Below are 273,620 nucleotides of genomic sequence, written 5' to 3' on the forward strand. Positions count from 1 at the left end.
TTCTAAACAACAGACACATGCCGTGTGTGTGTGTGTGTGTGTGTGTGTGAGAGAGAGAGAGAGAGAGAGAGAGAGAGAGAGAGAGAGAGAGAGAGAGAGAGAGAGAGAGAGAGATTGAGAGAGAGAGAGAGAGAGAGAGAGAGAGAGAGAGAGAGAGAGAGAGAGAGAGAGAGAGAGAGAGAGAGAGAGAGAGAGAGAGAGAGAGAGTCCGTCCTAAGGCTTGAACTCAGGCCTGGGCTCTCTCCCTCAGCTTTATTTTTGCTCAAGGCTTCTTTCTCTAAGAGAAAGTGTGAGAAGACCCCATGGAAATCCAACTGGGGGGATGGAACTTTTCTTTTATAGAAAGAAGCCTTGGGCAAGTAACTGATAGGTCTCTTGTCTGTATTTTAAAGGGGTCTCTGGCTGATGAGCCTTTACCTTTGACTACTTTGCACATTTTGTTGTTGTTGTTCTTTTTTTTTTTATGGATGGAGGAGAGGGGATCAGGTGAGAAATATCTAAGAGAAACAACGTAAAGAAGGAATGATGAATTTCAGCTCCTAGTTTCAGAGAGTTCCATCCATGGATTTTGGAGCTGTTTTTTGTTGTTATTGTTGTTGTTGTTTCTGGGCCTGTGGTAAAGCAGAGCATTTGTGGTGGAGAGGGTGTGATGGAAGAGAGCTGCTCACCTCCTGGAGGACAGGAAGCAAAGAGACCCAGGAAGGTTCTTTCCAGGGCATGCTCCAGGGGCCTACTTCATCTCCTAGTCTTCTACCATTTCCCAATAATGTCATCAGCTTATGAACGCATGAAGGGACTAATCCATTAACAAGGTATAAGTCATTAAAATCTAATCATTTCTTCAAAGCCTGTCGGCTGGCTTTGACCCAGGAGCTCTTGGGGGTGAGAATTCAGATTCGAACCTTAATATCTAGCTGAGATTTTTTAAAAAATTAAGCATTTCATTTCCTTTCCATCTACCACTGCAGTTTTCAAAACCAATTCTTCTTCACTGTCCTGTGCATCTGTAGCAAGTAATTTAAGTATAAATGTCATATTAGTCCATAAAGTACGAACACACCAAATTGCCCACCAGCTGCCTTATTCTATAGCAAAATAATTCATCAAAATCATCACCTTTGGTAAAACATATCGTCTTAATCTTCGGAGAATAGCACAGGAGTGTGTGTGTCAGGACCAAGTTGGGGCAGGTGAGACATATACCCCAAAGCCATTAGAATCACCATAGCATGTGAAAATGATAGGCACAAAGTGGGAAGGGGCTTCGGAAGTCATTTCCCAATTTCCTCTAACTGAAAAGGCCAAGTGAAATGTATAATTGATTCACTTATGCATTATGGTTCTCTTCTGAAAGCTCTCAACTCGGAGTGACTCTCCCTCTTTTGAAAAGAAGATTTGGCAATCACTTGACACACACAGGTTGTCAAAACTGACTGGAAGGGCCAGGTAGAGTGCTTGTCTACCATGCACTAAGTCCTAGGTTCCATTCCTCCATACCTCATACACAGAAAAAGCTGGACGTGGTGCTGTGGCTCAACTGGTAGAGTGTTAGCTTTGAGAAAGCCCAAGGACAGTGCTCAGACCCTGATCTCAAGCCCCAGGACTGGAAAAAGAAAAGAAAAAAAAACAGTGGGAGATGGTACCAGTCTTCAGTGGCTAGTGGCCAGTCAGGATATTGGTAATACTCCTGCCATGGGCAAAGCCATCTCTCCTTCCTTGTCTAACTCCCCCACCAAACAGAGAATGTTCTGGCTCAAAATGTCAGCCATGCCAAACTTCAGAAGGCCTGATCTCTGCATGAAACAATGTTTTCTGAAAACTAAAAACACAGCATTCTTCTTCCAAGAAGAAATCAAATCCACAAATCATATTTTATTAGCTGTGCAAGTGCCACCTTCCATTCATGTCTTGTGTTTTAATTAAATTTTATGAACTACCAGAACAAATCAATACAATGCTTTTTTTTGTTCACACCAACAGCTTGAATATTCTTGAAGCTCTTAAACAATGAGTTTACTGTCGGCAAACAGAAGGCAAGGAATCAGAGAGATAATTAGCTCATGCATCTGGTACTGGTAATAAATAAATAATTCTCATGTGGATGTAGAAACCATTCAGTGTTAACCATATTTATTTTTTTAAAAAAACAGGTTGAAATGGTAATAAAATGCAATTTTCAGAAGCATCTTGGTGACTGAATTAAAAAAAAATCATCTCACTTGACTCTGGGCAGATAGATGGATCTTTCTCAAAATATATTTTCCTGTATTTCTTCTCATGGAGGCCAGAAGCCCAAGGAGCACCCAGCTTTGAAAAGAGATTGCTTGCTTCATAACTTTGGTTTAAACAGATTAAGTGGTCCTCATTTCTTCTGAGATGAGAATGGGTTCATTGTCTGGCTTTTAAATATCTCGAGAGCCCCATCCTCCAGTGTCAAGTTGTTCCTCTAAAGACATACTTTCCAGATAAAGCATCTGTATCTCCTTCTCACAATCATCCCTCGGCAATGTCTCCATGCTTCAAGAACAGACATTCAGTGCCTGATGGGTCAGAATTTGGCAGGTCCTTGGACCTGATATCATTTGGATGCTCCAAATGGAAAGTTCTCATAATGCACCCAAAGGATCTTCTTTAAAACACACACACGCACGCACGCACATAAAAACATTTATGCCATCTTGTGCTTTTTTAGTAAAGTTAACAAATGGGTAATTAAGCAGAATATAACTCACAAGCCACCCAAAGTACATTAGAAAAATAAAATAAGCAAATGAAGATAGTTAAAAAGACAATCAAAAGGTCAGGATCATTTTGGGTTACTCTTGGGAGAAAAATGGCACAACAGTAAACACAATCAAAATGTCTTCCTCCTTGGGTGTCTTGCTGCCTCCCAATCTTCCTGATGCTGGGAGACTTCTTGGGGTTCACTGGGACAGTGTGTACGAACTAAGTGGAGATTTTTTAAAATTCTTATTGCAGAGAAATTGGAGGCTCTTTCCTGTTTGCTCCCCTTAAAACATAAACCAGATTCCTTTTTTCCCCCCACCATTTATGGAAGTTTATTCCTTTGTTGTAGATATATGTTTTTTTCAGTAACAACAAAAGCCAATCCAACAAAACGCCAAGGCCACCCCTAGAATTGGGGGGTTCAGGTCTTCTTGCTGCTTGTCTTCTGTTTTTGTTTGCGAAGGTGAGCCTCTATCTCGTGCCGGAAGACCAGCATCCCCAGCTGCCCGTGGGACGCCTCATTCATGGCCTTGGACTGCATGCACATCTTGTACTGCTCAGGGGTCAGCTCGTCCACGCAGCGCTTCTCATGCCACAGGTGGAAGAGTCCCCGCACGGGCGTCCGCACCACGATCAGGTTGCTGTGCAGGTACTTGCGGTACAGATGCACGTCCTCTCCACCCCAGCCCTTAATGTCCAGGTCAAACCCACCTGTTGGGAGACAACAGAGGGGCCATGTCACATGCACAGGTATTGAGGTGCAGAAGCACAGATAAGGGATGATGGGGGATGGAAGTGTGTGAACTCTCCATCCGGTTCAAAGGTCCCAAAGGCTACAGACAACATGGGTGAGCTTCTAGGCAGAAAGCATCTCTTTCTTGAGGTAACAAGACCTAGAGCGGGATTCTAAGTGTTTGCCTGCTTGGAAGAACCCTCAACAGTGTGAGGAATCACTGTTTTCTGGACCCAAACTTCTGTGAAGTCCTTACTTTTGAACTTGACACTTTTTTTTCTTTTTAGAGTTTCTTTTATTGTTATTATAAAGGTACAGAGCAGTTACAGTTGCCTGAGTCAGGTAATGAGTACATTTCTTTTTGGATACTGTCTCCCTCTTCCCTTGCTTTCTCCCATGAACTAGACACCATCTGAATGCAAACTCAGTGTTTTTGCCTGAATATGGGATCCTGCTGAGATAAACCAGGGACTTTCAGTGGGAGAAGAAAAGAGATTTCAGCCTGGGAAAATCACAGCCCTCAAAGGCTACAGCAGTGCTGAAAATCTCACAGGATTTCACCACAGGCTGGTTCAATCATGTTTGAGTGATCGTCTCACAGGCTGTTCTAAATCATCAGCATTCAAAGAAAAATCTTGTCCCTCTGCATAATAAATTCCTTCCCCAAGAGGGCTTGTGTTCTGCTAAAGTCTCACCTTGGCAAACAGAGACATCTTTTTCTTAACTTTTTGGTTCACTCCCAAACTGAACCAAAGAAACAGAATCCTTTTTGTCATGGTTCTTTTCTTGCCCCCAAGACTGACTCATCTCTTCTAAGAGCAGAGAAACAACATCCTTTCCTGCCATCCTTGCATGGCTTCTGTGCCTCCTGAAAACTCACAGCTGTGCTGCTCTCCTCAAAGCCATGCTGAAACCAGAAAGGGAGACTGAGGCACTAGAAATCAACCCAGCCAATCTCTGCCTTCCTGTGCTTGGGGTAGGCAAGAGAGGGGACTGATTAAGAATTGTGAGCTGCCATTTAACCACTCCTTTTTAGTTGGTCGGTAGTGAGGCTTGAACTCTGGGCCTGGGTGCTATCCCTGAACTCTTCAGCTCAAGGTTAACTTCAGCTACAGTGACACTTCCATAATCATTCTTAGTTTTAGTTTTAGTTTTAGTATGTGTTTTAGATCTTCTTTTCTGAGGTGGAATCTTGCTAGGTAGGCCAGGCTGGCCTTGAACTTGAGATACTCCTGTTTCAGCCTCCTGCGTGTTGGGATTGTAACAAGTATAATCAAGTGTCACTAGGCCAAGGTGAGGGTGAATGTGTGTGTGTGTGTGTATGTGTGTGCATGTGTGGGTATGTGTTGTGTTCTCTTAAATGAAGTAGGTGCTATAACCAAATAAGTTAGTGATTAAAGGAATGTGCTTGGTTAACTATAATTGATTTATTCCCATTATCATTATTACTTATTAACTACAAGGTACACAAGTGAGATAATCGCAATAAGTACACAATTGCCAAGAATAGGGCCTAAGGGGGACTAGAGGTTCTGAGCTCATGACAGTGGTCTCCTGGGAACAGTGTGTTCCCAGCCCACTGGGTCCTGTTTGGTTAAGTACAGTGACATTTGTATTTAAGGGAATCCAATGGACCATGAATTCAGATGCAATAAAAATATGTGCCATCACTTTCCCTGTACAAGGATTTCTTGGATGGAAATCTTTAGAAAAAATTTAAATGCTATTTTGGGGGACCTGCTCTGCCCATAATCATTCAGGAAGATTCCCTGTAGATGTCGAAGAACCCCAGCCATCAGTTGGGAAGCAACCTCAAGATGCCACTCAGAGACCAGACTGGCACCCTATGGTGTACTGCTGTCTCTCACAGAACTTGAGCCCAAGCCGTCTAATTTTTCTTTTAAGCCTGGTGGTTTCTATGGGGTTCTATGATCTCAGTAGTCCAGGGCATCTTGAAAGAAACAAACCTGAGGTTACACCTGTCAGATTCCAAAACAAGGAGTTTCAGGTTAAACCTGAAAGGGAGAAGATGGGCGAGAACAAGGCCTTGTGGGAGCCCTAGAGAAGGGTGACCCCCCAATGGCCTGAGGGCAGGGTCTCTCTGGCCATTCATGAGCCCATATCAAGGCCTCTCCCCTGGTCTTCCTTATCCTGGTCCTAACTGTAATACACAAGGACCTCAGGGGAAGTGAGGAGGCCTTCCCACAGGGATGAGACCCCCTGTCTCATCTTAACAGTAGCCTTCACTGGCTGCACGGCCCCTGAGAGCCCTTCTCCTCTGGAAGAAAGTCTCTAGAAATGCATAGGTATGTGTGTACACTAAAATGTGGAGGTAGATATGTGACTGGTTGCTGTTTATGTATGTCTGTGTCTGTATATGTCTATGTATGTGTGTAGATCTGTGCGTCTGTGTGTTGCTGTTTTTACATGCCTGTGCATACGTGCATGTTTCTGTGTATATGTATATACATGAAGTATGTGAGTGTACGTATACACAGGCATCTCTGTTGTATGGGTGCAAACATATTGTTGGGACACAATTTGTGAAGAGATTTGTACCTTCAAATGTTCGGCAAGGAGGAACCTGATCTTTGTTTTCCCAGATTCCCCACTCATGCTCTGACTGGAGGCTCTGGATGTTCCCGCAAGAGTGGAGCCTGCCTGGGAGGTGGAGGAGGCCCTGCAGAAGCTGCCTCACAGCCACCTTTGTGCCTATGGCATGGTCTCTGGGCCTCGGAGCTTCTGGTGAGGATTATAGGGCAGAAGGGTTGCCCACTCACACTCCTCTCTTACCCTAGTGACGGGAGGAGGGGCATTTTGCGCAAATGGCAGCTGCAGCCTTACTACCCACCCCCTAGAAACCCACATCATTTGTGCAAGGCTTGCATGGAAGTGGCCTCTGGGTGGCAGTAGAGACACAGCTTTGCCTCACCTATGTTGATGAAGTCTGACCGGTATTGACAGGTCATTCCAAATCCGAAGTCCCTCCAAAATCCAGTTTCCTTCTTTATGACCTGCAAGTAAAGTTGTGTCACACAGAGACAGCAAACACAGCATTCACGTATGCCGGCGACACACACACACACACACACACACACACACACACACACACACACACACACAGCTCTCATGAGCCCTGTGTGGGAGACATGGCTGCCTGGATGGATCTGAAGCTTTTACAGACAGGCATCTGGTACACTTACCAGTCCAAAACAAGGCCTTGTGATTTTTGGCACCTCAAGTTGGAATGTTTCTAGGGAGTAGGCATGGAAACACACACACACACACACACACACACACACACACACACATGCAACCAAAAACAAACCAGGAGAGCAAGCTTTTTGAGCGATGCCATGGAAAAGCCACCTACGTGTCTGGCCACATCCCAGTGCCAGTGAGAAGTTGAGTCCTGGGCCTTTCCCTTACACTGGCCCTGGGCGGGCAGCCAGCAAAGGGCTCAGGAAGTTGAGCAAAGGGAGAGAGAACAACTCAGGATTCAGCAGCTCTGGCACAGCCCACCAGCCAGGCTCCTCAGGCATAAAAAGAAAGACTCAAGAGACTCAGAGACCTCAGTGGTTCCCAGCTCTGGGGCTCTACTACCCCACACTAGCTAAGGAAAAAAGGTACCCAGGGGCCAGGATCTGAAGAAAGGTTGCCATTTCCTCTTGGCACTATTATTTTAGAACTGTGCAGCTCTAGAAAGCACACACAGAGAGATGCCAGCCTGCAGGGCGGCTGAGAGGCCATCCAAGTAGTGAATGCCCATAAAACAAGGATAACTGGCTCTGTACCCTCTTCTTTTGCACGTAAATTTCCGATATATTTGTGGAGGCAGCAAAAGTTTGTGAAAATATTATATATACCACATGCACATATATATTGGCAGAGGTCAATGCTGGAAATAGGTTTGAGATCTTCATAGCTTTTTTTTGGTGATTCATTCTTGCAGTTCACACAGGCGCTTGGAGGAAAGGGAGAGGTGGCTTCAGGTCTTATCTGAAGCAGTCCACAAAGGGGAAAAGTATTATCTGCCCCAACTTCAGGTGGGCTTCAACCCTCAGGGAGACCTCTTCATTTCTTCTCCCCTCTCCTTTTCTTTCTTTCCTGTAAGATGAGAATTCTGAGCTAAATTGCCCCCTGAAGATTCTTCCATCTGTAACAGCATACAGTTATATCCCTGTTACTCTACCGTCTGGAAGTTTCCCACAGACCTAAATTACAGTGGACAAATGGCTTGCAGGAGAGATGAATCTTAAAGATTCTTTAACTGTGAAACTCATTCCACTATCATATTTTCACTGCAACCCACCACAGGTGGCATACATATCACAGTCAACAGATTGTAAAGAGGACCCGAGGGAAATCAGGGCCCCAAGAGACACAGTGGGCAAAGACTGCCTCCAACAAATACATGTTTTCCAATACAACCCCAGGACAAAGGGCTACGCTGAAACACTTCCCAGCTGGAGAGGTGGTGGAAGGCAGAACATCCTGGAAAAAATACCTTATTCTCTTTAAACTAGGATTGTTTGGTCTCTGGTGTCCAAGATAGAATGTTTACGTGGCATTTCATGGTTTCATGCCCCACTTACTTGCTAGAATGTACATAGGCATCTAAATATCTCGATAGAAATGGAGGCAAAAGGAAGGGCCAATACCTAAACCTCAAATATTCCACTATACGTGGAATTTAAAGAGAAATCTCCATACAGGAAGAGCAACTGAGCAGAGCTTGGAAGGAGTCATGAGATTGCTTCTAGGCAGAGGCCATCCAAGACTCCAGACTGAGTTAATGGAGTAGCCTACATGGTTGAAGACGGTGTAACAGCAACATAACACTGACTTAAGACCCAGGTATGGAGCCATAGAAACAGTTCAGTGGATGTGAAATCCACAAGTCACAGAAAGCCATGCTGGGAAGAACTCATTCATTGGTAGACTTTTGTGGAGATTCACTTGGTCAGGCCACAGCATATAATTTCAGGGTAACTTGGGGTTGGCTTATTAGCATTTTCATCAACACACTGGGACACATAGCTGTTGGTGAACAGTCTGGCCAGGAGTTAGTGCTTCCAAGCTCTCCTCCAATGGTGTCCCCATTGAGTCAGGAAGAGGGGAAGATAAGAATGGACCACTAACCCTTCTTTCCTGAGCCAGCCAGCCTTGTCTACCTCACCTTCTTCTTAGCCTCTCATTCTCCCCACTGCACAGCCCTTTTTACTGACCCTCAAGCCCCCCAGACTCTTAGCATCGAGGAAGGACCCCTTTAATTACTGCCTGACCAATCCCCTTTCTGCTCACCACTGGGCTCTGCTCAGAGCAGCCAGCCCTACCTTCCGGCCAGTGTCAGCATTCCTGCCACCCTCACAGCCCCTAGCTTATCTTCAGCATGACACTCATGGCACTCAGAAACACTCCCACAGGTATAGGTGTTTCTCTGTCTGCTGACTCTCTTCATCCTCCAACCTTGACCAGCTCAGGGCCCTGCCTGGCCACTCCCTGTAGACCTTGTCTGCCCCACGGGAGAGCTCACAGAGCATTATAGAGGCCAGTGAACCATGAAAGCACAGTTATCAGGCTGGCTCTCCTACAGGAAGTTTCCAGAGCCCCAACTCTGCGGGCAGTACGTGTGATAGGGGTGATTATTTTCTATTAGGACTAAAACACAAAGCGTAAATCAGCCTCTCTTTCCCCAGAGCTACAGGGAGGCGGCTGTGCTGCAGCTGTGCAGGGCCTGGGGAGGCAGGCAGAGCCTGTTGGCTCTGTTTTAATGGTGCTGACTTGGAGAGTTGCCCGTGAAGCAATCTGGACCCTGCAATAAAATAAATAACAAATACTCAGGCAGAGTCGCTCCTCTAAACCAACAGTCTCCCAGGAACCAAAGATGGGTCTGTCTAAGCTTCTACTCACCAGGAGTGCTGGTAATCAGTAAGGGTTTACAGGCATGGGACTCACACTTCCAAGGCTCTGTGCTTACTAGCATAGCCTTGAAATGCTTAGTACTTCTGAAACAAGAGCTTGCATTTTTCATTTTGTTCTAGAACATTCTATTCAGGTAGCAGGTCCAGGGCACCAGATTGAGCTGTGGTGAATTCTGGGTGTGGGTTAGGGATCCCAGACCCTCCACTTATCATTCTTTATTACTTGAGTACCAAAGGCTCATCAATCACGCCACATGGGACAACACAGAGACTGTGATATTGTCTTGTTCGGATGGAGCTAGAATGTCTTGTTCAAGTACCAGGCCAGAGCATACCCAGGTTAATGGGGACAATCCTAACCATATTTCTTGACAAATCAGATATGTTGAAGTCACAGCCCTCTCCTCTCTAATCTATACTGAGTCACATTTTCTCCACAAGTCTTTTTGAATTAAAAAATGAAGGGGTCTTCATACTATTAGATTTTTTTAAGTAGTTGTACAAAGGAGTTACCATTCAATGAATCATCTTGATTGATGATGAAACCCCTTTATGGAGGTGTCTTTTATAGTCTCTTGCTGGAAAAGAAACTACCACCTTCTCTTGTGTCCAGGATGTCAACTTTTTGCATGAGCTCAAAGGCCACAAGATGTGTCTCTCATTGTATGACCCTTCAGTTTGGGTCTCTTGTCATTCAGAAGCTATGGGAATCTGAGGAAGTAAAGTATGGATGTCCTTGGAGTTGCAGATGCCTGTCTGTGCTTGTGAGTATAGAAACACTGTCATCTGTGCACACTGATAAGAGAACATAGCCCAGCACAGGCGTATGAAACCAATTTGTGCTGCCGTTATGTTTACGACTTGATGTTGTATACTTCCCAAATGGGTAAATGCAGACAGCAGCACACAATGTAGGTACTATGCACAGGAGGCGAGGTCCCCATCTGAAGTGGAGGTGAGCACAGAGAGATGGAGTCATGGAAGGCTAGGATCCGTGTTAGCACACTCCTCTCCATAAAACCACATAGCATAGAGGCAGAGGGTTTAAGCAACAGCCACGCCACGCAGCAGAAAGAGACGGGCATCAGGACTGGCCACAAGGTGGCCCTTGATAGCCAAGAAGACTGCAAGGGAGGCAGAGAAGCAGGGCTGGCTTGCATGCCCACAGAGCTGGCATCGTGTGCCAGGTGGTGGGATTTATGGAGGGCAATGAATTCTCCAAAGAGAACCAAGGCTTGCTGTGCTGCTGTGATGGAACAGGCTAGCCCCAGCACATACGGTTGGATCTAAATCCCTTTGTAGCTCTGTGCTCAGCGAGATCACATAGGTAGCCTGGCCTAGCCATGGAGAGTGGGGTGGGCACTGACACGTTGAAAATGGGCAGATCCCATCTATCAGGGCTCCCCTCCCCACACCCCCTTTTAAGGCAGTAAGTTGCAAAACATCGCAGCACTGGTTTTATGCTGTAAAGGAGGTTTGAAAAATGGAATGAATCTGTGTTTTGGAAATATATTTCTGGAAGAAGGTGAAGGAAAGCCTGGAATGTAGAGGAGGCTCAGAATCTAAAGATGGAGGAGGTAGGAGATTCCTCTGGGAACCTGAACAAGAACTGACAAAGCCCGAGCCAGCAAAATGGAATGCCTATACATGACCATCTATTCAAGTTACAGCCATTCCTTTTTCAATAGCCCCACTGCTTACATATGTGAGAGCATGGGAAAGTTTCATCTTAGGACTGGAAACTCAAAAAGTAAAGTATTAGTGAAAAGAAAATCCCCTGATTTCAGTTGGTATGAATTGGTCTATATATGTGGAAAGGTTGAGAAATGAGAAGTCTGAGTGTACAGTTATAAATTTGGTCCCTTCCTTTTCTCTGCAGGCTATATATAAAATGGCAGCGGCAACTGCCATAGCAAAAAGGATAACTGGCACCTTGACAAAGCAGGTTGTATTTGTAGGGCTGCCTGGAAAGGTTGTCTCTTGTATGCCTAAGTAAGTAGCTGTTATTCCAGACAAGGTCCGGGTGTGTGGCCCTGCCTCCCGTGACAATAACACATCTCAGGGAAAGCCTGTGAATATAGGCGCAGCATTTCTTTCAAGGTTCAGCCAAAAATACACCCCAGGAGGAAGTCTCTCCTAATTTCTCCACCCCAATGATTACTTTTTATATTACACCATTCCACCACCACACACTTGATCTCCACTATCTTCATTTTTGTCTGCCGTCTGCCTTTGGGATGCATCAGACCATTCTATTTACCTGTCAACTCTCATCTCTAGCTCCTCAGCAAGTACTATCCCAGTTCCCTACAGAAAGAGCATCATGGTTTAGGTTTGGGCTCTAGCACCAGCAGGCTGGGCAATCTTAGATCAGTCATTTCACTTCTATAAAAAGAAGGGGAAGATATGGAACCAACCCAGATGCCCCTCAGTTGATGAGTGGATCAGCAAGATGTGATGTTTATACACAGTGGAGTTCTATGGTGCTGTCAGAAAGAACGACATTGCCCCATTTGTAAGGAAATGGAAAGACTTAGAAAAAATGATATTAAGTGAAGTAAGCCAGACTAAAAGGAACATAGGCTCAATGGTTTCCCTCATTTGTCATAATCAGTAGAAACCTTGGGCTCTCCTAGCAGAGATTTACTATAGAGCAAAACCTAGATACATAAGGCCATATAGTATGACACTAAATGAAAGGACCTCCAGGATACAGAAACAAAGCCATATAATGAGTGATTGTTGTCCTTAATGTACTATGTTATCTCCCATCTCTTTTGCTGTCCCTTGGTTATCTCATATTGTTACAGTATTTCACCTTGTTAGCTGATATATTGTATGTATGCTTATTTGGTTATTTGAAATAGGATAGGGAAGGGGGGAAAACAAGATGAAGGGCAGGGGTGGGGGAGGGAAATGGGGACCAAGACATGAGAAAGGGTATCAATGTTTGTGAAGTAATGCACCTTCTATCCGGTGAATATAATGCATCCCTTCTATTAATTACAATAAAAATAGATGAAAAAATTGGATAAACACATGAAAAAAAGGAGGGGATGAACATAATCTCTCCTAAGTCATCTTAGAGAGTACTGGAAATTATTTCAATTCCTTCAAATCCTTTCATGGGCATCTATACCAACTCGTATCAGTCAGCAAGTGATAAGGAAATGGCCTGTCCAAGCTGGGTATTGTATCTGTAATTCTACCTAGCTATTGAGAGGCTGAGATCTGGAGGATCATAGTTCAATGCCAGCCCAAGCAGAACAGTTCACCAGACCTCTTCTCAACTGCCAGTGTGAATTGCTCTATGTCTGTTATCCTAGCTACACGGGAGGCAGACATAGTTAGGTTACAGGGAAGCTTATGCAGAAATTCCTGTGTGACTTTATATCTCAAATGAGAAATGGGGTGGAGTGGACTATACCTATCATCCCAGCTACGGTGAGAAATGTCAAATAGGAGGGTGTGTGCCCGAACAGAAAGTAAGACACTAGCTCTTTGTATGTAGCCAACACAAGGCTCTGAGTTCAAACCCTATTACTACCAACAAACAAACAAACAATCAAAAAAAAAAAAAGAGAAAAGAAAGGAAGAAAGGGGGCGGATAAATGGTTTATCCAGATAAGCACAGTGGGTTATGCCCATAAACCTAGATACTTAGAACAGAGATCAGAAGTTCAAGGCCAGCTGACACAACAATTTATTGAGACCCTCATCGTAACAAGGCAGGCACAGTGGCTCACGCACTTTGTCCCATCCATTTAGGAGGCAGAAAATTGCAACCCAGGTGAAAATCAAGAATGGGTTTGATGAGAACGATACGATGGGAGAGCCGAGGGCCAGAGGACTCATTGGAGTCCTTGCTCCCCAATGCCCCCTGACTCCTCAGCTGCTCAGGGTGAACTCACCTCTCTTGCCATCTGCTTTACCCCCTGGCTGATGGGAATGCCTTTCTACCTTTCTGGATGTTTATAAATATAAAGAGAAAGCGTGCTCCAGCCCCCAGGGAAGAATCTGCACATTCCAAAAACTATGCAAAGTGTGAAATGATCATCCTGTAAGTGCAGGACCTATGCTTTCCGTTCTGTTTTCCTGCAAGGACTTTTAACCAGCAAGGAAGGTAATGGGAGCCAAGGCCAGAACATCTGCTAAAACTTAAAAGCCACCGAGAGAGTCAACCCATGGATTACCACCCAGCTTTCCTCACGGTCAGATGTGGCTGGTGACCTGGTGATTGGGCTGTGGAACAGCCCTCAGAGGCACCTGCAAGGCGGTCACTCACCAGCTGCTGTTCCAGCGGGGGCACAGCGTCGTGATGGCCGTAGATTATGCCAGGGTTGTACTGACTGAAAAGCACTGGATAAAACACCTTCTTCCCTGCGAACCAAGGAAAGGCAAACCTTCACTTAAAGCCAGAGAGTCATTCACCAAGTGGGCGTGGTGACATCCCAGATGCAAGACACGGACTGGATCCACCAGATTGCAAGATTCTAAAATCCTTCTGTCCTCCTGGCAGAGGAAAAATGTAAGAGACTGGGCATGGGCCGGTGGCACTGGGAATGAAAAAGTACTCTAAATTTGGGTGCCAGTGGCTCACCCTGCGTTCCTAGCTCCACAGGGAAGCTATCTTTCCCAGCTCGCCTGGGCAGGAATTTCTGTAGTCTCTTATCTCCCATGAATCACCCGAAAAGCCAGAAGTGGAGCTGCGGCTCCAGAGGTCAAGCAGGCTGATTTTGAAACAGGACACTTGGGTGTCCACTGTGCGAGAGGAACACGTGAACCCCAGGGGGACGTGTGACTCCCGGAGGGACGTGTGAACACCAGGGCGCTGGGTGACACCCTGATGGCGAGGAAGGGGAGCCCATACCTGGCTGTGTGTTCAGCCTGCACGTGTTGAGGAACTCGGAGGTGAAGTAGATGTCCACATCACAGAAGAACAGAAGGACGTTGCTCCCCTTCCAGGAGCGGGCTCCCACATCCAGGCCCTTTCCCCGGGAGAACTCTCCATTGAGCTGGATAAAGGTGAAGTTCCGGAAGTTGGCGGCTCTAGGGCAGAAGAGGACAGTCAGGAGGGCCTCGTCTGGGCACAGTTGCACGCTACCCAAAAAACGTATCACCGGTGTGTCTATTCATTGCTTTGCTTCTTCAATAACTCAGGGGTTCTGACACCACCCAAACAGAAAGAGAGCAGCCTAGACTCAATAGAAATCATTAGATCTTACAATTTTTTTCATATATATGAAAAAAATATATATAGAGAGAGGGTCTTCCTATGTAGCCCAGACTGGCCTCAAAAATCACAATCCTTTATCCTCAGCCTCAATCCCAGCGATGAGATTGCAGGGATCTATGTCCAGTTTTAGCAAGATTTTAAATTGTTTCTTGTTTCTGTGAACATTCTCCCACATTGAAAACTGTACTGCCATTACTAAGTGATTCTTTTTCATGATGGAGGAAACTTGAAACAGACAAACCCAGGAATGTAACTCAGGAGATATCCATGCTTCTCAGAACCACCCAAACACACCCACTGAACTAAGGAAATGCAGTCATCCTAGTGTCTTCTCATCTGCATTCAAATCCAGGAAGCAGGCAAGGCTCTGTCACCTGAACTAGCATTTCATCCCTCAGGAAGAATGGCACAGCATGCATGGCAGGAAACGTGATCCAGTTAGAGCTTTTGGGACAGAATGGCTTTGAACTTGGTTAGTCCTGTGCGGTGAGGTATTCGTGCTCATTAATTTCCCAGTGCCTCAGTTATCTCATCCAAAGGATGGGAACAATGATTAGCTAAGGGGTAGCTAGAGGGCAAGTGACACCCAATCTCACTCCTGCCATTGCTAGTGTGAGTCGTGTGGTGAAGACAAGAGGTTCCTATAGTCCGTGTTCTCCTATAGACCTTTCAGAAGGGGACATAGTTCTAGTAAAACAGAATTGATTCCCTGCCAATGGGAAAGAAACAGCCTTCCACCAGACAGAAGGAATGGCCCAAGTGTAGTTCTGTCTGAGCTCCTTGGGTATTGCCTGGACTTTACCAAGTCTTCTCTTCTGGTCAATGCCACTGTTATTTCCTAATGTCCTTCTCTCCCCTAATTTCTGCCCTTCCTGGCCCAGTCCTACCACTCCCAAATTTTCTCTAGGCATGATCTATGTAAATGGTAGGGTCATTTCTTTCCACCTTTGAAAGTTTATAGTCCAGGGGCCAGGAGTTTGGCCTAGTGGTACGAGTGCTTGCCTAGCATGCATGAAGAGCTGGATTCAATTCCTTGGTACCACATACATAGAAAAAACTGGAAGTGGTGTTGTGGTTTAAGTGGTAGAGCTCTAGCCTTGAGAAAGTCCAAGGACAGTGTTTAGGCGCTGAGTTCAGGCCCTAGAACTGGTAAAAAAAAAAAAAAAAGGTTATATTCCAGTAGCTAGCTTTGTGAAAGGTCAACACAGATAAAGAGCCATAGCTTTGAAGATTCTGAGCTGTGTTTATATGTTTTCAGTCAAACCTGTTCGCTAACCACCCTCCCCTCCAGCACTTTTTGACTTATTGCCTTCTTTCAGATCTGAGAGAGAGCTGGGTTTTGTTATCTTGAGAATCTATGGGCCCCACCTTGTCTGAGTCTAATGCCAGACAGGCTTTTCAGATTGAGATCAACTCTGGAGGCCTTAGGACTTGTATTGGTCTACAAGCATGCAAACTTAGAACCCTTACCTGGACTGGAGGCTTAATAAATGGAGTGTGTGTGTGTGTGTGTGTGTGTGTGTGTGTGTGTGTGTGTGTGTAGATGAACAATTCTAACCCTCATTCTGCCTATGTTTTCTTTGGGGGGCAAGCCCTTAACCACTCCATTTTCTTATTCCAAAGATCCAATGTCCCTTTATGCTGTACCATTCTAATGTTTTTATGATTTTGATTTTCCATGGCTGTTTGATCCTTTCAGACCTTCCTCTTGGAGCCTTGTCTCTGGACAGGTGACCTGTTCTGCATTTCCTCTGAGTAGCACTGACGCTGTGCTCCACAGCTTCTGGAGTCTTATGTGTGGCACTACTGAAGGACAGGACTACCTTCCTGTCCTCAAAGACATACAGCTGGTGGGACTCCTTTCAGACACTGTCCTGCTCTTCCTGGTTTCTGCAGCCCTAGCTGTTGCTCATGGGTGCAAGCTATCTCTCTCGCCCAGGTAGGCCAGCCACCAGGGAAGCCGTCTTGAGAGACGCCTGGATTTCCACCTGCGCACGTACGTATCTCCTGCCAGATGTGGTGTAGGTGCTCATTTACCATGAGAGGCCCATCGTGCTTTCAAAGCCAGCAGCAGGACGGTCTTTCTCTTCATTTCATTCCAAGTTTAGACTCGTTGGGATCCCTTCCATTGAAGGTTTGTCAGCTAAGTGGCAGAGTGAGGAAGACTGCCCTCCTCAAACACAATGAATGAGTCATTCATATACAAAACAGCATATATCTCACCATTCAAGTACCACCTCCCTGAGAGACACCTTCCAAATATCAAAGCACATTTTTTAGGCTAGGGATGTGGCTCAGTGATAACAATGCTTATGTTCTCTGCAAAGGTCCAGAGTTCAATCTTCAGAAATGTGGGTGTGTGTATGAGTATGAGTGTGTGTGTGTGTATGAGTGTGTGTATGAGTGTGGTTTAATAGGGTCTCAATATCTAGCCGAGGCTGGCCTCAAATTCATGCCTCCTGCTTCGCTCACAAGGCCTGGGAGGAAAGGCATGTTCATCACATCTGGCTTAAAATGCCTTTTGTTTGTGCACCAGCTAAGGCGGGAGGCATACAGTGCCTTAATACGCCACCTTCAGTGGCACTTGGATTTTCTCTTTGAAATAGCCTACAGACCATTTGCATATTCCTTTGAATATTTGCAAAAGCCAAATCACCTGGAATAGTTGCACATACAAAGCAGCACAAGAAGAGCATGGGAAACTGCTAAGAAAGTTCAAGCCATCACCAGGCTGCTGGAGATGAATTGGAGAACAGACGATAGATGGATGCTCCAGGGCCTCTAAGGAGGAGAGGCTGGTGGTCCAGCTCATGTGTCAACCCAGTACAACGAATCTCCTTGTTCTGCATGAGAATCCCCCAGCCCTGGTTGAGCTACTGCTAAGTACTAAACGCTGCCCAGTGCTCCATCATGGCTGAGAGTTGAGAAGGAGCCAGGACTACTCCCATGTTTTAGCCGACTTTAATTCAGAAGAACGTTTTGTTTTTAGTTTAAAGAAGTCTTTCAACCTTAACATCTATGTATCAACGTCTTGCTTTCTAGAAAAAGAAAACTCAGGGAAATTGGTGCTGAGGAGCCCTTCTCTAACCTCTCACAAAAGGTCATTTCTTCCTTTATCCCTGGATGAGACAATCCACCCTGTTTCCACAGCCCTGCCCCATTCTGTCAGTGCATTTCTACCCCTCTGCAGCCAGGCCACAGCAAACCTCCATCAGAGCAGATCTGAACTATGAAGGCCACAGGCGGTTCCCCCATCCACACACTGTCTCCCTGGGGGTCCTGAGGGGCTTCTGTCTATCCTGTGTCCACCACACTCTGCCCATGTAGCCCTACCTGGCCTCTTTACCTGCCCTGAGCTTCTTCTGGCCAGGAAGCAAAGGTACCTTGTGATTGCTTGCCTGGTAGTAATCTAATCCTGCTGACTCTTCTCTGAAGCCTTAATGGCTCACTTTCTTTCTTTCTTTCTTCCTTCCTTCCTTCCTTCCTTCCTTCCTTCCTTCCTTCCTTCCTTCCTTTCTTTCTCTCTTTCTTTCTTGTCGTGGGACTTGAATTCTGGGCCTGAGCATTGTCCCTGAGCTCTTTAGCTCAAGGCTTCTGCCCTGCCCTTTGAGCCACAGTGCCACTTCTGGTTTTCCTGGTGATTAATTGGAGATAAGAGTCTCACGGACTTTTTAGTTCCTGGCCTGGCTTTGAACTGAGATCCTTAGAACTCAGCCTCCTGAGTAGCTAAAGATTCTAGGCATGAGCTACCATGCCCAGCTAAGCCTTGACAACTTTCTAGGCCCTGATTAGGGGGCAGGGGGTGAGTGCATAGAGAATCAGAGTGAGGACAGAATCCTCACTGGCCTGCACAGCAGCATCAGCCAGGCACAGGTGGCAGAGAGAGCAGGAAAACTAATGTTGCCATCCGTCTGCAGTCCCTGCATGGTGCCAGGACATCAGGTTCTCTGAGAGTGGCTCCGGAGGAATAATGGTATCAATTTTTTCCCCTGCTGATTCCTCAACCCAAGGGCTTCTTTGATCCATCCATAAATCTGAAAGAATGCTTCCTTGTCCTTCCTGGCCATGAGGAAGGACCTCTGATACTCATCAAGCACTCTCTGCTAAGAAAGAGGGCTGAATTGGAAACAAGAAGGGGAAAAACATCAAGACAACTTCAATTTCTCTCTTTTTCAAAGCTTAGAGATGAATACAGCCACATCTGTGGAAGAGGGATGCCCTCCCTTCACGAGGCTCCAAAAAGCAGGATGCCCTAGGAGGAGAGGGATTGGCTTCTGCAAGCTGGTTGGGATCCTAATCTTCATATCTTCATTTAGAGACATTGCTCTCAGGGCAGGGAAAATTCAATCACAAAGCCAGGACACCAAGATCAGCAGTGCATTAAAAGATAGCAAGGCTGTACCAGAGCAATACAACATGTCAGCTCTAAACATCGATGAGGTGGACTTGGCTGGATTTGGAGTTATACACAGTATCTTCATGAGGCTACAATCCCAACTACAACCAAACAAGGGACACAGGAAGGCAGGAAGGCTCCCTGCTGGATCGTTTATGGCCCCAAGCACAGTGACCAAAATGCTCACCTTGGCATGGCCCCAGCTTGTGTTCTACCCGGAAAGTTTTTCCTTCATCCACTCCTTTGAAAAAATCTCATTCTGTGTTCAGTGACTGCCTGTCACGAGCCCCAGAAAAAACAGCGGGACCCTCTTAGAGCTCTCAAGCATTTCATCCAGCTTTGGTCCCTATTGTGAGTCTTCCTGTGTCCTTGCTGATACAGGCTCTAAAGCCTTCAAAGGTGGCAAATACCTTTCATGGTTCTGCCTCCTGAGATTACCCAGCAACCCCATAGGAAATGACCAATAAACACTGGATGAATCAAGAGTAAGAGGAACACACCTCAGCTGTGTCCTGAAGGGGGCGCTGTCTCCTCTTGGGAGGAAATTCCCTCAGCGCCCCCCTTGCTCCAGGACAACACAGACTACCCAGGTAAGCACCAGGAACCCATATTCTTTGTATAAGCCCATTTTCCGCATGAGAAAGAGACTCTGACCAATAGATTCGGAAGGAAAGCCAGGAAGATAGATCACAGAGAGCTGAGGAAAAAAAAATAAGATGCAGTACATTTCAAAATATTTAATTTACCCATAGGGTAAAGTGTAATCTTTGGTAACATGTCACTGACGTGGCATTGTATGAAACAGGCTCTTGGTACCGTAGAATAAAGTCACTCAGTCATGTTATGTAATTTCCTATGATGAATTGGAATGCGCAACTCCATAAGACCAAGTGATTTATTCCTAATTCCTCCTCATCTGCCTGAGGTGTATTATTAACTAGGGGAACTCTGAAATTTCTCACTCTAGCTCCTTCTTCAATGCCATAAATCTGTTGCATGGGGTTCTTTGATTTCTAATAGTCATTTTTATAGAAGTTATAATGACCTGAGAAAGTAACTTCTGCTAGAGATGTTAATTCCCCTAATTGACTTGCATTTCCCAGAATTGCAGGATTAAAAGTGATAAAAGATCTTGTTGTCTAATATGATTTATTTTAATAAAGGCTTTTCCTCAAAGTTGCAATAAAACTCTCTTAATGTGACACATCCCACAATAGCCCTTTATTTTTTTCTTAAAAAATCTGTAACATTTGCACAGAAACTAGTATTATAACCAATGCATAATTTAGAATTTTAAAGTTTAGAGCCCTTTAGACAATAATGCCAGATAAACTGTATTTACTGAAGAAAATGGAATACAGTGAATATTTCAAAACTAATTACTTCATCATATCATTCAGTTTTTCCTAGTAAGCATTTGCAACAATTCATTTAGAGTTCTCGAGATTCTGGGCTCACAGAAGCCCATTTAAGCAATTTTTTTCAGAGAACTCACAGTTCACGTGGATATAGGACACTATCCATTAAGAGGACTAATTCTCTGTTTTTTCCCCTTAAAAAAATGAGAATTTGTGCTGTTACTGTGGCTTGAACTCAGGGCCTGAGTTCTCTTGCACTCTACCACTAGCACCTAGATTCACCAAGTGGATTGACACTTTGACATCTTTTGTTCTTTCTCTCTGGAGTTAGTTGAAAACATCATGACAACTTCATTCTTTAAGACAAGCACCATCTTCAAACTCATGGCACTGTCCTTAATAACATGAGAATGATCACACTCAGGAGACTGAACACAACCATAGTCCTGTCATTTTATACCCCAATCATGACCCCTAAAGAAAAAGTAAAGATGCAGGGACATTTGTATGAAGAACTGGTCTACCAAGAGGATCATTCTCATCCTTATCTCTAGCTATATATGGCAAGCTGACCACAGGCCCCAAACCCTGCCTCAGTCTGTGACATGCTCCCACCTCAGTTCCCCAGGTTCTAGGACTCTTTTTGTGCTTGGGAGAGATTTGCTCTACAGTTATTTAGTTTTACTTTGATTATTAACATCTTCAAATAGTTGTACAAAGGAACTTCAATTTAACATGTCTATTTCTGTTCACAGCTATTTAATTTTAGCAAATGAAATAATGTGTGTGTGTGTGTGTGTGTGTGTGTGTGTGTGTGTGTGTCGGTCCTGGGATTGAATTTGGAACCTGAGCATGGCCCTTGAGCTTGTTTTGCTCAAGTTTAGTGCTCTATCATTTGAGTCACAACTCCACTTCTCTCTAGCTGCTAATCTCACACCTTCCTGCCAAGGCTGACTTCAAACTACAATCCTCAGATCTTAGCTTCCTGGGTAGCTAGGATTATGGGTGTGAGCCACTGGCACCTGACTTGGGTGTAGATGAAATTCTTACCTAAATGTTTATTGTTTAATAGAAAGTAAGGGAAAAGCACAAACAAAACAACAAAGCCACTCAATTTCCCAAAGGAGGAAGAGGAGGAGGAGAAAACCTTTCTTTACATTTTCCTCTATCATGATGAAATAAATCACCAGAAAGGAGCTTGACATGATGGTACACACGGTAGGTCCTTGACAACACAGATTTCTCTTCTCCCTGCCACACTCCACCACAGAGCACTGAAAATCTCATTTCTAGAACCTTAGTCTCAGACATGATTCCCCTGAAAGACGCCTCTGTGTCCTCCTGACTGGACAAAGGTGAGCTTGTCATGTAGAAAATGTCAACCCATGCCAATTCAAATACAAGTTAGAGCTAAAAAAAGGTTTCCTCTGCCACGGCTCCAACCAAATATCCACCTAGGTCCATGCACCTTCAAGCATGGGCCATGGGGCATTTGCAATGGTGTTATGTTTGCACACAGCTGGGATGCTTGGTCTCCTGCTTCATGCAGGAAATGTAACTCAGAACTGTCACAGTCAGGAACCAGAAATCTGTATTTTACAAAGTATCCCAGGTTCTTCCAAAGGTAGAGGGCTACTAAGCTAGCAAAGTTCTTCTCTGAGATAAGGTGAAGCTTGGAAAAATCTATAGATTAAGAATTAGGGGTGGAAAACTGATTTTTTTTGTGCTGTTGTTGTCTGTGGTAGTGGATTATAAACATTGTAAATACCATCCTTATAAGGATATATTATACAACAATACAGCACACAAACACAGTCACAGAGGCATTCTACTGAAATTAAAGTTTCATGATATGATATTTATCTTTACTCTCTGCAATTCACTTTGATATTTCCTACTTTATTTCATCTCATTTTTCAAAAAACACTGGGCACAGCCCACTAAATCAATTTCACAATCTCCTAATGAATCACCAAGTGGAGTTTGCAAAACATTAGTCTATAGCAATCAACTGAAAGGCAGAACTCAATTGAGTAAGCATAAACTTAGAGAGGACAGAGAGAGAGGAGAGAGAGAGAGAGAATAAAACATAGCAAACTAGTCATTAAACAAGATTTTATTTTGTTATTCTTAAAACGTTTGCGTTTTACCAGATTTAGAATGATTTAATTACAATGTGACTCTCCAAATGAAACTGTTTTATTTAATTTGATTACAAATTTTATTAGCTTTGAGTAACAATTATGGATTTCAGGAGAGGCATTCAGGGTTGGAAGTCTGCTTTGGCTAACGGTGTAAGGCCTAGACTCTAAGTGGGGTTTGCTGATGGGGATGGATATTTGCTCATATGCCTGGGATGACAGCCTAAGAAACAACCTCATTTCTTCATCTATGACACAGGATGAATATGGACATCTGTCTTAAAAAGTTACTGTGAATGTTGAAACATGTAAATAATGGCTATTATCATTCAAAAATAAATGTGCATTGGGAGCACAGCCTAGTGGCAGAGTGCTTGCCTAGAATGCACGAAGCCCTCTGTTTGATTCCTCAGTACCACATACTCAGTAAAAGCTGGAAGTAGTGCTATGGCTCAAGTCACAGAGCATTAGCCTTGAGCAAAAAGTATCCAAGGACAATGCCCAGGCCCTGAGTTCAAGCCCCAGGACTGGCAAAGAATTCATTGAACAAAAGTTTCATCAGCATAAACTAGCCAGAAAGACATTTAAAGTTAGATACCTGTATCCCATGCTATCTGTCATAGCTATTACAAAAGCTGAAATGAGGCTCACAGTTCCAAGACAGCCTGTGCAAAAAGTTCTTGAGGTCCTGTCTCAACAGAAAAAGACTGGGTGTCGTGACAAGTGCTTGTCAGCTCAGCTACTGAAGATGAAGAACACATATATAGGAAGATCATGGGCCAAACCAGTTTGAGCAAAAATCAAGAGGTTATTTCAAATTTAACCAGAGCAAAAAGGGCTGAAGGTGCGATTAAAGCAGTTAGAATACCTGTCTAGTAAGTGTGAAGCTCTAGGTTCAAAACCCAGTATAGAAAAAAAGAAAAGATATTGAACTGAAACGTCATGGACAGGTTTACATACAGATCATTAGGTGTCCAAGATTACAAGATAGAGATATTAACTTATTGATGAACAACACTGAGCACTTTCTGTGTGAGATGCTGCTCTATGTGCTGGAGTGGCAGAGGCATGGCACAGGGCCTCAGCTGTGGGGCAATGTCTCATCTATCACCAACATAGGATGCTAGATTTATAAATCACAGCCAGATGCCAGTGGCTCATGCCTGGAATCCTTGCTACTCAGGAGGCTGAGATCTGAGGATTGTAGTTCAATGCCGGCTTGGGCCAGAAAGTCTGTGAGACTCTTATCTCCAATAAGACACTCAGAAAAAGCCAGAGGTAATGCTGTGGTTCAAGTTGTAAAGCACTTGACTTGAGCAAAAGAGCTCAGGAACAGCACCCAGGCCCTGAGTTCAAGCCTCATGACCCACAAAAAAGAAAGAAAAGAAAAGAAATGTAAATCACCAAATCATATGGCACATGCTGAACATAAGGGGTGAGAGGATGGAGAGTAAGGAGAAGCTGTGTCCTCAGTGGTAAAAGAAGGGATGGAAGGATGACAAGTAAATGCAATGGGAGCGGGGACGATCTGATGGGTGTAAGGAGAAAGCAGAAAGCTCTGTGACAAGGTTACTTGGGAGCTCTGAGTCCTCAGGACAAGGTGAGGCATAAGAGTCAATTTGGGCAACCAAGCCAAGGCCATGTGTGATATAGGAAGATCCATCTGAGATTTGTACAGAAGTGTGACATCAACTAAGGCTGGTTGATCAGATGTAGGTAGCCTGATTGATTGATGGATGCCAGACAGTGGACAGATCAGGATGTGTCTCCAGGTGTTGGTGACATCAGTCCAACAGCCACACAGAACGTATCCACACAGAAAATCAAGGCTTCTGTTAGTTTTCCCACAGTTCATGTAGCATTCATTAATATCCATGTATTTGGTCTCTCCTATCTCATTCTCTGTAGGATGGAGATTGAAGTGTTGGATATTTACCAAAGTTTCATATACATCATCCCCTACCACTCAAACCGGTTCACTTCTCTTGCTCAAATTTTGTATATTGTTTTCTCACTAACTAATCTGAGAATTCTGCTTACCAGGCAATGTGATGTGGAGGAGAATCCATGGATATAGCTGCTGAAGTACTTGGGCACAGTGGTTTATGCCTGTAAACATAGCTACTTGGGAAACCATAGATCAGGACACAATGAACCGTGGACAGCCCAGGCTGTTTGTGAGACTCCATCTCAACCAATGGCTGGCACAGCAGCACACGCCTGTTACCCTAATCACTGCCAAAGTACAATGACTGGATGCAATGGTGTGTTTCTGTCATCCCCAGCCACTCAAGGAAGCACAAACAGGAGGAGGCAAAAACTGAGGCTCTTCCTTGGAAGGAAACAATGCAAAAAAAGTGCTGGAATTATTTACCACAGCTAAGATATGGAACCAACCCAGATGCCCTTCAGTAGATGATTGGATCAAGATGTGATAGTTTCTGCCATCAGAAAAAATGATACAGCCCCATTCGTAAGGAAATGGAAAGACTTGGAAAAACATCATGTTAAGTGAAGTAAGCCAGATCAAAGGAACATAGGCTCAATGGTTTCCCTCATTTGTCATAATTGGTACATATCTAGGACTCTCCTAGCAGAGAATTACAATAGTGCAAAACCTAGGTACATAAGGTCATATAGGATGAGACTAAATGAAAGGGACTCTAGGATATGGAAACAAGAGCTTTATCTTGAATGATTGTGGTTCTTAATGCACTATGTTATTTCTCTTCTTCTTTGTTTCCCTTTGGTTAATCTCATATTGTTACTGTATCTGACTTTGTTACCTGGTATATTATATATACATTTATTTGTTTATTTGAAATAGGAAAGGGAAGGGGGGAAAACAGGATGATTGGGAGGGATGGGAGGAGGGAAATGGAGACAAAAACACGAGAAGGGGTATCAATGTATGAGAAGTAGTACACCTACTGCCTGGTGAATGTAACTGTAACCCCTCTATACATTATCCCCAAAATAAAAAATTTAAAAAAATTTTTAAAAAGTGCCGGAGGCATGACTTAAGGGGTAGAGCATCTGTTTAACATATATGATCTTTCCTACTATCAAAAAAGCAAAAAGGGGGCTGGGAGTTTGGCCGAGTGGTAGTGTGCCTGCCTAGCATGTAAAAGACCCGGGTTTGATTCCTCAGTACCACATACATAGAAAAAAAAGCTGGAAGTGGTGTTGTGGCTCAAGTGGTAGAGCTCTAGCCGTGAGAAAAGTCCAAGGACAGTGCTCAGGCCCTGACTTCAAGCCCCACAACTGGCAAAAAAAAAAAAAAGGTACTGAAGTCACTAGGAAGGGTATTTTCCTTAAAAATCTAAATAAGCTTTCTGGTTTTCCATCAGACTCTTAAATATGTGTAGCCATTAGGAAGTTCCAAGGCCAATCAGATGGAGATTTCTGTCTGCACGTTGGAGTCATCTTGCTAGATACTTACACTGCCTTCAGTGTAGCACTTGGCTGTGGCTCTGGGTACAAAGCCGGGGTAAGTCATCCTTCTCTTAAACTGGTTCTCAATCCTAGCTGCATGGTTGGATAAGCGTGGATAAAACTCATCGTATACTATGTCCAGCAATGGACACTGGCAGGGACACTGAAAGCCACCACACAAAACCCGAATTCAAATCATTCACCCTTCTATTCCCAAGCAGAGAAGAGCTGGCTATGGCTTGAGAGATTTCTGCTTCACTTACTTTCAGAACATGCGACTATTTCATTCTCCTTGATCTCCCTTGGCCATGAACCCTAGCTTTCAGTTGTTAATGACTTCTTAACTCCCTACTGCTTTAAAACAGGAGTGGAGACATACTTTTCTAGAAAGCGTCTTATAGTAAATTGCTCACACTTTGTAAATCTTATAGCCTTTTTTTTTTTTTTTTTTTTTTTTTTTTTTTAGAAAAAGACCTACCTAGACAAGCAGCTATAGATAATGTGCAAACAAATGCGACCACTACATTCCAATAAAGCGTGCTTTATAGGCAGGCTTTTTACCAGTGAGCTAGGACTTTTGCTTTAGAATGTTTGAAATGTGATCATTAGCATTCTGATCCTGTGTTCATCAGCATGACACCAGTAACACCACATGGGAATAAAACCAAACTATGCTCTCAATTTGGGGATCTCATCCTTCCACTCTCATCCAATTGCTAGCTGCCAGAAATGCAAATCAGAGGCTCCCACTTAGGTTGACAGCATATGGCCTGGCCATTTCTTCTGGTTCACTACCAGTCACCCTCCCAGCATCACTGATATAAAAATCCCCCCACCTGATTCCACAGCTGAGCATCCAGACATACCGAAGCGGAGTTTGACAGTATGGTTGTGGCTCCCTCATTTTTACAAGGTACCATGTGGGGTTACTGATTTATTTTGATAGAGAAAAATATCTGTCTACTCTGTCTTTGGATATATTTACCCCCCCCATACACCAGGGATCAAAGAGGTATGAATATACAATCTTGGGTCTGAAGGTTTTGGTTAAATATAGATTTTGCTCAACTGAGCAGGTTTAATCAATGATCCTGCCTCAGCCATCTCCCCTGGCTTCTCCTTAACATCTCTAAGAGCATAATGAATGAAAGGAAAAGGGAGAGACCATTTGCTACAGTAGATGAGATCTGAGCATAAGTATCAATCACTCAGCCTTTCAAGCTGTGGCTAACATAGAGCTCACTGCGTACAGCTTTGCTCTTTGCTCTCCTAAAAGCTGGCGCTGTGTTGTGAAAGTCTAGCATCTGCAGTATTGAGAGTGATCACCCCTGGCCACACAAGAGCTCAGAGTGGCCCCAGAAGCCCATGCTCCCCACGTTTTCTGCTTAGGCAGTTTATCTCCACTGTCACAGCCATGAGCCCAGCACAATAAGACCAGTGTCAGACAGGGTGGTCTCCCCCCCAGAAAGGGCTCTCCAGTCCCCTGCACACGGCCAGCAATCCATCTCCTGGTTAGCTCACAGTGTGGAGGGAAACAAAAGAAAACGTAAGGTTCAGCCTGTGGATTACACTGAGTGCAGTGATCACGACGCAGCCTTACTGCTCCAGACTCTACTCACTTGGATGTGTTCTCCAGGATTCCCTTTACTTCATTCATTTCTTCTTTCCCAAAGTAAACAACAGTGAGATGAATTCTCCCATCTTGTTGGATGCACATCTCCCTGGAAAACAAAATACACACATGTCTGGTGTCTGGTTCCTGTTTTCATATTAACAGACAAAGCATAAACTATTATCTTTCCTTTTCTCTTCTACCTTTTTCCTTTCCTTTCCCTTCCCCATTTTCCTGCCCTCTCCCCTTCTCTTCTTTTCTTTTTTGGAAGGTGTAAGAGTTTGAAATGAACTAAGTGAATTGCCAAGAGATCAGAGTCAGTTTGAGCAAATAGACCAAGGTATTTCTGGCTGGTCATCCCAATTTACAGAATGTGTTTGATCTTGACAAGAAAGCAATGGATTCTAAATATGCGGCTCTAACCAACCGAATCGCAGATGCAGCCAAGGACTGGTAGCTCACACCTGTAATCCTAGCTATTCAGGAGACAGTGATTGGAGGATGGGAGCTTGGAAGCCTGCCCTGGCTGGAATGTCCATCGAGACTCTATCTTCTAATTACCTAAAAGCCGAAAGTAGAGTCATGGTTCAAGCAGTAGAATGCTAGCCTAGAGCGTAAAACTGAGGGGCAGCCCCCAGGCCCTGAGTTCAAGTTCTAGAACCCGTTCCAGAGCACAAAAAAAACCTCTCAGATCCAACCGGTCACAGGATTGGCTCTCAGGGCCACCGGGAGCTGTGGAATGGGGAGTCTGTGAAGCAGAAGACATGGATTCCACGTCGCAGATGAGAAAACCAACATCCGAAGAGTTAAGACTGGAATGCTTGTCTGAGGCTCTCTTCTTTATGTAGGACAAATGCACATACCCAGAAACAGTGATTGATCAGAGGCAAGCACTCATGTATTTGTGTAGGACTCTAGAAACCCTTGTAACCATCCAGGGGATGGTGAAAGAGTAAATATGACCACCTTCACCACTGCCTCACTCTTCTGCTCTGATCATTCCAGGCCCCCACAGGCATTCATTTGACTTGGCCCACCCAGGGTCAGCTCTGGCTCTAGATAGATCTAGACTTGCTTCATCAATAAAGCTTATTTGCTGATGTTCTCTCAGCAGTAACCCTAGCCCATCTGGTCAGCTTCTCTGCCTAGGGCTAGCTGTGTGTGTGTGTGTGTGTGTGTGTGTGTGTGTGTGTGTGTGTGTGTGTGTGTGTGCGTGTGTGTGCGCGCGCGCATGTATGCACACACATGCATGCATGCATATAATGGCACAGACATGCATACAAGCTACTGTATTTAGGTTCAGCATTTCTCATGCTCATTGAAGCAGACCCCTTCCTTGTTTCTGCCACTGTCTGGTCCTGGTGCACGTGTGACCCTTCCATGTGTCATCTCCTACGTCATGGGTGACCCAGTGTCATCCCTTTGGGATCACAAGGACCCCTGTATCTGTGGCTAAGCATAGAGAGGCCTCACCAAAACATGAGCCTCACCAGTTCAAACCCAGGTCTTGTTTTATTTGTGTCCATTGTCAGGAAGTGTGCTGGTTTAGCCTTCCTGCTCTTCTTGCTCTTCTACAAAACCACCTCCATTGCCTTTGAAAGCATCTTCACATTTGTTGTTGGCTGCAAAGATTTCCCTTGGCTTCTCTGTCACTGATTTTAAGCTCATCTGTTATTTCATTGTGTGCTTTGTTTCATAACAGGAAAACTCTCATAACAACAATGCTATAGATTTTCTTTGGGTCTTGAGCTCTGAATTTTCCCATTACAAAAAAAGAAGAGAGAGATTTTTATGGAAAAGATCATTATGCTTCAAAACTTTGTGAGAAAATTTACTGAGGCCTGATAAAATATCTTTTATGTATCCCCTTGCCCCAAAGAACCATTAAATGCAAGTAAAGGGTTTCATTTTCCACCCCGTTTTAACTTTTTTTTTTTTTTGGCCAGTTCTGGGGTTTGAACTCAGGGCCAGGGCCTCTGAACCGTCCTTGAGTGTTTTTTGTTTTTGTTTTTTTTCTTAAGGCTAGACCTCTACCGTTTGAGCTATAGCCCCACTTCTGGCTTTGTCTGTGTCTGTGATACTGAGGAATCGAACCTAGGGCTTTGGGTATGCTAGGCAAGCGCTCTACCAGTAAGACACACTCCTGGCCCCCCTTTAAACTTTTTTTTCTTTAAATATCTTCTAGCTAGGATCTCACATTTTTCTCCATGGCTGGCCTCAGACCACTATCCTCCTACCACTGCCTCCTACACAGCTCTTAATGCTTCATATTGAAGATCTATGTGCCTATCGGGCCTTTTCTAATGACTTTGGAAAAACACAAATAATCCAAATGATAAACTTCCCAGGAGCAGAGCAGAATACAGCAAGACGATAGGGTGCCTTTGTATGTGGCCAGGGAGGTGAGGGAAATCAACAAGGGAAGGCAGACACACGCAAACCAACCAACCTGAAGTTCTGCATGAATTGCCGAAACTTGTCCACCCGCTTTGCCAGCGGCACAATTATGTTGATAAGCGTGTTGGCCATGTTGAGTTTTTCTTTCTTCACTTTCATGATGGGGCCAAAGGGCCGAAACAAGACAAGTCGTTTGAATTCATGTTTGTGGTCCCCTTTGAAGGTGAGCTCGTACAAAGTACCTTTGTCTCTTTCAGTTCGGTAGATGCCTGTCAACAAAAAGACAAGGGGACACAATTCAAGAAAGTACCCTTGGGGCTGGGAGTTTGGCCTAGTGGTAGAGTGCTTGCCTAGCATGCACAAAGACCTAGGCTCAATTCCTCGGTACCACATACATAGGGGAAAAAAGCCAGAAGTGGTGCTGTGGCTCAAGTGGTAGAGCTCTAGCCTTGAGAAGGTCCAATGATACTGCTAAGGCCCTGAGTTCAAGCCCAGGACTGGCAAAAAAAAAAAAGAAAAAAAAGAAAGTACCCTTGGCTGCTGGGCTGGCTTTGATAACCAAATTGGAGCACAAATGGCCTTTACAAACCAATATGCAATCTCCACATCCAACAATATTAGATAATTGCAAATGTTCCATTGATATGCCAAATACATATACATACTATCACTTTCACTTTGTAAGTTCCATCACTTCGTAAGTGATGGAGATTGCGTAAAAACTCAAGAAAAAGCTTGAAATGTTTGCCACAGATTGAATTTGTAGTTTTCAGGTGCACTCATGAAAAATCTATCAGGAAATATAAGTTTTGCATAATGTAGAGTTGGATGTATTCGTGCTTTTTTATTTCTTTTCTATTACTCACAGTTTCTATGGTATGATTAGAAGAATACTTGTTATAATATTGGGAATATAACACTTATTGTGATGAAAATGTTTTATGGTATATGTAGGTACTTGCTTATAATCCTAGCACTGGGGAAGCTGAAACAAGAGGACTACGAATTCCAGGTAAATCTGGGCTACATAGTGAGGCCTTGGTTAAGGGAAAAAAATGGGAACTGGACACTAATAGCTCATACTTGTAATCCTAGCTACAAGGAGACTAAGATCTGAGGATCAAGATTCTGAGCCAGCACAGGCAGGAAAGACCATGAGATTCTCATCTCCATTAACTACCAAGAAAAGCTGCAAGTGGAGTTGTGTTCAAGTAGTAGAGCGCTAGTCTTGGGCAAAAGAGCTCAGGGACAGTACTGGTTCAAGCCTCAGAACCAGTCCCCCACAAAAATGTTAAAATCATCTCTTAGATGAGGGAAGGGATGAGAAATGTACTCATTATCTGACTATATAACTGTAACCCCTCTATACATCACTCTTACAATAATAATTTCACAATAATAATTTCATTTGTCTTTGAGACAAACTGTCGTGCTCTATTAAGGGTATCTTCACAGTGGTTGATGCCGGACACAAGGAAACTGCTGGAAGCATGAGAGCAGGCCTCACTAGAAATCTCCAATGCAGTGAGAGACTCACACGAACTTACTTGACCCTTCATTCTTACCTCTCAGTAGAGGCTCAGCACTTGAGTGGTAGCTCAAAGCCATACTGTCTGGGTTGAGAGTCCAGTCCCACAGATTTACTGGGAAAAAAATTCTATCTTTCTGGGCTTCATTTCCCCCACAAAGTCCCGGGAGGGGTTAATTCTTCCATGTAAAGAAGAGCCCGATAGTAAATCTCCATCATGCTCCCATCTCCTTTTCCTGCCCTTCCTCAGTCAGTCTAGCTGCCACAGGTGCAGTCACAAGACACAGAAGGCAGGCAGAAGTTTCCTAAGGTTCCCGGGAAGTCTTGCCAGCATCGTTCCTGAAATTCCATTTGTGTCACAGTCTGAAGACATGGCCTCAGCACCTCAGCTCCACAATGGAGATGAGCCTACTTGTATGCATTACTCCCGCTCCCCCCCCCCAAAAAAAGAGGAACTTGTTCTTAATATCTCTGGTGTGGTGGAGACGTTTCTTACCATCAGGAAAAAGAAGTAGCTGGTAGCACTGAACAAACCACCAAAGAAGCTTTGACCTTTGATTTGCATCATGCTTCCACAGCTCCTTTCTTCTGTGAGCCCCCATATCAGCGCAGAATGAATTGCCCAGTCTTGGAATAGCTACAAAAATCCACCTTCAGAGAAAGAAGCTACTCAAAGCATCTCACCAGCCATTTCTTTCTCCCTCCCTTCCTTCCTTCCTTCCTTCCTTCCTTCCTTCCTTCCTTCCTTCCTTCCTTCCTTCCTTCCTTCCTTCCTTTCCTTCCCCCCTTCGATGGAACTTCCTATCTTCTCCATACACATTGCCAAGTTATCCTCTCTGACCCTCACCTTTCAAAAGCTTTGGAAGTCGTAATCTTAAGCGCCTCAGACCTCTTTGAGGTACACAGAGCAAAGTCTAGTACTGTAGATTTCCATGGTGGCCCCTTTTCTCACCACCATCATGCAGGACTTGCCTGAGATCCACAATGCGCAAGGCACTCACAGTTAACCTGGGGGACTGGAAGACCCTGACAGGGTGACAAGTCCTCTTTCCGAGCCTCCACTGCTTCCTTGGGGAACAGGCATACTATTCCACCGTTCTCATTGGCAGGGAAGCTGGAGTTTTGCTGTGACTGATTGTGGAAGAGGGAAAGGTTATTGCTTTGGATGCACAAAGGACTGCTTTGAAAACCTTAAGTGGTTAGCTTCAAAGCCTGTCTATTCTTTTAGACGATCAGTCCTTGAAAAGGAAACGGAGGAACACGATAGCAGAACTGTGGGAGCAGAATTCACATGTTAGAGAAGCCATGCTTGATAAATAAAACAAGTGTAAATAATGCAATAAGCACATAAGAGAGTTTGCCTTAGGTGCTGGAGGGCAGAAAGGAAGCCATCTCCACCTGGTAGAGGTATGGATAGTTTGTGTGGGTGTCTGGCAAGACTCCAAAATCAGAGAGGGCATGCAAAGGAACACCCCAAGCCCAAGTACAGCGAATGAGAGGAAAAACACCAAAACAAACACAGAACAGCTTGTTATGTTTACAGGATTTGCTACTGTTCAGCAAGACTGGAGTGCAAACGGTAGCTATATGTGGGAGGGCAGTGGGAGATGACATTGGAAAGTCAAGGAAGGCCACAATGCTTGTGTCTCCCAAGTTACCCCCACACAGATGACTGTCCAGGAGCACCAATTTGGTGTTTCAGCAGGGTGAATGAGTCCTTTTAGTACAAGCACCTCAGGATGGCAAGGAATGATTTTTGATCTGGAGCCAAGGGGAGGGAATTGCCTGGTACAGCAGGGTATGACAACACCTTGAAACAACTCCTGGCAGAGGAACTGGAAGAAAGACAGAAGAGGCTGAGTGAAGAGGACCTGGTAAGAGAATGGTATGGCAGGGGAAGGGAATGAGGTCCTGCTGACATTCACGACTTAACTCCAGCACAGGAAAGGAGGCCTAGAAGTTGGGCACAAGAAAGCACATGGCTGAAGGAATGCAAGCTGGAAAGGGAACAGTGAAGAACAAGGGAGAAAGAAACCTCCATGCAACAAGAATAAACAGCAAAGAGAGAGGATAAAGCAAAATGTATTAATGAAAAACACAGGGCAAAGAGATTCTGACAATCTTTAAGTATAATGTATTTTGGGTGATAGGCAGACTCAGGATGTAGGCCCTGGAAATCAGGGCTCTTTGCATTTCTCCCTTGGTGCTGGCTTAAGTTGGTCAGACCCAGACAATACACTGCTCAAGACCCCAGAAACACAGCTCTGCGGGCTTTCTCCTTCGGTTCTCATTTTATTTGAAAAAAAAAAAATGGCGGATCCATCTCTTCCCATCACCTTATTTTAAGAAAGCAGTGATTAGAAATTGCCCATGCTAGATGCTTACCTAGATTCACTATGATTTCAAATGGCAAGTGGGTGAGAGTAGAGATGAAGAGAAGGTGGGATTCTGCAGGGAATTCAGAACAGACCTGGGAGGAAGGGAAGTCAGAGTGGCTGTTATCAGGGCACATTTCCCATCAGCTGCCAGGACTCTCTGCGCAACACACAGCAGAACCACCTACCCAGGATGCTGCCAGAAGGCAGAAAACTGAAGAGAGAAGCAGCAGAAAGGACTAAGGAGTTAAAACGTCAAAGGCCACGGAATATATGGCCAAGCTATTGTCCTTGGCTCACTACTGACCTTGTCCACACATAGCTATGTGACAGACCTACCACTAAATAGTATTATCCTGATTTTAAAGCATTTCCCTAAGAAGTACGATTTTCCTCACCCACTGATGAGAGAGAGAGAGAGAGAGAGAGAGAGAGAGAGAGAGAGAGAGAGAGAGAGAGAGAGAGAGAGAGAGAGAGGGAGGGAGGGAGGGAGGGAGGGAGGGAGGGAGGGAGGGGGAGGGGGAGAGGTAGAGAGAGAGAGAGAGAGAAAAGGGCTTTAGATAATTCAAGTAACCTTTCCCAAGGTCACACATGATATGCATGCAGGCAGATAGGTATATGATGTGAATTTAAGATAAATGTTGTAGTTAAAGTATTCCAAGGTAAGTCAGCATTCCATAAAACAGGATGTTTAAAATTCTCATTGGTTCCTCCTGCCTCTTCAACCTAACTTTCAGCAGTAGAAAACCATTAAAAAAAAGCCACTTCATTCATAGACAGGAACACGTGTAACATACATGGAAATATATGTGCATTTATACACACAGACACAGAACACAATTCTAACTATGGGACTATGTAGGGACATGAGGGGAAGAAGAGAAGCAAAAAGATAGAGGGTGAATAATTTCAGAATCCATTGTGACTACATATGAAGATGACATGAGGTTTCTGAAGGAAGCTGTGGTTAGTGGTGGGTTGTGGGGGAAGGGAAGAGAAAGCAAGCAATAGATAGGGCTGTTCTGACTGGAATACAATACATGCACAACTAAAAATACCAGTGAAAACTCTTGGCGCAGTTAATAAACACTAAGATGGAAAGTAAAAGAGAGACTGTTAAGGGGTCTCAATGGGAAGGGAGGGGGCTAACAGCGGAAAAAGAGGATGAATACCGTTGAAATGGTTCCTTTCCATGTATGAAAGTAGAACAATGAAATTCCTATTTTAGTTATTTTAAGAAGTGAGGAGGGAGAGAAGAGAGGGCACTAGAGAGGACAAAATTGATCCAGATTCATTATATACAAGTGTAGAAATGCCACAGGAAAGCCCACCAATAAAATCCACCTTGTACAACTAATGTATACTAATCATTTAAAAAAGAAGATGCTTCAAGAAGTGAGCCAAATGTTCAAAAATGCGCCAGAAAAAGTTAGCCTTAAAACTCCAAAGACTAAGATAATGTATTATTAGTCACGTAGTTGGAATTAATTTGTCTTTCAAGTATAGGATTAATATTTACTTATTCATAGGGAAGAAATTTATATAGAGCCAGTGGCTGGTGGCTCATGCTTGTAATCCTAGCTACTCAGGAGGCTGAGATCTGAGGATCAAGGTTCAAAGCCAGCCCAGGCATGGAAGTCTGAGACTCTTATCTTCAATTAACCACCAGAAAACCGGAAATAGCTCTGTGGCTCAAGTGGTAGAGTGCTAGCCTTGATCTGAAGAGCTCAGGCCCAGAGTTCACACCCCACAACCGACAAAAAATTATATATATAAAATACATAATAAAGAACATATTTGGCACACAAGAAATGCTCAGTGATGGTGATAATAATAATTATCATACATGCCTATTACATTATCCTTCAGCTTTGTTCTATTGATCATTTAATACATTACTGCTCTTGATGTACACACACACATACAAACACACTCACACACATATTTTGATATTATTTTGATCCTCTTAATCTTTTTTATTTATATAGCCACAAATGTTGCAATTATTTTGGTAATTAAACTTATAAATTAATTTATAGTGTGACATGACCCCACATTCACTTAATATTTATTGAGTAAATGACTTTGAGGTGCAGTAAGTCATTACATAGTTACCATATAAGCTTAGGAAAAGCAAATTCTTGGGTTTCACATCACACTTTACTAAACTGAGGTCTGAAAACCAGCTTTCAGGAAGTACTAATTTACTGAATATTAGGAATCTTCAGCATTAGGGGAAAACCCCCATCCCCACACCCAAAACATGATGAACTAGCCAGGTGCTGGTGGCTCATGCCTGTAATCCTAGCTACTGAGGAGGCTGAGATCTGCGATGATGGTTCACAGCTGGCCCATGCAGGAAAGTCTGTGAGACTCTTATCTACAATTAACCACCATAGAAGCTGGAAATATAGCTGGGACACAAGCGGTAGAGTGCTACACTTGAGCACAAAAGCTCAGAGTCAGCCCCTAGACTCAGGACCAGCACCAAAAAAATAAAAGAACTAAGCATTATAGTAAATTATATTAATGGTCCAAATCAATGAAGTTACTGACGAGAGTCAAGCCGTGACCAATTCCCACAAGACAGGTGTTAGATGTCTGTGTTTTCTTTACAGTGTCACAAAAACCAATGTGAAAGACACTCCTGTAGTTCTAACCTTGCCTTCCCCATAATACCTACTTCCTAGTACACAGGAAGCCTGAAGCTAGGTCCCAGACACTGGCAGCATTTTAATGAAATCTGAATAATGTATGATTTCTTGCAAATGTTCTAAGGCCACAAGGGTGGCACAGGCAAGACAATAATGAATAGACGAGATTGACTTTGTTAACCCAGTAATCTGGTGACTCCTTCTCCACTCAATCCACCCACGAGCACCTCCCATTTTGGTAATAGACTAGAATATACAATGATGAATAAAACATGGACTCTGCCCAGGAGGGGTTGCAAACTGGAACAGAGGCAGAAATGAACAGCTCTTGTACTGTGTTATAGCAAAGGCTAGGGCTCTGGAAGAAACCACAGCTACACAGAGATTTTGGGAAGACTGCCCAGGCATGAAAGTATTTTAATTAAGGCAGAAGAGCTGTAAGACTAAGAGAGGGGTCAGGTAAAGAATGTAAAAAGACAGAAAGTCGGTGGGCTGAGCAGATTTGAAACCACGGAAGACTGTGAGCATTTCTGAAGAGGTCTCAACATTTGCAACATATGGGCTGTTAGATTTGTTTGGATCTTGGTGTGTAGGAGTCTCTTTTTTATTTTTGAACAACTACTATAGCTAAAACATAACCCACAATAATCAGTCTTATGCTGGAAAAAGTATGTTCCAATAATCACCATGACAACTTGAAGAAAAAAAAGAAACCACATGGAGACCAGTCTAAAACTGGGCCCTGTGACACTTGCTTTTGCATCCTGAGAACCACACATGAACACAGACCCATACTCTAACTGATCCCCCAAGGAAAACATGACATACAAGGAAGCATTTTTCCTTTGGTGAGAAGTACTCCTAGAAAACAACTTAAATACTGAATATTGGCAACCAGAGTCTTGTCAACTCAGCAGGAATGTCCTTTTAAATAGAGCAACCCACTCTGACTGCCAAGCTATGTTTTAGTCATGCTATTCTCCTACATAGTGGCAAATCCTTTGGACAACAAAGCCAGGGAAAATTTGTACAGACTGTCTGGCCTGAGAGAAAGTGAGAGCTGAATGTTAATGCCATTCCACCATTAATTTCTTTAAGACTTTGGGCAAAGTCAATTCCAAAGCCTGTTTCCTCAGCTGTGGAACAAAGCTACTAAACAATAACAATCCGCCATGACCACAGCATAGCAAGAAACCAGAAGAAAGACCACTGTAACATTAGAATTATGACAGCTACTGCCTCTGTAGATGTGTGGTTTTCAGATGTTACTTCAAAAAATGACTAATATAAGGATTTTCATTTAGAGAACCCCAGGATTATATAATACTCGGGCCATTTAGGTAGTACTTCGTAAGTACTTTTTTTTTCTCATCTGAGTTGTGACTTCTGGTTTTGTCAACACATTCCTATCAGAAGAGCTCTATATCCTTTTACATTCCGGAACTGGAGTGGACCTTTGACTATTCTGGTAAGGAAAGACAGCCAAGATCATGTTGTGTCTACCTTTTCTCTTGGAACCATACTACTAAGAAGCCACAGACAAGGAGAGATCACATCCAGGCATTTCAGTGAGCATACCTGATGTTCATGTTGTCACAACCCTAGTGCCAGATCTAAGAGTAACTGAGCCTTCAGGTGATTCTAGCACTAGCTATCCAGTTACTTATCCTCCCAATCATCAAGCCTTTCTAGACATGCTAGGGCAGGGACAAGCCATCTCAACTGTGTCCTTTCTGAATTTCTGAGCCACAGTCTACCAGCATAAGAAAATGGTATTGCACTTGATATATAAGGCCATATAGTATGAAGCTAATTGAAAGGACCTCCAGGATATTGAAACAAAAGCCATATAACGAATGATTGTTGTCCTTAATGTACTATGTTATCTCTCATCTCCTTTGCTGTCCCTTGGTTATCTCATATTGTTATAGTATCTCACTTTGTTATCTGATATATTGAATTTATTTGTATTTGGTTATTTGAAATTTGATAGGGAAGGGGGAAAACCAAGACAGGTGGGGGGTGTGGGGGGGGAGGGAAATGGGTACCAAGACATGTGAAAGGGTATCAATGTATGTGAATTAATGCACCTTCTATCTGGCAAATATCATGTAACCCTTTTACTAATTACAATAAAAAATGCAAAAAAAAGAAAATGGTATTGCAGCAATCATAATGCAATATGGGCAGTTGCTTCAATATGACTCTCTTTGCTAAACTCATAACAGGTAGATATGCTATGCTGCTAATTAAGAGTAAACACAGCCATCCACCAGTCACTATGCTTCTGTTATTACTGACAGCCTCTGCAGACCCTACGAGGCATGTGTCAGAACATGAGGCCACTCAGCTTCTATGTGGAGCTGGCAGTGAGAGCTCCCTGTGTAGGACACAGATTTTCCTCTGAAATAGGTTCTAGGTCCACTAAACATGGAGACAAATTAGTGACTAAGACAAAATCCCTTCCCCAAATCCTGCCCGATAAAATATTCATGGCAATAAAATATTCATGGCAATAAAAGTTTCAAGCCAATGCACTGGTCAGGTTCTCATTGAGAGGTATTTTAAATTTAATCTTTTGATAAACTTTCTCATGGGAAATGTACCTTGTTTCTGAGGTCCGTTAACTTGGGAGACAAGAACACTAATATATCGATAAACATCTTAAGTATAAATGGTCTAAATATACAAATTAAAAGGAAGAGATTGACACTATGAGTAAAAAAACCCACAATCCAACTACACACTTTTGACAAGAAACTCACTTCAAATGCAGTCATACATTAAAAGAAAAAAGACAGAGAATGATAGACCACGTAAACAATATAACTTATAAAGGAACTATTAAATTGCTATCACATAAGGTACACTTTAGAACAAAGAGAATTACTACAGACAAAGACAAATGTGTATCCTATAAAAATAAAAGATCATCTATGAGGAAGACAGATTGCAAATAGCTCCACAGTGAGTACCAAAGTACATAAATACACAAAATACATAAAACAAAACTTGACAGAGCTAAAAGAAATAAACAGATCCACAACTGGAAAGTTTCAACTTCTGACAGAACTGCTAGACATAAAATCAGGAACAACACAGAAGATAAAAATAATATGACCAGCCAACTGGAGGTAATCAACAATATTCTATTACAAGACAGCTTATGATACACATTTTTTCAAGCACTTTTGGAACATATACTAAGATCAACTACATCAAGGGCTATAAAATGATGCAACAAACCTTAAATTCAAATACAGTGTTTTCTGATCATATGGGAATCAACTCACAGAAAGAAAAAGAAAAAAAAAACCCTACATACTCAGAAGTTAAACAACATATCACTTAACAACCCTTATAGAAAAGAAGCAATCTTAAAGGAAAATTTAAAATTACATATAACTAAATAGGATGATAGAGAGGAGTTGGTACTATCTGGCATCGACCAAGAATCTACTTTAGACAAATCATTTGTCTGACAGGGAATACACAGGCCTTCTGCCCCCTAGTGGACTCCTAATATCGATAACAGTGTGTCACAAATGAGTCTCCTAGCACTCTGCCTGCCACGCTACACATACACACAAATCAGTTACATGAATCAGTTCTTGATTGTCTGTGTGCATGGGAAAAGACTGAAGGAAGAAATAAATGGAAAGTTTATTTCTGGGTTCAAAATCCCAGCTGGGTAATCTTAATAAAGGTGTCCAGTCTTTCTTGTCTTCTGTATCCATACTTCGAATATAAAAGTAATCCTAATGAAATAATAATGTAACAGAGCTCTCATAAGGAATGAGGTACATGCATAGCACTTAGAACAATACATGAAATATCACAAGCACTTAATACATACTAGTTGGAACATTATTTTAAGATACAGGAAAAAATAAACAGATATGTTAACTATATTTCATGATGTCTGACCAAAAGTTTAAAAAAAATCTCCATTTCAGAGATCCCATTTCTCCATCACAGGTATGAGCTTGTGCCCTCTTTGCCCTAAAGACAGTCTTCCTCTGGATGTGATGATTTATTTTAAGCAGAAATTCACAACTGTAGCTGCCCATTGGAATCACCTAGGAGCTTTAAAACCATTGGTGGTCTCATTCCATTCACACCAATTTTGATTTAAGTATTTCATACTATGCCCTCGGTTCCCCTAAGATGTTGTAATGTGCAGCCAAGGTTGGAAGACGTTGCACAGGGGACTATTTCAATGGTCCCATACTTTAACATTTTCCATATGAAAAGTGAGTTATCCCCCCACCCCCACTGCCTCTCAGTCTCAAGACATTGCTACTTACCCAGGAACATATTGCTTCTCTTCAAAGCAAATCTAAAAGTGAAGTAATGATACAAATAATGCCTCCCCCTCTCTGAAGCTGAATTGCTCTATTCCTATAGAGTCATCGCTAAAGAAAAGTTAATGTTGCAGAGCTCTGATGTGACTGAGATTATTTATCCTGTGAAGGCTCATATTCATATCAAACAAGAGTGAACAACACTGGCATCAAGATGTGTTTTCAGACTTATGTGCTTGTTATTCTCCTTAAATGAATCTCTAAGTGCATTCCACATCTTTCCCTTGCATGGAACAATAATGGTCTCAGGAGGCCCTGTGTAGAAAAAAATCCTTGTCATTTTATGCTATTAACGTTCAGACAGTGGAAATTTCTATGAGAAGAACCTGGAGAGGAAACCCTGGGAAGTCTCGAGTGTCTAGTGAAGGGCTTATTTGATGGTGCTAGAGATGTGGAATGGAAAATCCATGCCTCCAAGGGTAGAGTATTAATGACTGCTGTGAGGAGATGTCTGTCATGATGTGAAGAAATGGAAACAGAAAAAAAAACCACAAGGAAATATGACACTTGGGGGCAGAGATCTACTCGTATAAAATTGTCTTCTGAGTTTCAGGACCCTGTCTGACAGTTACAGCTGTCCCACAACAAAGACAATGACACTTAGCCACAACTCAAAAGAAAAAGAACCCCTCAGATTCTGTCCCTCCTTTAATGAGAGCTTGATCTCTGGGACAAACCTGGGGGAGGTTTGTCCACAATTGGAAAAGTTAGCCCATGCTGAGAAAGCAGCTTATCAAAGTACCACCTAGGCATCCGTAGTCCTGCAGACCTGCAAGTGGGCCTCGAGTTCCATCACAAATAATCACCAGATACAGCTCAACTTTAGCCTTCTCCTTCTATTATTGTATTGTAAAACATGAATGCCACTTCATTATTTTTCTGATTAAGTCTGTCTCATGTTCACTCATGCTTCCTATGTTCTGAGTATAGTATCGGAGGCTTATAAAAGTCCTAATGTCACAAAAAAGGTGTTAAAATTAGTATTCTAACCAAGACAAAGTGATGCTCATGTACCTGCAGATATGCAAGTCCTAGACTACTGGTATCCCTCACCAAGTTTATTTTTCAAGCTGTGAGGTTTAACATGGACCTAAAAATGAGAGCCACATTTCTATCTTGGGTACAGAAAAGATCTCACTCAATGGATACTATGAAAGATGGTCTTCAGGAGAAAATTGTACCCCTTCTCCCCCACATTGAGAGAAGAACTAAAGAGCCAGTTAACAGCTCTTTGTAGAGTACAGACCTAAGAAGAGCTTTGCTCAATACAGTGAGCTTACTTTCTTAGATCTGAATTCAAATAACTCAAACTATGCATATTTCAATTGCTCATATACCTAACTCTCAGTAGGAGTCCAGTAATGAACCTTCTACAAATGTAACCCAGAGCACTGAACTTCAAGCATGAGGGAAATCTAATTCTCTGAGGTTCAGGGGTCTGCAGCATGGCACATTGAGGCTGTAAAACATATATTTAGAAATGGGGGCTTGCTCTCTTCATTGCACATTCCCACAAGGTTTACTTCAGAAATGCATTCTTTGAGACGAGAATCCACAGCAAAAACAACAGGGGAGCAAAAGAAGGATTTCTATGTTCCCAGTAAGTGGTCACTCTAACTTTGTCTTGCTCTGTGGCTTCAAGCAAGATCAGCACAGCAACCTCCCTTATGCTCTGCAGGGCTAGGACTCCTGCTTGGGGAAGGAATTCTGGGTCAAGCACTTACTGAGCACTTGATTTGCATCGTGTCATTTGCCTGTCCAAGTACCTGTTTTCCATCGCTGCAAATATCTCATTGAATTTCTTTTCCCAAATCCTAAAGGCTGTGATTAATCGGACAATACCCTCATGATGAGACCAGCTCTCTCGTATAGCTAATAAAATGACATTCTTTTCAATTGTGTCTTATTTTTATCCAACCTCATTGGCCAGTGCAGGAGCCCACTAGGTGCCTTTCTGTTTCTTGAATGTCTCATGCCTATCCACCCTCCTGCTCTGGTGTCAGCCTTATGGTCCACACCTCACTCATCTCTGGCGTATTTTTACCTTCATGAGTCGACTGATGTTTTGTTTTCCCAGCTGTAATGGGAATCCCATCTTATTTAAAAATCTATTTTGTACTGGGAACTGGTGGCTCATTTCTGTAATATTAGATACTCTGGAAGCTGAGATCTAAGGATAACGGTTTGAAGCCAATTGTGGCAGAAAAAACAAAAATCTGAGAAACTTTTATCTCCAATTACCTAGCAAAGAGCCAGAAGTACAGAGGGTTCAGCTCCCAGTGCATAAACCCCTCCCCCTACACCATACAAAATAAACTATATCATCTAAGACCTGACAAATGGATAGGGAGAGCCGGAACTCAATAGACATCTATAGACAGGTGGACCTTAATGGAATATTCAAGTCATTGGGCTCTAGATAACCAATCCTATCCAAAGTCTTCATCAAAGGTGACAACACTCCTCTGAATCCCAAATCATAGCATAGTACACGTCCTGAGAGCCTTACAACAACTCCAAGGAAAGAGGCCCACACAAGGGGCAAGCATATACCGCACAGCTCAAAGTTTATAGTCAAAGATGTCCTCAACCCTAGATTCCCAGTGCTCAGCCCTGGAGCTGGAACACAGACAGCACAGACAACTGGCCATGTGAACTCACACCGCACCATGTCCCCTGCACAGTGATTCAGGGTCCAAGTTCACAGTGGGTCCACTCCCGTTTTAGACGCACAGCGAGAAACTACAGAGCTGCCTGAGTAAAGCAGTATTTTCTCTTCCTCGGGAACTTCTCAACATCCTTGTAAGTACTTAGCATAAATTTTCCAAGATTTCGAAATGCTGGCAGGAGTGAAGGGATCTTTTCATGTATACTACAACAGCTGGAGATATAGGCTAACAAATGCATGTATCCGCATGTGAGCTCTTCTCAACAACTGAATATCTTATGTCTCTTTCATGAATCACACACACACACACACACACACACACACACACACACACACACACACACACACACAGAATAGCAATTTTGTGGCTCTACTTCTTTCCTTCATTGGTAAGCAGCTGCCTCATTAGTATTAAATGGAACTTTCTGTGGTGATGGAGAGAGATGTTCTCAGTCTGTTCTTTCCCGATGACGGCTGGAAACAGGAAATGGGGCTTAGTTTATACTGAAGACCTAAATTTTTCATTGTATGTGATTTTAATTAGCTTTTATTATAAACACACGTGATGAGAGGTACCCTCTTAGGTTATACAGTTTACACATGAGGACCATATCCTCTCCCTCCTTCCTTTCCTTATCCCACGGCAATCCACACCACTAAAGATAGCCTTACTATTCCAGGTCATTGAATGGATGGCCTTTCCTCAGAATCCAGGGCAAAGGCCCAGTCGGAATTTCCATCTAAAATTGCCTTGTTCCTTAAGGTGTTCAAGTCTCCTTCTTTTCTGCCTCCCTCTCAGTCCCTTTCACAGGCACCTTTGTCTCTGCCTGTTACTTAGTTGTATGTCTCCTCGGAGTTCTCTTTTCAGCCAGAGTCTCATGGTGAGCATACCCAGAGAATCTCACTCATCCCTGTAATTTAAAACTACATCCAATGCCCCGCTAATGCCAATGCTCTAGAAATCGAGCACTTGAGTAGCAAACTCATTTTTCAACTATCTTGGACACCTCCCTTGTGTGTGTTCCCCACAAAATCAACATCGCCTCCCAGGGCGTATCATCTCCCACTGTATAGCTAGCTCACTCTCTCCTGAGAAACCATAAATTGCATATTGGCTGCCCAAGCCTTTCCCTCTCCATTGCATGTTCAGCACACAAAGGGATCTTTATGTAAGTGCCTAGTATTGTTTCTATGTGATCACCATCAGGTTCTATGGATTCTGTTCCCTCAGAATCTCTGAATCATCTTATCTTCTCCCTAATTCTGCCATGGCAGCTTAGACGGGTAGTCTCTCAGCTTGGGGGCACCACAGTAGTGTTCAATAGAACCTTCAATTCCCTGTCCACAGGGAATCACTAAATACCAATATTGCTAAATACTATTTTGCTAATACCATGTTTCTCTTAATCCTCTTCAGGGCTTTCCTGGTATCTTATGAGAACGCCCAGAGTACACAAACAGTATACAAATTGTTCTATCCAGTGCCAATTTTACCTCTGGCTTCATCATAGCACATTCAGACCTCAACTCCAAAGCTTCTGTCAAAATAGATTCCAGCTCCATGAATTCCCCAAGCTCTGCCTCCCTCTGTTGTGCATAACCACAATTCCACTCCATTCCTAGTTCACCTTTATCCTTATGCTCAGCTCCCATCTGTCCCTCAGGATTCAGCTCAGAATATCTTCCTCTTGAAATCAAACATTTCCATGCCATGGGAGAATATGTTTTATGGTTCAGAGTAAAAAAAGCTGCTAGGATGGACCCCAATCAAATATGCATGTGTTCTTGGAAGAGGAGGAACTGTGGACACGTAGGAGAGGTACTAAGGATGTCCACCCCTAGAGAAAGGACATAGCAGGAAGATGGCTATCTGCAGGCAAAGAGAAAAGTTTCAAGACATGTGAAAGGATATCAATGTATGGGAATTAATGCACCATTTATCTGGCAAATATCATGTAACCCTTCTATTAATTACAATAAAAAATATATAAAAAAAAGAAAAAGAAAATCAGGCCTGCAGACACCTTGACCTTAGATTTTTTTTTATCTGTTAAAGTCATATATTTATTCTCTTCCATTGACAATATTGAAACATCATTCTTTAATACCTGGATTTTTATAGAAATTTATAGGAGGAGAAAAAGGCAAGCAGTAAATAATAAACATCTAATGTAGGGAAATAATAAAAATGTTATGAATATGATTAATGCATAAAAACAATTATGATATGATAAAGGCCTATTATCAAAACATGCATACATTTAGCTAAAATTGAGAACTTTGGACTAATTTCTGTACAATATTGATAACCCTATTATACAGGTTCCAAAGTTATGTCTACTAAGTGAACATCATTCTGGCAGGTGAAGTTAGGGAGAAATTCTGATGTATTATACATACATATATAAATATATGTATGTATGTGTGTATGTGCATATATATATAATAGATGATCACTTTTTCTAGGAAAACAATCTTTATAAATTTAAGATATTGAAAAAGATATATAATCGATATTTTTTTGGCCAGTACTCAGGGCCTGAGTACTGTCCTTGGGCTTTCTTCAAGGCTAGCACTCTACACTTGAGCCACAGTACCACTTCCCGTTTTTTCTATGTATGTGGTACCAAGGAATCGAACCCATTGACCTTAGATTTTTTAGGAGCTAAAAAAATGAGAAAATAATTCTTTGTTGTTTCTGCCATTGCTATGACAAGTCTAGAATATGAATAAAATAACTGCCATCAGTTATTGAAGGTCTCCAGAACACATTGTGTATGGCTACATAAATGTTCATATAACACCACACACACACACACACACACACACACACACACACACACACGCTTCCCATCTCAGTGAATTAGTGTGCTCATTTAATTGATCAGGTTGAAATTCCTCAAGTCTGAGCTAATTCAATGGCCATTATTTTTCCTCTTCTACCCAGAACCTTCTTGAAGACACACAGATGGCTTACTACTTTAATTTTCACTGCTCAGCTATCATCTCAGTGAAATCCAGTTTGAACATCTCATTTAAGACTGTAACATTCTCCCAGAAGTCTCCTCCCTGAAACCTCTCTATTTGTTCTTTTCAAAAGGAATTGTCTCTCCTTGAGCTATAACTTACTTTCTCAGGTCTGCATTAAATGCTTCTCCCAACTAGGGCATCAGCCTTACAAGAAGGATTTTTCTCTGGATTTTACACTGGCTCTCTGGTGACTGGAGCAGTATCTAGCACACAGTAGGTTTTCAGTAACTGTAGAAAAAGAATGGTGCTTGAAACACAAGGCACTGGTGGCTCACACCTGTAATCGTAACTAGTCAAGAGGCTGATATCTGAGGATCGAGGTTCAAAGCCAGTCTGGGCATGAAACTCCATGAGTCTCTTATCTCCAATTAACCACTGGAATACCAGAAGTGGGCACTGTGGCTCAAGTGGTAGAGTGCTAGCCTTGGGCTGAAGAGCTCAGAGACAGCAGCCAGGCCCAGAATTCAGGCTCTATGAGAGACAAAAAAAAATGGTGCTTGTAAATGCTATGTAGGACTTCATGCCTGTTTGGAAGGATGTCAGAGGATATACCCTCTAAGGGAGCCAATGCAAAGGGAAGTCTTGTACCCATTAGTTTTGGAGAAAGAAAGTTAACCTACATTCAGGTGCCAACTTAAGCTTTTATCCAACACTTTCCTTTTGAAGAATCACCTCAATTTTCCCTCCAATTGACAGTTCTAAAGAGCTTCAATTTTATTCCTGAAAGCTTTAACTTTCACATTTACTCAGACTTTGCTCCAGAGACTCATCTATCATGTTAATATCCTAAAGGACAGCATTGCTTTTTAAAGGTAAACAATTTTACAACAACCAGTATCCAGCAGTAGTTCTGGCAACTGGAAAGGGAAGGACATGTTTCTGATACTATTACTCTTCTTGATCAAATCTACTCCAGATTAAAAATGGCTCTGGACGGCCCATGACCATGAGAAGGAGATCTCTGGACACAGCTCATAAAGGAGGAACGGCAATGATATGTCAAGGCCATGGCTGAGCCTCTCCATGGAGTATAATGACTAAGACATCTGAGTTCTGGGCCAGAGCTACTGAAACCTAATAGCAATTAACATGATGAGTGGAAAGTCAGTAAGAATCATGGGTAAAATTCCAGAAGAGAAAAGCAGTCAGAATTTGAAAGGCCAACTGTTGATCAATTCCAATAAGTTAAGAAGCCAGAGCCCTAAGTGGTCTGCCTGCAGTGGCAGCTAAGGCACCTGGCACTTGCAGTAGTTCTCAGCAGAGAATATGCCAACAGGGCATCTTTCCTGTGCCACCATGACCCAATGGGGATCCTAATTAAAAACAGCACTGGGATCATGAAATCATTGAGCTCTCTAGTTAATGAAAGCTTAGAGTTGGAGAATAGTCAGCAGTCCAAGAGATGAGATGACAAAACACAATCACACATTGCAATAAATGCTGAAATAAACATGAACAAATAATGGCACTTGTCCTAAATCCCAAACAAAATCTATTGCCTTGTGGCATTAGAAACTTTATGTACCAAAATAAGATTAATATATTGCAGACTTTCCAATAAAACCATGAATAAATGTAATATTAATGGTAACATGAGCCATCAGTTAGATTGGACCTAACTTGTTCACTGAACAATATTTTTATTTGTATTAAATGGTATTTTGGAGATAAATTCAGAAAGGGAAATGAGCGGACCATTAGTTAATGGAGTCTATTGAAAATAAACTATAAATCAGGAGAATGTGAAGAGCCAGGAAAGAAATTTAAAGAGTTTCTGGGCTATGAAAATGCTTTTCCCCAGACTTGCAAAGAGCCTATACACCCTGAATATATGCATAAAAAGGGTCAGTGGAGGCTCGAACGCAGGCATTCTGACTCTAAACCTAACTGAAGAGTTTAAGCAGTAGCAAGATGAGATGGCCCATTACATTTTTCCTGCCCCCAGTGACAGCAGAATTAGTTTTCATTTCACACTGAGCCAGGATTCTTGAAAATCCCTTCAATGCAGCTATGATTCTGCAAGGAAATCCAAGAAGGAAAAGCAGAAGATGTGTTTTCAACAGGCAGAAGATGGTGCTGAGAATTGGAAAGGCTGTGCCACCTAAGAAGTGTTCATAGCAGTATGAGCCTGCATGGCTCCATCTTTGGAAAGGAGAGAGGACTGGAGAGCAAACAAAGTGAGAGAAGCATGATGATTACAAAATAGAAGCATCAAGCCTACAGTTAAATTTGCTTTCTGCTTGAAAGTGGATGTCAAGACCTGGAAGAACACACTTGTCCTTTAAAATCAGCACCAGAAAACATTTCTTGAACATCACCACAGTTAAATTTATTTGTCTAGATTCTGTCTGGTCTTGATCTTAATGGGAAATTCAAATAAACAAAACTTACATTTTATTATAATTAATAGAGGGATTACAGTTATATTTACCAGATAGAAGGAGCATTACTTCACACCCCTTCTCATGTTTTTGTCCCTATTTCCCTCCCTCCACCCCTCCCCTCATCTTGTTTCTCCCCTTCCCTTTCCAATTTCAAATAAATGTATATACAATATACTGTAACAATATGAGAATAACCAAGGGACAAGAAAAGAGATGAGGGATAACATAGTACATTAAGAACAACATTCACTAATTACATAGCTCTTGTTTCCATATCCTATATTTTTTAAGGCGAATCCTTCCTTTGTGGTTGGATAACTGGATTTCGACCTGCTATAATGCTTTTGTACATGTTTTCCAGCTCTGTGTATTCTTACCAAAATCTCCTTCCCCTTCCTGGATGGCAAGACAGAAGTAAATTTCTGTTTCCAAGCTCAGAAAATGGCCAATTGGCTGTGTGTACCACATAGGCTAGGTGCCTTCACTAGACATCTGTTCTCTTGATGTCTCTCCCACCCAAACACCTCTAACTTCTGGGGATGGGAGGAGAAGAACGAGCAGCATTCTGAAGCCAGTCCTGATCAGTGAACCTATTCTTCCCTCTGACTTCCCAGTCCCTTTGGAGCTGAGAAGTAGCACAGAGCATGATACTAATTGAGGCGTTCTAAATATATGAAGTGACGAGACAGCCTGGGCCACAGATGGATGGTAGCATAGGACAGGCTGCAAGTTTTCACAAACCAACATATTTGGGAGAAAAAGAGAAAAGAAAGACAGGCTACAAAAATAAAACAGAAATGCGTTGTTGACAGTAGGGTCTTTTTTGGAAAGGTAAGAAGAGGAGTTCTGTTCTCTTTTCTCCTTCCAATTGAAGTTTTCATTTCAGTACATGAGTACTGAAAAAGGCTCCAAGAAAGCATCACCGGACACCACAAGAAAAGAGACTCCCACAGAGAACACGAGATGCTGATTCTGCCAAACTGATGTTTATGAGACGCAGGGATACAGAGCCAATGTTGTGGGCAGGGACAACTGGTAAACCGCCTTGCTTTGGCCTGCATGTTGAAGGTTCTGTCCAATAGAGTTTGGGATAAAGTGACGCTCTGTTCAAATTTACAGGCTGAGTGTCTCACTTTCTTATAACGCAGTATCGGTATTTAGGCTAAAGACTGGCTAAGACTGAGTAGTGACTTGTAATTTTGCTTTTCTGTACAGTAAGAATGCTGCAGGATATATACTCTGTTTGTCCCAACTGCCTCAATCTGTCATGTTCAGAGTCAATTTTTTTTTCTATTTAGTCATGGAAATAAAATTAGAGAATTTTTATCTTATTATACAATCTAAAGATGACATATTTTCACAGAAAACACAGGCATCTTTGTAATCTTGCCACATAGAAAAAAAACTAGACAAGAGACATGGCTTAAGTAGTAGAGTACTAACAGTGAGTAGAAAAGGCCAACTGAGAGCATGAGGTTCTGAGCTCAAGTCCAGGTACCAGCACACATGCACATGTATGCCACACACATAGGCACACTCACCCATGTAACTTATACATTTTGATATTATTTTGATCTTCTCAATGTTTTTTTTTTTTGACAGTCCTGGGCTTGAGCTCAGGGCCTGAGCACTGTCCTTGGACTTTTTCAAGGCTAGAGCTCTACCACTTGAGCCTCAGCACCACTTCCAGCTTTTTTCTATGTATGTGGTACCGAGGAATCGAACCCGGGTCTTCATGCATGCTAGGCAAGCACTTTAACCACTAGGCCAAACTCCCGGCCCCAATGTTTTTTTTTTTTTATATAGCTACCAACTTTGTAATTATTTTGGTAATTAAAATTACAATGTCACTCACAATGAGACACGGCCCCACATTTACTTAATATTTATTGAATAAGTGATTTTTGAGATGCAATATCTCATTGCATAAAAACTGTATAATTTTACCAGTCTCCTATTATTAAACATTTGGGTAGTTTCTAATTATGATGAACATTTTTTCATATAAATATTCATGGACATTTCTGAGAATAAGCTTTCAGCAATGAAAATGCTGGGAAAAGTTATGAATATTTTGAAAGCTCCTGGTATAAATTACAGATGAATCCATTTATACTTCCTTTTTGTTTTGTTTTGTTTGCCAGTCTGGCCTTGGGCTCAGGGCCTGCGCACTGTCTGTGGGTTTTCTCAAAACTGCAGCTCTACCACTTGAGCCAGAGTAACACTTCTGGCTTTTTCTATGAAAGTGGTACCAGGAAATCAAACCCTGGTTTTTGTGCCTGCTAGGCAAGCAGTCTACCACTTGGCCAAACTCCTGGCCCCTTCATTCTATCATGAAATGCAAACTCATTCTCACTAATACCTCATTCTGTTATTGTTTTAAATGGTGGAAATTTAATACTTAACCTTTGTTTTAATTTTTACTTAAAACTCCAATATGAAAAGTTGAACACAGTATTTATTTTGACTTCATGTTTATATCAGATACCTGAATCTTATCTTTTTAGCCTGTTCATTTCTTTCCCCTATTTGCTTTTCATGATATTTATCTTGGTTTTAATTTAACCAAAAGATGTATCCTGTGTATGATACAAGTATATCAAACAAAATGAGGTCTTGTTACATTTCACCCTTGGCCCTTCTGTGTTGATCAATAAGTCACAAAGCATAAAACTGACTCAATAATTTTGGTAGATAATTGAAGGATACCAAGGCATACTTTTACATTCCATATACTTCATATGAGGCCACCGAATCTGACATTTTTCATGAATTCCATGGAAAGGTAGTTTGTGGATAGAGGTTACAGAGATTAATGATTCCATTAAACATGGAAGAAAGGCCAGAGTATATTCTATACTATTCATAAACTCTACTCACTGACCATAATCATATCCACAATTTAAAGAGCTCTAGCCTCAGACTTGAAAAACATGAATACTGTATTTACTCTGTAGTCTTACGTTGGCAACTGATGGCAATCTTTTAGAAAATATCTAAAAATTTATAGGCCGTAGGAACAAAACACTAAATCTATGAGAACTCTGAAAGCTCCTTTTACAGAGGAGCACTGATCCATTGAGACAGCACAGAGCTTGAATTCTAGGGCTAACTGATGTACCCTCAGACTCTGCCTGGAATATTGTAGAATACAGCAGATGTTTGTTGAGTAATTATTCCACAGTAGAAAATGCTGAATCTTCAAGTTCCAGCACGTTATCCCTCCTGTCCTGATTCAGACTGTCTTTGCTACTTATCTCCTAGTTTCTATTCTAAACCCAAGGCTGTCTCCATGCCTGACCACTGAAGTCTATATAATCTATACTGTTGAGCTAGCCTGCCTACTGATGCCAATTCTTACCCATATTGGACCTAATGCTCCCATCTGACTTGGCTTTTGCCCTGAAGGCTTTCATAGCAATGGCGCAGTCCACTTCAATGCCATCTGGAGGCCCAGCTGTGTTTTGGTTTTAAAGCTGTTCCCTCTCATCAGCCCAACTCCTCGTCCTCCGTGCCCACAGCCACCAACCCAACAACAGCATGCATGCTTTCACTTACAATTCTGAAATATTTGGCCTCCAACAAGTGATAACATATTGGGAAAGTTATTGCCAAGTTGGAAATTCATCTTTGTGAGAGTCAGCTGTGTATGATAAACAGGTTTGTCATACTTGGTTAATCCTGCTGTAAAATTAAGATTTGGGTCTTTCTTCCTGTAGCCACTGCCCAACCTTCCCAATGTCTAGCCACAAACATATCTTCCAGGTAATTTAGTGCTTATGCAAGTAGGCAAGAGATTTGGTATCAGTAAATACCATAGCTGCCTTAAACTCTTTCTAGAAAAAGCCATCATACCAATACATTCATTAGCTTGAGAAATATTTATGCAATTCCTAGGATACATTGGTTAAATATAAAGAATAATAATCTCCTGAGCCTCACACCCACTCTGTTACCCATCTAGGAGTCCTTTGGACCCCTCAAAGTTTTTTTTTAACTTTTAAATGAATCTCCAAGCCTCTACTCTTTTACTTTTCTCTTTTCTTGAGGATAGAGATTGAATCTTTTTTTAATTTTAATCAATTAATTTTCTGAGATAGAACTGATACACATTTTACTATTTAAAGTATGTGAGCTGACTTCTTTAGAATCATGTGCCCATCACCATCCTCTAATTTTAGAGCACTTCTTATCCTCTCAAAGAAACTCTATGTCCATTACCAAGTAGTCCTGTCCATACTCTGGAGTTCTATTAGTCACCAATTGACTCTGTCCCTCTCAAATTACAGTATGTGGCCTTTTATGCCTAGTTTCTTCCAATTAACAGAATACTTTTCAAGGAGCATTCATGTTACACCAAACATCAATCAATTATTTCTAGGGTTGCATGATTTTCTGTTGGCCTGTATGCATTTGCCATATTTGATCAGTTACTCACTAATGGGTACCTGTTTGATTTATCCTATGAATTGTGCTACTATGGACATTTGGGCACAGGTAAAAACTTGAGTACGTGTTTTCATTTGTCATGGTGTATACCTACTGGAAGTGTTGAGCTGCATAATTGTCCTACCTTTAGCACTTTAAAGAACAGACATACAGTTTTCTAAACCTCTCTCTACTTTAACCCACTCAAATACACCTTCTATCTTCTTATCACAGTGATAGCAAATCTGATAGAACATTTACATAGGCTCATATTTCTACATGGCCTGTAAAATAAAGCCAAAATACTCAAACAGCATATAAACCCTTAAAACAAGATTCCAACTCTTGTCCCCAAAGATTCCATATCCAGGTTCTGTGAGCCCCAGCCAGCAGAGCTGGACGTTGGCAAACAGATGGGAACTGCATAGTTGCTCTTTCAGCTCCATTGTCCCTTATTCTTTTTCCCTTCTCAGCTTTGGCAGCAGGGAGTTACCAGGACCCAGAGCAAAATAAAAATGTGTGTCCTCTAGTCAAACATGATCAGGAGTGGCAGAGCATTGATTCTTGCATGGGCTGGGATGGTAGCTCAAATCTGCAGTACCAGTTACTTGAAAGTCAGAGACTAGAAGCAAGATCTCATCTCAAACAATAACCTGGCACAAGTGAATGACTGTACTCTCAGCTATGTGAGGATGGGCATACCTAGGATTCTGGCCTGAGGCTGATGTTGGTCAAAAATGGTCAAGACCTTCCTTTAATGATAAATAAAGGAAAATAGAGCTTAGCAAGATAAGTCTCTAAGTTCAAACCCCAGTAATTCCGGACAAAAAAATCCTCACAAAATAAGCAAAAATTAATAATAATAAGAGATGAACCCTTATATAATACTGAACTTTGGAGGGGCTCAGTCAAACCATAGTTTCTTCAAAGCTTTCACTGTCTAGCAGATTGTGGCTTGGCTGTGTCTCACCCTGAAATTGAGTGTTTGTCCTAGGACCCTGCTGGCCATACTATTGACTCTCAGGACCTGTGAAGGGGGGAGGGAGAGGGATGAGGAGGAGAAGGAGGAGGAAGAGGAGCATAGGATGGTGACAGAGCAGAGTGTGACACCATGGAGACAGCAGACACTAACAGCTCTCAGAGGAATCCTGCCATCAGATGCTTGGCATGCAGAAGGGGAAGAGTTCAGAAAGCTAAATCTGTGTATGGAATGATGTCAAACGCGTGCCCAAATGCTCTCCTGAAAAACACAAAATCCAGGCCAAATGGTGTGTCATCGAGTTTCCAGAGCTAGTGTGTATATCCTCTACTGAAGGAAGAACTCAAGTGCATGCATCAAGAAGAGAGTTCTGTGTACTTGTGAAGGGGTAAACAGCGGGATGTCCCAAGGCCAGGACCTGATCATACTCCATTTTCTCTGCTCTTCCAGATGGCTGTCAAAGATGAATGCAATTATGAAAGAATCCAATACCAACAGCAGAGCCACACTGGCAGATTCGCTCCCTGGCTTTTAGAGACAAGTACTTAAATCATGTAGATGGTAAATTAGAGGTGGATTTCTCCCTCTATCAACTTTGCAGAAGTGTTGGCACCCACCACAGTCAGATCAGACTTCACAAGTCATCTCTGTGAATCTCTCCTGTTACAGAAGAGGTGCCAACCTACCTACCAAAAGGCAGATGGCTCCTACTGGGTCACACTGAAGAGTGGACAGTGAGGCATTGCTTAGAGATGGTGGCTTAGCAAAAGAGAGGCTGGAATCAGAGGCTGGGAGGAGCCATAAACGGTGTATATATCAAGTGCCTTACCAATTGTGGAGTGAGTGGCATCTAAAGGAACTTAAGTGTCCCATATTAACGTCACCAACTTCACAGTTAGCGTTAAGCTGTATATTGTCATCTTGCCACATCTTAAGGCCTTTTGTTATTATTGTTTCTTTCCTTTCTTTTGAGGTAGAGTACTGTTATAGATCCCAAATCGGCCTTATATCTTCTGTAGAGCCTAGGATGTTCTCAAATTCATGATCCTCCTACCTCAGCTTTCTGAGTTCTGGGATTATAGGCATACACCAACAAGACTGGCTTCATTATTTCTTTAAGCACAAAGAATCACCATCTTTACCACATTAGTTTAAGGTACAGCAAATCTATTGTCTTCATTCAGAATGTGTAGAACACCCCTGCTTATTATTCTAAATTATTTTAATGAGATAGTTTATCTATATAAGGTACTTAACACTTGCCCTAACTCCTCCTGGAGGAATGGTGTCAAATTGGGCCTTTTTCATTCACTACTTTCACCTTACCAAGGTGGGGACTGCCAACCAACAAGCCAACAGTGTAATTCATCCAGCCATATGCCTCTCTGACAAAAGAATCACACTTTAATAATCTCAGGGTTTTGTGTTTGTGAGGCAGGTGCTCTACCACTTTAGCGATGCCTCCTGCAAGTTTAGATTTAGCTATTTTTTCAACTTAGGTCTTATACTTTTGTGCAAGGTTTTCTCTGACCAATATCCTCCAATAGGCTCCTATGATTTGGGGATTATAGGCAGATACAGGATCTCACTATTGCCCTACCTGTCCCTGAATCCTAATTTTCCTCGTACCTGAGCTTACAGTCATAAGCCACTACCCTCAGCCAATGACAGAATTCTTATAGTAACAAGAATGTCATTTGTTTTCTGACACATCACTGTTTTCCAAGCTCCTCATTTTATTGAATTTAGTTCTATTTCCCTGCCTCCAAAAATCCCTTCCTATCCATGGATAAGAAGTTAAAAATTCAATCATGATCAATGGTGTATAAACATGTTCGAAATGCCTTGTCTTTATTTACCTGTCCTGTGAGAGCACAGGATTCAGTGTATGTAGGTCTGGAAGATGCAGCCATGTGCAACCCGTGAAAGCAACATGGGGTAAAATCACAAACGTAAAGCCAGTGCCATAGCAGAGCAAATCAACTAGGGACAAAGCACAGTATCACTGCTGATTGAGAGCAATGAGCCTTATGTAACAAGGCATTGTACACAGGGAAGTGCAAAGCCCAAGGCAGCTTGACAATAACAAGGGCAAACATGTGAAAAGGCAAGCAAGGATTGATTTGTAATCAAGTGCTCTTTCCAATTCTTTTCTATCAGAGCAGCTCTCTTAACCTACTCCAGGGAGAGAGGCAGACAATTGGGAAGTTTTTTTTTTTTTAAATATGTTTAGTGATCATCCCTGAGGGTCAACTAGGAAGATAAAACATGTGGAAATTCGTCATGCAAAGTAAATCACCATAAAGTCTGATACCACCTCATCATTACAATTTGACATCTTAATGCTTACCATGCAAGAATACTACACAAGTTATGGCTGAAGGTTGCGCATATATTTTTTTTAAATCTCGTGCAAAATGAGTATAAAAAATTCGCACACTGAAATGATTTCTTTACCTGGCTCCTGGTGATGAAAAAGTAGTGCTACATTAAAATTGCATAAATTTGTAGATTCCCATGTAAAGTGGAAAAATCCCAAGCCAAGACAGTGCCCAAGAAAACAGGCTTCAAGAGCAGCCAGAGGGGTTATGTTGAGGGAAAAAAAAATCTTTCTGAAAGACCGTGGGTCAGTTTCATAACAAAGGGGGAAGTGGGCTGGGTGAAGTTCATTCTGCCCTTAAATCAGGAATGGAGAGAGTGTCTTTGAAGGTATCAAATTATTAGCTGAAGTTGGGCGTGGTGGCATAAGCCTGTGATCCCAGCTGACACTCAGATAGGCCAGCCCAGAGAAGAGCAGCAGGGAGATCCCATCCCTAAAACAAAATTAAAACCCAGTGTTAAGGGAGAGGTTGGGTTAGGAGGGAGGCAGGAGAATGAAGAAAGGGGAGAAATTGATGTAGATGTATTATACTTACAAACTGACATATCGAATGATAACCCCTTTGTACAACTACTCACAGAAAATAAAACTACAACTGATAAAAAGCACAATGTCTGTGAGCATACCTTGAGTGGTGGAGAGCTTGCCTAACATATACAAGGCTATAGGTTCAGTTCTCATCACTGAAAAAAAAATACTAGTTGATTTTTCTGAATCAGTAATGATATGTAGTTTAATGAAAAAATAATGAGTTTTCTACAAGAAAAAAATCAGAAAGCCACCATGTCAGGCTGTCTAGTGCCCAATCTTTCTATTTCCATGTGATCTGACAATCTGTACAATACAACGCTGTGACGCCCTGGAGAAAGACTTGCTGGTTAAAATCCTGGATTTGGGTTGAATGCTGTGGTGATTGTAATCCAAGCTATTTAGAAGGAAGGGCTCATGATTAGAGGCCAGCCTCAGAAAACAGTTAGCAAGATTCATGCCAACCAATAAGCTGAGAGCATGGTATAACACACCTGCCATCCCTACAGTGCAGGAGACATAAATACAAGGATTTTGGTCCAGTCTTGTAAAAATCCAAGACCTGACTGGAAAATTAAGAACAAACATATACGTGGAGACATGGTTCAAGTGGTGCAAGATATGCCCAGCAAGCAGCAGGTCCTGAGTTCAAACCTCAGTATCACAATCAATCAATCAATCAATCAATCCTGCTTCTGCCACTAGCTAGCCAGGCAACTTCAGGTTTTTAATAAATTTATAGCACCAAATCATCATCCCTTGGGGAATCATACTGAGGGAGAACTGAGTTGAAGTTTTTCGAGCAGGCCTTTCTGCCTGGTCATTGGTAAACACTCTATGAGCTCCTTTCCAGTTCTGACAGCCAGTTCCGTTCCTAAGAATCCCTGGGAGAAGAGACAGAATGAAAATTGCCTTTCCTATTCTACTGAGATTTCAAAGTGTTATGTATTTTGTTTTATGTCTGTCTGTCTGTCTGCATTCATTTATTGTGCCAGTCTTGGGGCTCAACCTCAGGGCCTGGGCTTTTTGTGTTTAACAGTCTACCACTTGTGTGACAGCTTTACTTTGGTAGTTACTTAGAGATGAGTTGCGATGCCCAGATCTCAGCTTCCCCGAGTGGCTGGAATTACAGGCATGAACCACAAAGGGTCAGCCTCCTTCTTTTAATATGGGTTTCACTGGATGGCCTGACATTCAACCTCTGCCAAGGCACAACAGAACTGGCCTCAGTACCCGTTTCCATGAGAAAGTGAAAACAGATGTTTGTGAAAAGCACACCCCAGCACTCTCCTGGCCTCAGATGGAACCTGCCTGGGTGTGTGTGTGGAGGGGATACCCCAACCCCAGATTAGATGCCTCTTTTCTGACTCCCTGCCCCCACCTCCCCATCACCAATTGACCAACACCACCACGCTGACCTTCTATGAAGTCGGAGGCCGTGTAAAGTCTCTGGTTGGGGCCGCTCTCCCCAGGGCTGTTGAGGCTCTCCAGGGCTGACTCGATGGCTTCCACCAGCTCGTCTCGCTTGTCCTTCCTCACCGGCTTCTCCTCGGGGTGGCGCGTCAGGCCCGTCTCCAGCTGGTACACCTTCTGCAGGGTGAAGCTCTCGAAGGGCACGGCGGCGTACTCGGTGGCCAGCTTCACTCCGCTCTGCACCTCCGCCTTGCTCACCTGTGCGCGCAGGAAGGCCAGCAGGTCGGCCTGGGTTTGGGGCGCCGGGCCGGGGTGCAGGCCGGCTGCCTCGCTGGCCGGCTCCTGCCCGGCCCGGAGCTGCTGGCTGCGGGCCTGGAGCTCGTCCTTGAGCTGGGCGATCTGTCTCTTGAGGCTGCCCACGTAATTGCGGTGCTGCTCCTCGCGCTCCTGCAGCACGGCCTGGAAGCCTTCCTTCCCCGTGGGGCCACTGGCCCGGGGCAGCCCCAGGGCCTGCTCCTCGTCACCTTTAGGGGTGCAGGCCAGCATGTACAGGACGGACACGGCGCAGCAGACCAGCACCAGGAGAACCGCCACGCGGGAAATGCAGCCCAGCAGCCCGCGGCGGATCATCATCACTCAGGCGAAGGCCATGCGTCCAGGCCACGGGGCATCTCAGAGATCCGGGCCTCCCCCAGGAAGGGCTTCCCAGTCTAGACCACAGAGAACCGGGGTCTGGAGCCCCCGGGGCTCCTTTTGTTCATTCCCGTCTAGAAAGGGAACTGGACCTTGGAGCTGACCACCGCAGGAAGCTGACAGTCCTCTCCTGCTTCCAATGGACGGTCTTCCAGGGAGAAGCAACAAGGTAAGTGGAGGCTCCAATGTCTCCGGGTCATCCGCATCATAGTCCTCCCGAGGGCTGCAGGACCTGGGGAGACAGAGAGGACAAGGATGCCGGATGAAGAGGAGGGATGGTCAGCAGGCCTCTCCAGAGGTTTCTGCAAAGAGCTGGGAGGATGAGGAAGTGTTAGTACCCTGTCCGTGCATCAGAACACAGATGGGAGGAAATGTGGCCAAATGCAAGTAATAATTCTTTCTGGGTAGAAGGATCATGCGTGCTTTATCTATTCCTCTCATGTGTGTGTGTGTTTAAATTTTCCACCACAATACACACTTTGAAAAGAAAAGCAAGATGTTAATGATTTTGAAATTCTAGGCCTAGCACTCAGCCTCCTGAACAGCTTGGATTACAGGTGTGAGCCACTGGAGCTCATTTTAATTATTCTTTATAGAGTCTTCATCCAACCTAAAAATCCAGATTCTGGCTAATAATCACCTCAACTTGCAGGAGTTCTGTCCCAGTGGCTGATAGGAAGGGAGTCTAGCTAAGTCAATTAGCTCCTCCAGGCTCTCTGATATCATTCGCCTTGCTCTAAGATGGGCGGTGATGGCCCTGAGCTCACTGACTTAATCTGAATGTTCTATTTTCACACATGATGTTTCCTTCTCCAACACTCAGAAGATGGGGAGCTGTACCTCTTGCCCAAACCACTCCAGCTCCAAAGTAATTCCTTCCTCCATTCCCCTTAAAAATCGAGCACACGGCATTTTCTCGCTAATATTCTTTCCAGTGTTTTCCTGGGCCTGAGGACCCTCTCTACTATAATTTAGAACAATACACAGTTATTAGTGCTAGGTTTAAAGTGCATGTTTACCCTGGAAGCCTCTTCTGTCTGATGAAAATCTTGAGATTCGTATAATTACTATAATTCTGTGATTAAAAACATCTCAGCTTTGGTAGCCAGGCACCTTGCTGTTTTTAATGAAATCTCTCACATGAACTCATTATATATGAGTATTAAATTACCAGTAAGGACATGTTATCAAGTTATTCTGCTATTTGAAAGATTTCTGCTTTAAATAGGTTGTCATTAAAGACAAAATAAGCCAATAAACATAACATAGAACATTCAAGCACAATTTGTTGTGCTGTGGAAACTTAAAATATGCAAACTTGCTCACAGATTTTTAATGGGATTATTGTTATAGTTGCATAACAGATTGAAATCATGTTGCTGAACTGAAGCCATGTATTCAGACTATGGTTAAGGAAGACTGAAATGATAGACTATCATTTTGTTCTGTTCTACAGATCTGTTTGTTACTCTGGCTTTTGAAGTTCATTAGGATAAATGTCAAGGTGACTTGGTATTGATTCAGCTCTTAAGGAGGAAAAGGAGGAAGGAAAACATAGATATTTTCAAAGAAGCAACAAAAAGCCAGAAATTGCTATCAGTGAAAGAGTGTTGATATTGGAAGGAGAACATTGTAAGTCAGACCCAAAACTCTGCATTCTTTAACACACACAGCATTTCCTAATGAGCCCACAAATGTGATCTATAATTATAATAGTAGCTGGTTTAGTGTTACTGTAAAGATGATGGAGGCTGATATACTGTAGAGGAACAGTAAAAAGCTAGAAACTAGAGGCTAATAAACTTTGTTCTTTCCCATCCTACTTATGGAAAATGTGGGTCTTTTATTTGACATCCCAGAATGTCATCCTTTTTTATTATTTTATTTTATTGTCAGGGTAATGTATAGAGGCGCTACAGTTACATTCATCAGTTAGTGGGTGCATTACTTCTCGCACATTGATACCCCTTTCTCATGTTTTTGTCCCCATTTCTCACCCCCCATCCCCTTGCAGTCATCTTGTCTTCCCCATTCCCTTCCCTATTTCAAATAAACAAGCAAACCTAGTATATCAACAAATAAATATAAACAAATGTGCCAAGTATATACAATACACCAGGTAACATAGTCAGATACAGTAACCACATGAGATTAAGCATAAAGGGAAAAAAGGAGAAAAGAAATAACATAGTATATTAAGAACAAGAATCACAGAGATAAAACTCTTGTTTCCATATCCTAAAACACGATCTTTACGTAGCTGACCAAGTGGTTTCCACTCACTCACTTTGCGAGTACATTACATCTTCCATCTTTTTCCTCCATCTCCCCCACTCTTACACCTCCCCTCAATTTGCCTGGTTTCATTTTCATCTACATACATTGAATATTATGACCATATTCGTTCATCATTTCTCTCTCCACTTATCTTCCCTTTCTCCTTCTTGACCTGACTTTTTCAGAATGTCATTCTTGAGAGTCGATGTCATTTCCCCTGCCCAGTTACATTCAGGAAAGATACTTCATGGAGACATAACTGTACTGATAGACACGGACCCCCAGAGGCACTCTACAACCTCCCTGCCTAAACTTGCAGGGTTTCAGAAACTGATTGTAAATCGTTTCCTGACTTGTGTAGGAAGATCAGCAGCATGTAATTACCAAACGATATTTAGAGATGACAGTGAAAACACCACTTTATGAGATCATAGCAGCATTGTGTGACTATTTTTAACCCTTATGAAAGGAGTTTCTTTGGCCTAGTGGTAGAGTGCTTGCCTATCATGCACAAAGACCCAGGTTCAATTCCTCAGTAACACATACAAAGAAAAAGCTGGAAGTGGTGCTGTGGCTCAAGTGGTAAAGTCTGTCTAGCCTTGAGAAAGCCCAAGGACAATGTTCAAGTTCAAGGACAGAAGGACAGTGCCTGAGTTCAAGCCCCAGCACTGGCAACAAGAAATAAATTTAACAAAAAGAAAAGGAATTTGTATTTTCAGACTAACACAGCCTCTTGGGGTATTAGAAGAAACAGAGAAGGAATTATGAGGAAGAAGGTGCCCTTGTCAATTATGTATTTGGGGACTGATGGAAACAGAGAGATACTGATTTATTTTCTCATTATTGTGTACCCTTGTGTTGATCAGGCCTCTTTCTACTTGGATTTGCAAACATTCATCTTTACCAACTGCTTCACCCAACACTTTCCTATGCCTGGCCAACCCCCAAGGACAGGTGTCATATGCCATATCTGAACACCGAGTTATTAATTGGGCTGAAGAAGACTCACAGTACTGGGGCTTGGTTGTCATTTTTATGACCTTAGGACAGCTACAGAATGGAGAGCAGATATCTTTGTGGTCTTTGATGAAGGCAAACCTTTGCTTCAAAGCCATACTCTCTAGCACTCTTCTGAGTCTGAATCACTGAACAAGACCAAGAGCTCTCAGACTAGAAAAGAATCCTCAGTACAACTTGGCTCCATCAGGCCTGAAACTTAAATCATTTGAGATGTCATTCAAAACAGATATGAAATATTCACACCATGTTCCCACCTACCACTGTTATGGGGAAGAGGGTAGGAGAGGGGGCAGATTGATAAAAGATACATACGTATGTATACAATTTCAAATAACTCCAGACAAATAATATAAAATATCAGTATTTGTCAAGATTCTCAAGAAGGCACAGACTTTGTCTCTCATTATTTTCAAGTGCAAGTGATTGGAAAACAAGACAAGTTTAAGTTTGATCCAGAACCCTATAACTCCTCTCTGGTATTGCCAGTGGATGCCAAGGTTTCTATGACTAGGTCAAACAGTGCTCTTTGGAAGGCTATGAGTATTTCATTCTGTAGATCCCAGTTAGCTCTTCAGTATTATGGGAACTTTCCAGAATATGTCCACTTATATCCACAAGACACACATAAGTCATGGCAGACTTTAGGACAAGCCCCATGCATGAAAACTGTCAAGTCAGTGGTAGGCAGAAAGGATGGCATATGGGGTCAGGCAGCACGGCACACACATTACAATGACAGGCCTTATGAGTGATAAAGGAAACTAGTCAAGGAGTAGCCATAAATCCTACAAGACATCTCCACCCACCCCATGTTCAGGCACAGCCAAGAGATGGAGGAAAGAAATGAGCAGTGTCTTCTGGTTCAGGAAGTGGTAGACCAAAGCCTCAAGTCGCGCCATGCACGTCAGCTCCACTCTGGCATATACAGGGAGTTCTTTGACGGCTTTCCAGGGGAAGGATTAGCAAACAGACTTTCAATCAAAGGATTCAGTGTCTTCATAGAACATATACTAAAGTCACATATGGGCCAATATGCCATCCTGGGTGGGTGTGGAAAGGGTACATTGCAAGAATTTTATTCATTTTTCAAACGCTCTCCCAAATAGCTATAAGATGAGCACTGTAAACTGTTTTGGAATGTATGGCTTCATTCAGAATTCCCTCCACCTCAGCCTCTCAGTTTCATTCCTGTAGGTAGGGTTTCCAAGATGCTCCCAACAACTGGCTTTGTGGTGTTCACACCATTGTATGGCTGCTCCAACAGGCCCAGGGGCTTGATGGGAGTGGCCAACAGCATATGGCAGAAGAGATGGGATAAAAGACAGTGAGAATATGGGATAAAGGACTGCAGTTGTGTCTTTGAAGTCCCTTATCTTTCTCAGAAAGCTACCATATTGTGAGTACTATGGAGAGACCTATACTGAAAGTAATGGGAGCCTCCAGCCAGCAGCCAGCTAGGAGAGAAGGCCAAGAATCACCTTGAAGAGAGAACTGCCTAGCCGATCACTCTTTCAGTGCGGAAGGAGCCACCCTGTGCCACAAAGTACAGGCAGCCTTCAAATCAGGCTTCCGCTACACTTTCCATTGCTTGTAATTACAACCACTTAGCCAGCATTTGCTCTGGGCCAAACATCAGCCTAAGTGTCTTATGAACTTTATCTCATTTAATCCTCCAAACAATCCCATGAGCTCAGTCTTATTATCCCCACTCAAGATAAGGAAATTGAAATTTAAGAGGACTGATGTGGCATGCCCGAGGTACACAGCTGGCAAGAAGCCAACTGTCACTTCCAACACAACTCTGGCTGGCTCTAAGTTCCCCCATTCAACCACAGGTGACAGAATGTTACTACAATTTTCAAGTCTTTTTGAGCAGAGGGTAATCACTTAGAGCCACAGATCAGCTTTAAGATATCTCAATTAAAATGCCCTCTGGCAAGTGACAGTGTTTAATCAACTGAGGATGATCTCTGAAAGGAGAAAAGGATGAACACCTCCAGCTCTTTAGATGTTCAGTTGACACAATGACTTGAACCATTAAGAGTATTTTTTTTTCTTGCCAAGCACTGAATTCCCTTCTTTCCTCTAGTGGACTCTGGAGCAGACACACATGGCAACAACCCACACCAGTGTGTCTGCCCTGCATCCTCTAGTAGAGCCAAAGCCAGCACAGTGCTCAGTGGTGACTCAGGAAGAGAGTCATGTGCAGGGGGTGAAATCAGGTCCCGAGGTCACTCTACCCAGAGGAATGTAGGCTGTTAATTATGCAGGAGGGGACTAATGAAAAGTGAGCCAAGTACCTCCCCACTCAGCAGTAAGCACAGCGCACAGATGGTGAGCAGAGATGCTGAGTGGTGAATCTCAGCAACAGGGTGGGGTCTGATTGTGCTGCACTGGAAGGTCCAGGTGACTTCCTGTGAAATGGACTCACGGTCCTCTACCGTGCAAAGCAGCCTAGAGAGAAGGAAGGCAGAGCCCTTACTCTTCTAGTAAAAGAAGCCATGTATGTGCCTTGCCAACAGAGAGGAGGGAGACAAACAATGGGTACAGAGGCCTGGGACAGCTCAAGCAACACCGTCCACAGAGGCCGGCCCATGACCTGTGGAGCACAGGAGTTTACTCCTCCTCGGAAGTGACTGGGACCTTTCTGGGAAGCTCTCGGGTGCTCAAGAATTCTGCTGGGGAATAAGTGGTTGGGTCTTCTGCATTACTTGTGATGTCACCTCCACCTCATGATGCCCTTAATGGTAAACCATCTACCTTCATTCTCCAAGGCCTGGAAACAGGTTCAGGAGGACTGGTGACTCATGGTGACTCGGGAATGTCTCCCAAAGGTCTGTGTGGTAAAGGAGTAGTTGCCATCCTGGCACTGTTGGAAGATGGTGGAACCTTTATGAGGTAGAGCCAAGTAGAAGGTCTTGAGGTCATTGAGGGTGGGCCCATTGGAATAGTGGGATCATGGTCTCTCTTTCCTCCTCTCTCTTTTGCGTTCTGGTCATGAGATGAATGGTTTTGCTTTATCACATACTTCTACCATGAGGTACTGTCTCACCACAGGCCCAAAGCCATGAGGTCAGTAGTTCATGGACCTTCAAATCATGTTCCCTTTGTAAATCGATGATCTCAGGTGTTTATTACAGTAACGGGAAGCTGACTAACACACATGCCCACTTAGCCGTAGGGCTCCTAAATCACCACCACGGTGACCTTCTTCAGCCAGCTGTGCACTTCAGAGAGTAAACAGAACAGCCCACGTACACAGAATCAGCTGGCCTGGTAACCACAGTCCCATGAAACAGAGGAAGCTGCATAGCTGATTCTCAATCCCAGAGCAAGGACAAACCAGAGGAGGACACGCTTCTCTTCAGCGCAAACTTGGACAGGTTTTGCTGGCTGAATGAGGAGACATCGGCTAAGAATGAAATGGCCCCATGTAGTCCAGACAAAACAAACCACCTAAGTTCCTCCAATCCTCCTCTTCATTCCCTACCTACAAGGCAGACATTAGCGCAGAAGCGAGGGGCTTTCTTTTAGAAAGTATTGTTTCTAACAGGATTACAGATAGCATGCACTGTGCAGAATTTTTTTTAACCCACCAAGTTAGATCAACAAAATCTTTTTTTCTTTGTGTATCTGAATATGGAAACAGAACCAAGAAATCTTTAAAAGAACTACAGTAATAGACATGTATGCAATATATTGTGAATTTTGATTAACAACATTCAATACTGTGAACAGCTTTTCTTTTCTTTTCTTTTTCTGGATCATGGGGCTTGAACTCTGGCCTTGGGTGATGTCCCTGAGCTCTTTAGCTCAAGGCTACTGCTCTACCCCTTGAGTCACAGCCCCACTTCCCTTTTTCTAGTGGTTAACCAGAGATAAGAGTCTCACGTTCTTTAGTGCCTGGGCTTGCTTTGAACTCTGATCCTCAGATCTCAGCATCCTGAGTAGCTCAGATTATAGGGGTAAGCCACTACGCGTGGCCTGTGAGCAGCACTTGTAAGCTACCAGCCTAGCATACCTTGCCTATCTGTGGGTTTGCCTCCTGACATTCTTTACCCTTGCTTCTTACACTTTACATTTGCTGTTAATCCACGATCTGCTGGGAGGCTAATTGACTATTAAGGAATTAGTTTAAAGCATTTCTAGATTTTATGTCCACAATAACTCTTATCTGCTGGGCAGCTGCAGCTCCTATCTGTAAACCCTAGCAGTTCAGGAGGTTGAGATCAGGAGGATTGTAGTTTAAGACCAGCCGAGGCTCAAAAAGCTCACAATTAAGAGCTAGGCAGAGTGGCACATGTCTACTATCCCAAACTATGATGACTCAACTTATGGTAGGCATGTGCCTGGGTAAGAATATCCAGCACAAAAATTATTGCATGCCTCGTTCAGTAATCAAAGCACCTGCCTAGCAAGCAAAAGGCTGAGTTCAAATTCTAGCATCATCAAAACCAAAAAACAAAGAGAGAGGGGCCAGGAGTATGGCCCAGTGGTGGAGTGCTTGCCTAGCATGCAGGAAGACCTGGGTTTGATTCCTCAGTACCACATACGTAGAAAAAAGCCAGTAGTGCTGTGGCTCAAGTGGCAGAACTCTAGCCTTGAGAAAGCCCAAGGATAGAGCTCAGGCCCTGAATTCAAGCCCTAAGACTGGAAAAACAAAAACAAAAACAAAAAACAAAGAGAAAGACAGAGGAAAGAGACAGAGGGAGAGAGAAAGAAACATTACCTACAGTAGTTGTCCTCTTTCTACACAAAGAGGTGGCACAGAATATTTATTTCAAATTTGTTTTGCAATATAGTACTACTTGCGCTTATTAACCTGGCCTGTCTGCCCCACCTTACAAACCTGCATGTTTTCTGTCTACTTTGCCTTAGCTATGACCCAATCTAATTGCATCTTCCTATCACTACTGCTAGCATGCCCCTTTCATAGAGCAAAACACTGAGAAGGAGGTCAGCCAGCTTCCTAAGTAACCCAGGAACTAGAGGGCAAAACTAGGTTTACAATGCAGATCAAGTCTTGAAGGCTGGGCCCTTCAGTTTGGATTTAAAGATGCTGACTTGGCACTGCTTGCCTGAATGACAGCGATAGGGAGGGCTCTGGCAGGAAAACTGCATTCTTCAAATTATCTGCTGGGTCAAGTTCTTGCTCTGCCTATTCTAAACTTGATAAGACTTCTCCAGCCAGCCTAGTGTTCTTCCAGTGTCTGTTTATCCTGCATCTCCTAGCAGCAGAGTTCAGGGCTGAAAGCTGCGATCAGGCCACCTGAGTCTGGCATTGTTTGATTCCTCTCAGTCTTTGCTTCACAAACAAAAAAGAGCCTCCCTTAGGAAGCCTTGAATGGAGGAAATCAGATACTATTGGTGAATCACTAGGGTTTCTCAATGCTCAGGACAAAGGTACTTTTCAATCAGTGTTAGCTGCCATGATCAGTCTCAATCATATCAAAGAAGCAAGTGTGCTACTGACATCATTCTAGTGATCAGACAAACCAGCCACTACCCTAAGCCATGCTGATAGCTGGTGTTTGTACAAAATGACAGAGCTGGTAAAAGCACGAGGACAACTAGAACTCCAAACTCATCAGGTGCCTTCTCTTCCATCTAAAGCGTACTCCTGACATTTAAAGTAAGAGTACAGGCAGTCCTCTCCATCTGCAGATGTTCTCATTGTAGAGTCAAGCAGTGACTGAAAATGTTAGGCAAAAAAGTTGGGTCTGAAATCAAAACAACTCTGAGATTCACCTCACTCCAGTTAGAATGGCCAAGATCAAGAAATCCAATAACAACAGATGCTGGCGGGGATGTGGCCAGGAGGGATCACTACTACACTGTTGGTGGGAGTATAAATTCATTCAACCACTATGGAAAGCAGTATGGCAGCAAAAGACTAAACACACAGCTCCCCTATGACCCAGCAATTCCACTACTGGGCCTTTATCCAATGGTCCAGAAACAAGGACACATTAAAGGCACTAGCACAATGATGTTCACTGCAGCACTATTTACCATAGCAAAGATATGGAACTAACCCAGATGCCCCTCAGTAGATGATTGGATCACGAAGATGTGGTATTTATACACAATGGAATTCTATGCTGCCGTCAGAAACAATGACATTGCCCCATCTGTAAGGAAATGGAAAGACTTACTAAAAATCCTATTAAGTGACATAAGCCAGACTCAAAGGAACATAGGCTCAACGGTTTCCCTCATTTACAATAATTAGTACAAACCTAGGACTCTCCTAGCAGAGGATTACAATAGCTCAAACCCTGGATACTAGGCCATATAGGATGAGGCCAAATTTATGGACCTTAAGGACATGGAAACAAGAGCTTAATTATGAGTGACTGTTGTTCTTTTTTTTTTTTGACTGTTGTTCTTAATGTACTGTTTTTCTCTTCTCTTGTGTTGCCCTTTCATTAATCTCATATTGTTACAGTATCTGACTTTGTTTCCTGGTATATTATCTATATGTTTATTTGAAATAGAGGGGAAAAAGATTAAGGGAAGGGATGGGGAGAGGGAAACAGGGACAAAAACATGAGAAGGGGTATCAATGTGTGAGAAATAATGTACCTTCTATTTGGCAAATATAATTGTAACCCCTCTATACATTAAAATAAAATAAAATAAAAAATAAAAAAAGTAAAAACAAATTGGGAGATGGAAACAATCCAGATACCCTACTGCTGGTAAATAGATACACAAAATGTGGTATATATATATATACATACACACACACAATGGAATTCTACATAGCCAACAGACAAGATAAAATAGTGGCATTCACAGGGAAGTATATGAATCTAGAGAGAATCATGTTGAGTGAGACAAATCAAAACCAAAGGAACAAAAGGCGCATGGTATCCTTAATATGTGGCTATTGGATCCAGACAGTGCAAGAGCGAGGACTCATTACTTACGTACCCAATGCTATGGACATGGTATTGGAAATATAAACACAACTACATAGACATAAAAATTTGTGACACTATAGACATGATGTTTTAATACATAGATTAATATGTATCTATGACCTACAAACTCTCAGCCTAATTTCAGTTATGTTCTAAAGTCTAAGTGCCAGTGATTGTATGTAGAGATTCCCTTCCTGAATACTAGTTTGTTAAATATGTCATTTGAAATATGATGTAAAAATCAATGTTAATAAATTCTTTAATAAAAAAATGTTAAAACTTGGAAAAAATTCAAAAGAGCAAAAAAGGAAAAAAAAAGGGTCTGTATGGAACCATTACTTTTTGCTTATCTTTATTCCCTGAACAATATAGTATAGCAACAATAAGCATAACATCTGACATTGTACTCAATAGTATAAGTAACTTTGAAATAATTTAAAGTGTAAAGGAGAATGTGTACATCATATAGAAATGCTCCACCATGATATCTAAGAGATCTGAGCACCCAAGGTCCTATGTCTATCTATTGAGGAGACAGCCATGACTCTACCCATGCCATGCACCAAAATCCTTCCAAGGGAAAGTGGAGGGGAAAGAAAGAGAGCTGAGGGGAGGGAAAGAGAGGAAAAGAAAGGGGAAAGGGAGAAGAGAAAGGAAGAGTAGAGGATTTAAAAGTTCTTCTCAAACTCTGAATAGTGGCACCAATCTAAAGTACAAGGTGATTAAAAAGGCAGCGTATATGAAAGCCTCAGCCGAGGGTCCAGCATGGAGGGGTCATTGAGTCTCAGGACAATCTATGTCATGGGTACACACATGAGGCAAAAGCAGAAAGCACAGTTTTCTGCACCAGGGGACTTGAGGGTAAGAGCCTCGACACCAACCTGCAAAGTCATTTGTGAAAGGCAGGCAGGAGGAAATCTCAAGACCTCCTAGCACTCTTTTGAGTTACAACACTTACCTGCAGCTCAAAATGACATAACTAATACACCAACTGTTCTGCTTTCAGCTGCTGCTGCTGCTACTAAATATATTCCTGGGAGATTCAAACCAACATTTTTTAGACTTTTTTATTAAAGAATTTATTAACATTGATTTTTACATCATATTTCAAATGACATATTTAACAAACTAGTATTCAGGAAGGGAATCTCTATATACAATCACTGGCACTTAGATTTTAGGACATAATTGAAATTAGGCTGAGGGTTTGTTGGTCATAGATACATATTAATCTATGTATTAAAACATTTTGTTTATAGAGTCACAAATTTTTATGTCTATGTAGTTGTGTTTATATTTCCAATACCATGTCCATAGCATTGGGCATGTGAATAATGAGTCCTTGCTCTTGTACTGTTTGGATCTAATAGCCACATATTAAAGATATCATGCTCAAATCAACATTTAAATAACAGTAAAAGATGCTTTCCTAGCTACTTGTCCAGGTGTCTCTGGTGAGAGGAAGGAGCGCCTTGTGTCCTCTTTTGATTGACTATCATTATTGTGACACATTAACAGGTCTCAGTTCAAAGCTCCTTAGGACTAGCACAAAACGCCTCCGCCTGAATGGCCAATTGTAATATGAACCTTCTGATTTTGCTCATGGAGCTGCATCAGTTGCTGAAATTACCACAGTGGTATTACCATAGTTTCCACGGAACAGAATAACAGATCTACCCTGAGCTTCAGTGACCTGCTTTGCCACAAGCAGTTGTGGAAGACAACCTGGGGCCTCAGCAACCTCACTCACATGCACACTGCATACCACTGACTTGACTGCAAGTGTGGTGGATATGGCTGGGCTATGATCACATACATCCCCATGTAGAAACTTCCTTGAAAGTCAGCTCATGGTATAACAGACAAGAATTTTATCCAGCTAATCACCAAATATGCATTGCAGGCTTACTGTGGAAGAGACAGTATCAACTAACATACAGACTAATGGGTAGAAGGAAGGGCTGGGCAGGGCCTATGTCCTCACAGGGTGATGGGAATTTGTAGCAGTAAAGCCTAAAACCAACTATGATATCAGAAGGCCATCAATCATCACCGATATAAATGTCACACAGCTTATAAACACTAAATGTTGTAGTTCAGAGGAAAGGAAGATTGTTTTGGCTAGAGGAATCAAAGACAATTCTAACCGGGCTTTCTAAGGAGTACATTATTAATAAAGATGAGAAATATGGGAAAATACCTAAATGATCGTAGATATAAAATACACAGCAGATCTAGTTATTTTCCACTATTCCCACTCCCTATCCCACTACTAAAAGATGCATACTGCTTAACAACAAAAGAAAGAGACAACTCTAAACCCTTATCAATTTATTGACCAAGCCTAATTTCTTTTCTAACTCATTTTCTCCTAGCCCGAGTCTCTGCTTTCAAATATTTTCCTGAAACCCCAAACATACCTTAACACAGTTATTGTTCTTTATTTATTTTTAGAATTAGTTCCTTCTATGTAAAAAGAAAATATGGGAGTTTATATAACCAAATTTACAGTTTAAATAATTTTTATGTGCCTGTACTAGGACTTGACCTCAGAGCCTAGGCATCGTCCCTTAGCTCTTTTGCTCAAGACTGGTACTCTATCACTTGAGCCACAGCTCCTCTTCTGGCTTTTCAGTAGTTAATTTGAACATAAAAGTCTCAGAAAGGGCATAGCCTACTGGTAGAGTGCTTGCCTAGCATGCATAAAGCCCTAGGTTCAATTCCTCAGTACCACATACACAGAAAAAGCTGGAAGTGGTGCTGTGGCTCAAGTGGTAGAGCACTAGCCTTGAGAAAGCCCAAGGACAGTGCCCAGTCTCTGAGTTCAAGCTCCAGGATTGGCAAAAAAAAAAAATAGTCCCAGAGATTTTGCTAGCAAGGCTGGCTTTAAACAACATGATCCTCAGATCTCAGCCTCCTGAGTAGTTAGGATTATTGGTGTCACCCCGACATCTGACTACCTCAAGGTCAACAGAAATGCAATTATCCCCTGTGGTGAATCTACAGAGGATTCAGCATTTTGTGGACATAGCTTTGTCTCTGTGAAAAGCTTATAATGACATAATTTTAAATGTTTTCTTAGTTGTGGAGGGATTATTGTTGCTTGGCTTATCTCCAAGTTTCTGGCTCAGTGACATAAGTGAAAGTATAACAAATCATACGTTCATCAACCCACTCCCAGCTTAGGAATCTGACGAAAGAGGCCCAAAGCCTCTGTGACACTGTGACCTAGAGTCAAGCTCTGAAAAACAAATCTACAAACATAAACTGACCACATCTTTTGCCTCTGTGCTGCATCTACTTTATTATTTAGCTATGGCTTTATCTCTTGCAAGTCAGAAAAGCAGTTATGTCTGTTAAGTATGAAAACTGTGCTATTTATCCAATTTATTTGCCAAGCCAAGGTCTCCATCCAGGGCAAAGCTGATGGAAATGTAACGTCAGTTTTCTTTAAACACATGCACAAATGCTGGGCAGAGTTCAAAGTGAACACTCACTATGGGTGGTGCCATTTCTGCTTTTATCTTCTTTGTGACTGGCACGGAGAACCCACAGAAATATTTATAAGGAGTTTAGCTGGAGAAAGCCAAATTACAGGTGATAAGGAGAATTCTTATTTACATAGGAATGGTAGAGCAAGAAGTTCAGACAACAGGTCTCAGGCCTCCATCCCTTACCTGCTATATGATGTGTGTTCTGGTCTCTTGGGGCCTTTTGCCCAGAGATTTGCACTTTCTTTCCAGGGCTTCTTTCTCCTTCCCCATCAATGCCCATCAGAACCTAGAGAGCTGCTAAACTGCTTCCATCTCATATTGCTATAGCACCATGTCCAAGCCAGGAAGCTGACTCTGCATTGTGCCTATCTGCAGCTCTGTTTAACTATGTCTATGGTTATGGGGAAGTTAGAGGAGGAGTATATAGAATGTTTGCAACTTTCTGTGAAGTATTTCCACTTAGTACTTCAAAAACATTAAATAAAAAAGAAAACAACAGAAAAGGACGTTTAACTTTACCACTGACTGCAGAACTGTCAAATCCCACTTTCCCCTCTGCTTTGCCTACCTCTTTCATAAAATCCAGGAAAGACTGAGAGGTAGAAACGCCAAGCCCCATCCTAGAAGTCGGTATTTCATGACTTAGAGATTAAAGTCATAGGCAAAAATAGAAAAATGCTTATTTCACTCATCCAGACATTATAAAACTCAGTTAGGCACCATGATCTGTGGAAATCAATAGAAATGAATACAGTTTTGAAAATATCACATAACTGAAGAAAGAAAAGCTTTACCAATCTTCAGTCTAAATATTTTTTCTGTCAAGATGAGCAGGGGGAGGGGAAGGGAAATGGGGACCATGTCATGAGAAAGGGTATCAATGTTTGTAAAGTAATGCACCTTCTATCTGGTGAATATAATGTAACCCTTCTATTAATTACAATTAAAAAATAAAATCCTATAAGTTAAAAAATATTTTTTCTGACAGGTATATCTTAAGGAAAACAACAGGGAAACAGATACAAATACTTGAGCTTATTCTTCATTCAAATTCTCTGGTTATTCCAGGCCTAGAAAAATCCCACAGTGGAATGCAACTGCTTTGTGGAATGACAACTCCTCTGTACAAGTACTGAAAGATCATTTTAAATATTCAAATATTTTTCCAGACAATGAGCAGTTTATCATTCTTTGAGTACTCAACAAGACCCATGACCTTTTCAAGGTAGGAGGAAGTCTCTAAGTATTTATTTACATTTCCACTTATCTACATCCACTTATGGTTATGCAGAACCTTGATAAATAAAGGTAATATCTAATTTCTGCAAAAATGATGTAGTGTGTTAGCCAGATACACAAATAAATAAATCAGGGAGTTAATTGTGATAATAGAGGGACAAGGATGATAAAAGTCAAGGGCAGACCCAGTCTAAGCTACAAGACTTCATACATTACCCAGTGTCGGGCACTGTATTATAGTAACAACAACAATAAAAAGATTAAAGCAATTTGAAAGCCAATTTTGTTATCATATCCTAGCTGTGTTCTCCAAATTAGCTGATATTTTGCCTCCATCTCTCTCTGCAGTGTCTCAAATTTTTCAAGTCTGAGAAAGATCTAAACAAAAGCCACCTCTGACATTAGAAGCTGGCCTGACAAACAAAGCAATGTCACACCATCCCTGTCACTGGTTATGAAACATCACCAAAATGAGACAGCCCTGTCAGTCAACATTATTCTGGGGACATGACAAAAAGATAAAACAAGGCAACTTCCTAATTTTGTCTAAACACAGGGGGGAAAAATCACTGTATCAACCACATATTACCAAACATCATCCCTTGCACAAAATGATTGACTGTTCCTTCTTTACTAACAACAACTTTGTCCTCCTGTTGTAGGAGGATTAACTGGAATACTGAATCAGAGAATTAATTCTACTTTATGACATCATGCCATCAAGAGAAAAAAAATGTCTCTTCCCTCTATTGATCTAACCCCAAACTAAACCTATATAAGGGCTCTCTAATCCCTCTTCCTGAGACCCCTAGTGATTTTCCATGGCATGTAGTGTTATGGCTCAGAGCAAGAAGCAGTGATCCTGCCTGCCCACAATGGTGTGTTCCCCTTGGTCTATGGCTACAGGGAGCTGACTGAGTGTGTAAATGGAAGATAAATAGACTGAGCCCCTCTAGCTACAGCCTCCTAAGTTAGCATGTACTGTCTCTCAGGAAGAGCAGATACAATGTGAGTATGCAAGGCAGCAGGACCTGGATCTTATTAGAATTTGATTTGCTAAGCTTGGTAGGAAGTGTGTGAGTTGTCATTCTTAATAAAACTTGAAGTCGAGTTTTTGAAGATACACTTGAAGAAGGTTGTCATGGCCAGCCATGTCAGAGTACGTTAAAAAAGAAAACATATCCACAAAATCTGGTAACTGGAGCCCATACTTAGCATGGTGGAAAGTTTCCTAGGTAGATGAAGAAGGTTGGTAAGGTTGATTTGCAGTGCTCAGGCTGCCCAGAGAAACAGGGAGAATTATGACAGACATTTGCTTTCTTTCCAAGAACCTGGTACTTATCGAGGTTGCTAGGCAGACAACGCCTATATGGTTACCTTCCCAATAAAACCCTAAGGCCTGAGTTCCAAATGGATTTTGTTGGGCAGAAAGAATTCATGCTTATGGTTGCATTTTTCACAGCAAGGGTGGAAGTATGACTTTCATAGTAAAAACATAGGAAATGGCTCATGGATTTCTCCACCCATGATTTGTGTATCCTTGTTGCTTCATTGCCATTTATCTAAAATATGTTGATCTCCAGTCACTTTGTGAATAACTTAGTGTGCATATGGCCTCACACACCTCATCCCAATAGGGTCTAACACTCCCAGGGTAAACTGTTAATAGGGAGAAAATAGAATATCAACATGAAATCCTTCCTAATCAGTATGGAGGTTTAGGAGAAAGAGAGAAATATGTACTCATTTTTCAAAAAGTATGTTGTAGATCTAGGCCTACATAGTGTCAGGAAACTCTGGTTTCTCTTCAGATCATATAAATCTTTTCCCTTTTACTAAACAGTGTCGGGGTCACAGGAACTCAGTCTTCCAAGGCCGAGGAGTGAAAGGTCCAGTAACTTATCGTCCCCACCCCTTGCCTCTAGGAATTCAGGCACACCCATCACCTGGGAGGTGATACTTTTTCCTTCCTCCTCCACCACAGAGACAAGATGGCACCAGTTAAACCCAATACCCTACTGGGTGGCCAAGATGGCACTGGTTAGACTCAGTATCCTGATTTCAATGCATTCTAACCTGGAGTTGCTAATGCAAAGGGTTTTCTATTATGGCGACACAACTGTAACTTCTTTGCAAATGAGTTGTTGGGCTGTATTTAGTTAGCAAGAAGAAAAAATAGTTTGGTGACCACAAGGGCATGGCTGTCAAACTATAAACTGTGACATATAATAAATTTGCTTTTCACCAGAGGCAATGATATAAAACAAAGTGGACAGCTGGAATATTCGCTACTGCCATGGAGACAAGGCTTTTAGTTTTTCTGATTCAATCTTAATAAAATCTAGTTGAATAGAACTAATCCCTACTTTTAAAAACATGCATAGTTTTAAAGATATTGGGAAAATTTGTTACAGAATAACATTTATTAGTGAAATCCTAGGTATTAAACGGGACTTTTTCAGTTCTTTCTTTTCTCTCATAGCAAAGGAAAATTACTGCTCAGTTCCGAGTTACTCTGGAAGAAGAAAAATCTTCCAAAAAACTGTTTCATAAATGCAACAAACAAAACCAAAGTTAATTCCAAATACATATGTACCTGAGTGGATAATTTCCTTGCTTTTTTAAGCTTATTCATTGATCGATATATTTTATTCATAAACGACGTCATTAAATGGCAACTCCTTTGTGCAACTACTTAATAATAAAAAGTTTACAAAAGGATAGTCATGTCATAAAAATTCTAGAAAGGATCTACAATTGCCTTTCTCAAATATTCTGGGGAAGTGTGCACTGTCACATATACAATGGCCATCAGTTCAATGCATTTACATTCCCATCATCAGCCCTTTCTAGAACTCTTCATCTTGAAAAACTGAAAGTCTGTACAGACTCACAATAGATCCTCATTCCTCCTCCTCTAGCACCAATTAATCACCACTGCACTTCCCATGTCTATGAACTTGACCACTATCGATACCTAACAGAAATGGAATTGCACAACATAATCAATTCTTTAAGTCGTGAGGAAAGGATTCCACTTGCATTCAGTAGCTAACATAGGAATATGCATGGTCCCAGAAGGACCTTGAGGGAAGGGATGCGGAGGGTTTATCAAGAGTGGAGGATAAGAAAGGGAATGACTTTCTCTTGCAAGGAACAGGTGACAACAGGAAATAAAATGCTAATAATAAGCATAAAAGAATGGGCATCACTCTTGCTAAGCCAGGCTTAATGAGAACCATCCTGACCATCCTCTCTGCTTGGCCCACAGTTCTGTTCCTCCAGAGAACACTTACTAATAATACAGAAAGCAAACTAGACTCTGTGTTAAAAATTAAATGACTGAAAAATAACTAAGTGGCTAATGACAAGATTTGTTATATATATTCATTACTATGAGTTTGGCCTAGTGGTAGAGTGCTTGCCTAGCTTGCACGAAGACCCAGGTTCGATTCCTCGGTACCACATATACATAGAAAAAGCCAGAAATGGTGCTGTGGCTCAAGTGATAGAGCTCTAGCTTTGAGAAAGCCCAAGGACAGTGCTCAGGTCCTGAGTTCAAGGCCCAAGACTGGCAAAAAAAATAATAATGCAGTATACCAAGACAATAATAAGCAGTATAGCTGCTGGAAAACGACTTAACCTAAAGCACTCACCTTCGCCTTACCCTCTGACAGTCATGGCTTAGGACTGTCCTTCCTGTAGACCCCACTGATTCATATCCACTCTCCCCTCTTGCCTGAAGAACTATACCTGTGGTCCTAGAAGAGAGCCTGAGACATGGCCACATCTGATGCTGATGCCCCTGCCGAATACAGAGGCCATTGAGTCCTTGAAACTTCTCAGTCAAGGCAACATTGCTCAGCCACCCTGCCTCCATCTCACTGCACTCTTCCGGCCTACTAGTTAAAGGGACCCTACTTGTAAGTGATGGGTGTGTTTCCTCTCAGCTATGCTCAAGGGGACTAGCCCTTCCCAGGCTCTACTCTAGAATGAAGCCTGTTGGTCTGTTGAGTTCACTTTCTGCCCTTGTCTTTATCCAGATAACCTCATGACTCAGATTCATGTACCCCCTTAAATTCCATAAATAGGTGATTTATAGGGTATGTGAATTTACATGTCAATGCACTTGTCTTTACAACGGAATTAAGTGGCCCTTCAGATGTGATCATTTCGCAATTTAATTCAATCCTGGGTTACTGTGAGGTCCCCCTTAGAGGCCATGCTGGACTAATGAACTAGTCTCTACCAGAGCGGACAGGCCACTGCCTAATCTCGTGGTTTAAAAAGAAGACTGGGTGTCCATGTTTCTCTCCACGTATCATCTACTGCTCTTTACTTACTCTTTACAGTCGTGCAAAACTTCTAATAACATAATACCCTGAGTTTCCTTGAATCTACCTAATCTCAGAAACCAAGAAGCCCATAGGAGTGCCTGGAGATGTTTGTCACAAAAAGCCTCGACTACAGCTCTGCCAGGCTAACTGAAGGTTCGGGTCACCTGGGGCACCTCTGGCTTGGAGATCAACCATAGATAAGAAACTCGTAGATTTACCTACCCTGGCTGGCTCTGAACCCAATCCTCAGATCTCAGGCTCCTGAGTAGCTAGGATTATAGGTGTGAGCCATTGGCACTTAGAAAAATCTGTAATTTTTTTTTTTTTTTTGCCAGTCCTGGGCTTGAGCTTAGGGCCTGAGCACTGTCCTTGGACTTTCTCAAGGCTAGAGCTCCACCACTCGAGCCTCAATGCCACTTTCAGCTTTTATTTTTTTCTTTTTCTTTTCTATGTATGTGGTATTGAGAATCCAACCCCGGTCTTGGTGCATGCTAGGCAAGCACTCTACCACTAGGTTGAAGTCCCGGCCCCCAAATCTGTAATTTTTAATGTTCATGACTACTTACCATGTGGAATTGAAAATGCATGTAAATATTTGGTAAAGTACTGTGCTCTAGGGGCTTTCACTTGCATCAAGAATAATAATCATAAGTGCACTGGCAAACCAGACATGGGGTAGATACCTGATCTGTAAGACAAAATTTTACCTGGTAAATTTCCTTCACTATGAAGGGAAAGGAAGAGCAAAAATTATCTAAAGGGAAATCAGAACAAAATACTGCCAGCCCCTGAGTAGCTCCAATGTGTTATCAAGGATAGAAGGGGGAAAAAAGGAGAACTCCATATTATTAAGTTTCTAGTATATAGGCTAAGGCACGATAAAGAAACCTGTATGTGTGATATAAATATTGCTCATACTAAACTCTGTGAAGTCGCAAATCTAGAAGAACCAAAGCTGAAAGTAGATTGCTATTGAGTTTTTAAATGTCCTTGCATGAATCAGTATTAACCATTAAAAAGAGAAGAGGCTACACGTCCATTTCATTGAAACTGAAATTTTCCTCATATAAGATAAATTTGAATTCCAATGACACTAGCAACTTTTTCTAACATATAATAAACATGGAAGGATAAATTGGGCAGTAACATGGCTGAATAATAATGCTACATTTTCACAGGTTACAATGGTAGATCATACCCAATGTGACTCTGAACCCATGATTCACACCAAACTAAAACGTGTCATCTTTTCAATTAACCTGACATTTTTATTGCCGTTAGTATTCTCAAATGTATATTAACTACAATGTATTTTGTGAAATAGATCATAATTTTGCTTGTGAAAATAACTGTCATATAAATGTATTTATTTGACTTTTATCTAAGTAATATCTGCACATAATTTTTAAAACAAGTACAAGTACTACAAGGCTGACAAAAGTAGCATCCTTTGTCTTCCTCACCCTTCTTGAATACAAAGACAATAATTTTTTGTGTGTGGGTCATGGGGCTTGAACCAGCCTGGGCATTGTCCCTGAGCTGTTCATCTCAAGGCTACCACCCTACCCCTGAGCTATGCCCCACTTCCCATTTCCTAGGGGTTAATTGGAGAGGTTAATTGAAGATAAGAGTCTCAAGTCCTTTTGTGGCCGGCTTGGCTTTGAACCTTGATCCTCAGATCTCAGCCTCCTGAGCATCTAGGATTTCAGGTGTGAGCCACCACGCCTGGCTTCAAAGACAATAATTTTGAACTCTTTTAGCTGTCTCTTTTAGTATTTACCTTCAAGTCACATTATTCAACTGCTACCTCTTTTTTTTCCCCCCTACTTAACTGACTCCTACTGTGGAAGATATGGATTTAAGCTTCTGATTTTCTGCATACACTCAACCTACCCACCACACATAAACTGAAATCTTCTCGATTTAATTACATCACAAATTCTGGTTATACCAAAACTCAGGGTTTATAATGGCATATTATAATGACTGTTTAAATATTCATAATTTAACAAAACAGTATGCTATATGTTTTCATATGCAATCTTTTGTGTTTTTTTGTGATATGAGTAGTTTCTTCTATATTTCATTTCTCTGATTTCTCTTAATGTAGCTAACAACTAAGACTCTTCATTAAAGAACTAGAAAACTGTCTCATCACAAATACACATGTTTAGTGATCACTCCAATTGGCTGCTGTGTTTTCTTCCTCAGATTCTAACCATTTGTTTCTTGGTCTCTTCATTCTGCTGCTAAGTATAAAAAAAAGGTTTTCTCCAGTCATGACACAGGTGATGGAGAATAAAGGCATACTTAACAATATTATTTCTAGCTGTGTCTGTGTTGTCTTCTAGAGATAGGTATTTGAAACCGTGGATCGACCAGTAAGAACTACTCTGATTAGACAGTGAGTAGACACGGTCTAATCAGCTGAGAACCAAGAGAGGACAACAAGGCACAGGGAGCTGGAGTTCTCCTTTGCCTTGCCATGGCTGGAGCCACTTCCTTCCCCTGCACATGGATATTAGCATTCCAGGTTATCCCCACTTCCCGCCTTGGATAGAGTGTCATGCCTCTAGCTTCTCTGGCTTTCAAGTCACTGCACACGTCCTATTGTACAACTTTCCTACTTTCCCCTGAATCTGGCAATGTTTTTTCTTTATTTTTTTTTCTCTCATTCTGGTAAAGAAGGTCTTTTAGGAACTTCCCTAGGAAAGGTGACTAGGAAGCCAATTTTGAGACCTTGTATGTCTGTCTGAAAACACTGCTATTCCACCCTTGCATTTAGGTACGAATGTGCATAGGTGCAGGTTTCCAAGTAAGAGATTATTTCTCTGCAAATTGAAACAGAAAGACTATTCCTCAAGGTACAATTAAATCAAGCACTAGTCAGCATCCTGAGAAGTTGTGTGTGACCTACTTTTTTTTCTGTGTTAAAATGACTAGAAAAAAATTTTCATTCACAAACTTTCTCAGAGGTGTGGTGAAGTTACTCTTAATTTCATTCATTGTTCTGTGAACGTAATGTCCCTTTTCCATATGGAAATTCATGGTGCTCAATTCCAGGAGATGATTTTCAATCTTTCTTCTGTCTTTTTTACCCATTGCTCACTCTTTGTTCTCTTCCTTTATTGGATTTACGGCTTCTTGGAAGGTGACTCATTTGCTCCACATTTTGTGCATGTTTTCCATTCTGTCTTTTTGGTCCACTTCCTGGGCAATGCCATCAACATTCCAACTCCACGCCGAATTTTAATTTCTGTTGTTTTATTTTAAATTTCTAAATTTTACTTCATGAAAGCTATATCTGCTATAATCTAAGAATATCAACTATCGTGAGTTTTGTTGTTTTTATTTATTTTGTTGTTGTTGTCGTGGTACTGGGGTTTGAACTCCACATCTCATAGATGCTGGACAGGCACTTTGCCCCTTGAGCCATCCTTCCAATCCATTTGCCTTAGCTGTTTTTCAAACCTTTTATCCCTAGGTTAGCTTGGAGCACAGATAGACAGCTGTCTGGATGCCTCCTCTGTGTGACGGATGTGTTAACATTATGCCTTAGATGAGGGCACATTAATCTTTTGCCCAGACTATCCTCGAACCAGTGTTTGTCTCCTGTATAGGTGGGATTACAGGTGTAAATCACTATGATGATTCAGTTAAATAAGATGTTTAAAAGTTTCTTCATAGCTGATTTTCTAGTTTTTCTCTAGATCTCCTTTTGTGTTTGTTCTTGTTGTTGTCTCATTTGATCTATGACTGGAGATAATACTGTCATGTCTACTGAGATCGTGTCCTGTGGATTTCTGTAGTCCTCCAATGCACAAATGGAGAACTACAGAGATGGCTGTCAGGGTTCTGGGTGCTGAGCAGCGAGATAGCACCATTCTTGATGTCAGTTTTCATGGAAACCCCGTATTCCATCTATACCTGCTATTTCCAGATCTAAAGTTTATCTGGTCTTCTCTGAAAAGTACACTAGCCTGAACAGGTTGTTCAGGCACATGGGAAGAAATGAGGCACAACTGTACCTCATGCAGACTTTCCACTGATCACCAGTTTTCAGCCTCATTTTCACATCCGTCTTTTGGCATTGCTGAGGTTTTCAATTCTGCAGCCTTTATGCTTGTGAGTACAAAGCCAGGTGATTTAGCCTGGCTTCCCTTTCTTTGGGTACTTGGCCTCCAGTTTTCTCCCCCTTGCTAATGTATTGTCTATGTACTCATCTTCAACTCTCATAGTTTGCATATGTGGACTTATGCCATTTTAAATTTCTAACTTACCATTCTGAACAGTCTTAGGAGGAAGATGAAATAAACAAATGTGTTCAAACTACCATCTACCATATATCTCCCAAATCTTTTCTTCTTTTTTTTGTCATGATGAAGAAAAATGTTAGGAGCCTTGACTAGACAACTCCCTCAAAGTGTGTTGTCCTGTAGGTTAGATGACATATCAGCAGGCCTTCGTCAAAGCACTACATGCAATTTTGGAGTCTGCAAATTGTAATTTATAAATGATATTGAGGGAATTTAAATGGGATAAGAGGATTTGGAAAATGGTTTGAGAGAAAGACCAAATTGCAGAGAAGGTTGATGGATGATTTATTTAATAATGGCTATCAAGTAAATGAAGGGCTATTATCTTTTACAAGACGGCCCACCTGATTCTGTTTCCAACAGCATAAAAAAATGTACTTAAGGCTTAGCATAAGGAAAACTCACTGGCAGAAAAATACATTAAGTACTACCAGGAGGGAGATGTGGAATTTTCTCTTCTGGAATTACATTAAAAGTGAGAACCACTTCTTTGAGGTGAAATACTGTACAATGACATCTCAAATTCCTTCCAGCTGTTTCTTTCCTTTCTAGAAGATCTGCATGAAGAAAATCCCTACCATTATTCCAATATTACATACTTTTTTCTTCTAAAAGGAATATTCTTGTCTGCATAAGAGACTATTCCTAAAGCAACCTGAATTCAATTTCAAGATTCACATTTCCACATTCCAACAAGCTTGGAGGAAATGTAAAAAATTGTCTTTCTATACATTAAAAGAATGAGTACATTTAAAAATGTGGGCGACGCTTCCAGATTGAGACAAAAGTTAGTTGTGCTGATGCTTCAGAATTCCCACTGCAATTTTATACTCTGTAAAAATGTATTTGTTTCTTCTTATAAAAATACCATGAAAATAAAGTCCAACAATAGCTGAAGAGTTCAGTGAGTTAACTTAAGCAAATGCTTTCCCTTCTCAGGCACCTGAGAGATTCCCTGGGTTAATCTCTTCCTTTCTTTCACACTAATGAGCAGCAGAGGTGGGAGAGAGGCCTGACAAGGGACCTTCAGGAAGTACAGGGAAGAAAGGGCAAGATTTTGAGAGAATGGAAGGAAGATATATGAAGTGGGCACGGCAAAAAGCAGCCATAGGCAGCTTGCCTCCATCATCAGCTTGATTCAGTCCAACAAAGGTGATCAATTCTGGTGAGTGGAGATTCAGTGCTCATAGCAGCAGCAAATGGGGAGAAGCTGAAGGATCAGTGCGATGCCAATGTCCACATCTTGTGTGGCCATCCATATATGAGCGATGAAGCATGGTAGAGAAAAGAATTCTATTTCAGTCAATTAAGTAGAGGGACCAAGCACTGTGATACAACTATACTTAATAACAGCACGGAGAGAGGAGGGCGAGGATGGCAGGGACCAGGCACACATTGTCCAGCCTTGATCATCAGCAAATAAAGATGTCAACACCGAGCTCAGCAATAGGATGGCACATACCAAAAGAGGCAATTACCAGGGGTTCAAGAGAGGGGAAAGAAGGAAACGTGTGGCTTCAAGAAAGGGAAGAGCAAGTAAGTTTGCTTTCTCCAAGGGAACAGCAGAAGAAGGCTGAAGGAAGTGTGAGAGGACCTGGCTTACCACATGCAGGCAGAAATGACTAATGGGAAACTGAGATAAAAAGATCAAAAGCAAGAGATTTGAGCTGACTATTGGACAACTATTTGTCTATTGTTGAAAACCAAGATTGTACATGTGGTTGTCAAGGGAAAATATGCAGTAGGATTAGAAAGTCAATCATAGGTGACACCTTAGGGGAACATCCGTGTTGAATGGAGAAAGGAGTTTGCAAAAACAGATCCAGGACAGTTGGTCAAATGGAAGCCAAAGGGATCCAATTGAAGAAGGGAAATGAAAACCCCTTAGAGGAACAGTGAGGGGGGGGGCACTGGAAAGGACAAAGACACATGGAACATTCTAGCTGACCCCTCTCCAACTGTATATCCGAACCCCATCCCACAAAATGAAGGCTGATTCCTGACATAGCTAATATAAAAATAAAACAAGATCTCAATGTTGGCTCCACATGGAATGTCTGTGAGTAGAAGCTCTGTGGTGAGTGCTCTGTAGGGCTGCACATGAGCTATTTATTCACTTCTTGCTTCCACCAAGCCTGGTACAGGTGGCTGAGCTCCAAGGGAATCAAGCCCTATCTCCGTTCATATTGACTTACAAAATGAAACCTATAGTCACTTGTTACAGCTTCTGCTTAAAATATGACAGATCTGTTTGCAGGAGATATTCAACCTGCCTCACAAACCACGAACACTGCAGTTCTCTAGCAAACATACCAGCCTGCTCATTCATCCCCTTGGTAACATGCTGCAGGAAGAAAGTCAGAGAATGGATTGTCATTTGCCTCCGGAGTCCCATTTTAAAAAAAAGCCATCTGGAATGTGTGCTTCGTGATGTAATTCCCCCACTAAGACAAGAATAATAGTAATACCATAAGTCGTGAAGGCATGAATAACTCACATGCAAAGGCATATTTTATTATGGATTCAAATCCTGTGCTACTTTTGTTTCTTTATTGGGGGGGAGTGAGGGAGTGGAAATGAATGATGATCAACACTAACTAAATCCGATGCACTTGCCTTGGGTATCAATGCCAAGTCAATATTCAGTGTCACCTCACCAGGACAACGGAAATCACCGACCAATAGTGCAGGGCTCTGGGTGACTTAATGAGATGGCACAATCAGAACTCAGCATTATTAGGACTGTTTTGTATGCAAGCTTCTATGTGCACCAGGCAGCCAGTGGCCAATAGATTCTCTCAGTCTTTCTCTTTCTGTGTTTCCCCAGATAATTTCTTTAGTGCCAACACCTCGTTCTACACCGTGTTTCTTATGTTGAAACAAATATGTCCTCCCAAAAAACTTAACCACATTCAGGTTCACACAGTGGGTAAAGATTAGAAAGTTGCAAGCTGTGAAGCAAAACTGAACCATAGATATGGATGGTTCTACAAATTCAGAATCAAACTTTGTCACACTTGTGACATTTGGGATGAAACACAATGACCACCACTGGAGATGAAAGGGACTAGTCTTAAACTAGTCTTTTCCATCCTTCAGGTGAAAGGAAAGCAGTCACTGTGGAGTATCGGGAGTCTTCCTCCCATCCATATAAAGTTCTCATGAGGGTCTTGTTTGCCTCTATCTTTACAGTGATGAAGAAGGAAGCCAATCACTGCCCTGCCCCCCTCACTGTGCTGAATTATATTGCTTCTGTCTTTGGTCTCTGCTGGAAGGGGCATTTGTCTCCTTACTGTTTCCCTGCTTCTACTCAAGCTACTCAAACTGACTAAACAGAAGCAGGATTGCATTGCCTTGCATTCAGTCCCCGGGCCATGCCTTTCCAGTTACAAACGATCAATCCCTAAGTCCTGCCCGACGTACTCAGGGCTTTGAGTGATTGGATGCCTGGCCCATCTCTCACCTTATCGGTCACACCTTGCTACTTAGCTCTACTTTGGCCATACAGAAGTGCAAATGCTTGGAGAACATCAAGCATCTGTATTTTCTGTTCTCTTTTCTCTAGAATATTCTTTTGCCAAATACCCACAGAGTTTTTCATTCTCTTACTTCATTCATTCAGACTTTCTTCCAAGGTCATCTTTCCACTGAATATTTCTTGATAATCCTATCATAAACAGCACTCTCCACCATCTCTATTTTCTTCCTTGCTTTATTATTTTCTCACCACTAGCTATGCTTTGGGATGGGTTGTTCCCAAAAGTTCATGGGCTAGAAGTGTGTAGAAGTGTGGTCTCCTTTGTGTGTGTGTGTGTGTGTGTGTGCGTGTGTGTGTGTGTGTGTGTGTGTGTGTGTGTGTTTGAACCTTTATGAGAGGGCATTTCCCTGGAAAGGAGTTAGGCCTCACTTCCCCCAACTGTGTTTGTGATCAGGAGGAGGTCTACTTGTGGATTCTGTCTCCTACTTTCTCCTACTGTCTTCTACTCTCCCTCTGTATGGTCCTGCAATATGATACCATCCCCTCCCCTCATCAGAGTTGATACCAACACTGCACTCTCAGGTTTTCAAAACTTGCAGTTGGATAAATTTCCTGTCTGGGTAAAGTACCTAGGCTCAGGTAGTTTGTAATAGCAAAAGAAAATATATTAACACAATGCTTCTCAGTATTTGTTATTTATTGTCAGTCTCATAGTGTCCTGAAAGAAGGACTTGCTCTTTTTTTGCGGTATTAGAAATTGAACTCGGCCTTGACTTGAGCTTTCTAGGCAGGCAATTTACCACTTCAGGCTCCCTTTGGAACCCTTTTCGTTTTAGTTATTATCAGGTGAGGGCTTTACTTTATGCACACAGGCTAGCCTAGGATACATACATACATTGTCAGGCACCAGTGGCTATACCTGTAATCCTAGCTAATCAGAAAGCTGAGGTTTAAGTATTGTGGTTCAAAGCCAGCCGATGCAAAAAAGGCCTGTAAGAGACTCTTATCTCCAATAAACTACTCAGAAAAGCCAGAAGTGAAACTGGCTCAAGTGGTAGAGTGCTAGCCTTGAGCAAAAGAAACTCAGGGATAGTACCTTGGCTTTGAGTTCATGCACACACACACACACACACATGTGCACACACACACACACACACATACACACACACAGGAAACTAACATTAAACAAAATTACATCATTACAGCATGTGACTTTTATCTAGATTTTTAAATTTCTTTTTCATTTACAATAGACTTTTACTTCCAAAACTGAAAATTATTTTATGAAAATACCCTGCTCAAGTGACTCAACATTTAAACTATTAGAATCACGGGTTATCCAAGAGAAGGAAAATTCTTTCCACACTGACTTTTAGTGATTGAAATGGAATAGTGAATAATTCGCAAATCTAGTTATCTTTAAAAAATGCTTCATGAAAGGATGTGGCCATTAGATCTAAAATTCTTGCAAAGATATTTTGCAAAGAACATTTGTTTTTTCCATAAACCAACTGATACCATGGAATTTTTCTCACTATTTTTCAGACATTCTGAAGATGACTTGAATTTTTCTAAAGGAAGATAGTTTTGAAATGTTTTGTAATACTCAAACTGCAAACATAGGAAAATGTAACTGTGCCTCAAGGTGAGAAAATCTTAATTTTTATTCTTTGGGGAACTTCAAAAAATGATGAAATATTTCAATGTCCTATTTTAACCATAAAAATGGTTAAACTAATGTGCATAATGAACACAGGTATAAAAGCACCACTCAAAATTTTAGCACTCTCAATCCAATAATATTTACTTTTTTTTTTTTGCCAGTCCTGGGCTTGAGCTCAGGGCCTGAGCACTGTCCTTGGACTTTCTCAAGGCTAGAGTTTTATCACTTGAGCTTCAGCACCACTTCCAGCTTTTTTCTATGTATGTGGTACGGAAGGAATCGATCCCAGGTCTTCATGCATGCCAGGCAAGCATTCTACCATTAGGCCAAACTCCTGGCCCTCAATTCAGTAATATTTAAAAGATATCATGGTCAAGTTGATTTTTCTCAGAACTTGATAACAAACTGAACTCAGGAATTTTTTATTTTATTAACAATATATAAAGGAAAACTACACAAAGTCTCAGCAAGTGCACAAGATAGAGTTGGCTAAAATATAACATTTATGATTTAAATAACAGTAAAAAAAGATTAATTTTTCTGTGGTTACTAGAATTTTTTTGTTATTTATGTTGTTCTAGTTAATGTATGGTTTAAAGTTCCTTCTTTTCTTTCCCTTTAGTTTATCCTTTGTAGTCACTGTATTTGATTTTGGTACCCTGTGTCTTGTATATACATTTATCTCATTTGGGGAAGGAGAGGGGAATAACAAAATGGTGAAACAAGGACAAATTGTGAACCAATGCAACAGCGATAAACACTAAGTTGGAAATTAACTTTTATAACTTGGAGGGAGGGATAGTGGAAGTAAGATGAGGGAGGGGCTAACAATGTTTGACAAGAACTGTATTCATTACTCCTTATTTACGTGTCTGTAACCCCTTTGTACGTCACCTTTACCACAAAATAAAATTAAATATAAAAAAATGCTGTGGCAAACATCATACTTAAGATTAAGTGCTGAATATTTCCCCTCAAAATCAGATGCAAGAGGACACAGAAAATGTCAATGTACTCAATATTCCACCTGGGGACTGGCCCAGGTTACAAGGCACAGGTCAATAAATGCGATCAATATTTGAACCCAAGAAACAAACTGTCATTATTCACAAGTGATTTGAGGATGATTATAGAATATCCAAAGGCATTTTTCAGATGAAGCTGTTTTTAAGAGAGTTTAGTAATGCGGAAAAACCAACTGTATTTCTGAATTAACATCAAGCAGAAAATTATATCCTAAAAAAGAACAAGATACCATTTGCAACAGTATCTAAAATTATAGAGTGCTTAGCAATAACTCTAACAAGAGATATGCAAAATGGCTGAAGAAATAAACCATAAAACTTGGTGAGACACTTTAAAAGAGTTGGTATTGCAAAAAGATAGAAAAGAAAGAAAGAAAATATCAGTTCTTTCCAAATTAATTTATAGATTCAATGTATCTCAATACAAATCACAAAGCTTCCTGTGAGAGACTTAGAACTTGATTAAGTTTATCCTAAAATTGTACACAAAGACAGCAAAAGCCGCATAGTCACGACCCTCCTGCCTTCTCTGCGATTAAGATTCAGTTACAAAAACAGTAATTAAATGGGGGTGGCACTGGAATAGAACAGACAAATGGAATCAATCAGTATATTCAGAAACAAACCCTTACTTATGAGGACAGATGACAGATCCCAGAGGAATAAGGAAGAACAGTTTCTTCCAATAAAATGCAACTAGGACAATATCCATATAGAAGAAAATTAATTTAGCTCATTGGCCCTTTGCCTCAGGCCACATATACAAATTAATTTGCAATGAACTTTAAACTTAACCATGAAAGGCTAAATGCTAAAGTAAAATCTAATAGAAAATGTCTTTATCCCGACCTTGAAGTAGAAAAAAGCTTTCCTAAACAAGGCTCCAAAAGTACCATCCGAAAATCCTGGTTCAAAGCAGGAATGGCAGGAAATTCATGATGAGACTCTTATCTCCAAATAACCAACAACAACAAAAAAATTGTGGCTCTGGTGGTGGAAGGCCAGCCTTGAGCAAAATAGTTAAAGGACATAGCCTAGATGCTGAGTTTAAACACTAGTACTGGCACACACATCCACACACACACAACACCCAAAGGAAATCGTATCTTTTCTTTTTATAGGAGCTTTTAACTACTTTTTAAAAGCAAGAATAGAATTATTATAAAGGTAGAAGATGGATAGTTTGTGGAAGAGGAAGGACGGAGGTTAGGGAAGGACGTATAGAAGGCTTTGGCAGGCTGGCCATGCTCTGAATTACTTAGTTTGTCATTCTGTTCAGTAACCTATGTATTTATGATCTATGGCCATACATATGTTGTACGTTATAGTAAAAATGACTAGAAAGGTGTAACTTTTGAACCTTGATTTGGGAGTATAGTGGATAAATGTTTCATTTCCATAAACAAGCACAGAAGGCTTTGAGAATAAGAAACACACTAAAAATATCATGGTGGCTCTTGCCTATTTGTTAGTCCCTCTCCTAAGCCCCACAGGGCCCTTAGCTTGTCAGTGGTTCACTGTATTGGACCTCCTGTGAAAAATCCAGCTGAGTGCTCTCTCTTCTGTCACTGAGGCCAGCTCTGCTCTGTTGTACTATAGAGCCAGTGGTTGGAATACATGTGCAAGTCTCACCTTCCCTTCAAGGGCAACTAAACAAGTAAGGGAAGGACAAGGAACATGGGGTGATGGATACTTTATCCCCATTTGCCTGTTACTAGCAATGAGCACAAGGCAAAGAGCGAAGGAAATATCTGTGAAGATATTTCTCCAGGAAGTGAGCCAAGCTGGAGACAGGCCAAAGGAAGCCCTAGACTGCTGCAGAGAGAAGAGAATTTGTCAGTGTTCGAGGGGCTCATGGGCAAAGAACAAAGGAACATCTGAAGAGGGAGAGAAGGGTCAAGGAGAGCTCACGCAGCCTATGAGACATCTCAATTTGAGTATTTCCTACCCCTGTTCAGACAGTGTTGGATAGTGGCAGCCTGAAAGGCTTGGGTATGATTGGCCTTAGTGTCATAAAGGACATGTCAGAAGATTCCTGTTGGAAGCTGGGCATGACTACAGTACATCACACCTATAATCCTAGCTACTCAGGAGTCTGGAATCTGAGGATTGGGGTTTGAAGCCAGCCTGCACAGGAAAGTCCTTAGACTCTTTTTCTCCAGCAAACCACCAAAAATGGGAAGTAAAGTTGTGGCTCAAGAGGTACAGTGTCAGACTTAAGTAAAAAAGCCAAGAGATAATGTTCAGGCCCTGAGTTTAAGCCCTAGAATTAACATTTAAAAAAAAATTCCTCTGGGGCCTACAGAGAAAAGTGGAATTCATTTCCAAAGAAGTGGATTAGAATAGTCTATCTCATTTCCACCAACAAACAGGTCATTAATTTTTTTTGGGGGGGGAGCCCTCAGCTTGACTTTCCACATGAATGGGAACCTACATCTCATGTCACATTTTAGTTTCATATTTCAATATGGCTAGATAAAAATCATCCACCACCAAGTGTTTTCCCCTATTAGAAAGAGCAAAATCTGTCAGTCAACCAAAAATCATCAATGTCAACACCACCAGAAATTGGAATACTTTTCCTTAAAGTAGTAATTATGTTTTCATCTGATTTTTAAAAATAAATTTTAGAGTTTCATCTCTATTCCACAGTACTTCTTCCCCTAGGCTAACTAAATGTTTACCTATCTGTATATTTCATCTCCAAGATGAAATGCAAGAGAAATCTAAAATCCTCGCCACTAATTTTATTCATTTCTTGTCATTCCTCATGGATTGGATACAGTGAAAGAATAGGAGTATCTTAGACTAAGAGAAACATCACAGTAACTTTCAGAGAGGACTGAAACAGGGAATCTAGAAAGCATGGAGATTGGAATCTCTTCTAGAAAATCAGCCTAGCTGAGGCTTAAGGGTCAGACAAAGCCTTCTGATCAGCATATTCCACTTACCTAGAGCAAGCTTTAGTTCAAGACATACAATAAATCATTCCCACAAATCAAACTCATTTTATTTGCCCCTAAATAAAATTATTGATTATTTCACTCAAGTCGAATCATGTCACAAGGTATACATCCTCCTATGCTAACGCAAGGAAACCATACAGATAGTGCTAAAAATGTCATTTCACAGACTGAAATATTTGTATACTTGCAGATTTATTACTCAAGATTACTTACAATAATTCATATTCAAGATCCTTACAGATGTTTAAACACAGAAAGATGCTACTTTTCATTCTGACCAATGAAGATAAATAACTCATAATTAGTTAGAGTGGAGTGGTTCTCTCCAGAAAATTATCATCTTCTTAACAAATCACATTAAAAAAAAACAAGAGGCCATGGTCTTAACACATACCATTAAGAAGGCAAGAGAACATTAGGAGAGTCTGAACCAAAGCTGTCCTTACTGTCATGGGAATGACACTAAATGACAATGGGTTAAATAATAAAAATGTGCCAGAAGTGAGGTCATTCCCATCTGGAAATCCTCTAACTGTTCATCCTGAGGTTTCACATGGATTTGAGGACATGAGAGAGATGAAGATATCTCATGTCATCTTCTCCTCATCTAACAGAACCCAGAAATTCAGCTCTCACCCAGATCTTCATTCAGACATTAACCAGAAAGTTAAGTGAACAGAGCTACCCGAAGATCAGCAAAACATTTTCATTGTCTGTCAGCCCTTTGAAAACCCACCAGTGGGGGCTGGGGGGGGGGGGACTTTCCTTGCTCTCCATGAAAATGCTGACAGATTCCAAGACCCTTCCCTGTAGCCGGAGATCACTATGTGTACCTTAAAGTCATAAAACACTCCAACTCCTCTTAACAATAATAGAGCTCCATCTCTTCTTTCACATGGGCTTAATTAGATTTAGATCGAGTCTTGGAAAGGAAACTAATATCTGTTCATCCCCTCAGGCATCAGAATGCCAAGGAGGAAGAGAAAAAAAAAAGGAGCAGTAGGGGCTCATGCCTGTAATATTAGCTACTCAGGAGGTTGAGATCTGAGGATCACGGTTCAAAGCCAAACCAGGCACAAAAGTCCATGAGACTCTTATCTCCAATTAACTATCAGAAAACCGGAAGTGACTCTGTAGCCTTGAGCTGAAGAACTCATAGACAATGCCCAGGTCCAGAGTTCAAACCCCACGACTGACAAAAGAAAAAGAAAAAGAAGAAATAAACAAGAGTTTTCTGAGAAAGGCTGAATCTATCACTACCTGACAATGAGTACTCTGAGTAGTCTGGCAATAGTGTGTATGTGGTGTGTGTGTGTGTGTGTGTGTGTGTGTGTGTGTGTGTGTGTGTGTGTATGTATGTGCTTATGCACATGTGCACACCAACACTGGGCCTGGGAACTTTCCTTGAGCTTTTTCACACAAGGCTGGAGCTCTACCACTTGAGCCACAGCTCCACTTGCCTACCAAATCTGGCTTTAAACATGATATTCATGTCTCACTGGTGGCATGAGCCACCAGTGCTGGCTAGATTTTTTTGTGTGTGTATGTGGGTCATAGGGTTTGAACTCAGCCGGGGTGCTGTCCTTGAGCTCTTCACCTCAAGGATACCACCCTACCCTTGAGCCATGCCCCACTTCCCATTTTCTAGAGGTTAAGTGGTGATAGGAGTCTTAGGTTCTTCTGTGCCTGGGCTGGCTTTGAACCTTGATCCTCAGATCTCAGCCTCCTGAGTAGCGAGGATTACAGGCATGAGCCACTGTGCCCAACAGTCTAGATTTTTAAAGGTCTGTTTGCCATGTATGAGCTACTGGAATGCACCCTTGGAGAGTCTCAGATGGGACTGGGTTATACATTAATAGTAGATCTGGTACATAGCATGGAGCAGCTTGGGGTTCCATCCCTATAACCACAAAAACGAAGCCAAGCAATAATCTCACAGATGGCTGTCTTGCCGTTCCTTTGGCCTAAACAAAAAACTTTTCCATGTCATGATCTCTCCCAATAACATCCACAGACCTTTGAATCAGAAACTGATTTCCAAACTCTGGCTCCCTGGTATCTCCATGGTATTCAGTTCACCAGACAGAACTGAGAAGCCATGTTTATTGCTCTCCCTTGGGCAGCTTGTCTCTGGTACACAGGCAGCAATCACTAAACTACACTTTATTCAACAGATACCAACAGAGCAGCCACTCATAGGGTACCAGCATCAACACAACAACTGGGTCATCTCTCATTGCCTGGGATGTAAGATTCTAGCTTCTGTATGGACTCTGAAGCTCAAGGAATCAGGAGATTGTATCCAAATAGTCCCACTCCATCCCAAAAGGCTCAGGATAACAACACAAGCTCTGTCCCAAATCTTTTCATTAAAGTTCTGTCTCCTCTCCACAGTCTGACCATTTCAGAGCCCTGGGCAGGTTTTCAACTGTCCTGTCTGCCAACTCATACATGTATTGAATTTGGATCCCTAATGGAAAATGCAATTTTAAAATTCCATTACACCTCTTCTCTGTAACCAAAGCAGCTCAAGAAGCCCAACTGATTGAACATCAAACACAGTGGTTTTAATTTTATTCCACAAACTTCTTACCACTAGCTGTAGTCTGGATGCCCTTTTCACTTGTGAAGTGAGTGCCCTTAATTCTCAGTCCATCTAAGAATATTTTTAGTCAATTTTGATTAATAAAATAACCTGTTCTCTGTAGTACCACTTAGGAAGTAATTTTTGTCAAAATAACTTCACCCAAATCGAATCAAATTTCTCTTGATTTCTGGCTTACCAAGTAGCACCAAGAATGGAGAGGCAAGTAAATGACATAATTCAGAACCATCAGTCAGATGGTAAAACTTTTTGTTTTGGTTGTTTGAGACAGAAACTTACTATGTAGCCCAGACTGGCTTGAACTCTTTCAATCCTACTGGCTCAGCCTTCTAAGGGCTGTGATTATAGTTATGCTGCACCATGACCTATGAGATTGAAACTTTCTACAGGAAAATAAATATGATTCTGTAACAAATTAAGGCCATGAAGAAAAAAGGAGAGAAGTGACTAATTAAATAAATAAACAGACCAAACATGGCCCTCAATTGTAAAATGTGGACCCTGGTCACATAAAAGTAGATAATTTTGAAACAATGAAGAAATCTGTATATAATATGACATTAAGAAATTATTAATTTTGTTAGGAATGATACTAGTATACTCGTTTTACAAAAATATCCTTATTTGCATATACTTAATACAATAATTTAAAGTGAAACTCATTTATTGCCACAAAAATTTTACATAAGTTAAACTGTTGGAGGGATAGATGAAATAAGATTGGCAAAATTGATAACCTTTTTTTTGTTGCTCTCTTGGAACTTGAACTTTGGGCCTTGGTGCTGTCCCTGAGCTCTGCAGCTCAAGGTTAGTGCTCTACTACTTGAGCCACAGTGCCACTTCTGGTTTTCTGGTGGTTAACTGGAGATATGAGTCTCATGGACTTTTCTGCCCAGGCTGGCTTTGAACAATGATCCTCAGATCTCAGCCTCCTGAGTAGCTAGGATTACAAATGTGAACCACTGGTGCCTGGCTTACAGTTGATAATCTTTAAAGTTGAGTGGTGAGTTAATGAAAGTCCATTACTTTTACTTTTATGTATAAGTAAAGGCTTTAATAATACATTTTTGTGTTCATGGTTCAACTCAATGCATTGTGCTTGCTTTACTGTTTGAGCCAGGCCTCTGGTCTCTTTGCTTTCACTTGGTTTTTCAAATAGGGTCTTTTGCCTATTTCTCTGGATTGGACTTTAACTGCAAACCTCTTGTAGCCATCTCTAACATAGCTGTGATTATAGACACATACCATCATGCCTAATGCTTTAATAATACAAGATTTTGTCTTAAAAAGGACCGTATTTCAATCTCTGTTACTTGCCATTTTACAAAGGATGCCAAAGGTCCCGTAGCTCAGGCAAGAAGAGGTGGGATTGGCTGGAGGAAAGAAAGATATTTTGTCTGTTTCCTCCATACCTTCTTCTTCCCCTGATAATACAGCAGACCGAGGATGGGGATTATTTCTCCTTGGCGGTCAGTAGTCATTTTCCTTATTGGTATATCCCACTCTTGGATATGACTAATTACCTGCTGCACAGGTGGTGGGCTTACTACTGGCTGCCCTTGGTCTTTGAAGCTGATATGAATGGAAGCCCAATGTGTCATAGGCAGTGATCTCCATCTTCAATGGCTCTTCTGCTCCTGGATGGTCAGTCTCTTGTTAGTTCTAGTTTTATTTGGACTACACCAGGCCACATTGCATTGATTGGAGTCTTTCTATTCCACCTACTGAGAGCCCAACCTAGCTTGGCACACCTCTAGGGATAAGCCAGTAATTGGGCCTGTCAAAGTGTGGAATCTTAATTGCATATCTCTCAGATGTAACAGATTGAAGGTGCTGTTCTGGCTCTTTCATAACTATTGATATACAACTTGTCGTAGTAACCTCTTCCCTGGGCTCCATTCACAAGTTTCACCACACAGTGGACAGGAAATAAGATGACTGCTGGTCTTCCCTTAATAGACCTCACAGACTATAGGAGCATCCCCACCCTCTCCTCCTCCACCTCAGCTCACAGGCACAGAACCATCCAAACTTCCTTAGTTTCTCTGCTCCCTAGTGGGATGATTTCATGTACAAAGATTATATTTGAAAAAGTACACTTCCACCTCTGCCCCACGTCTCTTATTTGTCACTTAGAGATAGATTGGAAGTTGTATTTTTGCCTCGGAAATTTTTATTTTGCTCTGAACAAGATATAAACTGCACCGCTAGGGGTGGGGTATGGCATAAAAAGATCAGAATTGGCAACTCCCACTACTCTATTGCATCTCCAAAGACTCAGGTTTCCATGGCAGGCGATGAAAATATGAAAGTGGGTAAGATGTATTTCTGCTGGATTAGAAGGAGAGGAAGGGGTGTGGGCCTGGGATCTGCCACTTTCCAGCTGTGCGAGTTTGAGTAAGAAGATGGAGCAGTGCTTGAAGTTCAGACTCTGACTGAAAATGAGAGAGGTAGCTGAGATGATTTCCAGGGCCCCACGAGCACTCACAGCCAACGAAGGAACAAATGCAATTTCATTACCTCACAGGAGACAGAAGCCCAGCTCTCTGCCATAGTTAATGCCAACGCAAAATAAAGAGCTCACTGCATGTAAGATTGTTGCACCCTGAATAGAATGGTGAAGAAAAGAACAAGAAAAAGAAAAATGATGCAAGCACTGTAGTCTGCTTTCATTCAGCAGAATGGATGGAGCTTACTGGAGCTGGGCTATGTGTGTGAGCATCAGGTAGATGAAGATTCGAGCAGGTCGTTGGGATTTGCCAGTATGGAGTTTAGGGGCTAACCTTGGAAGTCTGGGTGTGAAGAGAGAGATGAGGAATATCAGAAGTCATACTGAGGGATGCAGAGATGAATGAAGTATCAACAAATGTCAAAATAGTATCTAAATGTACATGGCAAAGTCATCCTCTACTAAATGCCACAATATACTAATCCACATTCATAATTTTCCAGAGCCCAGGTAGAAGTCCTGGGGAACTACACTGGGTCACCATTGATAAAGATATATATGCTGGAGAGAAAGAAAAATTTTAGTTTATACTATGTCTAACACAATTCAGCTACCTATAAATGAAAAAAAAACATAAGGCCATTGGACTCAATTCTAAGTGACCTTTTCAAACACCTGCAGATTTTCTCTCTCTTCTCTGATAATTCAGAAAAATAGGAGAGCATAGACCTACATTCCACTTTTACTTAAATTATCAATTGCTAAAAAAATAGATTGCATTGATGATATGCCTTGATGGGGATTGTGCCTACGTGTAGATATTCCATTTCAGCTCTTTTGAACACTGCCCTTACCTCTTCCTGACCTCACCAGCCTCAGAGCCTCCATGGATGGGTTGAAACTACCAAGAAAGAACTGACAGTCTCTCCATAGTCACTGAATAACTGGGATCACACTCCAAAGGCTTCTGAAATTTGTTGGCCACCTGCGCTTATGCTTGCTTAGAGTGAAAACTGTCCCAATGAGGCTAAACAAAGTAAACTACCAGTCCCTGTAGCCTGAAGCTGTTAGAGTGCATTTGTGTATTTTGGTTGTGATGAAATGACACAAACTGGGCTAAGCTGACTAGATTATTAAGCTAAACTTGTGGAAAAATACTGCATCTAAAAACCACATTATCTGTAGTGTTAAAATAGGAAGTAAAGGTGCCAGGTCCCCTTCTCCAGCTCTGAGTGACTTGGAAAGATTGTTCAGCCGTGCAGTTGCCTTCAGCTACAAAACCTAAGTGCCAAACTCAATGATCACCTCCCCAGGGCTAGAATTTGATAATGCCTTGTGATCTCTTAACCTGGATTCATGTAAAGTCATGTGCTTCCTAAGGAATGCTATCTGGCAGGCTGCAGTAAAGCTCTGGAGCTAGTTTGTATTACTCATAGGCTTTTGCAAGTCTCTGGTGATTTTCATATTAGAGTGCCAAACTGGGCTTAAATGAACTATTACTTTGACACATGAAGGCTTACCTCAGAATTTGCATTAAGAGAAAGCTATAGCTAACAGCCCTAGACGAATATTTATTTTACTAATGTTAGTTTTATCTCAAATGGTAATATTTTATTTCCCCCAGAGAACTGTTTATGCCATTCTGAAATTCCAGTGAATGCCACTAAATTCTCAGCATCAGACACACGGCTAATGAACACCATTAACGGCCTGTTCAACAATCAAAGGAAGAATAATTGAAACACTCAGTGAGAATGAATGAATGGATCCTCTGGCTTGATGCCATCTTTATTTTCTTTGAGAGTGTCCAGTAATGACTGCCGAGAGGAGGCAGTCACAATCCATACTGATGGGAAAATATAATATCCATTAGAGTATTAGTTGTGAAACATTTCTTTTTTCCTTCCTGTAATCCCAGTTATTCAGGAGGTGTTGAAGATCATGGTCTAAAGCCAATCTCAGCGGGAGGGTGTATCTAAAGTGAAGGATGGCTGGAGGAGTGCACTTAAAGTTCAGAATTCAAAATTCAGTATCACGTACACACACATTCTGATACTGGAAGGGAAAATATTATATAAAAGTTGCCAGCTCCAGCTTCTTTAGACTTTTTTTTTGTCAGTCATGGAGTTTGTATTCAGAGCCTGGTGCTGTCCCTGAGCTTTTTGGGGGGTGGGGTGGGTGGGCTGGGCTCGGGGAGTCATGGGGCTTGAACTGTGGCCTGGGTGCTGTCCCTGAGCTCTTCAGCTCAAGGATACCACCCTACCCTTGATCCATAGCCCCACTTCTCATTTTCTAGTGATTAATTGGAGATAGGAGTCTCGCAGCTTTGTATTGCCCGGGCTGGCTTAGAACCATGATCCTCAGATCTCAGCCTCCTGAGTAACTAGGATTACAGGCATGAGCCACCCAGCGCCCGGCTTGTCCCTGAGATTTTTCACTTGAGGCTCAAGGCTGGTGCTCTACCACTTTGAGCCACAGCTCCACTTCCAAGGAGGTGGTTTCTTGTGAACTGAATAATGAAATCCCACCTGGAAGTTGGTCATATCTTTTGCTTATGACAGAACAAGTGTCTCTCTTCTTCATCAGAACATCATTTTTTAAAATGTCATACATGGATTTCTGAGTGAACACTTAAGAACCTCTTATATTTGCTGAGTAAAAACAGATCCCAGAAATGAGTAATTCTTAAACACGTTCTAACTGTAGAAATAGGTAACAATAGAAAAGGAATAATAAAATCAAAAATTAAATTCTCAACACCTTACCACTGTAATTGTGGCTTGCTTTATACACAGTATATTACATTTAAAGATAAAGACAGATTTGTTTATCTTTAAGTAAAAGAAAATTTTAAAGTCTTGAGTAAGAGAGAAATAAAGCTAAAAAAAGGGGGGGAGGGAACCTTAAGTAAAAAAAAAAATCCCTTTCAATGTTTTTCATACAAGCACTTTGTGCATACAAGCACTTTGACTTTATCCCTTTTTTTGCCAGTTGTGGGTCTTGAACTCAGGACCTAAGCACTGTCCTTTGACTTTTCTCAAGGTTAGAGCTCTACCACTTGAGCCATAGCACCACTTCTAGCATTTTTCTATGTATGTGGTACTGAGGAATAGAACCTGGGACTTCATGAATGCTAGGCAAGCACTCTACTACTAGGCCAAACTCCCAGCCCTGACTTTATCCTTTTTATTTTATTTTATTTTTTGCTGGTCTGGGACTTGAACTCATGGCTTGAGTGCTATCCCTGAGCCTCTGTGCTCAGGGGTGGGGCTCTACTTTTTTCCTTTTTTTCTGAATAGCTTATCAGGAATAAGAGTCTCTCACAGAGGTTTCTGCCTGGGGCTGGCTTCAAACTGTGAGCCTCTGAATTCAGCCTCCTGAATAACTAAGATTACAGCCCTGGTGTCAATGACTTTATTCTTAATTGTAGTAGTTCAAGCGGTGAAGGAAGTATTCAATCTCAGTCTTAAGAAAAAGAAAATGTAAGAAAGGAAACAAATTTGTAGACAAACTCTCTTCACTTATTTTGTTTGTATTATTAATTTTGAGCCAAGGATATTTATACATTTTCTATTATTAATAAGCCAAAATGTAATCCCTTTAAAATCTCCACACACTATAGGTTCAGTACAAAAGAGTTAATTAATATGAAATTAAATCCCATCAGGTACTTTAAAGTCTACACAGCTGTCTTAATCCAGGTTACAAAAATAAAAACAAAACATCATAGACCAAACTCTAGAGAAATTCATTTTTAAAGAAAGTAAGAAAGCAAAGGGCATATCTTGAAAACAAAAGGACATGCTAAGCAGTTCACGGTGTCTTGCCTATATGTCTACCAAATCATTGCTAGGAAAAACAAAATAAGATTTTTGTTTTTGCTGAAGATAGAAACCACATACACAATTTCTAATTCTTACACTTGTCCTGCAAACTTAATAATTTCCCAACAGTTCTCATTCTGATTTTTCTAAACTTTGGTCTTGCCAGATATAATAAAAGAATTTATTACAAAGCTACTCAAAACGATCAGTTACAACAGCAGAACCAAATCACATTCCAGAGATTTCCATTTATCCTCTGACTAAAACCAACAACTCACTCCACTGGGGGTTCTGTTCGTACAGTGTTAGTTAAGTCTATACATATATGCTCGCTAAGTTTGAACGATAGATCATTCTTCACTTTTTCTAACATACTTTACACAAATAATTACATTGTATTTTGGTCAAAATCATGATACATGTCTCATTGATTTCAAAAAGGTTGATATTTCATCCCAACTTCCAAAGAGAGAATAAATGCTCATGGTTAAGTGGATATTTAAAAAAAAAAAAGAATTACAGGGGTGAGTGGTGTGGCTCAGTTGATAGAATACTGGCCAATCCTGGTCTTAGATTGGAAAAAAACCCACAAAATTACAGATCTTTCCTAGCTGCTGTATGATTTCAGATACTAGTAATTCTAAGAAAAGATGAATATCCAAGTAGGAACATTGAAAATATATAGCCAAATGAATAAGAAGATTCAGAGCAAATAATTGTGCTAATTGGGGTAAGTTTTTATATCTTGAAATAACTTGCCATTAAGCCTTTGAAAGTGAAATGATGCTGGATTTCAGGTACATTTAGAATACCCAATACAATTCAGAGAATACAAAGGTGTGTTCTTAAGTTGTTTATGACAAACAGACTCACTTACCTGGAGTTACAAGCAAAGCTTAGCACAGAGCTACATGATTCCCCCAGGAAAATAAATGCTCTTGATTTCTCTCCATGAAATGTAAAGGAATCTAAAATACAAAAATAAAAAGGAGTAACCTTTGCAAATTCCGAGGTCTAAAATATAGGTATGATGACAAAATGGTATAATTTTATGTGACTTAGCATATAGTGCCCAAGTCAAAGTATTACTCCCTCTCACCCTCACCCCCAAAAAGAAAAAGTGGGAGGGGATGCCTCTCTTAAACAGGACATTTGGGGTGGTGAAAGCTGTGGAAAGCAGGATGCTGACACATGAAAAAGAACAAATCCCACAGGGCAATCTGACCAAGAAAAGCCACGTGCATTAAAGCCACCTGTTGTACCCAAGTTGTCACCTCTGCCTCTGATGCAAGAACTGCGCTTAGAGTGATAGCCTGGCTTCCAGGTCAGAGCCTGGGGTGCAAGTGCAGACCCCCCTCCTGGCTGCATGCCAGCATCATCTCAGAAAAAAAAAATCATCCATGAAACTTCCGCAAGTTCACCTGGGGGGAGGGAATTATTCCCTCCCTCCCTCCCTGGTAGTGCACTGCCAGGCACCGCATGCACCCCAGGACTTGCACCCTTGCACAATGCAGAGCTGTAGCCACCATCTCCCACCTCACTCTGACCCCACCCAGAGGCCACTGGCTTTGTCCCGGACAGCAGTTTTCCCAAGGCTGGCACCATGCACCCCACAAGCTGCACCTGGGGATGCCTCCCAAGAAATACCAATGCCTGCTGGGGAGCGGGTGGGCTGTGTCCCGGAAATACCCGCATTTGCCAACCTGTTCCTCTCCACCTTCATGAGGAGCTGGAGCCCCTCTAATGGGAAGAAATAGATATGTCCCTTGAGAAAGGGGGCTGGGCTGAACATTCTGGATGGAAAAGCCAGTAAGCTATATTCTGGAAAAGCCCTCCTGTGACACTGCTAACTGTGAAACTCTTTCCTGAGCATTACCACAATTTTTATCCCATCGGAACTCATCATCCAAATAATTACCTCATGTGCATATGTGTGTCTAGGCCAAGCAAAAAGGTGAGAAGCTACATAATCATATGTATGTGTATATATATCTATATGTGTGTGTGCATATGTGTGCATCTATAGACATAGGACACACATGTGCATAATCTTTCCATTTTTCAGGCAGTCCTGCATGATTTACAGAAGGCAGAAGGAAAGTCTAAGCTGCTGCTCGGGTCTGCAGATTGCTGGTGCCCTGTCTCCATGGGGATAGCCTCCTGGGGACCAAGTTCGGTTTCTTCTGATTCATGGATATCAACAAAGTCAGCAGACATGTCAGATGTATCAGTACACATATTTAGAGACCGTCTCCTACCTACACTCTCTTACAGTTTGCTGCAGGTTTAATATTAAAGCAGGTCACCAACTGCCTAACACCAAATTTCCAGATGCCAGCTCAGGGCCTCCACTGCATTTAGACCTCCTTCTGCTCAGATCTCCATGGCCGACTTCAGCCTGGGCAGGGCTAATTAATCTATGTGTAAGTGGAACTGCAGCTGGCAGAAAGGCAGGCTTGTCAAGAGGGTCAGTCATCTGGAGCCGCATCTGAGCTGTTTTTCATCCTTGACAACACATCATGTAAGTTTGCAGCCTGCAGGCCAAGAGTTGAAATGAGTTTATAATTTGGCTTCATATCAATCTCTTCTCATTGTCCACCACTAAAACTTCTTTTCTGTCTTTCAGCATGCAGGGACAGCTTTAGACCCCAGATACTGGCTTGGTCGTTAGTGATAGATTTTTGTGACTATGCTTTGCTGTCTAAGTAGAAAAGGGGGGAGAGGGGAGGAATCTACACATCTAAAACCAGTCTTGTTTTCATAATGAAAACAAATTGACCATTAGTGCATACCCCCACATGACCATTAATCTTACTTAGTACTGGTGATTTGTTTAGACATGTTCAGTCTTTTCAGGAAGACACAATAATCCACATTTATCCAGCTTGGGGAAACTATGGGATCTCCTAATTTCATCTTCTTTTTTTTTTTTACTGAGAGAATCCATTAATATTCTGCTCCATGTTAAGTACTGTGGCACACATCTGCGGTTTTAGCTAGCCAGGAGGCTGAGATGAGGAGGATCATAGTTTGAGAACAGCCTGAGCAAAAAGTTCAAAAGTCTCTATGTAGAAGAATAAAATGGTAGGTCTAGAACTAGTTACAAGGGAAGCATAAGCAGAAGAGTTGCAGTTCAGGCAAGCTGGGATAAAACGTGAGACCCCCATCTGAAAAAGAAAAAAAGAAGAAAGCAAACGGAGCATGGGGAAGATATGTCTACCAAAGAGACCCTGAGTTTAATCTGAACTCCTGCCTAACAACAACAACATCCAACAAAACCTGAGTTTCTAGGGAGATCTCAAACAGTATAATTCCTTAGAAAGCCAAAAATCAAAGTTCAACAAAATAACACACCAGGAAGTAGATACTTGAAAGAGGTAGCATGGGGTCAAGGGGTAAGGAGTAGATAAATGAAGAGAAGGAAAAAAAGTTGACAAAAAAACAAACCAATGTATATTCTACAAAATTAAGAGGAATGAAGGAAGAGGTAGGGAAGAAGAGAGGGATGCCTGAGAATGCTGAAGAGGTAGCACTGACCCAGATATACTGCATTTGTAAACTACTTTGCTAAATGGCAACTCCTTTGTACAATGACTTAAAGATTATAATTTTTTTAAAATGTGACAAAGCCAGCCCCACCCACAGCAAGAGAGTGTAGCAGTCATTTAATTAGTAATTCTCCCCCTATAAGGCAGCTCTTAATCCTATTGCAAGAAAACTACCAAAGTTCTTCTGTGAAAAAGAATCATCAAAAATGCTGAACATTGTAGATACAATATTTTCACAGTCTAGGAAATGATCAAGACGATGTATAATTAATTTGTGAAAGTCTGTCCCATGGTAAACTCCAAAGAGCTTCTAAAACACCATTGTTCCAATGATGTGGCAATATCCAGTCTGCTGCTGTCTCAGATTTCCCCATTACCCTCAGTTCTTCTCCACACATCTCCCGCTCATCTGAACCACATTTGAATCTGAGAGGTTGATTCCTAAAATACATACAACAGAGAGCTTATAGAACACCATCACTGTACGCATGCCCGAAATAGCAAAGGAAATGCACCAAGCAAGGATAGGCAGGGTGCCTACCCACTTACTGGTGAAGATGTCCTTTGTGCAATATACACGTTAGAGCCTGGAGGATAACTTAATTTACTTGTGTAAGTCAAAGAAATCATCTGCCTGTTGATACTGGAAGCCAGAACTGAGTCAGAGTTAGGAACTGCATAGCCAAATTATACAATTATCATCACTGAGTATGTTTCAGGAAAAGAAAAGAAAAAGCACCCCTATACTACATGGTATGCCTTGAAAAAGTTCTACTATATTCTTTCTGACTGCAAATAACAAGTTTTAGGGCGAAATGATTTTTAGTGGGAGCTTAGAATGTGCCTGTAAGTCTATAAGTAAACACACTGGGTGGTTTGCAAGCAGTTACAAATAAATTAACAGAAGTATAACAGGCTCCATAGAAAACTCAAATAGTATAATTCTTTAGAAAGGCTATGTCAAAGCCTAACAAGAAGGGGACAAGAAGAGAGGGGTAAATAAACAAAGGAGAAAAGATAGAGAATGCAATCAAGTCCTTGTATTTGCCACATTTTTTTTTAAAGGAGGGGCAGGGAGTTTGGCCTAGTGGTAGAGTGTTTGCCTAGCAGGCAGGAAGACCTAGGTTCAATTCCTTCATACCACATACATAGAAAAAGCTGAAAGTGGTGCTGTGGCTCATGTGGTAGGGTTCTAGCCTTGAGAAAGCCCAAGGACATTGCTCAGGCCCTGAACTCAAGCCCAGGATTGGCAATAAATAAATAAATAAAATTTTAAAAAAGGAATGGGTGGTTAAAGGGAGTAATGCAGATGAAGATGCGTTGTATACATAAACTTCTCTGTAAGTGGCAAAAAATTCAAATACATATTCTAAAAATGGAAAGAAAGTGAGGGAAGTAGGTTGGAAGGGGTGGATAAACATGTTAAAAGGGTGACATTGATCAAGATGTACTGTATTCATAAACTACTTTGTTGATGACAACTCTTTCGCACAATTATTTATGTTTTTTCTGCCAGTCCTGGGGCCTGAGCACTGTCCTTGGGCTTTCCTCAAGGCTAGCATTCTACCACTTGAGCCACAGCAACACTTTCGACTTTTTTATGTATGTGGTACCGAGGGATTGAACCCGGGTCTTGGTGCATGCTACGCAAACACTCTACCACTAGGCCAAACTCCCAGCCCAACTATTTAAAGATAAATAAAAATATGCAAAAAAAAAATTTCTCCTCTACCACTGAAGGTTATTTTTCTGCTATTGAATGAAATTAAAAATAAGAAAGTCTCTGTGTTGGATACATGGATACAGATGAAGTGAAAAGATGCTGTCCTTTTCATATTTTTAATCCTTCCTTTGAGCTAGGTCAACCTTCTCCTCATTTTCTCCATTTCATTTTCTCATCCAGGTAACTGGAGATCATCTTGGATTTTTTTAATGCTATTTTTAATAGTACAAATCCTTTTCAAATTACCCACATGACAGAAAATGAAAATGACTCACACCACCTGCCAAGCAGAGATACAAATAATATGCTTTTAGAGCATAAAGAAAGAGTGACTAATTGAGCCTGGAGAGGGTCAGAGTTATAACTAATCTCTTTGAAAGAAATCAAATTGCCTCTGTTTGCCATTGGTTGGAAGGCCAATAACATGATGCTTCTAAATCAGTTAAGATGCAGCCAGACAGCAAGGCACCTTCACAAAAGAGAGCTGTTCCCAGCACAAGGCCTGTAGCACCATCAGGCAATTGTTCATTGTGCCGGACTCCCTCTTCCTGTGAATCCTCTGGGCAGGCCCTGTTTGAGTAAACTCTGCAGCTGCTCAGCTGGGGCTTGAGACCAATCACAGACACTAATGAGGCATGAACAGTGGCTCAGGGAGATCAGTTACACTTAATCCTGTCCTGAACAAGAGCTTTGGCATAGCTTCTTCAATGAGTGACTAGGAGATGCGCAGCAAGGCCTGAACGTCTAAGGAGTTTGCAGCCACAGATCTGTCAAATAAAGGGGTTGGACTACGTGCTTCTCACTCAAGGAGGATGACCCTGATCTTGATTACTATCTTCTGCTACGAATCTTTGAGCCTGAAGGTGGTTATAGATGAGTACCAGCTACATGAAACAATGGTGACGACATGGGACAGTATCTGGACTTAGATGTCATGACCAGAGAAGAGGAGCTTAAATAGTATACCAACTGATATACATTTCAAGATCACGGACTTTCTGGTTATAAAGACTTTTACCAGATTCACAGATGCAATGTAAATCACCATTCACATGGAGGTGTTTCCATCATACAGCTAGCAGAGTTAGACACCCAAGTCCTACCATGTGATAAAGTCAAGACACTCCTATAAAAGACACAATAATCAAGAACAGCTCACAGGAATCCTGTCATATCCCAGAGAACGACAGCCCCAAGACAATCATTTCATTATAACATCTTGCATGCCAACGTTTCAATTTTACAGTGGAAGGTTCAACAAGAAGAAACACCAGGCATATGACAGATTTTTTAATCATACTTTCATCATAATTAATATGATGTCAAAATTAGTATTACATGCCTGAAATGAATCCAACAAATATAATATGTAATTTTTTCTTTTCTTTCTTTCTTTCTTTTTTGTTGGTCATGGGGCTTGAATTCTGGGCCTGGGTGATGTCCCTGAGCTCTTCATCTCAAGGCTACCACCCTACCATTGAGCCACAGCCCAATTTCCCATTTTCTAGTGGTTCATTGGAGATGAGTCTCACAGTCTTTAGTGCCTGGGCTGGCTTTGAACTGTGATCCTTGGATCTTAGCCTCCTGCAGTAGCTAGGATTATAGACATGAGCCACTGTGCCCAGCAAATATGTAATTTTTTTCATACAGGGTTGCATTCGATTTTCCAATATTTTGTTGAGATTTTCCATATCTATTAGTATGGCTAGTCTTGCTTTTATTTGATTAGTATTTGTATGATAAAATTATTTTCTACCTTTTATTTCAAAAAAAAACTAAAAAAAGAAAGAAACACCAGGCATAGTCTCAGTTCTGGATTATAGCTAATTATGTGACCTTCAACAAATCACTTGCAAAATAAAGTCTCAAGCTACTCCCTTGGATAGAAAAAGCACTTAGATTTTATTATTCTCCATTAAAAAAAAATCTATCTGCTGCTAGAATCCTTATAGCATGTTTAAGATCCCTGCATCCATCTCCCTCACTGATGGGAGGTTGAAATGACTGTGTGCATAGCCTCCTCTGGCAGAGAATTCTCAGGACAACTGCCCAGAACCCAAGTTTGAGATGTAGGATGGGTAGAGTTTGTTTTCTCTGGTTTCCTCACAATTCATCTGGGGTAAATGCTATCCACTCCATTCTGCCAGGACTCTACCTTTGAAAGTGAGGTGTGATCTAAACAACTCGCCAAGCTGGTAACACTGTGACCAGATGAAGAAAACAAGTCTTTTCACTAAATCTGAACGGACATTTTTATTTTGAATGCTATTTTTTTTTGTTTTCTTTCTTGTCAGATATAGGCATGTGATACTGTGTGGACAGAAAAAGTCATTGCTAAACTGCCAACCACTCAAATAATCCCTCATTATCTTGCAATGGATTACTTTGGCTCGATTTTTTTTTTAAAGCTTACTTCATGTTATGTTCCAACTGTAAGGGAATTGAGAACACACTGTCCACATTTTTTAAAATGCTGTAACATTAACAGAATAAATATTTCATCAGGAAAATGAAAACCTTGTGTAAATATTTATATAATTGAATTTACTCCATCAGTCTACTTGGGTTAGACTGATGGTAGAATTTATATCTGGAGAGGGTAAGCACACACCAGGGAGACAGAAAAAAATTTTAATCTCAAAGTTCAAATAAATAAACAAGGATATTGCTTGTAGACATCATTTAAAACAATCTCAGCATGCAAAATGTAAATGAGAGGGTCCTTGGAGAATCTCCAATTGCTATGTAGTATTTACCATGTATACCAGATAGCAGCTATATTGAAAATCAGAACAGGAAGCAGGCATGTCCCACCAATCAATATTTCAGATCATTAAAGTATATTTACTTTCCATTACCATCTCCAAGTAAGCAAGGTGGAGTAAAAGCAAACAACGAAGGTATACAGGAACACCCAGCAGTAATAAAGGAATAAACTACTTGTACACTTATAGATAGGAGTTAGCATACTGCATCCTGTGTGGTGCCACCAAGGCAGAATCTTATCAGAGAAGGGGGATGGGGGGGGTAAGGAATAGAGGTTCCAGTGGTCACATACAAGGATAAGAAGGTAGGATTTCCAAAGGGCACATCAGAACTATTCTGGGGGTTTATAATGTTTAATATCTTGGGTTTTCTTTGCAAGTATAAATTCATGTTGTCCATAGTAGCTCAAAACTGGAAAGAAGCCAAATGCTTGATAACATGTCATCATAACAGATTGATGGATGGAGTGATGTCGGCTCATCTCAGAGCAGTGTGCTAAGCAATCCATCCACGAAAGACAACTTGGTGTATGATGTTACTTACATGAAATTCTAGAAAGAACCATAATATCCAAGGTCAGGGAGACAGGTAGTGGTTGACTTCACAGTGGTACAAAAGAAATTTTAGAGATGAGAGAAATGTTGTGCCTTAGAGTTTGTTAATAGTATCATGAAAAATATCTGGATTTTGGTGATAGTTTCAGGTATATATTGTATGTGTATATATATATACATATATATAGAGAGAGAGATGTTGAACTAATCCTATTATATACTTTAATGTCACATGTGGGCTTAGTATGTATAAATTACCTTCCAATAAAGCTATAAAAATTATTGAGAGACAATTAACAATTAGATGGGAGAAGAAAATCTAAAGTAGTTAAGTTTATGAGTAATTAAGACAGCTGTTGGATGAAAAGCTTCAGTATAAAATAAGCTAAAGTAGGCTCATAATAAGAGATGACCAAAGGAAAAAAAAGAATTCTAATTTGGAGTTCAGGAGGTTTAACAATCCCAGGCAAGTCTTTTTAAGCGCCAAAGCACTCTGCACAGACAATACACAACCAACTCCCCAACACATAAAATAAGGTTCTTATTTTTTTAAGACCTTGGTGGAATAATTCTAATTGCCCTCAAAGGAGCAGCGGAAGTAATTAGTTCACATTTATTGTGTTCACATTTATTTCACTGTAAAGCAGGCCCAAATAATAAAAAAAGATTATTTCATATCATTTCACCCGGGCAATCCAGGAAGTAGGTGCAATCATAGTGCTCCATTTTGCAGCAGAGGACTAGGGTCTTACCACCTCCACTTCATACATAGCTAAGGTCCCAGGTATGAGCCACTGCACCCAGTTAATTACTGGAATTAAACTTCACTCCTCTGCCAGAATTGCCATTCCATGATGGAGCACTTGCTTTGTGTGTGCCAGGCCTTGGAGCTGGGTTCCATCCACAACATTAAAAATAATGATAGTAAGAGTAAAAATGAATCCTGGAATGATGTGATCTGCTACCACTTGCTGACTCATGCCTCTGATGGCTACCAGCTACACTTCTAAGTCATTTGCTTGGTGGCCTCGGAAAAGGCTGCTACCAGCAAGGCATGGAGGTAAAAAAAAGATCTGGCTTTGGTCATGTACTTAACTCATGACCATAAACATGAGTGAGCCCTTTCTTCTTGGAACTGTCAGGAGACTCAAGTAATTTGAGTTCAAGACCAGACTAGATTACATAGGAAAACCCTGTCTCCCCCCAAAAATTGTCAGAGTTGTGACTCAAGTGACAGAAAAAAATCTTATCTAGCATAACAAGGTCATAAGTACAAACCCTACTGCCATTTTAAAAAATCCTCTATGAGATAAATACATTTCAGTTACAAAACTTCCTCCACTAAATGAAAGGATCTCCAGCATATGGAAACAAGAGCTTTATCTTGTTTGATTGTTGTTCTTAATGTACTATGTTATTTCTTTTCTCTTTTGTTGCCTTTTGGTTAATCTTATATTGCTACTGTATCTGACTTTGTTACCTGGTGTATTGTATATATGTTTATTTGAAATAGGAAAAGGAAGGGGAAAACAAGATGATTGGGAGAGGGTCAGGGGAGGGTAATGGGGGTAAAAACATGAGCAGGGTATCAGTGTGTGAGAAGTAATGCACCTACTATCTGGCGAATGTAACTGTTACCCCTCTATACATTACAATAAATAAATAAATAAATAAATAAATAAATAAATAAATAAATAAATTTTTTGCCAGTCTTGGGCTTAAGCTCAGGGCCTGAGCTTGGATTTTTCTCAAGGCTAGAGCTCTACCACTTGAGCCATAGCACCACTTCTGGCTTTTTTCTATGTATGTGGTACCAAGGAATCAAACCCAGGTCTTCGTGCATGCTAGGCAAGCACTCTACCACTAGGCCAAACTCCTGGCCCCTAAATAAATATTTTTTAAAAACTTCCTCCATTCCCCCAAACACGTGGGTCCCTCCTATGGGTGGCATTATCACTCATCATTTTTCAAAAATGGTATATTCTCAAGACACATGCAAGGGAAAGGATGAGGTCCTCTTCCGAGAACTTCCAAGTTCTCCTGTTCAGTCTGAAAACCTTTTATCACTTCAAAAATACTCAATTCCCTAAAAATCTCTTTATCTCCTGACTGCAGTTTGAGTTTACCATCTGAGAGGGGATGAAGGATACTGGCTGGGTAGTTTAAGATAGAAAAATGGTGACTGATACAAAGGTCATGGGGGGGGGGGGATAGTAACACAAAACACCTCTCTTCCTCCCATCTGGATGTGTGATTTCCAAGACTGACACATGCCTAGGTAGAAGGCCCACCCACTCACTCTGCCCTCCAGCTTTGAGGTGGAGAGAGCCAATCAGAAAGGTCTCCTACAGGGTGTGGTCACCGCTTAGCCAATCAAAGCAAAGAAGCACGTCCCCAAGAGGGAGGGAAATTGGGACCTTATATCTGGCCAAAGGCTCCAAGTAATGGCCAGTACCTAACTCTGGGTTTCCTCTCTTCAGAGATTCTGTGTTGCTATTTTACTTTCTTTCCTTTGGCTTTCCAGTAAACTTCCCCTGTTTACTTCAAAAACCACCTCCCTCCCTCTCTCCCTCCCTCCCTCTCTCCCTCCCTCTCTCTCTCCTCCTCTTCCTCCCCTCCCTTCCCTTCCCCTCTCCTGCCCTGTCCTTTGGTTCCAGTGCTGGGGCTTGAACTCAGGCCCTGGGTGCTATTCCTTAGCTTTTTCTGTTCAAGGTTGATGCTCTACCACTTGAGCCACTGCCCCATTTCTTGCTTTCTGCTAGTTAATTGGAGATAAGAATTTCTGCCATCATGGGTTTAGAATCTCAATCTTCAAATCTCAGCCTCCTGAGCAGCTAAGATTACAGGAGTGAATTCTTTTGCTCAAGGCTAGCTCTCTACCAATTTGTGCCACAGAGCCACTTCCGGTTAATTACAGATAAGAGTCTTAGAGACTTTTCTGTCCAGGCTGGCTTCCAACTGTGATCCTCAGATCTCACTTTCTTGAATAGCTAAGATTATAGGCATGTGCCACCTCTGCTCCTGCTGTCATTTTCTCTTTTTAAGTGTGTATAGATTTTGTTACTCTTTGGCTGATATTAAAAAAAAAAGAGTAACTAAATAAGGGGATTGTGAAACATCATCTCATCATCCAGAAAGCCTCCTGCTCCGCTTTGTCACAAAAGAATGAAGGAAAAACAGCTGAAAAGACCTTGCTCACCATCTTTAACAATAACTCATGAATTTTCATTCCCTATTTTGGGGTTTTAGCCGTACTGAAATTATTTCTGAGAAAAGCACTTCTTACATGTGATAACTTTTCACAATGCATAAATGAGTCAAATTCATGAAAACTAGAAGGAATACAGCTTATTCTTCTATTACTTCCCCTATACATTTGCACTCATGTTTCATATACTGTTTCATGAGCATGCTTTTCCATCTCACAATGCATAATTTATGGTTTTGCTTTAATTTTATAGACTCATTATTAAGCAGTCATTATGCTTTCATTAGTATCATGAATTCAAAAATGAAATAAAACAAAATAGAGATCACCCTCTTCCCCTATAAAACCAGAGGCCTACACAACCTACATCTCCCCTTCATCATTGCACAAATACAGGTTTTTACGAGCTTTCATTCTGTATGTACACATTAACTAGTTCCTCATTTCTTGCTTGACTTCTCCACTTCTCTACCAAGTCCATGTATCTGTCGCTTGAAATAGGGCAATATATTCCCTTGTGTCCCTAAAATACAGTTTAATTAGCCACCACTCAGCTCGTTGTTTCCACACATTATTATAACCCAGTCATGCATTTTTAAATGAATAAATTTTGTGTTTCCTTTTTGAGCTATTTTCCCTCGGGCTGTGATCTACAACGTGGGATCAACAGTTTAAAAGCCATAATCAGCTCTGTGATTCTTATTACAAATGGCCAGCTGGCTCTCCAAAAATGGCACTAGCAATTTGCAGTGTCTCCAACACATGGGATCTTTTCTGTTTGCTCTACCTTTTTCCCTCACAGCCTCTTTGGCACAGCCTTTTTGGATGATTAAAAAAAAGAAAATGAGAAGTCTTTTAGTTCTTTGCATCTGTCACATGATTGTGATACACACACACACACACACAAAATTGCGTGTGTGTGTGTGTGTGTGTGTGTGTGTGTGTGTGTGTGTGTGTTTCTGGACTCTGATAGCTCACATTTGTAATTCTAGCTACCCAGAAGGCTGAGATCTGAGGATTAAGGTTCAAAGCCAGCCTAAACAGAAAATCGGTGAGACTCTTTATTTCCAATTAACCACCAAAAAGTCTAAAGTGTGTGGCTCAGTTGGTAGAGTGCCAGCCTTGAGGGGGGAAAAAGCCAAAGAAGAACATGATACATTGAATCCAAGCCCCAGTATCAGAATAACAACAGAAGATTAAATAAATAAAAGTGAAAAATAATTGGGTGCTGGTGGCTCATGCCTGTAATTATAACTACTCAGAGGGCTGAGATCTGAGGAGGATTGGGATTTGGAGCCAGACTGGGCAAGAAATTAGATTATCTCCAAGTTTCTTATCATGGGCATTTGCTACAGTGGTAGAAAGCTGACACAAGGACCCCATGATAAAGTCAATTAGAACTGTATCGGATGTTCCTTCTAAAGTTCTCCCAAGGTCATCAGAAGGAGCAAAGGTCTTTCATATAGTAGATGTGGGCCATGCTAGCCCCAAATTTGTCAGAAGAACCTTAGGAAGGAAAGCACCCAATATGACACCACACTAAGTGAAAAAAAAAAATCTATTTTTCGAACAGAAAAATTTGAATAGATAAAACAAGAGAAACTTGCTCTTTTAAAACGTTCTAAACAAATCAATGAGATCTATGCAAAAGTCTTATTTTGACCTGTCCTTACACGCATGCACCTGTATCTTAATCAGATTTGCCCCCTCACCACCCCTTCGTCCTCTCCTTCTCCCTCAACAACAAAACCTCTGCCACTAGGCCACAGTGTGCTGAAAGTATTTCATGACCTTCTGTCCAGGAAAAGAAAATGTGCATGCATATCTGTAATTGTGTATATAAGCTTACTGTAGATTTTACTGGTATAAGCAATGCACAGTATAGAGTTTGCAAATAATAAAACATAACATCTCAATCTTAGCTGTCGATAGCCAACTGATGTGTTAATTTTTGCCAAAGTGCATTCATAGAAAACGTATGGTTGAAATTAATGAACAAAGACACCTGAGCACATATACTTGCTAATATTTTCTGTTGAGATTAGACATATCATTCACTAAAGATGACAAGGACATTGTACATCCAATAGTTATTTCTAAATATTAGAATATGTTCCCACACTGTGTGCTCTGCATGATATCATGCTGCAGACTGGAGCACTATTAACTTTAAACTTCAATCTTCTTCATCATTTTAAGGTTAAACAACATCATAATAAATCACCTCTGATATGTAGTCAATGCTCTCGGGAAGTCAATAGCCCACTGTGGCCAATTTTAAGCAACAACATGATTACCAATTATCAAGAGACACTCCGAGATCACGTACAGGCACACTACACTTCATTGTGGACCATTTATCCATCTTTCTACCTCTCTTCATCCAGACGAATGATACAGACATGGCTTAATTTCTTGAACTTGAGAAAACACAGACATTCTCTGTTGTTTAAGGATTCTAAAATATCCATGTTTAGATGCTGAAATGCCTGTAACTTCAAGGCTTACCTTTATTAAAACTGGGTATGATTTTTTTTTCTTTTTTTTGTGGGTCTTGGGGCCTGGGTGCTGTCCCTGAGCTCTTCAGCTCAAGGCTACCCCCGTTACCCCTTGAGCCACAGCCCCATTTCCTATTTTCTAGTGGTTAATTGTAGATAAGAGTCTGGCTGGCTTTGAATCATGATCCTCAGACCTCAGCCTCCTGAGTAGCTAGGATTACAGGCATGAGCCATCACACCTGGCTTCTATGATTTTTTTTTGTCAATCATGGGACTTGAACTCTGGGCCTGGGCACTGTCCCTGAGCTCTTCTGCTCAAGGCTAATACTATACCACCTGAGCCACAGTGCCACTTCTAGAAATTGGGTATGATTTTTAAAGAAGACCACATCTGATACTAGGTCTGAGGTAGTTCCTAGTAGCTCATAGGAAATAATCACCAATTTTTCAGCTATTTGTAATACAGTGGCTAAATGCAGCATTATTTTAAAATAAATCATAAACTTACAATTCATTATTTAAAAATAAATCATAAGCTTACAATTAAATATTTCAAACCAAAATATTAAATACTTAAGAGTCATCATTTCTTATTTATGCCACTACAAATTATTTAAAATAAGTTACGTATAGATTTTGGAGTGGGATAAATGGAGCCAAAGTAACCTAAGATCAATGCACTGCCCAGGAAGTGGTAAAAGTTCTAGTGTACATTAGCGTTTAGTAAATTGAGCGATGTGTCCTTTAAGCTAATCCTGATAGAATGTGAAAGGGTGGAACATGCAACAGAAGAGAGGAAAGAAATTGGAAGAGTTTTCAAAAAAGTCACTTACTAATGGAAAAAAATAAATACACACAGGAGATACAGGTAGAAATTAAATAGCAAAATATGACTTTAAAACCATAATATGTAATCTCATGCATGGCAAACAGAGGTGTATATTCTAATTCCAAGGCAAAGATCAGAACACTAAATAATATAATTAACTATGCTATCTGCAATACACATATCTTAAACAAGGATATAGTACCATTGAAATGTCCAAATAGTTGACATATCTTACTTTTACTTATCCTCTTTATATTTATACATGTATATTTTAAAATATTTTTAATATTTTGTATTTGTATAAATATATTTTATATTTTTACTTATCTTGTCACTATCTGTCAAATACTTTTACACTCTATATTCCGTATCTTCTTCAACATCTATTCCTCATGATCCTTTTCCTCCAGAGAAAGAGATCTCAGATTCATAAAACCCACAAAAAAATATTTCAGGCCAAACTGTCCAAATTCACAAGTGTAGGTCTCCTCAAGCTATAGCCTTTTATTGAATCTCTTGCATGTTTCTATGTAAATATCCTTTATATTCCATAGAAATCCTAAAGCCTTTAGAATATTATGAGAAACATAATACCCAAAAGGTAACTTTAAGTTTTAAAAATCAACCAACAGCATATTGGCAGTACTTCATGTTAACTCCTGCAACACCCACTCCAAACCATCACTGCTTTCAAACAACAAAGCTTTAATTCTCTTTTGAATCACAGTCTAGCACATTAATTAGTCCAGTTTGAAGTCTCCCCCATTGATGATTCAGATAATCAGGCTGCTTTCATCTTGTGTTTTCATCATCTTTTTACTTCACTGACATCATGATATCTAGCCAGCACAAGTAGAGAAGCACAAAGAGAAATCTAATCGAAGACTTAACCAGCACAGCTTGGAAATGACAAGCTTCACTTCCACTCACATCTCATTAGCTAGAACTAAGCACGTGACACTGCCTAGGGTCTAGGAGATATGGTGGCTCTCCAAAGCATGGGAGGGTGGGAAGTTCACATTTGCAGGTTCATGCACCTATGGAAAGAATTTTAATGTACATCACTGCTGAAATGATTAGGAAATTAGAACTAAGTCTATAAAGTTCATATCCATATTGAGCACATAGATTTTTGCTTATCATAATTTCTTAAACTTTACAGTATAACAACTACGTATATAATATTCACCTGGTATCAGGTGTTATAAGGAATCTAGAGACGATCTAAAGTACACAGAAAGGTATATGCAAATATGACACAGCTGTATATAAGCATCCACCGAGGCAGGTATCTGAGGAAGGTCCCAGAACCTTCCCAAAGAATACTGAAGGATGCTAAGGTAGTCTTCCCTGAGGAGTACAGTGCAATAGTCTGTGACATAGTCTCTTCCTCAGAGAGCTCTCAACTTCCCAGTTAGGGAGCAAGCAGCAGTGATTGGGGTTCTAAGTTTAATGCTAACAACTGCACGCATACTGTGTTTAAACATACAGAAAACTTACAAAACAGATTCCTTTGTGTCCATCTTGGGCCACACACCAGGAAACAGAGGCCCAGAGATATCAAACAAATTAACCATGAAAGTAAGGCATGACAACTGAAAGGCTGCAGAGAAACGTGAGCATTTGACGTCTCTAAGGTGACTCTGTCCTCTACTTGACCATGCTCCCTCTGGCATAGAGCCACAAAATTCTAAACAATCTCTTCAAATAAATGAGAAAATGCTGGTAACTGGTAAGATCCAGTAGGCTTCACAAGATGTCTTACAGCAAGTTGACAGTCCTACACAACAAGGAAATAGAGACCAGAGATGCTAAGATACTAATCAGCATCTAGGTATTTTCCGCCTCCTGCTTTTTTTTTTTTTTTTTTTGGAGAATTTTAAACTGAAGAAAAAAAAGAAAAGAGTGAAAAAGTAACATTGCAAATAGTAGGTAAACTCAACAAGATTTGTGTAACTATTTATAAGCATCATGTAAAATTTATATGAAAATGTAAAGAAACTGAAATATCTAAAGAGAATAGAATTAGAAGCCCAATGCCTAGTTTAAAGACTGTCTTACAGTAGCCAAGATGGTGTGATATTGGCAGAGGGCTAGACATATATAGATCACAAAACTGATTAAAGAACTTAGTAATTGCTTTGCTTAAATACAATTAGTGAATTTCTCAACAAAGATACAAAAGTAGGTGAATGAGGAAAGTATTGTTTGGTACAAATGGTTGGTACCGAGACAACTAGATCTCTACAAGGAAAACATTTCAATCGAAATCTAACACTTCCAGCAAAACCTAAGTGGAAATGATCTCAATAGACTAAATAAAACTTTTAAGGAAAAATCTTTGTGACCATTAAAACTAAAAGAAAATTCAGTAAGTAGAAGTCTCTTCTACAAAAATCCTAGAAAAAGAATGAAAAGACAAGGAATGGAAAGGGAGAAAAGATTTGCATATCTCATCTTAGACAAGAGACTTGTACCCCAAAGATAGAATTTTCTAAACTGAGTAGTATGAAAATAAACAATTACGTTTTAAAAATGTGCGAAAGGCTGGCATTGGTGGCTTATGCCTGTTATCCTAACTATTTAGGAAGCTAGGATCTGTAAGATGATGATTCCAAAGACATCTCAGATAGAAAAGTTTAGGAGACTCCATCTCTAATCTACTACCACCTGTAACTAACTAGCAAACTGTCAGACTGGAGGGATGAGAGCTGCTACACTGAGAATGTACAGACCCAAGTTCAAACACATGTGAATGTGTCTCCCACACAAATACACACATATGTCCACATGTACACATGCACCTACACACATACACAGCATACAATGACTGCCAAAACCCAACTGAGGTCTACTATTTAGATAATGGTTTTATACCAATGTGAATTGGTACAAAAATGTCTTGATTTGATAATGTACACTAATAATGTAAGATGTAATCACTGGAGAAAGCTGGGAGGTGTGTTAGGAGTATGAAATTTTTGTACATTTTTTCAACTTCCTGGAAATCTAAAATTCTCCTTGGGTAGAGAACTTTGAATACAACACCTTAACTCCTTATATCTTTGCAGTAGACCCTGTGCTCAACATATTTAATAGATGGGATCCAAGTTGGAGAAAATTTAGGAAGTATAGGCTAGACATCACTCCAGAGGTAAGTTTTACATCCAGGGAGTCCACTTCCAGGCTCCCCAGTCTCACCTAAGAAACATGTTTTTTTTTACTCAGTGTCTTACTATGTGGCCTAGGATAGCCTAGAGCTCCTCATCTTCCTGCCTCATCTCCTAAGTGCTAAAATTACAGAAATGTACCACCACACATGGCTGAGAACATTGTGAAAGAAAAGGGGCAGGACACAGAAAACTCAGAAAAGAATAAAAAAAGTGAGAAAGAAAAAGAACAAAAAGTTGAATAAACTATAAGAAACATGGAATCAAGCAGCAGATCTTTCTAGCACAATCTGTATTAACCATATGTCCCCTAGGAAAACCTACAAGAAGCATTTTGATTAGTAAAATTGCATTTCTAAAGGACAGAGACTGGAGCTGGAGAGAAGTAAAGCCCCTTTTCAAAGGAATATTCAGTAGCTCCTTTTGCATAGGTTAGGGTACTTCCACAATTTAATCAAAAGAAACTCAGGGAAGGTGTTTAATTAGCATCTCCTGCGATAACATTTGAAAATATGCCCAAAGGACATTAGACAAAGGAACAGAGATGCAGTTGAATGAAGAGAGTTAGCCAGCATAGGTAGCTCATGCCTGTAATCCTAGCTATTGAGGAGGCTGAGATCTGATGGTCGCAGTTTAAAGCTAATTAAAGCAGGAAAGTCCATAAGACTCAAATCAACCATCAAAAAGCTGCAAGTGCATCTATGGTTCTAATGGTAGAGCACTAACCTTGAGTATAAAAGATCAAGGACAGCACCCAAATCCTTAGTTCAAACCCTAGGACCAAGACAAAAAACAAAAACCTGAGAAAAAGAAGAGATACCTTGATATTATACTCCCAGCCTTTTGAGCAGAGAAAAAAGTAGACAATTGGACTATTTTTTTGAAACATTAAGTGGGATCACACAATTAGAGTTCCTTGCAGCTGTAAAAACGTTGTGTGCCTTCTAAAGCTATTGACCTGATTTTACATTAGCTCCTCTTCCCATCATCTCCATCATGCCCTTCTTTTCAGAACTCAATTTGCTCCAATAAGTTAACCTAATGCTTCTATGTTTCACTCTCCTCTGAGCATCCTCTGGGGGATGACAAATTGAATTAGAAGAAAGGAAAAGAAGAAATATATGCCTCCCATCATATGCGTTTGCCTGGCAGCCAGGCAAAGAATTAAAATGTTACTGGAGTAAAGAGACTTGAGCAGCTGAAAGTTCAACATTCTATGTTTGGCAACTATGAATAAGGCTAAATTCATGAGTAGGTTTTTATACATACAGGTTTTCAACAACAAAGACCATGACACTGGGCTTGTATGCTAAGAAATTGCCAAACTGTCTTTCTAAGTGGCTGCAACATTTTGTGTTCACACCAGCGCTCACTGAGAGTTCTAGTCTCTTCACATCATTGAGAGCATTTGATGATATCTATGGATTTTGACCATCTGACAAGTGTCATGGTATTGTGGTATGTCAATCCCATTATATCTTCTCTAAAGCTCATGAGCAAATTGACTAAAGCAAACCTACAAAAACTGCCAGGATTTGGCAAATAATTGCCATTCTCAGGAATCCCATTCATTCAGGGCTCTACTGAAAGAAAAGAATTCTGGGAAACAAGTTATTTCTATTGTTGAAGACATGACTGATACCTGAAATAGTCCCTCAGTACTTATTGCTTTAGCACTGGGCTTGAAAAAAAGTCGTCAGAATTTATCTGCTCATTTCTAATAAAATAAATTTTCAATAACATGGGAATACCTGAAACAGAAAACCTATCTTCACTCCATTACTATCTGCCTATAGGCATTCTTGCTATTTCTGAGTTTGGCTTTGTCTTACTAGGCTTTTCTCAGGTTTAAACCAATACTGATATAGTCCTAAGTTACAGGAACTATTTCTAGGAAATGGGCCTGGGTTATGATAGGGGAAGGGAGGCTAGCTCCTTCCTAGATCCTAATATCCTAAGATATTTCCTCTAAGATATTCTTTATGGAAACTGGACCAGAGAATAATTAGGGGAGGAATGTTTTTGTTGTGTATTTTTACACCTGCTGTGGCTTAAATTTTCAAACAGCGAAAGATATTTTTTCCTATTTTTCAAAGCTGCATTTCACACCTGCAAGTTTACATAATAGTTTTCATCCCATTAAGTCTACAAAGATTCAAGCAATAAAGTCTAAAAGTTTTTTCCTCGCAATCACTGAATTCCATATTATTTTTTTTGCAAATGTGAACTTTTCCACTGTATGACTTTATGTCTCTGAAACTTTATCAAAAGTCACATCTACCTTGAAAAATTGTTGGCAAGAATCTGAAATTGTAAATGGACCATTTTATGTCCCCATATTTAACAAGCAAGATCAGACCCTATAAAATAGAGCTTTCTCTCAACTGCATATCTGCTGTTTATGGCACCTCCTCAAATGCCTTGGAAGTGATCCATAATTAGGTGGCAAAGCTTCCTGAAAGCTTTTCCAAACCAAATGGCAAAGCATTTAAGAGAAGTATAAAAAAAAGTATTTGCCAAGAATAAGCATAACATTTGAATATCTTTTCTTTGTTTCTAATCACTGCATTTTGTAGAGCACATGCAATAAATTCTGTCCTTTTTTATTCCTTTTTTTTCCTTTTGGTCCTGGGATTTGAACTCAAGGATTCATGCTTACTAAGCAGGCACTCCACCAATGAGCCTCCAGTTCTTTTTACACTGGTTATTTATTTATTTTATTTTGCCAGTCCTGTGGCTTGAACTCAGGTCCTGGCCACTGTCCTTGCACACTTTTTCTCAAGGCTAGTGCTCTGCCACTTGAACTACAATGCCACTTACAGCTTTTTCTGAGTATGTAGCTTTTTCTGTGTATGCTAGGCGAGCACTCTACCTCTAGGCTACACTCCCGGCCAGTATATTGGTTATTTTTGATATAAGATCTCAGGTCCTGCCCAGGCCTGTGCCTGGTCTGCCATCTGACTCAATAAGCCTCTTATCCTAATTGGGATGACAGACACATACCACCACTCTGAGTACAGCTTTAGACAGACTTGAATTGCAATTCACCCAATCTTCAACTCCTGAAAAGCTACAATTATAAGTGTCCTGCTTGGATGTTTTTGCCATCCCTTCTTTTAACATCTTGCTGCTTGATAAATATACTAGTCCAATCCACACAAAACACATAATATTTTCTAGCACCACAGTGTGGGCTAAATGGTTTAGGAATGAATTCTTATTTGTGTCACCTTGTTGTTAAATAATAGTGCCAGATGGAATTAATTCCGATGTCACATTAGAGTGTCTGTCTCACCCCATGTGGCTGGCATCCCTATAAGAAGATAGTGGTAGTCAGCTTTCCATTACAGCGACAAAATACCTGAGCCAATTAATATATGCAAAGGAAAGGTTAACTTTGGGTCACCCTTTCGGAAGTTTTGGTGCATAGTCATGCAAACGTATTGCATTCAGGCCTGTGACTGGGCAGGTTAAAGTCTCTGGCTATATTACTTTAAGCTTGTGGCAGGATATTATGGCAGTGGAATTATGTGGTGGAAGAGGCTGTGCACTTATTAGTAGATAGGAGCAGAAGGAAGAGAAGCGAGTGACAAGATACAGAACCCAATAGCATGCGCCATGGAGCCACTCTCCTCAACTAGGTCCTAAGATTCCATCACTCCCATAGCCCAGAGGATGAACCCATCGATGGATTAGTCTAATTGATGACATCAGAGCCTTTATGAAGCAATCACTTCTGAACACTGTGGCACCAGGATCAAGCCTTCAACACACTAGTGGTTGGGGAATACTTTAGAGCCAAACCATGACATCATCTCTTAAGAGATCCAATCTGGGGACCAAATCGGCTTTTTTGTGTGTGTGCGGGGGGCGAGGGTGGGCATGGGGCTTGAACTATCCCTGTGCTATCCCTGAGGTCTTCAGCTCAAGGCTACCCCTTGGCCTAGGCACTGACCCTGGGCTCTTTCAGCTCAAGGCTACAGCCCTACCCTTGAGCCAAGCTCCACTTCCCGTTTTTCTAGAGGTTAATTGGAGCTAACAGTCTCAGGTCCTTTTGTGCCCAGGCTGGCTTTGAACCTTGATCCTCAGATCTCAACCTCCTGAGTTGCTAAGATTACAGGCATGAGCCACCTCACTCGGCTAAATGGGCTTTTGAGAGACCTTTCACATCCAATGATGTAGACCAACACTGGAGTAATGCAGTTGCAGGCATTTCTTAAAGAAAGTGATAACTTACGTTGTTTCCTTTATGGCCTTTCAAAATCTGCAAAAAATTATTCTGCCATTAAAGGCGCTAGCAAATCCAGACCAACCTTTGCTTTTCCACCCAAAAACCTCTCAACCTAGACCTGGTGGTTTTCATATTTAATAATAGCAGCAATAATTCATTTTTTTATTTACCATATGCAGTTGGTAAGATTTTTATTTGGCTATTTTTCATTCCAGTTTATGACAATATTCTCTTTTTTGAATGCTAATGCCATAAGCCTAATTTTCCCTTCTGTTAAGTCTTGATTATTTCACCCACAGGCTGATACTTAAAATAAATGCATTTAAAACTTAATGTTAGGGGAACAGTTATGTGATCACATGCATAGATGGAAAAATAAGCCTACAGATACTGTTAATATTACTCCATGCAAATTAAGTATATAATGTAGCACATAGAGATAGGCACTTTCCTTCAGGGCTGATCTAATTACAAAACTGAGCTTCAGTTTTACGAAGGTAATCAGTAATAAGGAAGGCAGCAGGAGTCAGTTGGCCGCTGCTACTTTAGAACTGACTTCAAATCATCATTTCCATCTGCAGGAAAAGTGACAGCTTAAGGTTTATACTTGTGTGAGAGTCTACTCTAACTTAGCTAGAACACCTGCTTGCTCTTATTGTTTTGTTCCCATTATTTCTTGATTGCCACATAGTAATTGTATATATTCATGCTGCACAGTGTGGTGTTTCCATTGTATATGCATCTGTGTACCATATTCAAAACAATTAAAGATAAGCTAAAAATCTGGATATCTCATCTAAAGATGATATACAAATGGCCAACAGGTAATTGACAAAAGTAGCTATGTTTCCTGTAACAATTATGGAAAGGCAGGATCAAAGTCACAATAAAATATTCCCTACTCTGTTTAAATGGATCTTGTAGGAAGGACAAAAAATTAAAACTTAAATAACAAATGGTGGCAAAAATGCAGAGAAAAAGCAACCCTCATACACTGACGGTGGGAAAATAAAATAGTGCAGCCACTATGGAAAATACTATAGAGACTCCATAAAAATATAAAAATAGACCTACCATGTGAACCAGCCCTCACTCTTCTCAGTGTACATTTGAAGGAAATAAAATATGTGCTTTGGAGTGACATCTTTTGTTGCAACACTATTTTACAATAAGCAAGATATGGAAAATAACAACCTGATGTACAGATAAGGAAAATTATATAAACACACACAATGGAATACTATTCAGCTATAGAAATGGGATGAAATTATAATTATGTTATTTGTAACCATATGGGCAGAGTGGAGGACATTATATCATGACATTTTTGCCTGTCCTGGGCTTGAACTCAGGGCTTGGGCACTGTCCTTGAACACTTTTTGCTCAAGGCTAGTGCTCTGCTACTTGAGCCACAGCACCACCTCCAGCTTTTTCTATGTTTGTGGAATCGAGGAATTGAACCCTGGTCTTCGTGCATGCTCGGCAAGCACTCTACCACTAGGCCAAACTCCTGGCCCCTAATTTTAACAACCATATCAGAACTGAATGTCTGGTGCAGACGTAGCTAAAATTGGCAAGAGGACATTTATGCAGTTCCCTTCAAAGCTATCTATAGTCAGATCACAGTTTGAGACAGATAAATGGGCACACAGAAACCAGAAGATGGGTTAGAGGAAATTGCCATAGATGCCTCAAGGACTTTTGTAACTTCTAAGAAGAAAATGTAGGTGCAGATACACATACACACACACACACACACACACACACACACACACACACACACACAATGTTATCATAAAGTTTAAAAAAAGAAAGAAAGCTAGAGAATTGGAAGGGGAACAATAAAAAGAGAATGATACAGCAGAAAGGGGTACTTGAAATGCATTATAACTGATGGAAATCTAAACGCACAAAAGATGAGCCCATCTCAAATTTAAATAGTTTGATGAGATCTTGCAAACAGTGGTTCTGTGTGAGAACTGAAAAGGACAGGGAGGAAGGAGATATCAGTGAGCACTGCCTTCTCCAGGCCAGAGAGGTATGGTATCCCTTATCTTTCATCATGATGAAAGAGTTGAACTAGACCTCTTGGAGGATATTTTGCAATTCACTAGATTATCATCACTTTTTATAGACCACATTCTGTTATAAATGTACATCCAAAGACTTAGGTAACTTCCAAGGTCAGTTCCAACAACCACATATATAATTTGCTAAAGGTTTTTAATACTATAAATGCCTAATCCACGTGGGTTTTTCCTCTTCCTGTTTTTATGGTTCACCAATAAAGAGGTTGTATGATAGTCATCTGCTCTCTAATCAATCCTGCCTGTCTCTTCAGAGCTCAGGAAAGGAAAGACTAGGAATATATGTAAAAATGCTTTTTCCTAGCCACTCTGGAAGTATAAAATTAAAGAGGCCTGTTATTCAGCAATAACCATGTTCTACTGAAGTGAACATTTTTAAGTGGCTCAAGTGTGGGACAATCAACAATACCAGGCTTTATGTCTAGACAAGAGAGGAGAAGCAAGGCCTACGCTGCATGGGCCCGTGCTGGAAGGGTTACACGTAAACCTTGAGGAGCAAGCATGCTACAAAAATATGCTGGCTACTTTTTTTTTCATTAATGGAAGTCTTGCTTTCAAATTTCCATAGAAACATTTTTTCCTTTCCTAATTTTACAATGCATCGTGCATTTAGCCACAGCCAGGAAGAAGCCAGTGGAAGGCTCTTAAAGCCTACAGCATTCTATATGAACAATGTGGTAGTAGAACAGGACATAAAACAGAGTGTCCAGTGGCCACAGCATTCTTGTTCCCACATGCTGACTAAGGGCCAGTGGAAAAGATTGGGGAGCATTAGCACGGACTGAGGGGGACAAATGTCCATAAAACTTGAAGGCTTGAAGGCTAGGAGACACCCAAAAATAGGAGCCAAATACTTAGAACTACTGACATCACATTTCTGAAGGCAAGAAACTGGGGCTGGTAATTTCACATATTTGATTTTTTTTAATGTTTTCCTCTCTGGCCCACCTCCAGGGAAGAAGGCTGCCTTCCTTAATTAGGTCCCAGACACCAAGTCACTCTTTCATCCACAGAAGGCAAAATATCAAGACTTTTCTGAATTTAAAGGGACTTATCCATTTGTGTCAACTAGACATACACTTCAGAACACTTGTAAGTTTCTTTAAAAAAAACAAAACAGGATAAAACTATGAGGGGGAAAATGAGACAATTAGTCGAATCAGAAACTTAACATCATTACTTCTAATGAAAGAATTACATCAAGCTGTGTTTATATTATAAATTGCACGGCATAGCCTATTGCAAGGGAAATGAGGACATGAACTGAGATAAAATAAAAGACTTCTTACATGAGAAGAAATGTTCTCATTTCTTGCACCTAAGAAACTGTGCATGACTAGAAATGGTCACCACAATGAATTCATGACATAGATAAATATTAGAGTCATCTGATCCTGATAAGGAGGTGCCAGACTGAGTGTTCGCTCAGCAATACCAACAAGTGCATCCATGATGGGAATCAAGAAAACCAGCTTCTTTTTCTTTTTTCTTTTTTTTTTTGTCAGTCATAGGGCTTAAACTCTGTCCTGGGTGCTGTCCCTGAGCTCATCAGCTCAAGGCTGTCACTCTACCTCTTGAACCACAGTGCCACTTCCATGGAGGTTGTATTTCTTTTTTTTTTGCCAGTCCTGGGCTTGAGCTCAGGGCCTGCACACTGTCCTTGGACTTTCTCAAGGCTAGAGCTCTACCACTTGAGCCTCAGCACCACTTCCGGCTTTTTCTTTCTATGTATGTGGTACCAAGGAATTGAACCTGGGTCTTCATGCATGCTAGGCAAGCACTCTACCAGTAGGCCAAACTCCCGGCCCAGGTTGTATTTCTTAAGAAGGACATTCCTTTTCTTAAGAAAGATAGGGTGGCTTGCTTCGTGAAGAACATGGGCTTTGAAAACAAACACAAGTTCCAGACCTTGCTTTGCTACCTATTAGTTACGTAACCTTACACAAGTAACTTGCTCTCTCTCTCAGCTTCATTGGAGATAATTATGTAATGAGTCCATGTAGCCATTACTCTCATTCTGTATCGTTTTTCTTCTTTACACCTTCTGGCACTTGGAAGATGGCATTTCTCAGACCCCGTCTGACATAGTTCTGACCAATAGAACATCAGCAATGGTTTGCTAAATTACTTCTAGTTCTGCAAAGGAAAATGTCCTCTTTCTGACCTAGATTGACAAGGCAGGGAGGCCAAAGCAACCTTAAGCCACCGTGTCCAGATGATAGTAGAAGTCGATCTACTGGGTCAATAGACCAGTGGGGTGGTGACTACAGCACAACCTAGAATATCCTGTCTGAGGTTATTCTTGAGGGTGGATGAAAATTAAATGACATCATATAGGACATTCTTGATAGAGCAGCGTGTTCAGCCCATTTGTAAACGTCAGCTCCATTAGTATAATTGTTCAGTGTCTAAATCTGGGAACTAAGATCATAATCTCCGGATGCCAAATTTAGTCTTCATTCATTTCCTCAACAAGTGTGTACTGAATTTCCATCATGTGCAAGGCACATGGCCGGAGCTGAATAGGTGATGATGCACGCAGCAGAAGTGTAGCTCCTACAGCCTCAAGATAGTGATCATTTAAAAGACTCTCAAGTTATGTTCAAAATACTGAGCAACAAGCAGAACTGGAGGTAAGGCTCAAGTAGGAGAGTGTCAGGTGAGCAAGCAAGCCAAGCAAGCAGGAGGCCCTGAGTTCAAATCTCAGTACTACCAAATGGAAAATATTGAGATGCCCTTTCTGGGAGAGTGCAGGTGTAATATGCACGGATATGTTTCAGTGACTTGGAAATGAGTAGAACTCTAAGAAGTTCGTGAGGCATCAATTCTGCTCAGGCCCAGGGCTCATTGAACCTGCCTGCCTGCCACGGAGTGTCTCCCATGTTCAATGAACCTGGCAGGAAATTGCAAAGATACACACGATCTTTAATTCCTATCAATAACATTTAATTGAGCACGTAAGCATTGACATCCATCCTCCCTCACATTGTATGGCACTTGCCAGCCATGACAACAATGTAGCAGGAACTGCTAGGACACCTTGCTGACTTTATGATATGAATACACATATACTCATTTATATGCATTACACGTAGATGTGAAATCACTAAAGATTTTCTAAAAGCATATGACGAAAGATTCTTTGTAAGTATATGACCTCACACATTTAAATGTGCCAACTTAATAATAATGCTGTTTTCTCGATTCCCCAAACTATACTTTTCCTGAACAAGAAATATTGCAAACACTCCTTAGGGGTTCAGCTACTAGAATATTTTTGCCTGAATATCAAACAGATACAAATCACAGCCTCAGTGTGGAAGCTGAGAGTCCCTGACCCTGGCGTATTTTCATTTACTTGGATAAAATGATGACATCTGGAAAATGTATATACTTGGCCTCAGCACTTTAAAATCAGTACCAAACAACATCAGAAAACCAACAACATTAATTCCAAGCAGACTCCTGCTGAAATGAATGGAAAGGCAATGTAGCATCTCTCAGTTGTTGATCTTCAAATCTAATTTAAATTTCTAACAACTTTGCTTTAGAAGCTTTTCCATGAAATTTGGTTTTTACCTGACTTGCCTACTGTCAATTCAATTAAACCAAACTCTGCAAGGCCTTATACTCCTTTGGAATAATTTTACACTTGATAAAAAAATAAAATGTCTAATGGTCTCTAGCAAACTCCTTTTAAATTGCAGAAAGTTGGTTTAGGAGCTGAAGGCTTAAACTCTGATACTTCCATTCAGATTTTTCAAAGGCTGAATTCAATACCTGAACAACTCTATGTTCCAAGACACAGGAGGGAAGCTCTACTGGAACCTATTGGAGTTTGGACTCATTCTATAAGACTTTGCCTTTAACAGGAGGCAGGAGCATTCCTGGCTCATTCCTCCCTCTCTCCTGTGCAGTTATCAGGTCTTCTGGAGAAAGTGCATCTACTATGTTACTAGCACTGGAGACAGGCTCTCTTCTGTCTTCTGGCAACCCTCTCTTCTTTTCATTCCTTCTCCCAACAAGATCTAACTCCTTCAGGACACTCAGAACGTCTCCACTGTGCTCCCGCACCCAATGTCTCATGCCCACATCCACATCCTGACCTGCAAAGTCTAGCCTTTCTCCGTTGATAACACATGGGAGTTCACAGGACGATAAGCCAGCCCACAACAGGTTCAAAGTACAAAAAGTAAATCAATATCAAAGTGATACTTACAATACAGTATGTTGGAAATGAACTCTACATCTTGGGGTGGGAGGGTAGGGGAGAAGAAGTGGGAGAAAAATGTGTGTGGGGGGGGTAACAATGTTTCACAAGAAATATACTCACTACCTTACATACCTGACAATAACAAAAAAAGGCATCTCAATCCAGTTAGATGATATCTATGAAAGACTCATTTACGTTTAGAGCATGAGGCAGACCTGGGAGGGGTCTATTTAGAAAGCCTTTCAAATGTTTTTGTGTAGAGAGTTGCTGATCAAACCAATCGTAATGCTGGAATGTGTTCATTAAAACAGAATGTTCAGGGGCCAGGAGTTTGGCCTAGTGGTAGAGTGCTTGCCTAGCATGCACGAAGACCTGGGTTCGATTCCTCAGTACCACATACATAGAAAAAAGCTGGAAGTGGTGCTGAGGCTCAAGTGGTAGAGCTCTAACCTTGAGAAAGTCCAAGGACAGTGCTCAGGCCCTGAGCTCAAGCCCAGGACTGGCAAAAAAAAAAACCCCAAAAACAAAAAAACCCCAGAATGTTCATGTGAATGGACACGACTCTTCCTTTTGAAAACACTAGTGACTTCCACTGGTAATCCCAGCTTCTTGGGAGACAGAGGTCAAGAGGATCATGGCTTATGGTTGGCCTGGATAAGAAGTTCACAAGATTCCATCTCAACCAAAAAGCTGGGTGTGGTGGTATGTCTCTGTCATACTGGCAGAATAAATGAAAAGACTGTGGTCCAGTCCATGTCAGGAATAAAAGCAAAGAAAAAACAAAGGTGGAGATCTGGCTCATGTGGTAGTTCAATTGTCCAGCACTATGTGCAAACCCCAGTACCAGAGAGCAGACACACACACACACACACACACACACGTTTACTTTTAAAAGAGTTTTACAACACACAACTGAGACACATTTTTAAATGTGTGAAAATATATCTTGAAATATAAGGGAGAAAATTAAAAAGGAAAGGAGTGAGACCTAAAGACATTAACTAATATCCTCCCATAAGATGACCTTAAATGCACTGACCATTAAGAAAGTGAGTGAAAGTGGTACCAACATTTAACCTATGGATTCCAAGAGCTTCTTCCACTACCCTTGCACAATACCCTGGGTAAACTTTCTGCAAAGGATCAGAGAAAAGCCAGGGATATTGACGCACACCTATCATCTCAGAACTCAGGAAGCTAAGGCAGAAGGATTTTGATTTTTGAGGCCAGTCTGAGCTACATAATAAGTTTGAAAACAACCTAAACTGCAAGAAAAATTCTGTCTCAAATCCACCCCTCAGCTGCAAAAGTGAAGGCCCCTGAGAATTAAGTATTTTAAGCATTCTGGACTGCACACGTTTTTGACTACATCATGTTTCTGTGTATTTTACAACCCTTTGAAAGTATGAAAGCCACTAAGAATGAGGACCATTCACCAGCAGCATCTGTCACCTGCACAGCATCGCTTTTGCATGCCCTGGTGTCTAGACAACAAAATATGGCGGCCACAACCAGACAAATGTATTGAGATACAGACAACCAGCAAATGTTTGCCATTTTTATTCTTCATATATTTCAGTACTTTGTACCTTTCCACATTTAAAAACAACTGATTTTCTCTTTCTTTTCTTTTTTGTAAACCTGAAATTAATAACATATATATGTGTTATATGTAACATATATAACATACATAACACATTCTTATTCATCGAGCCAAAACTCATTCTAAACCAGAATTACAGAGCCCAAAATAATCTGTAATATCTATGATTCCTTATAATGGACTTAAAATGATTATCAGTGTCTTATTAGTATTGGTACCTTACAAAAGAAAGCCACAGAGTAATATCCTGTGAAGATAATAGCACAAGTTTGGTAGAAACAAGATATAGGTTTAAGAATAAAACTTGGGGACCAAGATATGAGAAAGGGTATCAATGTATGTGAACTAATGCACCTTCTATCTGGTGAATATAATGTAACCCTTCTATTAATTACAATAAAAATATCTGAAAAAAACTTCAGTTTGTAATTTTTGCAAAAGTTCTGTTGGCAGCAAAGTATAAATTCACTTACAGGAAAATAATCAATAGCCTTGATTTAGGCATTATTAGCCTGTCAGAGGAGAACAATGCAATTAGTAAAGGCCTGTTCTTAGGATGCCAGAAAGCGGGGAAATGGGAGCCAGTAGCTACTGAATGCTGATACAATGAACAAAGAAAGAAGGTACTCGGATTATTAATGAAACGAATGGGGAGAGACAAGTAGCTCTAGAGAGTATGATGTAAGAATATTAAGCTATTGGACAGTAGGGAATAAATCAGACACTAAGACATGAAAGAAACAGTTCAATTATAGAAGATAACCAGAGGTGTCTCACATATAAATTCAAGTACCAAATTTCTTACAACAGAGAATAGCTAGGCTCAGGAGTTGAACCACTTATAAGCTGTGTAAGATTCTTAACCTCCCACAGTATGTGTCACCTTGACTGTGCAGGCTCAGGATGTGGCACTGAAGTGGAGCTGTGACTGGTGAGGAGAAAGATGTGGCAGAAATCAGCACAAGGAGACTGGCAGGGTCTGGGGATCCTCACGATGGTGTAGGTCTGCGCTCTGTCCACCACTGTCTACTCCTCTGTGTCCACACAAAAGGGCGGAAGAAAGAATGAGAAAGGGGCAAGGAAGAATCACACTAGAGGAGGAGGAACTGGAAGCTAAGGCAGTCGGAAGAAATTTGTTACAGACAATACAATAAGGCTTATCAGTCAAAGAAAAGTAACAAGAAATAAATTAAGGGCCCCGCAAAGCTCGAGTATGCCTATTGAGCACAGCATTAGAAGGGCTGTTGGCCATAAAGGGGCAAGACAATTGGTGGTGATGAGAAGAATGAAGACTATGATCACTATTTTACTCAGTAGCAAGATAAGGGGAAAGTTTAGAAAGATATGGGTGAAGCAAGAAGACTGATCAGCGAACATTGGGAATCCGAAGAGAATTAGACCATGAACCTGAGCCAAGAAGAGAGGGGGGCAAAGTTCCAACCAGGCCGGTGAAAGACATTGTGATCATATGAAAGCTAAAGGACAATTGTGACAATGTGTTAATGAATTAATCCTTGTAGCAATAGGGATAATTTAAAGAGATACTGGAAATCAATAGCAACATTAAAATTGATTATAATTACACGAAGGCTAATGGAGCCAGGATTAATAAGCAAGTACTTACTTCAAAACAACGGTGTGGCAATGGCTTCTATTTTGAGAGACATTTTCGTTCTCAGCCACCACAATGAGGAGATCTAGGTGTGACCCCAACTGCCCCCTTACCAGCCTGTACTTGTTACTATTTCTTCATCTACACAAAGGATACGTCAATGGGATACGAAAAATGGGACTTACTGATGTCAGGATGAACTGACATGAAAACCTAGAACTTGGTAAGAGCTCCATAAATCATAACTATGGTGACGCAAGCATCCATTGTGCTGAGAAAGTTCTAAAGAGTGCATCTGGACACAGCTCCCCAGTGTATGTTAAGATCTTGTCAAGTCATTAAGACTAACAAGTGACTCCCTGTTGCTCAGTTCTGCCATGTTGCCCAGCTCCTTGGAGAACCTGTACATTGTCTCCATTGGTCCTCAAATTGTGGTAAGCAATGGGTCCCTGAGTCACTAGGCTTATCCTAAGCAGCTATGAAACCCATCTACTGGCTTTCTAAATAAGAGGTCCACCTGGGCCACGAACAGATGCCACAGTGTGCCTCACAAACCCACAATGGTCAAACAGTGCATTACAAGGCATCTTTGAGGATATTCTTACTGGGTTGAGAGAGACCCAATACCTGCACTGCCTTTTACCTGGACCAGATAGGGCGTGCCTAACTCCTCTATCAGTAATGCGTCTTTACTGACTTTCTCTGCTAATTAAAAATGGCCTTTTGTTTATATACGCCCCTCAGAATGTTATCTTTCTTTTGTCCTCTTTTAAATCCTTAGCTCATCTACATATTCAAATAAAATCTAGCATTCACTTGACAAACATAAAAAAAAAGAGTGTCTCTGAGCAAATTCTACTTCTTACAACAGAGTTAGATGGGAGGAAGACAATGTATTATGTACTTTGTAATAGACAGTGCTGAATTCATCAGTACAAAATGTAAGGTAAATAAGGAAGGGATTATAAATACTTTGGGTTGCCCAGATAGTGCTAAGCACTATGTGACAGAATACTGGGTACTGATAGAAGCATTGGTTCTTACTTCAGATATTTATGAATATTTTCAAGTACTTAGGAGAAACAGTTTCGCCTACATCCTAAACAAAAGCTATATGGTCTGCTCAAATGTCAGCAAGGATTGCACAATGAGGGGTTTCAGTAAAAGAAAGAGGCTCTGTGTTGTTTGTCGTAGACATTGGACCAACAGACAGCTGTGTATCAGCCAGCAGGCCAGGCGCATGAAGAGGCCAGGCTCTGATGCAAACCCAACCAAGAAGCCCTGCTGTTCGGAGGTCTTTTCTCAAAAACTGTTTCTGTGTGTTGTTCCAGAAACAGTGTTTCTGGAAGCTAAGTGCTGGTGACTTACACCTAGAATCTTTGCTACTCAGGAGGCTGAGATATGAGGATTATAGTTCCAAGCCAGTCCAGGCAGAAAAGTCCATGAGACTCTCAACCTTCAATTAACTGGTAAAAGGCTGAATGTGAAGGTATGGCTCAAGTGGTAGTGTGATAGCCTTAAATGAAATGTCAAGTAAGAGTGACAGGCCCAGAGTTCAAGCACTAGCACCGGTACGTACACACACACACTCACACGTGCCCACATAAAATTGAATGCTGCAGGGTACTTAGAAAATTGAGAACACTATACATAGTAAAACAAACTAATCTCCATTTTTTCTTTTTTTTTTTTTGTGGGTCATGGAGCTTGAACCCTGGGCCTGGGTACCACCCCTGAGCTCTTCAGCTCAAGGCTACCACCTTACCCTTGAGCCACAGTCCCACTTCCCCTTTTCGAGTGATTAATTGGAGATAAGAATCTCAATTCTTTTTTCCATATATTTTTATTGTAATTAATAGAAGGGTTACATTATATTCGCCAGACAGAGGTGCATTAATTCACATACATTGATACACTTTCTCACATTCTTTAGTGCCTGTGCTGTCTTTGAACTATGTTTCTTAGATCTCAGCCTCCTGAGAAGCTAGGATTACAGGCATGAGCCACCATGCCCGGCAGTCTGATCTCCATTTTTTTTTTTTTTGGTGGGTCATGGGGCTTGAACTCAGCCTGGGTGCTGTCCCTGAGCTCTTCAGCTCAAATATACTGCCCTACCCTTGAGTCAAGCCCCACTTCCCATTTTTTAGAGGATAACTGGAGAGAAGAGTCTCAGGTCCTTTTGCGCTGCCTGGAAAACGGTTGTTTGTGCAGATGATGTGTGTAGATAATGCTCCAGCCCCTGAACTCTGTATGAATTTTGTTGTTTGTAAAGTACTATAAAAACCCTGCCTGCTTTGTGTTTGGGGCTCTCTGTTCCTGTGTGTTCAGTGAGCCCCATGCATGCTTGGTGAATAAATCCCCTTGCTTTTTGCATGAGAGACCGTCTCTTGGAGTCTTCATTTGTGCAGTGAGCTTCTCGACCCTTACAGCTTTGAACCTTGATCCTCAGATCTCAGCCTCCTGAGTAGCCAGGATTACAGGCATGAGCCAGTGCACCCGGCCTAATCTCCATATTTTTAAGTAAAAAATGTTCACATTGTTAAGTTTTAAACAGGCGAAGTATTTATATATGTATAGTATGCTACTATGTATACACAGAAGATAATGACAAAAAGGAAATTCTATGTATCATATTAGCAGTTAATATTTGTTGATTGCATGAAACAGGCCAAAAATTATTTTATAGTACTTTACGACTTACTTTTCCACTGGACACCATTAGTGCTCTTAATGTGCCCAGTGAGGTTTGGTAACTTGCCCAATGTTGCAAAGCCAATGTGATCCAGAGCCACCTTCTGAGCCAGGATTACACAGACACTGGCAGTGAGGATGTGTAGAAAGATGTGCAGTCACCATGAAGAAGGAGATTGTAGGGCTGGGCCAGAAGGCAGGAGTAGAAAGAAATCTGATTTTTCCTCATACCTTTACAATTCTATACAAGATCATGACCTGTCCAAACAATGGGCAGAGCCAAGAGGTTTTGTGTTTTTTTTTAAACTAAGCCTATTTGGATTAATTGCCAGGAACAATATGAATAATTATGTACACTTAATGAAAAGTCATTTTATTCCTATATTATATTAATTATCCACTTTTTCTCAAGGATTTAAAAATGGAAAATATCACTTCATTTCATAGAGCTCACACTTATGAATATGAACTATTTCCAGAGTGATCAAGGAGGAATGACAAAATGTGTGTACAGACACACACACACACACACACACACACACACACACACACTCACAGAAAGAAAACCAGCCTTAAGCCTTTTGCAATGAGTGAGGAATGGTGATATTTACTAATTACAGATAATCCAAGACACTTGTCAAAGATAATAGAAGCTTTAGACTTTTTCCACATCAATGAAGATATTAAATTCATTAGAAGTAGCAAAAATAAACAGTGAAAGCATATTTACTCTGTCTCTCACTTGTGTCTCATTTCCAATAATAATGGAGACATACAGCAATTTTTTTTCTGAAAGGAAACTGTATACCATAAAACAGAAAGCTAGGTGCATCATCATAAAATGTAAAACATATAAAAAGTACAACTCTATTTTTAGTGTGTTTTTCTGAAACACAAGATCAGTATCCCTGAACAATATTTCTCAAACTTTAATGTGTATTTACATCATTGGGAATTTTATAAAATGCAGATTTTAGATCCATAGTTCTGGGCTGGGAACCAAGATTATATTTCTAATGAGCTCCCCGGCGATGCTGATACAAATGGCCAGCAGGCCATAGTCAGAGCAGCAAGGTGTGAGACAATACATCTCAACACAAGTCTAATCTGAGAAATTAGCCTGAAGAACTAAACTCCAACTCCTCAAGTCCTTGCCTTTTGGAAGCATATGAAACCCCAGCAAAGAAATAACTTTAAATAGACTTGTGTTTTCTCTTAAGAACTTTGAGCTGTATGAAATAAAGACAGAAAGGGTACCTGTAAGGCCTTCGCTTTGAAATGTGGTCAATGATTCAATATTCAATGTCGACTTCAACAAGATTCAGGAAGGAAATGCCATTTCAAGGATGGCTAAGAAAGGCTAGAAATTAGCACATCTGTTTATGCGTAAGTGAACAAATTTGAAGCACTTACACTTTGTCCAACTTAGCATTCATCTCATGGGCATCAACAACATGATTAGAGACATGGAATACAAGATTCTGATGAGAGAATTGATATGCATTCTGTCTTCCAGAGATCTGTGGCTAGACACATCACGGCAGACCACACTCCCAGGAGATAGATTGTTCTGGAAAGTGTGTGTGCAGTCTGGGAACCATATCTTGAAGTGCTGACAGAATTCATTGTAAGCAAACAAAGCCACTGGATAAGGGGCAAGAAATACATGGCAGTGCTGGTAATGATTTGAGACAGGGAGAATGTCTTCACTTCTTCAGGCAACTAAAGCAGCTTAAACTCACATACCTTGGGATGTGGGGAAAGGAGAAGATAGCAGACTCCTTTCCTCCTCTCATCTCTCCATCAATCACCAAGGGCAGGGCCAGGACTACATGTGAATTCCATCAACGGCACGCTTGTAACTGAGGGAAGTTCTTGAGCTTGGAGGATATCAGTTCTTCAGTTGTCTCCCTTTTTCTACGGCATTCTTCCATTTGCAACAGGCAAAGCCCAATGACCGCCATATGCTTCACCTGGTACTTCTGTACTTTTATCCACAGTCTACTCCAGCATCTGTACTGGCTTTTCCCATTTCCCTGACTTCCCCTTAAAATCTGTAGTCACTGAATTTTGACTTCATCATTTTCCTATATGTCTTGGCCCAAATCAATGGACACATCCTAGTCATTAGCTAGCTTGACGCCTCTTCTATAGCCATGGGAAGATCAAGTTTTATTTGCTCCTCAGGCGGCTTCCCAGGTAATCCAAGCTTTCACTGCCTTTTGCCCTTGTGATCTTCCAACCAACTCTTCTATCTTCTACTGACCTTCTCATGTCCTGAATCTCCTGTCTCTCTACATAATAATATATATAACAGAGGATTGAATGGTTGAAAGCTAACCATAAAATCCCATTGATGGTAATTGAGCCCATTCTGTCTTCCCAGGTTCTTTACTCCCCAGATTCACCGTTGCTCATGATACAACCAAGTATTCGCCCAGTTTCTCAAACCAGAATGCTTATACTCCGTACTTCACTTCTCCTTCAACCCACATTTCCAGTTGGTGTTCATCTCCTGATAGCTTTTGCTTGCTTGTTTCTTGCTAAAGGAACCCAGTAAGTACTCTTTGGCTTTCCTAGGGCTTGAGCTCTCTCAAGGTTAACATCATGAGTAATCCTCAGAAGCAAGCAAGGCCTCCCTTCTCTGCACTTTATAGGTCCTGCTGTTTGCTCTGCAAGCTCCGATTTTATGGCCTGTTGTGTGCCTGTCCTTGGCCCGCATCCAGCTCATGGGTTAAGCCCCACTTAAATGCTTTTCAACCCAATTAAAAATGCTCAACCATATGTTCCTCCTGAGTGTGTAAACCATCCTCCAACAACCCTTCCACATTGCTGTAGGGTTACCACAAAGCACACCATAATGGCTGGTTTTTGACTGCCTGAAACAACTTCCCAATTGTCCTATGAGGAATCATTTTAGATAACTCAGGACAAACAAACTCCAGTCTCTTCCCACAGGAACAGAAGACCAGAGCCTGGTCAATCGGCCCTGAATCCCTTGGGGTGTGCCCTCTACACAAAAGCCTGCCTTGTTCTGCAGTGTCTGAAGACACACCTCCCTGTGGCTCGAAAACTACAGGAGAACCCCACAGTATGACATAAACGTGAGTCATTAAGTCAGTAATAACCACCGGACATAATGGTTTCCAGCTGGTTTTCCAAACACAAAATAAACAACGGAAACTGCAAATGCTTAATCACTTTCCTACAAGGTCATGTCCTGTAATAATAAGCTTTTGGGTATTTCAAGTAGGAAGGGAAAACCTTTAAATGTATTCAATCTTTTAAGATTTACAATATGGCTGAATTCTAACATAAGCTCAGTTGGTGAATGTGTGGCACTCCGAGAGGAGAAAATTCCTCTGGCTAATTGAATTCTAAGTCTCAATTAAAATGGTCCAAGCCGTTAAGGGGTCATTGAACAAGAAAAGTTATTTTGCCTCAGTTTTCCTATGTTTGAAATGGAAGAACTTGATGGATCCATAATGTAAGTAATTTATATTAAAAAGATGCTGAATCCAAAAGCAATGATAGATAGATAGACAGATAGATAGATAGATCAAATAAAGCAAACTCGTGAAATTAGGAAATTTAAAACATTCCTTCAATAATCATGAAAAAGAAATTCTAAAATAATCTGAGGGTGGAGAAGAATTGGAAAGGAGAAAAAAAACCTCAGGATATGAATTCATTGTTTTATTAACAATGAATGAAATACAATGAATAAGAAGCAAGTAAAAGCTATTGCAATGTTTTTTAGAACAGCATTGTGTAATCTGTCTGAAAAAAAAAGGAGATCGGAAAACATCTTCCTGGAATGACAGGCAGTTTCTTCTGCAGTGCTGACTCTGTTATGAATAGATGAACATTTTGCCCATTGTCCATGCCATGATCATAGAAATCAATAAAATATGCAGCTCTTGATTGGGTAATAGAGATCAAGTAAAGAGTATGTAATAAAAGGCAGCAGATTTCTGCGATAAAAGCACCACTGGTATTAGGCGAGCTTAAAGAGAAAGGGTGCCACTTTGGGCTTGTGCCCAGGAATGAGGATGTGTTTTCACAGCAAAGATTACTTGATGTTGACTTTGAAGATTAAGTAGTTTCCATAGGGAAGAATGGAAGGGATGCATATCACTCACATGAGGATAAATCATGCTTTCTACGGCTCTAAGGTATGTTTATTACACAGTCCTTTTGGATTTTAATCTTATTGTGAGAAGTAATGAGGATTAGTTTGACATCCTGAGTGTGGACCCTCATCTAGAATTAGTTCCCTCATAAAAAAAAGGCATGAAAAAGAGAGAGAGAGAGAGAGAGAGAGAGAGAGAGAGAGAGAGAGAGAGAGAGAGAGAGAGAGAGAGACAGAGAGAGAGACAGAGAGAGGAGAGACAGAGAGAGGAGAGGCAGAGAGAGGAGAGACAGGGACACAGAGAGACAGGGACACAGAGACAGAGATAGAGACAGAGACAGACAGAATGCTATGTGATCCCAGAGAAAAGGAAACTTCCCAAGGAAATGGGTAAACCTGTACCTTAACTTTGTACTTCCCAATTCCCAAACCATGAGAAAATGAATTGTTCAAGCCATCCAGTCTCTCTTATGGAAGCTGGAGATGACTAATAAAATTATTATTCTCTTAACAATGATTTAATGAGATGGGCTTTAAAGTACAAGGCCAGCATTGAAGAGGCAGAGACAAGAGGACTGTGAGATTTAAGTCCAGCCTGGCCCACATAGTGAGTTCCAAGCCAGCTTGGGTTACATAGAAAGAACTTGTATCAAAACACAAAGAATTGGGAATGTGAGCTCAGTGACCGAGTGCTTGCCTAGTATGAACAAGGTCCTGGGTGTGATTCCCCCACACCACAAAAAATAAATAAGCAAACAAATACATAAGAATAAAGACAAGTTTTAAAATAGATGTTAACAAGAAAAGTCAAGGAGAAGAATCTTCCAAACTATCAGTCAAGTTTTACCAGATGTTGAGTAGCCGACATTTCATAAGCTCTAGCTCCTTTAAGAGAATATTAAGGCTACAAAGTAATATGTAGTGTTCGACTTCAAATACCCATCTACAAGTGTCCAAACTGAGTAGGTTCCTGGGATTAAAAACCAGGATCTAATGATGGGTAACTTCTACTGGAGTTTAAACGGCCATCTTCATACAGGTTTGCTCCATGAATCAAAGTAACAGAATCTCTTGCTAAAATCTCTTCTTAGTGAAAACTAAGCAAAATTCTTTTTTTTTTTTGCAAAATTCTTTTTAAAAAAATCCTTATGTCTTTTCATCGTGTACATTTGCTACATAATAAACTGTCATTTAATATGTGGCATACTTTTGAGGGAAGACAGAGATAATAGAGAATAGATAGATAATAGATAATAAGTAGGTGATAGAGCATAGATAGGTAGACAGACATACAGAGATAGATAGATAGATAGATAGATAGATAGATAGATAGATAGATAGATAGATAGATAGATAGACAGGCAGACAGACGGACAGACAGACAGATCAGGGTACCACCTACAAGCATACAATGATATAGGTTACTCGTTAGGTTAAATCCACACTTAACACCACAACTTTATGAGCTAGCCTGGCTTGGCTTAAGTCTCTCCTGATTTCCTACCTGCAACCCTAGACACAACTGTCCTTTTGCCCCCGACTATACCCCAATAATGCTTCAACACTTTATTCCAGGCTCATCCTCTGTCTTGCATGCTCTCCACATCCTTTGCACACACTCCAAGTATTCTCATTGCCAATCCCCCCAACTTTCTACCGTGAATTACATTTCCCATGAATTACATGCATTCCATTTATGACCAAGTGAATGTTCCCTAAGAGTAGACAATTACTCATATGAATTCCCAGAATTCCTATCTCTGGACTAGCAGTGACTCTCACAATATTTTAATGGTATCTTCCTGGATGTTATCAGTAACTTTAGAGGTATTTTCCTCATCGAATTGCATGTATGAGTTTAAGTGATCATCTTCATTTTGGCATGCTAAGTGCATGGAACATAGAATCTGCTCAGCACTGCTTTGATCGTAAGCTACAGGCTAGCAAGTTGTCCTGCTCGCCCTTTGGTCGGTGGTTTAAGAGCCCTTCCACAATAGGCAGCTTAGAAAATTGCCCGGTTTCACCATGAGTATCAAAGTATAGAACCATCTGGCAGTTCACTTCCAGAGGGGAAAAAGCTATGCTTTCTGCCAACCACAAATTATCCATCTACCCATTCTCCCTGCCTTCCATGCTAGCTAATTATGGCAAAATTAGTAATGACTCAGATTCATTTATTATATGTTTAGTATGTGTTTCACTCGTTCCAACTGCTTTTAATGTGGTAATTAATTCAACACTTTAACCTCTTTTAGAAAAGTACTATGCTGTCTCTACCTCATACTGGGGAAACGGAGTCAAGAAAACAATAAATATCTTCCCCAATCGTGCAGTGAGGATGTGGCCAGGCTATGATTCAGACTGTTACACTCTGAAAGTTCACACAATTATGTACAGTTCATCCATAAAGGGCAAGCTGTGTTATTCCACACATCTTGCCATAATATCTGGGAGAATAAAGGACGTATCTACTCCAGAGAAAAGATGGCAGGGTGCAGCATAGCCAAGAGCACGGGGAAAGCTTGAGGTTCTGTCCTTTCTCTTAGCTGTGCAACCTCAGGCAAATTACTCAATCTCCCTAAGCCTCAATTTCTTCATCTGTTAATAGGGGATAATTATAAGCTTGAATTATCTCTGATGAGTGGCAGAGGAGGGCCTGACCCCATCATCTTTCTGTAATGCTGTGTGCCACACCCTCTAGAAGATTACAATCTTTCAAATTGTGGGAAACACCAATGGTTTGCTGCTGGCAGGGGTTTAGAGGCAACTGTACCCTCAGACAAAATCTCCTGCTCTTACTACCCACTACAACAACTGGACTTTTGAATTAATCAGAAGGTCATCACACAGAACATATAACACAGGAGACAGCAAAAGGAAGGCCTTCTTCTTACTCACCATCAGAGCCAAGTAATTAACAATATTTCCTCAGGGCCTGCCTTCCATGTAAGCCTGGGTTAAAGGCAGTAACAGTAGAGATGGGAATTACCAGTCCCCAGACACGGTGTCCTCTCACAGAACAACACATTCCCTTCCACACACAGGGAAACCTGGTTCTTATGATAGGCTGCTCCTCCTCCCCCAAATCTTCACCAGTGACTCCTCACAGATCTTCATTCCATCAACCCTCTGAGTGCTGGGAAACCAGGCAAAAGCTCAGTGCATGTGAGGATGAGTCACATAGGGGAAAATCCCTCTTGCTAGATTATCTACCACCTGTCTCACTGCCTCAGTAGAATGCTGCAGAATACACCTAAGTTTGAGCCAGGGGGAGAGCAGTGAGGAAAGTTGTGGTTTTTTTTTCTTGTGAACATAAAAAATAAAGTTTAAAAACTGCCTAGAATCTAAAGAATCTAAAGATCTGATGGTGTTTGTGGAAGAGTCCCACAAACATCGTCATTTCAAGACCTTTCAAACATCCTTACAGTAGAGCAGTAGAGCAGATGGAAATAGGAGAGTTTGAAAGTAACACAAGCAACACAGTCCTGGATTGTGTGGAGGTCATAATTCTTTCTCCATGATGTGTTTGCCCAATCATCTATGGAAGTCTTCTTATAAAATAATGGTGTAGACAATGTAATCATTTTAGTCAAAGATTTCTCTTCATCTTAATATTTCAATATCCTGATGCACAAGCTCATATTCAAAACTCCCATTCTCCCTCCTAGTTTTATACTACTGTGGAATTAGAGATGTTAAATATTTTTAGATTGCCCATAGAACAACAATTTTTTTCAAGGATTACTTAACGTTGGATTTCATTCTCTCCAGCTCATCATTGAAATTCAGGAACCAAACCAATCTGAACGTAATTGTTTTTATGTGTATGCCACTACTGGGGCTTAAACTTAGGGCCTCATGTTCTTACTGGGGTTTTCTATTCAAGGGTAACACTCTACCACTTGAGCAAGACTACTTCTTCCAATTGTTTTGTGGGTTAACTGGAAAGAAGAGTCTCAGACTTTTCTGCCTGGGCTAGCTTTTGAAGCATGGTCATCAGATCTCAGCCTCTTGAGAAGCCCAGTGAACTCAACATATCTTCATGTTCTCTACATTCTTCCTGATCTAAAAACCAAAATTAAGATGCCAGTGTGCCACTGGGGTGTATCCAGTAATTGATAGTGATGTAATTGTTAACTGTTAACTATGCCTACACAATATTACAATCCTATGCAATCTTCTCCATGCAGGACTCCCATTGTTCTAGTATTTCCCCTTTGCTGATAGGAATCCTTTAAATCCTGCAGTGAAAGGGCTATGCCTGCTCTGAGACCATGCAGATATGCATAGTAAACATCTGAAGGAGTGTTTGTTTAGTTTCCACCCCTCTGGAACAATGGATGCTGCTGCCAATGCTTCCACTGGCTCCACTACCATCCACTGTGAGCAAAGAAGGTCTGGTGAGGAACCCTGTGTGGACGAGCAGAACACCATGTTTTCTACTTCTACCCCACAACACACATTTAGCTCCTCCCCCACTCCCAAGAAAGATCTTGTTTATCCCAGAAACAGAAACCCAGGAATCTGCCTACAGGATTGGGCATGTCCACCATGAAGAAAGAAATGATAACAAAAAATGTTGCCAGGTGTGCCAATACCTGGAAATAGAGGGGAAGGAGGAAATGGACATTATCTGTGCATCTGTTTTGTTTTCCCTTCATCAAGGTCATGACCTACAAGCCCACAGGCCCTCACTGCTGGGAAATACTCCCCAGTATCCCATCATGTTAGAAACCTCATGAGAGTTCTGAAGATCGATTTTCCATTTTCTAAGTCTTAGGATTAGGCCTGTACTTATAGTATCTTAAGATTACCTCCTTCTGTAGCTTAAGGATAAAATGCTGTAAAATCCCTGCTTTGTTTGGGTGATAATTTTCCCCTTAACTACTCTTCCTTCTACAAACTAAAGGCAAAATGAATTGAAAGCCACCGGCTGCAAGTAAATATATCCTAAGAAAATCTTAAATTTTAAAGAGCCAATGACTAAATATCCCAATTTTCTTTTTTGTTTTGGATGAGGGATTCTACATTGGGCCCAGCTTCTGTCTTGCTTGCACAGGATTGGAAGAGAGGGCCTACAGGCTGCAAAGCCCTCGTTAGCCTGGCAGACTTGCATGGTCAGGGATGGCTGAATTTCTTTAAGCATCTATAGCACTAACATTGTGCACAGTTGTGAAGGATTATCACCAATTCAGGAAAGAAAAACAAGGCGAAGTGACTTAGTGTGGGCCCATGTCACTTTTCTACACAACTAAACATAACACTTCTCACACTGTGGATGGAAACTCCCTGACATAGACAAGCCTACAGCCAGGGTACCTTCTGTATCCTTCTGGTTATTTGCACACTCAGACTAGATCCTTAGAAACTGAGCTTTTTTTCTTTACACTGCCTCTTGATATTGATATACTGTGCCACCTCCAAACATTGTTTAGACCCATATTTCACACCAAAACCTTTCTTCAAAGCTGCAAACCTAAGAATAGAATGAAGACATTACTGGTTTTACAAGTTTGCTGGATAAAGAAACGGCATTTTTATTTAGTTTCAAGCTACCTTGCTGGATAAACCTGGAGATTTATAAAAATAAAAGACAAATGTGTTTGTAAAAATACTCCTTTCTGAATTGCACTTAAAACAACCACAGTTTTTTCATACTCTTAATATAGTATTTTGAATACTTACAGTGTGTCTATTCATGAAGTCTGCCTCCAAAGAGAATATGGGAAAGCCAAAACTGAGAAGGAAGAACCAAGAGCAGACAACTGACTCAGGCTATGAGCAGCCATTCAATGGGATAAATGGTCTCCACTCATGGCCAATGTTGAAATCTCTGAGCCTGAGTCTGACTCAGCAGGCCTTTTCCCCACATCTGCCATGAGAAGTTATCTCATCATGCCTTACAACAGGGAGCAAAAACTACAGTCCATTAATTGAGAATATGCTTCGACTATTAGAACCAACAATGAACTGGTAGCCTAAGAAGATGTGGTCCTTTTCCTTGTGAATCCTAAAGGGATTCCATACCACATTATGTAAAGAAGTGGGATAGCTACTGTGGAAATAAGCAACATCTTCTACACAGAAAGAGATCATCCTGTAAGATCCTGGAGAAGATTTAAACTTCTCAAAGGTCTTATTTTCTAGGACAAACTCTATGAAGCCCTCATTTATGAAATCGCATTATTTTTCTAGCCCTGGGGCTTGAACTCAGGCCCTGAGCATTGTCCCTGTGCTTTCTCAAGGCTTGCAATCTACCACTTGAGCCACAGCACCACTTGCAGCTTTTTCTGAGTATGCGGAACGGAGGCAGGCACTATACCACTAGGCCACACCCCCTAGCCCACTAAATCACATTCTTGCTTATTTCCTAGATTGCTTTGTTTCTCTGTCACCCATCTTCCCAGTTCGAGCTTCATCCTCCTTTCAGGATTTTTCATGAAATGTGGATTTAGGTAATTTCAATCATGGATACGATCCTTTCAAACTGTGTATCTACATGTGGGGGCGGCGGAATATGAGCTTTTCAGCTTTTTTGCTCAAAGCTAGGGCTCTACTACTTGAGCTACACCTCCACTTCCAGTTAATTGGTGCTTAATTGGTGATAAGTGTCTTACAGAGTTTCCGGTCTAGGGGCTGGCTTTGAACCTTGATCCTCAGATCTCAGACTCCTAAGTAGGTAAGATTACAGGCATGAGCTACCAGTAGCTAGTTTCAAACTGTTTCTCTCCTTTAACTTTGTAAGGCCATCAAGATTTTTGTTCATACCAAGGAGGTTCCCGCTGCTTTCCCAAATCCCATAGAATCATATTTCCATTCTGGAAGAAGAGGAACACTACTAAAGGCAACAAAGCCCAAGCTAGTGAGCCACAGGTTGCCATGAAGTTAACAGGGTACCATCCATATTCCTCATCTAACATCTAAGGTAACAGTGCCCCAGAAAACGAAAGAACTTGCCCCGGGTCCATGAAACAAACTTTCTGCTTTTTCTTGTAGTCAGCCACTAGCCCCAGTGTTTAGAAGCATTTTTTTTTCTCCTCAAAATGTATCATTTCTAGTTCCCCTCAGCATATTGCATGTAAAATTATTTCACTGGAGTCTCACAAGAAGGAGAGAACAATATGAATCACAATAAAAAGACTCAGTATTGCTCCATCTCCTTTTAACCAAGTCTGATTGATGTAGCAAGAGGTCAAGGCCCTTAATGCAACATGACCACAAAATGAGAGTCAGAAGAAAGCATTTGAAACCCAAAGCCTAATGTTTCCCCCCATAAGACAAGCATTTTTGCAAGGCTGAGAGGATTCACTGCTGCTTCACCAGACAGAATATGAAAATCATAGGTCATGAATCACTGCTAATTTAAAGCACAGACTGGATGAAAGATTACACCACCCATATATTTTCATTATAGGAGCATTAAATATTGGTGAGAATTCAAAAATTTAATAAAGCATGCAGAACAAAAAGTATTAAACCCAGTGAATGATCCACAGGATTTTTTTTTCCCAGCAAACTATTTTTAAAGGAAATACAACTGAAGAACGGAACAAAATGCCTCTAAAAATAAGGATAGTAAAGTTGATCCGAACAAACTGTCCAGATTCAAATATTGCAAGACAAAGCTGGAAATGCATTAAGAACAGCATAAGCCCTAGAGCCCATATGTGTACCCTTTACATTTTCTGGGGGTCAAAAGCTGAATAGGAGCTGTGAAATATGGCCATCTAAGCAATAAAAATAAATAGTTCTGGGGCTGGGAGTTTGGCCTAGTGGTTGAGTGCTTGTCTAGCATGTACAAAGACCTGGGTTCGATTCCTCAGTACCACGTACATAGAAAAAAAAAGCCGGAAGTGGTACTGAGGCTCAAGTGGTAGAGTGCTAGCCTTGAGAAAGTCCAAGGAGAGTGCTCAGGCCCTGAGCCCAAAGCCAGGACTTGCAAAAAAAAAAAAAAAAAAAAGAAATAATTCTAATATTTAACATTCAAGAGTAAAATCACATAATTTCAACTTTTTGTTTGGTTTTGTTTGTGGTGTTGGACCTGAGGTTTGAACTCCGGGCCTGGGTGCTTGCTGTTCCTGACCTCTTTTTGCTCAAGGTAATGCTTTATTATTTGAGCCACAGCTCCACTTCTGGCTTTTCTTGGTGCTTCATTGGAGATAAGAATGTGAGGAACTTTCCTGCCCAGGCTGGCTTTGAGCTGCAATCCTCAGATCTCAGCCCCCTGAGTAAGTAGGATTATTGGCATGAGCCAGTGGCACTGGACTCCCATCACTTCTTTTTAAAGTATGCAAAGCAAGAGGTGACTCTCTCATAATATGCAGTCTAGGAGGTGACAAAAAAAAAAACTAAATGAAAACATGAAGCCTTGAGTTCAAGTACTGGTATAAGCACACACAAACATGAAGCCTTGAGTTCAAGTACTGGTATAAGCACACACAAAAGTATTTTTTTTTGATAATTTGCTATATGGCTTTGAGAAAAATAGCTCCTTAAAATTCACCTCCACTTCTTCAGTAGTAATCAGGGCACATCTGCAAATGCAGGCGCTCTTAGTCCCATCGCCAATGGTATATGCACAGGCTCTACTCTTTCTAGGAAGACATTCCCTTTTTCCTTGACTTTATGTGCTCCTATTTAATCAGTATCATTCTGAGATGAAGTTAACAGTTCTATCATAAATACCACAGCATCAAAAGTATATGATTACTCTTCCATTTATCAACCAAATAAAAAGTGTACATTTTTTTTCCTTCTAAATAAATTCTTAATATGGTACAACGTCCCAAGTTCCTTTGGGAGACTGAAAACATAATGTATTTCATCATGGAGATTCTGTATGTTGCCCAGTCCTATCTTTTTTTTCTTTTTTTCTTTTTCTTTTTTTGTGGGTCATGGGGCTTGAACTCTGGGTCTGGGTGCTGTCCCTAAGCTCTTCAGCTCCAGGCTACTGCTCCCTACCCTTGAGCCATAGCCCCACTTCCGGGTTTTCTAGAGATTAATTGGTGATAAGGATCTGGCAATCTTCAGTGCCCTGGTTGACTTTAACCATAATCCTCAGATCTCAGCCTCCTGAATAGCTAGGATTACAGGCATGAGCCACCCACACACTGGCTCCTTGAGCTTCTCTTGCTCAAGGCTAACGCTCTACCATTTGAATCACTTTTCCCTGGCTGGCTTTAAACCATGATCTTCAGATCTCTGCCTCCTGAGTAGAAAGGATTATAGGTGTAAGCCACTAGAGACCAGCTCCTAGTCCTACCTTTTAGCATAACTTCCTATGTTTTCTACCATTCTGCCTCTATCACCAAAGCCTCCCTTCCTAACTCCTGCCTTAGAAATCTTTCTCACACATCTACTTCTTCCTATCACTATTGTCATAGTTTTGTGTTCAGAGCAGCCACGATCACCTGGCCTCAGGAATCTCTTCCTCTTTTATATATTCAACAGCAACTCTTTCCTACTTTCCCTGGGCCAGTTTTCTATGCTTACAATCCCCTCCACCCCCATGAGAGCTTCTGGACCATTTTCAGCTGACCTCTACAATTTCAGCACAATCTACTGCAGTGCCTTATGGGTATCAGAATCTCAGTAACTATTTATTGAAGTGGATAATGTTCAATATTCTGCTTCCAAAAAAAATCAATCTTACCTCTAACTACAAATTGTACAACTTTTAACAAGCAGAAGTTACTGCAGCCAAGTTAGATCCTGAACAATTCCACTTTCGTTTATTAGAGTTTTAAATATTAATAAGAAAATACCATTAAATATACATGTGTATGCATACATAATACCCTCCAAAGCATCAGATCTCTGCCCTGTATTGTTCTCACGCCATCTCCGAAGGGTCAGAAGAAGTATTTATTTTTTATAAAGAAAAAAGAAAAGACCAACCAAACTAATAAGCATGGGTGATCTACTTTAAGACCTGAATTGGTTCTGTGCTAGTGAAGATAAGAAAAGTAGAAAATAGAAACCTTTTCTTTCAAACAGCTTGTCATCTACTTGCAGGAAAATGAAAAAGAGAGATAACACATGAAACAAGTAGAGCATATGTGCTTAAAGTATTTTCATGCTTTCTAACTTAAAATAGATTGAGACAGATTCCATTTGGATCCTAACAGTAGTCACATTTTGGCCTTTTTGGCTAATGTCAGTGACAAACATGGTCGCCCTGAGTTGTGCCAAGTGTTTGAGGACATTCCACAGGTGCCAGAGGAACTCAAGGGGAGTGAGGAGGGATGAGACCTGAATCATCCCAGAAGACCATAAAAGAAAGTAGGACTCAAAAGTGGCATTTGAAGAAGGCATGGAGTCTGATGTGCAACCAGGAAAAACAGACCTAGAAAGGGGAAAGCAGAAGCAAGGTTTGGAGGCAAACCTTAGCCTTCCTTGCACAGGTTACCGAAGAGTAAGTCAAGGGACCTACATGATGGGCTCAAGAAAGATAGCAAAGATGATAGGTAAGGAAGGCAAGGATAGGTTCAAATCCCAGCCATCAAGCAGTCCCAGAACCCACACCCAACCCCAAAGATCTCCAGAAATACAGACAATCTTCTTTACCTTATTGCCACAAGGCTTTGATTCTTCCCTTTTCAATAATTCATTCAACTAGACCTAGATAGATCTACATGAGGAATTGGTATGCAATAACATCTCTTAAATCTTTTTTTTCTAATCACAAAGGTAATCTATATTTTATTATAGGAAATTCAAAAGAAAAAAAAAGAACCAGAATTACCACATTTTCTTTATTCACTCCTCCCCCCAAATACAATCTTTGTTAGGCTCTGCTAATATTGTTCTAGTTTATCAGGGACACAAATATAAACAAAATAGATAGAATTCCTGCCCTTGTTACAAACAAGTAGATTTCCAAGTGTGTTAGCAGCTGATGGATGCTGCAGAAAGACAGACAGAACTGGTAAGAGCGCTGGAAGCGCAGGAGTAGGGGGTGTAAGATAGCTACAGAATTTTATTATAGTAGTCAAGGTGGATCATACTGAGAATGGAGCATTAGCAAATTGAGACCATACTGTTTTATAGGGGTTGGCACTTATTATGAGTCTATCACCAAAGCATTAAATACTCTTTTGCAATATGATTGTTGAATGACGACAGAGAATTCCAGCTCATGAATCCACCACATAAAACTATTCCACTCTAAGAGGCAATTTGATTTTCTCTTTTTTGAGAAACTATTATAAACAATGCTCTATTTTCTTGGGGGAACTGTAAAAATGTGGAATGGCATGGAATTTAGCGTACAGACTGTTGAGACTCATGGTAGGTTTTAACTGCACGGGGCAGCCAGATCTTAAAGCATTGTGCCCAAGTCATGTCTCTCTCCGTCTATCTGTCAAGGTTCATACCACCCACACATAACCATCTTTCCCTCAGGTTCCCAAAACTTCTTTCTGGTTTTCCCATCTCTCTACCACCAGCTCTTCTCTAACAAAAACCATACCATTAGCAGAGAATGTCTCCCCTAGACTCCTACTTCACACAGCAACTCCTACAGAGAGGAATGTGCACTGAATACCCACTGGATTAATAAATGAACAAAAATGAATGAGTACTCATGAACCATCCTGCCTTTCGTACAGCCTAGGAAATGTATGGAAAATTTTCCCTCCCACTACTCAGAGGAGTGAGTCATATCTCAGACATATTTAGCACCTTCTTAACTAGGTGCCAAAGTATCACTCTCACAATGCCTGGGGAACCCTGGAAACTACTATACAATCTGGAAGGCTAAAGAATACGATTAACTAAGGGCTAATGGGATATAAAGACAAGACAGAAAACACCTCCACTATCTCCCCTCTTTCTGGACACTTAAAGATGACAATTATGCAGTGTCTGACTCTTGAAACATAAATGAGAAGTACATTTTAGTAGTTTATAAATCACTATCTTAAATTGCAATCATAGCATTATTAAACTACCACTTTTACCTAAAATGAAATTTTTATACTGTCAAAAGCAGAAAAAAAGTCTAAAAATTGCTTGAATAATATTTAGCAAAAGAGAAATTACTACATTCCAAAACCACAAGAGAAAAATACATCAGTGGTTTCTCACTAGATCTAGTTTGTAACAAGGTCACGGCACTGATAAAAACTTATTTTGTTGTTGAGACAATGGGAGAATAAATTGTAACAGTCTCAAAACCCTCCTTCCTAAAGCCAACTTTCAGAAGTTGGAAGCAAAATCAGAAAGCCAACTCCAGAGTTTTCATTTATAAGATAGGCTTAGGAGGAACAAGAAGCAGCCACTTTGGTTCCACCGTGTGTGAGGACACACACAGGATAGCAATGGCTCTTTCCGTGGAGGGCAATCCAGGCGGCCATCCCTCCCCTGACTACAGAGGGACTTGAATGCAAGGATCCAAAGTGGTTTGTCCATAATATGCATGGATATCAGAGGCCTCTCTTTGTTCCCCACAGGGAAAGAAGGAATGTAGTGGTGACAGAAATGAGTTCTGTGTGTGGATAGGGATGAGCTAGCAAAGAGGAAAATGAACTATGCAAACAAACAAAAAAAAGAAAGAAAGAATCAATGTAAAGGAGGGGAAGATAGGTCTAATGCATAAACCCATAAAACCAAAGGCAGCCTTGGACAGGCCTTAGGATGCTGAGCAGGAAGGAAATGAGGTTCTACCTGGACCAGTGTGGGCAGGATAGCCTGTTGAGTGGATACACTCTCCATCCCTCACCAGCAAAGTAAGATGAGCAGCCAATATATGAGGGGAATGGAGAGATGCTAGGGATTCAGGGAGGAAGGAAACGTTCATCATGAGGCCTGAGTGTGTAGGCAGGGACACAGTAGAGCAGAAATCCCTGAACCATTTTCAGTTGTAGGCAGTCATTTCCATCTGAGCATTCTGAGGCTGAGGGATGTGTGTGGCAGGCTAGCAGAGGTCGCAGCAAGTCTGTTTTGTGTCCTGAAATGTTTGCATGAAGGACCTTGTAAACAGGCTAGGGAGAGGAAAGTTCATAACCCAAAAAGTCTTCATACAACAGTGACAGAACACAAGAAGACAGTTGTTTCTTTCTTTTAGAAATTGTTTTCATTTTGTCTTCATAGCTGAGCGGCAGTTGCTAGTAATGCTGGAAGTAAACACAATTCAGAAAAGGTACATAAGCTTAATAAAAGATCCCGTAGGCCCTCCGTTCATTAAGAAGAGAAGATTCAGAAGTAGAGTTGTGACTCAAGTGGTAGAGTTTGAGCTTTTGAAAAACAATGATCCAAGACAGGGTAGAAAGGATGAATGTCAAGGGGAATATCCAACCAAAGGATCCAGAAAAGTGTTGAATCTACTTTCTCTGATGTATTCCAAAATCTCTCATCCTGGGGCTTGCACCCTTTTGCTTGGCTTTTTCCACTCACGGCTGGCAGTTTACCACTGGAGCCACACCTCAGCTTCATTTTTGTTGGTTAATTGGAAAGAAGAGTCTCTCAGATTTGTCTATCCAGGCTGGCTTTGAAACTCAATCCTCAGATCTCAGCCTCCTGAGTATTTAGGATTACTTGCATGAGCCATTGGCAGGTATGGAAAATCTTTTTGAAAGGAATTTAAAAGAAAGAAGAAATTCTATACTTTGATCCATGAAGTTAAGTACTATAGAACATGAATCGGAATTCTCTGGAATAATAGACCTCTCTCCAAAATGAAGGGTTATGTAACGCGGTAAGGAGAAGGAAACCTGTGGAGGGAGAATTTCTGGTTACAAAGACAACTGTGGACAACAATGGAAACCACTACAAAGAGTGATCCCCATGCAGGCTGGGCCCACCCTGGAGAACTTTACATGTCTATTGTCATGTAATCCTGTCACAAGAATTAACTAGGTCATATCATTATCCCTGTTTTATAGAGGAACAGAAAGCCACGCAGACATTATGCAATCCACACTCTAGAAGACAAACTCTGCAGTGCCATCATTATGCAGAAACTCTAGCTGATAAGGAAATTCAAACCTGCTTTAACGTCGTTTTATTTAAAACCAATAATCTAATTTCATGTACAGAAGGTTCTGGAAAGGGGCCACCAGGAATGTTGATCGAATGACTCCTGGGGCATCTTTAAGAAGCTCTGCCTGGTACTGACTCTCTGGATGATCCAAAGGCACTCCGTGTGGGGCTGGCTGCAGAGGAGATTTATACAAATCATCCCACATGCTTCAATCCTTGGCCTCCTCTTCCGAGGAAGAGAAGGCTAAAAATGAGAAAAGTGGTTTAAAAACAGAGGCATTCTGAGCTGCAAGAGACACCACACACAAGCTCAGACTAGACTTCACCCATCTTCTGAGTCTGATATACACAGAGCACACTTCCAATGTAAAAACTCTAAAAATAACAGTTACCATGACTAATCTGTTTTGTTCTGAAAGTTCACTTACAAAATTCGTTTTCTGAAACTAGAAATGCACCTTTCCATAGAAATGGGGCTTTTCACCTTCTTCCCATCAGGCCATCTATGCTAGAAAAAGGAGATGAAGAGCCAGGAGAGCTAAGGAAGTAATTCCAGAGAGACACAGTGTCAATTTAGAAACCATCCTGGGAAATACACATATGTGTTTGTGAATGTACATGTGTGTATACATGTATGTATATATGTGTGCACATATATATACGTATATATCCTACATACGCCACAGTCATCATGGTTGTCAGAATAGGCTTCATAATGGGTCATGTCTCTCTCCCTCCTGAGACTGCATTGCAGGTTGTCATCATAACAGCTACATCTTAGATTAGCATCTGAAACACCCCAGTACAAATTCCACAGCAAAACATTTAAGCATCAGTCTCTCAGTATGATGATTGGAACTCATAGACCTCCTCCCATGAAGTAGAGAAGTTAGGATATAAATATACTATTTGTGTCTTATCCTTTGTTCCATTCACAAGTTTTGGTTTAGAAGAAAGTGTCACTATTCTGAAAGAGATGCCCAACTGAAAGTGGTTCTGCATATACCCAGAGCCCTAAGAAACACATATTACCAGAATTACTGAAATTCATTTCATAGAGCAGTTAATTAGCACAAATTGGAAACTGGGTTATATTACTCTATGTCTGTATACCTTAAACCATTTTCACACTAATGTGAATAATTTGTGAACTATTGCTTACCATTTCTCATATGTCAGGGGGAAAATGGCTCCTAAAGACTAGTTTGGGGGATAGAATGCCACTACCTTATTTACACTAGTCAATGCTTTTTAAGCCTTAGAAAGAAAAAGACCACAGATATACAGTACTGCTAGTACTGTGTCCATTATAACTATAGATCACAAAGCAGGGAAAAAAAGATGATAATCTTTCAATTGCTCACACTTTAGGCCAATTTCATGTTTAAGTCATAAAATGGGAAAGTGACTGAAAGAGAGATTATGTAACCATGAGAGGTAAGCCTAGATTTCCGATGAAGCCTAAACATGCACCGGCCTGTGAGACACCTCAGAACCAACTCCCTACTCATTCTACTGTGCTTTGCAAGTCCATGATTTTTTGAGCTTACAAAGGTGCTGTATGATCTATCTCACAATCACCTCCCAGCATCTCTCTAAGATAAGTCCTTCTTCCACCATGTTCCAGATAATCAGCTGATGCTCTTGAGAGGAAACAGCTCTGACTGGATCACTACTGATCCCTCAGAGACTTCATGAAGCTCTCTATGCCCTGGGATTGTCTGTGAGCTGTCTTATTTTAACCAGTAACTTGAGAAAACAGCTGTGGGCCAAGTCTTTGAAGTCAGGGTGATGTCGAGGATCCGAATCTATATGGAGATCACTGGAGATGGTTGTGCCATCAATGGAGGTCACTGGAGATGGATTTTATGAAAATTCCTTTGGTCCATTGGTAAGCAAAATGGCAGACAAAGGTAAATAAGAACTCTATGTTATCCTATGTACTGGATCCTTCCCTTCACCTGACATGTTTTTAAAAGAAAATGATTGAAAAGAAGATGGATGCTCACTTCCTCATGTTACTACCCTTTCTTTTACCTTTACTCAACTAAGCTTTCTGAAAGTATTGTGTGTTACTTCTCTCTCCATCTCATCATCCCCCATGTATTCCTGCTAAAGTCTGACCTTCATCTCTTACCACTCTAACAAAACTGCCCTTGCCGTGTTTGCTTAGTCCCACAAAATGTAAATCTGGCATGGCCATTGTTAATTCAGTATTGACCTAACTGACCCAAGAGGAACTGACATAGCCAAGAGACTATGTAATTGTGGACAACGGTGCAGCCCTGCTCCATACCCAAGTGACCAAAAGTCTTTCATTTGGAAACCACAGTTTGGCTAAGTTAAATGTTAATCAGAGACTCTCTACAGGGTGTATTTGTTTTAAAGCATATCAAATTCTCTGGCTTGCCACTTAGTCCATGGTCCACTGGACCCTTCCCTTCAAAGATAGCCCACCAAGAGGTCATAGCAAAAGCAATGTCATGTAATGTCCAAGTCTAAGTCACAAAACACTGCATTTATATCTCTGTACCTGAAAAGTTCCATTGCGAGAAGCATGAAGACATCTGGCCCTCAGCCCTTGCTAAGCCCCTAGTCTTTAGCTGGTGTCCACTGGATAGCCAGGTAACTACTGCATGGAACCTAAACCTTCCATGCCCAGCTGTTCCCAACTGCCTACTTCTGATTTCAATAAATAACTGGTTTTAAGCCACTGTTTTGAGGAAGACAGGATTATATAAGTCTCTCACTTCTACTTAAAAATTCTCAAAGAAGGATAACATAAGGATGTTCTCTATACTCAAGTGCTAAATAAGATTTATAGAACATTGATTTAGACTGAGCTCCTATATTAGATCCCAAAAGACCAACAACAATGGAGTCCCCCACATTCAAGCACCTTGCAATCAATTCAAAAATAAATTGTTGTTTTTCTTGAATCTGACTTCTCAGAAATCAGGAAAGATGAGAGCTAGACCCTCACATGGGTCATGTTTAGCCAATACAATATGAAAGTTAACTCTGCTTTGACCTTTATAAGGAAAGATAAACTTAATAGCCTAATAGTAATCAATCTACTTTCTAAATTATGTTTTCTTGTTCTTGCTCAGAGCACATTATAAAAGCCAGCCAGAAAGTTCTGCTATGCCCAACACAGTACCTTCTCTTAATCTTTAGATAGGATGTTTCTCAACACTACAACCCACTAGTAATTAATCATTGTTGATTTGTGTGCTCATTGGTGTTTTGAAGTATGGGCTCACAATATAGTCCATGCTGGCCTGGAACTTCCTAATCCAACCCCTCCAGTGCTAGCATTACAGATGTGGACCATCTCACTTAGTTGGAATTTCTTACCTTTGTTTCTTAATATTTTTTATTAGTGTTAGGTAGTTGTATAAAGGAGTTACCATTCAACAAAGCAGTTTATGAATACAATGGATCTTAATGAGTCTCACAAAACTCGCAATACTACATTCTAAAACTACAAGTTGAATAGAATCTTAATAAGACTTGATTCTGATAACAAGGTTGCAAGCAGGTATTTACTAGTATATTTCCTAATATTGATTAGGCAATTAATAAATACAAAATTTGGAACCAATTTCTAAGGTTACAGAAAATGTAAGTTTGTAGATTTATCATTCAGAAAGCAACATTAACTTATTTCATTTCTCTAAAATTTTATTATTCTGATTACCTATATTATACATATTCATTCACAATCAAATCTAGATTCTAGGATATAGATTTCTCTATTTGGGGTCTTGATTCTCTCTTTCTACAAAGGAAACAAAACAAAAAGCTTTTGTATGTCTGATCTATGAAACCATTAGACAGTAAAAGACCTCATGTTTCTCTTCACTTAGAATCTGGCTCCAGTTTGGATCAAAATGAAAAACTAGAAACCATACATAAAACAGATTTTTCCTCTAAAAACCAAGCCCACTTGTAATAAACCATATGAGATATTCAAATTTGCTTGATCATAATAGAGCTGCTTAAAAATACATGGCTAGAATTCACATTTTCAGATTGCAGATGAAGCAATAAAGATACTATGAATTAGTAATGAATGTGTGATTAAAATCTAATAGAGAAGGAGGGGGTGGGCTGTAGACCTGGTATCCTGCTCTTTTGATCACATAAGCACTAGGTCCTCTTGTTCAGTGGATAATTTGAAATGCTAGGTAATATCTGTTGGAAAATCATCAGAGATCAAAGATGAAGAAAAATAATCTTATTCTGCCAAGATCACTGGTAACGACCACAGGAATCTGCCTCTCATGTGAGAGGCAGGCTTATTAACCATTCCATTAGTTTATTAGGAAACAACATGTCAAGACACAGGCACCCCTGAGGGGGAAAATGGAGGATTGAGGGTGAATCCAATGCCCAGACTCAAGAAAACCTCATACAATTCATCTGCTTTTGCCCATGGCCTCTCCCTGATTGCTGCCAACTCTGCCTTCCCAACCTCACAGCCTCAGAGAACCTTGCCAGCTACAGCTAACAGGGGCATTTGCACTAAACAACTAGCAAACAAGCAGGGTCTATAATAACCTCTCATCCAGAGTAATGGCTGTTCAGTTTTACTAGTAAAGCCCTGACAATAGTCCAGACCTGACTATCAAGCACAGGTAACTCGAGTGATACCAACCTCTGCCTAATAATGACCTAGTCATTTGGCCATGAACTAGAGACCTCTGTTCCTCAGCTGAAGGATACAAGTAATATTTCTGAGCACAGCGCTGTGAGGAGCAAATGTGTTCACATACAGCCTCTCCATCTGTGTGGCTGGACTCGCAGTACTATCTAGGAACCAGTAGGACGTGCAAATCTCTAGGCCCCACTCAAAATCAGCAAAATCATAGATGGAGTGAAAGGTCATGGAGGTGGGAGCCACATATATTTTAAGAGACTCTCCGGGTGATTCTGATTCCCATCATGTGGCAGTGTTATCATTGTTAGAAATTGTTTATCCCATCCCTTCTCTGCAATGCAGATAGCACAGTGTTCCACTTATAACATGCTCCATGTCTGTGACCTTAGTAATGAAGATGGCGAGACACTAGAGCTGACTCAAGCGGCAATTTTCCTAACTAGAATGACTAGAAGAAGAGAGGGACCAAAAGATGCCCTAACCAATGGTTGAGAACTTGTATGACTAACTCAGTAGAGTGTCCCTTCTGAAAGTACAAAAGAAGGATTTTTTTGTAATACGGAATTTATTTTTTATATCCCTCATAGTACAAATTTTCATCATTCCTGGAAAAAGTTTCAGCAACTTAAAGAGGAGGCTAAAATCCTTCGGTCTTAAACTTCCCAGCTGTCAAAGGATAAACTTCCGATCATTATACATTACCCACATCATGATATTCTGCAACACAAAACAAACAAGGGGCTTTGCCTTTTCTATGGTTCTCACTCGATGGCTCCAGATATTCTGGGATCCTTCACATAGATCCAGCTGTTGGCTTCTGGTAACACCACCACCCTCTTGCCTTCGACACATCAGCCTTTGTGGTTGTAATGGTTTCCTTATGGTGTTAGCCTCTGAGTGATCTCATCTGCCCTACATGGACTTTCAGATCCGCCAAAGATGTTCATTACTAAATCCTTGTACTATTTGATGGCTCAGGCCATGACAAATGCTGCTTCCTTTTCCATCTTCAGTCCTAACCATGCTTCACCAACTGCTATACCACTGGGGACTTCCCTTGACTTTTTCTCATCCCCAGGGAACTCATTTCCTCCTAGATCTATACGTTTTACTTACTTGTGATAAATGCATGTTGCCATTAGTCCATTCAACTGTGCCCTGGAGCCAGATAGTCTCCAGTGATATCTACCATCTATCCATCACTGCCATTAAGTGAGTGTCTGTTAATCAGGCAAAAGGAAATGTTGGACTTGAAAAATTCATACTCACCTGATCTTTTCACAACTCTTCCTTGCTTTTGGCTACAAAGAGACAGCAGATGTATAAACTTGAGTCAGAACACAGTGTTCTAGAAAATGATAATGCTTTTGGCAATACCCACATAAGTGCAGTAAGTACAATGTAATGACAGTCTTCCCCTGGCACTTCTCGTTTTAGAGAGAGATTGGGCCTGGTTTCAAGTCCTGTGTTCCAAAAGAAAGCACTGAATTATCCTCAACAACCAACCTTAGGAAGCTCAACTCTCCTAATGAATGTTTCAGAAAGTCAAAAACAACAGAAAATAGAGACAATTGCAATCAACCAGTATCATGATGTTACTGAGTTAGGATTGAAGCCAGGACCAGAGAAGGCAGAGATTTTTCCTGAACAGACAGCCCAGTATCTGTACCTGAGCAGACCACACTGTGGCTCTTGAAAAGGGTCTGTTGGGATTCATGAGATCTTCTAGACTAAAGAAGGTGAGGAATTCTTTTCAATGTGAAGTAAACTGCTAGCAGTGGGCTTATGAGCCTTTCTGCAGTTGCTGACTCGCTCCCAATGTGCTCTTAGGGAAATGCAGGTAGATATCTTAAGAAAAAGCACAGTAACTGCCAGTTATCTTAGCTACTCAGGAAAGGATCATGAGTCCAAGCCATCTTTGGCAAAAAGTCTGTGCCATTCTTTATCACTAATTAACCAGGTTAAAAAAAAGTCAGAAGTAGAAGTATGGCTCAAGTGGAAAAGGTACATTAATAAAAAGTAAAGACATACTCATAGATATCCATGTTGTTTCCTAAAATATTCTACTGCACACACAAGATTCCCCAAGAGTCTTCCCAAGCAGCAAAGATGGCACATACAGGCATCAAGTGTGAAAAGTAGTCAAGGTCCCACCTACTCAATAGTCTGGAAAAAAAAATATCCCAATGAGCCCATGGGGCAAAAGAGAGTCCATACAGTCTGTTGATTTGCTCACTTGAATTCAGAAGTTGAAAGGTTCTGGGATTTTTAAGAACATACAACTGTTAACAATGATGTTGAATCCTAATAAAATCTGTCTATATTAACACCAGTGTGTAACTCAGTGCATTTCCAAGATGCATTGTTAATTTCATAAAACCACTGACTGAACTTAAAGTTTCTACATAAGTGGAAACAATTTGAATCAGAGTACTTTAAATTAAGTTGGATTTCTATAATTTCTTCCCTTCCAAGTGTCTGGATGGTTTCACCCCTGAAAAGTCTACAATTCAATGACCAAATTTTAGCATTTGAGTTTCTTACTGGTTCCTCACTCTTCTTAGCCACTACCTCTTCATGGGATTAGAGTGGTTTTCACAATTTCTCTTCTGGCCTCAGTTTCTTTTTTGTAAAGTGAGAAGGCTAGGCTGAGTCAGAAGTCCCTTCTCAGTCTAAAATGCTCCAATTAAATTACACCATTGATTCAAGAAAAGAAAAAGATATCCAACCTAAGGAATGCAAATTTAAGTCAAGGCAGAATTAAAGCATGATTAACACACACACACACACACACATTTTTAGACTTCTAAAATGATTTGAGAGGCAATCTTGCAGCTAAGGGCAGAGATGGTAAATTAAAAAGAAACAACAATAGCAAATTGAAGGGATGTGAGTGATTTAGAATCCATTCCAAAAATTACTAATGTATCACATGATGCACCACACATGGTTTTTAAAAAACTGGAGTCAAAAACTTTTCCCTTTAGTACAGAAGATGTGGTAATAGTTCTAAATGATCTCACCTGACAAAATTTGAGAAAGAAAAAAACATCAAGCATTATACTACATGAGATTTCATCCTGTCACAAATATTATAGCTAAGAAACAATAGCATTTTTATTTATAAATTTTTCTTAATAAAATGAAAAATGCGGCTGGGAGTTTGGCCTAGTGGTTAAAATGCTTGCCTAGCATACATGAAGACCCGGGTTCGATTCCTTGGTACCACATATATAGAAAAAGCCAGAAGTGGTGCTGAGACTCAAGTGGTAGAGCTCTAGTCTTGAGAAAGTCCAAGGCCAGTGCTCAGGCCCAGGACTGGCAAAAAAAAAAAGAAAAGAAAAAAGAAAAATGCTCAGGAAAACACTCTGAATATAAGTTTTAAAGACCTTAAAGATCCAAGGCCAGTAGCAAAAAGTACATATGCAGACATAGACCTACAAATAACCTTTTTTTTTTTTAAATTTGTAGAAAGGACTGCTTTTGGCAAGTTCCAAGTTTAGCTATTGTGAATAATTAGATACCTGTGTTCAGGCGTACTACCCAAGGAAATTTAGGGAACTAATCATGTGAAAAGGATTTGATCCGCAACCCAATTCATAGTTCAATCTATAACCTTATATAAACTAGCAAGTGAAATACTATATGCCATATATTAAAGTCACTACTCAGCTCTTCTGTCCAATAACTTGGATTTAGGAGCAAAAGTAACATGTTTGAATATTCAGATTAGAACACTAGTCCATTATATACTTTGCATAAAAATTCAATGCTACCTAATAATGTACACACAAAATTTTCTAAGAAAGTAGCTCTTAAGTATTCTCATTTAGTGCACACACACACACACTCTGTATAGTAATTAACTTGATTATGGTGACTATATCACAAGGAATAGAACATCAAGCTACATACCTTAAAGGATTTAAGCTGCAGGGGTAGTTTAGTGATAGACCACAAGGCTCTGGACTTGATTTCTATGCCAGAGAAAGAAAGGGAAAAAATGGAAATGGAGACAGGAAGAGGAAGAAGGAAGGGGAGGATGGACAGAGGAATAGATGAATGAAGAAAAAAAGGAGAAAAGAAAACTAAATGCTTAATTTAGTAATTCTACTTCTTGGAAACTACCATAAGATACTATATATTTATTCAAATGCTTACATACAATGATTTCATCAACATCGGGGAAAAATTGAATCCAATTTAAATGCTCTAAAATTGTTTTATAGTTCATTCTCATGCATCTGTTCAATTACATAATTTTGAAGAATTTTCAGAAAGTAAAAGCTCTTGTGGTAAATTTTTAAGAGAGAACATTTTAGGAGAAACTTGCAAAAGTTACATACTGTTATTTTACCTTTCATATATTAGTAGCACTGCAAAACTAAGAAAACATTCCAAAATGTTGACAACAGTCCATGCTGAATGAAAAGGCAAGGTCAATTTTCCAGTTTCTTCCAAAAATGTCACCAACAACCTTGTACTACCTGAATTCCAAAATCCCAGAATCTTTTCCCTGGTACAAAGACAATGGCAAAATTACCCTCAGAGTAAATGACAGCATGAAACAAATCAAAAGGGAGAGAGTTATCCGCAGCCCTCTGTTGATGAACTCACCAACCCTTCCCCAGGTAATACTGAGTGCATTCAAAGTGGAGAGAATTGACTTTGTGTTCTGAAGGGATTCAGAACCAGGGCAGAGTCCTTGGCCTGAGCCTGACCCAGTCTGATTCTCTCTCATTACAAGCCATTTCCTCCCTTTCCTCACAGGAAGCATCACTTCCTAAGAGGAAAACGGTGGTGAGATCGACAAAAGCCTCAGGGAGCTTTGGGGTCACCACAGTGCAGGCAGTTAAACAGCTGAGAAATGTGATCACTAAAGTCAGAAATGGGAAGACACTCTGAATCACAGGTAGAAAGAAGTGTCTTTCCCAGCCCCGTGTCCACAAAGTACCCGGAGCTCTTAGGTTAGCCTCCAACCATAAAGAAAGAAAAAGAATCATATGGGGGGAAAAAGGAGATAAGAGCAGCCCAGCCATGTGGAGGCCAGGGGCCTTTCATGGGTGTGAAACATTTTGTGATGAGTCCTTACATGCCTTCCTCAACACACAACAACAGTCCCCAGGCTTTTGAGATTTCACAAAAGACAGACTTGTAGCCTGGAGGATGAGTGAGACAGGAAGAAGGGAAGTAAGGAAGTTCCCATTCCCCATCAACATCCCTATGGATGACCAACTTCATCCAAAAGGTAGCTCACAAGAAAAGTATCAAGCGGTTAAAAGGATTTGGAAACACTGATTATATCAACGGAAATGTGGTTGTGCAACCAACGCTGTCAAAGGAAATACTTGTGGTAACGCCAGGACATTCTTGGTGGGTTGACAGATCAAGCAGGTCCATGTGCAAACACATCTTATAATTAAGCTTAGCAATTACAACTTTTAAATCCCAATGAACTGCTCTGTGAACTCAAGGACCCCGTAAAACCATAGTTGCCAACCTATTTTATTCCCTTTCATGTAATTCAAGGTAATGACAGACATGTGCAACAGGTCAGAGACAGGAAGAAGATGCTGCACAGCATTCAAGATGGAAGCCAATGTCATTCTTAGTCAATTACTACAAATTAGCAGCTGGGGAGATGTTATTTTGGAGAAGGGAGTCCTCTGTAACAACAACAAAAAAAAGCATGCTGATACAAACCAGCATGCTTTGTAGAGTAAAAAGAGTCCCTATTAACGATTGCACAGAGACCACTGACACAGAGACTGTCACAGCCAACGCTGGTGTGAGTCACTATTCCTAAAGGGCCACACAACACCAAAGTGGACCAATATGGTATGTTTACTGGATATTCTTTTATAACTATTACTAATGGAAAAAACATTCCCTACCAAGAGAAGATGAGCTGCATAGAGAAGCAAACAGAGGGAAGGAAGATCAAAGCAGAAGAAAGCACTTCTATTGGTCCTTAGGTCTTAAATAAAAGGCTCAATGAGCTTCCGATGAGGAGACTCAGAAATAGATGATCAGAATGCAGAGAAATTAACAGGCAATTTCAAATGACCCTAGGGCTAGGAAGGAATTTCAGAGTCTGCTGGAGAGGCGTGGGGACTGTTTGAGAAGGGATGGTCAGGGATGGCCTCTCAGAGGAGGCGTGACCTGAAGTTGGATATTCAGGTCCTATAGATGGAAAGCCAAGTTCCCCTGCAGCTCTGGGCTGAGCTCAGAGCTGAGGCAGGGAGGCCTGCTGTGTCTAGAGGCCTCTGAGAACATCCACTCCATTCAGGCACCCAGGCAGATGCAACCCAGGCTGAGTTGGGGCTACAGCTGATGTAACTAATTACTTCCACTTCTCCCTTCACAGTGTGCAAGATGGCCTGAGTTCTCCCCCATGGGAATATTTCTAGGACTCTATCCTAATTATCAACTTAATCTCGATCCCTGTAAATGATCTGTGACTTCTGATTTAAAATGGGTCTTAACTATATGTATACATACATATATATTATTACAAAAAGCCATAAATTAGTTATAATTGTCTCTGCCAGTGTATAAAATGCATAATTAAAAATTAACACACCATGACAATATATGAGAAGTAGATAGGGTTTATCACCATGTGTCGAGAAATAATCATCTGAAAAACACAAAAAAGAAGTAATTACTGGCAGAGAATTCATTCAGCAGCGCAGATGCCTGGTTTATTTATTTACAGCCCAGATTGCAAAGCTGTATACAGGAGAGGTGTAAAGAAAGAGATAAGCACTCTGAAGGATTGCATGCCCTGGGACTTCAGATATGCCTTTAGAAGGGAGAGAGGAGAGCAGAGTCCATTCCAACGGGAGCCATAGTTTCTTCTTCATTTAAGAAGACTGTGAAACAAACATTAAAAAACAGTAACATTTACTCATTGTAGGGAATAATGGGTAAGGGCCTGCTGTATTACTATACTCTGTGCTTTTCTACTGGGAAACAAATGAACAAAAAAAAAAGAAAAGAAAATTTCTAGTTTCCAAGAGAAAAAATGTCCAGTTTCCAGGAGAAAAATTCTTCCTTTAACACTTCTTGCAAATGTGGTCAAACTAGGTAGGAATGCCATAATTACTTCTTCCTGTTACTGTCTGCTATTTTTGGAGGTGATGCTTTTGACATTGTTAGCATTATGCTCTTAAATTAATACATGAGATGCAAAAGCAATACTAAAAAATACTACCTGGGCCTTCTATTTCATATTGTCCTTTACTTCATTGTAAAGCTCCTCTCCAGATTTCTCCGTCTGTTTGGCTTCACTCTGGGCTTTAAGTCTTTGCTCCAGCCTCTAAGAAGGTCTGTTCTGTGTGCCTCTCACAAATTCCCTGTGGCTCCATGTCTGTCCTGATGTGGGGTGGGGGGGTAGTTGGGTAGGATCCATGGGTGTCCACTGGGGTTTTGATTAAGCCTTGGTCTATGGCAGTGCTTGTTGTAATGGGAGGGAGGCGTTTTCTTGATAAGTCTAGTCTTGAATCCAGCTGGAAAATCAGTTGCTCTCTGGAATTTGAGATTTTTTTTCCTATTCTCTTTCCCTGGCTCCTGTTGAAATTCATTGACTTGAAGAATATAGTATTTGTTGCCCCTCTGCCAAAGAAAAGATTTTAGAAGGCAGGGGAGACAGAGAAGAAGGGTGTAGGCAGTTTCTCTTCCCCACCACCACCCCAGCTTCTATTTCCTTTTCAGTTCTGCCCCATAAGAAGGTGTTCCCTAAATACTTTGGTCTTGGTTGTAACTAACTGGTGAGACTCAGGAAGGAAACACCTACATGAGGTGCACAGTCTCCATGTTTCCAGCCCTTGGGGCTTCACCAATTCTCCAGCCACTCCAGCTGAACTCTTCTTTTGCTTTATTATAATTTATCTTCTCTGCAAAGTTGCACCAAGGGAGTTTCAATTCAAGAGATCAGAATAATACATCTTGACCAATGGCACCCCCCCCCCACCATTCTCTGCCAACTTTCCCAAAACCACCCCTAGGAACTCTTCTCAACCACATTGCCAGCTCCTTGCCCAGGTGAGTCAGTGCTGTACCCATTTCACTGTACATCAGGCCTGGCAATCCCAGCATTCCCCAGGGGTCACCTGCAGTCAACCTGCTGCCTATCCCACTTTCCGTTATTGTGCAGTTGGGAGGGGAGTTCTTCCCAGCTCTTTCCAACCTCTACTACTCTGACTGGAAACCAAATGACTCTTTGCACTTTCATCCTATTTTGTGCACCAAGAACAACCTTCCTGCTTATCTCCAAATGTCACAATCCACCTCCAAGGATTCCTCACCTATTAAAAGCATTCCTCATCCCTCATCCATTTGTCACTTCCCCTTCCTACAGGCTCGGAGTGCTGCACCTGTTTGCTTTCTATCAATTAGCACAACCCATCTGGCAGGTAATGGATCTCTCAATATGTTTTACCTTACCTAATAGAAGAAAAAGGGATTCCTGGAGGGTCCAACTTGGCTCACAATTACCTAATTCCTATATATGTGCTGATCTTATATCTCAAGCAAAACCATGCATTCTATGATAATATGGTACAAATACTTTTCCTTTACCAAAAAAAATTAACATTTTCCTTTTGCATTTCTTTTTACTGTTCTCTACCCTCCAAACAATAGAGAAGGTTAAAGTCCTCCCAAACCTTTTCTGCCAGATTTTAGACAGCGATCATAATGAGATATAATTAAGGATCAGGGGTCCTTTATGAAATCCACAGTTCCCTCTCAGTCACTTCATGGTCTTTGGAAAACAACTGCAATCTCTAAGCCTCAGTAGAAGTAAACAGGGGGAAAATTAGCACTTCATTCACAGAATTGCTGTGAAGATTCAGTGAGATAATGTGTACGATAGCCCCTACATAGAGGTTAGTACTATGGTATAAATACCATTTAAGAAACAAATTGCTTCTGGCAGAGAGGAAGGAAGGGGTTAGTTTTTACCAAATCCCAGTTACAACGCTCAGTGCTTCTGTATTCTCTGCCTAACTTAAAACTCACAATTAGTATATACATAGATATAGATACAAAAATATATGTGTGCTAGTAATTTTTACCATCACTGTGGCCAACACATAAGAACAAAGGTAAGAAATCCCATATCTTGGTTTTGCCCATCACAGTGGGGGAGGATGTGGTGGAACAGAACAATTCTTATCACAGAGGCCAGGAAGCAGAGAAAGGGAATACAGGAGGGGGTGAAGGTAAGCAATAACCCGCAAGGACTGGCCTTCCCATGACAGACTCCTCCAATTAGACCCTCTGTTTTCAATCACCTCCAATAATGCCACCAAAGTAGGAACCTATCAAGGAAGGAGTCTGCTCAGTTAAGTCAAAGCCCTCGGGATCAATTGCACAGGCAACACTACCACAGACACACTTCTGCATTTCAACTAATCTCCACATTTCTCAACCCAGTCAGCTGACCATGAAGCATACCTATCACGGTGACTGTTAATCTCAGGAGTCAGGTGAGATACAATGACTTAATCACCGTGGGTCTGACATACATAGCAGTGCCTTTTATGTTCTTCTCATAACCATATAAAAGATGGTAAGTTGGATGAGCTAGATGCTGTCTTGTATGTGCAAGGCGCAGAGTTCAATCCCAGTGCTGAAAAGAAAAAAGCATGCATCAGACACCAGCGGCTCATACCGTTAACCCTGGATACCCAGGAAGAGAATGTCACACAATGCTAGCTATCCATACACACTTTTCCTTTCTTTATGAATAAAACTTCAACTTTGCTCCAGGGAGCCATGTATCTTCTTTAAAAAGACTTTGTCCCTGATCAGGGGGTGAGGAGGCTTCATGATAAGAAATACACAAGATATGATTACTGTCTTCTATCAGGAGGAAATAAGGAAACTGAGAGGAATAATAGCACAATCCAGCTGGCCCATGATGAGCATGTCAGCCACAGCTGGGGTGTTCAGAGAGGCCAGAGGAGGGAGAAACGGCTTTGCACTAAAAGCATTTACATTAAGCTATGTCATACAAAAATAGCATATTTATCCCTCCTATAGAGACATTGCAGTCCAAGAGAAAAATATCTGTACCAATAAAATGGTACCAAGTGCATATCTCAGTGGGTACTGCTGCATAGTCACTGGCCAAGTCCCTTCTCCTGCTCCTGGAAACCATCCAGGCAGGGCCATTCCAGCTAAGGAAACACACAGTGCATGAAAAGCCCTTTTCCCAGGTCACACTGGCCAGGCAGGAGGCACCAGTCCCAGACACATCCACCAAACGTTGCCACCAAGCCCCTCCCTCCTTGCAGGAGGTGGGCCACCATGCAGTGATCCCATCAAGGTTGGCACCCAAGAACCAAGCTGAGGAAACCTGTCATGTCTTCCTCTCCTAGCCAGGGCTCAGTGGTCAGCAGAGATAGCAAGACTTAATCCCAGCTGGGCCCCAAGTCCCTGACTCAAGGCAAATGCAAATGAAAGAGACAGGCTTTTGCAGTCAGGACACCAGGCAGGTAATGAGGCAGCTAGCTGCCAGGTGCTTTTGGACTTTCCTCCCCTGAGGCTCCCCTTAGGATTTTCTATTCATCATTTCCTATTTAGTGTTTTCCATTTAGTTTGAAGTGTCAAAGCCCTCTGGAACCAGGCCAGGCACCTTGCCAGGGGGATCAATGCTGTCATCCCTCTAAATCTGACTGCCATGGGGCCCCTTATCCTGGTCTGCACCCTTACCCCAAAGGCCGCTTGGTCCTCCATGTAAGCAATATCTTGGAAACCACAAAACTGGTCCTCTGGAGACACAAACAAGTCCTGCCTTCCCTATACTAAGGAAGTATAGAGACCATCATTCTTAGAATGACGCTAGCAGTAACAAAGGCACAGTCTTTGACAAATCAACAAACTTCAGTGATTGTCATTTAAGAGTTAAAGTCAAGATGAAAGCTATGTCTTCTTCTATTATCAGTTGAAAAAAGCCTTGCATTACACTGAAAACACGCTTATGTCTAATGAGCTAGATGACATATGTAAATGAACACTTGCAAACTTTTGGCTTTGGCTATTGCTTCAACATATCTAATGCAATGGAACATTAAATGCATTACTGATTCCAAAGAAAGAAAAAGAGAATTTCCCTGATGGTGGTCCATATTGGTAACCCCAGCTCCTCAGGAGGTGATCATGAGTCCAAAGCCAGCCTTAGGTGAAACAAAGGTAGTAAGATCTCATCTCCAAAAGAGAATAAGAGCCAGACTTGGTATGACAAGCCTGTTATCGCAGTTACTCACAGGATGGAGTTTGAGAATGTCATGATTTCAGGCTAGCTAGGACAAAAGTTACAGGAATTGCACCTTTACTGACAAGCTGGGTAGAGTGAAGCACACCTATATTCCCAGCTACAAAGGAACCATAGGTAGAAGAATCATGGTAGGAAGCACAAAAATCTATCTAAAAAAGAACTAATGCAAAAAGAGTCAAGGGCTAGAATGCTTACCTGGCAAGCATAAGGCCCTAGGACTTTGACCCCAGTACCACACAACAACAAACACACACATGCACACCACCCCACCCCACATCCTAGTACAGACAACATAAAAATCAAATCTAAATTATCACAACCATAAGATGCTTTCAAAGGCTGGCTATGTCAAGTAAGCAAATAAATCTTCAAACAAGCAAACCCAGACATTTTGCACTGAATTAATTGATTCTGGCTTAAATTCCGCTCGAGAAGAATCTTGCTTACACTTCAAATTAGTTGAAAGTTAGTATTTATTTATTTATCTTTCTTAATTAGGTGAGAAATGGTTAGAAAAGCAATAAGAAGCCTTGAGGCTGCTGCCTGATTCAGGATTTTCTTTCTATATTTCCACACAACACTGTGCCAGGCACATGTTGCTCATGGATAAATGAATGAATTGCTCACTTGGCTGGTAGGGACTTATGATGGATATAGATACCACAGGCCAGGCTCAACAGGAAAATTGAGACCTGGGGAGATTAAGCACCCAAGGTCAAAGTAACCTCAGGTAGCAGGGTTAAGATCTGAATGCAAATCTGACCCAATCTGACTCCCACATCTCCTGTGCATGGTGGCAGTATTAGAGAGCAGTGTGCACCTGCCATCTGGCCTGTTATCCTGTGGGAGTCCCACAGTGCTGGTGAACTTTATCTACAGTCCACTGTCACTAAGGAGCTTAGCAAACCTAGAATTGCTGTGTTGTCACTCAGAGAGAGTGGCCAGGCTGACCAGGTTAGGTGTGAGAAAGACACCCAATCTCCTTCGGTGGTGGTAAATCCCATCCCAGCACAATTTTCCCTATTGGTAAGATCTGCAAGGAGGAAAGCAAGTCACTCTTAGAACGTTGCCGGGGAAACGAGAATGGGGGTGGTACAACTGTGTCACCAATATCTTTGGAGCAACTAGAATATTTGGATTTTCCATGCTGCCATTCTCTGCCACCAAACTCTACTCTGGGGATAAAGATTAGATGGGCAATTCCAAGGTCTTTTTCAACCATCTCTGCCTTAGAGAAAACCTCTCCTACTTGCATATCCATTTAGTCAGGTGTCTTGAGAACCCTGCCTCCCCCATGTCTAAAGAAAACTCTGATTCAAAGACTCAATAGACCAATCTTCACATCCCTTACGTTCAACCCTTATAACAGAGGAGACGCTTGATTTAACTGTTAAGAAGCTAGCGGGGGCATGGCCTGGCGGATGTGATGGGGGCAAGCTAGAAAAGATGGTGCTGGAGTCAGTTCTGAAGTAGCTGCCCAGGCCACAGGGGTTCCCCAACTTCCAGCGAGAGGCTTGGATGGCTCCCCTCCCCCCCCTGCTTCCAGGTTCACAGACCACTCCTCTGGAAAGAGCTGAGCAGGCTCCTGGGAAACCTTGGTGTGCTCTGTCTGTGGACAGGAAGGGTCATGCTACGGTGAAAAACCTTCCAGAAAGGCAAGAAGTGGCCCAATAGCAGCAGTTCACAGAGCAGTGAAATGGCTGCGAAGAGCAAGTCTGTAGATTCCAGCCTCAGGTATCTGTCTCCCGAGGGACTTTCATCAGTCTCGACACTGACTCCACCAAAAGTTCAGGTCAAAGCAACAATCATTCTGATACCTGTGCAGAATTTCGAATACAGTATGTTGGTGCCATGGAAAAACAGAAAGTCTCTGAGGGCAAAAGTCTTGAAGGATCACTAGACCAGATAAATTATATAAATGTTGCCCAGAAAGATGGAAAGTTGCCTTTTGTTCCTCTGGAGGAAGAATTCATTATGGGAGTTCCAAGAATGGTATAAAAGTGTCCACATCGGATCGATATGACGCTTTACCCAGGCCCGCTCTGTACTTAATCATCTGGATGGCGTGTTATGATGCGGCCTGGGCGCAGGCAAAAGCCTGCTGGCCCTCAAGACCATGAATGCAAGCAACCAAGAGTGCAGCCTATGGGTTTACTGGTGCAGCAGCCTGGAACAAGCTCAGGCAATCTGCAGGGTGCTCTCCAGTGCTAACCTCTGAGAAGTCCTGAGTTCTGCATCAAGAAGAAGCCAACTTCATCGAAAGACAGCTATTTTCTAAGTCACCTGCTCTCAGGCTGGCTGCTGAACCGCTATGTGAATAGGAAATGATACTCCAATGCCGCGTTCCAAAAATCTTCATTATTCTTTACATTAAAATGTGTCTGAGACAAGAGAGAGGACTCAATATTTGCATACCCAATGCTATAGACATGGTATTGGAAATATAAACGTAACTACATAGACATAAAAACCCATGACTCTATAGACATGTTTTATTTCATAAATTAATATGTAACTATTATATACAAACCCTTAGGCTAATTTTGATTATGTTCTAAACACTAAGTACCAGTGATTGTATATAGAGATTCCCTTCTTGAGCACTTGTTTGTTAAACATGTCTTTGAAATATGATGTAAAAATCAATGTTAATAAATTCTTTAATAAAAAAATGTGTCTGAGATCTGAGGATCACAGTTCAAAGCCAGCCCAGACAGGGAAGTCCATGAGACTTTTATCTCCAATTAACCACTAGAAAATTGGAAGTGGTGCTATGGCTCAAGTGGTAGAGAGTGCTAACCTTGAGCTGAAGAGCTCAGGGACAGCACCCAGGCTCAGAGCTCAAGCCCCATGAACCAACAACAACAAAGTGTCAGATTAGATGGCAAACTTTCAATGAACCCCGCACTTTCTGGGATAAGAGAAATTGCAAACATTCTCAATATGGAAGCAAGTGCCACAGACGTTCACTGAACATGAGGATGGAAATCACCATGTGACCTCTAGTGACAGGGCCACTGGCTTGGAACTGAGGGCAGGCAGATATTGGGACCAGAGACCCCGGTTTCTTTTAGTCAGAACTGTGACAATGCTACTAATGATGCTAGAAAATACCTTTTCAGGGGGCCAGGAGTTTGGTCTAGTGGAAGAGCACTTGCCTAGCATGCATGAAGCCCTGCATTCGATTCTTTGGTTACCACATACACAGAAAAAGCCAGAGGTGGTGCTGTGGCCCCAGTGGTAGATCACAAGCATTGAGAAAGCTCAAGGACAGTGCCCAGGCCCTGAGTTCAAGTCCCAGGACTGGCAAAAACAAACAAACAAATAAACAAACATGGGTTCAAGTCCCAAGACTGGCAAAAAAAAAAAATGCCTCTTCAGAATTGTGTTGTTAGCGTAACCTGCCAGAAAATCAGCATTACTGGGTGCTGATGGCTCATACCTGCAATCCTAGCTACTCAGGAGGCTGAGATCTGAGAATCATGGTTCAACGCCAGCCCACCAAGAAAGTCCATGACACTCTTACCTCCAATTAACCACCAGAAAACCAGAAGTGGTGCTGTGGCTCAAAGTGGCAGAGTGCTAGCCTTGAACAGAAGAACTCAGGGACAGTGCTCAGTCCCTAAGTTCAAGCTCCATAACTGACAAAACAAAAACAAAACTACTGTGTTTATGTCAGAGGTAAGATCACTGCTTACGTTAAAGTATTTGAAGGATTCAATGACTAGTATAGTTTTTATTTTTGACAAAAAAGGCCTGTAACATTTAATATTTTAAGGATGAAAAACATTAAAAATAAAGCCATGTCTATTTAAAACTAAAAAAAGAAGCTGAACACGTTAGCATCTCTGTATGTTTAGTGTTTTTAACATGTTAGTGAAGACAACAAAAAATTGTTATGATGTTGATCATTAGAAAAATATACTTATTGTCAGCCTCTAGTGGCTCAGGCCTGTAATCCCAGGGGAAGCTGAAATCTGAGAATCATGGTTCCAAATTTTGGCCTGGGCTAAAAAGTCCATGAGATTTTTATTTCCAATTAAAAACCAAAACCTGGGGCCGGGAGTTTGGCCTAGTGGTTAAAGTGCTTGCCTAGTATGCATGAAGACCTGGGTTCGATTCCTCAGTACCACATATAGAAAAAAAGCCGGAAGTGTTGCTGAGGCTCAAGTGGTAGAGCTCTAGCCTTGAGAAAGTCCAAGGACAATGCTCAGGCCCTGAGCTCAAGCCCAGGACTGGCAAATAAATAAATAAATAAATAAATAAATAAATAAATAAATAAATAAAAAAATAAAAACCAAAACCAGGAAGCAGAGCTATAGCTCAAAGGTAGAGCACCAATCTTGAACAAAAAACTTAAGAGACACCACCCAGGCCCTGAATTCAAGCCCCAGTACTGGTGCACAAGCGAGCATGTGCGCACGCGCATGCGTGCGCGTGCACACACACACGTGCGCGTGCACACACACACACACACACACACACACAGAAATTATGATATCTCCATAAACATCACATCATTTCATACTATGTGAATGCCAAGTACTATTTCATTCAAAAAAATGTAAAGGTAAATTTCAAATAAACTGTAAGTGAGATGACTGGTTTTTTTTCTCAGCAAGAGGAGACAGAGAGAGTCAAATGTATGCCATTACCAAATCTGAGTGGCCCATGTTGGGAACAACAGAAATCAAAGGCATGAAAGACACAGGGAGGCCTGAGGAGGAGGGGAAGTCAACAAATTTGCTTCTGGCATGAAAGAACTAAGCTCCTCTTACACTGTGACTTTCTTTTTGAAAAAAGGGCCTCCTTTCAGAAGCTTATAATTAAGTTTAATAATACACTTGCATCATTGAATGGTAGTGTGCATGGGAAAATTCTAAAAAAAAAACACTTTGGAAATTTCAAGTGGCTGTATTATGATCCATAAACATCCCTGGTCCAAAATCCAAATGAAAATATAAACAGTCCATTTGAAATAGAGCTATATAAATATAGCTATGTCTATTCTTAACTAAAAAGTCTATCTGTTAACATTAGAAGATGCTTTTCTAGCACAAGTAGGAATACATTACTATTTCTTCCCTCTCTATTTTTGCCAGTCCTGGGGCTTGAACTCAGGACCTGAGTGCTGTCCTTGGGCTTTCTCAAGGCTAGAGCTCTACCGCTTAAGGCATAGCACCACTTCCAAGCTATTTTCTATGTATGTGGTACTGAGGAATCAAACCCAGGTCTTCATGCATGCTAGGCAAACACTCGACCACTAGGCCAAACTCCCAGCCCCACTATTTCTTTTGAGAACAGAATCCTCAAATCATTCCAGCTCCCTCTGTCTTCCTGTCGTATTAGGTAAGCGGTTCTGTTGTGATCGTCTTGCCAGGATGTGCAGCATCCTGGGAGGCCATCGATCATAGACTGCAACCTCCGCACACAAGCAAAACAAATCTTTTCTATTATAAACAAATCACCTCAGGCATTCCATCACAGTGACAGAAAGCTGACTGATACAAAGGATTTGAATGATTATATAATGGCACATATTCATCATTAAAACATCATAGTCACTTCACTGCCAAAAAGCAAAAAATAAGAATCCTCTGTTTCGAGCTATAATAATCAAAACAGCTTGGTACTGGCACAAGAACAGGCCTGAAGACCAATGGAATAGAGCTGAGGACCCAGATATTAAACCACAGACCTATGGCCACCTAATCTTTGACAAGGGAGCCAAAAAAAAATAGAATGGAAGAAAGACAGCCTCTTCAACAAGTGGTGCTGGCAGAACTGGTTAAGCACCTGCAGAAAACTAAAGTTGAATCCTTCTTTCTCAGCCTGCACCAGGATTAACTCCAAATGGATGAAAGACCTGGAGGTAAAAGCCAACACTCTGAAAACTTTACAAGAAGGAATAGGAGATACACTAGGCCTCCTTGGCACAGGTAGAAACTTTCTTAATAAGGACCAAGAATCACAACAAATCAGAGAAAGGCTGGATAAGTGGGACTGCATTAAACTGCAAAGCTTCTGTATGGCAAAGGACATAGCTAGTAAAATAATTAGGAAGCCTACAGAGTGGGAGAAGATCTTCACCAACCATACAACGGACAAAGGCCTCATATTTAAAATATATCAACAGCTCCAAAAATTGAATCACTCCAAAACTAATCTCTAAAGAAACAACCATCCCATCAAAAGATGGGCCAAAGACTTAAAGAGAGTCTTCTCTGAAGAAGAAATAAGAATGGCCTATAGACACAGGAAGAAATGCTCGACATCTCTGGTCATAAAAGAAATGCAAATCAAAACAACTCTAAGATTCCACCTCACTCCAGTTAGAATGGCCAGGATCAAGAAAACTAGTAACAACAGATGCTGGAGGGGTTGTGGCTAGGAGGGATCACTACTACACTGTTGGTGGGAGTGCAAACTCATTCAACCACTATGGAAAGCAGTATGGCAGTGTCTCAAAAGGCTAAACATAGAGCTTCCCCATGATCCAGCAATTCCACTACTTGGCATTTACCCTACCGTCCAGAAACAAGGGCATACTAAACCCACTAGCACAACGATATTCATTGCAGCACTATTTACCATAGCAAAGATATGGAACCAACCTAGATGTCCCTCAGTTGATGAGTGGATCAACAAGATGTGGTATTTATACACAATGGAATTCTATGCTGCTGTCAGAAAGAATGACATCTCCCCATTTGTAAGGAAATGGAAAGACTTTTAAAAAATCATATTAAGTGAAGTAAGCCAGACTCAAAGGAACATAGGCTCAATGGTTTCCCTCATTTGCCATAATCAGTAGAAACTTTGGACTCTTCTAGTAGAGATTTGCAATAGAGCAAAACCTAGATACATAAGGCCATACAGTATGACGCTAAATGAAAGGACTTCTAGGATATACAAACAAAAGCCATATAATGAGTGATTGTTGTCCTTAATGTACTATGTTATCTCGCATCTCTTTTGCCCTCCCTTGGTTATCTCATATTGTTATAGTATTTCACTTTGTTATCTGTATATTGGATATATGCATATTTGGTTATTTGAAATTGGATAGGAAAGGGGGGAAAACAAGATGAGGGTGGGGGTGGGGGGAGGGAAATGGGGACCAAGACACGAGAAAGGGTATCAATGTATGTGAAGTAATGCACCTTCCATCTGATGAATGTAATGTAACCGTTCTATTAATTACAATTAAAATTATATGAAAAAAAAGAATCCTCTGTTTCAAGAAGACCTGGATTTTTACAAAAACCTACTGGCCACATTTCCTATTAAAATCACAGGGCTTTGACTATCCTAAGAAAGCATTATTAATTCTGCCTGAGCTACCTATATGTTAGAAAACAGATATGCTAAGCATTTGGTTACAGACTTTCAATAAAAGTTACATTCTTTTAACAATATTTAAGACCTTTTAATAAATAACCCCATGATCCTAAAATGTTTTATTCTAAAGATGGCTGTGTATGCTATAAACAAATCAACTATCCTAATAAATATGATACATCTATGCAATCTAATATTATACTTCTACTTTTGTACAATGGAAATATATTTATATTTATCTTTTCTCCTCTTAATTTTTGTGTTCACTTTTATTCTTGCTTTTCCTTCTCATAAGGTACAATTAGCACGCAAAAAAAAGTATATATTTGTGTTGTACAACATGATGCTCTGGTCTGTGTACATACTGTGAAATGATTAAATCAAGCTAATTAGCACATACTTACAGAGGTGAGAGCATTTATCACTTATTCACTTGGTAGTTTTCAAGGCTGGGATACATTATTATTAGCTATAGTCATCGTGTAAAACATTTGAGGATGGGTATATGAAAACATAACACTGACTGTAAACACAAAAGATAAAGGAGGAAAGTCCATCAAACGTCAGCAGAGATGGCCTCTGGTTGGCAAGTGTATCAGTTAGGATTTTTTAACTCTGCAAACTCCAGGAATGGGGGATGGCTAACTTCAAGAAAAGGGGTCCCATTAGGGAACTGGGAGCTTATGGGACTGAAAACTATGAAGCAGCAACTCTACAGAATTTAAAAACATCCTTACCTAGAGAAGTGGCTCAATGAACCATGGTAAGGAATAAAGAAACTCCAGCATTTCTACATCCCAGAAATTCCTGGAAGGACCCTGGCCTAGCCTGGGTCATACACTTACCTACCTCTGGTGCTATGGTTTGCTGTGGTGGACAACATGATAATCTGAGGTAATAAATGGATTAATTCTTTGTGGATTCACAATCTCAGGGTATTACAGCGAGATGAGGCAAGGTGGGAGGTAGAGCCTGGTTAGAGGAAGTATGTTTCTGGGGGCAGGCCCTTAGGGGCAAATCCTGCTCAGGTTCCTTCCTGTATCCTCTCTCTTCCCTTTTCCTCCTCCCTCCTTACCTCCCTCCCCCCCTTCTCTCTCCCCCTTTGTTTCCAGGCAGCCTTGCCTTCCCAGCAGGAGACATAGTTCCCAAAATGGAAATTTAGAAATTGAGCCTTTGTGAGCAGTGGGTGACAGGCAGTTTTTAAAGATTCCACTTCAGGTCCAGGAGTTTGGCCTAGTAGTTCAGTATTTGCCTAGCATGCACGAAGACCCGGGTTCAATTCCTTGGTACCATATGCACAGAAAAAGCCAGAAGTAGTGCTGTAGCTCAAGTGGTAGAGCACTAGCCTTGAGAAAAGCCCAAAGACAGTGCTCAGGCCCTGAGTTCGTGCCCCAGGACTGACAAAAAAAAAAAAAAAAAGTCTACCTCAGTGAAATTAGAAGTACCTCCTTTGTGTATATTATTCCTTCAAGATTTTGTATGTGATAATGGATTATTTCTACCAAGGTAATTACTGTGTCCTTTTTTTTGTACACATGGTGGCAACTTTGGCTTCTCATCCTGCATCCAGACTGCATTTCTCATCCTTCTTAGCAGGTAAGCGTGGTCATGTGACCAATGAGCATGACTCAATCCTCTCCTGTGAAAGATGAATGGAAGTATGGAGGCCCCCCTTTACTTCCTTCCCCTTCTCTGTGGCTGGAATTGGCTATGGTCACAACCCAGCTCCCATGGATGCCAATAGTTCCCTGAAGATGATGGAGCAGTAACTGGGAAAAACCTGATCCTTCAGACTCCACACAGCACCCTGCCCTATCCACCTTGGCTTGTCCCCTTAGTATCTGAGGGAAATAAACATACTTCCTTAAGCCATGAAAACTACATGAAGTTTCTGTGGTGACACCTCAGTTTTATCCCAACTAACAGAAGAGGTCATTACAAGATGCCAGTATATCCACCAGCTATGCTCTAAGAGCTTCTGTGATTGAAAGCTCATGCTGTGAAGGCAAACACTAAAGCTCATATCTGGGCTTCAGCCTTCCCAGTGGCAAAGCCTGAGAAAGTTACTCAGTCCTTCAATGCCTCAGTGTCCCCATCTGTTAAAAAAAAATGAGCTAAGTGGTAGTGCCTATCTCACCAGGAGGTCATAAGGAAGGATTAATTCGATTGATCTACATAAAACATTTGTAGTGACAGACATGCAGGAAATTCTACCATAATTTCTATATCATATTAAAAGAAATAGACTCATTTTTTAACAGTTACACGCTAGTCATTTGATTGGGCAAAAACTGAACACCTTTATAGGTCAGCCCTAAAAAAAGTAAGTGCACAAAGAAGACTAAATGAAATATCAAAACATTCTCTGTTCGTGGGGTGAAAAATACTGATCAGGAGAATGATCTGCTTGAGAAACCCCAAGACATGCTTGAGCTCACCGGTAGAAGGCTGGGTGAGTCTAGGTTAGACTTTCAGTCTCATTTGTGCAGGCTCCCTCTAATCCCAGCACCCATGCACGCATGCACACACACAAACACACACACAGAGGCAGATGCACCACACACACACACACACACACACACACACATTAACTTGGACCTGCTTGCTTGCTCCACATCTCAGCCCACGATTTATGCCACTGTGGAATAAAGTACCATTCATTCAGAGAGGCGGCCCACCTCCACCTCATGAAAAGGTGGTTGTTAACTTACTTCTCAAGTGTTAATACTTGCATACAAACTTCTACCAAAAATTCTGGAAGGTTTTGAGGTGTGTATTACTACACTGTGAGGGAATTTTTTACCAAAAAAATATTGTAATAACCCTTTCTTTATCCTCCAGATGACTTCACTCACTCAAGGTAAATGAAAATCCAACTATCCAGACAATCAGGAAGCTCAGACTGCTAAAAACAAAAACAAAAACCCTGGCTCTTAGTTTCCTGCCCCTTCCTTTTCTATGCTGACAGATAAACTTCCCAAAGTAATTACGACAAAGGCCCTCCAATTTCTTCTTCTAAAATATCCCACACTTCCATAATAATTTGAATCTCTTAAATATGGCCTATCAGACACAACTCATTGACATCAGAATGTCCCACTGCAGTTAGGGCAGAAGGCATTGCCTTTGAAAAATAAACCCCCACAATCCACAGCTCTTGAGCAAGCAGGTTAAAGAGGAGTTAAGAGTTCAAGAGGGATGCTTAGCTCACTGTGACTCTGTTGATTTACTTGCTTGTTACGTGGCTGGACTTCACTGCCACATGTAACACTCATCTGCAAACACTCATCTACTCATTGATTTCCCTTCATCTAAAGGGCAGAACTGAGGACCTATAGGTGGAAACAAAGGATACTGTAGGATTGGTAGGGTGGTGGTGTTCATCCAGCTTATGGAGAAGGCAGAGAAAGAAAAATCACCGTTTAAGGCAGGCCCAAGCAAAAAGTTTGTAATGCCCTATCTCTAAGAATAAACAGAGTGTGGTGGTGCACAACTATGATCCCAGCTAAGCAAAAGGTGGAAAGGATAAAATCCTATTTGAAAAATAACAAAAAACAAAAGGATTTGAAGGAGTAGTCAAGTGATAGAGTACCAGGCCCTGAGTTCAAACCCTACCTCCCAGCTGCCACCACCACCACCACCCCCAAAAATAGAAAGAAAAGAAAAAGAAACTATAAGGAGCTCGTTCAAGTGGAGCCAGCCAAATTGAGTGGCCTATGTTAGAAAGCAGTGAGTTGACCGTCCTTAGGTGTATTCCAGCACAGACTGGACAACCTAGGATTCTCGATGGATCAGCAGACCAGCTAGATGAGGTAGGAACACCTTTCCAGGTGGGAGAGCCTGGAACCTTAGCAAGGCAAGTGAAAGGCATTGCACTCATCTCTGTCAGACATTGTCTTTCACAATGGGTGCCTGGGTGCTGGAGACCTGTGAGTGGTACAAACTCCACAGACAACAGGAGTGACTCCTCACCCCATCCCAGCCTTTCCTTCAGTCCTGGCCACACAGAAAAGGGTGGCAGAGGGGTTCCTGGGCTCCCATATGGGGAAAAATCAGAAGGAAGAGCTGAGTAGTGTGCCATGCAGAACTTTCCAGGCTCCAGCCCTGGGAACTTCTTCAGGTCTTAATGAGGAAGTAGCAGTTTTCATTTTCCAATTCTTCTACCTCTCAGAGGGAGAAATGAGAACACCTGGAAGTGGAACCTGGGCTGTCTCCTGTGTGCCCTGCTAAGGGGGCTTCAAAGAAGGAATTCCCCAGCTAAGTCTTCCAGAGTTCCCAGATACTTCTATGAGCGTCCAAAGAAGGTTGAAAGATCTTCAAGCCAGACAGTACTGTCATCTACAGATACTGCAGAAGATCAGAAGGTGCAATCCTTGAGAAATACAAAGCCAAAAATCACACTAAAAATCCTCAGGCTCTGCCACCAGGCCTAAATGTGAACTCCCTGAACCAGTCAAGGATGGTGAAGGCTCAAACGGAAGAGTTACCAGGATATATGACAGGACATGTGATTCCCAGGACAGCTGTGAGCTGCCAAAGGAAGACCACTAATGGAATTTGCACATTGGGGACTTCCAATCAAGATCTCATGCTTATGCTAGGTAACTACAGATGTTCTGCTATGTTAAACTTGGACCATGTACGTGCTGAGGTTGCAATTATCATTTATGAGCAGGTTGTTAGTCTTAATGAACTAAAAAAATAAAGTTGTACTAAAAGATGACCAGGAAAGTAATATGTCTCCTGTGAACCCACAGAAAGGAATAACTAGGTCCTGTGTCACTCTTATTTCTGTCCTCCACTGCAGAGCCATCTACCTGGAAAACAATGCTCCCAGGACCATTCAGTGATTCCAGTAGTCTGGATTCCTAAGTAAGAACAAATAGAACCTGGTGGCCCATTGACTGCATTCTTAGAGCCAGGCGTTCTTTAATAAGTTGCTGGGACTTGTTTGTCAGTAACACTGTTCCCTCTGTTTCCTCATGCTAACCATCTTACAAATCGGGTGGTAACTGCCACTGGCCAGAACAATCCCCACCCCAACCTGCCTCAAGCCACCACCATTACCAAGCAGGCTGAGGGAGATCAGACCTTTGACTAACCCTGCGTTGCTGACACCACCAAGGGAGAAGCCTCGGGACTCCTTATGAATTGGGAGATGGAGAACTAATCTAGCTGGAGTCCTATGAGATTAGAAAACGGGCAGAAATGGAGACAATTCTCCCCAAAAGAAAGAAATCTAGAGCCCTCGAGATGGATATGTCTTTTGATGTTTAAATGTTAGTGTGTACGTGTGTGTGTGTGTGTTTGTGTGTGTGTGTGTGTGTGTGTGTGTGTGTGTGTGTATGCTGAAACTGAGGCTTGCACTTAAATCCTGGACATTGAGTAAATCACGGCAGATATTGAATTGTCCACATTCCCCAGAAGTTTATATTAAGGACTTTTTTCATAAGAGTGCCATGGGTAATAATTTAGGAAATAAATTAGAATGTTGAATCAAGTAATAACCAAGTTGTCAAGCTGTGCTGCAAGGCTCTTTTGGCATTTCAATTATGTATGACACTAGAATTTTGATCTCCATTTATGCCCACAGAAATTAAGACCATTTGTAAAATGTGCCATTTACCAAATGTTTCCTAACAATGGGTTCTAATTCTTCTGAGTTAAGGGAACTAGGTTATATGAGCTGGTGTTGCAACGTGAGTCAACCTATCTTGAATCCTATCTCTCCTCTTTCTAGAAATGACTCTGCTGGGGGAAAAAAAAAGGATATTTCAAATAAATGAGCATAATAGTTAGCTGTCTTCCTCCTGCCATCTCTGATTGATATTTGTTAACTGACAAGAAAAATCTGTGTTCCAAAGCTCCAAAGCTCCACTTCCTGATAGCTACAGGAGATTCAGAGGCTTTTTTAAACAGCACTTCTACAACAAAATACATCAGTGTAATCAATAAGTGTCCACTGTGTAAACTTCATTTAGCAATTGCCATAAAAAAGGTACCAGAATCAGTGATAGTTCTCAAGGATCATCTCTTGAAAAGCAGAACACAGTAACAAATTCTGACTCACCAGTAATTAACCTTTCACTTGATATTAAGCTTTCTCCAATAATGAAATTAGCATACAAAGCAGCTGTATTTTTATGAGGCCTTTACAAAGTGCTTGGCACCAAGTAGTGGTTCAGTGAATGTGCATTAAAAAATGAACAAGTCTTCCAGGCATTGGTAGCTCACACTTGCAATCCTAACCACTCAGTAGCCTGAGATCTAGGCATCATTGTTGGAAGTTAGCCTAGACAGGGAAGTCTATGAGAGGCTTATCTCGAATGAACCACCAAAACACTGGAAATAAAGGTATAGCTTAAGTGGTAAAGCACCAGCCTTAAGCACATAACAAGTAAAAGCTCAAGGCCCAGAGCTTAAGCCCTAATACTATCACTACATACATGCATACACATACATAAAATAAAATAAACAAGTGGAAGAGCACGGAGACTCAGGAGACAGAAGGATTGACTAATGGAGAATTGCAAAACTGTGACAAGGGGTGGGAGTGAGAGCCTTTGTAAATGGCGTCATTTCCAAATCCCTCACTTCTCAGGAGAGGTTGATCTCTGTACTACCATGCATAGCTGGATCCTATGAAGAAGTTTGTATTCTTTTCAGAATATAAGTAATTTCCTGATTGATTGTTTTATAATATTAATGTTATGGATTGCTATTGTTGTGGATTTGTCCTTTTTAAAAACAAAACAAAATATAAACCAGACATCAGTGATTCACACCTGGATTCTAATAACTCTATGAAGACTGAGAATTAGAGGATCACAATTCAAAGCCAACCCAGGTAGAAAAATCTTTAGGACCTCACTACAAACAAACAACAAATAAAACAGCAAAAAGCTGAGCTGGAAGCATGGTTCAAGTGGTAGATTGTCAGGCTCTGCATTCTCTCTAGTACCACCACCACATGTAGATGTCTCAAATTCATTTTGAAAATTAAAAAGGATAGATACAAGCCAGACATTGGTAATTCACGCCTATAACTCTAGTTATTCAGGAGGGTGAGGTCTGAGGATCACAGTTGGAAGCCAGACCAAGCAGGAAAGTTCATGAGTCTCTTATTGTCAATTAATCACAGGAAATTCTGGGAGTGGTTGTGTGGCTCAAGTATCAGAGTGCTACCTTTGAGTAAAAGGAGCTCAGGGACAGTGTCCAGGCCTAGAGTTCAAGCCCCAGAACTGAGGGCAATATCTAAAACATAGAAAACTTGCACTTTCAAATGATTAAGTTACTTAATCATCTCTTTATGCTAGACCATTAGTGAGAAGTGAGGTGTTGAAAGAGGTTGATTAATTGGACAGAATACCCTTTGGGGGCAGATGTAAAGTAGTCGATATCAACCTATCAGAAATCAGAATCTTCTCCCTTTTGTTTCCCTTTTTGTTTAGCAGTGACTGTGAGTTAAAGAAAAGTAAGATGCTGTCCAAATATTCGAAGTACATGATTAGAAAGCTCCCTTGTCTGTTCAGAACTATGCCTCGTGGCAGGTTACCATCGCAAAATCACATGCAGGGCCTCCACGCTACTGACTGTCAATGCGAAAGTTGACTTAAGCGCAAAAGAGATTCCATTATTTCTCACTCCAAGACCCTAGACTTTCCATTAGCAAGAATAAATCAATTCCTTGTCCAGGATAACTACAGAATCAAACAACACTGTCTCAGTGTCCCTGAGCGAGCAGATAGCACTTGTGTGACCCATGAAGCTGAATGCCAGTGCCACAATTCCTATGACACAATTTTAATTGGGGGGTGACAAAGGAAATGAATGTCATGCTCTGTGTACTGAACACCCAGTGACTCCTGCTTCCCAGGAGCCAAGAGTGCCTAGGCTAAATGACACACGCTATCCTATGCCTCTACAGGCACACAAATCTTTCAGAAGAAGGGAAAGCAGATGCAGGGGGAATTCTGCATTGCGCTTTGGCTCCTGTGAGCAGGGACTAAGCTTCCGTTGTGGTCTCTAATGACTTCTTTTCCTGCATCTGTAAGTAACCAGAAGGGAACCTCTGTTGCCATTCAGAACATACATAGGTAAGTACTAGCTAAATCTCACCCTGGCATGCATGCGCAGATGCAGAGGGCACCAGAAGCAGTAGCCATCTGACTACCTTCTGTAACAGCCACTCCCCAGGATTTCTCACTTAGGGGGTCCTGGCTAAAATTTCGAAGTCGCAGCCTCTTCCTCACCTCCTAAAATTACCTGGTATGAAGTGTTAAATAAAATGTGGGCTCTGTGGACTTTGAATCGCAATGTTTCACTCACTATGCCAACACACCACCTTCCAACTTAGATGTTGATTCCTGTAACAAATAGCTGACTCCCAGAAAACTCATCACAGCAGAGATGCAATTATGATCTGCTAACCTGGCTGACTATGCCCAAATAAGGCAAAGCTGAGCTAGAGCCAGGCAAGCTGTTCCTGAATGCAATGTCACCTCTGTTCTCTCTGTCCCTGCACACTGCCGCCAAGGATGCTGGGTGGAGCTCGCTCTCTGGATGGCCATTGGCTGGGGATGCTACCCAACTCCTGAAGAATTCTCAGATCAAATAAACTCAGTTAAATTTAATCTGTCTAAAGTTTTTCTTTTAACAGGGAGAGAAGAATTGGGAAGCAACCTCCCTTCCTCTCTGAGTGTTTATTTTTGGCCAAATGTCTGGGAGGGTACAGCAATTTGGGTGAAGAAGAAATCACAGACTTGTCTTGCCAGTTATATAGCAGACTGGAGAGTGGAAGAAAATCCATGCAAGACACTAATTGCTACACTTACAAAAAAGTAAACACAGCTGGGTGCTGGTGGTTCACCCCTGTAATCCTAGCTACTCAGGAGGCTGAGATCTGAAGATCGTGGTTCAAAGCCAGCCCAAGCAGAAAAGTTCATGAGGCTCTTATCTCCAATTAACCACTCAAAAATCCAGAAGTGGTGCTGTGGCTCAAGTGGTAGAGCACTAACCTTGAGCAAAAAGAGGCTTAGGAACTGCACCTAGGCCCTGAGTTCAAGCTCCAGGACTGACAAAAAGCACACAAAATATATATACATCTATATATACATATACATAAGAGTGCACGTATACGTTTTGCATTTGTTGAAGTCTTTGAATTCACAGTTGAGATGACAGGAAAGAAAGGGAGATTTCTGTAGCTGTGCGAGTGACAGACAGCTATCGTAAACAGATGGAGATCCGATTTTTCTAATATCCCATGTGGGTTTCTTAGGAAGAAGGAACCAAAGGATATTGTGAACTGGAAATAATTTTCATCCGAAAGAAATGATTGAGTTAAGCCTCTAGATATAAGGTTATAGAAAACAATAGAAGACAGAAAGTGAGCAGTGGATCTCTAACAAACTAAGATACATGAGAAGCCAACCAACCAAAGATTGCGTGCGGATGGCCTGCGAATTGTGATTCCACAAAGAGATCATTCTTGAGAAAATCGTATAAAACATGCACATAGGATGGGTATGACCAGGCAATTTATGACTGTTTTTGTTTTGTTTTGTTTTTTTGGCCAGTCCTGGGTTTGAGCTCAGGGCCTGAGCACTGTCCTTGGACTTTCTCAAGGCCAGAGCTCTACCACTTGAGCCTCAGCACCACTTCCGGCTTTTTTCTATGTATGTGGTACCGAGGAATCGAACCCGGGTCTTCATGCATGCTAGGCAAGCACTTTAACCACTAGGCCAAACTCCCGGCCCTTTATGACTGTTAAGTGTCAGTAAGATGGCATGGTAGTTATGTATAGCAAAGACCTTACCTGTAATATTCAGATAGATTTCCCCTCGGTTAAGCAGGGAAAAGTCTAGTAGTATACTCTAATTCTCTGGCCACAGGTAGGTGACAGTCAATCCTGAGTTACTTTGTCACCAAAGACAATTATGATTTAGACAATGGAAGGTGCCATGAATTAGATTCAGCGTCAAAGAAAAGAGTAAGATTTCTTGCTGCCCTCGCAGGCCAGCTAAGCCAGTACAGGCGAGTGGATCTTATGTCTCTTCGCCCCACTCCCAACCCCACTAGAGCAACTGCTGGCAGTCTTTGTTCAAACAGAGGAGGAAAGATCACTTGACCACAGTAATAACAAGTCAGAATAGCTCAGGGTGCTAGCTTCCCTGCCCTAATACCCCTTATCTCCTTAAAAAAAAACCCTCTAATTTTTAGCTGGGGTCATTCTTTTTTGTTGTTGCTGTCATTGGTCATGGGGCTTGAACTCTGGGAATCCTTGAGCTCTTCAGCTCAAGGCTAGTGCTCTACCACTTGAGGCACAGCACCACTTCTGGTTTTCTGGTGGTTCATTGGAGATAAGAGTCTCACAGACTTGTAGTGCCCAGGCTAGCTTTGGATGGTGATTCTCAGATCTCAGCCTCCTGAGTAGCTAGGATTATAGGCATGAGCCACCAGCACCTGGCTAGCTGGGATCATTCTTATCCAACAAACAACATCTAGTTCTTAATCTCTCTTAGAACTAAGTGTGGTCATGTGACTGAGCATTCTGACTATGGAGATCAAAGTAAAAATGCCAGGTGGAATGTCCTGTCCACCCCCCTTTATCCCTAGAATGTGATGGGACAGCCAGAGCTTCTGCAGCTCCCTGTGGGGACTGCTGCCCTAGGATACAGGGACAGTTAAGTAGGGGTTTCTCTAGGAACTGTGGAAGCCCCCCATTCCTGAACTGCCTGCTTACTTAGTTACGCTACATAAGAAGTAAGCTATCTGGAGTTGCCATTCTCCTAGCATATGAGGCAGGCAGGCTTAATCCTTGATGCTGCACTGTCTTACCATTTGCTGGACTAGCAGATGCTTAGAACCAAGGTTCTCTCCTTCGCATAGGTCCTGTCATGGGTTCCTGGTGGCTTCCCCCCTGGGCCCCTCTGAGCCAAGCCCTGTGATGTGAATAACATCATCAAATCCCATTCCATCACACACTCTGAGGGTCACACTCCTGCTCACCGGAGGCCCAGACTCCTGCACAGTGGACAGTGCCTGGCTGGCTCTTCATCACCACATATGTATGTTGTACGCACACACACACACACACACACACACACACACACACACACACACACAGTGGTGTGTCAGCAGGGCCCTCTGCTTGCCTGTCTCCCACCCATCATCCTCCTGAATGCAAGACAGCAGGGCAGCATGACCTCAAGGCCCAGGCTCCTTCACATAAATCCCATACAAATTCCACACTGACGCCCTCTCTGCCTCAGAGCAGAGCAATTCCCACCATGTTCTGCTATTTCCTCTAGAAAAAAAATACTTTTTGGTCTATCTCACAACCTATTTTCAGTATCTATTTTCCAGAGGTATGAGTCAAATTCCCACTCCAACAGCCACATAGACATACACACACACACACACACACACACACACACACACACACACACACACACACACACACACACACACTGGGCTTCAAAGAGAAGATACTGGATGCTCACAAAAACCCTATACTCTAAAGAAAAATATCTATGTATGTTACATATACATACATGTACTCATCACTGATGGATTTAAAAGTAAACAAAAGAATAAACATAATACCTAAACCCTACAGCAAAACCATGTGGAGACAAAGGACTCAGAGAATTACACTGTGAACTCAACAGTGGAAAGGACATTTTGGAAGTAGGGTGAAAGCCATCCTGAAAGCACCACGGTGCCATTTCTAGGGAGTTCTGGAGTGGTGGCTGGTTCTACGGCAAAAGTGCCTACTTTAACATATGTAATATGGTTAATTAGCTGGAGGAAAACCGAGAGACAAGCATTAGGGAGCTAAATAAACAATGGTACTTCACAAGTAGGGAAGTGTGGGAACCTTAGAACAGAAAGGGAACCTTGCCAAAAGACTCAAGAGAGAGCTGGTCCTGTATCAGACTCCGTCATGGCAATAGCAGGGCTATGTAAACAATTGGGGCATGCTAGAGTCTTTCTTATTCTCTTGGAAATACTTTTGAAATCACAGCCATGTGCAGAGGATCATACCTAAAATCCCCCCCCCCACCACACACACACACACACACACACACACACACACACACCCCTGAGAAATAGAGATAGTGGGATCACTGACTGAGGTCAGCCCAGGGCTTAGTATAAGAACTTATCTGCAAAATAACTACAGCCAAAAAGGGGCTAGAGACATGTCTCAAGTGGTAGAACACCTGTCAAGCAAATATGAGGCCTTGAGATCAATCCCTAAGACCGTCAAAAATAAAAATATTCTTTAGAAGTTGCAAAAACATAGCCTAATCACTAAGAGCATAGGACCATATATAATGAAGCACACCAAAACTCCAAGAATTGGAGTTTATTGGTTCCATTATGTCCTGTATGGAGTTACTTCTTTTTTTGTCTGTTTTAGTTTTCTGTACCCTTTATCTGGTGTATAAGTCTATCTGATCCATGGCAAGGAAAGGTGAATCACAAAAGCAGCAAGACAAAGGACGAACTAATGCAACAATGATAGTCAATAGATACTAAGCTGGAAAGGAACTGTACAATTTGAGGGCGAGAAGGACAGGAAAAGTGAGAAATGAGGGAGGGAGAGAGTAACAGTGTTTTAAAACAAATGAACTCATTACCTTATTTACTGTAACCCCCCCATTTGTCACCTTTATAATAAAGAAAAAATGCCAAAACAACCTAATATGGTTTCTTACAAAGCTTATCTGTTGGGAAAGAAATACTGATATGGCATGCCACACTGTTTTTGCTTTGATTTGACAACATTCAAACTCAACTTGAAGAACTGTACAACAGTGTTTCAATATGGGTGAGAAAAACTGGGCAACGGAAAAAATAAAGACGACCTTGTCTATAAAGAAATGTACTTGTTATCTGACTTATGAAACTGTAACCCCTCTGTACATCACCTTTATAATAATAAAAAAATGAAACTGAAAGACAGGCCCTAGAGGCTCAGCCTGTAATCCTACTTACTCAGGAGGCTGATATCTAACAATCACGATTTGAAGCCAGACAATCAAAGAGGCTCTTATCTTCAATTAATCAGCAAAATGCTGGAAGTGTAGATATGGCTCAAGGGGTAGAGCACCAGCCGTGAGTGAAAAAGGAATAGGGTGAGGCCATGAATTCAAGTCCCAGTACTAGCACAAAGCAACAAACAAAAACTAGTTCAGCTTATATTAGGGAGACTCACACGCTGATTCCCAGAGTTCAGAAGTGGGAAGCAATACTGTTCACAATCGTGAGGGAAGAAAGCCTGAACAACCTTACCAGGAACGGCTGGAATCACTGAGAGGAAAAAAGCCTATTAATCTGATAGCCAAACATAACACGCAACTTCTGACTTATAGCCTTTTATCCCAGAGCTAATAAGGAATAAGCCTCTGAGACTGTTCCTATTAGTTCATACCAGCAAGGCTCCAATCACGTGTGTATGTGTGCACCTGGATGTGCAGGCTCTCACAGCTGTCTGCAGATGTCTTCAGAAATTTACATGATAAATGAGAGACTATCAGCATGCCTCAGGAAAAAAAATAAGAGGACAAATTACAGTGATTAGTTCAAAGTGCCACTGGATAGCTTATCAGAGATACTGGAGTGATTCACAATCTTATTTGGGGCTCTATGCTGATATTTACTTGCTGTTAAAATCAATGACACAAATTCTTGAATCAGACCGTACAGAAAAAAAGTATAAACTAAAAAAGCAAGTCATAGGTCACCCCATGTACTTATTGGTGATAAGTACAAGTATTCATTCATTTATCTAATTTTTAATGTAGCTAAAAATATTCTTTTTCCTTTGTTTCCCCCACCTCTTTTGATGGCACCGAGGTTTGAACTCATGGGCCTTGGCACTTGCTAGGAAGGAGCTCTACCACTGAGCTCCATCCATCTTTTGCACTGATTACTTTGAAATAGGGTGACCCTTTTTGCCCATGCATAAACCTGGTGCACAGTTCTTCCAGATTATGCTTCCCAAGGTGGCTGGGATGACAGGAACACACCATACTGCCAAGTTATTGGTGAAGAAAGGGTTTCTTGTCCTTTTTACCATGGCTGACCTCAAACCATGATCCTCTCAACTCCAGCTTCCTGAGTAGCTAGGGTTAAAGGTATAAGCCATGAAAGCCTTGCTTAAATATTCATTTGAATCGGCAGTATGCATAGAATGTAACTACTACCAACTGGTATTTTCTTTCCAGCATCACTATTGTCTGTGCTTTTCTTCTTTATTAAGTGACTCAATGTAATAAAAATGAATGTCATTGAACAACTGATGCATTTATCTTTTCGGAATTCTGATTCCTGAAATAATACAAAGGATGGATAATAACTTCATATACTTTTTAAAGATTTCATAGTCCCTCTTAAGAGCCCATAGTACTAAAATTTTCATCAAAAATTGATCTGATATATCCCCTCCTAGACGAGGAGATGAGCACATGATACAGAAAAACTGAGATATGTGTCAGAGGTAATAACCAGGCTATTATTCTGGAATGATAATGCCAGGCTTGTGTGGGACACTTTACCTAATTAGGCTTCACAGAGGGAGGGGTAAGAATGATGCTTTTTAAATATTTAATATGTATAATGGTACAATCATTGTACACAAATCAGGTCTGGTAAAGAATATTGCTTATTAAAGAGAAAGACAGATGGCTATGGGAAAGGTATCATCATTAAATGTAAAATCTCACCAGCTCTAACTGAGAATGCCATCCAAATCCTTTCAAATTGCCACTCCAACCACAGAAAGCCCATGCATTATTCAGGCCTGTCCTCTTGCTCTGCAGACTACACACACATCCTTACCACACACTGACTAAAAACAACTTGGTTCACATAGATCTGCTGCTCTAGGCTGCCTTTTCTTAACCACTTGTGCTGACGTCAGACATCCAGAACACCCAGATATCCAACATCTCCCTAATAACCAGGTGATCAGTTCTCCTTTTTATTACCTTCAGGAACACTCCGTGTGCTGGAAGCCAGCCTGACTCTATTAAATCTAGCCTGCCACCAGATTAGGAATACATAATTTGTTATGATTATAGAGACACCTAAAATCTACCTGCAAGCCAGTTATTATATTAACAGTGTTGTGTTCCAAAACTAGCCACACACTGTTGGCTCGAATCTGGAATCCTGGCTATTTTGGAAGCTGAGAATATTGAAATCATGGTTCAAGGTCAGCCTAGGCAGAAAATAGGTTCTTGAGACTCCTTCTTAATGAAGCTCTCCATACAGTGGTACACACCTATAATCCTACCAGGAAAATATAAGGGGGTGGGAAGGCAGACCTTATCACAAAATAATGGCCAAAAAAGCTAAAGCTGGAGGCATGGTTAGGCAGTGAGGGTACCTACTGAGAAAGTGTAAGATCCTGGATTCAAACCCCAGCACCATCAAAAAGGAAGAAAGGAAGTAAAGAAACAAGAAAGAGAAAGAGAGGAAAAAAGAAAGAGAAAGAGGAGAGGCTGGAAGAGAAAGCAAGAGGGGAAGGAAAGGGAAGGGGAGGGGAGGGGAGGGGAGGGGAGGGAAGGGAAGGGAAGGGAAGGGAAGGGAAGGGAAGGGAAGGGAAGGGAAGGGAAGGGAAGGGAAGGGAAGGGAAGGGAAGGGAAGGGAAGGGGGGAAATAAGATGCCATCTAGAGCACTAGCACTAGCCTTGAGAAAACCTAAAATTAGTGCTCAGGCCCTGGGTTCAAACCCCAGGATTAGCAAAACAAAACAACAACAAAAAAGAGTGGGAAAGTGGGAGGAAAACATGAGGAACAGTATCAATGTCCAAGAAATAATGTACCCACTACCTGATGAATGTCACTGTAACCCTCTATACGTTACCCCGACAATAAAACACAATTTAAAAAGAGAATGTTGAAAGGGTAACGTTGATCAAGATATATAGTGTTCATAAAGTGCTTGGTTAAATGACAACTCCTCTGTACAACTACTTAAAGATAATAAAACAATAATAATCCCTCCAAAAAAAGAATAAGATGCCATCATTATCCCACTGAACGGCTGAGTCATCTTACATAAGTCACTTCAAATCTCTGAGCCTCCCGCTTATCTGAAGGATATGAAGATAAGAGAGATAGTCCAGATCACTTCAAATTACCCATGATTCCTTCATCATACTGTCATTAGACCAATGATCTCAGCAATGTCATTATTTCAGTGGCTAACCAGTGGCTCTCTCATTCCATCTAACTCCACAGGACTATTGAGCAAGGTCTAGAAATTCCCCAGGAAGGAAGGAACCCTTTCCTTTCAAATGTACAATTTGTTCCTATTAAAGGTTCCTAACTCATGTGAATTAACTATCAGAACATGACTGACTTCATTTAAAGCGTTCCACTCATTCCCGGATCTCTATTACAAACAGCAATCCCATGCCAAATAATTCCACGTTGCCCTGTCCCTAGTCCTGAGAATAAGCAAAACAAAACCCCAAGAGAGTCAAGGAAAGGAGTTTGAGAGGTTGATGCCTCCCACATGCCTTCACCCACAGTCGGCTACCCTGTGGACCAAAGATCCACGTCGTTCTCATGCTTTCAGCCACCGAGTTTTACTGCAGGCCTGGTACTTAGGAAACAAATGATTCCTATGATGGTATCATGAAGTTGTGTATTAAGGGGGAGAGAAATCAAATATCCTGTCACTTCCCCTGTCTTCTTCCTCATTTCCACAGGACCACTAGATATGAAGGCACCATTAAGGGTCCATGGAGGTATTTTTCTCCAAGACTTCTATTACCCAGTCATAATGGTCCACATATTACCATAGGGAAACATGACATGTTCATTTCAGTGAAGCTACATGAATTCTCCTATATACCCAATGATATTAATAGGAAAATCCTCTCGATTTTTGATTGTTTAAGTAAACTATATGCTATCCCCAAAGGAAAGACTATGAGACAACCCAAGACGTTGAACCAGCTTCTTTGATCCAACTAAGTAACTGATTGAGACAACCCAAGACGTTGAACCAGCTTCTTTGATCCAACTAAGTAACTGATTTTATGTTCAGACTTTGGCTTTGGCTTCTATTTGGATTGATGAATCAATTCACAGCCCACAAATTCCATTGTTTAGCATTTGAATAGCTTCTGCATTTTAATGATTAAATCCCTTCTTTATGGATTAAGGATTGGCTCTTGGATACAAAGTGAATCAGATCCAACATCTTCTTAGCTGCTCACCTAGCCTCCTTCTGGAACAACTTATCTACAAACTCAGTTCACCAGTTTAGCCAAGCCTAGGAATTCATAGGCCATGAGTTTCATGGGAAACAAACCAATAAATAAATAAATAAACAAACAAACGAATGAACTAACTAACTAACTAAAGGAATCTCTGTGCCAGCAAACATAATATAGACAGAAGCTAGTGTAAAGAGGTCACATAGGCACATCCAAGGAAAAATTCCTCTGAAAAACAAATCTTCCCTTGCTTTACTGTTACATAACCAGAAACATACTCAGATAAATTCTACTTCTTTGTACCCTTGGTATTAGGAGTTATTTATGCCTATGGAAATCTAAGAAAAAAATATGGAGATCAGGGGCGCATAGACGTAAAGGAAAGGTACCCTCCTTTGAACAACTAATTTAAGTAGCCAAGGAAAATTAAGAATCCATTGTTTACCAGTAAGTCTTCATCACTGTCACAGTATTTTCAAGCTAAAACTTCAAGCTACATAAGGGTGTCCAGAAGGGTTTACTGGAATTTATTTCCATACAAGCATCTTATCATGGTGACATGCACACAATGGTGATTCAAAGATAAGCATGTTACAGATATCCAACTTAAAACATTAAAGAAGAAACTATCCAAGAGTAGAACTTGGAGGTTCAAAGTCCAGGGAAAGCTTGGGATTCTCTCCTGAGTCTTCCAAATTCTCCTCCCTAGAGAGAAAGAGTTTGTTTCTCTTCCTTGTAGTTAGTATGTGCTATTGGGTTCGCATAATTATCTCAGTGAATCAGCAGATCATTCAATAAGGCAAACAGGACTGTTCCCATTCCTAAAATGAGAAACGAGGCTCTAAAGAATCAGGTAAAGCGCCCAAGATCATCGAGTTGAGAAAGAGTGCCATCTCGTTCTTTGTGAACTGGCTTCAACTCTCAGGCCAGCCCAGTGATGCTGGGTCTTCACCTCACTCGCTGCTTCCCAGCATGCCTCAACTTTTGGTACAAAATCCAAAATGGCATTTTTCTCATCTTCCCAAGACTTCCCAAACGGATTGATTTCACTTCAAGGACTGTTCCTCTTCCCATAAAAGTTCTCCTTGTCCTATATTATTCATTTCTCTTTCACACACTATTAATTCTACAAACTGGGCTTTTGAAAATGACAGAAACTTGCTCTAAACTTGATCCTGCTTGCAATTTTAAGTTCTGGGGGGGGGGAGGGGGATGGGTATGAGGTGTTTGTTGCTTTTTTTTTTTTATAGAAACCTTAATTCAGGCTTCACTCACACCTGGACAGGTTCTGTTTGCTTATTCACAGAAGGGCCAACTTCTGCCTATGCATAATAAATAATGACTCAAGTCCTTCTGTTCCCTGGCTGAGGAGACAGACGTTCCTACACCGTAATGATTCTGTGAAACCTACTATATTCCCTCCATACCACACACAGCATCTACTCTTCACACTAAACAAGGCAGTTCATTATCATAAAACCACTAGCACATCTCAGTCAAACCCACCCTTGGCTAGCAACACAGCCTGCTACACAGGCTGTGCCAGCAGGGCCTACCCTGAGGCTCCTGTGGATCTGGCACTCGGCCACACAGTGAAACAGACCAGAGTGTCTTTAACCAAATCTTCCAATGGACCTAAGGAAGGGTTCATTTCTCCTGTGACACCAGCATGCCCTCAAAATCTTGAGTGGAAATCAGCAGGCAATACAGCTACGTGCTATGGATACTCCCCCTTTGAGAAAAGCCTATGGTCAGGGGTGTGTGACAGGAAATGAAGCAAGCTGGGGTGCAGAAGGGCTGCCACCCTCCCTCTGAGCTCCCCAGCAGAGCCCTACAAGAACAGCCTGCCTCACTAGTCCAAAGTCCTTTCTATGCTCAGTCCACTTGAGAATGGAAGTCATGGCTCACATTCAAAGAACCTCCCCTTTACCCTTCAAACCTAATCCTCACTTTCACCATAGGCACCCTTAGGTTCCAAGCTGCCCTGGTCAGCTGATTCTGGGCAGCTCAGGTAAGGGCTAAGGGTGTGGCAGGGACCCTAGGCCAGTGCCAGCTCATAACTACTCTACTGCACATCTGTCACAGTCCTATGAAGGAGAACAGAAGGTAATATTTACAAGGAACTGGTACGATGCCTCAGATCTTCCCTTATTTTTTTTTCTTGCCAAGAATGATGCTTGACCTCTCACTCTTGCTCAGCTTTTTCACTTCATGACAAGTGCTTTACCACTTGAGCCACACCTCCAATTCCCAAGCCAGTAGGTGGTACAGCTACCATACAATCCCCAGGACAACCCAGCTCCAAGGTCTTAGATGCTTCCCTCTGTGCATTTCAGCACAGAGTCTCTCCAAAACACATCCACAAGCAAATGGTTGGTCCATGCCTGTGATGCATGGATGGATGGCCCAAACAGCAACACCTTAACACTCTATTTTATCCAGATACTCTGCTTAGCACTTTCCTGCAAAGTGTTTCTCGCTCATCTTTTAAGCTACAGTGGGGTGGGGGGATAAAAACAGCATCTACAAAGCCCCATAAATAAAACATGCTGAAGTAGACTCATTGACTGATAAAAATGCATTTGAGATCTTGTTACATTATGTCCAGAAATAAGTCCAAATACAATAGCTAATGAAAACCAATATTTTGCTGTTTTGTTAACCTTAAGATTGCTTAAGTTATTTTCCCAGCTGCCAATTCAACAAGTCTATGCTGGGGGGAGGGGGCGGGGGAAAGCTGGGCATCTGTCATTCAAGCCTGTAATCCTAGTGATTCAGGAAGCAGAGATCTGAGGGCGGTGGTTCAAAGCCACCCAGGGCAGTAAAGTCCATGAGTCTCTTATCACCAATTAATTACAAATAAACAAATAAATGTATCTTAGAAGTAGAGCTATGGCTCATGGTAAAGTGCCCTGCCCTGAGTAAAAAAGCTAAGGGAAAGTGCTCAGGCACTGAGTTCTACTACCAAAAAAATTAAAAAAAAGCACAAAAGTTCTGAGCTAAAACCAGACAGATATGGACTAGGTCCCAACTTCTCCAACTACTTTGACCTATAGCAAGTGACTTATCTCCTAAACCATGCATACTTTCTAAGGTAGCTATGCCAATTAAGTAAATAGTTTGAGTCTCACAGTACTGCACTTGCTTCACATTTAAGTGCTCCATAAATATAGCCATTTTTTTCATCATGGGAAGAATTGCAGACACCATTTAATGAGGAGGAGCCTTTCCAAATATTATCATGGTCACTAAAGTCACTGAGTAATCCAAAATGACTACCAGAATTAACTAACCTGAAAGCAACTAAGTCAGTAACATTAATAACCATTAGTAGATATATATTATATAATATATATACATATATATGTATGTGTGTATATACTTCTTGCCAAGAATTCTTCTAATCACCTCTACACACAAAACATGAATGTCTGTGCAGAATATGCCATATACAATAGATCTGAACAGGAAAGGGAGCTGTGTTGAAGTCTGGATTGTTTTCTAGTTAGTCAACCCAACCCTGGCTAGGCAATAGTTGGTCCAGCACAGAGAAACTAGCAAGTTAACAAGTTACCTCTGTGTTAGTGAGCACCTACTGCTGATCTGCACAGCCAACTCATGGGCTAGCATCGACCAATACATTAACATTCATAGTAGCTAATATGAAAGACAAAACTAGTACCTTTGATGGTACGCAGGATCTGTTTCAGAAATGAATTTACAAGATCACTGAAAAATTGGGAACCAGTTGCTTACAACCTGTGATCCTAGGGCACTCGGGAGGCCGTGATCTGAGGATAGCAGTTCAAAGCCAGCCCAGGTAGGTAGGAAAGTCCATGGAACTCTTACCTCCAAATAAACCAGCAAAAAGTCAGCAGTAGAGCTGCATCTCAAGTGCTAGAGCACTAGTGTAAAAGCTCAGGGAGAGCATACAGGACTTCAGTTCAAGCCCCAGCTCAGCACACATACATTAAACAATACAAAGCACTAGAAAACAACTACTTACAGGAAACTACAAGCTGGTAGCATGTGCCTTTGGAGTACAAAAGGAAGATTGACCCTAGAGGTCAGTATAAATAGAAAATTCACAACTACCTCCTCCCAGTTTCCTGCTTCCCTTTTCCTGCAATAATTCAACTGTCCTTGTATGTGAAAATAAAACAAAGCAACAGATGTGACCCCAGGATAAGCAAATGTTATGTTCTGCACCGTCTAAAAACAACAACAAAAATTATCTGGGCAACAAAAGTTGTGCTGGGATAAGTGATAGGTCCTCAACATCACACTGAAAATTCTAGCACACAACTGTCATTTGCAGGCAGGTGGCATATCCCAAGTGTAGGCTCCTAAAAATATCTCTCAGGTATAAAAAGCCATTCATTTCCTGCCACCTTAGGCATCCACAATCATCATCAGGCACAAAGCTCTGGACCACATACTACTAAATCGTGAAGTTCTGCATAAAGAACAGGACCTGTGTTTTGGCTTCGGCTCAGCTACTGTCTGGGGAGAGGAAGGAGAGGGAGGGAAGTTCCTCGCCCTTCCCTTGCTGGGGTTTGGGGGTGGTAGCAAATGTCTTTCAGTTCTAGAAGAGCATTCCATCATGTAAACAGGTTCTGCATAACCCTTTGATACACAGGATCCTAACAACAATCAAACATGTACACCAATCAGAGTGATTTTTTAAAGTACCTACAGGCTTCATGAAAATATCATTCCTCTTAACTTTGTTTCCTAATAAGAACTGACTTACACCTTGATTTAAAAAGAAAAGAAAAACCAGTACACGCAGCACTGGTGGCTCACTCCTGTAATCCTACTCAGAAAGCGGAGATCTGAGTCTCCCAGGGTAGACTCTCTTCTACCCTGGGAGACTCTTATGTCCAAGTAAGCATCAAAAAAGCAAAAAGTAAGAGATGTGGCTCAAGTGGTTGAGTGCTAACCTTGGCCAAAAAAGCTTAGGGACAGCATCCAGGCCCTGAGTTCAAGACCCAGCACTTCCTTCCCAAGAAAGGAAGGAAGAAAAGAAGGACTACTTCACCACTTGAGCCACAGCTCCACATCCAGCTTTTGTGGTGGTTGATTAGAGATAGAGTCTCATGGACTTTCCTGACCAGGCTGGCTTCAAGCCAAAATCCTCAGATCGCAGCCTCTTCAGTAGCTAGTATTATGGACCCCCTAGCGAGATAAAGCAATTTTAAACATACTAAAAATAAATAAATAAGCTCCACCAAAGAGATACACATAAAAACAACCAAGAAAAACCACTGAAAATACTAGACCAGAATCACAGATTGGATATTTAAGCTGTTAATACGTACGTGTACTATGTATGTATGTATGTGCATATATATACACACACATATATATTTAACTATTAACAACTTGAAAAAAAAACCTGTTCTTAAATCTCCTTTGAACTTTTAAAGTCATTTTTAAAAAGCCATATTGAATCGATCCAGGGCCGCTTTCATTAATTTTTAGGACCTTGGTAATGCTTTTCAAGGATAACCTTTTGCAGCACAGTTTTCTATGTCGCGAAGAAGCAGGAATTTAAATTTCTCTGCTACCTTGAAGGACAGGGTGGTAACAGATGACAGCCCAGGGAGATCCACTATGCAGAGGAGGCCCCTAGCGGTGAGCCTGCCGCTACACCTTGGCTTTCCAGGTCTTCCTTGGATGCTTCATCATGAGGGCAAAATCAATAGGTAATAAAGTCCACCTCAGCTTATCCTCTTTAATACCTGTTAGCCCTGATGTATAGGCGGGCTATCATCTACAATCCCAAGGCCCTTTTGTAGAAATATAAAAAAAAATGATGTGACCTGAAGAATAACTTTGTTGCATTGTGACTTTCAAATCAACCCCCATTTATTAAGTCTACATGAAGCCACCTGGCACAGAGTTGGGCGGCCAGGCCTGGGGAAGCAGGAGACATAAGAAACCCAGTACAGTAGGCTGTGATTTCTTTTCCAGGTAATATAATCCCATTTTTACTGGAATGGGGGCACTATAAAGATTGAACAGTCCACTTCAACATCGGAGGACCAGAGGATGGAATTTTACCAACAGGAAAGCCCAGAAATACTAGCTATCACTATCTCCAAAGCAACTCCTCATTGTCATATGTCCATAAAAGACTTCTGTGGTTCTTCAATAAAGGCTGGGTGGATGGATGAAAAGTAAGTAAGATCCCATATACAAGAAACAATCGTCATTCTTTTAAATGTCGATTCATGCTAGATTTGGGGATTCCAGAAATGCAAAGAAGGGTAAAAGGCAAGAGAGTTACAAAGCAAGTGTTACGCAAAGCACCAGAATAAACATTATTCTATTCTCCCGAACTGTACAATTGGCACCTTGCATCTTAGAACCCCAGCACTGGGAAAGGGTATGTGATATGGCTCCAGGTCTATGCAGTTCAGGGATGGGAGAAATTGCTGGGAGCCCAGGTGTCTACCATAGCAAAACACAAATATATCTTCACTCCTGGTAGCCATGGTGGAATTTCAAAGTTTAGATCTCACTCAGTAGGCCATTTGTGCACTTTACATTTGTGCAGTTTATAGACACGAGATTTAAAACAACGATGAAGGTAAGTAAAGTATGTTCATACGGTCTGATGTGGAATCCATACTGTGGAATCGTTTATTGGATATGGCTCATCCCTTGTTTTTCTAGCACTGGCATTTCCTGGAATGAAGGATACCCTATCTCTGCACCCTTAGTGACCTGCATAAGTCTGCCCTCTGCTTCTACACCCACGTTTGAAAAACGTGTGTCTTCCTAAGTGCCACCCCGAGCTTGTTAACGCTCACTGTGGTGACTCTAATGTGGTGAATCCCATTAACAAAATCCCTGCAGATTTAAATGTTCAAGTAGATACAGAAAACAGCTGTTAATTATCTTAGTTCCCGACATGAGACAAACCTAATGACAATGAAGTTGAAAACTGCGCCAAACCGTTGCAATCAGAATGACAGTGGAGTTTGCAAACCAAAAAGAAAAAGAAAAAAAAAGAAAACCCCACTCTGTCGTTTATTTATCAGTATTTGCAAAGGCTGGCTGCTTTTTTGGCGTGCACTGTATTGTTCTTCTCTTTCCTCTCCCACCATTCTTCCTCTGCTCCCCATGCAAGGCTAAGTTCAAAGCCACTGACGCGGTGCAGGTGCAGGAAATGGGAAGGAAACCCAACTTTGCCTTGGCAGTGTCCGGCTCTCCCCCCACCCCCGCCCTCCTCCCTCCCACCTCACCCCAAGACCATGTTGGGGGGCTTCACCTCCACCGACCCACCCGGGGCACAGACAGCTGGATCTCGGTGGCCCGCGGACGGGATCACCTGGGCACCGGTGCCCGGCAGGACAGCTCGCTGCCCACCCTCCAGCCTCCCCTTCACAGCAAAAATAAAATAATGGCAGCAAAGTAGTGGCGCTGGCACGTGTAAAGGCGACTTTTTTTTTCCCTGAGAAAGTAATTAAAACAGCTAAGTGCCACGACAAAAGCTGGAGAAGCCCCCTGGCACCCCAGCACCCCGGCTCTCCAGACTCCTCCTCCTCCTTGCGTCCACCTGAAAGCGACACAGACCCGGCGGTTCCTGGCCCCGGAGCCCAGGTGGGGACAGCGATCGATCGCGGGAAGGCAAGGCGGGTGCCACGGCGTGGTCCCCGCGGGTGAGCCGCCCGGAGCGGGGCGAGGTCGTAGCTGGGGCGCGCCGGGCACCCACGCGCGCGCGCGCACGGATGGAACGACGGCAGGGACGCCCCCGCGCGGCGCTCCGCACCCCGCCGGCCCGGGAAGGGGAACAGACTCACCCCAGGCGCCCTCCGCGCTGCCCGGCCCGGTTCCACCGCTCCCGCCGCCGTCGCCGTCGCCGCCGCGGAACTTTCCCTCCTGCGCGGCCGGGCTCGGCTCCACCTCCCGCTCCGGCAGCCGCGGAGCCTCCAGGGACCCGGGGGGGCGGGGAGCGGCGTTGGCTCCGGCGGGCGGGCGGGCTGGCGGGCGCGCGGACTGAGCCGCAGCCAAGCCCTGCGCCCGCCGCCGCCTCGAAGACCCAGCCGCTGGGATGGAGTCGCGCCCGGCTGCGCCCACCCTCCGGCCTCACCCACTGCCCTGCGTCCCCTCACCCCGTCATCCGAGTGAGGCAGTCCAGGGGGGGACCACGCCGTGCAGCGTTCCCCGAGAGCGCTGGAGAAGGGGCTGGGACCGGACGCGTCCCGGGTGGGCGCCGGGGAAGAGAGGGCCCGGGTCTACCCTCCGCATAGGTGGTCCTCCATCTCTCCAGACACTTGCCAATCCCCCCGCCCCCCGCACACCTACCTCCTCGGCTTCCTTAGCCCTCGCCCCCCGGGCCGGAGCAGCGCACACAAAGTTTGTTCATTGCACTTGCGGGAATTAGCCGCGGCTGCCTCCGCCTCCCCGCCAGCCCGAGGGAGGTCGCCGGCCTCAGAGCGCTTCCATGCACGGCTAAGGTCAGAGCCTCTTTAACTCGGAGAGCCCTCTCCAGAGGTGAGGGATGACTGCAGAGACCCCTGGTGGACACCGGGAGCCCTGGGAGAGAAGTGGGAGAGGAAGGAGAAGGGGCAAGGGGAGGACGGAGCAGTAAAACTCCCCCATCACCCCCTGCCCCAAATGCATACCTGGGTACACAGCCCCCCCGCCTTTTCACTGCCTCCCCCCGCCCGCCACTTTCATTTGCTCCTGCTGCTCGGCTGCTGTGCTGAATACTGTAATTCCCAGTTTGCAGTGTCACTGAAGTAGGGGAGAAGGTATTAGCCTGGAAGGGGCTATCTTGGCCCTCAGGAACAGGCAATGCAGCATGTGGCAGCTTCCTGCTGAGCCTCGGCACAACCAGTCCAAAAGCCAGCCCTTGACCAGGCACGGGTGACTCTGGCCTATAATCCCACCTTACTCTGAAGGCTGAGATATGAAGACCATGAACAAAAGAATCCAAATTCAAGAGACCCTTATCCCTCCAATTAACCAGCAAAAGAAAAAAAGCCAGAAGTAGAGGTGTCACCCTAGAGATAGAGCACCAACCTAGAGAGAAAACAAACCCGAAGCAAAAGCAGAAGCATGAACGAGGCCCTGAATTCGAACCTCTGTGCTGGCGTGGGCGTGCACATACACACACACACATACACACACACACACACACACACACACACAGTAATTCAATTTAAACAATAAAATGCATCCCTTTAACTCCTGGTTCAGTGCTCCTCCTATTTCATGTCTATCCAAATACTCGAAGCCTCTACCTCAGAGATTTCAGAGCATCATGTTTGTATATGGGCCAGGAATAATAGACCTGGAGGCAGTAGGCATTGCCTTGAACCAGCTGGGTTTCCACTGAGTACCTGTCTACCTGCCGAATCCTACCAGGATTCCCTAGGTGGCTCCATTCTCACTCCATACCCCAAGTGAGCTGTTCACCTTTGGAAACTACCATCCTTCAGCCACTTAGTTAAGGTATGAGCAGAAGAAGGATGAAGTGCTGACAAACTGAGCAATATACCTATATATGCTTAGTTATGCATAGTGTCCATATTTGTGTACATCTATGCATATTTACTTCCCCCAATACTGCATACTAGAGGAAAAGCAGAGAACATGCATAGACACATCATATGTGCATAGGTATAAGTCATTGGTCAAGTTCATCCACATGAACTGTCAACTGTCAATCTCCTTTTGCAGATGCAGGTCACCACACTATGGAGAAGGGGTAGGTATGAGTTCTACAAGGTAACTACTTCCACAATGAAGCACCCTTTGGGTAGTCAGGTAAGCTCTTCAGAGCCTTCTAGATACTACCAAATCATAAAACATCCTCACACTTGTGTATATTGACAGGTCGGTTGTTAAAGTGCTGTGTTTTCAGCTTCTGAAGTACTTTCCATCCCTCTGCTCAGTGATGACTCAAGAAGTATGCACTATGGCTGAAGATGGAATCTGGTTTGGAAAACAGGCCAGAAAACTTGAGTATGGGCTGCCATAGCCTGTGTCAGACTCTTGATTCCATGGACAGGCTCTGGGAAGATGCAGGGCACACCCTTGTTTCATGATTGTCTCTACTCCTCTTGTCTAAGAGAAAGAAGGGGATTTCTCCAAGATTGATTACATTTCCTTCAGGGACACCGAGAGTATCCTGAGATGACCATTTCCAAACTTTGCTCATTTAGATGCCATATATATGGATGTAGCAATAGACCTAGCAAGTAAGTGCACAGCAATGTATACCAAGTCCTTAAATCAATTCTAAATAAAGGATTGGTGCCCCCTCAGTATATAACACTAATAGATGAAAAGTAAAAGAGTTGGTTGGGAAAGTGATAAAAACTAACATGATAATTGGGGGGGGACACATTTCATCTAGACACATCAATCTGAAAGAAAGCTTAGGAGGATGCCATAGGGAGTCACTGTCACTGGGCTGTGTTAGGATGTTCTTAATCTCCATCTTCAGTAAGAGAGGTGGCAGCAGAATTGGGGAAGAGCCACCAGCTCCCTCCAGCTGCTTCTCTAGCCTTGCGGGGCAGCACTGAGCAGTGAAACCAGCAGAAGGACAGGGCCCTAAGATCCCAAGGATTAAGGACATGAATCACCAGGTTAACAAACTCTCAACCCTCTTGCATTTGTCTCCTGGGCACTGAGATTGCAAGCATACACCAGCATACCAGGCCAGATCCAATATTTCAGATTTACTCAAAATTAGGAAGTCTTCTTGTGGATATTACCTCGCCATGCAATGTGGCTTGTTTAAATAGGTTTTCATAAACATGGTCTAGGAATTGAAATATTTCACTGGAATTACCAAGGATGGAAAAACTGGGAAAGAGTAAGGGAAGATATAACATTGCCCCAAAGCAAATGTGCCCATTACCTGATTTATGTAACTATAACTCCTGTGTGTGTGTGTATATATATATATCTCACCTTTATAAGAATAATTTAAAAAGTAAAATAAAAAAGTAAAAAAAAAGAATTTCCAAGTACATAATGTAATACTGATGATGTGGTAACAGAAAACTTATAGTTCTAGAAATAGTGAAATCAAGATGCTAATACTTTTTGAAAAATGGATTCTAAAAATGTATGTCATGGCCAAGTTATACACTTATAAAAGGTAAAATATATGCAATATCTTCAATAACTTGATTCAAATAGACAATCAGTAGCTATTAAACATGCAATGCAGAAATATGGTGCCGGTTCAAGGCAGACTTCTCAACATCCCCAGAATCTCATCGTCTGATCGCAGAGCCATTACACTTGTGAAATCCATTCATCAACACTTAATCATTTACTTTTTAGGAGACACACTCAAGTCTTGTTGACACTACTAACCAAGGTTGTCAGCATTCTCACATCATAGCGTTTATGCTGTGTGGGCACAGGCAGGTCATTTGTTGTACAAAGCTAGAGAGTCCTGCTGTGAGTAGCAATTTATCAGAATAGCACCTAATTCTATGCTGTACTGAAGGATACTTGAAAATGTGAACACTATTTCTAAATAAATTTTAGTGTGATGCTTGACCCAAAGCTTTGTAGAGAGAAAAAAATCCTACAGGCTCAAAAACATGGTAAGTCCAATATAATAGAACTGAAGAAGATATGCCTTTAAGGTCTGCTAGATATTTTACATTAACATCTGTAAATACTAACATAACATCATCATGAGTGAGTTGTTTCAGCTATATTCAAACTTTCCCTCTCACTATTTACGCTTTTTCAGCATAGCTGAGACTTCCCACAAAAGCTGTCTAGAGCATCACGTGACTGCCTTTCCCTTGCTGATTCTTTGTACTGAACTTCCCACTCCCTCAGTCTATAGGAAAAATCTGAAGGGTGACAGGGCTGGGAATGTGGCTTAGTGGTAGAGTACTTGCCTTGCATTCAGGAAGCCCTGGGTTCAATTCCTCAGTATCACAGAAAAGGCTAGATAGACGTGGCACTGTGGCTCAAGTGGTTGAGTGCTAACTAGCCTTTAGCAAAAGAAGCTCAGCGGCAGTGCCCAGGCCCTGAGTTCAAGCTCTAGGATTGAACAAAATGAAAGAAAGAGAGAGAAAGAGAGAGAGAGAGAGAGAGAGAGAGAGAGAGAGAGAGAGACAGACAGACAGACAGACAGACAGACAGACATAAATGAATTAGCAAGGACTGGTCCACCTCTTACCTGCATTCCTGTGACATAAAATTCAAATATCTAAGCACAGAGCTATTCAAAACAGTGCCTTTTCTCACCATCCGACTCATGAATTCACCAATATACAGATTGAGTTCACCCAGCCTTTCTATATGACTCAAATATTTTCCTTATGATAACTTTAGCCCCTATATATTAGAGATTTTCTAACTTTAATCAAGGGGAGCTCCACTCCATCTTTCATTTTTTAAATTATTATGGGAAGGCTATTTTAAAGTATCGTCTTTCCTAGTATTATTTCATCTTAAATAGATCCATCATTATTATTAAGTCAATATCAAGTCCTGCCCACTTTCAGGAAAGGACTTTGTACATTCTAGTGCTATTCCTATATCCTTCACTAATATAAGAGAATGTCTATCACACACACTTTCATAAGAAGCTTTGTTATCAAAAGTACAAGCAGGATGAATAAAGATGTACTTGGATATATTAGAAGAGCTAGTGTATAAAAATAATGATTCAGAGTAGGGAAAACAGTCTGGAGAAGGGAAAGGTAAAAATGATCAGAATCAATATCCCCTTTGTCCCTCCCCCTGACACACACAAAGTATGTAGGGAACACTAACAAGTGTGATTGTCACCAAAACTGATCAAGTTGTAGAAAAGTAAAGGTGATGATATAGAAAGTCAGATTTACTAGTAGTAGAAACAAGGACATTTCATTTCCTATTTCCCTGTTTATCAAAGGCCAGTATGCAAAAGGGATTAGTGGTACACACACACACATACACACACACACACACACACACACACACACACACACACACACGGATGCTTATATTGATTCCCTAGCTTCATGAACCGTGCTTGACTTCTGTAGTCACAACCCCCCAAAATGTGCTCCTCAAATCATTACTCATCCATCAGCAGCAACTGAAGCAATTACTGAACGCCAAGCACTGTGGGAACACCAAAAGTGACTAAGCCCCAACCTTACCAACGAACTTCCAATCCAGGAGGAAAGACTGACTTGAGTGGGGCCAGGCCAGGCAGGGTGGTTCATGCTTGTAATCCCATTCACTCAGATGGATTGTGGTCTGAGGTTGTTCCTTCACAAAAAATCAAGAAAAAAAAAAACAAAACTAAAGTAAAGCAAAGAGTGCTGGGGGGTGTGGCAGAATGTTTGCTCCAGTATAAGCCACCAGCATCAACACACAGTTGAACACAATACTTAAACATAATGATCGAACGTAGCCATAATGCAGAAGACATTCAGGGAGTAAGAAAAGAGTCCAGCAATGTCCTGAATGTAGACTACAGGGAATTTCAGATTGATAGATAAAGAGTTTCTTACTTAGATTTTAGTGGAGTGGTAATGTATGAATGTGAGAAGATATTGTTGGCTGCTTAATCAGGAGTTTCTTTCTTGTTGAAAGAAATTAATGTGGTCCAGAGTTCATCTCTATTAGGCTCCGATGAGATCCTAAATGGTGATCAAAAATGCCACTAATGTAGAAAGGAACAGGGAAGTAAATTATGACTGGCTTAAGCCAACAAGAAAATCAATGTTGCAGATGACTGGCTGAACCTTTATCTATGGAATACCCCAGAGGAGCAGTCTATCAATTGGAAATCGAGTTGGGCTGGTGGCTCACACCTGTAATCCTAGTTACTCAGGAAGTTGAGATTTAAGAATGAGAGTTCAAAGCCAGTCTGGTTAGGAAAGTCTCTGAGACTCTTATTTCCGATGAGCCACTAGAAAACTGGAAGTGGAGCTGTGGCTCAAAGTGGTAGAGTGGTAGTCTCAGGCAAAAGAGTTCAGGGACAGTGTCTAGACCCTGATTCCAAGTTCCAGGAACAACAAAAAATGAGAGGGGAGGCAAGGGAGGGAGAGGAGGGAGAAAGTGAGGGAGGAAGGAAGGGAGAGGGAGTGGTAAAGGAAGGGAGGAAGGAAGGCGGGGAAGAGATTTCAAGCTCAGGAAAGGCCAAGACTAGAGAGATAGAATTAAGTGCCGGCACACCCAAAAATGGCCTTGTCTGAATAATGAGGGCAAAAGGACCTAGGAATAAGAGTGCACGAAAAAGGTGGTTGACCATCTGTACAATCCAGGAAACATTAGAATTCTATAACAAGAGGAGTCTATCAAGGAAATTAGGAAATCCCAATTTAAAAAATAAATGTGATTGCACTGACACATCACAAGGGGTGCAAGCTGGGTCACAGGTGATGTCATAGGGACATGTTACTTGGCCATTAGTGGTGGCCCTGTCACACAGCATCTGGAATTCCATTGGTGTACATTTAGAAATCACCAGCATTCAGAGCCAAGTATCCAGGAACAGTTCTTGAGTGACTGTTTATTTATTCTGATTATTTTCAGTAAGAACCATGGAAACAAAACAGTAAATTATTATATACCTTTGATGATAGAAAATCTTGCATTAAAGTCTGGATGGCTCATGAGTAGAATAGAAAAATAATGTCAATACAAGCCGGGTGCCAATGGCTCACACCTGTATCCTAGGCTGAGATCTGAGGACCAAAGATCAAAGCCAGCCAAGGGAGGAACATTCATGAGATTCTTATCTCTCATTACCCACCAAAAAAGCCAGACATGTAGGCGTATCTCAAAAGATTGTACGCAAGCACTGAATAAAAAAGCTAAGGGACAATGCCCAGGCCCTAAATTCAAGCCCCAGTACAGCACCTCACCTCCATTCCAAGAAAAAAAAATATGATGAATTAATATGAACAGAAATGGGAAATCAGCATCTTTAGCAAGTCACTTTTCTCCTCCCCCCTTCAGGCTCTCAAGACCTTCCACTTGGAGACACAAGCCAAGAGTTTATTCTAAAACTTTGGCCACTGTTGGGAACCCTCACCACATCATGGAGCAGGGTCTGGTCCCCCAGCCTGGACATGCCAAGTCTCTGCCAGCCCCCTGCGGTATCTCCCCTGTAACTCTCTCTTGTGCCACAGGCAGTACTCACGATGGGCTTGGTTTACTGCGGGTCTGATTCTCGTTCTGGGAAGCATCTCTGCTTTGAGACCTGGACCTCAGCTCTGTAATCTTAGATTTTGTTCCAGTTTCACTTCCTCCCACCTTCAATACTGTTCTGCTCCTGAATCCCGCTATGGAATATTAACATAGTCAAGAAACATTAGCATAGACTTCCACACCAGAGAGAATGTGCCACCTCTGCCCCAAATCCCTTCTGACGACAGCATCTCTACTCAGATCAAAGCCTCCTGTAACCCTTGAGGCATATAGGTTGCACTTCTATCTAGTCAACTCAAAAAAGAAAAAAAAAAGCCCATCTGGCTAGCTCTGGTCATCGTCATCATTATCATCATCATCATCATCATCACCATCATCATCATCATCAACAACCTTACTATTATCATCACAAAATGATTTTGACTTTTGGAAGAAAGTAAGGGAAGGGGTGACATTGTCCAAAAAGAAATGCATTCTTTAGTTGACTCATGTAATGGTAACCTCTCTGTATATTACCTTTCTAATAAAAATTTAATTTTTTTAAGATTCTGACTTTTAAACCTGTTCCAGCCACTGCTGTAGGCCATATATCCATTAATGTACTTGCCATATCTTATGAAGAAAGTGAGCCCAAAACAGATCACATAGCTCTCCCAAAGTCAGCATCTCACAAGCCAGGGGGCCAGGATTCACACCCAGACCAGCTTCCTTCCTTACAAGCACACCCCTCCCCCAGGCTTACCAGATCTCATGGCCAGAGAATTTTCTCTTAATTATAGCTAAGAAAATCTTTCAGAGCATTGTGTCAACAGGGCAAAATAATAAAAGGGTTCTTGACCATAGAAAATCTAGGAGCCATAAAACCCTCCAATACTGTCCTCTAAGAACAAGGTGAACTCAGAATGAGGATCCAGTGCACCCGATTTCCAATCCTGTGCTCTTTTGTGGTCTTCCTGATGCTGGAAATATAGCCTGAGTATCTCCAATAAGGGGTGGGACAAAGGACAGTGGGCCTTCGCATAGGTGAGTTGCAGGTTCATAAGTTCATAACTTCAGTTGGAAACTATTCCAAAACAATTGTGTCTGTGCTGAACATGTGCAGTGCTATTGTATTGGGGATGGGGAGTCGTCTATTAGTGACCTAAAGCACATAGGAGGATAAGATTAGCTTGGAGGAAAATATGGAAGGGACCTGAGTACCTCTGGGTTCTGGTATGCTCAGGTTGTCTGGATGACTACATCACCATGAAAAGTTAAATACCCTTTTAATTAATGAATCAGCTTCTTCAGGCACCAGCTGTATTTTTCAGTTATATGGCCCTATGCATTGAACTTTGAGGTGATAATCAACCACGTTAGTGTAGCCCCCATTTGTTAAGCAACAACTAGAGTCATACCAACCACATTTACATAACCACATAGAGAAGCATTTGTGGCTCTTCCTTCCCAAAGAACCGAGACTTTTCCTTCCTAATTCTTTTTCACTGTCAAGTTGGAAGTTTACCAGTCTTTGGATCTATAAACAGGGCTTCCCTTCACATTCCACTTTTATCTTGATTGGGCAGAAAAACACAGCTCCCACACTGATAAAGGGCTTTTTGAAGACGTCTGTCGTCCTTAGGAGAATAAAGCCTAGGAAAAGCTGGGGAGCAGGGGAAGGAGGGTATTAAATCCTATCGCTAGATGTATAGTTACCTATTATTTTCAATATAATATGATGACAGATAAAAATGACAACATAAATATTTAGTAATAGCCCCTTGCAGATTTGTCAAAGAATCAGAACCTATTCAGTCACTTTTTGTCTCTTTTCCCAAAGGGAGAAGAGGCATCCAGAACTAGCCTCGCCCTGCAGAAGTCCATCTGAAGATCTAGCCAGTGCTGTCTGGCTGGTCATGCTACCGACCAATCCATTTTGAGAGCGGGGCAGTGGAGCTGTCTCCTGAAGTATTCAGAAGTTGCTGGATGAACCCAGGATGCTACTGTCAAGACATGACTTCCTCATAGCCATGTTCTGGCATAGCCTTGACACATCTATGACTTTCTAGATACAATTAGTTGGAGGTTCAGTGCAGCAATGCTAGTTTGGGGTGTTGTGTTTTTATAATGTCTACTTATATAACAACAGCCCTACCTAGTCTTAGCTTTTAGATGCTCTTTCTTCAAAGGATCATTCTGTTCCAGATAAATTGAGAGGCCATCCAGGCAGCTCCTTTCAGCAATGATTTATAAGAGAAGACTAGCACACCACTAAAATAAATTGGAAATTGTGTCTTGGTTAGCTTGAATAAAATGTAATTGATCTCATTCTTGGAAAGACATTTCTGAAATAGTCATTCTGAAGTGGGGAAGTAATACCATTGACACACTTGCACATGGACATACACACACACACACACACACATCTCTGATGAGAGTAATTCAGCAATCTATACACTTGTGCTAAATATTAATTACTTGCTATCAGCTAAAATTCTTGCAAGTGTTCTACCACTTTTGTCACACCCCAGCTGGAATTCTGAAACCAAATGATGTGTAGCATAATGTTTAGTGAAGTAAATGGATATTTTATTATCTAATATTTAAAACCATTTAATGTATTTCCTAATCCGTCTAGTTCAGAAAATCACAAAAGAAAATGGAAATGTAATCAAGAATTGCAGAAAAATGGAAAACAAATTCATCATTGGCCAATGATGCAAATGAGGTGACAAGCTCTTTATAATGCTTATTCCAGTTTCTTTCTACTCCCACTTAAAAAAAGTTAAATAACACATTAAAGGGTGTAAATCGAGGTGCGCTGTCTTAGCAGCTTGCTTACAGTTAACACAGGAAAATCTGGTACCATAGGAAAGAAGAAAGAGAGAAAGGAAAGAGGGAAGAAAGAAGGAAGGGAAAGAGAAAAACAGGAAGAAGGAAAGGAAAAGGAAGTAATACCCTACCTTATCCATGTGAAAGGGATTGGGAGTGGGGTAGAGTGGCCCACATAAACAATAGATGTGGGTGGCTCCCCTGTCGAGCTAAATGACAGGCAGAAGTAGGAAGAATGTGAAGCTAGTCCTAGTAAATAAAAAAATTAAAATTAACAAAAAAGAAAGAAAAGAGAAAAAGGAAAATTGGAAAATTTATCTGAAAAGCAACCTAAAAGCACAGAGTTGAGATGTGGTTCACAACAAAGAATGATTGCCTAGTAATCCCAAGATCCTAATGTCAATCACGAATATCACCCCAAACAATCGAAAACCACAAAAGAGTACACAGAACAGTAAAGATCAATAGTTCATGTGCAGGTCTGAATATTTATTATATTTGCTTTTAATATAATTTATATAATTGCGCATTTCTACAAATTAATTTTTAATGATTTTTGTGTAATTAGCTCATAATATTCTTTAAACTTTAATGTTTGGCTTTCAAGAAACTGATGGTTTTAACATACTCCTGGCTCCATGCCAACCTTAAGGAATTAATCTCTCTGGGATTGGGGCTCAGGAGTTTGTCTGTTTAACTCCCAAGATAACTCTGATTTAAGACACTGGTAGATAATCGAATTGCTTTTGATGTGGGGGTGTGAGGAAAGGAGGTATAAACTCAGGACCTGGAGCTCTCCTTTTTTTTTTTTTCAACTTATAGCTGGTACTCTTCCACTTAAGCCATACCTCTAGTTCCAGATTTTTGCTGGTTAATTGAAGATAAAAGTCTCATATTTGTCTTCCCTGGCTGGTTTAGACCCATGATCCTCAGATCTTAGCTTTCTGAGTAGCAATAATAGATTATGGGTAAGAGCCATCGGTGCTTGTAGATTAGATAGATCTCACCAGGGTAGAGCCCTCATGAATGGGATGAGTGATCTTCTAATAGAGGCAGCAAAGAGCTTGAATGCCCCTTTTTACTATGGGAAGAGAGAACTGTCTACACACTGAAAAGGCAAGCCCTCATCAGAGACTAAATTTGCTGACATTTGGATCTTGGATTTCCTAGCCCAAAATAGTAAGCAGTAATTTTCAAAGATAACATGTTATAGGGAAAGAATACCATATTGAGTATATGGAAGACTGAAGTTCTCATCCTCATACTATAACACCATCATATGGCTTTGGGCAACTCATTAATCTTATTTTCCTAATCTAATAGGGAGTGGGACTAAAAAAGGATTAGTGTGTATAATTTTTAAAAGCTGTAAATTGGTAAAGTCTTACTCACTAAAGTATTTATAGGTTTAATAATCTAATAACCATGGCTTTCTTTAATATTATTCAGGAAATTGGAGGGAAAAGAATGTTAAGCTGGAAGGTAAATTAAGATGACATTGGCAAAAAGTTTGGGGGTTGAAAACACAGGTGTTTATTATACTGTTGGGGTAGGCTTGAATTCCATAGTGGAAATTTCTTAGAAAGCTACTAATGTATAATAGTAGAATTCTTTGTCTCATTAAAAATACATTTCACGAATCCTAAGATTTCTAAATTTCCTCCTCCTCCTCCCCCTACCCCTCCTCCTCCTCCTCCTTTTCCTCCTCCACCTCGTCCTCACTCCCCTCCTCGTCCTCACTCCCCTCCTCCTCCTTCTTCTTGTTTTGTCATAGGGCTTGAACTCAGGGCCTGGGCATTGAACCTGAGTTGTTGATGAAGACTGGTGCTCTGTCTCTTTGAGCCACAGCCCTGCTTCCCACTTTCCATTTTCTGGGGTTAATTGGAGAGAGGAGTTTCAAGGACTTTCTTGCCTAAGCTGACTTCTAACCACCACAATCCTCAGAACTCAGCCGCCTGTGTAACTAGGATTATAGATGTGAGCCACCAGCACATGGCTTATTTCTAAATTTCTTAATGGAAAAGGGCATCAGAAATTTATTTCATTATGTTTTGTTGCACGAGACTTTCTTTACCGTCTCCTGACGATCCACGACTGAGGCAGATTCTAATATCCTGCCAAACCTTGACACCATGTGAGCTTTATTGTGAAGACCACCAGTTCTGAGTTTCTGCTGTCTCCCAGCAATGGCAAACAGAAGCAGAGGGATGAGAAAGAGGGTGAGGGGGGCTGGGATTGATGCAAATCCTCTCTCTAAGTCTTAGGGCTCCAGTATTTATTCAACACACTATGCTTTTAGTTACTTGCAAAACCAGGGGCAATCATTACTACAGACAGTTAAAAAGACAACTACAAATTATCCTCTAAAGCAGATTCTTGGCTGCCAACAACAACAAAAAATACCCTGTCATTATTATCTAGAATAAAGTCAGTATAGAAATGGTGAGGTAATGGTGAGGTAAGGTTGGGCACTGTGGCTCACACCTGTAATTCTAGCTACTCGGGAGGCTGAGATCTGAGGATCACAGTTCAAAGACAGCACAGGCACAAGTCCATGAGATTCTTATCTCCAAATAACCACCAGAAAACTGGAAGTGACACTGTGGCTCAAGGGGTAGGGCAATAACCTTGAGTTCAGAGACAACACCGAGGCCCAGAGTTCAAGCCCCATGACCGACAAAACAAAAAGATAAAAAAAGAAATGGTGCGATAACATAAATTAATGGAGGTTTTCTTGGTATCAACTAGGCTGGCATATGTAGAACTCAGCAATACAATAAGCACATTTCCTTGAATATAAGTAATTCTAAACATACTCAGCTATTTGTGTAATGGGTACTTTTTGAGCATCTATTATACATGAGGCAATATTAAGAATTTAGTACTTTTGATATACCTAATTACTAATCGTTATATCAATATTGCTAACAAAGTGTTCTGTTTGTTTTAAGCTTCCTTCTAAATTCAAAAAAAATGAAATTATCTGTGTTAAGGCACAGATTACTAGATATACTGATGTTTTTAAGTAGGAAAAATTAAATGTACTCTACATTATACTGATATGAAAAATGTAGATAGATTGAAAGTAAAAATGGTAACTTAAGGTATACTATCAAACTCCACCAGAAAGAAAGCTGGAGTGGCTATGTTAAAATCAAAATAGATTTCTAGAAGATGAGGTGGAAGGGATCATTGTTCAAAAACAGTACATTTATAACTCAGAGGACTTCAGTCTTGGAATTACCTGATACAAAAGAAAAAACAACAAATGTTTATAGAAGAGGAACAAAGTGGTCAATGACCAAGCAAAAAAGCATAGCAGAAACAAACCAACTATTTGTTTAAAGCAATGGATGTCTGGAATACAATCAAATTATTGAGACCTGATGGCTCATGCCTGTAACTTATAATAGATCAAAGATCTGTATTGAAGGGCTGAAAATTTAAACTCGAAGAAGAAAGCAAGAGAAAATCTTCTTGACTTTGGATTTGACAATGATTTTTGAACATGACACCAGAACTACAGGCAACAAATGAAAATAAGAATTGGAAAAAATCAAAATTTAATCTGTATTCATCATAAGATTCTATCAAGCTAGACATATGGATGCACTCTGAGTCCTAGTTCTTGAGAAGCTTCAGAATGAGACCCTACAGGATGAAAGAGGACCAAACAGGATGAAACACAGATACTCTTTTTTTATTATGTATTTGTATTTATATTTTATTTTTTTCAGATTTTTATTGTAATTAATAGAAGGGTTACATTATATTCACCAGATAGAAGATACATTACTTCACAAAGATACCCTTTCTCATGTCATGGTCCCCATTTCCCTCCCTCCTTCCCCATACAACTTGATTTCCCCCCTTCCCTCTCCCATTTCAAATAACCAACTAAGCATATATAAAATATATCAGATAACAAGGTGAAATATTGTAACAATATGAGATAACCAAGGGACAGTAAAAGAGATGAGAGATAATATAGTATGTTAAGGACAACACTCATTTTATGGCTTTTGAAACACAGATACTCTTAAATGAGTTAAAGAAGACACTCCACAAAAGAAGAGAAAAATATTTGTAATCAAATATCAGATAATAGATTAATTTCTAGAATATATTAACAGTAATTCCTAGAACTCAATAGAAACAACTGAATTGCAAATGGAAAATGTCTAGAAAAAAATGTCAACAATAGTTGAATCTTGGCCTCACATGATTTATTTAGCTAAATACTCCATCATACTATACATGTATAAAGTAGAAATACTTATATATCAGTTCTTTAAAATTATGCAAGTCTTATGAGGGTTGATCTCATATTTAAAAACAAGTATTTTAAGTCAGACAGGACAGGTATTTACCTCTGTAATCCTAACTACTCAAGAGGCTGAGATCTGAGGATTGCAGTTTGACAAAAAGCCAAGGCAGAAAAGGCCATAAGATTCATATTACCAGTTAATCAGAAAAAAAACAAACAAACTAGAAGTGAGTGAGTGGAGTTGTGACTTAAATGGTAAAGTACCACCTTGAATGAAAAAGCCAAGTGAGACTTCAAGGCCTTGATGTCAAGCCCCAGTACTAGCACTACAGAGATAAACACATATCTAAAAAATAATAATTGAAAAGAAAACCTGGAAACAAAAACTGACTTGTTCTCAAACAACAATCAGGGCATAGAAGGCTCTTGCTACAAATCTTATCTAGGAATTCTCAACTCCCAATCTCTATGTATCAAACAGATACATAGACTTCAGGATAGAGGTGACCGTATTTGGAAGACAGTTCAGAAAAGCTGCCAAATAAGCCACGTAGCCAGCCACTTCATGGGTTTGTTGTCGTGGTAACTAAAGCAGCTGTGCTAACTCTTTTCTATTATTCCCCAATCCTGTCACAGAATGCAAATTTTCAAATGGGAAAGCAGATGTACCATGGGTATAATTAGTCTCCCCTGAAAATGAACCATTAAAATAATATCAGTCGATATAAGGATGAAAAGGAATCTAAACAAAAGAACTAGGGGGGAAAAAAAGGAAAAACAGAAACCTAATGCCAAAGGCTGTATGTAGGTGTTTGGTGTTCGGTTCCCTTTATATATAGTCCTGTGAAAGATCCTGCTAGAGGCTTCTGCTCTATACAGCTGGGGTATGAGGAGGCAGAGATAGATAGGATACCCTCAGATCCTCAAAACACAATCACCAACACAGAGGGAGAAACCTTCACTGGAGCCAGGCGCTGGCAGCTCATACCTGTAACCTTAGTTACTCAGGAGGCTGAGAGCTGATGACTGTGGTTGGAAACAACCCTAGGCAGGAAATACATGAAACTCTTACCTCCAGTGAATCACACAGAAAGCTGGAAGTGGCACTGTGGCTCAGGTGGTCAGGTGTTAGCCTTGAGCAAAAGGAGCCAGGAACAGCACCTACGTCTGGAGTTCAAGTCCTAGGACTTGCCTAAATAATCAAAAACTTCACTGGAGAAATTGTCAAAAAGAATAAAAACTTTATGAACTAGAACCTTCTAACAATGAGTCTGTGACACCACCACCCTCTAAAATGAGAAATGAATCATGCATACACTAAGTCAAGAAAACATAGGGTTGGAAGGACCTCATGCACTAACAGTAGAGCTGTGTTAATGGAATAGTAGATCACAACGAATCTACATTTTTATGTGCTGGTAGCTTTCTACAGTCAACTACATTTCGAAATTTAAATATCTTGTTGTTAGTAAGCTAGCTTCAAAAAAAACATTTTTTAAGTTAAAAACTCAAGTGATCCTAAAAACCATACTCTTTAGGTTATCCTCCATACAGAAAGGAATGCCTAGAAGCCCTAGAAACTTGGAATTACTGAGTTAGAAGACATTCATTTGAAGAATATTTTTGCTTCGTTTTTATTTTGTTAATTTAATTTTACTCCGTTTACTTATTTATTTGTGGATGAGGGGCTTGAACTCAGGGCCTGTGAGCTGTTCTTGAGCTTCTTTGGTCAAAACTAATATCCTACCACTTGAGCCACAGAGGCACTTCCAGTTTTTGAGTGGTTAATTGAAGATAAATGTCTCATGAAGACTTTTCTGCCCGGGTTGGCACAATCCTCAGATCTCCGCCTCATGAGTAGCTAGGACTACAAGTGTGAACCACCAGTGTCTGGCTAATTTTACTTTTTAAAGTTATCTTTAAGTGATTGTTCAAAGGAGTTGCTTGACAAAGTTTATGAGTATAGTATATCTTGATCAATGTCCCCTCTTTCGACACCCTTGGAATCCCCATCTAGAGATCGAGATCACACAATCTCCTTCCCAGGAAAACATGGGATTGTATATTTTAAAGCAGAAATGGAGCCGGAAGATCCATAAGAAGAAGCAAATTCCTATGTTACTTGATGAAAATATAATTCTTCACCATCTCATTTACCATTCTAACTAAAACACCCATGATATCGATGAAATTGCTGGAATATTAATCTCAACAAGTGGAAAGGAATAGTAAAGGAAAATGTCAGAAAAAAAGAAGTAAAGGAAATTTCCTATACTCACAGAAAATTATAGTTTACAAGATTAAAAAACACTCTAGGTAAACTACATAAATGACAGCAAAAAATATGTTTACTAATTCTCTTTCTTGAATTCACAAGGAAATATTTAACTTATATACTTAAATTTAAATTTTTCATGTGAGCGAAGATACTTCCCAGGAAAACTACAATGGCCAAGAATTGTGTGTGTGTGTGGTGTGTGTCGGGGGAGTTGCCTACATTCTGCTCCCAGTTAGAGTTCTACCATTCTGTAAACCACATCTTTACTTCTTTTTTCTGGTTAGCTAGAGATAAGAGCCTCATGGACTTTCTTGCCTAGGCTGGCTTCAAACTGATCCTCAGATCTTACTCAGCCTCCAAATAGCTAAGTTCACAAGTGTGAACCATCAGAGCCTGGCTCAATTAATGTATTCTTAAATATTTAACATTGCTAGGTGCCAAAGAATTGCAAATACCAACAAAAATGAGAGTACGATAAATGATATTGGATAAGATAAACCACGTGGCAATTCCTAAAGTTGAGAACAGAGAGCATTAGCATTCTTTTACAAGGCTGATTGGAATCTACTTTGCTATAACTTAAGTGGACAGAAATTTGGCAGCAACTAATCTTAGTAACTGATAAATAAATAATGCAGCTATGAACATTTTTCCATACCATTCCGCTGAGTAAATATTTAGAGTAGCATATAGGGGAATGATACGTAAATCTTCAGCGTTAGTAGGTAATGTCACACATCCTTTTCCAGTAACCATTGCCCACGCTCACCAGGATTTGAAGTTTCCATTATCTCATGTTCTTATTAATCCTAGCTGGATCTGATTTTTTAAATTAATTTCTTTGCTGTGCTAAGGATTTAACCTGAACCAGTCTTTCTTAATAACAGGTTTTTTAGTTATATAGAAGTATATTGTTGAGATTACTAATTGGCATTTTCTTTTTTTCTAATGCATTTTATTGATCACTTAGAATTAGTCCTTTATGAAACACCTGCTCAGATTTCTTGCCCATTTTTTGGTAATAATTGGACTATTTATCTTTTGCTGTAAAGGTATAGAATATAAATGGAGAAATGATTTGTTTCAGAGATTGCCTGGACATTACAAAATGGTAAAAATGCCTATTTCTGAACGATAGAATTATGAATATGTATACTTTCTTCTTGTGCTTCTCTGTACTTCTCTTATTTCCTATAATGATTATGAGTTATTTTCAGAAAGTTAAGTACTGCACAATTCTAAAGAATAGCTTCTGCAAAAGGCACTGTCTGGGGAATATAGCTTGAATGGTAAACTGTTAAATTTATGAGATGTTTGGATGATTTAATGCTGAACTGTTAAATTTATGGGATGTTTGGATGATTTATGAAAGTGATCCTCAGACTATTACAAGGTGTTCTACAGTTAAAATTGAGTAATAGCACCCTTTTCCATTTTGAAATTTTTCATTTATTTTGTGTAATGACTTAGAACCAAATTTAAAACATCAGGTTACCAACACACACACACACACACACACACACACACACACACACACACACCAGTATTTTACTAACATGCCAAAGTGGATACACCAGGAGTAAGAGTTATGAGGAGGACTTTGAGCCATAATTAGGACAAGAGAATTTCTGCTTTTGCTGACCTTAGAATTCTTATTCATAAAGTATTTCTGAAATAGAGGTGTTGTTATACACTAATAAGCCACATTAAAAGTTGCTAAACGTCTCATACCCTAATAATTATCCAACATGAGTCAAACAACTTTATCAACAGCACAAAAAGAAATTAAAATAGGATGCTTGATCTCAAAGAACTTGCCATCTAATTTGAGAAGTAAATCAGGCAGCTATGGTTTGGGTAGGGTTTGCCTTCAAGGCTCCAATGCTGAAGTGCCCTCTTCAGTTGAAAGGTTGTGGAATCTTTAAAAGGCAGAGTCTAGTGGAAAGGTGTTATGACTTGTAGGCTCCACCCTCATGAGTGAATTAATGTTGTCTCTCAGGAGTGGGTCATGTACACAGGGCTTAGATTTGTTCTTTCATGAAGGTGTTGCTTTCTACACCTGCTCTGGACAGAAGTCTGGAGATTCCTCAAAAAATTAAATATAGATCTTCCCTACAACCCAGCCATACCATCCTGGGCACCTACCCAGAACATCACAAGCCAGGATCGGCAAAGACAATGGCACATCCATGTTCATTGCCGCACTATTCACAATAGCCAAATTATGGAAACAGCCCAGTGCCTTACAATAAATGATTGGATCACCAGAATGTGATTCCCATACACAACAGAATTTTACGCAGCCATTAGAAAGAACCATGTTATGTCATTTGCAGGAAAATAGATGGACCTAGAACAAATGAGGAACAAGGAAAGAAAGCGAAGCTCAGTGAGACAAACAGCACGTATTTTCTCTCATATGTGGAAGCTAGATCTAGAATACAATGGACAGGATAAATTGTACAGGACTCTGGGCATTTCACATACAGTGAGACCAAAGGAGGACAGTCTTAGGAGAGGAACACAAGGGCACAATGCTATTATGCCTCCAAACTCCATGAAATAGAAAATAAAGGGTTTTTTTCCTTTTCTTTTCTTTTTCCTTTATTTGTTCATTTAACTGTATTTGGGAGGGGAAGGGGAAGTAGAGAAGCGTAGGGACAAAGGGTAAACAAATGCAGGAACTGTACTCACTAAGACATTGCAGTGAAAGGGAACTACACAACTACTGGGTGGGGTAGGGAGGGAAAACCTGGGAGAGTGTGAAGGAAGGGGTGACATTGAAGAGAAATGTACTCATTGCCTGATTTATGAAACATGATCCACTCTCTACATCACCTTTGTAATAACAATTAGAAAATAAAAATAAAATTTTAAAACATAAGGAATGAAAACATGTACAGGTCATGTATGTGCATATACACATAATCAAACTGTAGATTCCCATAGTGCAAATGCTGAACAGTGAACAGTTGAACAAAATGAATACCACAAAGCTGAAAAGCATCTCGTCCTAGGGGATTGGGGCTGAGGGGAGCGGGAGTGATAAATGGAGAGAAAGTCTGAGTAAATACTGTCATCATACTCAATATGTGAAAACAGAGCTAGGAAATGAGGGGAGAGATGGAGCTGCGAATAGATGGAGGATGAATGGTGGGAGGGGGATGCTGATCAACCCAAGCCTTTCAGATGCATTGTAATCATAACCTGGCATGTTAAATGGAAATCCCTTTGCACAACTCTTTAAGGGTAATAAAAGTCAATTTAATGAATTTTAAAGAGAATGGGTGGTTTTAAAGTTGACCTTCCCCAGTTTTCTCTCTTTCCCTTTCTCTAGGTGATCCATTCTGCATGCATCTGCTCTGAGCTCTCTTCCACAATGTGGCACAGACAAAAGGTCTTCCCCAGATGCCAACACCATGCTGTTTGGTTGGAGTTGCTGGCCCCTAGAATCTGCCTCATGTCGGCCTCTTTTCTTTAGACATTATACAGTACCAAGAATTTTATGCTAGCAACACAAAATGGACAGAGACACAAAATGGACAGAGGCACCAAGCCCTTAGAAAAATAACAATGTGCACGACAGTGGATATACGATTCAAGGTGTCAAAGAAAACAGAATTAAATGTAGGATCAAGCCATGAAATAAATAAAAAGAATATAGCTTTGGCTAAGTGGCATTTATTATTGTTGTTTCCTTATCATTCAGGGCCCTGCTGAGTCCTTTGTCCTGACACAGATGCTATCACAATGATACAAGATTTTAAAATCTAAATCCATGTTCGCTTGTTATTTCCAACAAACTGGTAGCTGAAGAGATAATCGCAAAGCTAGATTTTGCAGCAACCCCATCTCTTCTCTACTAGGATATCACTTAAACACAAGTATGCTTTGTTTCACCTTTGTGTAATGAAGAAAACAGCCCAAAAGAAGTCCTTAACATGGTATAAAAATTAATTTTCTGGGATCACTCTCAGGGATTCTATATTCCATATAGCAATTTGGCAGCAGATTTTCATAGAACTGTTTACTTAGACTATTGGCACAGAGAACTAAAAAAAGAAAAAACAAAACAAGACACTGAAGCAGAACATTAAAGAAGCTTGGGGTGACAGAAAAGGTGGTAGGCCAAGGACCTGTTTCCACTGCACTGGACAATGGCACTAGTAGAATCTGTCTGAAGTTGCTTCAGTGACTCTCAGTATCTACAGGAAGTGGCCAGTCAATTATGAGTAATGTAAATTAATCTCAGACAATCACAACAGACACTGTAAATCCTCCAGTCCCAGTCCCCAGACAGGCAGTTCTAATTGTCCCTAGAATGGCTTGTGAGAGCCAGAGAGAGAGATCAAGGAATGTCTTCCAGACCACTGTAGGCAGTTAGAATTTGCTCAGCTTCGAGACCAAAGAGGAACAGACAGGGGAGGCAGCCAATGTCACAAGCTACCATCATTGTGCCACCATTATTTAATACCCTCCAGCTGATTCAGTCACCAGGGGATTTTAAGGACCTATCGCAATCAAAAGGACAACACATTCCGTTTAAAGATCTACTTGGCAGGACCTGGAGTTTGGCCTAGTGGTAGAGTGCTTGCCTAGCATGCACGAAGACCCAGGTTCGATTCCTCGGTACCCCCTACATAGAAAAAAGCCAGAAGTGGTGCTGTGGCTCAAGTGGTAGAGTTCTATCCTTGAGAAAGCCCAAGGACAGTGCTCAGGCCCTGAGTTCAAGCCCAGTGCTGGCAAAAAAAAAAAAATCTACTTAGCTTTTATATTATTCTAGTAGTATTTGGTGCTTTAGTGACCCACAAGGGCTCCTAGAGGCTGACCAGAAATCAGAAGCCAAAGGAAAAACACAAGGGTCATTTCAAAGTTAATTACCTTACAGAGTGAAAATTGGCAGCTCACTCCCATTGGCTTCTGTAAACTGGGCCTTTTCTTTTTTTGTGGTAGATACTGGGGCTTGAACTCAGAGTCTGGGCACTATCCTTTGGCTGTTTTGCTCAAGACTGGTTCTCTACAATGGACTTCCCTGCCTGGGCTGGCTTCAACTGTGGTCCTCAGATTACAGACTTTTTAGTAGCTGCAATTACTGGTGCTGGTGCTGGGATGAGTCTTTTCTTATTTGTTGCTTGAATCCCAGCTTGTTTAGTGATTTGTCTGTTTAACAGTTCTTCTGTGTTGTGGTATGCCAAATATTTTCTTCTTCCTTTAACAAAGTCTATCATCAAGGGAAAGAATTTAACCTGACCCTAAGTTTCATTGCTAGCTTACTGTTCACAGCTGTGGTGGGAGATGGGCGTGGAGTGGCTCACATGGCAGAACACTGGCTGATTGAGCAGAAGGGCTTGGATTCCATCCCCAGGACCCCCGACAAACTGTTTACCATTTAAAAATGCTGACATAGTGGGTTCAGAAGTGTGGCCTAATGCTTGCCTAATGTGCACAACGCCCTGGGTTCAATTCCTCAGTACCACATACACAGATAAAGCCAGAAGTGGTGCTGTGGCTCAAGTGGTAGAGTGCTAGCCTTGAGAAAGCTCAAGGACAGTTCCCAGGCCCTGAGTTCAAGCCCTAGGACTGACAAAGAATAATTCTTACATAGTGCTTTATATATTAAAGAAATAATGAAAAAAACTAACCCCAACTGGCAATCGAAGTAGGTAGGATTACAGATGTGAGCCACCAGTGCCTGGCGAGTAGTCTGTTTTTGTGGGTTACACTTCATAAGACAAAAATTGTCCTGATATTTGTTTAAATTCCATTTTCTACTTTCTTCCATTCTATACTACAAAGCCCAAAATATTTTATCATGAAGCAATCCTGGCCTAGAACACTATCATACAATTAGGCAGCTTGGCATTGCCTGGGAGAATAATTAACACTTGGGGCTCCATAAAGCTACCCTACAGCTAAAACCCCAACACATGCATCACAGCTGGACCACACTCATACAATGAACCCCAGCTAGCCTTCGCTTAGCTATGCTAACAAAATCAAGTTTGAAAAATCTGGAGTAAGGATGTTGATAATGAACTCTACAACTTGTGGTTGGGTGGGGCTGGGAGGGAAAAAATGGGACAGAGTAAGGAAAGGGGTGACATAGTCCACAAAGAATTGTACTCTTGGCCACGTGCTGGTACCTCATGTCTGTAATCCTAGATATTCAAGAGGCTGAGATCTGAGGATTGCGGTTCAAAGCCAGCCTGGACATGAAAGTCCATGAGATTCTTACCTCCGGTTAACCACCAGAAAACTGGAAGTCGTGCTGTGGCTCAGGTTGTAGAGCGCTAGCCTTGAGCTGAAGAGCTCAGGGACAGAGCCCAGGCCCAGAGTTCAAGCCCCACAACCGAGGAAAGAAAGCAAGCAAGTGAATATTCTCTTTACCTGACTAATGTAACTGTAACCCCTCAATACATCACCTTTATAATAACAATCAAAAATTTTACAAAAAAATATAAAAGGAGTGAGGCTTGAAAATTTTCCATAACTTGGAACTGGAAAGGTGATTCAATAGCAGAATGCCAGCTGCGATTGGCAGGCCTTGAGTCCCAGTATGGGCACACATACAACACGCACACGCACACACTTTTTTTTAAAATTTAATTTACTTATTTTTTAGTACTGTGATTTGAACCTGGGGCCTATCAGAAGAAAGTTGCTCTTTACTTGGTCACACCCTAGTCCTTTCTTTTTTTTTTTTTGCCAGTCCTGGGCTTGAGCTCAGGGCCTGAGCACTGTCCTTGGACTTTCTCAAGGCTAGAGCTCTACCACTTGAGCCTCAGCACCACTTCTGGCTTTCTTTCTATATGTGGTACCGAGGAATCGAACCCGGGTCTTCATGCATGCTAGGCAAGCACTTTAACCACTAGGCCAAACTCCCGGCCCAACCCTAGTCCTTTCATAGGGCTCTTAATGGATTGTATAACTTTGCTATATTACATAATGTCCCTTTGTGTATGTGTACTTTTCAATACTAAAATCTAAAACTAGTATACAAATTCTTTCTGTATAAGCGTAATTAGTAAGCATACATTTTGCATATTACCACTAATAGTGTTGATATAATCTAGTGACTCTTTTAAAAGAAATAATAGTTGTTTGTTTTTTTTTTTCAGAGTCAAATACAAGTAGCCTTGGCTGGGAACATAGGCTTCAGTTCCCTCCAAGGATGGGCTCCACCATGGAAGAGGTGACAGATAAAAAGCAAGTCATACATAAATACATTTGCAAACTACATTGACTACATTGGTAGAGTGTGGGGTAACCTTTTCCACAGATGTCCTTGAATAGTGTCGTGAGCTGTAGGGTCTGTGGGAGCTAGAGGTGTGTTGAGCATAATGTACATTCCCAAGTTTTCCTAGTATTTAGAAGAATTCTCGGTTAAATAGAACGATAAGGTAAAGGGCTAGGTGGAGGCCTAAGACAGCTGCCTACAAGCTTCATTTCTCCACAGTCACCAAGGTGAACAGTCTGCAGGATCTTTGATGTAAATACAGATTCTTTAGAGAACTTCAGTTCACTGAGTCATGTACTCATTTGTATTGATTTAGAAGACCCATATTTCCACATATATTTGTTTTTGGTAGGGAGATTATTTTATTTAGTTTTATTATTGTTAATTTATTATTATTATTATTATTATTATTATTTTGCCAATCCTGGGGCTTGAACTCAGGGTCCTTGGACACTTTTTGCTCAAGGCTAGCACTCTGTCACTTGAGCCATAGAGCCACTTATGGCTTTTCCTGTGTCTGTGGTCCTGAGGAATCAAACCCAGGGCTTTATGCATACTAGGCAAGCATTACCACTAGGCTGCACTCCTGGCCCTATTTATTTTTATTTTATTTTATTTCGACAATTCACAATTGTGTAAGAAGAATTTGATTAAAATATTCCAACACTATTTTTCCTCTATGAGTATATCTTAATTATAAAATGGGGATTTACTGTAATATATTATATAGTAATATAATATATATAGTTGATTGGATCCAATTCACCTCACATATTAATTTTATTCCTACTCCTCTTCTTAACGTGCTTTTTAACTGTCTTCAAACACTGTACCCTTCACCTTCTTTTATCCTCTTATTTATTTATAAAGAAAACTTAAATTAGCTTTGAATCGTTTATCTTCTGGTCTTAAATGTCAGTCAGCTAGTGCCTGTAGCTTTGGCCTGTAATCCTAACTACTCAGGAGACCAAGAATTGAGGATTGTGGTTGGAAGCCAGCCAGGGCAGGAAAGCCCATAAGATTCATCTACAGAAAAAGAAGTAGAAAAAGGCTAGAACTATGGCTCATGTGGTAGAGGACTAGCCTTGACCCTGAATTCAAAACCCAGAGCTCACACTCATGCATGCACACACATGCACACAGAGCCAATCAACTACAAGTCAAGTTTACCAAGTGACATATGTAATATTTGTTTGAAAAATATAATATTGAGTAGTTACTTTTTGGAACAGTTCTTCTATTTAACTAATGAATTCACTGAATCCTCATCAGAGGAGCAGGGAGGGTGTTTTGTTGTTGTTGTTGGTTTTGTTTGTTTTCTGGTTTTTGTTTTGTTTTGTTTCCAGTCTTGGGGCTTGAATTCAGGGCCCACTCACTGTCCTTGGGCTTTCTCAAGGTTAGCGCTCTACCACTTGAGCCACAGCACCACTTCTGGCTTTTTTCCATGTATGTGGTACCCAGGAATGGAATCTAGGTCTTCATGCATGCTAGGCAAGCACTCTACCACTAGGCCAAACTCCTGGCCTCAGCGAGGAATTTTTGTTCCTTTTTATTCAAATGAAATGTGCAGTGAAAATTACATGAATGGAAGAGGAATCCATGGTCCTGGTTGGAGGAGATGATTTAGCTATTTTTCTATTGGTTGTGCATCTAGGTTAGATTTTTTTTAAGCCTTTGCTGGGGCGATGATTTTTTTTTTTTCATCTTTATAACTCCCCTAGCATCCAGACAAGCAAAGGTGAAACAACCCTGACAGCAAAAGCAGCAGGATTATAAACACATAGATATAGATAGATAGATAGATAGATAGATAGATAGATAGATAGATAGATAGATAGATAGATAGATAGATAGATAAAGCACTTTGAAGCCCAGGGGCAGAGGGGAGGAGAAAGGGACATTCAGATTGCTCCAACTTCCAGTCCCGTCCCAGGTTCCACGCCTCAGGGGACGCCGAAGGGCTGTGCACCCCAAGTCCGATGGTCCTCCCCAAACACTGCCCACAGCCGCCCCCAAAACCCAAAACCCAGCAGCTTCGACGGCTACTGCGCATGCTCCCGGCTTAAGGCCGCGTCCCGCTGCAGCCCGCACGAGTGGAAATCCACCTTTCCGCGTTTTGGAGACGACCCTGGAGAACCAATGGGAGGACGGCGTCTCGGATCTCCGTGTCGTACGGAAGCTGAAGGGCGCCCCGAGGCGGTTGCTCGCAAAACCCGGAGCGCCCTTGAACCCAGTCCGCGCGCTCAGCGCTCCTCCGGGCATGCGCCGGGGCCTCCTCCCGCGGCGGCCGGCGGCCCGAGTCCTCCCGCGGCCGGAAGGTCTGGTTGCCTGGGCTGCAGCCGGCGGATCGCGGACTCCTGGGCCATGTCTGCCCAGGGGGATTGCGAGTTCCTGGTGCAGCGAGCCCGGGAGCTGGTGCCCCAGGACCTGTGGGCCGCCAAGGCGTGGCTGATCACGGCCCGCAGCCTGTACCCGGCCGACTTCAACATCCAGGTGAGGTCGGGCCCGGCGCGGAGGTGGGAGCGCGGCGCAGCCCGGGACGCCCTGCGGGGTCCCCTCCGCCCCTCTCCCCCAGCGCCCGGAGAGCCGGGGACCCCCCCGGGGCCGGCCGGGTGTCCCCAGGGGGAGTGTTCTGGCCCCTGCGGGTCGTTCGCACTGTGTCCTGGGAGCCTTGTGCGGGGAGGGCGGCCGGACCCACGCCTGCGCCCCGTGGGAAGTCGGCGGGGACCCGGGGCCGGCGGGGACGGGGACACGGGGAGGGTTGACCCGTGACCCGGCCTGGTGTCGTTGCAGTATGAGATGTACACCATCGAGCGCAATGCCGAGCGGACCGCCACGGCCGGGAGGCTGCTGTACGACATGTGAGTGCGCACCAGCCGCCGCCCGACCCCCCGGCTCCCCCCCCCCCCACCGCCCGGGGCCCCGTGGAGCGAGCGTGGGGCGGCCGCCGAGATCCTCCGCATCCCTAGGACCCAAAACCTCCTTCCAGACGAGGCCCCGCCTCCCCGGGGTGGCAGAGAACAAACAGATTTTAGGAGTTATAAATGCTCATTGCAAGCATTCAAGCAATGCCTGAGAAAGAACAAACCGTGAAAGTCTTTTTTTTTTTTTTGGCCAGTTGTGGGGCTTGAACTCAGGGCCTGAGCACTGTCCCTGGGCTTTCTCAAGGCTAGAGCTCTACCACTTGAGCCTCAGCACCACTTCCAGCTTTTTCTCTATGTATATGGTACCGAGGAATCGAACCCAGGTCTTCATGCTAGGCAAGCACCCGACCACTAGGCCAAACTCCCAGCCCCAGTGAAAGTCTCTTAAAGCTCACCTGGACTGTATCTGTGTCTCTGTGCCCAAGGCGGGTGACCTAGGTTTGGGGGGAGGCACCTAGGTGTGGAAGACGTTTACAAAAGTGAGTTCATGGGGCCGGGAGTTTGGCCTAGTGGTTAAAGTGCTTGCCTAGCATGAAGACCCGGGTTCGATTCCTCGGTACCACATACATAGAAAAACACCGGAAGTGGTGCTGAGGCTCAAGTGGTAGAGCTCTAGCCTTGAGAAGTCCAAGGACAGTGCTCAGGCCCTGAGCTCAAGCCCAGGACTGGCAAAAAACAAAACAAAACAAAACAATAGTGAGTTCATGCTACAGCTTTCCTCGTCCAACCTGATGGGACTCCTTTCTGTGTCAGTATGTAAAGCTCTCCTTTGTTCTTTCTCATGACTATGTAGTATTTCACACTCATTCATTTTTTTGGGGGGGGGAACAGGCATCTATTTTTTCTAGTTATTTAAAATAATATTCAGAATTTCAGTATGCAGCTTTATAGGTATATCTGATGTGTTTTCTTTCTGTGGAAGAGGAGCCTACAACGTGCATTTTTGTCAGAGACAAAATGGACATTTTAACTTTGATCCACTATTAAATTACTCTCCCAAAAAGACTACCCTAATTTTATTTCCATGATTGGTATGCAAGCGTTTCCTCTATTCTACCAACATTGAATATTATGGATCTCTATTTCTTTTCTCTCTGAAACAGTCTCACTCAGTTATCTAGGCTGTTCTTAAACTTGGCTGCTCAAGTGATCCTCCTGCTGTAGTCTCATTTTTGTCAATCTGATAAAAGAAAAGATACATTATTTTGTTTTGTAAACTTGTCCTACTCATAGTACTAATAAGGCTAAGTATAATTTCAGCTGTTTGTTCTCTGATTTGCCTTTTCTATTTTTTCTTTTGGATGCTATTCTTGTTGACTTGCAGGCTCTCTTTCTATATTGGGTTGCGTGTGTATCATTTAAAAAAAAATTTAAGGACTTTCAAGATACTCCTTTTTCTAAAATAGTTTATATCTTTATTTTGGTTTGTTTCAACATGTCTAAGTATTTGCTCAAAGAAGAAAGTGATTTCCACAAATACTGATATTCATACCTTATTTGTGGAATATGTTGATGAATTTGATCTTTTAATTTCATGTATCCATTAAAAAAAAAATAGGTTCGTGAATTTCCCAGACCAGCCAGTGGTATGGAGAGAAATCAGCATCATTACATCAGCATTGCGGAATGACTCACAGGATAAACAAACCCAGTTTTTAAGAAGTAAGTATGAAGTAGCACCAGGCAGGGTGACCCAAGCCTTAATAACACCATGGTTACACAGGGAGACCCTGTCTCCAAAAAACACAACAACCAGGCAAGTGTGGAATTATATCTTCTAATAGTGTATAAAATGCCCCTTCCTGAATTCCACGTCATATACAGAAATGCCAAGAGGAACTCACACCTTGGTGTTGGTATCCTATATATAGTTAATGCTTGGCTACTAAAGTCCTTAACAATACCACTTGTCCCTGAGCATCTGCTTAGAAGCTTCTAAGCTTCCTTAAAGTCTTTGGATCTGCCAAAGAGTCTAAGGCCTGGACACTGTCCTTGGACAATTTTTGCTCATGGCTAGCACTCTGCCACTCGAGCCACAGCACTACTTCCAGCTTCTCTGTGTATGTCGTACTGAGGAATCAAACCCAGGGCTTCGTGCATGCTAGGCAAGCACTCTTACTACTAGGCCACAGTCCTGGCCCCTAGTTGAATATATTTGTGTCTCGAACCAAATCTCTACACAAAGCAGCAGGAAAGCTTTTCATAATCTGTAACTTTTTATCTTAAAACACTACTATGTTGGTTGCTGTAATGGATCAAAGATTCCAAGTACAAGGCCAACTAGAAAGCAGATGGTTTAGGTCATTTCAGCTCTAAACAGCCCTTGTTTTTACCAACATGTGTGACAGGAACTGTAAGCTCACACCCATCAATGGTGTTGGTCTTCTGTAGACAGTAGACAGTAAGGCCTTTGAATGTTTATGATTACCCAGCAAACGTCTTGCACCAAGTACTGTGGGATTCAAAGACCCTCCAGGTTCTCTTGGTGGAATTCCACCATGGTGATTGTTACTCGTTCCATATTTGGGAGAAATGCCATCCTTAACACTTCTGGGTCATGTTTTCTTGAACTACTTATTAAAAGTAAAATGCATTGTGTCCAGGTTTGTTTGAAACTCTTCCTGGCCGGGTCCAGTGCGAAATGCTCCTGAAGGTTACAGAGCAATGCTTCAACACACTGGAAAGATCGGAAATGCTGCTTCTGCTCTTGAGGCGCTTCCCTGAAACGGTGGTGCAACATGGGGTAAGAACCAGTCTTCCCTTCTCCTTATAAGAAAATGCAGTTGTGATGATCCACTGAAGAGCTGTGGTTTGTCTTATCCCAAAAACAGAGATTCTGCAACTGTAGGTAAGACCTCAATCAGAAGGGTCTTTGTCAGGAAAGCTAACAGGCCAGTGTTAGGGACCACTGCCATTAGGCAGCAGAAGTTCAATCAGTATAAAGAAATAATTATTAGCCCATTGGTGGATCGTTCCTGTAATCCTCAGCTTTTCAGCTGAGAGCTGAGGAACCTCATTTGAAGTCAGTGCAAGAATCTCTTATCTCTAGTTAACCACCCAAAAGCCAAAAGTGGAGCTGTGGCAAAAGCGGTAGAGCACCATCCAGCCTTGAGGAAAAATGCCCGGAGTTTAGGCCCCAATACTGGCACACGCACACACACACACACACACACACACACACATCAACCACTGAACTATAGTATTTATTTGCACTAGGTTTTATTGGCTTTTTTCCCCCAGTGTGTTTGAAAATACACTTGAATTTAAGCAAGAGCCACAGTTTATGGCTATAACAGATGGGCTGTTTTGTATGCCAGTCCTTGTGGAGCCCGAACACTTCTCTCTGTACTTTCTACTTCCTTACATCTGGAAAAGTATGCAGCACTAGCGGTGGGCATTAGTAAGTGCTAGGAATCCCCTATGGGACCTGCGTCCCAAATGCCTAATAGCTTTTTCTGGCCAGTGGTATTCAGGATTCCATCAATTCATGCTTTCTATTTTCATTTAACACTCCCCTCCCCTGACCCCTGCCCTGGGCTGCTTGCCCCACTTAACCATTTCATACTCCCTTTTATGAGTTTCTTATGGCTGCCATTCCAAAATAGTAGAAAGCATAAAGCACCAGAAATTCTCTCACAGCTGGAAGTCCAGAGTCTAAGGGGATGGTGGGAGCCTTGTTCCCTCCCTTTCTTCTTCTGTCTTCCTGGACCAGCAACTGCATTGCCCTAAAGTTTCTTTTCCATGGTCTTGTGGGCTTTTTCCATGCCGGCATGCTGTGTGGTTCATGGGAGATCCTACAGGCATCCTGGTGGGTTTTCATAAGGCACTTGCTGCTGTGCTTACACTGTCTATTGGGATCTCTTAATATAGAGAATAAAGTCGATTTCCACTCTTCTTAGAAAATTTCTCCAGTATTATCATCTGACTCTGGTTCTACTGTTCTCCTGGTGTTCTTATGAACATCTCATTAACCTTTTAATTGTATAGGTTCAGAGAATAACTTAAGACCAGAGTGGCCCAGTGGCCAGGTGAACTTGGCCTTCGGGGAAGTGCTTGCTGTGCCATTCTTACACTTCCTGCTTTTTAAAGTAAGATTGTTGGTTAGAGAACTATAACTTAGATAAACTCAGATAAGGAAGAGAATCAGAGAATCCCCTCTCCCCCCGGCCCCCCGAATTACGTTTCTTCTTATGATTCAGCTCTGGAAGCCACATAGTAAATGGTTAATTTTATTTTGAAACAGGTTGGCCTTGGGGAGGCGCTGTTAGAAGCAGAATCGATTGAAGAACAAGAGTCTCCTGTGAACTGTTTTAGGAAATTGTTTGGTAAGAAAAGTTGTACTTGATATTAACTCCTGTGGTGAGTGAAGATTGGGGGTGGGGACATGTCCATTCTGGGGATAAGATCATTTGTGTGTTAAGAAATATAAAACCTTGTTCATGATTCTAATCCCAGAAGCTTTTCAACAACTTCTAGACTTGTATCATGTAGTATTACATACCCCTGGACTTTTTTTATGCACATACCTGAAGTTGTGCAAGAGAGATTTCACGACGACATTTCCATGCATGTAGATAGGACATCTGAGTCAACCCCACCCCTCTGTCACTGTCTCCCATCCCCTTCCCCCTTAAAACAATAGTGTCATAGTTTTCATACATGCAAATAAACTACATCCTACATCTACCCTCATTTACCCTCTTTACTAGCTTCTCCTCTACTTCGTGCCTCATACCATCCAGCCTGACCTGTGAACATCACAGATGATTTTTTTTTTGTCAGTCCTGGCCTTGAGCTCAGGGCCTGAGCATTGTCCTTGGACTTTGTCAAGACTAGAGCTCTACCACTTGAGCCACAGCACCAATTCTGGCTTTTTTCTATGTATGTGGTACCGAGGAATCGAGCCTAGGTCTTCGTGCATGCTAAGCAAGCACTCTACCACTAGGCCAAACTCCCGGCCCTAGATGATCTTTGTCCACGGTGTCCAGGCACTTCAGTGTCACCGGCTGCCTTCTTCCAGCCATGTCTCTTCACAGTGCTGTTTTTAAATAAATGTCCCATAAGAGACTTTTCCCCTACCTGTCTTAGATGCTACACTAAGTGAACTAGATGAAGTTCATTTTTTTTTTCTAATAGCATACAACCTGATGTGTGTTTTCATTTTCTGATTTTTTTTCTCCTTAAACAGTTTGTGATGTCCTCCCTCTAATAATTAACAACCATGACGTCCGCTTGCCTGCCAATTTATTATATAAGTACTTGAACAAAGCAGCCGAGTTTTATATCAACTATGTCACCAGGTCCCCTCAGATAGAAAGTCAGCTTCAAGGTAAGTGGTGGCGTCCCGCAGCTTTGTCGGCACAGGTGTGAATCCACGGCTCCCTCTTCACGGCCATCACTCTTTTTGGATGCACTCCACTGTCTCTACAGTTGACAGCTGGATAAAAATGGGGAGACTTTTCAGTCCCATTCTCACTTCCGCTCACCTCAGATGCACTGAACTGTACAATGACTCCCTGCCAGGACCAGCGGCCAGTCATGGGTCCTTAAGCATCACATGCCATCACACACGGCCTCCAATTAGAAATGGATTCTGAGAAACGGGAGCTCCCCTGCGTGTTCTCAGCCAGTCCTGGAAGCCATAGCCCACTCCACACCCACACCATGCCCCCAGGGATAAAGCTGAGCAGCGTCTCCCCCTCCCCCCACCCCCAGCCCCCAGGGGACCTTTTTGTGGCTCTTGTTGAAAATATAGCGTTCTTTTCAGAAATCCATCCACGATGGTTAGTGTGGTTTCTTTTTGTTGTGGTAGACACTCTGGGAAGCAGAAGTGAACTTGCCTCTGTGAATGGAAACCTCTGGATGTTCCTCCATGGTCTCAAGCCCTGTATGAGCTTGTTGAGCTTGCAGAAGTGTCTTCTAAGCCTTCTTTGAATTTTCCTCGGTGTTCTTTCTCTTTTGTGATTTCCTTTTCATTTGCCTCTCGTTCATCAGTGGACGTTGGGGCTTCATCCCGGTCTTACGGGACTAGTGTGATGTGAGCAGGGCATTGTGGGTGCGTGGCCATGCTGTGTTACAGCTCTGTCCTCCTTGCTTTTGAACAGGAGTCTAACGCTTTCTCTCTAAATACCTCAGGCATAGGAAGTCCTGATGTTAACTGTGGGTCCCTGCTTTCCTCAGGTGCCCAGGATACATCTGATTTAATGTCACCTAGCAAACGTAGCTCTCAGAAGTATGTAATAGAAGGTCTGACTGAAAAATCATCCCAGATTGTGGACCCTTGGGAGAGGTTGTTCAAGATTTTGAATGTAGTTGGAGTGAGATGTGAGTGGCAAATGGATAAAGGAAGACGGTAATGAATGTTCATTTCTGTAATTGATAACTGAGATGAAGCTGTTACAGCTTTCCTGTAGCCTTTTTGCTGACAAGCCCAGAGAATTGAAAGGTTTCTCTCGTCCTTTTATTTTTCAGAAGCTACGGTGATATTTTGCACAGAATGAAAGACCTCTGTAGGTACATGAACAACTTTGACAGCGAGGCCCATGCAAAATACAAGAACCAGGTAGTTTATTCCACCATGTTGGTCTTCTTCAAGAATGCGTTCCAGTATGTCAGCAGCATTCAGCCATCACTCTTCCAAGGTTGGTGTGTGTTTTGGATTATCTGGGAATCATGGACCAGTGGGAATGGAGCTGTTACCATCACTACCAAACTCCAGAGCTGAGGCTGGTCATGTAGTTGATCAAATGATCAGCTGGCTGGCTTAAGTCAGTAGTTTTAATGCTGGGCATGGTGGCTCAAGCCTGTAATCTTAGCTACTCAGAAGGCTGAGATCTGAGGATTGTGGTTCAAAGCCAGCCCAGGCACTAAAAACCATGAGAGTCTTATCTCCAGTTAACCACTAGAAAATGGGAAATGGGGCTGTGGTCATTGTTTTAAAAAAAAAATATATTGAATAAGGGAAGAACAAATACAAAGAAGGAACAATGACCTATTAGAGGCACTATAGAGACCTTCATCAACAGTTCCAAGGCTGGGTGGGTGTGGTGCCAGCACGAGGGAGGCTGAAGTCTGAGGACACCAAGTTCTAGCCAGCTTGGGCTACACAGTAAGACCCTGACCCTCCTGCTCCCAAGCCAAACCAAAACAACAAAACAGCATGGTATAACTGTATACATACATGTATACTTACCTGTTTACATCATTTAAATGGCTCTAGACACATGAATGGACTTCATTGTCTTGTGACAATTGAACAAACATCTCATCAATGTCAAGTATTCTGTTCTTATGCCATTACTGAGTGCTTGAATTCAGGGCTTTTCACTCTTGCCTATTTCTCTTAAGGTTTGATTCCACCATTTGAGCCAGATTTTAAGAGTCTCTTGGACTTTGGTGCCAGGGCTGGGTTCAAACTGGAATCCTCAGATCTCAACCTCCTGAGTAGCTAGGATTACAGGTGTGAGTACCAGTACTTGGCTATCGTACTGTATTTTTGATGTTTGTATTTTCCTCTATCCATTCATAGGTCCTAATACCCCCAGCCAAGTTCCCCTGGTGCTTCTTGAAGATGTATCAAATGTGTATGGTGATGTAGAAATTGACCGTAATAAGCACATACATAAGAAGAGGAAACTAGCGGAAGGAAGAGAAAAAACCATGGTAATCCCTAAACATTAATTAGGTACATTGTATGTTTCCTAGAGATGATTCTTTGCAAAAGGCTTGGGAGGTTCATAATAAAGCATTTTTTTAAAGTTATCCGACAGTAAGTAATTGACAGCGTCTGGGAATTCTTGATTTTTTACAGCCTTCCTCTTGGGAGTAAGGAGATGGAATTAGATGTACAGAGTAGAGGAACAGCTTGAATGGTCTTGTCCAAAGGGTCAGTAGTGACAAGGTGGAAAAACTAGTTTGAGTTATCATGTACCATTTGAGTGTATGGCTTATTTTAAATTTACAGTAAAACTTTATTTACAAAACTTTTGTTGAGTTGTCTAATCCCAAATCCAAGCTGAAATGACCAGGAAGATGTATCTTTGAGATCTCTATTTGAAAATTAGAAACTTAGCAATTTTTCCTGATCACTTTTTTGTATTTATTACATGTGTGTCTTAACAGACAATGTATTCTTCTCACTCTTCAAGCAGAGTTCAGATGACGAAGAATGTGCAGCCAAGGGAAAGAATCGTCACATTGTGGTCAATAAAGCAGAACTGACTAACTCTGTTGAAGTGTTAGAAAGCTTTAAGCTGGCCAGGGAGAGCTGGGAGTTGCTATATTCGCTAGAATTTCTTGACAAAGGTAAGAATGTGCTTGTGTGAGTCTTTTTGTTTTTGTTTTTTTCCTCACCGTCATTACATTAACAAATCACTTATGCTTGGCTTGTTATTAATATTTGTATCACTGGCCTTTTGTTTCTTTCAGGTTTCTGTTCTTGATCTTTCTTCCCATTGCTTTGCCTCATTCTCAAGCTATACATGTATAAGGACACACTCACCTGTACATGGATTGTTGTAGTTTTTATCTGTGTCTGCTGATTGCCTGAGAAACTCAGTTCAAAAGCCTTTGACATATAGACACAAAAGGGACAGGGTTGTCTGCATAATATTTGAACTTGCTATGTCATTGAGATATCATCACTCTTTACTGTCGTTTTCATTCAAGTTCCATTGCTTTCATTTTAGCCAGTGGACATTTGTCCCCTGACCTCCTGTCCCCTGCTGGCACATCAAAGATGAATCATGTCCTAGCTTCTAAGTCAGTTTCTTTGTTGTATGTAGAATTTATGATTGTATATATGGCTATTTATAAGAAAGTTTCCATTTAGTTAGACATTTCCCTTTAAAAAAAATGAGATCAAACTTCTTATTGTAAGGGGAAGTAGTTGATAAGATAAATGGAAGATGAGCCTGGGCTCATGGCACTAATCCTAGCACTCAGGAAACGAAGACAGGAAGATGTTGAGTTCAAGGGTAGCCTGGGTTACCAAGTGACACTGACTCTGAATAAATGGATGAATAAATGAATGTCAATATATGAAATTCAATATATGTGCTTGTCAGTATTGGTGTCTAAAACAAAATCCCACCTGTGTGTTTATATTTGGCAAGCTTTGTGCTCTAATTTAAAACTATCTAAGCTAAAAAAGTCTGTATCTAGTGTTTTAGCATTGAGAGCCTACAGAGAATCTAGCAAGAGTCTCTTGCGAAGTTGGTTGCTTTTGTTTTCTGCTTCTGCATTCCATATTTTCGGTGAATTTGCTTTTGGATCCCCATTCAGAATTCACAAGAATCTGTTTGGCATGGAAGACGGACACGTGGCTGTGGTTAAGGATCTTCCTCACGGATATGATCATCTACCAGGTAGAATGCCATGTGTCTCGGGTCCCTGTGCTGGTCTGAATGATGAGTGTCTCGTTATTTAGTGCCTCATCTGCAGGGTACCTCTGTGGCTTGGTCCAGTGCCTCATCACAGGTGCTCAGCTGAGTGACTGAGGGATCTTGGTTCACTTTCAACTCAGAATAACTAAAATGAAAGGCCACACCTCCCATGGTCTTTGTTGTTGTTGGGGTTTTTTTGGCAGTCGTGGGGCTTGCACTCAGGGCCTGAGCACTATCCTTGGATTTTTCTCAAGGCTAGTGCTCTACTACTTGAGCCATAGCTCCGCTTCCACCATTTTTTTTTCCTATGTATGTGGTACCAAGGAATCAACCTGGGTCTTTGCGCATGCTAGGCAAGCTCTCTACCGCTAGGCCAAACTCCCGGCCCCTCCCATGGTCTTTGGAAGTCTCACTCTCACACACATCCCGATCATTCCAGTAGAATGTGAGGATTCTCACCCTCTGTAGAGTCCTGCCCTGCCCTCCTGCCCTCCAGCTTCGTAGCCCTAGAATGGAAAGTGTAGACAACTTTGGTTGTTCTAGTGTGATAACATGGATAAATTCCTACTCCCATCCTTCATAGTAAATAAAATGTACTCCAAATTGCATTTTATCAGAGAGCTCCTGTTGTCTTATTTCAAGACTTAAAGTCTTCAAGAGGTGAATATACACTGTATGCAAATGAATCAGTTAAAATAGAGTGCAGCATCTACAAATGTTGGTGTCTGCATGGTCCTACAGCCACGCCTCCGAGGATCCGGAGTGACTGGTCTTGAGAAGCACCCTCATAAAGAACTTTTAACCAGGGCCGGGAGTGTGGCCTAGTGGTAGAGTGCTTGACTAGCATGCATAAAGATGGCAAGTTTGATTCCTCGGTACCACATACATAGAAGAAGCTGGAAATGGTGCTGTAGCTCAAGTGATAGAGTACTATCCTTGAGAAAAACCGAAGGACAGTTAGGTTTAAACTTAGGCCCTGAGTTCAGACCCCAAGATTGGCTAAAAGAAAAGAACTTTTAACATTCAGTAATTGATTTGATTCGACCACTTGATCCTTTTCTTCCTTTGATCACTCAGAAGTCCTTTAAATTGCTTGCAGATTGCTTAATAAACTAGAGAGTCTGGGATTTGTTTGTTAGTTTGTCTTTTCTAATGGCAGTGTTTTCATTGATTCCTTCCTCCTTGCTCTTATGTCTTCCTTAGGGACAATATAAAAAGGCTATAGCCAGCCTGCATCACCTAGCTGCTCTCCAGGGGTCACTGTCTCAACCACAGCTCTCAGGACAGGGTACTTTGGAGCACCAGCGGGCACTCATCCAGCTGGCGACGTGTCACCTCGCCCTGGGGGAGTACAGAGTGAGTAGAGTGTCTTGCCGTGGACCTCTGGGCACTCCCTATGTTCTAGGAGACCCTTTAAGCCAGTGCATGTGTGCACTGGAATTTCACCTGACCACCAAGATGATGGTAAACCACAAACATGTTTTCTTTCTTTCGTTTTCTCTATGGTATAACGTTTCTGAAATTAGACTTCAGGGGCTTTCAAGTGTTGTGATTATATTTCTTCATTTTCTTGGCAGATCATTGTTCGCTTTTTGGTGGGAAGGGGGACTAGAATGTCCTTAATCTGTTGTACTGAGCGTGCTTTATGCAGGTTTTTTGGTTGTGCTTGGAGACATGAGGCCATCAGTATATGGTGAAAGATTTATAACATTTAGCTTACCCATATCTCAGCTTCTCTATTTAAATGGCTATGACACACACTAAACAGAGAATCACAGGAACAGATTTATTTTATATTTTGTGCCAGTACTCGGGCTTGAACTCAGTGCCTGGACACTATCCTTTAGCTTTTTCACTTAAGGCTGGTGTTCTACCTCTTGAACCACAATTCCATTTCTGGCTTTTTGGTAATGAATAGGAAATTAGAGTTAATTGGACTTTCCTGCCCATGCTGGCTTCAAAGCATGAGCCTCACATCTCAACCTCTGTAGTAGATAAGATTGCTGGCAGGAAGAGATCTTCGTGAGGCTGACTTCTCCTGACATAGCATGGGGACTTCAGTAGGACCTTCAGATTTCAAAGCACCTGTCACAGTGATTTCCCAGCAAACAACGAGCACATTTTCATATATATACATACTCCACAAATTCAAGGCCACAGTTTAACACACAAACTCTTGATTTCTCCTGAAATGTGCAGATATTCTTGTCCTCTTTCTCTAAACAACAGTGTGACACCTGTTCCTATGGAACTTCCATTGTATTAGGTAATATAAGTCATCAAAAGATGGGTCAGAGTATGCAGGAGGCTGTGTACAGGTTCTCTCTATATACTTAAATTGATTACAATTTAAATACCTAAACATTTTTAACTTGGCCCCTACAATATGATTTATAATTTGCCACGGTGAGTTTTTTTTAATTTACTTATGTAAACAACTGGAGAATAGGTAGAGTTTTGTGCTTTCCCACCATCATTTGCCACCTACACACAGACAGTTGAGTTACGATTCCTCTGGTCCGTAGAGTTGATCTTACCGTTCCTTTCTTTGTGTTCACTGCTGAACAGATACGGATGATATCATATCTACGGTCTAGTTGCCCAGTTGTTTGTTAAGGGTATTTGCTTTTACATCCATTTGATTTCATTCCAGTCTCTGGGTATTGCCTGATGGTCTTATCTTGTGTAGATGACCTGTGAGAAAGTTCTGGATCTGATGTGCTACATGGTCCTCCCAATCCAGGACGGCGGCAAGTCCCAGGAAGAACCATCCAAAGTGAAGCCCAAGTTTAGAAAAGGTACAGTGGGGAGTTTTCCTTTGTGAGAACAGCGTTAGAACCCACGGCAGAGAAGTGCATGCGCTTCCTGGTAAGAAGATAACTTGTGACCCGTGGATCTGCAGGACCTAACACATTGTTCCCTATAACAAAGCGCATCCCCTTTCCAACGCTTTCCTTGGCTCTGACTTCCTCACCGCTCTAAATCTGTGTTTCTTCCCAAGCTCTCCTCACTCCAGGAGAGGTGAAGAGATGAGAGGGACAGGAAAGAAAGAGAAGGGGTAAAAGAAGGGAGAGAAGGAAAGGAAGGAAGAGGAGGAGAGGGATGGGAAAGAATCTTTATGAACTCATTTTCCTATCTTGATCACTTCTGGTCATTTTCTAGTCATATACCTCATCTTCTAGTTCTGTATTTTCCAGACTGGGTCTTCTGTTCCTGAGTTTCAACCAGAAATTTACTTTTTTTTTTTTTTTTTAGTAAAATAGACTAGAATAGTTTTAGATGATTGCATTGCAGGTCAAAAGTATAAATATGTTGTGAAACATTTAGTTTTAGACATATAACATATTTTAAGTATGTGTGTACAGAGTTTCCATGCAAAAAAATAATTTTCTTACTTTTAATCTCTGATTGATAGAAAAGGATTAAAGATATAAAGAGCACAGACCACAAAGGAAAGAGACCTTGATTTGAAGTTCATGCTTAAAGTTTTTTCCCACAAATGCAGAAGAAATTATGAATATGAATATTTATTTAGCCATTGTTTTAAATAGTGAAACACTGGAAACCTCAATATGTAGCATAAAGAGAGTTAATGAATCAATTGTAGTAATATGGAAATAATAAAATACTATATAACCCTGAAAGTTAACGAACCAGAGGTACATGCACTTTTATTCAAAGACTGAGTTCAAAAACATGATTTTCTAGAAGGACGCCTATGGTGTGACCCCATTGAGTAGAGTAGAGCAAACACCTGCAGAGGGTTCCTCTGAATATAAATTTAGATGGCAAAGTATGCAGGAGCTTGGGAACTCCAGTCATATTCGACACAGGGCCTGCTTCTGAGGGAGGGAGAGAAGGTATCAAGAGGAAAACTCCCACTGATTCTGTGATCCTGTACATTAAATATAAATTAAACCAAGACATTAGCTTTTTTGTGTGGGAGAGGTGCAGGGTGGGGGGGGTCATGAGGCTTGAACTCTGGGCCTGGGTGCTGTCCCTGAGCTCTTTAGCTCAAGGCTACCACCCTATCCCTGGGCCCGCCTTACCCCTTGAGCCACAGCCCCATGTCCCATTTTCTAGTGTTTAATTGGAGATAAGAGTCTATCTTTTAGTGCCCCAGCTGGCTTTGAACTATAATCCTCAGATCTCAGCCTCCTGAATAGCTAGGATAACTGACGCGAGCCACCTCTCCTGGCTAGACATTAAACATTTTATGAAGCCAAATGATGAGCCCACTGGTGTTTATATTTCCTGTGTAATCTCCTGTATATTTGAAATGTTCTATGATGAAAAGTAGTCAATGGCATTCAGAAAAGAAGACTGAGAAGTGAAATCTATAGACTCAACAAAGCACTGTCAGGGTTAACTATATCAGCAGTCGTGTGATTGTTGCTTACCTTGATGAGAGGAAAGCGTCTTGGAACATTTCATCTTGAGTTGCCCCCAGTAATGTCCGTCTACGTTAACACAACATTGTGCATTGCACTAGGTTCAGATCTGAAGCTCCTACCCTGTACCAGCAAAGCGATCATGCCCTACTGCCTGCGCTTGATGCTCGCCTGCTTCAAGGTGAGTTGATAATCTTGAATAACTTTTTTACTTGCCATAATGTCCTGGTTTCCTGGGATGACTTGAATAGAAATCCTTGGCTTAATATTTGTCAAAGGCAGTTGGAGTGTAGTGAGAGATGCCCATAGGCTAGGAATTCATAGCTGCATTGGCTGAAGACAGCAGGAGCTTAGCCCCATCCTTGAGAAGTCTTATGTGTGTGAATAATTGTGGGACATATGTGTAAGTAACTTTACATATCCTAGCATGCAGTAAATATTTTATGAATGATTGTATAGATATTTTAATCCATAAAGTGAATATTAATGTACAAATACTCTGTATTAGCTACAGAAGGAACTGTGCCTGCTGTTAGATTCACAGGAGAGTGGTGAGTTTATTGTCATAATTTTAGACATGAGAATCAGCAAAGGCTGGTAGTGCTGGCTGGAAAATTTTTGGCCCTGGGCCCAGGTGTGTCAGAGCCTAGGGCTTCATGGTTAAGGAAGGTTTAGCTGTTAGAGAGTACTGATATTTGCTACAATGGTTTCCATGCCTCATTGGACAGCAAACGATTTGGAGTATGATTGTTATGCATGGCTGTTCATTTATAACAAAACATCCTTTTACTGCCTGTGTTTCTGTCCTACATGGCCTCTTAAAGAGCCTGTCTTATGGGATAAACTGCGAGTGGACAAAAGAAATCTTCAAATTCTTTCTTATGAGCATGACTCAACTTGCTCCAGCCCTGATTTCCAACCTCAGGCTCATGGGCTCATGCCCACTCCATCTGAACCTGCCCGGTCCCTGCACACAGCCCAGAGGCAGCCCTCCCTGGAAAGCGCCCCGACAAGGGCCAGCAGTTCCTTTGTGCTTTTCTCCCTTGTCTTGTGACTGGACCAGGCAGTTGCACCGGAGTGTGTTTTAGGAGGTGATCTTGGGTGGATCAGGTGACTAATCCCCTCTCCCTGCCTGTGGATATGTTTGTCTTGCAGCTGAGAGCATTCACAGACAGCAGAGACGACATGGCGCTGGGCCATGTGATCGTGTTGCTCCAGCAGGAATGGCCACGGGGAGAGAATCTCTTCCTGAAAGCCATCAATAAGATCTGCCAGCAAGGAAATTTCCAATACGAGAACTTTTTCAACTATGTTACAAGTATCCTTTTTCTCGTTCAAGCAGGCATAGTGGATTCTGAGTTCCATAGAATGAGTGCATCATACAAAGCTGAAGTCGTAATACTAGATTTTACTGTTAGGGGTGGAAAGAAGAAGGAATCATGATTTCAGATAGAGCTGTGGGTCCAGAAGAGGTAGTTTATACCTGTAATCTCGGCTACTCTAGAGGGTAGCTTGGCAAAAAGAGAGGTAGGTCTCATTTTAAGGAACAGCCAGGAGTAGTGAAAGACACATAATCCAATCATGAGATTCATAAGTAGGAGAACTGATTGAAAGACCACCTGGGCAAAGAGACCTAATCTGAAAAGTAACTAAAGGAAAAAGGAACTAGGTGTGTAGTAAGCATGAGGCTCTGAGTTCAAACCTGATTACCATGAGAAAAAGAAAGGAACTCTGGTGGTTGCTTCTTTAAAAGTCAGATAAGACTTCAGAAACACAATTCAAAGAATCAGCCTTTGACACCCCTGGTCCATTTTCTGTTTCTAATGGACTTTCAGGAAGGCACCCAAGATTCCTGACGTACTAGCCTACAGGACCTTGGGCAAGAAGAAGGCTGAAAAGCATACATTAGCGTAGTTCCCTGGCCTTCTTCTATGGAAAGAGTGTCCCCTGGGGCATTTCTGGAACACAGATTGTCCCTTGGGACTGGCTGTTAGCTCACCAGGCCCTGGCTGTCCTAACCGCTAATGCGTCCTCACCCAGCCCAGAGCCGCTCTGTACTATAGCTGGTATTGGAGTGCGTGGCGTTCATTAGCCAAAAATCTTCCTGGAACCGAGGATTATGCCTCAATGTGGATGGCTTTCTGCCTTTCCCTTATCTTAGTGCAGAACTTTGAGCTGCAAGATATGCATTCCATTTTCCAAGTGCCACAAAGCAAGAATTTTTCATCTTTCTTTTTTTTTGACTGAACCTTTTGAGTTACATATCCTCTCTCCACCCCCCCAAAAAAATGTGTATATGAGTGTATCACATATCACATCCAATTTTTAAGATTCACAGAACCTTCCTCCCCTGCAATATCTTGAAGTCCTTGCACACGTGGGTGTAAGAGGCACTTTATGGAAGTGACTCTTGGGCAGTTGAAAGTGAAAATCCAAACCTGGCTGTATTATTCTTCAGTCTTTGAAATGTTGAGGGCGGGAAGGAAGGCACATCTCCCAAAGCACTGTCTTGCACTCTCACTATTATGACTTCTTAGTAAGGAAAAATAATTGTTACTGTATAGAGTCTGTTATCTCTAAGGATAACATGTTATCCCAATGTCAGTGCCTTTTGCTTACCCTGCAAATGCCCTCCCCCTGAGCTACAGCCCCAGCCCAGCCTGGCGGATCCTCTGCCAGTACTTCTTTCTGTGAGGGAGTTTGGTGGAGTTGGGCCTGAGTTCCAACACTGTCTCTGCTGCTGTTGTGGGATGGTGGTAGCCAAGCCTGGAAGGATGAAATACCTTGCTGTCATGTGCGGTTGACCTGACTCTGGCCTGCAGATATTGACATGCTGGAGGAGTTTGCCTACCTACGGACTCAGGAGGGAGGAAAGATTCATCTGGAATTACTCCCCAATCAAGGGATGCTCATCAAGTAAGCAGACCATCTTTTGCTCTTCCAAACAATGCTCACCTTTCCTGTGTTTGTATGAACTATTTTTGTCAGTTTTTGTACCTTTTGGTAATTTAATAGGAAGGAATCCAGACCTGGTCTCTTTTCAAGAGTCACTGTGATTTAGGTTACTGTTTGAAAGACTTGTATTTCCTTAACTTTAAAAAAAAAAAAAGAAAGAAAGAAAAAGTTTAAATTAGGATATTTTTTGCTACTTTTGAAGCTTTTTCACTAGACTGGAAGTTTCCACATGATATTTTCTCATTTTCCAAGAGTTATAGCCTAAGTATATACATTTCTGATGAGACATAAAGTGATTTTCATGAGAGTAGGCATGCTTAAAACTGTGCTAAAATAGAGGAAATTCATTAGGAACAATGGAAGATGTCATTTGTACATTCAATCTGAAATCCTCCATGCACTTCCCTCTGCTTTCCCAGCGCTAAATGAGGTCCCTGGCCCAGAGTCCCCCGAGAGACTCCAGCAAGGACTCGGTGGGGTCGGGGTGGGGTGGGCTCAGTCCCTGGCCTGTCCCTGAAATTCTAGCCTGGCTCAGGTGAAAATACCATGTTAGTGATCATTTATGATTTTTAAATAGCTCATGAATCTTGCTTCTCCTTAATCCTCATTGTAGTTTGGGTAATATTTCCTTCCTGCTGTTAGTGCCACGTGCAGTTTTATTTTCATCCTTCCTCCTTTGCTTCCTGCACCTTCAGTTTGTCTGTTAGTCAGGGAAAGAAGGTCACTCGGAGAGGCTGGGAACCTTTTCCTTTTTACCTTCCCTTGTGACAGCAGCAAGTGTTGGGTGGTTGAAATAAAAAATCCAAGCCTTGCTGTGTTATTCTTCAGACTTGGAAATGTTGAGGGCGGGAAGGAAGGCATATGTGTGCCCTGGGTTTCTGTGAACCTCCGTTGTTAGGTGCATAGCAAATGTGTTTTTCTGCCCTAGCAAGAATGGTCTGGGAATCTTGTGAAACATATTCAGTATCCTACACATTTGAAAGAACGAGTACATTTTTATTTTTAAGTCTTGAGCCCCCTATATGGATGATATTGTGTAGGCAGAGGGCATGTCCATCTTCCCTGAACATCGACTCTCCTGAGATTCAGAGTCAAAACTATGGGGTAGGGGGTGGAAATCATTGCATGGCTGAAAATACTCCCAACTTTGAGAATAACAGCAGACCCTTTTGGAAACCATTTCTAGGCTGCAATATTGACTATGCAAGCCGACTGTTAATAAAGCCTTTTAGTTAAAGCAAGTTACCATACAGCGTCCCGATTGTCTCCTTCACGGGTCTCACATAGCCTCAATTATTTTATTCAATTATACTTTGATCTTTGGATTTCTGTTGTTGGGCTTTCCTACAGCCCTAGAACCTTCCCCTCACCCTCAGGAGAGTAAACCTTTAGAGGACTGTCCTGTTACTCAGCCAATCCACAATTGTGTGGAAGGGGGAGGGAAAGAAAGACTGAAACTCTGCCCTTCCACCTCAGACCTCATTGTCCCGAGCCTTCCTTCTCTTTCCCAGTTTTCTTGCAGCTGAACCATGTCAAGGGCTCATGACATTCTCCGGGCCACCGAATGCCAGGTGAGGGAGAGTTAGCTACCTGGATTATACAACAGGAAGGGGTCGTTTGCAGGTGGGGGTGTGCATTTGGATTCTTCTCGGCTCCCCCACCTTGACCTGTCTTCCCTTTCCTTGAACTGCCCCTAAGACTCTTGCCATTGTATCGGCCTGGAAACAGGACTAGGGATGGCTGCCTAATGAGTGGACGTTCGGGAGTTTACCTGGTGTTCAGAGTGTTCAGATAACTTATACGCAACTACCGTATGAGAATCAAACTGCATAAGACAGAGAGCTTTGACTACTTGAGGTGTAATTAGACTCTTGAATAAAACTATCTATATTCCTTTTCCCTTTGGGTTCCAAACAAATTCTCTGAAGCCTTTGCAGACCTTATGGGTGGTCCCGCCAGATGAGTGGCAGACATGTTGTGAGCAGTGTACAGCTCCTGCCCTTGGGGTAAGGTTGTGAGTCCGTCCTAGTTGTGGTATCTCGGATGCAAGCAGGTACAGTACAGACACACACACACCAGGGTACCTGGTGCCTGACGGGAAGGAGAGGCAAGGTCTTCATTTTCTCTAGACATTTTGCTCTGATGTGTTTTAAAATAGAGAAATGTTTCAATGCTGATATTTGTAGTCTCGGTCGCACTAGACTGGATTTAATTAGAAAACGATGGTGTTGCTCAATGAGGTAATTACCAGCTAATTTATTAAATCTCTATTCCAGAATCCTACCACACTGTGGGGCCCCAAACTTTTCCTAGATTCCTCCCATCAGCTACTTGATTGACCTGTAGACTCCCCTTCGTCCCCCACTTTCTTTACCAAAAGCCTTGTCACCCCTCCAGGCCTCTTCAGTTTAGGGGTTTCAGTCCCGCCCCAGGTGGGTCCCCACGGTCACCAGGTGTGTGTCTGGAGCCGGTGTGGGCACGAGAAGAGCTCAGAGTCAAGGAGGCAGTGCTTGAAACTGTGTCTTCAGGTTCACCCTGTTGCCACCCAGTTGCCTCCCGGCCTGGCCCTCATCTCAGGTGGGCTGAGGACGCTCCAGGACCAGGAGCCAGGGTTCCTCACCAGTGTCACCCCAGCAGGCACAGTGAGGCTCACCGGCTTGTCCCAGTCCCCCTTACATCCCCCCTCCCCCCAAAAAAAACCCACGCCATGGCCAGGGACTTGTCGAGGTTGAAGTTTCTGTAAGTCTGCTTCCAGTCCTGTGTATCTTCTCCGGAGTGTTGTTTTTGCAGTGCAGGGTGAGCCGGTGTGGGTGTTTGAATGCTGCTGTTTGCTGTTTTTTAAAGGCCTTCTAGCCCTCCCATGGGGTTACTGCAGCAGGAATTCTTACCTGTGCTTCAGCCCAACATACAGACTGCTGACAGGTACCAAGTGGACAAAACACCTGCTCATAGTGTGCTGTGTGTCAACATGTGTCCCCGCCCATGGTTTCAGCTTCCTTCCTCAGTGCTCTGTACCATGCTTGCTTGCTTTCTTTTTACTTTATTTCGCATCCCCTTGGCAAACCATCCGGTGTAATATTGTAACATCTCTTATTTTTTTTCCATAAGTTGCCAATGTGTTTGTGTTGAATTTAAAAATCATTATGGATCTGGAAGAACAAAATGGAAGATGTATAAAATAGCATTAGAGTTAGTGCTAAGCAGTGAGTCTCTTTGGAAAAGCAAAAAAATAAAAAAGAAGACTTTGGGTTGTAAATATTTAAAGAACTGAAGTTAACTTGAAATAACTTTTCATTTGGGTTTTTTAATTTTTTTATAATAGTAACTAGGATTTTCTTTTGTGGTCAGTACAGAAAATGACCTGATTTGCTCCTGCCACTTGGGCTGTTTTTTCAGCCTTTGGCTTTCTGATAGGCTAAAACAAAACCAATTCTGTCTTTACTAGCTAGCTTATCTTGCTCCTGAACCATCAGAGCCAACTACAGCCATGTATCAGTTCATAATGGGGACACTTCCTAAGAAATGAGGCCTTCATTAGGCAGCTTTGTCCCCAATGCCAGCATCATAGGGGGGCATCCCCGCCTAGAAGGATTCGCTCCCCACATCCCTAGACCACATGGAGCCAGTGTGGTCCTTCAATAACCAAAAGAAACATCACTATTTGGCGGTGGCTGTAATTAGCACCTTCGCTGGCCTTGTGAGAAAGGTAGAGGCTCTAATGGAAATGTAATTAAGTTGTGCTATTTACTTATAGATGGAAACAGGAACATGACAGCAAGTGTGACATTGAATTATATTCTGAGTAGCATTCAGGGCAGAGGTTTTTCCTTTAGCTTGCTGCTGGCAGGGGATAGGACCTTGTACTTGGTCTGTTATAGCAAGGCAACATCGAACTATCTATACCTCCTCCTTTGACCTCACTGACACTCCCAGCTCCAGCCATACTCCCATGTCCACAAAGAACTGCCTTTCCCCACGGCCCCTTACTGCTCCCTAAGTCTTCCTGACCTGTATGGGGTACTCTGATATATCACGAGCCTAGCACCTCAGTCCTTGCCGTCTATTACACTCGATCTTAGGATTTCTGGTGAACTTACTTTGTATGAGGATATGTTCTAAAAAAAAAAAAAAAAACAAAAACCATGACCCAGTGATTGCAGCAGTTTTTTTTTTTTTTTTGTGCCCAGTATACAATCAAAAACTCAAAGTTGTTCCTCTGTCTGAGAGAAATTAGGCAGTGGGGAGGGGAGAATTGATTTTTGTTTGTCTAAATCTATGACATTCCCAACGTGTAGCTCAACTACCCATTGAGTTTGCTGGAGGTTTTTGTTGTTGTTTTGTTTTGTTTTTGTTTGTTTTTGGTCCTCTGGTTTCTGGGGTTTTGTTTGTCATTTCCTTCCCTAATGTACAACAGTAGGGGCCAAGTCTTTGCTGCCTCTCTTGTTGGCCCTTGCCAGCCCAGCAGCTCCCCTCTGTGAATCTGGACAAATCTGGTCTTCTAAGGACTTTGCAGGCCCTCTCTGCCCATCTGGGCTACCTTTTTGTCTCAGCGTCCCCTAGACCCCCTGCTTTTTCTCTGACAGATGAGAATGTGGAGGGGAGGCAGCTCCTCTCCAAGGAGTCCCAGAGAGACATGTGACCACCCAGAAGCCCACAAACTCTGCCCAGGCCTTTCCGAGCTTTGGGGGAAACACTAGCTGCAGGGCCCCATGGCATCTCGTGTTGGTGATTGATTGCATCCTGGATCCCCTCCTTGCTGCTGCTCCCTTGGCAGGCTCTGCTGGCCTAGCTGGGTGCCAGTGAGGACGGGGACCCACTGTGCCTTACGTCACGGAGTGGTGTGTGCACATCAGCAGTAGGGATGGACAATCGGAGTGCAAACTTTTAAAGCAAGTAGTTCATCGCCCTAGTGAAGGCTGTCAGAGCAGAATGGGCCGGAATAGGTGTTTGCTTGCAGATTTCCTTTTTCTTTTTACATTTTGGTTCAAGTTTCTTACTATCCTTAGAAGTGAGGCAGGCTCTCTTCCTACCCGGTGACGCCAGTCCACGGACACTGCTGCTAACCTGTCTCCTGTGTTTTCCTGTCGCTGACCCCAGGCACCACACCGTCACCCGGGGCATCACTAAAGGCGTGAAGGAGGACTTCCGCCTGGCCATGGAGCGCCAGGTATCCCGCTGTGGCGAGAATCTGATGGTGGTGCTGCACAGGTTCTGCATTAACGAGAAGATCTTGCTCCTTCAGAGTCTGTCCTGACTGCGCCTGGGCCATGGCAGCTGCATGGTTCTGAAAGAGGGCACCTGCAGCCCTGAGAGTAACTGGCCATTCTCATGGTCACCGCTTAAAAGTGGATTCCAAGAGCCCGAGAAGCGATTTCTATTTTTAAGAGTCCTATTTTGTAATTTTTGTAAAACCAAGAGTCTGTTTTGTAAATAAAAATGACCCTGAAGTTCAAGAGTTTTCACTTGTGCTTGCATATAATTTGCTATCTAATGGTGCCTGTTCCAGCGTTTCTAACATACAACCAGGGGAAGGATTCAGCAGCTGAACTTGACCTGGTTCCATGGACTTCCGATACCTTGCAGGTCTGTCTTCACTGGGTTGATAAGCACCCTTGGGATATTGTTGTGCTGAACCAGAGGCATCTGATAGGTGCTGGTGGTACATGTGAACAGGCTCCATCCCCCCAGTGACTGAATAGACAGCCTTGTGGGCCTCCCACCAGTCTTGGCTCCAATTCCTTTTGATTACCTTCCCCCCACCCCCACCTGCCAGTCCCCTTGACCTGTCTTATGCTCACCATGAGCCTGGAGCTTGTTCGTGTTCTGCCCTTCAAAGGAAACTGACTGTGTCACACGCACACATCATTGTGAAAACTGGTTTGTTTCTAGTTCTCAAAAGGTGATTGGCTATCTAGTCCTAATGAGTGAAATTTTCAAGTGTTATGCATCCATTGGGGAGAGTTTTTCAATTTCCATATATCTACTGGATTCATTTGGTTGGAGTGAGGCAGGCAGAACAGCACTCTCTCTTCCCTCAATTTTAATCTTTCTGTTTCTTTGTCAATAATAGGGTTTGAAGTCAGGATCTCATGCTTCTCTTTTTTTTTTGTTTGTTTTGGTTTTTGTTTTTTGGGTTTTTTTTGCCAGCCCTAGGGCTTGAATTCAGGGCCTGGGCACTGTTCTTGGGCTTTCTCAGACTAGTGTTCTACCACTTGAGCTATGGTACCACTTCCAGCTTTATCTGTGTATGTGATAACAAGGAATTGAACCTAGGGCTTTGTGCATGGTAGGCAAGCACACTCTACCACTAGGCCATGCTTCTGGCCCTCTATCTTTTTTAAAACCTCTATAAATGTATTCTATTAATTTTTTTTTACCACTTCTATACAAATTGCTCAGCTCTTAGTTTCTTAGTTTGGTGTAGGGTTAAAAGAAGAGGTTTACAGAAGATTAGTGGAACAGAATAGAAGACCCAGAAATAGAACCACAAACTTGTGTTTGACAAAGGAGCCAAAGATATACAGTGGAACAAACACAGCCTATTCGATTATTGGTGCTGGCAAAACTGGGCAGCCACATGCAGAAAGCTAAAAATTGACCCTAGCCTTTCGACATTCACAAGCATTAACCCAAAGTGGATCAAAGACCTCAACGTCAGACCGGAAACCGTGAAACTGCTACATGATAAAGTAGGAGAGACACTGGAACTCATAGGCACAGGCAAAAGATTCCTGAACAGAATCCCAGGGTCACAACAGATTGGAGAGAGACTCGATAAATGGGACTACCTAAAAATAAAAAGTTTCTGTACAGATAAAAACATAGCCGCAAAAGTAGAGAGACAGCCAACCAACTGGGAAAAGATATTCACCAACAATACATCTGACAAATGCTTAATATCCAGTATCTACAGGGAACTCAAGAAACTAATCTCCCCAAACCCAATAAACCATTCACTAAATGGGCAAGGGAACTAAAGAGAGACTTATCAGAAGAGATTAAAATGACAGAAAAGCATATGAGAAAAATGTTCATCATCTATGGTCATAAAGGAAATGCAAATAAAAACAGCCCTAAGATACCACCTTACCCCAACTAGAATGGCCAAGATTTTGAACTCAATGACAGGTGCTGGTGGGGTTGTAGAGAAAAAGGAACCCTACTACACTGCTGGTGGGGTTGTAAACTAATTCAGCCACTCTGGAAAGCAGTGTGGAGGTTTCTTAAAGAACTGAAAATAGACATTCCCTATGATCCCACCATACCACTTCTGGGCATCTATCCTAAACATCATGACCCAAGATATTATAAGGATACCTGCTCAGCTATGTTCATCTCTGCACTATTCACAATAGCCAGGCGATGGAAACAATCTAGATGCCCTACTGCAGATGAATGGATACGGAAAATGTGGTATATATACACAATGGAATTCTACATAGCCAACAGACAAGATAAAATAATGGCATTCGCAGGGAAGTGGATGAATCTAGAGCGAATCATGTTGAGTGAGACAAGCCAAGACCTAAGGAACAAAAGGCACATGGTATCCTTAATATGTGGCTATTAGATCCAAAGAGTACAAGAGCGAGGACTCAATAATTGCACACCCAAAGCTATGGACATGGTAATGGAAATATAAACATAACTATATAGACATAAAAACCTGTGACTCTATAGGCATAATGTTTTATTTCTTAAATTAATGTTTCTATGACATACAAACCCTTAGCCTAATTTTGATTAAGTTCTAAATACTAAGTCCCAGTGATTGTAAATAGATTCCCTCCTTGAACACTTGTTTGTTAAACTTGTCATTTAAAATATGATGTAAGAATCAACATTAACAAATTCTTTAAAAAAAAGAAGAGGTTTATTATCTTATTGTCTGGACTGTGCATCCCTATCCCCACCTCTGTCTGGAAACTCCTTGGAATCTTTCCTGGCCTCTTGGAAACTTGAAGTGATAACCAGGTGATATGCTAGCTTATAGCTTGGTTGCTCCAAGCCCTGCTGTCACTGGGAATTCCTGTGTGTCTCTTGTTCTTTCCCTCTTCTTACAAGGATACCTGTCACCCTGAAATAAGGGCTTATTCTGCTGTGACCTCATCTAAGCTTATAGCATCTTAAATGATGCTATTTTTCAGATAAAGATCAAATTGCTAAGTTACTAAAGGTCTTCATCATGTATTTCAGGAAGATGCAAGTCAGTCCATAATGCCTTAGGACCCTATCTTTCCTATTTTTGTTTTTTGTTTATCATCTTAGAGAATAATATCATTTCCTTCAGTATCATGAAGGTGTCTGCCTGTTTCTCTGCATAATTTACCTCTTTTAAACAGAGGCTCAACAAAACAAGGGCAAGTGTTGACATTTGGAAAATTTAGCATAGAAAATCTTTCTTTGAACAGGTGACCGTGGGATATATGACTCTGACATTCCCTTCACAGCTCCAACATACACAAACTCAGGAGTGGGAGGGGAGGGTGCAATTTCAGAATGCTATATTAATTACTTTCCCCACAGTCACCTGCTGAGGGTGAAAAACAAGGTATAAAGTATTTCTGGTTCAGAATTTTAAAACCAAACTATCATCTCTGTCTGGGGAGAAAAAATTTTATAAATTGTATACCATTTCACAAAAATTTCAGAAACTATAGCTTTCAAGAAAGTAGAAAGGGGGAAGGATATGGTGGATCTCACTTTCATTTTCTAAGTTGGAACAAAATAATACTGATTTGGCTAGATTTTGAAGAAGCAAGTTTCTAATTGTCAAATTGCTGTATTAAATTTTTAAAAAAGCTGTATGCCCGGGATTCATGCCTATAATATTAGCTACTCAGAAGGATGAGATCTGCGGATTGTGGTTCAAAGCCACCTCAGCAATATACTCTGTGAGACTATTGTCTCCAACAAACTACCCCCCCCCCCAAAAAAAAGAGCCAGAAGTGGAGCTCTGACCCAAGTGATAGAGCACTAGCTTTAAGAAAAAGTTCAAGGAGCTGGGAGTTAGGCCTAGTGGTAGAACACTTACCTAGCATGCACGAAGACCTGGGTTCGATTCCTTGGTACCACATACATAGAAAAAGCTGGAAATAGTGCTATGGCTCAAGTGGTAGAGTACACTAGCCTTGAGAAAGCCCAAGGACAGTGCTTAGGCACTTGAAAAAATAAATGAGGACAGTGAATGCCTAGGCTCTGAGTATACATGCATGTGCATACACTCATGCACACACACAGACACACACACGCACGCACACACACACACACACACACACACACACACACACATGCCAGCTAGGAATTTACTAGGTATATATTGATGAATGGAATATGTAATCTATGCAAGCAATCAGCGGACGCCTAAAAGTGTTCTTTTATGTCAGAGAACTGGAAAACCCAGCTAATTAAGTAAGAATTTATGCTTAGGTAACAAAACTTAGGAAATAAATGTTCATTCTGATGGGGGAAGGGGATCAGGAAAACTGGTCAGTCCCAATAACCTGAAGTCAATGGAGAATGTGTGTACATGGTGGATCAAAGCAGTTCAAGACACTTAGTAAAATGATTCAGAAAACTTTACCCAAGAAAAAACATAGCTGAAGGGATTGAGTTCACCTCTGGAATTGAGTTCACCAAGAGACCAGAAAAGGTGAAAAATGGACTGTTGTTTCATTGATTCGTTATTCAGCTATACTCAGTTTTTTAAGACGTGCCCACCCATGGTTTCAGCTTCCTTCCTCAGTGCTCTGTACCATGCTTGCTTACTTTCTTTTGACCATCTGGTATAATATTATAACATTTCTTTTTTCCCATAATTTGCCAATGTGTTTGTGTTGAATTTAAAAATCATTATGGATCATTATCCATGTTTAAACAATTGAAAATAATACATTTTTTAAACACGCTGAAAGAAAATGAAGAAAAATTTCTATGACTACCTGAGGGTGGCACTATTCAATCTCAAAAGGAAAAATGTCCTAGACTGACTTCTCAGACTTTCACAGATTTAATTTCCCTCTGATGACTTGTGTGGTCTTTTCCTCCCAAGAAATAAACTCAACTTGATTGATCTTTGCTGAGAAACTTGTTTATTTCTGCAGATTTTAGGAAAGCACAAACAGTTCAGTGGTACATTTGTGTAGCACATTTGCAAAACTTCTGTGTAGTACCTAAGCAAATTTTTTCCTCATACTTACCTGCAAGGGAAGCAAACAGATTTTCACCAAGATAGCTTTTATTTGCCAACTTCTCCTGAGAGTCCTTTAAAAAGTATATTTCAAAAGCATAAATGTTGGTTGTGAGAGTACAATTTGGAATCTCAGTAGATCCTAAGTATAAGGCATAGGCTTGGGGGAGAGAACTGAGTTTTCCTGGTCCCTTCTCCACTAAGCCATAATTCTGGAATCCAGATCATGAAGCGACGCAAACAGCTGAGCTCATGTGTCCTAATGCTTGCACTATTCTTTGCAGTGTCCATCTTAGATGGCCTCTGGAACATGCTCACTTCTTCCCTGCCCCATGCTGCACCACCGCTTCCAACCTTCGCAAACTTGTGCTTTCCGTGTCTGCCCACCTGTCCATTCACATACTCCTGGCAGCTTCCTGTCGTTGTCCACTCACCCATGTACATATTTCTTTGCCTCACCTACTCTTCTTTCAAAATGTACGTGCTTAGGCTGGAAGTCATCTGGTGTTACTTCTCCTACAGACCATCCTCCACTCCAGGTTGGTCCTTTTCTGTGGGTGAAGGGCAGTAGCAGGATTGCCTAGCTGCCTTTTTTTTTTTTTGAAAATGCTGAAAACAGAGGGCCTATAGTTACATAAGTCAGGCAAAGACTGTATTTCTTTTTGGGTAGTATCACCCCTTCCTTTGCTGTCTATGCATTTTCTCTGTCTATACTTCTGGGCCAGAATGTCCATACCTTCCCCAAATTTTTGCTATTATTTTACCTGGTAAGTTTCCAGTGCCTGTCTCCATGCCTCTATCCTCTTTCTCCTCACCTGTCTCTGGGGTTCAGTGAAATTTCAACCCTTACATGGAGAAAAACCGTACACATAGAGTACCATGAAAACAGAAAAGACTGGACAACTGAAAGTCATGTCAACACAGTGTTTACCAAAAAAAAAATCATTTAGTAAGTACAGAAACCAAAAAGAAATGGAAACGAGTTGTTATTTTCTGGCAAGGAATCATTTGTTATCCATCAATGGCAGAAGTTTGAATACATGCACAATCATGGGACAGATTTTTTCATTGAGCATAGGAATGGTTAGTGGTGATGCAGGAACCAAGATGTAGGCTAAAAACATAGGAAACCTACCAAGTAAAATAATGACAAATTTTTCTAAATTTAGGTAAGGTCTGGACATTTAGTTATCAAAGGCATTTAGAAGCTAAAGGTGTCCATTACATGGTCTTCAAAGAATATTGAAAGTTATAGGAGAGAAGCCCTAAAATGAAAATTGTAAAATACCATAGAAAGAAACTGAAGAAAGTCCCCCCATGCATACCAATAGGTTAACTATTAAAATAGCAAGAAAGTTAAAGCCATCTACAGGTTCAATGCAATTCCTACAAAAAAATACTATGTCATTCTTCAAAGAACTAGGAAACAATCCAAACATTTATATAAGAGAGCATCCCAATGAATAAAAGTAATCTTGCCAAAAAAAACAATGCTGGAGGCTCACAATATCTGCTTTCAAAATATATTAAAGATATACATAGACATGGTTAAAAAAACATTATGGTATTGGCACAAATACTGATAATAATCCACAGAACACAGGACCTAGAAATAAACCCATACATTTATAGTCAAGAAAAAAGTACCAAAAACACACATTGAAGGAAAGATGGCCTCTGTGACAAGCAGATCTAGGAAAACTTCATGTAAAAAATTGAAATTAGAAAGCTGGGTGCTGATGGGTCATGTCTGTAACCCTAGCTACTCAGGAGACTTGAGTTCTGAGGAGCACAATACAAAGCTAGCCAGGGCAGGAAAGTCCATGGGACTCTTACTTCCAATTAACCACCAGAAAACTACAAGAGTCACTGTGGCGCTAGAGTTCTAGCCCTGAACCAAAGAGCTCAAGGACAGCACCCAAGCCCAGAGTTCAAGCTCCACGCCTCACACACACACACACAAAAATTGAATTTAGAGTCCTATAAACTCAAAACTGATCAATACCTCGATGTAAAACCTGAAACCTTGAAAGAACTAGAGACATAAGCACTGGAGGTGATTTCCTGCATCAGATTTCAATAGTTCAGGAAATGAAAGGAAGAATGACATATGACACTCCAACAAGTTTTAAAAGTTCCTGCAAAAAGACCTCCAAATATAGCAGCATAGCAAATTATCCAATTTTTTTAAAGGGCGAATGAATCCCATGTTGTTCCTTTATCCTATAGTTTATTTCACTTAGGCTCATCCTGTATAGCCATATGCACATAATTTTGAGCTATTGTGGTCCTCTGCTAGGAGAGTTCTAGATGCTTTCTAATTATTACGAATGAGGGAACCCCATAGGGCCTATGTTCCTTTGGGACTGGCTGGTTCACTTAATATGATTTTTTCCAAGTTTTTCCATTTCCTTACAAATGGGGCCATGCCATCCTTTCTGATAGCAGCGTAGAATTCCATTGTGTATGTATACCACATCTTCTTAAACCCTTCTGTCATGACATTCTATCCTTACCACAGGCCCAGAAGAAAAAGGAGCTAGATTATCATCCTTTCTCCTTCAGATTTCTCTCAAATATGAATTGTTGTATCTCACACTAATGAGAAAACTGACCACCAAAATAAAGATTTGGTTTTAGAAATGGGTAATTCGTGGACCTCCATGTGGCTAGTCAATGTCTTTTTAGCAGTAACATTTTGCAGTTTAGCATATATTTTTTAACTCTTCTATCCCCTCAGGATTCCTAATTTAATCAGAGTTATTTATCTAAAACACAGCCACTCAAGAACCAATCCATAGGCAGCTCATGTGGACATCGAGAAGCTTCATAGAAACCTCCAGCCACACCAAGACTCTCTGAATCCCAAACTGTATTTCATGGGGATCCCTGAACGAGGTGTGTGGACCATGAAAGTGTAAAAAGCACTCATTTACCTGTAATTATGAGTTTTCAGCACTTGTCTAGGCTACAGTAAGACAAGAAAACAAGGAAGCCGTCATCTGGGAACAGTTTCTGGCAGTGTGAGGGAACATGTCCTGGTTGGCACTTGTGAGGGAGCGCGTCCAGCAGGAGCAGGAGCACACTGCTTTATGCTGCAGTTTTTGTCATTGACATCAGTGACCACTGAGCTTCCTCCTAAGGCCACCCCTAGAGGACAGTCAATGCACAAGATCCAGAAATGTGGCTGCTGCCCACAACCAAGACGCCATTAAGCTACCTCCTCAGATCTCGGAGGAAACAGTGGCACGTGGCCTTCCCTTTCTCATCTCTCTCTTTCTGTACTAGACTATTGCTGGGATCTGTTCTCTTCTTCCTGTCCAACTTCCTTGAATTTGGTATTCCTGGCAGCTGTTTTCTGAAAAAGGTTCAACCACAATAATGATTATCAAAGCCTAGCAAAACAGCAAAGACATTTAGTAGAAGAACCACATGGTGCCTTCTGTCTCCTCTTTTGATACCAAAGGAGCACCGCTCTCTCCCCCCCACACACACTCTCTCTCTCCGTTGAGGTGGGCCACATGCTAATGTGCAAGCAGCTAATGCTGTCACTCCTGGCTGTGAAGAGGAGAGACTAAACTTGGTTAGTCATGGAGAAATACTCTCTCCATTTCACCACCAACTGAAGCCCCCATCTTCACTTCAAAATATGAGAGAAGCAGAAATTCATTGTTAAAGCACTGGGAGCTGAAAAAGAAACACAAACATATAGGCACCGGGCATTAAGGCTGGGGAATTGGACATCTTATTCCCTCAGAGTTTATATACTCTGGTTTGGCATTTAATACAATTTTAAAGCCATAGTAAATAAGAAAAATAAAAACAAACTTGCTAGTTTCATTTTTTTGATGAAAAATATCGTGCCTTAAAAAGTTTAAGAATCCAGTCTTCAAATATGGGGAGTAAGAGCAGATCAGATGGATGGGAGGAAGTAGCTGGTTCTGAAAGGGAATAAAGAAATTGGGGAGAGGGTGTGATCTAACTGTATCATGATTATGTCTACATGGCTGAATGCATTTATCAAAATGCATGCTAACTTGGATAACATTTTTGACTAATAAATTGTATCTTGGTAAATTTGACTTTAAATATCTTGCCTTTGCTCTTAAAGGTAGCTCTTGTTCATGTGTCTGGCCTCTGAGACTAATTTGCTCTTTACCTGAGGTCTGTGATGGGTCTGTGTGTGTAACAGTGGTGTTTGGCCTAGACTCACAGTTTACACAGCCATTGCAACATGGGTCATGTTGTACACAACACATATGTCTCAATAATTGTTATTGCTTTGTACTGTACTTGTCAGTGTATTCACCTTTCTAAATCAGTCCTTCAGTCATGGTCTCTACACCAAGTACACGGTGATAAACTTGAAAGCCTGGACATTTTCTTTATTATTATAAGCGCTCTAAGTCTTTCACAGTGATTGATCCAAAGAGAGTGACTGGTTTCCTCGAGGTTTCGATTTCAGCATAAGAACATTTCAGAGTGTGATTAATGCCCAGTAAGGAACCAGGCATCCACTAGAGTCACATTGTTGACACAGAGCACAAGTTATCTCTAAAATCACCCTTTAATTGAATGTATTAGCATCCTCAAATCAGATGTGTACAATGATTTCTGCAAAGACACTGGGGAAATGAACTTAACAGAAATGTAGGTACAGAACATTATGAACCACAAAGGAATAACACATGGCCTTGCTTCTGTTCTGTGTCAGCCTCTTGTGCCTACTGTCCTCTTGTGAACAAGGAAAATCCTACTGAGAGCAAAGCAAAAGCAAGAGTTTGAAGCAAGTGATAGATAAATTAGCTACAAGGAGTCAATTTGACAGATAAAGGATGTTTTCACAACTAAATTGTCTACATGTATTTCTGGATCATGTAATGTCACTGAAAGTTGTGACAGGTCAAAAGGAGCTAAACTAGTCTGGCACAGTGGCATTCACTTACAATCAGTACTTGGGAGGTAAGGGCAGAAGGATGGCAAGTTCTAGGTGGGCCTGAGCTGCAGAGACCTCTTCTCCACAAAGCTGAGAGTTAGAGACGTAGCTCAGAGGTAAAGTATTATCTAGCTTTCCCAGTAGTAACAGCGAGATAAGAAAGAAATCTACCAAATGGTGAAAGTAAAAAAAAAAAATCCAAGTAGAACTGCTATTTTCTTCACATATATTTTGTATGGTCAAAGCCAGGTCACAAAAACTAGTTCCTGAAAATTTCCAGAATTTAGGAGATGATAGAAGCAACATGAACAGAAAAAGAAGCTGCAGTCAGTCCCTAAGTACCAATGTCCTTGGGAGAACACGAGTGCATCCCTGCTCAAAACGAAGACCCAGAGGATTGAGGGTCAGTGGCTGTCTGCTACTGAAGGTGTCAGGTCACCACAAGACAAGTGGCGTGGCTTAGGGAAAGACAGGCTGGTTCTCCTCTAAGGTTCTCCTTCCACCTGAAAGCATGACCTTAACTAGTCTTTTCATGGCTGCCTTTCCACTTCTCACCTGCAAACAAGAGACACAGCTGGCTGGTGTCAATTATGGAACAAACTCAATAACATTTCCAGAGCTGGTGTCTTAAATATTTTCCATTTAATTTTACTCTAACATTGGGACTGTCTGGAATATTTTTTTAGGTTTTGATCCTTGTATGAGATTTGAAATGTCAAGCCATTGTGAAAACATCTTTCACAGCTTCCAATCTGTAGCCAATCAGGCAAACAGCAACCCTTGTGAATTGAGTAAGATAAGGACCTATTTTTAAATAGAAAAATCTTGCCTCATAGAACTTGTGTCACTGTGAAAACTAAGAAATTGCAAAGAACAATTTCTTATTGTTGCTCAATAGTGGTAGAAAAGGTTAAATTGGAGGGACAAATTGCCTAATGTATACTCTACAACACCCAAGTGTCAGTCACATTAGACAATTATCTAAGCACAGAAAATCCTAAAATGAAAAAGTAAAGTAGACATCTCCTGGAGCACATACTGTAATATATGTGAATATTCAAAGCAAATTTAAAGCCAGGAAATCAGAGAATTCCTTTGATCACTGTGTAGCAAGATTTGGTAGCGTAATTTATTCACACTGTCTGTCTACAGTGACAAAGCAAGAGCCAAAGGGTAGATCTCCTTCACAATTTATTTATCCTTAACAATGCCCTTTTTCATAGAGGGTTGTACAATGAAAAATAACTTCTACATATTGTCTATAGACTCAACCAAACTGTAAAATAGATAGAGCAGCTTTATCCTGTGAGGCATCTGCCCCAATTCACATCCAACAACCAATAGCAAGCAGGAAATCTTTATAGGTCACATGACCCTCTGTGCATTGTGAGGCCTACTAAAAACCACCTTCCTACTTCTATTCCTGCACCCAGAAAGAAACAACATCCAAGCTCCAGGTCCAAACCCAAGACAGTTACAGGCTCCAGAGTGAAATGGAAAACCTAGGTCTCTGTTACAAAGTGCTGTTCTTCTGAACTGAGACCCAGACAAGACCAATTCTGGACCTTATGGAAGCTGTTTTGTCTTATATAAAATTAGTGGCAATGGTAACATTAATACCAAGAGTTGTTTGATGTTTATTGAATCACTTCTGTATACTGACATAGGCCAGGCACCAGAGGTACAGAGACCAATAGAGGACTTTGTTCATTCCCACAAGACTTGATCACCTAGAAGGGGAGCACAAAGAATCCTCCTTATTGAATGTAGGCAAGGAAGTAAACCTTGGTTCAAATGTCAAAAGGAGAACACAAAGAATGGTTATTTGGAGGCTCCCATCTTGGGGTTCTGGCTCAACTTCCTTTGCATAGTAGCAGCTAATGTCCTCAGGGGACTTTCAGATGTAAAATGGATTCAAAGTTGGACTCGTGGTTATAAGCATGTTGCATAAGGGAGATCATTATGTAAGCGTTATTATATAAACACAGCAGGGTGTTTCTGCAGTCGCATGAACTTGGGGCTAGGCCTTCTGTAGTCCCAGGAATGAAGCAAGTCTAACTATTTCCCGTCTAGCTATTTCCCACCCAGCTCATGGGGCATGACTGAGATGGAAATGGGAAAATGGAAAAGCTTGCTGACATAACGATGACACCAACCTTTAACTCCATCATGCCAAACTCTGAGATCCACCACACACAACCTCTAGATCTGTGTGGCAGAAATGAGGAAGGAAAAGGAAGGAGTAAAGATGTGGTGGTAGTTATAAAAGTTGTGCAGTTAAACAGAAGGGAAAGCAGAGGAAGAGCTAGAATGCTGTTTCCTTCCATTGCAATGGTTTCTGTCTGGTTCTGGGTTCCAAACTGGGCCTGGGAATGACACCCCTGTGTTATTTGATCATACCGGCAGGCTCTTCTACAGCATCTCCGCAGCCTGTTACGGCATAGTAGAATCCATACTAGGTTAAGCATTTATAAACTTTCCCACAACACAGCCATTTCCTGGGAGTATATGAGTTCTACAATGTCCAGGTTTATAAAATGATGGCAGTTGTTAACGGAGTCTGCAATCATACCTATGCCGGCACCATAAACTTGGATAAGGGATAAACTTCACTCATCCAACTCTTTTTATTGAGTGAATTTGGAAAAAATTATTACCTTAACTGAGTCCTACTTTATTTCCAAGTATACTATATACAATTAAAACTTCCAGGGTTCAGGAATGCAGAAATGATATACAGCATCTAAATATATGTATATACAGTTGTGACTATAATGCATACAAATCATCAGGCGTAACATTTGAAGTCTAATGGAGATTAGTTTCTGCTATGATTTATCCTCATCAAAACTCATAAGATTGGAACAGTGCTGGGATGTGGGTATTCAAGAGGTTTTAGGGACACAAGAAACCCACCCTTATGATGAGTTAGTGTTTGCTTATTTGTTTCTTCCAGTTCTAGGGCTTGGACTCAGGGCCTGAGCACTGTCCTTGGATTTTTCTCAAGGCTGGAGCTCTTCCACTTGAGCCACAGCACCACTCCCAGCTTTTTCTATGTTTGTGGTACTGAGGAATCGAACCTGGGTCTTCATGCATATAAGGCAAGCACTCTACCACTATGTCAAACTCCTAGCCCTAGGTTTGTTTGTTTTTTAAGGAACTGGGTTAGTCCTCTCAAAACTGGACCAGTCTCCTGAGACTGAGTTAGGTATTGCAGGAGTGAGTTAGGTCTCTTGAGACTGGAACAGTTACCAAGGCAACAGGTTGTTATAAAGTGAGCCTGGCACCTCGGCACAGCCTGTCTCAAACACATGTTTTTTATTCCCGTGTGCCTGTTTGTCCTTCCACTTTTCCACTACGCGTGAAACAATGTGAGGCCCTCACTAGAAGCCAATTTGTGATGCTCATGCCTTTCTGTTAGATGTCAGAAATATGAATCATCATAAACCTCTTTCCTTTATAGATCATCTCATCTTGAGTATTTTGTTATAGCAACAGAAAATTGACTAAGGCAGGTCCCATTCTCTCTAGCTATATAGGAAACTCATACCACTGCTGTCTTTCCACTGCCCAGGCTAGTAGGATAATTAAGTATACCTGTATTTCCTCAATATCATGACTCTAACAGTTCAACCCAAAGCACTGCAAACAAAACAAAACATGAAAGGACAGAACAACAAAAATAAAACACCAGCAAGAGTTTGGAGAAAATGGATTTCAACCCATTAAATATTCAAGTGCAAACATTTTCAGTAAAACATTTCAAAGCATAGAATGACTCTATATCCAAAGCAAAATCAGTCATGAGCATCCCTTGAAGAATTCTCACAACAGAAATTCACAACCTGAGCCAACAACAAAAACTCAGCTTCAAGTTTTCATTAAAACCAATTTTAGAAACACAAAACAAAGATGAGTACATATCTTTTTTCCATTGATATATTCTTGGCTTCTGAAGAATGATCTATTTTTTTGATTAGTCATGGAGCTTGAACTCTGGGCCTGGGCACTGTCCCTGAGCTCTTCAGCTCTACCCCTTGAGCCACAGCACCACTTCTGGTTTTCCAGTGGTTAATTGGAGATGAAAGTCTCACAGCATTTCCATGCCAGGGCTAACTTTTAACTGTGATCCTCAGGACTCAGCTTCCTGAGTAGCTAGGATTACACGCATGAGTCACTGGCACACAGCTGGTTTCATTTTTTTAATGGAGAAAATCACTGTAGTCCAAACTTCCTCTTTTTTTCTTCCCAACCAATCAGATCTGAAAGCAAGTTCTCTGTCTCACTTAGGATGATTGAAATGTTGGTTTTAAGAGATGAACAAGTGTACAGTAGGAATCTGAGATTGAGAAATGGAAGATTAGACTTGGGAATAGAATGTAGTCATACTCTCCAAGAAAACAAACAAACAAACAAAAAACAGCTGTGTTCTCTCCTGATGGAGGTCATTCTGGGAATTTAGGGTTTGAATCATTTATATTCACTAGCCAGTTTGCAAGGGAAAGCAAATGAAGGAGACTGGGAAGCAAAGGAAGAATGTGGGGATATGTCTAGCTGTGGACTCGATGCCTCTCATGGCTACTCTAGGAGTCAGCTCAGGAAGTGCCATTGTGACCCACATTCCTTGGTATTAGACACTGAGCTGCTGAGGAAATAAAGGGACAAGGTGGCCACCAACTGACTGCTAATTCTTTCTAAAGTCTCCATCTTTTTTGTGTGTGTGTTAGTCCAGAGGCTTGAACTTAGGTCCTGGGTACTGCCCATGAGCTTCTTTTTGCTCAAGGCTAGTACTCTACCATTTGACCCACAGCTCCACCTCCAGCTTTATCTGTTTATGTGGTGCTGAGGAATTGAATCCAGGGCTCTTTGTGCATGCTAGGCAAAAACTACCACTAGGCTTCATTCCCAGCCCCACCATCTAAACTGGTGCCTCCAGAGCATCATAAAGATGTACATAAGACCAAGCAAGTACATCTCTGGTCCACTCTGCTAAAATGACTGACACATTACTGAATATGAGATAGTTCTCCTCTGAAGCATCAGGCTCCAGGAAACTCACCAGCACAGAAACCCCTCTATTTAAGGACTGGTTACCCGAGGGTGGTTGGCACTAAACACACAAAACACATTGTCTCTCCACTGGTAAATCCACATACTGGGAAATCGCCTCTGAGCTGTGGGTTCTAAAGTTACTTCCTGCTGTACTTCTTGGGACTGTGACTTTTTTCCAAGGGAAAAATTCTGAGTATTGGGGAAAACATTCACATGTGGCCCACAGTAGAAATTGAGCCAGGGCCATTGAATGAAATACTGTTTCTCTTCAGACATCAGCAGAGTTTCAGAAATGCAATGGATCAGAGTAAATGTGACTACCAAATTATTTTCTCATTGTTTTTAATCATTAGCCTTGAAGGCTTACTTTCTGAGAGGCAAAGGACAAAAGAACAGTTTGTAATACTGCTTTATCACACCAGCAACATTATCAGAAGTCACAAATAATCTTTAAACATCAACATCTACATTGTAATCCTCATTGTACAAATTCCTTTTTAAAACAATTCCATTTGATTTTAGAATTACCCCTATAAGGTGTCAGAATAAAGAGCAGTCTCTTGATCTTAGAGATGAAAAAACTAAAAAGCTCAAACCATTAGATAAATCATCCTTCATTATAATATGATTAGAAGCAACGTACTCCAAAGGCTGCATTGAGTCACAATGCTCTTGTTTAACAAAACAGTTATTACACTAATAACAGCAACCTTGATCTTGACTCCTGATGATTTTTCTTTCAGTCTTATAAAGCACAATCAAATAGCTGGGTAGATAACCCTAAGCTTTCAGAAGGCAAAGGCAGAAGGATTAGAAGTTCAAATCTGGCTCAGGCTATATAGCAAGATTCTGTACTAAGAGATCTAAAATAAAACCAAAGCAAAGCAAAATAAAACGAAAACCAAGCAAACAAACAAACAAAAAATGTCAGATCACATCTAAAAAAAGGGAGGGCCTCACTGTAGAGGATTGTATCCAGAAGAAATCACATTGTAAAAGAAGCCAGTGGGGGTTCTGAGATCATGCTCACTCCTTTTAGTACAACCCACACTCACAAGAACTATCCAGGGTCCTGAAAGAGGACTGTGTTAATCCCTTCTGAGAGCAGAACTTCCAGTGACTTGATCACTGATCACCAGTTCCTTCCTCTTAAATAACTCCAGCAGCTCAACACTGTCCCACTTTAAACCAAGTTTCCAGCCCATGAACCTTTGAGGAACATATCTACCAGCTTCTTAACTACAGCATTTTCCCTGAGCCCCAATGTTCACATCCATGTTATAATACAATACGTATCTAATCCAATCCTGACACTCCCAGTCTTAACTGAATTGAGCATCCCTTCAAAGTTTACCCAAAATCTCATCTGGGATTCATGGTCAACTCCTTGTAGCTGTGAGACTGTACAACGAATAGGATCTAAAAATCCAATTGTGAGAATAGAGCAAGGGTAATAATCATTCTTAATCCAACTGGGAGACATAGACAAGTAGCAAAAGAAGAATCTGTGTGGAATGAGACTGTAACATGGTAGGAAAGACATGAAAGCTTAGAGAGCCAGGGGTGCACGGGCAAGGCCTCAGGGAGCCCCACCCCCCCATGACTAATGGTTGCTGCCTACGTGGCTGAGTTTTTAGGTGGCACATTGATGCCTATACTCTCCTCAGCTGGTATTCCACACTGTTGGTAGCTGTACCTTCCTGGGGTCTCCAGTGACAGTGCACCCCCATGGCTTTACTTGGCATCCTAGGGGAAACTACAACTTCTTTTCCTCCACTACAGGCTTTACCCTGGCCTTGCAGAAATCTCAGTGGAAGCCACTTTTGTGGATGAGGCTGAGTCCTAACCCAGAGTTATTCCATATAATTGCTGTTCAGGGCAGTCGTGTGCAGGCTATCCCTTGTCCTGAATGATTCCATTTGTAAAAAACAAAAGTTTGCTCCATTTTGAGTGCCAATGCTGAAGCAGAATGACTTCACATCACCATCTGAAATCATGGGGCAGCCTAATACTTATTTATGCAAATAAGAGATTACAACTTACGAGTCTATAGAACTAAACCAAGAACACATAGATGTGTGGGGTTATCAAGCTCATAACAGTAAAATAAGGCCTTAATAAGCACACCAGACAAAGGAGGCCACACAGGGCTAAAGTGTCTGTAAGATTCAAATAGATTTTGCTGAAGCCAAGGGAAGAGAGTTGATACAAATACAAAGGAAGTGACTGAAGGTAAATAAATAGGCTATGAAGTAAATACTACAAAGAACTCTTGAGACAGGCGATGTGAAAATGCATATCTGTTTCCAAGTGCAGTACTGGGACAAGGCACAGAGCTGCGTCCAGAGGTTAGTTTTATGTAGTGTCCATATTGTTGTGAACTCTCAGGTCACATCTGACAGTCACTAGTAGTCATTAAGTACAGAATATAAGAAACCGTCAATTGACTGATGGCTACCAAGCAAAACCAGCAGTGCCTGGCAAATAAATGATCAGAGAAACTGATGTAGTTTGTGAATTTATTGATATTCATTAAACTGACACACACATGTCTACCTACTTCTGGGTTATCTTGCTCAGGACTTCACTATGATCCTATGAGCCTTGCATGTTGTATGTTTACAGAATCAGAGCACATAGACACCAAAGTCTACAGCAGTCAATTGACTCATGGCTACCAAGCAAAACCAGCAGTACCTGGCAAATAAATGATCAGAGAAACTGATGTAGTTTGTGAATTTATTGATATTCATTAAACTGACACACACATGTCTACCTACTTCTGGGTTATCTTGCTCAGGACTTCACTATGATCCTATGAGCCTTGCATGTTGTATGTTTACAGAATCAGAGCACATAGACACCAAAGTCTACAGCACTGGCCTCACTGAAACAGCCTTGAGCATTTTGTTGGAAAGCATAGTGCAGAATTTCAAGATGGCTCCCTGGAAAGGAACCTATGAACAGTAACCCAGGCTGATTCTCTGGCCCTGGACCTGAGCTGAAAGACATAGCCAAAAGATTTCTGAGATGCCCTTTGGGCCTTTTTCTAATATTTCCGTGCATAGCACTTGGCTTCTTTTCTCTAGGCTGATCTTTCTAGCCAACAATTGTAAGGTTACACCTTCTTCTTGTGGACAGTCTTTTTGGCTCCTTTTTTTGGACAGGCCACAGATTTTCTTAATCTTGCTACTGTTTCCTTTTTAATTATACATTCTTCCTTTAGGTCATGTCATTGCTTCCACACCCTGAGTCTATGCAGTTGGAAAGTAATGGAACAGCCATCTATGTGTCTTGGTAGCCAGACATTTCATCCACTGGTTTTGGATCATTCTTAAATTTAGTTTTCCAGGAGCATGTACAAATATCAACTAAATTCCTTGCTACTTCACTGCAAGGATTTTTTCCCTCTAATTTCCTTCCCCTTTTGCCTTGTCCTTTAAGTGTAAGTCAGAATTATTATTCATAAGGCTCCATTTGTAGCACTATAGTCCCTTTAAAGCTTGCCTCTCAATCTGCTTCTGACCTCTATCCAAGACCTAGTTTGGAAGATGCTTCTACATTTTCCAGTATCACTACAGCAACAACTATACTCTTGATGGCATACCTTTGGGTCATTTTCTATCCCTAGAATGAACTACCAGAGTAATAAGAAGTAATAGATGAAGAATGAAGGTTTCTTTAGCTACAGTATTAGACAGTAAATTTAAGATTGGGTAGTGTCATCTGTACTCATGTGTGTGTGTGTGTGTGTGTGTGTGTGTGTGTGTGTGTGTGTGTGTGTGTGTACTGGTACCAGTCCCGAGCCTGTAACTCAGGACTTGGACATAGTCCCTGAAATTACTTTGTTTTGCTCAATGCTAGTACCCTACTACTTGAGCCATGGCTTCACATTTGGCTTTTCATGGTTAATTGAAGGGTAAGAATATCACAGGCTTTCCTGCCTGGGCTGGCTTTGAACCATGATCCTTTGATCTCAGTAGCTAGGATTACAGGTGCAAGCCACCAGTGTGTAGCTAGGCTTCTTTTTGACAGATGACAGCACATGCACTCTGTACAGAGTGCTTGTTCTTCAAAGAACTACATTAGTCTCCACTGAGAGTCTAATGAAAGACATAACCCGTTCCCTCTGGGACCTCTTAAAGGTTCTGCCACCTCGAGACTGACACATGGAATAGTGCATCTTTCTTTGAGGGACACACTAAAACCCTAACACTACACAAAATAATTTATACTTTTAATGAATAGACTATTGAAATTACTATGGAACTTTACAGAAATAGGAAAAAAATCCTAAAATTTCTACCAAACTATAAGTAGCCCAAATATCCAAAGCAATTTTGAGAAATATAAACCCTGGAAGCATTATACTTCCTGTTCCATAAGCTACAGTAATCAGAGCAGCATGGCATAGACATCATAAATAAATGTGTGAATCGGTGTAATTGAGTCCAGAAACAAATTCACACGTTCATAAATAATTGTTCTTTAACGATGGTGCTGAGAGCATAGTGGAGAAAAACATTTTCAACTGTAGGCACTGGAAAAATGGGAGATCTTCATGTAAAAGAATGAAATTGAACCCATATCTCAGAACATATAAAACTCAAGTGGGTTAAAGACTTTTCTGAGACCTGAAACTGTATAAAACACTTGAGGAAAACATGTTTTGAAATTCATGTTGGCAAAGATTGTTTGCTCAGAGCACATGCAACAGAAGTAAAAGTAAACAAGTGATCTTGCATCAAACTGCAAAGGTTCTGTACAGCAAAGAAAATGATCCAACAAAGTGAAAGGTAGCCCACGGGATAGGAGGGAAGATACAGAAGCCCTAACTACATGGACAGGTTAGTAATCAAAAGAAATAAAGAACTGTTGCAACTTAACAGGAAAAAAAATGAAGCAAAGAAGGAAGGAAAGGAAGGAGAAAAAATGAGGAAAGGAAGGAAGGAGCAAGGAAGGGAGGGAGAGAAGGAGGGAAGGCCCATTATTTTTTTTTCTTTTTTTTAATTTTTTTTTATTTTAATTAGTAAAAGGGTTACATGATATTTGCCAGATAGAAGGTACATTAATTCACATACATTGATACCCTTTCACATGTCTTGGTACCCATTTCCCCCCCACACATCCCCCACCCGTCTTGGTTTTCCCCCCTTCCCTATCAAATTTCAAATATCCAAATACAAATAAATTCAATATATCAGATAACAAAGTGAGATACTATACCAATATGAGATAACCAAGGGACAGCAAAGGAGATGAGAGACAACATAGTACATTAAGAACAACAATCATTCATTATATGGCTTTTGTTTCAATATCCTGGAGGTAAGGCCCATTATTTTTAAATGAGTAAAGGATTTGAATGGGTATTTGTCAAAAGAAAACAAGCCAATGGTTAACATTCATAGGAAGATGATCAACATGAATTCTTGTTAGAATGGTCATCACTAAAATTAGTGAGAAATCGGGCCGGGAGTTTGGCCTAGTGGTAGAGTGCTTGCCTAGCATGCACGAAGACCCAGGATTGATTCCTCGGTACCACATACATAGAAAAAAGTCAGAAGTGGTGCTGAGACTCAAGTGGTAGAGCTCTAGCCTTGAGAAAGTCCAAGGACAGTGCTCAGGCCCTGAGTTCAAGCCCAGGACTGGCAAAAAAAATAGTGAGAAATCATAAATGTCAGAAAGGATGTTACAAAGAGGCCCTTTTATATGGTCAGTGGGAATTTCCATTTTGGATTATAATAAAATATTTAAGTTCCTCAAAAACTTAAAAATGGAAATAGCATTTGATCCAACCATGCTACTTCAGAGTATACTGCCAAAAAAGTGAAAGAAGTATTTCAAAGAAGCACCCAGGATTGCATATTTATTGTTGCATTAATCATAAAAATGAAGGTATAGAAATAATTTGAAATTCTAGTAAAGAATGAGTAGATAAGATATGCATGAATGTATTGATGTATGAATAAAATACATATATGTATGTATATGGATAACATTACACATATTTTATATGGACATGATACAAAGAATATCATATTCTACAGCCTAATCAAATATGTGTTAATGTATGTAATTTAATGTTTAGCTATACATATATATATACATTCTAAAATGATTGCCATAACTAAGCTAACTAAATTACATATACTTCACATAGTTACCATTTTCTTTCTCTTTTTGTAATAATGTGCATGTACCTGGAGTACAAAATTCTCAGTGAGATAAGTCAGACAGAGGGAGTCAATTAGATATGTTCTGATTTAGGTATAGAATCTTAATAGACAAACACATAGGGACTAAGAGTTGGAAAATGGCTGCCCAAAGGTGAAGGGGTGAAACACTAGTCACAAAAGTACAAAGCTTTGGTTTCTCAGACGAGTAAGTTCTGGACATCTTGTATATACCATGGCAAATAGGGTTAACAATGTTTTATTGTGCGCTTGCCATGCTAAGATGGTTAAGTCTGATGTGTTTTCATGACCAATAGAAAGAAAATGGTAACTCTGTGAGGTAGATGCAATTTAGTTAGCTTGATTATGATAATCATTGTATATATAAATATCATTTTATGTAATATATTTATTACTTATCAATTGTATTTCAATAGAGCAGAATTTTCTTTTCAAAGTGGAAGGAAACACAAGTCTAAAAAACAAATCATGTTTTTCAGAGACAAAGTTCTGCCACAATTCTGTGCGTATGTCAAAGGCCATTAAATTATACACTTTAGATGGGTGAGGCTGAGATCCGAGGACTTGAATTATTTCAAAGCCAACCTGGACAGGAAAGTCTGTATGAGAATTAGCACCAATTAATTAATTAGTTAATTAAACACCAAAAGAGCTGGTGGATATATGGCTCACATAGTAGAACAAAGAGGCTCAGGGATAGCGCCCAGACCCTGAGTTTAAGGCTCATAGGTGACAAAAAAAAAAAGGTAGGTAAGTGAGCAGGAATTGGTGCTTGGCTTCTAAATGTCACTGAAGCAAACAGAAAGAACCAGTGAGTCCCAGCACATGGGGAGTAGGGCAAGACTGCAAATCTGAGGAGAGGTAATAAGCATTCAGGTGTGAGACACCTGGCAGGTCAGCTTATCACCAATGGGAGCTCTCATAATGTTTGCACAGTGCTCACATGAGCATCTTTACTGGGGAAGGAGAGATTAGCCATGGGGATAGCCTAGTTCATTTCCTCACTAGGAATCTACTCTTACTGGAATTGGAAGGTACACTGGGAAGCCTCATCTTCTCCAAGCTTTCACCAAGGTTTCTTAATCTTAGCACTGTGACATCCAGGGCCCCAGAATTCTTATTCTTTCTTGTATGTGGTTAGGGAAAGGTCTGGTAGCATCTGTGACTGGTACCCACTAATCCCCAGTTTTGACCACCAATTATGTATCTAGACATTTGCCAAATGCCACCTGCTTTCCCAAATCACTTCCTGTGGCGAATCACTGATTTGGATCAAGGTTTTTATAAGCACAAATTGGTGGGCTTCTGGTAAATATTTTAATAGCCAACTCTGTTCAGGGAGCAAAAGTCTTTGTCTATACTGTTTACTGATTGCGGTGACGTAAGCTCTTTCTGTGGCTTTTTTCACATTATCAATTCTGTCAACATACTTGCAAAATCCCAGAGCCTTACCACCCAGAGATATTGCCAGACAA

At 41.4% G+C, this 273,620-nt stretch overlaps 2 protein-coding genes and 1 pseudogene across 12 annotated transcripts; 2 read left to right on the forward strand and 1 right to left on the reverse strand.

Moving 5' to 3' along the window:
• Nucleotides 1-1,864: 1,864 nt before the first annotated feature.
• Nucleotides 1,865-202,816, reverse strand: Csgalnact1 (chondroitin sulfate N-acetylgalactosaminyltransferase 1). Of its 4 annotated transcripts, none has more exons than XM_090354253.1 (9): nt 202,698-202,816; nt 101,880-101,970; nt 58,696-59,615; nt 30,012-30,228; nt 27,570-27,671; nt 14,255-14,433; nt 13,670-13,764; nt 6,393-6,474; nt 1,865-3,438 (listed from the first exon to the last, which is right to left on the reverse strand). In XM_090354253.1, exons 3-9 carry the CDS (start codon nt 59,321-59,323, stop codon nt 3,149-3,151), a joined length of 1,593 nt encoding a protein of 530 aa, XP_090210379.1. In that variant the 5' UTR covers nt 59,324-59,615; nt 101,880-101,970; nt 202,698-202,816; the 3' UTR covers nt 1,865-3,148. The 4 variants fall into 4 exon arrangements, with proteins under 4 accessions (XP_090210379.1, XP_090210380.1, XP_090210382.1 ...); XM_090354254.1 differs by lacking the exon at nt 202,698-202,816 and adding an exon at nt 202,193-202,311; XM_090354256.1 differs by lacking the exons at nt 101,880-101,970; nt 202,698-202,816 and adding an exon at nt 202,193-202,311.
• LOC150049376 (integrin beta-1-binding protein 1 pseudogene) lies at nt 163,738-172,015 on the forward strand (annotated as a pseudogene).
• A 25,575-nt stretch (nt 202,817-228,391) lies between the features above and the next one.
• Nucleotides 228,392-251,224, forward strand: Ints10 (integrator complex subunit 10). Of its 8 annotated transcripts, none has more exons than XM_090354257.1 (19): nt 228,392-228,611; nt 228,912-228,979; nt 230,601-230,704; nt 231,646-231,785; nt 233,286-233,367; nt 234,231-234,371; nt 235,223-235,394; nt 235,514-235,683; nt 236,571-236,704; nt 237,190-237,346; nt 238,325-238,407; nt 239,629-239,781; nt 241,115-241,223; nt 242,918-242,997; nt 243,972-244,134; nt 245,639-245,732; nt 247,283-247,342; nt 248,616-248,693; nt 250,869-251,224. In XM_090354257.1, exons 1-19 carry the CDS (start codon nt 228,483-228,485, stop codon nt 251,023-251,025), a joined length of 2,274 nt encoding a protein of 757 aa, XP_090210383.1. In that variant the 5' UTR covers nt 228,392-228,482; the 3' UTR covers nt 251,026-251,224. The 8 variants fall into 8 exon arrangements, with proteins under 8 accessions (XP_090210383.1, XP_090210389.1, XP_090210390.1 ...); XM_090354263.1 differs by lacking the exon at nt 247,283-247,342 and adding an exon at nt 247,700-247,777; XM_090354264.1 differs by lacking the exon at nt 247,283-247,342 and adding an exon at nt 247,700-247,777 and having other exon boundaries at nt 237,193-237,346.
• Nucleotides 251,225-273,620: the final 22,396 nt, after the last annotated feature.

This window comes from Megascapheus bottae, chromosome 20 (assembly GCF_031878675.1).
Source record: "Megascapheus bottae isolate mThoBot1 chromosome 20, mThoBot2.hap1, whole genome shotgun sequence".
In the NCBI taxonomy this organism is placed as follows: Eukaryota; Metazoa; Chordata; class Mammalia; order Rodentia; family Geomyidae; genus Megascapheus; species Megascapheus bottae.

Excerpts from the sequence above, each read along its gene's own strand:
- Csgalnact1 (XM_090354253.1), bottom strand. The coding sequence starts at position 59,323 with ATGATGATCCGCCGCGGGCTGCTGGGCTGCATTTCCCGCGTGGCGGTT. Across the intron at positions 30,229-58,695 it reads GGCCTCCGACTTCATAGAAG|GCATCTACCGAACTGAAAGA; the intron begins GTCAGCGTGGTG and ends TTTTGTTGACAG. Across the intron at positions 6,475-13,669 it reads CCCCGCTGGAACAGCAGCTG|GTCATAAAGAAGGAAACTGG; the intron begins GTGAGTGACCGC and ends CTTTACTTGCAG.
- Ints10 (XM_090354263.1), top strand. The coding sequence starts at position 228,483 with ATGTCTGCCCAGGGGGATTGCGAGTTCCTGGTGCAGCGAGCCCGGGAG. Across the intron at positions 233,368-234,230 it reads CTGTTTTAGGAAATTGTTTG|TTTGTGATGTCCTCCCTCTA; the intron begins GTAAGAAAAGTT and ends CTCCTTAAACAG. Across the intron at positions 236,705-237,189 it reads AAGGAAGAGAAAAAACCATG|CAGAGTTCAGATGACGAAGA; the intron begins GTAATCCCTAAA and ends TCACTCTTCAAG.